Source organism: Aquarana catesbeiana, linkage group LG05, assembly GCF_042186555.1.
Source record: "Aquarana catesbeiana isolate 2022-GZ linkage group LG05, ASM4218655v1, whole genome shotgun sequence".
NCBI classification, from domain to species: Eukaryota; Metazoa; Chordata; class Amphibia; order Anura; family Ranidae; genus Aquarana; species Aquarana catesbeiana.
In genome coordinates this window covers 638,658,188-638,904,452 of record NC_133328.1, presented here as the reverse complement: position 1 = coordinate 638,904,452, position 246,265 = coordinate 638,658,188, and the positions used below count along the sequence as shown (strand labels likewise).

Genomic DNA, 246,265 nt, shown 5'->3' with positions numbered 1-246,265 from the left:
CGTGCTCACGTTACTGCCTTCATCTAGCTCAGTATCATCATCAGAGCCTTCAAAACGCTGGGCATCCTCCTTGAGCATGTACCCAACACTGTGGTCAAACAGTTCGAGAAACTCCTCAGGAGGACATGGTGGGGCTAGGGAAGGAGTCACTGATGCCATTGAGCCGAGGGAAGAGGCCGCGTTGGCAGCTGCTTTGCCAAAGTACCCTGAGCCTGGGTGAGAGAGGATGAGGAGGATTCATTCCCAAATACCGCTACAAAGCAAAGGGAGAACGAAGATTCGCAGTCCAAGGACCCAGTATATATACTGATTATACTGCAGCTAGCAGAATCAACTGCCTGCCTGTAGTATAATTAGTATAACACCTGCACTTGTCGTCAGGTAGCTATACTGTAGATGCAACTGTGCAGGGTACACAGTACAGTAACTAGAAATACGTCAAGAGCCTACACAAGCACCTGGCTGCAGGTAGCTATACTGTAGGTGAGACTGTGCAGGGTACACAGTACAGTAGCTGGAAATACTTCAATGAGCCTGCACAAGCACCTGGCTGCAGGTTTCTATACTGTAGGTGAGACTGTGCGGGGTACACAGTACAGTAACTGGAAATACTTCAGTGAGCCTACACAAGCACCTGGCTGCAGGTTGCTATACTGTAGGTAAGACTGTGCAGGGTACACAGTACAGTAGCTGGAAATACTGTAAAAACACCTGCCTGCCTGTTAGTATATTAGGAAGAGAAGAACAGGATCTAGCTAAACTGAATACAGTGTATATATATATATATATATATATATATATATATACAACACCTGGGATGCATATATATACACAATACACTGTAACTGCAGCTAACTGACTCGACCTGCCTACTCTATCTAACCTAAATCAAATGACACTGTCCGTCTCTCTCTCTCTATCTGAACGCTGGAACACACTAAACAGGGCCGCCATGCAGGCGGCCTTATATAGTGTGGGGCGTGTACTAAATCCCCTGAGCCATAATTGGCCAAAGCCTCGTTGGCTTTGGCCAATTATGGCTCTCTGTTCAGACGGCGCTGTGATTGGCCAAGCATGCGGGTCATAGTGCATGCTTGGCCAGTCATCAGCCAGCAATGCACTGTGATGCCACAGTGAATTATGGGCTGTGACGCACCACTCAAATTTGGCGCTAACGGCCCATATCCTTCATAATTCGGCGAACGATCGAACACACGATGTTTGAGTCGAACATGGGTTCGACTCAAACACGAAGCTCATCCCTAGTAGAGGGTGCTACATTATGTTACCGCAAGCCTGTACAGAGAGGATAGCAAGGCTGTATTACTTTACATGTCTAGGACCAGGAGACATCTTAGAGCCACCGCAAAGCAGTCAGAAGCAGCCCACTCTCTCTAGCTTGGGACAGCAGTAGCCAGATGCTTTGGTTTTTCTCGCAAGGAGTAGCAACTGCACCTTCAGTTTGGAACCTCTTTTGTTACTGTTACCACAGCTGCACCATCAATCTACGGGTGAAGAGCACTTTTGAAGTCAGTTACTAGCAGCCAGAGACATTAGCAAGTCCTCTGTTTCTACATGTTTCAAACTGTGTTCGGGTTCTTCAGTTCTGGGCATCCCGTGCATCCCTATTCTTCTCTATTCAAGCTATTCCTTAAATAGCCAAAACAAAACAAAATCCCCTGGACTGTTCATTGAGCCTTTGAGAAAGCGTGGAAATTTCTGTTGCCTGGCTGTGTGAAAGGGAAAGACCCAACAAATCCAGCAGCCCTTACAGGGGTAGTGCTAAAGAAGGGAAGGGCTAGAAGCTGCCAGATGTCCTTCAGGCAGGAAATGAGGTGGGCCTCTAAATGATTTGCTGCAGTTTCTAATGCACATTCTTAGAAACTTGCGGTCTGTGTTGAGTGTAATTGGTCTTCCTAATTCCTATCTGGAACTGCAAAAAAATAATCCCCTGTGTTGTGGAAATCAGTAGAGGGGAATTCTGTAGTTTAGGAAATGGTAACAAGGCAGAACTGACACCATAATGCAGTGTACACACGGTTGGACTTTTCGACCGGACTGGACCGACGGACCTTCAGCGGACTTTTCCAGGCGAAAATATGACAGACTTTAGATTTGGAACATGCTTCAAACCTTTACGTCGTAACTCCGCCGGACCCAGAAATCCGCTTGTCTGTATGCTAGTCCAACGGACAAAAATCAACGCTAGGGCAGCTATTGGCTACTGGCTATCAACTTCCTTATTTTAGTGCGGTATACGTCATCACGTACGAATCCGTTGGACTTTGGTGTGAACGTGTGTAGGCAAGTCCGTTCGTTAAAAAGTCAGTCGGAAGTCCGTCAAAAGTCAGTTGGAAAGTCCATCGGACCAGTCCGGTCGAAAAGTCCGCCTGTGTGTACGCGGCTTTACATGTGATTTCAGTTCAGAAAAGGCAATGTGTTGTCAGCACACAACAGAACAGTAGGAGCTAAGTGTATTTCTGGCAGATTGGGTATTTTTCTGTATCAGGGTTAGGGATGGGCTTCGAGTTCGAGTCAAACTCATGTTCGACTCGAACATCGGCTGTTCGCAAGTTCGCCGAACAGCGAACAATTTGGGGTGTTCGCGGCAAATTCGAATGCCGCGGAACACCCTTTAAAACTCTATGGGAGAAATCAAAAGTGCTAATTTTAAAGGCTTATATTCATGGTATTGTCATAAAAAGTGTTTGGGGACCTGGGTCCTGCCCCAGGGGACATGGATCAATGCAAAAAAAAGTTTTAAAAATGGCCATTTTTTTCGGGAGCAGTGATTTTCATAATGCTTAAAGTCAAACAATAAAAGTGTAATATCCCTTTAAATTTCATAGCTGGGGGTGTCTATAGTATGCCTGTAAAGGGGCGCATGTTTTCCGTGTTTAGAACAGTCTGACAACAAAATGACATTTCAAAGGAAAAAACCCATTTAAAACTACTCGCGGCTATTAATGAATTGCCGGTCCGACAATACACATAAAAGTTCATTGATAAAAATGGCATGGGAATTCCCCACAGGAGAACCCCGAACCAAAATTTAAAAAAGAAATGACGTGGGGGTCCCCCTAAATTCCATACCAGGCCCTTCAGGTCTAGTATTGATATTAAGGGGAACCCCAGCCAAATTTTTTTTAAAACCTGGCAGGCCGCAGGAAGAGAAGGGGGATGAGAGAGTGCCCCCCCTCCTGAACCATACCAGGCCACATGCCCTCAACATTTGGAGGGTGCTTTGGGGTAGCCCCCCAAAACACCTTGTCCCCATGTTGATGAGGACAAGGGCCTCATCCCCACAACCCTGGCCGGTGGTTGTGGGGGTCTGCGGGTGGGGGGCTTATTGGAATCTGGAAGCCCCTTTAACAAGGGGACCCCCAGATCCCGGCCCTCCCCCCTGTGTGAAATGGTAAGGAGGGTACAGTACCCCTACCATTTCACTAAAAAAGTGTCAAAAATGTTAAAAATTACAAGAGACAGTTTTTAATAAATCCTTTATTTAAATGCTTCTTCTTTCTTCTTTCTTCTACCTTCTATCTTCCTTCAGTTTCTTCTTCCATCTTCTTCTTCTGTTCTTCTGGTTCTTCCTCCGGTGTTCTCGTCCGGCATCTTCCTCGGCGTCGGCGTCTTCTTCCCTTCTTCTCCGGGCCACTCTGCATCCATGATGGCATGGAGGGAGGCTCCCACTGTATGACGCTTCTCCTCTTCTGACGGTTCTTAAATAATGGGGGGTGGGGCCATCTGGTGACCCCGCCCCCCTCTGACGCACGGTGACTTGACAGAACTTCCCTGTGGCATCACGGGGAATGCCACAGGGAATTCCCGTCAAGTCACCATGCGTCAGAGGGGGCGGGGCCACTGGGTGCCCCCCCCGTTATTTAAGAACTGTCTGAAGAGGAGAAGTGTCACAAAGCGGGAGCCTCCCTCCATGCCAACATGGATGTGGAGCGGCCTAAAAAGAAGATGAAGACAAGAAGATGTAGAGAAGAAGATGAAGAGAGAAGCGTCACACAGGTTGCGTGCTCGGATAAGGGTCTGGTATGGATTTTTGGGGGGACACCACACCGTTTTTTTTTTTTAATTTTGGCGCAGGGTTCCCCTTAAAATCCATACTAGACCTGAAGGGTCTGGTATAGATTTTGAGGGGGACCCCACGCCATTTTTTTTAAATTTTGGCCGGGGTTCCCCCTAATATCCATGCCAGACCTGAAGGGCCTGGTATGAAATTTAGGGGGACCTCCACGTCATTTTTTTTTTAAATTTTGGTTCAGGGTTCTCCTGTGGGGAATTCCCATGCCGTTTTTATCAATGAACTTTTATGTGTATTGTCGGACCGGCAATTCATTAATAGCCGCAAGTAGTTTTAAATGACTTTTTTTCTTTTGAAATGTCATTTTGCTTTCAGACTGTTCTAAACACGGGAAACATGCGACCCTTTACAGGCATACTATAGACAACCTCCAGGTATGAAATTTAAAGAGATATTAAACTTTTATTGTTTCACTTTAAGCATTATTAAAATCACTGCTCCCGAAAAAACGGCCATTTTTAAAACTTTTTTTTGCATTGATCCTTGTCCCCTGGGGCAGGAATGAGGTCCCCAAACACTTTTTATGACAATAACTTGCATGTAAGCCTTTAAAATTAGCACTTTTTTGCCTGTTCGCAAGTTCTGGTGCGAACTGAACAGGGGGTGTTTGGCTCATCCCTAATCAGGGTCTTCAACAGCTTCCTCTCATCAGAAATGACCCATACATCGTAGGGAACAAGCTGTGATACCAGGACCATGGCTGCACCCATGATCCTGATATCATTTTTTGTAAAAGTGATCTAAAAACACGTAATTACTTTTCCAGGAAGAGGAAGTGGGTCCCCCCCTTCCCCCTGCTGCCTTTCCCAGGCTCTATCGACCCACTGGAGAACCTGGGACCAATGTGACATGTCGCATCGGATGCATTAGAAGGAGTGAGAGAAACTCCTGTTGTTCCCCCCCCTCTGTGACGTCAGAAGCTGGAAGTGACAGGGATTCCATCACTTTTGGTTTGTTTGTTAACTACTTGCCGACCACCCGCCATCCTTTTACGTCGGCTGTTTGAAGTGGAATACCTTTGTCATGGCAGGAGATAGCTGCCGTAACCCCGGTATTTTTTAAACAGTGGGCGGTCCGCTTTCAGATAAAAGTGGTCTCAGCGGTGGATTCGCCGCTCCCCAGTGGTCCCCGCCACTAGTGGGTTTTTTATTTTTTGTGCTATAAATAAAAAATTACCGTATATTTTGTGAAAAAAATGCCTTTTTCATTGTTTCTGTGATAAAATTTTGCTAATTAATAATTTTTCTTCATAAATTTTGGCTAAAATTTATACTGCTACATATCTTTGGTAAAAAAAAACCCCAAATCAGTGTATATTATTTGGTCTTTGTGAAAGTTATAGAGTCTACAAACTATGGTGCCAATCACTGAAAATTGATCACATCTATTCAGGCCTTTAGAAGATCAGGTAAATCTCATTTATTGAGACACTAAGAAGTCAGGAAACTACAAATACCCCCCAAATGACCCCTTTTTAGAAAGTAGACATTTCAAGGTATTAGGTACGTTGCATGGTGAGTTTTTTTAAGTTGTCATTTTTTCCCACAATTCTTTGTAAAATGAAGATTTTTTTTACAAAATTGTCAAATTATCAGGTTATTTCTAACACACAGCATATGCATACAACAAATTACACCCCAAAATACATTCTGCTACTCTTCCCGAGTATGGCGATACCACATATGTGAGACTTTTACACAGCCTGGCCACATACAATGGCCCAACATTGAAGTAGCACCTTCAGGCGTTCTACGAGCATAAATTACACATCTCATTCCCAACCACCTATTACACTTTTGAAGGCCCTGGAGCACCAGGACAATGAGAACGCCCACAAAATGACCCCATTTTGGAAAGTAAACACCCCAACGTATAATGAGTCTTTTGAATGGTTCATTTTTTCCAGAAGTTTTTGGAAAATGTGGAAAAAAATACAAAAAATTGCAAAGTTGTCAATTTATAAGCTATTTCTAACACATAGCATGTATATAGCAAAAATGACACCCCAAAATACATTCTGCTACTCATCCTGAGTATGGCGATACCACATGTGGTGAGACTTTTACACAGCCTGGCCACATACAGAGGCCCAACATTGAAGTAGTACCTTCAGACATTCTAGGAGCATAAATTACACATCTCATTTCTACCTATCACACTTTTGAAGGTCCTTGAGCACCAAGACAATGGAATTTCCCACAAAATGACCCAATTTTGGAAAGCAAACACCCCAACATATATTCTATGAGACATGGGCTGCAAATAGGTACTCGGGTACTCTGATGGGCTGGAGACAGGTACTCGGTTACTCCGATGGGCTGAGGACAGGTACTCGGGTACTCTGATGGGCTGGTGACAGGTACTCGGGTACTCTGATGGCCTGGTGACAGGTACTCGGGTACTCTGATGGCCTGGTGACAGGTACTCGGGTAACTTGATGAGCTGCAGACAGGTACTCGGGTACTCTGATGGGCTGGTGACAGGTACTCAATTACTCCGATGGGCTGGTGACAGGTACTCGGGTACTCTGATGGGCTGGTGACAGGTACTCGGGTACTCTGATGGCCTGGTGACAGGTACTTGGGTACTCTGATGGCCTGGTGACAGGTACTTGGGTACTCTGATGGCCTGGTGACAGGTACTCGGGTACTCTGATGGGCTACAGATAGGTACTTGGGTACTCTGATGGGCTGGTGACTGGTATTCAGGTACTCTGAAGGGCGGTGACAGGTACTCGGTACTCATATGGACTGTGACAGGTACTCGGGTATTCTGATGGCCTAGTGACAGGTACTCGGGTACTCTGATGGCCTGGTGACAGGTACTCGGTTACTCTGATGGGCTACAGATAGGTACTCGGGTACTCTAAAGTGCTGGTGACTGGTATTCGGGTACTCTAAAGGGCGGTGACAGGTACTCGGTACTCATATGGACTGTGACAGGTACTCAGGTACTCATATGGACTGTGACAGGTACTCAGGTACTCATATGATCTGTGACAGGTACTTGGGTACTCAGATGAACTGTGACAGGTACTCAGGTACTCATGTGGACTGTGACAGGTACTCAGGTGCTCAGATGGACTGTGACAGGTACTCGGGTACTCTGATGGACTGTGACCGTACTCGGGTACTCTGATGGACTGTGACAGGTACTCATATGGACTGACAGGTACTCAGATGAACTGTGACAGGTACTTTTATGGGTGGTGACAGGTCCTCTTTATTGGGGGGGAAGTGTGTGTTGGTGTACACTGTAAGCGGTAACGAGATGTTACCGCAATCTCCTTCTCACACACAATCGGTGTGTGAGAAGGAGAACCTGGTAACATCTCGTTACCGCGGTTTGTTGACATTTAGTGATCGGCTGTGAAAGGATCACAGTCGATCACGTGGTAAACAGCCGCCGGCCAATGGCTGTTTACCAGCGTCGGTGATGAGCAGTGTTCTTGGGAACACGCCGCCACTGACGTGCATGCGAAGCGCGCTCAAGATCGCACGCATGCGCCATGCAAAGTGGGGCGGTACCACCTGTGATCGGCCGTGACTTCATCACGGCCGATCTTAGGGTAAACAGCCATGCCCAATGGCCGTTCACCCCCCTCGGTGGCGAGCGGTGTTTCTGTGACACGCCGCCACCGAAGAAACAGGGATGCGCGCACACGATCGCACACATTCCCTGTTTAAATAGAAGGCCGTCATATGATGCCCTCCCAGAACGAGAGCCGTGCCACCTGGCCGTTATATGACAGCCGGCGGGCGGCAAGCGGTTAAGGAATAAATGTGACCCAAAAATTTTTTTCAATAGACAGGGGAAAAGAAAAAAAAAATTTTTAAAGCACCCCCGTCCCCACGTGCTCACGCGCAGAAGCAAACGCTCACGTAAGTTGCGCCTGCATATGAAACCGGTGTTCAAACCACAAATGTGAGGTGTTGCTGCGATCGTTGGAGTGAGAGGAAACATTCTAGCACTAGACCCCCTCTGTAACTCTAACCTGGTAACCTGTAGAATGTTTTAAACGTCGCCTATGGAGATTTTTAAGATTTTTAAAAGTTTATCGCCATTCCACGAGCGGGCGCAATTTTGAAGCATGCATTGTTAGGTATCAATTATCTTTCACAATATAAAAAAAAAATTGTGCCAACTTTACTGTTTTCTTATTTTTTTTATTCAAAAAAGTGTAATTTTTCCCCCCAAAAAATGCATTTGTAAGACCGCTGCGCAAATACTGTGTGACATAGACTATTGCAACGACCGCCATTTTATTCTCTAGGGTGTCTGAAAAAAAAATAATGTTTGGGGGTTCTAAGTAATTTTCTAGCAAAAAAAATTATTTTAACTTGTAAACAACAGATCTCAAAAAGAGGCTCGGTCCTCTTAAGTAGTTAAGAAGCGTTTACTGGCTTATAAAGCACCCAATCAAACTGATCTCAGTCCAGGAGAGATCTGGAGTCTAATAGACCACAGATCTCTCCATAAAGACAACCTGTCACATCCCTTGTGATATCAATAAAGTTCAATAAAAAACAAGGTTTGAAAGAAAAAGTATCAAAAAGTAAATTTAAATAAAAATATATAAATAAATAATTTAAAGTGCCCCCCCCTAGTCCCCCCATGCAAATGTGAATGCATACATAGGTTCTGCATGTATATGTAAATGGTGATCGCACCACACATGTGAGGTAGACGTGTGCGATTCGTTTTGTTCCGAATTCATTTTTTTAACAAATTTTTCGACAAAATCGTTTAATTCAGAAATATGCAAATTAACAAAAACCCGTTTAACAACTTTTTCAGAATAATCGGAAATTCAAAATTTCGGAAATTCGAAATTTCGAGAACTCGAAATTTCGGAAATCCGAAAATTCGGAAATTCGAAATTCAAAAGAACGAAAATCAGAAATAATAACTAGTAATAACTTAACTATTACTAAACTATTAAACTATAGGTATTGGAATTTCCTTTCAAGTTTGGCTGTTTATGAACGTAACGAATATGAATTTATCCAAAGTTACAAATTATCCGAAATAATGAATGCCTTATCTGAACGAATGGAACGTAACAAATTACTTTTTATTATTATTATTATTTATTATTAATTTGTTCCGTTTGTTTAGGTGCCGCATTCGTTATTTTGGATAATTTATAACTTCAGATAAATTTGTATTTGTTACGTTCACTAAAAGCAAAATTTGAAAGGAAATTCCAATAACTATCATTTAATAGTTAGTTATTATTAGTTAGCTAGTTATTATTTCAGATTTTCTGACTTTCTTTCTTATTTTGGGATTTTCGGATTTCCGGATTTTCGGATTTCCAAATTTTCAAATTTCTGAATTTGCGAATTCCGAATTATCGAATTTACTGATTTCCGAATTATCGAATTTTCGATAATTTACGAATTCATGAAAAAAAACAAAAGCTAATTAAACTAAAACTAAAAGAAACACATTTTTCGGCAGTGCACGTCTATTGTGAGGTATGACCATGAATGTCAGAGTGAGAGCAATAATTCTAGCAGCAGATCTCCTGTGTAACTCTAAACTGGGAACCTGTAAAAGCTTTCAAGGCGTCGCCTATGGAGATTTTAATGTAGCGTAGTTTGACGCCATTCCCAGGCATGCACAATTTTAAGGCATGACATGTTTGGTATGTTTGGTATCTATTTACTTGTTGTGACACTATCTTTTATATTTTACCAAAACACTGGGTATTCTATTGTGTTTCTGTAAAATGTATTACAGTGTATTTTTTCCTGAAAATGTGAGTTTGATAAACCGCTGTACAGATAATGTGTAACATCAAAAAAATTGCAACATCAACCATTTTATACAATGTTTGGGGGGGGTCCAAGTAATTTTTTTAGCAATAACATGGAGATTCTTATATTTATGTGAGAAATGTCAGAAATGGCGCAGATGCCAAGTGGGGATGAAATGTGATAAACGTGCACGTATTGCAGAGATGTATCGCATATGATATACTGTACCTTGTAAGTCTTTATAGTGGTTGTACCTCTTCCATATACCCAGTGAAGTGACTGGTGATACACAGAGATGAAACAAAACCTCCTACATAAGTTGTACCTGTTTAGCCCTCTCCTCTCTACAGCTGTTCAAAGTCTATAATTTATACAGCTTGTCTGAGCTTTCAGAAAAAAGGGGGCTGAGAGCTGAGGTTACACTCTGCAGAGCTCCCTGAGGGGAGCTCTGAGAACTGATTGGAGGAAAGGGACACACCTCCTTCACACAGCACACAGGAACAGAGCTGAGGATCTCAACCACAGGCTGCATGCTGGAGCACCCTCCCCTGTCACCTTTTTTCTGTTAGTGTCAGGAAAACTTGTCAGAAGTGATTCATGCAGATAGCAGAGTAATAATGCTGCAGCGAGAACTGACACTTAATGCTCTGGATTGAGACAAGTACACACTATACTCCTCCCACTGACACCAATGATGGGGCACTAATCCTCCCACTGACACCAATGATGGGGCACTATTTCTGCCACTGACACCATGATGGGGCACTATTTCTGTCACTGACACCAATGATGGGGCACTGTTCCTCCCACTGACATCAATGATGGGGCACTATTCTTCCCACTGACACCAGTGATGGGACACCATTCCTTCCACTGACACCAATGATGGGGCACTATTCCTCCCACTGACACCAATGATGGGGCACTATTCCTCCCACTGACACCAATGATGGGAAACTATTTCTGTCACTGACACCAATGATGGGGCACTATTCCTCCGACTGACACCAACCATGGGGCACTATTCCTCTCGCTGACACAAACAATGGGGCACTATTCCTGACCCTGATACCAACAATAGGGCACTATTCCTCCCCCCCGATACCAACGATGAGGCACTATTCCTCCCACTGACACCAATAATGGAGTGATTTTCCTTTCCCCAATTCCAATGATGGGATACTAATCCTCTAACTGACACCAACGATGGGGCACTATTCTTCCAACCGACACCAATGATGGGCCACTATTGTTCCAACAGACACCAATGATAGGGCACTATTCTTCCAACCGACACCAATGATGGGGCACTATTCTTCCAACCGACACCAATGATGGGGCACTATTCCTCCCACTGACACCAATAATGGGGCACTATTTCTTTCATTAACGCTGATGATAGGACACTATTCCTCTAACTAACACCAATGATGGGGCACTATTTCTCCCACTGACAACAACGATGAGGCACTATTCTTCCCACTGACACCAATGATGGGGCACTATTCCTCTCATTAACGCCGATTATAGGACACTATTCCTCTAACTGACACCAATGATGGGGCACTATTCCCCCACTGACACCAACAATGGACGCTTTTTTCTCATTAACACCAATGATGGGACAGTATTCCTCCCCCAATACCAAAAATGGGTCATTGTTTACTCCCATTGACTTCAGGACATTTTATACTCCCACTGACCACAGCACAGCCCCCCTAAAGTCTGAAGGAAAGTAACCTGGCCCTTCATTTACAAAGTTTGGAGACCCCTGTTTTGGGGTTACATGTAGGCAAGAGTGAGTTAGACTTTCTCATTTATTTGGTGGGTTCTTCCTTTAGTAGATGGGTTCTGGCATTAGGCTCGCCTCTCTGCCCTTATCTGTGGGATGTCAGCAAATGAAAAAAAAAAAAAGAAGATGTCCCCCTGAGCGAGAGAGCTCCCCCTGGAGCTTGGGGGAGGAGGTTTTGGACCAAAGGAGGCTGAGTTGAGCAGTGTTATGGGATGAATATATGTGAGTAGCACCACAGCACCCCTCCTGTGAATTACTGGGACAGCTGCCGGGATAGTTACCAGGACTTTTGGAAATTGAAGTATTAATGTGTTCTTCTCCCAAAGAATTACCAAATTGTGAACTGTTGTGTTCCTGTTTGTTTATTGATTAAACATCCTTAACAACCGATGTGTCATCAGCTGTCAGGGGGCTTCCCCCCTGACAGCTGAATGTAAAAAAAAAAAAATTGCCGGCTAAAAATTCACAAAAAAAAATAAAAATGCGTAGGGTCCCCCCCAAAACCATATACATTCTTATACTAATACACGTAGTCTTTGAAGGAAATCTGCAATATGTTTATATTTTGATTTAATTTTCTAATTGGATTCAAATTCACTTTTTGACTAAATTTCGTTTTGTCATTTCAAATTTGTTCAAATTCGTTAGCAAGTCAGAAATCCGGATACATCTAAAACCCTGAATAACGAAAATTACCACGAATTTTGATTCTGAATAAACAAACCACACATGTCTAATACAAGGATATGAGAACACATACATGCTGAACTGGACTAGAGTCTTTATTTAACCTTTCCAACTATGGATTCTAGTTAAAGGAAGTGAACTGTATGACATGAAAATCAGAAACCAACAAAACAGCCAGGCAGCCAACATTTTCCAAAAGAGCCAACACCAAGTGCAGACCCTATATTTCTCTCAGGGAAGGTTCATTATAAAGTAGTACAGAAGTAGGAAAATAATCACATTTGATGTGCTCCAAACATTGGCGGAGATAACTGTCCATGCGATGTTACCAGCATACATGGCCACCTTCTCCTTTGCGTAAACCTCCACTTCGCACAGTGCCAGGTATTCAAAGCTGATAGGGATCACCACACTGATGTATCGACCCGACATCCCGCTGCAGCACAGAGAGATCCGAGGTTTGGAGACATCTGTGACCTTTTTGCACCTGGAGAGATAGAAAAGGAGATTGGGCAATGAGTATCACCTCTATGGAGCAGTACAATTCTTCCAGGAAGTCTTGTCCCCGTCTAAGAACTGAGTGATAAATCCTCCTATGGTTTAGCACGTTAAATGCGTCAGTCATGTTACCACCAACATCCCCTATTTTACCAGAGTAGAACCCGTCTAACACCCCAAAGGCAGGATAGCAACACCAAAGGCAGGGGCGGGCCAGCATTTCACCCTCAGGGTCGAGTCCATGGCTAAAATGGGGGAGGGGGCGAGAAAAGATATTGGGCGCCAGTCACTTGTCTTTTTAAAGTTTTCTTAAATAACAGTCAAGGAGGTGAGGATTAGGGGTCCCAGGTACCATAGCAGATGACTTAGAGACTCTCCAGATCAACGTACAGCTTGCGCGTCAGAACCTTTAAGCCAACCTGGCAACACCGTAAGTACATTCCCAAATTTTAGTGTATCCTCCAAGTATGTCCCCAGGCCCTTCTAGGGGACCAGCCATCTTCCCAGCTCTCTCCTGCAAGGGAATTTCCTCGGTGTCTCCTTTTTGGCACAGCTTCCTCCAGACCAGGCAGGACAGCTTTAGGACCACTTTAGCACACATTAGGCCCAAAACCAGGCTATTGGGCCTAACAACATTGCTCCATCTAGCAGCACCTCCTTAGGCTGAAGCCCAAGGAAAAAGTGAGCATATGGCCTGTCCAAATTATTTATATCCTCCAGCATGCACCAGTAGCCTAGGGCTGCAACTAACGATTATTTTCATAAACGATTAGTTGGCCCATTTGTTGTTTTGATTAATCGGATAATAACCTCTTAAAAAAAGTGTGGTGGATAATTTAGTTAAAGGGGTTGTAAACCCTCACGGTTTTTCACCTTCATGCATTCTACCCCCCCAGAGCCTCCATTTTACTTACCTGAACTCGATCGTTCCAGTGATGGGAATGTGTACACCAGCTCCAGCCAGTGTCTTGAGTCCTTATTGGATAGATTGATAGCAGCAGGATCCATTGGCTCCCACTGCTGTCAATCAGCAGCAGCACAGGGGAGCGCGCCTGCACGAGTGCCCCGATGGAAAGCGCTTCTCCGTGGGGACACTTGATGTGGGGAGGAGCCAGGAGCGCTGGTGGAGGACCCCAGAAGAGGAGGATCGTGGCCACTCTGTGCAAAACCGTTGCACAGAGTAGGTATATATGACATGTTTGTTTTTCTTTTGTTTTTTTAAACAAAGCTTTACAATCGCTTTAATATGTAAAGTAAAAAAAGGTAATTTATTCTTAAATATCTCTATATAGTGGCAAATAAAAATAACCAACTATATGGTTAGGGAGTAGGGATGAGCTTCGTGTTCGAGTCGAACCCATGTTCGACTCGAACATCACCTGTTCGCCCATTCCCGAATTGCGAACGATATGGGCCGTTCGCGCCATATTCGAGTGGCGCGTCACGGCCCATAATTCACTGCGGCATCGCAGTGCATTGCTGGCTGATGATTGGCCAAGCATGCACTATGACCCGCATGCTTGGCCAATCACAGTGCCGTCTGTAGAGAGAGCTATAATTGGCCAAAGCCAGGGTGGCTTTGGCCAATTATGGCTCAGGGGGTTTAGTACACGCCCCACACTATGTAAGGCCGCCTGCACGGCTGGCCCTGTGTAGTGTGTTCCGGCGTTCAGAGAGAGAAAGAGACAGACAGTGTCATTTGATTTAAGTTAGATAGATTAGGCAGGACAGTCAGTCAGTTAGCTGCACTTACAGTGTTTTGCGTATATATATGCATCCCAGGTGTTGTATATATATATATATATATATATATATATATATATATATACTGTATTCAGTTTAGCTAGATCCATTCCTGTTATTATCTTCCTACTGAAAAGCAGGCTTGTGTTGTTACAGTATTTACAGCTACCTGAAGAAAATTGCTGGTCTTCTTTTGATCCTATTAACAAGTTAGTGTAGTGCGACCTCTGCACAGTGTTCAGCTAAAGCTACAAGTTAGTATAGTGCGACCTCTGCACAGTGTTCAGCTAAAGCTACAAGTTAATGTAGTGCGTCCTCTGCACAGTGTTCAGCTAAAGCTACAAGTTAGTGTAGTGCGACCTCTGCACAGTGTTCAGCTAAAGCTACAAGTTAGTGTAGTGTGACCTCTGCACAGTGTTCAGCTAAAGCTACAAGTTAGTGTAGTGCGACCTCTGCACAGTGTTCAGCTAAAGCTACAAGTTAGTGTAGTGCGACCTCTGCACAGTGTTCAGCTAAAGCTACCTGTAGAAGGTTGGTGGTGTTTTACTGATCCTATCACTACCGCAGGCAGCTACATTATTTAAACGTTAGTTTAGTGTGACCTCTGCACAGTGTTCAGCTAAAGCTACGAGTTAGTGTAGTGCGACCTCTGCACAATGTTCAGCTAAAGCTACAAGTTAGTGTAGTGCGACCTCTGCACAGTGTTCAGCTAAAGCTACAAGTTAGTGTAGTGTGACCTCTGCAAAGTGTTCAGCTAAAGCTACAAGTTAGTGTGTGCGACCTCTGCACAGTGTTCAGCTAAAGCTACAAGTTAGTGTAGTGCGACCTCTGCACAGTGTTCAGCTAAAGCTACAAGTTAGTGTAGTGCGACCTCTGCACAGTGTTCAGCTAAAGCTACAAGTTAGTGTAGTGCGTCCTCTGCACAATGTTCAGCGAAAGCTACAAGTTAGTGTAGTGCGACCTCTGCACAGTGTTCAGCTAAAAATACAAGTTAGTGTAGTGCGAACCTCTGCACAGTGTTCAGCTAAAGTTACCTGTAGAAGGTTGGTGGTGTTTTCCTGATCCTATCACTACCGCAGGCAGCTACATTATTTACACGTTAGTGTAGTGCGACCTCTGCACAGTGTTCAGCTAAAGCTACAAGTTAGTGTAGTGCGACCTCTGCACAGTGTTCAGCTAAAGCTACAAGTTAGTGTAGTGCACAGTGTTCAGCTAAAGCTACAAGTTAGTGTAGTGCAACCTCTGCACAGTGTTCAGCTAAAGCTACAAGTTAGTGTAGTGCGACCTCTGCACAGTGTTCAGCTAAAATTACAAGTTAGTGTAGTGCGACCTCTGCACAGTGTTCAGCTAAAGTTACCTGTAGAATTTTGGTGGTGTTTTTTCCTGATCCTATCACTACCTCAGGCAGCTACATTATTTACACGTTAGTGTAGTGCGACCTCTGCACAGTGTTCAGCTAAAGCTACAAGTTAGTGTAGTGCGACCTCTGAACAGTGTTCAGCTAAAGCTACCTGTAGAATGTTGGTGGTTTTTTACTGATCCTATCACTACTGCAGGCAGCTACATTATTTACACGTTAGTTTAGTGTGACCTCTGCACAGTGTTCAGCTAAAGCTACAAGTTAGTATAATGCGACCTCTGCACAGTGTTCAGCTAAAGCTACAAGTTAGTGTAATGCGACCTCTGCACAGTGTTCAGCTAAAGCTACAAGTTAGTGTAGTGCGACCTCTGCACAGTGTTCAGCTAAAGCTACAAGTTAGTGTGTGCGACCTCTGCACAGTGTTCAGCTAAAGCTACAAGTTAGTGTAGTGCGACCTCTGCACAGTGTTCAGCTAAAGCTACAAGTTAGTGTAGTGCGACCTCTGCACAGTGTTCAGCTAAAGCTACAAGTTAGTTTAGTGCGACCTCTGCACAGTGTTCAGCTAAAAATACAAGTTAGTGTAGTGCGACCTCTGCACAGTGTTCAGCTAAAGTTACCTGTAGAAGGTTGGTGGTGTTTTCCTGATCCTATCACTACCGCAGGCAGCTACATTATTTACACGTTAGTGTAGTTCGACCTCTGCACAGTGTTCAGCTAAAGCTACAAGTTAGTGTAGTGCACAGTGTTCAGCTAAAGCTACAAGTTAGTGTAGTGCGACCTCTGCACAGTGTTCAGCTAAAGCTACAAGTTAGTGTAGTGCGACCTCTGCACAGTGTTCAGCTAAAATTACAAGTTAGTGTAGTGCGACCTCTGCACAGTGTTCAGCTAAAGTTACCTGTAGAAGGTTTGTGGTGTTTTCCTGATCCTATCACTACCGCAGGCAGCTACATTATTTACACGTTAGTATAGTGTGACCTCTGCACAGTGTTCAGCTAAAGCTACAAGTTAGTGTAGTGCGACCTCTGCACAGTGTTCAGCTAAAGCTACCTGTAGAAGGTTGGTGGTGTTTTACTGATCCTATCACTACTGCAGGCAGCTACATTATTTACACGTTAGTTTAATGTGACCTCTGCACAGTGTTCAGCTAAAGCTACAAGTTAGTGTAGTGCGACCTCTGCACAGTGTTCAGCTAAAGCTACAAGTTAGTGTAGTGCGACCTCTGCACAGTGTTCAGCTAAAGCTACAAGTTAGTGTAGTGCGACCTCTGCACAGTGTTCAGCTAAAGCTACAAGTTAGTGTGTGCGACCTCTGCACAGTGTTCAGCTAAAGCTACAAGTTAGTGTAGGGCGACCTCTGCACAGTGTTCAGCTAAAGCTACAAGTTAGTGTAGTGCAACCTCTGCACAGTGTTCAGCTAAAGCTACAAGTTAGTGTAGTGCGTCCTCTGCACAATGTTCAGCGAAAGCTACAAGTTAGTGTAGTGCGACCTCTGCACAGTGTTCAGCTAAAGCTACAAGTTAGTGTAGTGTGACCTCTGCACAGTGTTCAGCTAAAGCTACAAGTTAGTTTAGTGCGACCTCTGCACAGTGTTCAGCTAAAAATACAAGTTAGTGTAGTGCGACCTCTGCACAGTGTTCAGCTAAAGTTACCTGTAGAAGGTTGGTGGTGTTTTCCTGATCCTATCACTACCGCAGGCAGCTATATTATTTACACGTTAGTGTAGTACGACCTCTGCACAGTGTTCAGCTAAAGCTACAAGTTAGTGTAGTGCACAGTGTTCAGCTAAAGCTACAAGTTAGTGTAGTGCGTCCTCTGCACAGTGCTCAGCTAAAGCTACCTGTAGAAGAAGATGAAGACAAGAAGATGAAGACAAGAAGATGAAAAGAAGAAGATGAAAAGAAGAAGATGAAGAGAAGAGCGGGAGCCTCCCTCCATGCCATGGATGCACAGCGGCCCGAGGAGAAGAAGGGAAGAAGACGCCGCGGATGATGACACCTCACCACCCATTAAATGGGAAGCATTAAAGGTGGTATTACGGGGTAAGTTTATCCAAATGGGTGCCTGCAGGAAAAAAGAACACTCAGCTGCGATAGCTACGGCAGTATACAAGCTTAGGACGCTAGAAACTACTCATAAACGCTCCCCGACGGTGGAAGTGCATGCGGAGGTTTCTTCCGCTCGCACTCAGCTTAAAGAGTTATATGAGGCATCAGCCCGCACGTTTGCAAACAAATTAGCCTTTCATCAATACAAATTTCGAGATAAATGTGGTAGATCCCTGGCTCGCACCCTTCACACCAAACAACCTAACACCTTTATACCCCATATACGGGACAGTTCTGGGAAAATTGTCTCATCACCTTCTGAGATGGGACGCGTGTTCCGGGACTTTTATCAATCCCTATATAATATACCTACAACGAGCTCCATTGAACCTCCCTTTACCACAGCGGAAACACAAGCCTTATACATCGAGCAAACTGCACTACCCACTTTTGACAGCGAAATGATAGAGGACCTTGAGGCCCCGATTTCGGAGGACGAGGTTGCCCATGCCATTGCCTCTACCCCATCTGGTAAAAGCCCGGGTCCTGATGGCTTTACTCCAAAATTCTACAAACAATTTGCTCCCCTTCTTACTCTCTTCTTAACAAAAGTATTTAACTCCATCTCTGAACGATCAGTGTTCCCGCCACAAACCTTAGAGGCACATATCACCCTCATCCCCAAACCAGACAAAGACCTGACTGTTTGTGCTAATTACCGACCTATTTCGCTAAAAGGAGTAGATCTAAAGGTGTACGCGAAAATATTAGCTAATAGGTTGCAACCATTGTTACCCCGCTTAATACACCTAGACCAGGTTGGCTTTGTGAGTGAAAGAGAGGCGCGCGACAACACCCTAAAAACACTCCTCATTGCGGATTATGCTCGGGTCCACAATATCCCATTGTGCCTTCTCACAGTCGATGCGGAAAAGGCCTTCGACTGTGTCGACTGGCAATTTCTCCGCTTATCATTACAACAACTAGGTCTAGGCCAAAACATGATCTCCAGAATAATGTCCCTCTACACATCTCCTTCTGCTAGGATTAGACTAAACGGTTCCCTGCCCCTTGTCCCCCATTCTTTATGTGATTGTCATGGAACACCTAGCCATTGCCCTTAGAAACAATCCGGCCATACATGGTGTTAGTATATGCCCACTACACACTAAAATTGCCCTATTTGCTGATGACCTACTCATATTTGTAACCCAACCGCAAGTTTCCCTACCCTCCATTATGCAGGAGTTTCAGAGGTATGGAGAGGTTAGTAACTTTAAAGTTAATCTTAATAAATCAGAAATCCTCAACATTTCACTCTCAACAGCGGCTTTCCAACAGCTCACGACTTCCTTCCCTTTTAAGACAAGCTCCACATCTATCCGCTATCTAGGAATCCGTATTCCAACAGTTGCATCTCAACTATTCTCCAGCAACTTCACCCCTCTACTTACTAGAATTCAAGCAGATCTGACCACATATGCCTCTAAACAGCTCTCCTGGTTGGGTAGGGTGAATGTCTTGAAGATGGACATTCTCCCTCGATTCCTATACCTTTTTCAGACCATTCCTATCCATATCCCCACCTTGTTCTTTAAAAGGCTCCGTCAGATCTTTTCTAAATTCATATGGCAGGGACGTCGCCCCAGGATAAAACATGACACAATGATTCTCCCGAAGGTCAGGGGGGGTGCGGGGGTCCCAGATGCCTCTATATACCATAAGGCAGCGGTACTCATGCGTATAGTGGATTGGTTCCACCACTCTTCCTCCAAACTTTGGGTTCAATTAGAGAAACATCTTAATGAGGTTGATCTTTGCTCCCTGCCGTGGACTCCTACGGCTCGGCGTGGGGACAGCATACTTTCTACTGCTCTTACTCATCAAACACTCCAGATTTGGGACCGCATGATCTCAGCGAGTAAATTGTGAATCCAGGGCCCAATGATCCCTCTCTTTGGGACTCCAGCCTTCCCCCCAGCAGCAAATAAGTTAAGATTTGGACCCTGGAGTAGGGATAGCCATAGACGTCTTACGCGCTGACCCATCTTTGAGAACGGACATACCCTTTCGGACGGACTCAGGGCCCTCAACATCGTGGTTACAAAAGGGTCAAATAATGTCATGCATACGTACTTTCCCCTCCATCTCAGAGATACTGGCCGACCCATCAGACTTCGACGAGCTGCTTCTACAACCAGACCCGCCAATACATGTAGTATCACTGTTGTATTCCCTACTACTGAACAAATACGCCCCTGACCTTCCAACATATACACAGAAATGGGAAACGGAGCTACAGCACTCCATGTCCCCCACTGATTGGCAAAAAAGCTTTATCCTAACACATAGGATTTCCCTGGCAACTAAGAACCAAGAAAAAGGATTTAGATTATTAACGAGGTGGTACAGATGCCCAGTGGATATCAAACGGTTTAACCCCTCTCTGACAGACGTGTGTTGGAGATGCCTGTCCTCTAGCGGGACAATGCTTCACATCTGGTGTGCTTACCCTCCAATCTGGAAACTATGGCAAAAGGTCTTTGATCTTTACAGCAGGCTAATGGCGACATCAATCAAGCCCACACCAGAGATAGCCCTATTATCTATACTCCCGGACCCCCTCAAGTCGATTAAAAAAGATGTACTGCGCCACTTTCTGGCAGCAGTTAGGACAGTAATCCCACGACATTGGAAAATGGCAGATGTGCCTTCCTTGGGAGAATGGGCTGTTGAAGTGGACCAGATAAGAGATCTGGAGCGTCTGTTGGCACAGGAAGCGGGGAAAGAGGAACAGTTTTCCTCCACCTGGGCCTCGTGGTCAATGTTTCGCTATTCTGATGAATTCTCCTTATGGGTCAGAGATACCCCACCCTTACCCACCGATTAGCCATGCTGGAGTGCCTAGTACCTCAGGTACCATCCCTCACTTCTACTCACGATCTTATTTCTGACTTTTTCTTTTTCCCCTTCGTTAAGTACTGAACCAATCACTCACACATATAGTTAACCACTTAAGGACCGCCTCACGCCGATTTACGTCGGCAAAGCGGCACGGGCAGGCAAAATCACGTACATATACGTGATTTGCCTCCCGCGGGTGGGGGGTCCGATCGGACCCCCCCCGGTGCCCGAGGTGGTCCCGTTCTGTTCCCCGGCGATCCGAGATGAGGGGGAGGCCATCCGTTCGTGGCCCCCCCCTCGCGATCGCCGCCGGCCAATGGGAACATTCCTTTGCTGCTGTATGCTAAACAGCAGCAAAGGAAATGATGTCATCTCCCCTCGGCTCGGTAGTTTCCGTTCCAGCGCCGAGGGGAGAAGACATCAATGTGAGTGCACAACACACACACACACAGTAGAACATGCCAGGCACACAAAACACCCCGATCCCCCCCCCCTGATCGCCCCCCGATCCCCCCCCGATCCCCCCCAATCACCCCCCCCCCGTCACAAACTGACACCAGCAGGTTTTTTTTTTTTTTCTGATTACTGCATAGTGTCAGTTTGTGACAGTTACAGTGTTGGGACAGTTAGTATTACCCCCCTTTAGGTCTAGGGTACCCCCCTAACCCCCCTAATAAAGTTTTAACCCCTTGATCACCCCCTGTCACCAGTGTCGCTAAGCGATCATTTTTCTGATCGCTGTATTAGTGTCGCTGGTGACGCTAGTTAGGGGCGTAAATATTTAGGTTCGCCGTCAGCGTTTTATAGCGTCAGGGACCCCCATATACTATCTAATAAATGTTTTAACCCCTTGATTGCCCCCTAGTTAACCCTTTCACCACTGATCACCGTATAAACGTTACGGTTGACGCTGGTTAGTTTGTTTATTTTTTATAGTGTCAGGGCACCCGCCGTTTATTACCGAATAAAGGTTTAGCCCCCTGATCGCCCGGCGGTGATATGCGTCGCCCCAGGCAGCGTCAGATTAGCGCCAGTACCGCTAACACCCACGCACGCAGCATACGCCTCCCTTAGTGGTATAGTATCTGATCGGATCAATATCTGATCCGATCAGATCTATACTAGCGTCCCCAGCAGTTTAGGGTTCCCAAAAATGCAGTGTTAGCGGGATCAGCCCAGATACCCGCTAGCACCTGCGTTTTGCCCCTCCGCCCGGCCCACCCAAGTGCAGTATCGATCGATCGCTGTCACTTACAAAACACTAAACGCATAACTGCAGCGTTCGCAGAGTCAGGCCTGATCCCTGCGATCGCTAACAATTTTTTTGGTAGCATTTTGGTGAACTGGCAAGCAAGCACCAGGCAGCGTCAGGTTAGCGCCAGTAGCGCTAACACCCACGCACGCACCGTACACCTCCCTTAGTGGTATAGTATCTGATCGGATCAATATCTGATCCGATCAGATCTATACTAGCGTCCCCAGCAGTTTAGGGTTCCCAAAAACGCAGTGTTAGCGGGATCAGCCCAGATACCTGCTAGCACCTGTGTTTTGCCCCTCCAACCCGGCCCGGCCCACCCAAGTGCAGTATCGATCGATCACTGTCCCTTACAAAACACTAAACGCATAACTGCAGCGTTCGCAGAGTCAGGCCTGATCCCTGCGATCGCTAACAGTTTTTTTGGTAGCGTTTTGGTGAACTGGCAAGCACCGGCCCCAGGCAGCGTCAGGTTAGCGCCAGTACCGCTAACACCCACGCACGCAGCATACACCTCCCTTAGTGGTATAGTATCTGAACGGATCAATATCTGATCCGATCAGATCTATACTGGCGTCCCCAGCAGTTTAGGGTTCCCAAAAACGCAGTGTTAGCGGGATCAGCCCAGATACCTGCTAGCACCTGCGTTTTGCCCCTCCGCACGGCCCAGCCCAGCCCACCCAAGTGCAGTATCGATCGATCACTGACACTTACAAAACACTAAACGCATAACTGCAGCGTTCGCAGAGTCAGGCCTTGATCCCTGCGATCGCTAACAGTTTTTTTGGTAGCGTTTTGGTGAACTGGCAAGCACCAGTGGCCTAGTACACCCCGGTCGTAGTCAAACCAGCGCTGCAGCAACACTTGGTGACGTGGCCAGTCCCATAAGTGCAGTTCAAGCTGGTGAGGTGGCAAGCACAAGTAGTGTCCCGCTGCCACCAAAAAGACAAACACAGGCCCGTCGTGCCCATAATGCCCTTCCTGCTGCATTCGCCAATCCTAATTGGGAACCCACCGCTTCTGCAGCGCCTGTACTTCCCCCATTCACATCCCCAACCAAATGCAGTCGGCTGCATGAGAGGCATTTTCTTTATGTCCTCCCGAGTACCCCTACCCAACGAACCCCCCAAAAAAGATGTTGTGTCTGCAGGAAGCGCGGATATAGGCGTGACACCCGCTATTATTGTCCCTCCTGTCCTGACAATCCTGGTCTTTGCATTGGTGAATGTTTTGAACGCTACCATTCACTAGTTGAGTATTAGCGTAGGGTACAGCACTGCACAGACTAGGCACACTTTCACAGGGTCTCCCAAGATGCCATCGCATTTTGTGAGACCCGAACCTGGAACCGGTTACCGTTATAAAAGTTAGTTACAAAAAAAGTGTAAAAAAAAATATATATATATATAAAATAAAAAAAAAATAGTTGTCGTTTTATTGTTCTCTCTCTCTCTATTCTCTCTCTATTGTTCTGCTCTTTTTTACTGTATTCTATTCTGCAATGTTTTATTGTTATTGTTATTGTTATTATGTTTTATCATGTTTGCTTTTCAGGTATGCAATTTTTTATACTTTACCGTTTACTGTGCTTTAATGTTAACCATTTTTTTGTCTTAAGGTACGCCATTCACGACTTTGAGTGGTTATACCAGAATGATGCCTGCAGATTTAGGTATCATCTTGGTATCATTCTTTTCAGCCAGCGGTCGGCTTTCATGTAAAAGCAATCCTAGTGGCTAATTAGCCTCTAGACTGCTTTTACAAGCCGTGGGAGGGAATGCCCCCCCCCCACCGTCTTCCGTGTTTTCTCTGGCTCTCCTGTCTCAACAGGGAACCTGAGAATGCAGCCGGTGATTCAGCCAGCTGACCATAGAGCTGATCAGAGACCAGAGTGGCTCCAAACATCTCTATGGCCTAAGAAACCGGAAGCTACGAGCATTTTATGACTTAGATTTCGCCGGATGTAAATAGCGCCATTGGGAAATTGGGGAAGCATTTTATCACACCGATCTTGGTGTGGTCAGATGCTTTGAGGGCAAAGGAGAGATCTAGGGTCTAATAGACCCCAATTTTTTCAAAAAAGAGTACCTGTCACCACCTATTGCTATCATAGGGGATATTTACATTCCCCGAGATAACAATAAAAATGATTAAAAAAAAAAAACATGAAAGGAACAGTTTAAAAATAAGATAAAAAAAGCAGAAAAATAATAAAGAAAAAAAAAAAAAAGCACCCCTGTCGCCCCCTGTTCTCGCGCTAAGGCGAACGCAATCGGCGGTCTGTCGTCAAACGTAAACAGCAATTGCACCATGCATGTGAGGTATCACCGCGAAGGTCAGATCGAGGGCAGTAATTTTTGCAGTAGACCTCCTCTGTAGATCTAAAGTGGTAACCTGTAAAGGCTTTTAAAGGCTTTTAAAAATGTATTTCGTTTGTTGCCACTGCACGTTTGTGCGCAATTTTAAAGCATGTCATGTTTGGTATCCATGTACTCTGCCTAAGATTATCTTTTTTATTTCATCAAACATTTGGGCAATATAGTGTGTTTTAGTGCATTAAAATTTAAAAAAGTGTGTTTTTTCCCCAAAAAATGCGTTTGAAAAATCGCTGCGCAAATACTGTGTGAAAAAAAAAAATGAAACACCCACCATTTTAATCTGTAGGGCATTTGCTTTAAAAAAATATATAATGTTTGGGGGTTCAAAGTAATTTTTTTGCAAAAAAAAATAACTTTTTCTTGTAAACAATAAGTGTCAGAAAGGGCTTTGTCTTCAAGTGATTAGAAGAGTGGGTGATGTGTGACATAAGCTTCTAAATGTTGTGCATAAAATGCCAGGACAGTTCAAAACCCCCCCAAATGACCCCATTTTGGAAAGTAGACACCCCAAGCTATTTGCTGAGAGGCATGTCGAGTCCATGGAATATTTTATATTGCGACACAAGTTGCGGGAAAGAGACACATTTTTTTTTTTTTGCACAAAGTTGTCACTAAATGATATATTGCTCAAACATGCCATGGAAATATGTGAAATTACACCCCAAAATACATTCTGCTGCTTCTCCTGAGTACGGGGATACCACATGTGTGAGACTTTTTGGGAGCCTAGCCGCGTACGGGACCCCGAAAACCAAGCACCTCCTTCAGGCTTTCTAAGGGCGTGAATTTTTGATTTCACTCTTCACTGCCTATCACAGTTTCAGAGGCCATGGAAAGCCCAGGTGGCACAAAACCCCCCCAAATGACCCCATTTTGGAAAGTAGACACCCCAAGCTATTTGCTGAGAGGTATAGTGAGTATTTTGCAGACCTCACTTTTTGTCACAAAGTTTTGAAAATTGAAAAAAGAAAAAAAAAAATGTTTTTTCTTGTCTTTCTTCATTTTCAAAAACAAATGAGAGCTGCAAAATACTCACCATGCCTCTCAGCAAATAGCTTGGGGTGTTTACTTTCCAAAATGGGGTCATTTGGGGGGGTTTTGTGCCACCTGGGCATTCCATGGCCTCCGAAACTGTGATAGGCAGTGAAGAGTGAAATCAAAAATTTTCACCCTTAGAAATCCTGAAGGCGGTGATTGGATTTTGGGGCCCCGTACGCGGCTAGGCTCCCAAAAAGTCCCACACATGTGGTATCCCCATACTCAGGAGAAGCAGCTAAATGTATTTTGGGGTGCAATTCCACATATGCCCATGGCCTGTGTGAGCAATATATCATTTAGTGACAACTTTATGCAAAAAAAAAAAAAAAAAAAGTTTCACTTTCCCACAACTTGTGTCAAAATATAAAATATTCCATGGACTCAATATGCCTCTCAGCAAATAGCTTGGGGTGTCTACTTTCCAAAATGGGGTCATTTTGGGGGGTTTTGTGCCACCTGGGCATTCCATGGCCTCCGAAACTGTGATAGGTAGTGAGGAGTAAAATCAAAAATTTACACCCTTAGAAATCCTGAAGGCGGTGATTGGTTTTCGGGGCCCCGTACGCGGCTAGGCTCCCAAAAAGTCCCACACATGTGGTATCCCCATACTCAGGAGAAGCAGCTAAATGTATTTTGGGGTGCAATTCCACATAGGCCCATGGCCTGTGTGAGCAATATATCATTTAGTGACAACTTTTTGTAAATATTTTTTTTTTTGTCATTATTCAATCACTTGGGACAAAAAAAATAAATATTCAATGGGTTCAACATGCCTCTCAGCAATTTCCTTGGGGTGTCTACTTTCCAAAATGGGGTCACTTGGCGGGGTTTTGTACTGCCCTGCCATTTTAGCACCTCAAGAAATGACATAGGCAGTCATAAACTAAAAGCTGTGTAAATTACAGAAAATGTACCCTAGTTTGTAGACGCTATAACTTTTGCGTAAACCAATAAATATACGCTTATTGACATTTTTTTTACCAAAGACATGTGGCCGAATACATTTTGGCCTAAATGTATGACTAAAATTTAGTTTATTGGATTTTTTTATAACAAAAAGTAGAAAATATCATTTTTTTTCAAAATTTTCGGTCTTTTTCCGTTTATAGCGCAAAAAATAAAAACCGCAGAGGTGATCAAATACCATCAAAAGAAAGCTCTATTTGTGGAAAGAAAAGGACGCAAATTTCGTTTGGGTACAGCATTGCATGACCGCGCAATTAGCAGGTAAAGCGACGCAGTGCCAAATTGGAAAAAGACCTCTGGTCCTTAGGCAGCATAATGGTCCGGGGCTCAAGTGGTTAAAGATCATATCCTCGGAATAGTTAAATGTTTGATTATATATAATAGGTGAATAAAAGATCCCTACAGCATTCTAATTCGTTGAGAGGGAGCCCTCAGATAACACCAACCCGCGAAACCACAAGGTTCAATATATGTTGGCTCCCACTCGCATATTATTCTTCTCCTATATCAAAGATTTCAATATATAATATGATATACCAGTAGTTCACCTAAAGATGCATATTAAAATGATCACTCCTGTATATACATGGTTAAGGTACACTTCGATAATCTATGTATACTATTTAAGATGTTACACTGTAAAGAACGGTATTTTTCTGTTATATTCTTTGTGTTCTTACTTTTGAAATAAACTAAGATTGAAAAGAAGACGCCGCGGAGGAGATGCTGGACGAGAACACCGGAGGAAGAACCAGAAGAACCAGAAGAAGATGAAGGAAGATAGAAGATAGAAGAAAGACGAAAGAAGACACATTTAAATAAAGGAATTGTCAAAAACTGTCTCTTGTCATTTTTAACATTTTTTAGTTTTTTAGTGAAATGGTAGGGGTAAGTACCCCCCTACCATTTCACACAGGGGGGAGGGCCGGGATCTGGGGGTCCACTTGTTAAAAGGGGGTTTCCAGATTCCAATAAGCCCCCCGCCCGCAGACCCCCACAACCACCGGCCAGGGTTGTGGGGATGAGGCCCTTGTCCTCATCAACATGGGGACAAGGTGTTTTGGGGGGCTACCCCAAAGCACCCTCCCAATGTTGAGGGCATGTGGCCTGGTACGGTTCAGGAGGGGGGGCTCTCTCGTCCCCCCTCTTTTCCTGCGTCCTGCCAGGTTGCGTGCTCGGATAAGGGTCTGGTATGGATTTTTGGGGGGACCCCACGCCGTTTTTTTTTTAAATTTTGGCGCGGGGTTCCCCTTAATATCCATACCAGACCTGAAGGGCCTGGTATGAAATTTAGGGGGACCCACCACGTAATTTTTTTTTAAATTTTGGCCGGGTTCCCCTTAATATCCATACTAGACCTGAAGGGCCTGGTACGGAATTTAGGGGGACTCCCCACATCATTTTTTTTTTAAATTTTGGTTCAGGGTTCCCCTGTGGGGAATTCCCATGCCGTTTTTATCAATGAACTTTTATGTGTATTGTTGGACCGGCAATGCATTAATAGCCGCTAGTAGTTTTAAATTACTTTTTTTCCTTTAAAATGTCATTTTGCTGTCAGACTGTTCTAAACACGGGAAACATGCGCCCCTTTACAGGCATACTATAGACACCCCTGTTGTGGAAAATGTTATATTAATGTATTGTCATAAGATGGGTGTGTGGACAAGGGATTATAGCGGTGCTAGGGTCAGGAAGATTAGAGAAGAAAAAATAAAACAAAAAATACTAAAATTACAAATTTTATTAATAGTCTATCATAAATACAATATACATTATAAACAATTCATACAGTAATTATACAAATTTTGTGGATACATGTACTGTAAGTGACCCTAAGAATGGTCAAGTGGGCCAGATGGCAAGTGGCCGTTGAAGGAGGGGGGGCTCATTTTCCTACATGTTTCGCCAAAACATTGGCTTCTTCAGGGAACAGGAGCTCATAGGGTGGATATATATAAAAAATTCTGTGTGGTGGACATAAAAACACATGTTAGAAATATTAATTTGACCAAACACTGCATAGTAAAAATAATAACACATTGCAACTGTGGCTGGACATTCATGCAACCCTAAGCTCCACACCACTAAACGGAACTGCGGACATACCTGGGGCGTCAATGCCCAAGACGGGAGGGAAGAGAGGGAGAGGGGGAACACAGCCACCCAAGGAGATCCCCACAGGGGAGCAGGCAGACCGCGCCGTAAATTATGCCTGCAGGGGGCATACAGTAGACCTGGCAAAGGAATGTAAAGATAGTCATGTGTCATAATGCACTGTGGTAGTTATTCCAGGAATAGAGGGTTGCGCATATATGCATTGTATTAAAAAGAGAACAAAAAATATATGTATATAAATAGGTATAAATATATCTATATCTCTGGAAAAGGTGCGAACTTACATGTATATCTAAAAGCTGTAGAGAGGCAAGGTCAGGAAGTGCCTGTGGTATATGTATGCACACAGCAAGGAAAGGACATCAAGGTTGAACCATATCTGCAGACCACTTAAAGCAGGCCTAGTTGGAAAAATGGATAGTGTTAGGGGTCTTGCTGTTGTTAACTGGGGCCAGATATGGTAGTTTATGCCTATACTTACTTAATGGTATCTGCTGTAAGAAAAGATTCTCATAGCGGTACATTCACAGGTATATAGTACCGGTGCTGGGATGAAAAAGGGATAAAAATAACAGTGGATCCTATATGAAATATAAAGGAAAAAAGGAGGATCAGAAAGGTAGGGAAATGGAAGCTTTAAAATGTACTTGGGCACAGGTGAGGCTAGTGAAAAGGAATCTATTACCTAATTCATCATGAAGCACACCGTGTTGCTTGAGAAAATCAGTGTTAACCACCAGAGTAAGAGGCCGGTCCAAAGTAAGTTCTAAAAACTATGTAAAGGAATAATAAATAATTCATGTAAACAACATGAAGTCAGGGTGTTTTGAAAGGCAGAAGTTTACCTTGTAGCTGTGTGCAGAGCGAATGCAGGCACGTCCCTCGTCCATGGGAACTGAGGGACTGGCCGGTTACTCATATACCCCCCACACCTGATCAGATGATGATCAGGTGTGCGGACGCTAAACGAGGGGTAGCCACGGCTGTACACTGCACGGTGCCTAGGAACTACGAGTTCCATCATGCAACGCGCGCACATGCTCAGATCTCACGGACCGTGTGGCGATTGGAGAGGCGAACACCCCTGGAATGGGAAGTACCAAGGTGTCATCTCACCCAATCTGCCGATGGAATAAAGGACCAGAGGGTCTGAGAACAGACGTGGGCACCCAGGGGCAGACAGTTGTCTGCGCCTTGGCGTCCGTACAGGCAAAGACAGCGCTAGCCATGTCACCCCCAAACCGGGAGAGCCCGCGGAGCCGCCGCCCACCACCCACGCCACAGATAATCCCCCCAGTCGTGGGGCTAGCCAAGGCACCAGGGACAACCGCAGTCCAGTGGCGGGGAACAAAGGGGCACGAAGTGTAGTGCGCCGAGACACAGGATGGGAGGATATCCCAAAGGTTGCCCAACGATCCACAGGGGCCACTGGGGAAGGTGGGAATTACTGTGTGTCAGCACACGACATCCAGCCACAATGTGTGCAGTGTGCATAGAGAACCACTGGGTCCCAGTACGACAGTAAAACCTGCAACCAAAAATTGAAAATACAATGCAAAAACAATATATAGAAAAGAATATATAAAAAAGGAAACACACAGTATATGTATTGCAACAGTTGTGTCGAAAAATATTGTTCAATAATGACAAAAAAGAGTTTTAAGTCGCAAATAAATACAGGCAATATACACTTATAGAATATACAGGGATATAAGATATATTGAGTCAATTTGCCAGCTTGTCTCAGAAAAGGAAAAAGGCATTTGTAATCAATGTAGAAGGCAAGGTATTAGTCCATGTCAAAAAAACATTATATGGATGAAATACCGGGTGAAGCCATGGCAGCAAAGGGAAAGAAAGACAGGGAATACAGGAGAATGAAAAACTAAGAAGGGAATAGAAGGGGGGGGGGGGGAAAGGGATGGAAGAGGATAGGGTAGAGAGGAAAAACCACAAACGACGTTGTCTGGGGAAGGGGCATGGAAAAGAAAAACTTAAAGGAAGGGCTTAAAACTAATATATTCATTGAGTCCTGGGAAGATGGTAGCATTTAATATATGAATCCATTTGGTTTCGAGTCGTAATAGTGAATTATCAGTACTACCGCCTCTTACATGTGAAGGGATATGTTCAAGTGCGGAAAACAAAATAACATGGGGATCGGAGTTATGTTGGGCAGCGATATGCCTATTAATGGCCGTAGTGGTAGTGTTCTTGTAAAGTGGTTTGATATGGTCCCGGATACGGGTCTGAAAGGGGCGCTTGGTTTTGCCAACATAGAATGCGCCGCATTGGCATTGGGCCAGGTATACAACCCCAACAGTGGCGCAGGTGACATAGTGTCTGATGGTGTGTGTGTTTCCATCGGGTAGATTAACAACCTGAGAGTTGGCAACGAATGTACATATGTCACATTTGCCACATTGATAGGTACCGATGGCAGTGGGCCTATGTGCAGTGTCAGTAGAATGATGACTATGAATCAGACGATCACGGAGAGAGGGAGAGCGTCGATAGGTAATATCAGGATAAGTGTTAATATATTTGGCAATGGTAGGATCAGATGTGAGTAAGGGCCAAAATTGTTTGAGGACGTCTTTGATTTGGGTATGCTGATTGGAGAATTGGGTGATGAGTCGTGTGGGTTGTTTAGAATCCAATGGTTTGTCGGAGAAAACCAGGTCTTTACGGTTGAGTTTTTTTGCCTTATGGAATGCTTTCTTTAAGAGAGAGTGGCTGTAGCCTCTATCTAAGAGTCTATTATAGAGGTCGTGTGCCGCCCTGAAGAAATCTTCATCGCGGGTACAGTTACGTTTAATCCTGACATATTGACTATATGGTATACTTCGAAGGAGGGGCTCAGGATGGGCACTCTGGGCATGTAGGATTGTATTGCCCGAAGAGGGTTTGCGATATAGAGTAGTATAGACTTGGCCATTGGGTTGTACACCAATCTGGAGGTCCAAGAAATGGATCTGAGACTGGCTGCACTCCATGGTAAATCTTAGATTGTATGTGTTGTCAGTAAGGCTTTGTACAAATGAGGAAAGTTCTTCCTTAGTACCGGCCCAAAACAGAAGTATATCATCGATATACCTGTACCAGGATATAATCCTGGACAGGTAGGGGTTGAAGTGAATCGAGTCAAAAAGTTCCCTCTCCCACCCCCCCAGGTACAGGTTGGCATAGGCAGGGGCACACTTAGTCCCCATAGCCACACCCTGCACCTGGAGGAAGTGGGAGGAGCCGAACATGAAATAATTGCGTGTGAGTATGAACCTCAATAATTTGAGGACAAAGTCCCCGTATTCATCATATTGGGGGCCTCTGGCACGAATGAGTTTGCTGATAACTGAGATACCTCTATTGTGGGGGATTACGTTGTATAAGCTTTCCACATCTAGGGCTACCAACCATGTGCCACTGGGCAGGGATTGGCCATCTAATATACGAAGGAGATGGATAGTGTCCTTTATATATGAAGGCAAAGCTACAACATGGGGTGCCAGATATTTATCTACCAGAGCACTGGCAGATTCTGTGAGGCATTGACGACCAGACACAATTGGGCGACCAGGTGGATGGTCGAGAGATTTGTGCAATTTCGGGAGGGAATAGAAGGTAGGGGTAGTGGGTTCTTTAACATAAAGAAATTTCCATGTGTTGGAGTCTATAATGCCTTTTTGATAAGCTGCAAATATCAGCTGTTGGTATTCGGATATATAGTTAGCAATGAGTGTTTTAGAAATTGGTCTATACCACTCGCGATTGTTTAAAATATCCAGGCACATTTGTTCATAGAAGGACACATCCATCACCACCACATTGCCACCCTTGTCGGCTGGCTTAATGGTGAGTTCAGGATGGTTTTGTAGGGATTTGATGGCCCTAATCTGAGCCAAAGTTAGGTTGGAGGGATACACGGAGTTGAAATTTAAGCCTTCGATGGTGTTAGTGACCTGTTGTACAAAGGCCCATATATTGGGATTTGTAGAAAGATTTGGAAAATTCACAGATTTGGGTTTAAAAGAAACAGGAGGGGGGAAGGGGGGAGCACCAAGGGCGGCGGCCTCAAGATTGGTGGGATCAAGAGAGTCGTCACCATCAGTGCACCCCTCCTCCCAAAGTGACATTAATTCTTCGAGGGCTTGTATTTCCGCTAGGGTGGGAACCTGTTGGGAAGGATTTACATGCACATTCTGAACAAGTGCAGTATTAGATTGAGATTTGTCATAGATCACTTTGAAAAGAAGTTTACGTGCAAAAAGATGCACGTCTTTAATAAAGGCGAATTTGTCAAAGTCGTTAGAGGGACAAAATGTGAGGCCTAATTGGAGTACATAGATCTGATCCGCATTGAGTGGAATAGAAGATAGATTGATTACATCAGGGGTGGTTGGTCTTGCTGGATCATTGGCATTTGTGGGTGTAAATCGGGGGATGGGCTTGGGAGAGACTCCTGGCCCTGCCCTAAAAAAATAGGTGCAAGTTTAGGGTCTGCTGTAGCAGAGCTGGCTGGAAACATGGAGGTGATAGTGGGTTCACTTACCCTTCGGGAGGTGATGTGCGTTTGAGGGTGCGGTGGTGCCATTATGCCTGCAGGTGTCTTGGTAGAGGATGATTTGGGAATCGCTGACGACTTGGGTTGTGCTTTAGTGAAGGGAGTGGATACGTGAGCGGTCTTTGAATGACCTGTAGGTGGATGTGGTAGAGGAGTGGGTCCTAGTGTGCGGTGGAGTGACTCCGAGGATATGGCCGAAAGATCGCCTTTTCTTCTTTTTGCTAATTGTTCCTGTGTCAAATCTTGGTAAACAGTGGAGGTACTGGATGAAAAAGAAGCAGATAAATTGTTAGAGGCATGGTTATTCGAAGTAGGTATATTAGTGGAAAAGGGTTTGTTTCTAGCTTTGGTTTCCTTGGCATTGTCCCAATTGTAGGCATATCCATTTTCATGGGCTGCTAAGTCTCTTAAGAATTTGCTTTCTTTGTCATTAATAGTCGTAAGTGTATATTCCTCCAGGTGTGCGCGCAGGGTTTTATCCCGCTTGCTATACCTGGGGGAAGAAAGACCAAGAGCATGATCTGTGTACCATCGATTGATTGCAACATCAAGTTGTGCCAACTCGGTGGTATATTCGTGGCACAACATGGAGAGCATGTTGAGAGAGCATGATATAAGATTGCTTTCCCAAGAGGTTTTTAATGTGTCGTTGATTTTTTTGATATTGGGGAAAAGTTGTATTCTTAATCCCCAAGGTATTATTTTGTGTTCCGCATATTTTTCAAAGTAGGTTTTATGCCAGTAAATTCTGACTTTTTTTTCCAAGAGACGTTGTAGTCTGATAAATGCCCTATCCAGCTCAGCATCGGTTATGGTAGAAGCATTTTGGGATGCCTGGATGCGGGTCATGAGACCCTCCCAGTGCTCTGGTAGATAAATATCTGGCACCCCATGTTGTAGCTTTGCCTTCATATATAAAGGACACTATCCATCTCCTTCGTATATTAGATGGCCAATCCCTGCCCAGTGGCACATGGTTGGTAGCCCTAGATGTGGAAAGCTTATACAACGTAATCCCCCACAATAGAGGTATCTCAGTTATCAGCAAACTCATTCGTGCCAGAGGCCCCCAATATGATGAATACGGGGACTTTGTCCTCAAATTATTGAGGTTCATACTCACACGCAATTATTTCATGTTCGGCTCCTCCCACTTCCTCCAGGTGCAGGGTGTGGCTATGGGGACTAAGTGTGCCCCTGCCTATGCCAACCTGTACCTGGGGGGGTGGGAGAGGGAACTTTTTGACTCGATTCACTTCAACCCCTACCTGTCCAGGATTATATCCTGGTACAGGTATATCGATGATATACTTCTGTTTTGGGCCGGTACTAAGGAAGAACTTTCCTCATTTGTACAAAGCCTTACTGACAACACATACAATCTAAGATTTACCATGGAGTGCAGCCAGTCTCAGATCCATTTCTTGGACCTCCAGATTGGTGTACAACCCAATGGCCAAGTCTATACTACTCTATATCGCAAACCCTCTTCGGGCAATACAATCCTACATGCCCAGAGTGCCCATCCTGAGCCCCTCCTTCGAAGTATACCATATAGTCAATATGTCAGGATTAAACGTAACTGTACCCGCGATGAAGATTTCTTCAGGGCGGCACACGACCTCTATAATAGACTCTTAGATAGAGGCTACAGCCACTCTCTCTTAAAGAAAGCATTCCATAAGGCAAAAAAACTCAACCGTAAAGACCTGGTTTTCTCCGACAAACCATTGGATTCTAAACAACCCACACGACTCATCACCCAATTCTCCAATCAGCATACCCAAATCAAAGACGTCCTCAAACAATTTTGGCCCTTACTCACATCTGATCCTACCATTGCCAAATATATTAACACTTATCCTGATATTACCTATCGACGCTCTCCCTCTCTCCGTGATCGTCTGATTCATAGTCATCATTCTACTGACACTGCACATAGGCCCACTGCCATCGGTACCTATCAATGTGGCAAATGTGACATATGTACATTCGTTGCCAACTCTCAGGTTGTTAATCTACCCGATGGAAACACACACACCATCAGACACTATGTCACCTGCGCCACTGTTGGGGTTGTATACCTGGCCCAATGCCAATGCGGCGCATTCTATGTTGGCAAAACCAAGCGCCCCTTTCAGACCCGTATCCGGGACCATATCAAACCACTTTACAAGAACACTACCACTACGGCCATTAATAGGCATATCGCTGCCCAACATAACTCCGATCCCCATGTTATTTTGTTTTCCGCACTTGAACATATCCCTTCACATGTAAGAGGCGGTAGTACTGATAATTCACTATTACGACTCGAAACCAAATGGATTCATATATTAAATGCTACCATCTTCCCAGGACTCAATGAATATATTAGTTTTAAGCCCTTCCTTTAAGTTTTTCTTTTCCATGCCCCTTCCCCAGACAACGTCGTTTGTGGTTTTTCCTCTCTACCCTATCCTCTTCCATCCCTTCCCCCCCCCCCCCCCTTCTATTCCCTTCTTAGTTTTTCATTCTCCTGTATTCCCTGTCTTTCTTTCCCTTTGCTGCCATGGCTTCACCCGGTATTTCATCCATATAATGTTTTTTTGACATGGACTAATACCTTGCCTTCTACATTGATTACAAATGCCTTTTTCCTTTTCTGAGACAAGCTGGCAAATTGACTCAATATATCTTATATCCCTGTATATTCTATAAGTGTATATTGCCTGTATTTATTTGCGACTTAAAACTCTTTTTTGTCATTATTGAACAATATTTTTCGACACAACTGTTGCAATACATATACTGTGTGTTTCCTTTTTTATATATTCTTTTCTATATATTGTTTTTGCATTGTATTTTCAATTTTTGGTTGCAGGTTTTACTGTCGTACTGGGACCCAGTGGTTCTCTATGCACACTGCACACATTGTGGCTGGATGTCGTGTGCTGACACACAGTAATTCCCACCTTCCCCAGTGGCCCCTGTGGATCGTTGGGCAACCTTTGGGATATCCTCCCATCCTGTGTCTCGGCGCACTACACTTCGTGCCCCTTTGTTCCCCGCCACTGGACTGCGGTTGTCCCTGGTGCCTTGGCTAGCCCCACGACTGGGGGGATTATCTGTGGCGTGGGTGGTGGGCGGCGGCTCCGCGGGCTCTCCCGGTTTGGGGGTGACATGGCTAGCGCTGTCTTTGCCTGTACGGACGCCAAGGCGCAGACAACTGTCTGCCCCTGGGTGCCCACGTCTGTTCTCAGACCCTCTGGTCCTTTATTCCATCGGCAGATTGGGTGAGATGACACCTTGGTACTTCCCATTCCAGGGGTGTTCGCCTCTCCAATCGCCACACGGTCCGTGAGATCTGAGCATGTGCGCGCGTTGCATGATGGAACTCGTAGTTCCTAGGCACCGTGCAGTGTACAGCCGTGGCTACCCCTCGTTTAGCGTCCGCACACCTGATCATCATCTGATCAGGTGTGGGGGGTATATGAGTAACCGGCCAGTCCCTCAGTTCCCATGGACGAGGGACGTGCCTGCATTCGCTCTGCACACAGCTACAAGGTAAACTTCTGCCTTTCAAAACACCCTGACTTCATGTTGTTTACATGAATTATTTATTATTCCTTTACATACTTTTTAGAACTTACTTTGGACCGGCCTCTTACTCTGGTGGTTAACACTGATTTTCTCAAGCAACACGGTGTGCTTCATGATGAATTAGGTAATAGATTCCTTTTCACTAGCCTCACCTGTGCCCAAGTACATTTTAAAGCTTCCATTTCCCTACCTTTCTGATCCTCCTTTTTTCCTTTATATTTCATATAGGATCCACTGTTATTTTTATCCCTTTTTCATCCCAGCACCGGTACTATATACCTGTGAATGTACCGCTATGAGAATCTTTTCTTACAGCAGATACCATTAAGTAAGTATAGGCATAAACTACCATATCTGGCCCCAGTTAACAACAGCAAGACCCCTAACACTATCCATTTTTCCAACTAGGCCTGCTTTAAGTGGTCTGCAGATATGGTTCAACCTTGATGTCCTTTCCTTGCTGTGTGCATACATATACCACAGGCACTTCCTGACCTTGCCTCTCTACAGCTTTTAGATATACATGTAAGTTCGCACCTTTTCCAGAGATATAGATATATTTATACCTATTTATATACATATATTTTTTGTTCTCTTTTTAATACAATGCATATATGCGCAACCCTCTATTCCTGGAATAACTACCACAGTGCATTATGACACATGACTATCTTTACATTCCTTTGCCAGGTCTACTGTATGCCCCCTGCAGGCATAATTTACGGCGCGGTCTGCCTGCTCCCCTGTGGGGATCTCCTTGGGTGGCTGTGTTCCCCCTCTCCCTCTCTTCCCTCCCGTCTTGGGCATTGACGCCCCAGGTATGTCCGCAGTTCCGTTTAGTGGTGTGGAGCTTAGGGTTGCATGAATGTCCAGCCACAGTTGCAATGTGTTATTATTTTTACTATGCAGTGTTTGGTCAAATTAATATTTCTAACATGTGTTTTTATGTCCACCACACAGAATTTTTTATATATATCCACCCTATGAGCTCCTGTTCCCTGAAGAAGCCAATGTTTTGGCGAAACATGTAGGAAAATGAGCCCCCCCTCCTTCAACGGCCACTTGCCATCTGGCCCACTTGACCATTCTTAGGGTCACTTACAGTACATGTATCCACAAAATTTGTATAATTACTGTATGAATTGTTTATAATGTATATTGTATTTATGATAGACTATTAATAAAATTTGTAATTTTAGTATTTTTTGTTTTATTTTTTCTTCTCTAATCTTCCTGACCCTAGCACCGCTATAATCCCTTGTCCACACACCCATTTAACGTTTGATTATTTAGGGGATGAGGTGCTGTATCCTCTGGTACCATCTAGCCATCTTTACTTTTATTGTCATAAGAGTCTCCCAGTGTCTCTCCTCTTGCAGCCCGCTCTAAAGAGCTGACTGGGGTAAACTGATGCTGGTTGAGATCCGTTTGGTAGTGAAAAGCTCTTTGGGGATGTAGAGAAATGTTTGCGGAGGGGGGACATGTCCGCCAGCTAAGGGCCCCTGTGCGATGCACAGAACGATCGTCTGGTGGGGGTGTGTTCGCTCTGCAAAGACATTATCGGTTTAACGAGTGTGCTCTCATATTGCCCCTGTGTGCCTGATCAACACATTTGTGGCCCAATGTGTGTACGCCTGCCGATAATCTCTCGTCCACAAAGACAGTAGAATAATCCAGGCATACATTGTTCTCTGGAACAATGTATAATAGGGATTTCTATCAACGGAAAAGCGGGAGTCTTTTGGGTTGTTCTGGTTGGAGACAGAGTTAATGTTTGAAAACCATGTGGCTTCTAAAAGCATGCATGCACCCTGTCTCTGCTCAGACACACCCATAAGACTCCTGTAGTCATTGTTCATTAGTTGTTGCATTTTCCTGTGTTAAATCCTTATATGGTCATTCACATCCTGTGAGGTCACAAGCTTTTTAAGAGGTGTTTGGTTGTTGGAAGCCCAACCCTCGAGCTTTGGGACTTCCTGTTATGCTAATAAAGAGTGAGCACACGGCTGAGGAGTCAGTGTTATCTTGGAACTGGAACCGTGAGGATGTGTTTTGTCTAGTTGGGTGGCTGGGGCACACACCAGAGGATGGATACGATCAAAAGGTGAGATGCATTTATATCATTAGACGAAATTGTTATTATTATGAGAAACAGGAGGTTTGGCTGTGTGCTCTGCGTACAACCAAATTTCCATGACGCCCCCCAGCTACGAAATTTAAAGGGATATTACACTTTTATTGTTTCACTTTAAGCATTATTAAAATCACTGCTCCCGAAAAAACGTCCGTTTTTAAAACTTTTTTGCATTGATCCATGTCCCCTGGGGCAGGACCCAGGTCCCCAAACACTTTTTATGACAATACCATGCATATAAGCCTTTAAAATTAGCACTTTTGATTTCTCCCATAGACTTTTAAAGAGTGTTCCACGGCATTCGAATTTGCCGTGAACACCCCAAATTGTTCGCTGTTCGGCGAACTGGCGAACAGTTCGACTCGAACTCGAAGCTCATCCCTACTGAGGAGTCCCTCGAACTGTTTGACCACAGTGTTGGGTACATGCTCCAGGAGGATGCCCAGCGTTAAGAAGGCTCTGATGATGATACTGAGCTAGATGAAGGCAGTAACGTGAGCACGGACAGAGGGGGTGCCCAAGAAGGACAGCAATCTGGCAGTCATGTTCCCCCTGCTGCAGCATACTGCCAGGTTTGCTCCAGTGATGAGGAGGGAGGGGATGATGAGGTCACTGACTCAATGTGGGTGCCTGATAGGAGAGAGGAGGAGGCACATCACCAACGAGGCAGGATGCCCCCCAGGGGCCAGCTTAAGGGCAACACACTGACTGCATCACACCGCAAAGCTCCGCATGTGCAGGATGCTGCTGTCTCTGCGCGTTATTCCAAAAGTTCTTTGGTGTGGGCCTTTTTTGAGACGAGTGCATCAGATCGCACCGCTGCTATTTGCAACATATGTCTCAAGCGTATCTCGCGTGGCCAAAACATCTCCTGCTTGGGCACCACATGCTTGACCAGACATATGTTGACCTGCCATGCAGTTCATTGGCAAGCAAACCTAAAAGACCCACACCAAAGAACAAAGAGGACCTCTCCTTGCTCCTCATCAGCTGAGATCTCCAACCCCACTATACCTTCAGTCCTCTCTGAGACCTGCACTGAGAGGAATGAAGGTGTAGAATTAGGTGACGTCAGATTGTACCAGGCAAATTTCCCTGCCCCAGCTGCTGCACTGCCAAAAGAAGTTAGCTCCCAGCCATCCACATGCCCAGCGGTTGAATGCTAGCTTGGCAAAATTGCTAGCACTTCAACTGCTACCTTTTCAGTTGGTAGACTCTGCCCCCTTCCGTGAGTTTGTGGAATGTGTGGTTCCTCAGTGGCAGGTTCTCAAACGCCACTTTTTCTCGCGGAAGGCGATTCCGGCTCTCCACCGGCACATGGAAGGCAATGTCCATGCCTCGCTGGACAGGGCGGTCAGCGGTAAGGTGCATATTACCGCTGACTCATGGTCCAGCAGGCTTGGACAGGGACGTTACCTAAGTTTCACGGCGCATTGAGTGACTCTGCTGGCAGCTGGGAAAGATGCAGGACAAGGTGCAGTAGTGTTGGAGGTTGTTCCGCCACCACGCCTCCAAAATACCACTACTAATGAGTCTGACACACCTCTCTCCTCCACCCCATCCTCTTCTTCTTCCTCCATGGCCTCTACGGTGCTCTGTAGGCGTTCAAGGGGCTACGCAAGTATGCAGGCCAAAAGATGCCATGCGGTGCTTGAGCTGGTGTGCTTGTGGGACAGGAGACACACTGGTGCAGAGGTTCTGTCAGCTCTGCAGGGGCAGGTTCAGAGGTGGTTGATGCCACGCCAACTTAAGGCAGGAATAGTGGTTTGCGACAATGGCACCAACCTCCTCTCTGCCCTCTGACAGGGACAACTGACCCATGTGCCCTGTTTGGCTCATGTCCTTAACTTGGTGGTGCAGCGGTTCTTGGGCAGGTACCCGGGCTTACAGGATGTCCTGAGGCAGGCCAGGAAAGTCTGTGTGCATTTCTGCCGGTCATATAATGCCAGTGCTCAGCTGGCAGACCTCCAAAAGGAATTTAACCTGTCCAAGAACCGCCTAATCTGTGACATGCCCACCAGGTGGAACTCAACCTTGGCCATGCTGCAGCGACTGCACGCGCAGCAGAGGGCCATCAATGAGTACCTGTGCAACTATGGCACCAGGACAGGGTCAGGGGAGCTTGGTTTTTTTTTTCCCACGCCCGTGGGCCATGATCAGGGATGCATGCACTGTCCTGTCACCATTTGAGGAGGCCAAAAGGATGGTGAGCAGTGACAGTGCATGCATCAGTGACACTGTCCCCCTTGTCCACCTGTTGGAGCACACGGTGCGTGGAATAATGGACAGGGCACTTGAGGCAGAACAGAGGCAGGAAGAGGAGGACTTCCTTAGCTCTCAAGGCCCCCTTTATCCAGACAGTGTTCCTGCGTGCCCGCCGATCCCACAGGAAGAGGAGGAGGAGCAGGATTGTGTCAGTATGGAGGTGGAGCCTGGCACTCAGCATCAGCAGCAGTCTTTAAGGGATCATTTACAGTCCCAAGAAACACATGGACTTGTACGTGGCTGGAGGAGGTGGCTGAAGACCATGTCGTCCTTAGTGACCCAGAGGACTCCGGACCGAATGCCTCAGCAAACCTACGCTGCATGGCCTCCCTGATCCTGCAAAGCCTGCGGAAGGATAATCGTATTCGTGGGAACAATACTGGCTGGCAACCCTCCTTGAGCCACGTTACAAGGGTAAGGTTGCGGACCTTATCTTGCCAGCGCAGAGGGAGCAGAGGATGAAACACCTTCGGGAGGCCTTGCAGAAAGGTCTGTGCAACGCGTTCCCAGAGACTGGGAGGTTACAAACTCCTGTTTCTGGACAACCTGTTGCTGAGGCTTCGGTCAAAGAAGGAGCGGTGGAGAAGGTGGCCATCTGACCGATGCGTTCAGACAATTTTTTAGTCTGAAGCCCCAAGCTATGATCGGTTCCAGCAACCATCGCCAGCGTCTGTTTTACATGGTGCAGGAATACCTAGGGGCAAGATCTGAATTGGACACCTTTACCACCGAAAATCCTCTGGGTTACTGGGTCTTGAGGATGGATCACTGGCCAGAGCTTGCACAGTATGCAGTTGAGCTACTGGCCTGTCCTGCATCCAGCGTTCTTTCGGAACGCACATTCAGTGCTGCTGGAGGCTTTGTAACCGATCACAGGGTGCGTCTGTCCACCGACTCGGTTGATCGGCTGACCTTCATAAAAATGAATCAGTCTTGGATCACCACCAGCTACCAAGCACCTGATGCTGATGTAACCAAATAATTTTTTTTTAAATGTCAGATCCCTTCAAAGACTGCCTATGCTGATGCTGAGTGACTATCCTGTTATGATGAGTAATTATCCTCTTCCTCCTCAATGATCATGCTGATAGCTTGTAAGAATATTTTTGGTTCTGGGCACCGCCACCAGTGCCTAAGGCCCAATTTTTCAGCCCCTGTTTTACAGGGGCGTGTAATTACAATTTTTGATGCAATTCTTTGCAGCAGGGCTCGTTCCTGCGCTCCAACTAGAGTATCTGTGAGGGGTTGCAGTGTTGTGGCACCAGCACCAACACCAGTGCCTAAGACCCAATTTTTCAGCCCCTGTTCAACAGGGACATGTAATTAGAATTCTTGATCTAATATTTCACAGCAGGGCCCATTTCTGCGCCCACCAAGAGTAACTGTGAGGACTTACAGTGTTGTGGCACCAGCACCACTGCCACCATCACCAAAGGCCCAATTTTTCTGCCCCTGTTCAACAGGGGCATGTAATTACAATTCTTGATCTAATATTTCACAGCAGGGCCCTGTAAGGGCTTACAGTGTTGTGGCAACAACAACACCTAAGGCCCAAATTTCTGCTGAGTATATAGGGAAGGCCCCTACTTTCAAACATCCAACTTACAAACGACTCCTACTTGCAAACGGAAGAAGACAACAGGAAGTGAGATGAAATCTACCCCTAGGAAGGGAAATTCTCTCCTGTAAGAGTTAATAAGGGAAAAACGTTTCTCCTTTCCACTGATGCTTTAATACCAATCCTTGTTTCACTAAAAACGCCAAATTTTCAAAAAACATTTGTCATTGGGAAAAAAGGGAGGTGAAATCTTCTGAAGAGGAGCACAGACAGCAAAACAAATGTCACAGGGGTGATAACCCTTCCCTAGGGTTTCCAAAAAGCTTAAAATAGATTTTTTGGCTGGAGCTAAACACGTTAAAGTGGGGTCCACCTATCTATCGTTTTTTTTTTTTTTTAGTTCATTCACAAACTTTTCTTCTCAGCATTACATACTCACATATTGTGTGTAATATGTCCGCCTGTGTCAGATTTCGTCAGAAAGAATAACTTATATTATTCACTGCAGGCGGTTTCCATCTTCATTGTGGGCATTTGAAGCCCACAAGCATTTATTTCCTGGATGTGGTGAATGCTGTGCTCCCAGCATTCACCGCTCGTTCCCGCACATGCTCAGTGGCATCCTGGGAAGCCTGAGACTAGCTCCCAGGAGTCTGGGAGAGAAACACGCCTACTCCCACGGGAGGAGAACCAGGAAGTGCAAAGAAGAATAGAAAAATAAAAGGTAATTACGGCGATTTAAATTTTTTTAAACAGCATGTCAGCATCTAGGCAAGGAAGAGAATACATACAGATATTGTTCAAAATTTGGGTGGAACCCCACTTTAAAAATGTACCAGTTCAAAATTACAAACAGATTCTACTTAACAACAAACCTACAGTCCCTGTCTTGTTTGCACCGCCTGTACACTGCTGTTCAGAGTATATAGGGCCTGGGGGCCCCACACCTTTCCTTTTTTATTTGGGTGCGGGGTTCCCCTTAATATCCATACAAGACCCAAAGGGCCTGGTAATAGACTGGGGGGTACACATGCCGTTTGTCTCACTAATTTTAATCCATATTGCCAGGACCCGACATTACATTAAAGCCGCAAGCAGTTTTAAAATACTTTTTTTCCTTAAAAATGTCATTTTGTGCAGGGACTGTTCTAAGCACGGGAAACATGCGCCACTTTACAGGCATACTATAGACACCCTCCAGGTACAATATTTAAAGGAATATTTCACTTTTTTTTTTTTTACTTTAAGCATCATTAAAATCACTGCTCCCAGAAAAACGGCCATTTTTAAAAGGTTTTTTTGCATTGATACATGTCCCCTGGGGCAGGACCCGGGTCCCCAAACCCTTTTTAGTTCAATACCATGCAAATTAGCCTTTAAAATGAGCATTTTTTACTTTGAACATTCGAGTCCCATAGTCGTCAATGGGATTCTAACGTTCGTGCAAATTTTCGGTCCATTCGCAGGTTCTGGTGCGAACCGAACCGGGGGTGTTTGGCTCATCCCTATTAGGGAGCAAAATCTCTAATCCACTCTGAGAATAACAGACAGAAAAGATATCCTGTATATACTATTAGAGGTTGAATCTGGTAAATATCATCAATTAGAGGTTAAATCTGGTAAATATCATCAGACTCAGAGATCAAATTTTTTATTTAAAGAAAAAAAAAAAATTAAAACGTATTTTGCCGGCTTTGCCCGGGGTGATGGGCATGACGGGAGTTGAAGGGAGAGGGAGGATGTTGTGTGCTGCTTCTATGCTCGAGCCTGTCTAACAGCGTGGGGAAAGTGACGCTGGGAGGCTGAACAGCTGATCGGGTGGACGGATCCAGGGATCGCTCGGTACTCTGCCTGCCTGTGGCTTCCCTGGGATAGGATCCTACAGTGTGTTCCCCAGTGCGATCCTGCCTAGCAGTGTGGGGAAGGGGACGCCGGAAAGCTGAACAGCTGATTGGAGGAAGGAGACTGTGGCCGCTCGGCGCTCCGGCCGCATGCTATTTTGCGGTTCTCTCCAGGGATAGGATCTGGCAGCGCACTCCCTAGTGAGAAGGGAGGAAGCGCGCACCTGGGACTGTGCAGCCATTAGTACCCTGGAGATTCAAGAGGAGGTTCGTGCTAAGATGACCAGGAAGAGGGGTGCAGAGGAGGCGGCAGTGCAGGATGGAGCCGACGTTCATAACCAGCATGGTCCTAAGGATAAGGCAAGTCAAGCTGCTGCTGTGAAGCTGGAGCGCTTTGCTCACACACCTAACCATACACCCAAGAAAGGGGGTCAGGTGGGGGGTGTGCAACATCAGGGGCCGCAGGTCAGCCACCCTGAGGGGAGGAAAAGCCAAGGCTCAGCAGCAATAGGCGCATCCGCAATATTGGCAGAATCTGCATCACAAACAGCCCCGGAAAGGGAGTGTGGACTGAGTAATGAATTGGGGAATGGGGGTGCTAGAGAAGGAACCATCCTTAAAGGACATTCTCCTAGCAGTTAACAACTGCAAGACTTCATTATCTGATCTATCTGATCAGCTTAGAGGTATTAGAGATGATTTATTTAACCTAAGACAAGATGTGTCTTAGGTATGTGCTCGATCTACCACTTTTGAGGGGAGACTTAGTCAGGTGGAAGATGATGTGAACCCGATGAGACAAGAAGTAAAAAATGGGCGAATTAGAGAACAGGTCACGCAGGAAGAATGTAAGAGTTCTTGGTCTTCCCGAAAGAAGTGAGGGCAACAACCCCATAGAGTTCATGGAAGGATGGTTTAGAGACATGTTTGGTAAAGATTCTTTGTCAAGCTTTTTTGCAATTATAGTGCACACAGAGTCACTTTTTAGGTTGCCATCTTCAGGTGGTCAGCCAAGGCCTCTTATTGTTAAATTCCTGTTCTTTAAGGACAAAGTCACTATTCTTCGGAAAGCAAGAGAAATGAAAAATATACACAGTATAATGGTGTAAGGATTTCTTTATATCCAGACTTCTCCCCTGAGCTACAGAAACAAAGAACAAAATTTACAGAGTGCAAACGCAGACTGCAGCAGTCTAAAATTAGTTATGCATTACTTTATCCTGCACGCTTACACATAACAGCATTTGGGGAGGTGAAGTTCTTTAATGCTCCTGCAGAAGTATCATTATGGTTGGAGAAGAATGAAGGAAGGTTACAGCGGGGTGAAGGGACATGAGAAAAAGGGACAAAAACTAGACTCTGGTGGTCCCTGTTCAATTGAAGGCTTCTGTGGACTTTTTTGTTTTGTTTCCCCTTGATATATTTGTGCATTTATAGAGGTGAGGGTATGGGGGGGCAGTACATATATATATTTTTTAGTACTTTAGTACACTGGTCATGTTGGGGTTAATTCCCCTCTTATGCCCCGTACACACGGTCGGATTTTCCGACGGAAAATGTGTGATAGGACCTTGTTGTCGGAAATTCTGACCGTGTGTAGGCTCCATCACACATTTTCCATCGGATTTTCCGACACACAAAGTTTGAGAGCAGGATATAAAATTTTCCGACAACAAAATCCGTTGTCGAAATTTACGATCGTGTGTACACAAATCCGACGGACAAAGTGCCACGCATGCTCAGAATAAATAAAGAGATGAAAGCTATTGGCCACTGCCCCATTTATAGTCCCGACATACGTGTTTTACGTCACCGCGTTCAGAATGATCGGATTTTCTGACAACTTTGTGTGACCGTGTGTATGCAAGACAAGTTTGAGCCAACATCCGTCGGAAAAAATCCTAGGATTTTGTTGTCGGAATGTCCGAACAAAGTCCAACCGTGTGTACGGGCATTATAAGTAAAGCAAAAATGTGTGTAGAATGTGGGACTTTAGAGGTACACCCAATATATGAAAAACACTATCGATTAAAAATTATGTAAATATTTATTGAAACAATTTAAGAAAAAAGCAATAAAAAGTGAAAACAGTTTACATTCATAGTCAAAGGTGAACATCCATAACCAAATATTGACAAATGAAGAGAAAAACTGTAATCACATAGATCTAAGCATAGCCACGTCCACAAATTTCAACATGTTTCGCCAGGAATTGAATGATTACATAAAAATAACACATTTAACATTTATATTTGTACATATTAGTAGCTCTTTAGCTTGCACAACCATGACTCAATCAAAAAAATAAACCAATCCCAACCCAACCCTATCCCAGAGAAATCTTTACTCAATAAGGGTCTTAAATTTGCACCTCCCCGAGGTCTTGATAAGTTTCAGACTTACATCGATGTACATAAATTTATACGTAGGATTAATATCAAGAGATATTTAGCCTCCAATCCTATTACACACAATGCGATTAGTCATAACGAGTATCGCCATTCTGGGCTATCAAATGCCTCTCTTTTCAACCCTCCAGGAGCTGTAGCCCCCTCCCTAAAGGTATTTAAAGACTTAGTCCTTAAAGATTTGGAACAACTACCCCTTAAAAAAGTCCACTTCAATAGAGATCTCAAAACTGGTTTAGATTCTTTATGTCTGAACAAAAACTTAGTTATTAGGCCAGCTGATAAAGGGGGGGGCATTATCGTATTGGATAGGAAGGATTACCTCACAGAGATGTCCAATATATTGGGGGATCGTGAAACCTACACCCCCCTTAGATCTGACCCCAAGGCTCAATATAAGAAAGAATTGGAAGTGCTGATAAAATTTGGGTTTGAACAGGGTATTTTAAACAGTAAGGAGAAATCCTATCTAGTTCCTAAGGCCCCGCGCACCCCGGTTCTTTACTACTTACCCAAAATTCACAAACATCCTACCTGCCCCCCGGGACGTCCCATTGTTAGTGGAATTGACTCCATATCGTCCCGGGTGGGCAGGTATATAGATTTTTATTTACAACCATTGGTCACAGGGATACCGTCCTATTTGAAGGACACCCGCCATGTGATCAATAAACTTTCTGATTACACCCCAGGTCCATCTTGGTGGCTAGTGACAGCTGATGTCGCCTCATTATATACAGTAATACCACATAACTTGGGGTTATTTGCGGTTGAGTATTACCTTAGACGTGACTCATCTCTGTTTGATGAACAAATATGCTTTATCATGCAGCTACTCCATTTTGTGGCCACCAGGAATTATTTTTGGTTTGGAGGCCAATTCTATAGGCAGGATAGAGGTGTCGCCATGGGGGCGAAATATGCCCCTAGCCTAGCGAACCTCTTCATGGCCCTGTGGGAGGAGGATGTCATCTATGCCCAACAAAAACCTCAGGTGGTGTTGTGGGCCAGGTATATAGATGACATCCTCCTCCTATGGAATGGGAATCGTGAAGATCTTGATTTGTACATGAGGGGGTTGAATGATAACGACCGTGGCATTCGACTTTCCTATGAGGCCAGTCAGTCCGAAATCAACTTTCTGGACCTCAAAATTGGCATCAAAGAGGGGCAGTTCACCACGGCAACTTTTTTTAAAAATACAGATCGGAATTCTTATATACCGACTGATAGTTGCCATCATGAGACCTGGCTGAGGTCTGTGCCGAAAAGTCAACTTATCCGCCTAAAACGTAATTGCTCCGACCATGAGGAGTTCTTGGTCCAAGCAAATATTTTGATAGAACGCTTTTTGGAGAAGGGCTATTCTGAGACTTCTCTAAGGAGCACATTAGATGAAGTGACCACCATTGATAGGAGTAGTCTACTTAAAACCAAGACACCTGATAGTAATAGAGCACCTTCGGTCCCCTTTATCACTACTTATTCCTTACAACACAGAAATATAGCTAAGTTGATAGGTAAGCATTGGCATGTTCTTAAGAATGATCAAATATTAGGGACCATCCTTCCAGCTAAGCCACAGGTGATATATAAGGGTGCCCCCTCTTTGAGAGGTAGAGTGGCCCCGAATATTCTTGACCCCCCTCCTACTAAGAGGGGATTCTTTGAATATATGATTGGATTCTATCAATGCAGAAAATGCAGGGTGTGTTCTCTCAGTGGATGCACTCACAGGAGAACTCATAAGTTTATTTCCACCAGTACTTCAACAGAGTTTGATATTAGATCATTTATTACATGCTCCACAGAGCGTGTGGTGTACCTCCTCCAATGCCCTTGTGGATTACAATACGTGGGGAGGACCAAACGCCCCCTATCTGTAAGACTCAACGAGCATATTACCAACATTCTTACTGGTTTCCCTAAACATCCGGTCTCCAGACACTATCTGGAAGTACACAACCGAGACCCTAGGAAAACCATTTTTCTAGGCATTGATAGATACACCCCACATTGGAGGGGGGGGTCTATTATACGTGGGATCTCTAGGCTTGAAATGACATGGATACACAGATTGAAGTGCTACACTCCCTTTGGACTTAATGTGGATGTAGATCTTAATGCATTTCTGGACAATTCATGACAATCATATTTGAGAGTTGTTCATTGTTATCCATTTATCATTTTGGTATTTTATACTTTAATTAAATTTTTTTTTTTTTTTTTTTTTTTTTTTATTATTTCTATGTTATATAACTTTTTTATTTAATTATGAGTGAAGGGTGATTTAATCACAATATTTTACAATATATCTCAGTTCATTGTATATTGAAATTGTTAACAATATGTAGAATTTCAACTATTATACATATTATATTCTGTACGCTCGCTTTGAATCTCTAGTGGAGGTCGGTATTTTATTATCCCCAATCACCTTTAGAGTGGTATCTTAGTTTTCTATCAATTGTGGTTATGTTTGTATTATTATAACCCATTCATATATGAAGTCTCGATCATCCTTTAGTGTAACCTCTATTTTTCCCTTCTTAAAACGGATGAGCGTTCTCTACACATGTTCCCGTTTTGAATGTTTTTAATTTTTATCTCTCCATATATATAATATGATATACCCAATTAATAAAATCCACTTCGTTTTTGATTTTATTTAGTGTGACCCTTTGACTATTTCAGTTTTGCCAGCGCTGGAAGGGTCCTAATGTATTGGCGGAAGTACAGTCTGCCCATTCTTAGACTATAGGTCGCACACTTCCTGCTTCCCTGTAGGATGGTGCGGTGACGCCATCTGAGTTTCAAAGCGAGGTTTGGTTCTTGTTCCTGGTCTATATATAGCGATGAGTCAGTGCGTCGCCCGTTCCCATGACGACGTCCAATAGGACGAAACGTACGTCGGAAGGCTGACGCGCTGACGTCATCGTTTTCGTTTGAACGGGTGCATGCGAGCCGGCCGGCTGTTGTTCATCTTATGTGCCTTATATCGTGTTTTTACATGTAAGTGTGACCATTTTTTACACCTGAATAAATGATATACAGTTTTACACTATGGAGAATTTGTTTTGTCCTTTTGGGTCCTCCTGATATGCGGATTGAGTCCATCTCATTGAAAGATCCTGTCCGCCCCCCTTCTTTGTGTGGAGACCTGAGGAGCTGTTTTTCCCCTGAGTGGAGGTTCATATTAAGCTGATTTACAGCTTACCTCTGGTAAGCGCACATCTTATTAGGTGGAGGATTTCTCACTGGGTGTTATATGTATATAATCACCGATTGCATCTGCCTTGGCTCCGAGGACTGTGTGTTTTTGTGACTGTTTAGTCACTTTCCTATTTCATTTGGGACTTTTATTTTTTAGTCACTTGTTCTATTTTCACTTTCATTAGAATTTTGGTGTTTCAATATTTTAATATTTTTCAATATTTTTTATATTTGATGAATTGTATTTCTATGCACGTAATCATGTCTGTTTAGTTACGTCACATGTCATTGTTCTTAGCGCGGTCTTTTTTTTGATTATTTTTGTCTAATTTGTGCACGCCTCACATTAAGACTGCTGCTTTTTTAGTTTTATAACCGAGCTTTTTTATAGTGAGTAGCGCGGTAATTTTTGATACATACCAACCCTATCCCAACCTTACACCCACCACCTCCATGATCCCCAAAATATATGTACAAAAATAAATGTTAAATGTGTTATTTTTATGTAATCATTCAATTTTTGTTTTTTCTTTATACATCCAAGGTTGTTCTTATCATGTGTTTTGCTTTTGAATAATCAAATATCCTTGTCCATTTTCCTGATGAAGCCTTCCTGGCAAAACATGTTGAAATTTGTGGACGTGGCTATGCTTAGATCTATGTGATTACAGTTTTTCTCTTCATTTGTTAATATTTGGTTATGGATGTTCACCTTTGACTATGAATGTAAACTGTTTTCACTTTTTATTGCTTTTTTCTTAAATTGTTTCAATAAATATGTACATAATTTTTAATCAATAGTGTTTTTCATATATTGGGTGTACTTCTAAAGTCCCACATTCTACACACATTTTTGCTTTACTATCTTTAGCGATGTTGGTACACAAAAAAACTTTAGTATTTTTGGAAAACTGATCTCTACCCATTTTGCTTGTCCCCTCTTATAAGGTTTGGGTAGCAACATAATGGGAAAAAAGAGTTATGCTCACTTTTAGGGGGTTAACACGGGCACTTTAGAAGCCCTTGGTATGGGCCCAAGGTTGGGCAGGGGGGAAAAGGGGAGGGAGGATTTGAGAAGGGGGGTGGGTAGGGAGGGAAGGGGGGGGGGGGTTGGGGTATGGGGTATGCATAAGGTTGCAAGGGAGTATGAGGGGGTAGATGTGTGAAGTGGAACGAAGTAAGATGTTTTGAGTTTGTACATGTACTAAAATCACTAATATTTTCAAACACTAGACACAATGGTTTTAGGGGTAAAAATTATTTTGAGAGGAGACAAGGTACAGGGGCAGGAGAATGATAGTTACCAAAGATGGTAGAGGAAAAATCCCAGATCCCTTTAGGCATGTTAAGATATGCTCATGGAATGTGCAGGGAGTAAGGGAGATGTCCAAAAAACAGGCATTTTTTTCTATGGCCAGGACGGGTGGTGTTAAGATACTCTGCCTCCAGGTGACTCACCTCGACAAAGATACAACTAGTGCCTTGAGGAACAGGAATTACCAAGAGCAGTATCACTCAAATCATACCTCCTATTCAAGGGGTGTGTGTGTATTGGTAAACTCTGGACTGGTTTTCTTCTGCAGACAGAGTAAGATGGATGAGAATGGACGGTATGTTTTTCTTTTTTGTATTATTGAAAATCGAGAATGTGTATTAGCTACTGTATATCTCCCTCCACCTTTTAATACAGAGATAATGTGCGATTTAATACATTTTATAGCGGATAAACCCAGGGCACCAGTCATAGTGGCAGGGGACTTTAATATGACCACGGATAACAGCATAGATAAGCTCCCATCAAGGGTTGCTTCTGGAGGGGTACCCAAAGGCCTGCTTCTCCAATTCTGTGAGGAGGTAGGGCTGGTGGATATCTGGAGGAAGTGGCATCCGGGTGTGAAGCAGTATTCATGCCACTCTAGGATGCATGCCACTTTGTCTAGAATTGATCTGGTGCTATGTAATGAGGAAGCCTTAAATTTAATGGCAGAGGTAGACTACGAGCCAAGGGGGCTTTCTGGTCACTCACCAGTGGCTTTCTCAATTAAAATTGGGTCAAGCTATGGTGGGGGGGGACTGGAAAATGAACCCCTTTTGGCTCGAAGTAATTGAGGATGTTGGGGTTATTGTAGTTAGTTTAGAGGAATTTATAAACTTAAACTCAGGAACCGCCCCGTTAGGTATAATGTGGGACTTCCTGAAGGCTTTTCTTTGGGGGAGGTTTTGATACAAAAAATCTCCTATGTTAAGAGACAATCACAGGTTAAGGAATATAAAGTAAAAGAAAGGGTGCGGGGGGCTGAAGTGCGGTATGTGAAGGAATCAACTTTAGTCAGATACGGTGAGTGGGTAGAGAGCCAGGATGAATACAGGAAATTAGTATTGGAGAAAGAGGAAAAAAGGAAAATGTTTTAGAAACAGAGTTTTTTTTGGGAAGGAGAACTAGTGGGGAGAACCCTGGCATTGATAGCTAGAGCAAATGGCCCCTCATCCACTATATCAGCAATTTGGGATAGGGAAGGGAGAATTATAAGAGCTACCCCGGGAATAGTAGAGGTATTCAAGAATTATTATGAAGCCCTGTATAGTACCCCACAAATTAATGTAGAGGGGGAAATGTGGGAGTTTTTTGAAAAACTGAAAATAACCCCTTTATCCAGCGAGGATAGGGAAGTACTAGAAGCTCCGTTGACATTGGAAGAGTTGCAAAGGGTAATAGTAGGTATGGCGAATCAGAAAGCACCAGGTCCTGATGGTCTGCCTATAGAAATATACAAGAGCTATGGGGACGTATTGCTCCCAAAAAAACGACAAAAAGTGTAGCGCTAAAACCTTATTATACATAGGTGAGTAAGTACACAACAAAGGGATCACCAAAAAAGACTCATTTAGGGCTATGAAGACCCGTAATAAATGTTCATGGTCAAACAATAAATAACAGTCCTTTAAATACACAATCTATATAAATCCAGTATTCCAAAACGACAAACCAGCTTACTACCACCGGAAGAAATGGAGGCTTATCAGATGTGATGGACCCAGTAGGGCATACGCCAAACTGGGTCAGATAAGGCTTGGGTGGTAGAAAGCTGTGGGTATCTGTGGTGTTGCAGAATGCTTGATTCCTCTAACGAGTGTCCGGGTCCTGGAAGGTGTGTGGAACTCAAGGGATATGGATGGGTCTGTAAGTCCCAGGGGGATGGGGGTGAGGTGTTCCGTGGGTGGTTCCCTCAAACCAATCTTTCATTAGGTGTAGATATTGAATGAAGAAGAAAGAAAAAAGGGGCACATAGTGTAAATCCGCATAAAAAGTTTAATAAAAACTGTAAGGAAATACACTCACGTATAAGTCCACAGGGTAATGCAGCGCTGAGAAAAAGTGGCGACAATGGGGTCCTGCCCGACGCGTTTCGTCCTAAAAAGGCGTCATCTGGGGGTTACCCCCACTGTAGCCACACACATATATATAGGGGGTGCTTCAATTATCATGAAAAACGGCTCCAACATTGAAAAAAACGCACTTCCGGTATTGGCCAAGATGGCCGATCGGCGTGCGTTCCAAGCTTGCGTTCCACACATCACTTCCGGGTTGGAGGGTGAACCGGAAGTGGGGAAACGATCAAGACTGGAAAAATAAAGATTGCTAGTAAGGCTAAATAAACCAGGATGCCCTGAACTGGCCGATATTAAAAACCTGCAGTGAGAGTAATAAAACACCCAAGTGCTGCACTTAGCGCGAATGCGCATTGTGTGTGCGCAGAAAAGGAAACAGGAAAAAGGACACAATTGCGCATTGTATGTGCGCAGGAAGGGAAGTGTCTCAATATGTGTCAACAGGAAGTGACGTAGGTGAAGACGGTGAGCGCTACAGCAGGCGCTGTGATTGGTCATACTTAGTGAGAAAAAGAAAGTGGAGTGGGAGGGACAAGTGAGCGCCAGAAGGCTGTGATTGGCCATACTCTCTAAAAAGAAATAGATATGTGGAAACAGGATGCCGCGATCAGCGTACCTAGTACATGTGCAAAGAACAAAAGTATGAATGTACATACAATGTGTGGTAATATGCTGTATTGTGAGAACCTAAACACATGTGCAATAGTGAATTACACGAGTGAACGTGAATTTGGGTATCATAACCAAATAGACATATTGGGTATATTGAAAACAGGTATATGTCAAAAAAGTACTTAATGGGAAAAATGGTGGAGCGGGTTTCCAAGCACCCCATATAAGGCAATATACATAAAAACACAAAATAAATGTACAAACCATGAAGAACATATATATAGATATATGTGTACATAAACAAACTGACAAAATTTATTAAAATGCACTATATAGTGTCACATGAGTATAATATGAAATAAAAACAAATGAAATGGCAAAGGACATAAGAGAAAAAAACAATTCCCAAAGTCCAAAAAAAGGGGGGAGGGGAACAGGAAAAGTAGAACCCCAACAAAAAAGAAAAAAGAGAATTGGGGGGAGAGAGAGTCTGTTGTTTGGAGGTGGATGTCAAGCTCTATTAATAAAAGCGTTGACATCCAACTCCACATTGATACCTGACGGAAAAAGGGTGCGGAGCTCATGGATCCAAAAGGTCTCCAATCTAGACACACCTCTGGTCATGGCTCCACCCCTCCACGGGGGAACATATCGGTCTATCACTGTGAATTGTGTACCCGCAAGCACCCGATTATGATGTAACTTATAATGTCGGGGAACTGTGTGCTTGGTATCACCACTTTTGATCAAAGCTATATGTTCAGCTACTCTTATAGAGAAGGACCGAATGGTACGGCCTACATATTGCTTGCCGCAATGGCAAGTAATTAGGTAAACGATATGACTGGTGGTACAGGTACAGAAACATTTGATGGAGTATCGTCTCTGTGTAACAGTTGAAATAAAAGATGTAGTCTTCCTTCCTATACCAGAATTATGCCGACATACTATACATTTTCTGCAAGAGTAGAACCCTTCCATTTCATGAAAAAGGGGTTGATGTATAGGGGCGTCAATTCTATTCGGGGCAATTTTGCTTTGCAGAGTGGGCGCACCCCTGAAGATGACTTTCGCCCTGTCGGGTAAAACAGTGTTCAAAACCCGGTCATTCTTAAGGATGTCCCAATATCTGGACATAATAGCTTTAACCTGTTTATATTGATTGGAAAAGGCAGTAAAAAGGGACCACCTGAAAGTCTCGTCCCGTTCTTTCTTAGGCTTCTCGACAAGGAGAGACTCCCTATTGGTTTCTAAAGCACGCTGAAACTCTCGATCAATGAGTTGGGAGTCATAGTTCTTATCTACCAATTTCGCCTTCAAAAGGGCAGATTGTGTTTTAAAGGCTTCAGTGCTGGAACAATTTCTTCGAAGTCTAAGAAATTGGCTTTTCGGTATTGAATTTAACTAGGACCGGTGATGACAACTATCTGGGGGGATAAAACTATTCCGGTCCGTGGTTTTAAAATGGGTCTGGAAGTGAAAGAGACCGTCACGAATCTCGATCTCCAGATCTAAGAAGTTGATTCTATGTTTGCTGGTTATATATGTCAGGGAGATGCCGCGATCATTGGTGTTCAAACGTTGGAAAAATAGGTCTAAAGATTCGGCACTACCTTTCCATAGGAGGAGGATGTCGTCGATGTAACGCGCCCACAAGATTAGGGAAGGATCCCTATTGGCATAGACGACATCCTCCTCCCACTTGGCCATGAATAGATTGGCGAGGCTGGGGGCAAATTTAGCCCCCATGGCCACGCCACGCAGCTGATGGTAGTACTGCTGGTCAAACCAGAAATAACTTCGCTTAGTGGCGAATTCCAGAAGTTCCATGATGAAAGAGCACTGGAAAGATGCAATGGTAGGCTCCCTCTCAAGGAAGTAACGGACAGCCTCTAAGCCCTTATCCTGGGGTATGCAGGTATACAGCGAGGCCACGTCAGCCGTGGCAATGATATGGTCACCCTGCAAACCCAAACCTTCAAGAGTGCGTATGGTGGCCCCTGTGTCCTTCAGATAGGAGGGCATGCGCCTGACAAGAGGCTGTAAATAAAAGTCAATATACCGGCCTATACGTGAAGTGACAGAGTCAATGCCACTCACGATAGGCCGGCCCGGAGGTTTAACTGGGTTTTTGTGTACCTTTGGTAGGTAATATATAGTTGGAACTCTGGGTGCCAAAGGCACCAAAAACTCTCTCTCTTTTCTATTTAAAATTCCCTGGTCATAGCCCTTCTTAACAATGGCAGACAGTTCTCTTTTAAATCGATTGGTGGGATTGCTGGGTAGTATTTTGTATGTGTCAGGTTCATTGAGAATTCTGTACATTTCGGTTATGTAGTCTTTCTTGTCTAAGACCACAATACCACCACCCTTGTCCGCTGGACGAATCACGAGATCCTTCTGGGAACATAGGGACTTCAAGCCAATATTGGGCAAGGAATGGTGGAATGTGCGTTTATCCAGAAGTTTGGATAAATCTTTAAGAACTAAGTCCCTAAACAAACTAATGGCCGGTGCCATGGGGACTGGTGGAGTGAATAATGAGGGGTTTGACAGGCCCGAATGAACTGTGCCCGCTGTTGCACACCTCTCATTTCTAACGGGGTTGGAAGTAAGATAACGTTGGATATGTAATTTCCGGATGTATTTATGAACATCTATAAAAGTGCCAAACCTATCAAGTTCTTGGGGGGGGCAAATTTGAGTCCCTTGTCAAGTACGGACAGCTCCTCTTTGGTCAATGGCTTGGCACTTAAATTAAAAACACCCTGGCCCCTCAAGTTCTCCTTCGTTTTCCTCTTTTGGATTCTCCAGCCTCCCCTTGTACCTCTCTTAGGTCGGGACCCCTTTTTCTGGGCCTCTGGACCTCGTGAAAAACCTGCGCATGGCGAGAGTTGGTGTTGGAGGGAGGGTAATCTTGAAACGACTGTTCGTGTCTCGATCCAGGATTGTAGCCGTACTCATCTCTAAAATCGTCATCCCAGGTGTTTCTAAGGGGTAAAAACCTATTTTGGGTAGTCAAGGGTGGTTGGTCATAGTAGTAGGGATTATGATGGTAAGTATCCATGTGTGACCCTTGTCGGGTTTGGGAGGTCTCACGTGGTCCTGAATAAGATTCGGGGGGATACCTTCCCCGGCCCCGTTGACCTCTACCACTTTGTTTCCCTCTACTTTGACCCCTACCTCTCTGGTTATTATAGGGAGTGTGGGGGTCATGAGAGTATCTATTGGTGCGGGATGGCGATTCATATCTTAAATTACCATTCCTCACCCTATGAGTGGGGGTACCTGGGGGTTGTACCCCTATGTCAGCTATTCTAGCTGTAAACGTGTCCGGAGGGCAAGGAGCGGGGGGTGCCGATGAGGCATCATTGGGTTTCACGGAGTACAACTTCTGCCATCCGAAAACATTCCCCGTTCTGTAGTCCCCTACATCTCTGGAATACTTTTTTGATTTTTATTCCTCTGTTCCTTATCCTCCTTTTCCAGATGTTTTTGAAGGTTGGAGGAAAGAACAGAGTACTCTGAGGAATTCTTATGGGTTAGAAGTTTATCCTTAATCTCCTTGATCTCGCCATCCAACAGGGTTAATTTATGGCGTTTCTTGGATATGAGTCTTTTTTGGTGATCCCTTTGTTGTGTACTTACTCACCTATGTATAATAAGGTTTTAGCGCTACACTTTTTGTCGTTTTTTTGTACATATACTTTGTTGGTTGTGTTAGCTGCTTTTTCTTTCTTTCTTTTTTATGAGCAGCGCAGGATTATTTTTGTATATATTGATCACGTTTGTTTTGATAACACATTCTGCTGCAGCCCAGTCCATTTGACAATACAATGGATGTTTTTGACTACAGGGCCTCTCGTACCGTTAACACGGACGGAGTCTTTGTCGTCACTAGTAATGATACCGAAATAGGCGGTTTATTCATGAGGCTTAAAAACATCATGACCTCTGAATTGCACCTGCAATGGGACATGGCATTTTTGGAACAATATGTCTCAGAACATATGGTACCCAGAAGCCTTAGGTGGGATGTACATCCCCCCCAAGGAGAACCAGATGTAGAATCCTGGTACAAATACTTTAATGAGGCAGGGATTAATCTTCTTGGTGTCCTCATATCCAAGAAACGCCATAAATTAACCCTGTTGGATGGCGAGATCAAGGAGATTAAGGATAAACTTCTAACCCATAAGAATTCCTCAGAGTACTCTGTTCTTTCCTCCAACCTTCAAAAACATCTGGAAAAGGAGGATAAGGAACAGAGGAATAAAAAACAAAAAAAGTATTCCAGAGATGTAGGGGACTACAGAACGGGGAATGTTTTCGGATGGCAGAAGTTGTACTCCGTGAAACCCAATGATGCCTCATCGGCACCCCCCGCTCCTTGCCCTCCGGACATGTTTACAGCTAGAATAGCTGACATAGGGGTACAACCCCCAGGTACCCCCACTCATAGGGTGAGGAATAGTAATTTAAGATATGAATCGCCATCCCGCACCAATAGATACTCTCATGACCCCCACACTCCCTATAATAACCAGAGAGGTAGGGGTCAAAGTAGAGGGAAACAAAGTGGTAGAGGTCAACGGGGCCGGGGAAGGTATCCCCCCGAATCTTATTCAGGACCACGTGAGACCTCCCAAACCCGACAAGGGTCACACATGGATACTTACCATCATAATCCCTACTACTATGACCAACCACCCTTGACTACCCAAAATAGGTTTTTACCCCTTAGAAACACCTGGGATGACGATTTTAGAGATGAGTACGGCTACAATCCCGGATCGAGACACGAATAGTCGTTTCAAGATTACCCTCCCTCCAACACCAACTCTCGCCATGCGCAGGTTTTTCACGAGGCCCAGAAAAAGGGGTCCCGACCTAAGAGAGGTACAAGGGGAGGCTGGAGAATCCAAAAGAGGAAAACGAAGGAGAACTTGAGGGGCCAGGGTGTTTTTAATTTAAGTGCCAAGCCATTGACCAAAGAGGAGCTGTCCGTACTTGACAAGGGACTCAAATTTGCCCCCCCAAGAAGCTTGATAGGTTTGGCACTTTTATAGATGTTCATAAATACATCCGGAAATTACATATCCAACGTTATCTTACTTCCAACCCCGTTAGAAATGAGAGGTGTGCAACAGCGGGCACAGTTCATTCGGGCCTGTCAAACCCCTCATTATTCACTCCACCAGTCCCCATGGCACCGGCCATTAGTTTGTTTAGGGACTTAGTTCTTAAAGATTTATCCAAACTTCCGGATAAACGCACATTTCACCATTCCTTGCCCAATACTGGCTTGAAGTCCCTATGTTCCCAGAAGGATCTCGTGATTCGTCCAGCGGACAAGGGTGGTGGTATTGTGGTCTTAGACAAGAAAGACTACATAACCGAAATGTACAGAATTCTCAATGAACCTGACACATACAAAATACTACCCAGCAATCCCACCAATCGATTTAAAAGAGAACTGTCTGCCATTGTTAAGAAGGGCTATGACCAGGGAATTTTAAATAGAAAAGAGAGAGAGTTTTTGGTGCCTTTGGCACCCAGAGTTCCAACTATATATTACCTACCAAAGGTACACAAAAACCCAGTTAAACCTCCGGGCCGGCCTATCGTGAGTGGCATTGACTCTGTCACTTCACGTATAGGCCGGTATATTGACTTTTATTTACAGCCTCTTGTCAGGCGCATGCCCTCCTATCTGAAGGACACAGGGGCCACCATACGCACTCTTGAAGGTTTGGATTTGCAGGGTGACCATATCATTGCCATGGCTGACGTGGCCTCCCTGTATACCTGCATACCCCAGGATAAGGGCTTAGAGGCTGTCCGTTACTTCCTTGAGAGGGAGCCTACCATTGCATCTTTCCAGTGCTCTTTCATCATGGAACTTCTGGAATTCGCCACTAAGCGAAGTTATTTCTGGTTTGACCAGCAGTACTACCATCAGCTGCGTGGCGTGGCCATGGGGGGCTAAATTTGCCCCCAGCCTCGCCAATCTATTCATGGCCAAGTGGGAGGAGGATGTCATCTATGCCAATAGGGATCCTTCCCTAATCTTGTGGGCGCGTTACATCGACGACATCCTCCTCCTATGGAAAGGTAGTGCCGAATCTTTAGACCTATTTTTCCAACGTTTGAACACCAATGATCGCGGCATCTCCCTGACATATATAACCAGCAAACATAGAATCAACTTCTTAGATCTGGAGATCGAGATTCGTGACGGTCTCTTTCACTTCCAGACCCATTTTAAAACCACGGACCGGAATAGTTTTATCCCCCCAGATAGTTGTCATCACCGGTCCTGGTTAAATTCAATACCGAAAAGCCAATTTCTTAGACTTCGAAGAAATTGTTCCAGCACTGAAGCCTTTAAAACACAATCTGCCCTTTTGAAGGCGAAATTGGTAGATAAGAACTATGACTCCCAACTCATTGATCGAGAGTTTCAGCGTGCTTTAGAAACCAATAGGGAGTCTCTCCTTGTCGAGAAGCCTAAGAAAGAACGGGACGAGACTTTCAGGTGGTCCCTTTTTACTGCCTTTTCCAATCAATATAAACAGGTTAAAGCTATTATGTCCAGATATTGGGACATCCTTAAGAATGACCGGGTTTTGAACACTGTTTTACCCGACAGGGCGAAAGTCATCTTCAGGGGTGCGCCCACTCTGCAAAGCAAAATTGCCCCGAATAGAATTGACCCCCCTATACATCAACCCCTTTTTCATGAAATGGAAGGGTTCTACTCTTGCAGAAAATGTATAGTATGTCGGCATAATTCTGGTATAGGAAGGAAGACTACATCTTTTATTTCAACTGTTACACAGAGACGATACTCCATCAAACGTTTCTGTACCTGTACCACCAGTCATATCGTTTACCTAATTACTTGCCATTGCGGCAAGCAATATGTAGGCCGTACCATTCGGTCCTTCTCTATAAGAGTAGCTGAACATATAGCTTTGATCAAAAGTGGTGATACCAAGCACACAGTTCCCCGACATTATAAGTTACATCATAATCGGGTGCTTGCGGGTACACAATTCACAGTGATAGACCGATATGTTCCCCCGTGGAGGGGTGGAGCCATGACCAGAGGTGTGTCTAGATTGGAGACCTTTTGGATCCATGAGCTCCGCACCCTTTTTCCGTCAGGTATCAATGTGGAGTTGGATGTCAACGCTTTTATTAATAGAGCTTGACATCCACCTCCAAGCAACAGACTCTCTCTCCCCCCAATTGTCTTTTTTCTTTTTTGTTGGGGTTCTACTTTTCCTGTTCCCCTCCCCCCTTTTTTTGGACTTTGGGAATTGTTTTTTTCTCTTATGTCCTTTGCCATTTCATTTGTTTTTATTTCATAATATACTCATGTGACACTATATAGTGCATTTTAATAAATTTTGTCAGTTTGTTTATGTACACATATATCTATATATATGTTCTTCATGGTTTGTACATTTATTTTGTGTTTTTATGTATAATGCCTTATATGGGGTGCTTGGAAACCCGCTCCACCATTTTTCCCATTAAGTACTTTTTTGACATATACCTGTTTTCAATATACCCAATATATCTATTTGGTTATGATACCCAAATTCACGTTCACTCGTGTAATTCACTATTGCACATGTGTTTAGGTTCTCACAATACAGCATATTACCACACATTGTATGTACATTCATACTTTTGTTCTTTGCACATGTACTAGGTACGCTGATCGCGGCATCCTGTTTCCACATATCTATTTCTTTTTAGAGAGTATGGCCAATCACAGCCTTCTGGCGCTCACTTGTCCCTCCCACTCCACTTTCTTTTTCTCACTAAGTATGACCAATCACAGCGCCTGCTGTAGCGCTCACCGTCTTCACCTACGTCACTTCCTGTTGACACATATTGAGACACTTCCCTTCCTGCGCACATACAATGCGCAATTGTGTCCTTTTTCCTGTTTCCTTTTCTGCACACACACAATGCGCATTCGCGCTAAGTGCAGCACTTGGGTGTTTTATTACTCTCACTGCAGGTTTTTAATATCGGCCAGTTCAAGGCATCCTGGTTTATTTAGCCTTACTAGCAATCTTTATTTTTCCAGTCTTGATCGTTTCCCCACTTCCGGTTCACCCTCCAACCCGGAAGTGATGTGTGGAACGCAAGCTTGGAACGCACGCCGATCGGCCATCTTGGCCAATACCGGAAGTGCGTTTTTTTCAATGTTGGAGCCGTTTTTCATGATAATTGAAGCACCCCCTATATATATGTGTGTGGCTACAGTGGGGGTAACCCCCAGATGACGTCTTTTTAGGACGAAACGCGTCAGGCAGGACCCCATTGTCGCCACTTTTTCTCAGTGCTGCATTACCCTGTGGACTTATACGTGAGTGTATTTCCTTACAGTTTTTATTCAACTTTTTATGCGGATTTACACTATGTGCCCCTTTTTTCTTTCTTCTTCATTCAATATCTACACCTAATGAATGATTGGTTTGAGGGAACCACCCACGGAACACCTCACCCCCATCCCCCTGGGACTTACAGACCCATCCATATCCCTTGAGTTCCACACACCTTCCAGGACCCGGACACTCGTTAGAGGAATCAAGCATTCTGCAACACCACAGATACCCACAGCTTTCTACCACTCAAGCCTTATCTGACCCAGTTTGGCGTATGCCCTACTGGGTCCATCACATCTGGTAAGCCTCCATTTCTTCCGGTGGTAGTAAGCTGGTTTGTCGTTTTGGAATACTGGATTTATATAGATTGTGTATTTAAAGGACTGTTATTTATTGTTTGACCATGAACATTTATTACGGGTCTTCATAGCCCTAAATGAGTCTTTTTTGGTGATCCCTTTGTTGTGTACTTACTCACCTATGTATAATAAGGTTTTAGCGCTACACTTTTTGTCGTTTTTTTGTACATATACTTTGTTGGTTGTGTTAGCTGCTTTTTCTTTCTTTCTTTTTTATGAGCAGCGCAGGATTATTTTTGTATATATTGATCACGTATTGCTCCCAAAACTATTGGAGGTATTTAATGGGGCCGTGGTGGAAGGAAGATTGCCCATATCTATGACTGAAGCCACAATAATAGTATTATTAAAAGAAGGGAAAAATCCGCTTGATGTAGCCTAATATAGACAGATCTCACTCTTGTGCTCTGATGTTAAGATCTTGGCAAAAGCCCTGGCAACTAGGCTGAAAAGAATCATTTCTAAAGTAATACACCCAGACCAAACCGGTTTTATACCGGATAGATCTGTGAGTGTGAATATAAGGCCAGTATATTTAAATATGCAGCTGCCAATAGAGAACGGGGGGAATAGAGCCATTCTATCATTAGACGCGGTCAAGGCTTTTGACAGCCTTGAGTGGCACTATTTGTGGAAGGTATTGGCGGAATTTCAATTTGGCCCTAACTTTGTACATTGGTTAAGACATTTATATGATAAACCGAGGGCCAAGGTTAGGGTCAATGGGGAGTGTTCTGAATGGTTCCAGTTGGGGAGGGGAACAAGACAGGGGTGCCCATTGTGACCCCTGCTCTTCGCCCTCGCACTGGAGCCATTGGCTATTGCCTTAAGAGCCTCTCAAGAATTCCGGGGATTCAAAAGAAGGAGGGAGGAGGAGAAAGTCGCAATGTATGCAGATGATATCTTGCTATTTTTGGAAGACACTGGACATTTCACTGGACTGGCAATCAATTGGGAAAAATCTGTACTTTTGCCAATAGACCCCTTTGTAGAACCTCTTCCACAACAGGCAGACTCAATAAGAGTAGTAAATCAAATGAGATACTTAGGGGTGAATATAACAAGAGACCCGGGGCAGTAAATAACAGGAAATGTAGTTCCACTTATGGTAAAACTAAAACAGAAAAGTCGAGTGTGGGGTCGCCTTCCTCTTTCGTCGCCGGTCGGTGCAATTTAATTAAGATGGTATGGATGCCGCAAATTTTATATGTAATACACAATTCCCCCATTTGGATTCCCAAACACCTGTTCAAAAAATTGGACAGCGTGTTTAGAGAATTAATTTGGAAAAATGGGGCGGCAAGGATTCGGTAACAGGTGTTGCGGCAATCGAGAGAGGCGGGGGGGGCTGGCTTTACCAGACCCATGGGGTTATTTTCTTGCGGCTCAAATGCAGTATATGAGAGGTAGTAACTTGCCCGAAGAAAGGGGAGGATGAAGTAATATATTGATGAACAGTATTAGCCATGACACAATAGTGGAAGCAGTAGAGGCAGATTCTTTTGGTTCCAGTTGTCCTACAGTTCAGCTAATGGTTAGAAGTTGGGAGACCGTTAAGGCTTAGTTTCTCTGAGTTCTCTCCAATATGGAACAATAAAAATTTAAAAGAGCTCAATGTGATGGGTAAAATAGAGGAATGGGACAGGAGAGGCATCCATTGCTTGGCACAGTTGTATAGGGCAGGTAGGCTGAAATAATTTCAAGAGATAAGAGAGGAGTATGCAGTTCCTAACCGACTATTTTTTAGTTATCTGCAAGTTAGGCACACCCTAGATGTACAATTCAGAGGGAAGGTGATAGAGTGGAGTGAAATGCCCTTGCTTAGGAAACTGGTGAATGCTAGATCTTCTAGAGGGTTAATATCCGATATGTATAGGAGTATAAACATAGCGAGGCAGGAGAGAGTGGTGGAGTCTAAAAACAGGATCAAATGGGAGAGAGATGTTGGCACAATAACAGAGGAACAATGGAAATATGTCTTAGCATTAGGGCCCAGGGTTTCTCTTTCTCCGTCACAGGGGGTATCTTACCTGTATTTGATATATAGGTCATATTATACACCATTAAAACTATACATGTTTGGAAAGAGGCCAGACGCTAAATGTCAACGGTGTGGGGATAGGAGAGACGATTTGATACACATGTTCTGGCGATGTCCCAAGTTACATAGGTATTGGGAAGGTATAATTGATAAAATTGATTCTGTGTTTGGGGCATTGTTAGACATGGAGGCTAGGACTTGTCTTATGGGCTTGATGGAGAAGAATGGCATGTTAAAAGACACCCAGACTGCAATAATTAGATATTTGTTCCAAGGAAAGAAGTTAATAGCACGGAAGTGGTAGGCAAAAGATCCCCCGACGATGGCAGAATGGATGAAAGAGGTTAAAGATATGGTTGTGAAGGAGAAATTCTGGTATGGGAAGAGAGGCAATATGAAGAAATATAAGAATATATGGAAGTTATGGCTGGAGTTGGAGTGCCCTGAATAGAAATAAGGTGGTTAGGTAGAATGGTAGGAGTGATTGTAGGATGGTAGTTTGGGGTTGGTGGGATGGAAGTGAGGTAGGAATGGATGGAGTGGTTGGGGGGGAGGAAGGATGGGGCGAAGGGCGGAAAGGGGAAAAGCGATTGGTTGTATTTATTTATGTCTGCTTTTGTAATGTTTTTAAATGCTATGTAAACAGTGTTGTTTGGTGGACAAATATATATTCCAAATAAAAAGTATTGAATTAAAAAAAAAAAAAGAGTGTTTTGCCGATTTTCAGACAGAACTGTAATATATTATGTATGACAGACTCCCTTGTCATAGGCAGGTGGCTTGATAAAAGTCTTATGCTGGCCATTAGGCATGAGCTTTCTGTTCGGGTCGAACATGAGTTTGTCTCGAACATTGGCTGTTCGCCCCTTCGACGAACATTACGAACATTAACCGAACATTATGGGCCGTTCGTGCCAAATTCGAGCGGTGCGTAACAGCCCATAATGCACTGCGTGAGCGCAGTGCATTGCTGTATGATGATTGGCCAGAGCATGCACCATGACCTGCATGCTTTGGCCAAACACAGTGCCCTCAGATAAGAGAGCCATAATTGGCCAAAGGCAGGGTGCCTTTCGCCAATCATGGCTCAGGGGGACTAAGTCCATGCCCCACACTATATAAGGCAGCGTGCACGTCGGCCTCATGTAGTGTATCATTGGCGTGGACAGAGAGAGAGTGTCATTTAGATTGAGCAGACAGGCAGGTTATTCAGTTAGCTGCAGTGCATGTAATATATATATATATATATATATATATATATATATATATACAGTCAGTATATATATATACAGTCAGTATATATATATCCACTGTATCCAGTTTAGCTAGATCTGACTGCAGTCCGTTCCCGGTGTACTGTTTCTAATATACTTCAGGCAGGCAGGTGATTCAGTTAGCTGCAGCGTATTTAATATATACAGTATATACAGTCAGTCTCATATATAAATATCCACTGTATCCAGTTTAGCTAGACCTGACTCCAGTACGTTTCTGGTGTACTGTTTCTAATATACTTCAGGCAGGCAGGTGATTCAGTTAGCTGCAGTGTATTTAATATGTATATATACAGTCAGTCTTGTATATATATATCCACTGTATCCAGTTTAGCTAGATCTGACTGCAGTCCGTTCCTGGAGTACTGTTTCTAATATACTTCAGGCAGGTGATTCAGTTAGCTGCAGTGTATTTAATATATATATACAGATAGTCTCCTGTATAAATATATACACTGTATCCAGTTTAGCTAGATCTAACTGCAGTCCATTCCTGGTGTACTGTTTCTAATATACTTCAAGCAGGCAGGTGATTCAGTTAACTGCGGCGTATTTAATATATATATACAGTCAGTCTCATATATAAATATCCACTGTATCCAGTTTAGCTAGATCTGACTCCATTACGTTCCTGGTGTACCGTTTCTAATATACTTCAGGCAGGCAGGTGAATCAGTTAGCTGCAGCGTATTTAATATATATATATACAGTCAGTCTCATATATATATATATATATATATATATATCCACTGTATCCAGTTTAGCTAGATCTGACTCCAGTACGTTCCTGGTGTACTGTTTCTAATATACTTCAGGCAGGCAGGTGATTCAGTTAGCTGCAGTGTATTTAATATGTATATATACAGTCAGTCTTGTAGATATATATATATCCACTGCATACAGTTTAGCTAGATCTCACTGCAGGCCATTCCTGGTGTACTCTTTCTAGTATTCTTCTGGCAGGCAGTGCACCCATAGTTGCTATTAGACTTCTGGTAGTGTATACAATACTGTGCACCCATAGTGCAGTTGCTACTACTATTCTGGTGGTGTACATAATACAGTACACCCATAGTTGTTATTACACTTCTGTTGGTGTACACAGTACCGTGTACCCATAGTGCAGTTGCTACTACTTTTCTGGTGGTGTACACAGTACACAATACATACAGTGCACCCACAGTTGCTATTAGACTTCTGGTGGTGTACACAAATACCGTGCACCCATAGTGCAGTTGCTACAGTACACAATACAGTGTAGTGTGGTGTTGCAAAACAAAATCCCCATCATGTCCGGAAGGCCGCCAAGGAGAGGCAGATGCTCACAGGCCACTAAAAGAGGGCAAGCAGGCTCTGTGTCTACAGTCCACAGTGCTGGCCATCAACATGATGCATCTTCTGCAGGTGGCCTTGGGGCACGCTTGTCCTTTTTCTCTGCTGCTGGGACAGGGGCAGAAAAATTGGGCCTTTGGTGGTGGTGGTGCCACAACATTGTAACCCCTCACAGATATTCTTGTTGGGTGCAGGAACGTGCCCTGCTGTGAAATATTAGATCAGAAATTGTAATTTCATGCCCCTGTTAAACAGGGACAGAAAAATTGGGCCTTAGGCAGTGGTGGTGGTGCCCTAAACCAAAAATGTTTTTGGAAGCTAGCATCATCAAGATTGAGGAGGAATAGGATAGTCACTCAGCATAGGCGGTCTTCAAGAAATCCCACATCCATAAAAAAATCAACCAGTTACATCAGCATCAGGTGCTTGATAGCTTCTGCTGATCCAAGACTGATTCATTTTTATGAATGCGAGCCTATCAAGGGAGTCTGTGGACAGGCGCACTCTATGATCCATTACAAACCCTCCAGCAGCACTGAATGTGCATTCAGAAAGCACGCTGGATGCAGGACAGGCCAGTAGATCAATTGCATATTGAGCAAGTTCTGACCAGTCGTCCATCCTCAAGACCCAGTAACCCAGTGAATGCTCTGTTGGAAAGGTCTCCAAGTCTGCTCTTGCCCCTAGATATTCCTGCACCCTGTAATGCAGACACTGGTGATGGTTGCTTGAACCGATCAGACCTTGGTGCTGAGGATTAAAAAAATTGTCTAAAGGCATCGGTCAGCTGGCCACCTTCTCCACTTCTTCCTCTGACTGAACGAAGCTGTCATGGTTATGCAGTAATCTTTGTCTGTTAGCTTACCTCTCCTCCATGTGTTCACCTTTAGAGGCCAGCCACTCTTACCTGGCTACTTGAATAATCTCTCCTCAAAGCATGGCTCCACCCCAGCCCCTATCAGGAAACTCTATATTAACCTGTGCACTGCAAGCCTGCCTTGCTGATCAACCTTTGCGTGTTTAGCTTCCATGTGCATTTTGCTGTGTCTTCTATGTCTGATTCCAGTTACTGATCTTGACTTGTTCTCAACTATCCCTGCCTGCTTGTGACCCTGATCTTTGGCGTGTTCTATGTTTATCCTTGTCTGCTAGTCACCCTGACCTTTGGCTTATTCCCTTACTATCTCTGTCCTCCTGTAGCCTACTGTGGGTATGAGCTGGGTGACCCTAGGGGTCGCGACCTGGAGCCAGTTGCAGCCCAGTCCATCCTCACCACTAGAGGTTCTGGTGAACACCTGCTAGCTCTTAGACTCCGTGCCCTGGGGAATCTTACGCTCTAGCCCCTGTGGGATCCGTGTTGGTGTTCCAGCGGACCTGCCTTCCTTAACCACCTAGACTCCCATCCACAGCAGTCAGCCATAGGGTCCACTACCTTTGCGGTGCACTCCTGACCCCAATGGTGTGCATCTGTCACCTGGCCTCAGGTAACCTGACAGAAGCCTCAGCAACATGTTGTCCAGCACCAGGAAATTGTAACCTCACAGGGTCTGGAAATGCATTGCACAAACCTTTCTTCAAGGCCTCCTGAAGATGTTTCATCCTCTGCTCCCTCTGCGAAGGCAGGATGAGTTCTGCAACCTTACCCTTGTAACGTGGATCAAGAAGGGTTGCCAGCCAGTAATAATTCCTTCTCTTTGATACCACGAGTCCTAGGGTCCTTACACTGCATGGCCTCCCTGATTCTGCAAATCCTGCAAAAGTTTGCAGAGGCATTTGATTCTGAGTCCTCTGGGTCATTAAGGATCACATGATCCGTAACAAACTCCTCCCAGCCACGTACAACCCCTTGGGTTTCTGGGGACTGGAAACCATCCCTTGAAGACTGCTGCTGAGTGTTATCCACCACGTCCATGCTGACACAATTCTCCTCCTCCTCCTCTTCTTCCTGTGTGTTTGGCGGGCCTGCAGGAATAATATCTGGATAAAGGGGGCCTTGAGAGTTAAGGAAGTCCTCCTCTTCCGCACACTGTTCTGCCTCAAGTGCCCTGTCCAATATTCCATGAATCATGTATTCCAACAGGAAGACAAGAGGGACAGTATCACTGATGCATGCATTGTCGCTGCTCACCATCCTCTTGGCCTCATCAACGGTGACAGGACAGTGCATGCATCCTTGATCAGTAGCCAATGGCGTGGCGAAAAGAAGCCAAGCTCCCCTGACCCTGTCCTGGTGCCATACTCACACAGGTACTCATTGATGGCCCTCTGCTGCATGTACAGCTGCTGGAACATTGCCAACGTTGACTTCCACCTGGTGGACATGTCACAAATGAGGCGGTTGGTGGGCAGGTTGCATTCCCTTTGAATGTCAGCCAGCCGAGCACTGGCATTGTATGACTGTTGGAAATGACTACAGACTTTTCTGGCCTGCCTCAGGAGATCTTGTAAGCCTGGGTACCTGCTCAAGAACCACTGCACCACCAAATTCAGGATGTGTGCCAAACATGGAACATGGGTCAAGTGTCCCTGTCGGAGGGTGGAGAGAAGGTTGGTGCCATTGTCGCATACAACCATTCCTGGCTGAAGCGGACGTGGCGTCAACCACCTCTGAGCCTGCCCCTGCAGAGCTGACAGAATCTCTGCCCCAGTGTGGCTTGCGTAGCCCCTTGAACGCTTACGGAGCACCGCTGGTTCAGAGAACAAATCTGCAGAAGAGGCCATAGAGGAATCACCGCTAGCATTTTGGAGGAGTGGTGGCGGAACAAGCTTCAACAATACTGAACCCTGTCCTGAATCCTTCCCAGCTGCCAGCAGAGTTGCCCAGTGCAACGTGAAGGAAAGGTAACATCTCTGCCCATGCCTGCTAGACCACGAGTCTGCGGTAATATACACCTTACTGCTGACCGCCCTGTTCAACAAGACAAAAACATTGCCTTCCACATGCCGGTAGAGAGCTGGAATGGCCTTCCATGAAAAGAAATGGCATTTTGGAACCTGCAACTGAGGTCCAGCACATTCCACAAATTCACAAAAGGGGGCAGAGTCTACCAGCTGAAAAGGCAGTAGTTGGGTCAAGTGTCCCTTTCGGAGGGCAGAGAGAAGGTTGGTGCCATTGTCGCATACAACCATTCCTGGCTGAAGCGGACGTGGCGTCAACCACCTCTGAGCCTGTCCCTGCAGAGCTGACAGAATCTTGCAGTGCTAGCAATTTGGCCAAGTTGGCATTCAAGCTAGCAGACTGTGAGCATGTGGATGGCTGGGACCGAATTTCTTTTTACGGTTTAGCAACTGGGGTAGGGAAATTTGCCTGCTAAAATCAGATGATGGTGTACTGATAGCAGATTGGCTGCAAGTACTTGGGACACCTATTGCTATACCTTCATTCCTCTCAGTGCAGGTTTTCGAATTGACTGGAGTAGGGTTGGAGATCCCAGATGAGGAGGAAGGAGAAGTCTGCCTTTTTCTTTAATGTGGGTCTACGGACTTGTTGCCTTATGAGTTTATGTGAAATCTACATTAATAGCTGTAAAATTTGGAATTATGAATATATTTAATTATTTATATTTATATATTTAATTTATATTTAATGAATATATTTAATTTAGTTTTTATCTATGTATGGGGGAACATATTATCTTCACAGAAATCTCTGGTAGACCAGACAAGTCAGTGCCTAGGCTTGTGTATACAAACAATGGGATCCAAACCTCATTGTTTTACACATACTCACTTCAAAGGATCAAATGCTGGGATATGCAATGAAGGGAGGCCAACCCGTAATCAATACTTAACTTCCTGGGAAAATTCAAGTTAAGCTCACGCTCAGAATAGTCACAAGGATTTGCATTAAAGGGGGCTGACTTATGCAAAGTATAGGGATTGGAGATGTAGCCAGTCCTTAACCAGGAATAGGGAAGCTCACCAATCAGAGCCACGCTATGCCAACCAATTAGGCATCAGCATGTAATGATATACACAGACTAGATGGGAGGGAAACACACACTTTTATGGGAGAGCAACCATCAGAATGGAACCTTGGTGCAAAGGGTAATTATGGGAAAGGTCTGCATTTTATTTGTAACTAAATATGTTTGCAGATTAATGTTTTCAGGAATATACTCAGTATTCCTTAATGTAATTCTCTTATTTTAACCTAATATTTTCTTCCTTGGTGTAGACTATAGATAGATGGTTGCTATTGTGTTAAAACTTTCACTCATGGTCAAAGAACTCTTATTTAACCCAAATCATATCTGAGAAATATTAAATCTCAAATATAGTATACGGGAAAAAGACTGCATGGGAGGTCGTCATATGTCTGGTCAAGCATGTTGTGCCCAAGCGGCTGCTGTTGTGGACAAGCTTGATCCGCTTTAGACATCGGTTGAAACAGCAACGGTGCGATCTGCTGCACATGTGTCCAAAAAGGCCCACACCAGGGAACTTTTCAAAATCAGCGGGGAGTCAGCAGCGTCCTGCACCTGCGGTGTGATGCAGTAGGGTGGCTGCCCCTATAAGCTGCCCCATAGAGGACATCCTGTCTCATTGGAGTTGTGCCTCCTCCTCCTCCTCTATTTTGTCAGGCACCCAAGTAGAGTCAGTGACCTCATCATCCCCTCCCTCCTCATCACTGGAGCAAACTTGGCACTATGCTGCAGCTGGGGGAACATGACTGCCAGTTTCTTGTCCTTCTTGGGCACCCCCTCTCTCTAATCTCACTGTTAGGTACCTGGTAGGTGAGCCTGACTGTAGGAGAAGACCTCTCATACAACGCTGGTTCAGGAGCCACTGGAGTGGGAACAGTGGTCTCCTGAGCGCAGTGGGGTAGGAGTGCCTGTTGGAGTGAAGTCTCTGATGTAGAGGTAGAGATCCCTCCAGGGATAGCAGGTCTGCAGGTGAGAGGAGACTGGAACAGAAGCAGGCTGACACACTGGATGGTGGAGAAGTCACTAGGCTGAAGCTGATGGTGCAACAACAACAGGTAGGCAGGCACAAACAGAGTCAAACAGTCCGGGTTGGCAGGTAACTGGCACACAGGTGATACAGCAGGCAAAGGCAGAGTCGGTGAGCAGGCAGAGGTCGGCAACGGTAGCAGATTCAGACAGCAGAAGAGTCAGGCAGGCCGGGTCGGGATAGGAGCAGGTCGGATGGTCAAACAAGCCGGGTCAATCAGGTAACAAGCAATCAGGATTCAGGTTTCAGGCAGAGTCACAGAGCTGAGACGAAGCAGCACTGTTCCCATGAAACAGGGGAACTTTTATGTGCTGGTTGGCGCCAAACCGGCGCTAACGCGGACGCGCGCGCGCCCGTGCTTGTGCACGCGCCCGCGCCGTGCACCCGCGCGTGCCCGAGCGCCGCGCCGACGCACGGCAACTGTGGTGGTTTGACGCTGTGTCTGAACAGGAGCGCGCTGGCTCCTAGACGCATGCAAACGCCCTGATCTGGTGCTGGTGGATCCCTGACATTGCCCCCCCCCAAGGGGCAGCCTCCGGATGCCCAACAACCTTTTCTTCTCAGGATGAGTAGAGAAATAGGTGCGTACTAAACGCCTAGCATGCACATTACTGTCCGGTTCCCACGAGTTACTTTCTGGACCATAACCTTTCCATTTGATTAAAAATTGGTTTTGCCCTTGCCTTCTTCTACAATCAAGGATAGCCTCAACCTCAAATTCCTCGCTGCCATCAACTACCACAGGTTCAGGAGGTCTTGTCCCTCTATCAGGAAAGGGATCAGGTATAGCAGGTTTGAGCAGAGATACATGGAAAACTGGATGAATTTTCAATGAATCAGGTAAAGTTAGTTCGTAAGACACTTCATTGATCTTCCTTCTAACTGGAAAGGGTCCCATGAATCTGGGTGCCAACTTCTTAGAAGGACATGCTAACTTGATATTAATGGTAGAAAGCCATACCTGATCGCCAATTTGTAAGTTCAGCTCCCCCCTTCTTTTCCGGTCGAAGATCTTCTTACCATCTGCCTGGGCCTTGGACACTGTTTCCTGCAATAACCGGCTGTTGTGACTGAGGAACTCCACTGTATTCTGTACTGCTGGGACCGAAGACTCTGAAAGGAAATCAGGTAAAAAGGTTAGGTGAAAGCCGTAATTGGCGAAAAACGGGGATTGACCGGTGGCAGAATGTTTGGCATTATTGTAAGCAAATTCTGCTAAGGGTAGTAGGGATACCCAATCGTTTTGTGTGAATGATGTGAAGCATCTGATGTATTGTTCCAGGGTCTGATTAGTCCTTTCCGTCTGACCGTTTGTTTGAGGGTGATAGGCCGAGGACAAGGCCAATTCAATCCTTAGGGTTTCACATAGGGATCTCCAGAAACGTGAAGTGAATTGAACCCCTCTATCAGAAACTATGTTTATAGGTACTCCGTGAAGTCTGATGATTTCCTTGATAAATATGCGAGCAGTCTCGGTGGCAGACGGGGTTCCCTTTAAAGGTAAAAAATGAGCCATCTTGGTTAGACGATCTACTACAACAAAGATAACTGAGCATCCTTCGGAGCATGGAAGTTCCACAATAAAGTCCATAGAAATCATTTTCCATGGTCTGTCGGGTACCGGTAATGGTTTCAATAGGCCCCAAGCTCGATTCCTGGATGATTTATTCTGGATGCAGATGGGACAGGAACTAACATACTTTTCACAAAAGTCCTTTAGATTGGGCCACCAGAATGTACGCTGCACTAGTTCCAGGGTCTTGCGGACTCCGAAGTGGCCTGCCAAAGGATGGTCGTGGAGAAGTGTTAAAACCTTGACCCGGACATTTTCAGGAACAAAAATTTGGCTTCCCTTCCAGAACAATCCATCTCTACTCACTAAAGAAATTCCCGTTGGTCTGGCTGTTTCAGAGGATGCTTCTTTAATCAGGGAAAGTAAATCTGTTTGTAGCAGTAAAAAATTGTTTGCAGGTAAGATGGTGTCAGGAGTAGATAAGTCCTTGGGGTTGTCATGCATACGTGATAATGCATCCGGTTTAATATTTTTAGAGCCTGGACGGTATGTGATATGGAAGGAGAAACGTGAGAAGAACAGAGCCCAGCGAGCTTGTCGAGGCCTCAATCGTTTGGCAGATCGCAGGTACTCTAGGTTTTTATGGTCAGTATAGATTAGTACTGGACGCATAGCCCCCTCCAACAGGTACCTCCATTCTTCTAGAGCAGTTTTAATAGCAAGAAGCTCTCGGTCACCGACGTCATAATTCCTCTCCGCAGGGGAGAGTTTACGAGAGAAGAACCCTACAGGATGCATTATCTCCTTGTTACCTTTGCGCTGTGAAAGAATCGCACCTACCGCAATCTCAGAGGCATCAACCTCTAAAATAAACGGTAAGGAGGGTTCAGGGTGGCTGAGGATAGGTGCTGAAGTAAACAGTCTTTTGAGATTCTCGAAAGCGTCTTGGGCAAGTTGGTTCCAGGAGAAACGGATATTTTGTCTGGTTAACTGTGTGATAGGTGCAATTATGGCTGAGAAGCCTTTGATGAACTTTCTGTAGAAGTTTGCAAATCCCACAAACCGCTGCACACCCTTCTTGTCCACGGGGACCGGCCAGTCCAAAACAGCGGAAACCTTTTGTGGGTCCATCTTGATGCCTGTTGCAGATATGATTAACCCCAGGAATTGGATGCTATGTTGTTCAAACTCACATTTCTCTGCTTTTGTGTATAGACTGTGTAAGCGGAGGCGACCCAACACCCTGCGGACATGTTCCTGATGCAGTTCACGGGATTCAGAAAAAATCAGTATATCATCCAAGTATGCAATTACAAATACGTCTAGGAAGTCCCTGAGGACGTCGTTAATCAGGTGTTGGAAGGTTGCAGGAGCGTTGCACAGTCCAAAGGGCATGACCAGGTATTCATAATGCCCGAATCGGGTTCGGAATGCTGTCTTCCACTCATGTCCAGCCTGAATACGGATTAAATTATAAGCCCCTCTCAGGTCAAGTTTGGTGAAAATGACGGCAGTCCTTAATCTTTGAAAAAGTTCAGGTATTAAAGGTAAAGGGTACCGGTTCTTGACCGTGATCTTGTTTAGTTCACGATAGTCGATGCACGGCCGGAGAGACTTGTCCTTTTTGGTGACGAAGAATATTCCGGCGCCAGCTGGGGAGGTAGAATGGCGTATAAAACCTTTGGCCAGGTTCTCATCTATGTATGTCTTTAACACTTCCTGTTCTTTCTCAGATAATGGAAAAATGCGTCCAAATGGTATTTCGGATCCTGGCAGTAATTCGATGGGGCAATCGTATGGACGATGAGGTGGAAGAGAGTCTGCCCCTTTTTTACTAAACACATCAAGGAATTCATGATATTGTTTGGGTATGACCTGGCAAAGTTTCTGGTCGGTGTCCAAACAAAGTAGGGTGGAAGAGGAATCCGAATCCTTCTCAAAACAGTGTTCAAGACAGTAAGAGGATGAGAATTTTACTTCTCCAGATGTCCACTGAATGTAAGGGTTGTGGGCCTGCAGCCAAGGGATACCCAAGATGATGGGAAACATGGGAGAGGAGATGACATCAAGAACCAGCAGTTCCTTGTGTTGGGAGGAAGTAGAAGCAAGCAGAGGCAGGGTCTCCTTGGTTACTTGTCCTGATCTGATGCGGGATCCGTCCGCTAGAAATACGGCAAGTCCCTGGGTTTTGGCTCGTAAAGGAATGTTATGTTGGCTGGTAAAGTTTGAATCAATAAAGCAACTGCATGCTCCGGAATCAATGATGGCGTTGGTTGTTATAGTCCCTTCTTGCAGCTGTAAAGACAGAGGAATGGAAATGTGGGTAGAGTTCGCAGATAGGGCAGAGAGACTGGTAAACACAACAGACGGGCACTTGCTTAACTTGACAGGACAGTTCAGTACGTAGTGTCCAGACCCACCGCAGTAGAGGCACAGATTGAGTTGTCGGCGTCGGGCCCGTTCTTCAGGCGATAATGCAGGTCGCATCAGGCCCAATTGCATTGGTTCCACGGAGTCAGATGAGACATTAGCTGAATTAAGACTGGGTGAAGGTGTATAGCGGGTTGCTGGAAGTGGTGCTCTGGTTGTCATCCAACTCGGGCGGGATTGAAGAGCAGATCGCTCAGATCGACGTTCCCGGATACGTCGGTCGATTTGGATAGTCAAGTTAATCAGGGCCTCGAGAGTGTTTGGTACACCCACTCGGGCAAGTTCATCTTTTAAACCCTCAGATAGGCCCAAGCGGAACTGGTGACGCAGGGCCGCGTCGTTCCACTGAGTGTCCGCACTCCAACGTCTAAAGTCCATGATATAGTCTTCCGCAGGTCTGCGGCCTTGCTGGAGTGTAAACAAAGCGGTTTCAGCTGTAGCAGTCTGTTGGGGGTCCTCATATATCTGTGCCATGGCTTCAAAGAAGGAAGATAAGGACTGGGTCAATGCTGAGTCCCCCTCAAGTAGACGATGGGCCCAGGTCTGGGGTTCCCCTTGTAGGAGGGAGATCACGAATCCCACTTTAGTGGCCTCCAGTGAGAAAGTTCGGGGCTGTAATGCAAAGAAGAGCTTGCATGCGTTGCGAAAGGCCCGGAACTTGGCCCGGTCTCCAGAGAATCTATCAGGAGTGGGAACCTTTGGTTCAGGTGGGAGCATCACTACGGAAGGGCCAGGAACTGACTGTGCCGGGGTTGCAGCTGAGGAGGAGGCCACGGGGTTAGACCCTGCAAGGTGCTGGACTTGTCCTTCCAATCTGCTGTAATTGTCCTGGAGGGATTGGACGGCTTGGCTAAGAGCCGCAAGGTGGGTGCAGATCTCCTTTAATGGAGAGGAATCTCCTGCAGGCTCAGTCATGGCTGCTTCGTACTGTTAGGTACCTGGTAGGTGAGCCTGACTGTAGGAGAAGACCTCTCATACAACGCTGGTTCAGGAGCCACTGGAGTGGGAACAGTGGTCTCCTGAGCGCAGTGGGGTAGGAGTGCCTGTTGGAGTGAAGTCTCTGATGTAGAGGTAGAGATCCCTCCAGGGATAGCAGGTCTGCAGGTGAGAGGAGACTGGAACAGAAGCAGGCTGACACACTGGATGGTGGAGAAGTCACTAGGCTGAAGCTGATGGTGCAACAACAACAGGTAGGCAGGCACAAACAGAGTCAAACAGTCCGGGTTGGCAGGTAACTGGCACACAGGTGATACAGCAGGCAAAGGCAGAGTCGGTGAGCAGGCAGAGGTCGGCAACGGTAGCAGATTCAGACAGCAGAAGAGTCAGGCAGGCCGGGTCGGGATAGGAGCAGGTCGGATGGTCAAACAAGCCGGGTCAATCAGGTAACAAGCAATCAGGATTCAGGTTTCAGGCAGAGTCACAGAGCTGAGACGAAGCAGCACTGTTCCCATGAAACAGGGGAACTTTTATGTGCTGGTTGGCGCCAAACCGGCGCTAACGCGGACGCGCGCGCGCCCGTGCTTGTGCACGCGCCCGCGCCGTGCACCCGCGCGTGCCCGAGCGCCGCGCCGACGCACGGCAACTGTGGTGGTTTGACGCTGTGTCTGAACAGGAGCGCGCTGGCTCCTAGACGCATGCAAACGCCCTGATCTGGTGCTGGTGGATCCCTGACACTCACATTACTCCCTTCCTCAACCTGGGAACCAACATCAGAGCCTTAAAATCACTGTGCATCCTCCAGCAGCATGTACCCGACACTGTGGTCGAATAGTTTGGGGGACTCCTCTGTGCATGATGGTTGGGCTATGGAAGGAGTGACTGTGGACAAGGAGCCGGTGGAATAGGCCGCTTTGGCAGCTGCATAGGAAGTAAAACTACTCTGAGCCTGGGTGAGAGAAGATGAGGAGGATGAGAACGGCTTTGTTATCCACTCCACCAACTCTTCTGCATGTTCTGGCTCAATAAAACGGCCAGCAGCAGAAAAAAAGGACAAGTGTGCCCCACGGCCACTGGCAGAGGATGCACCATGTCCATGACCAGCACACAGAGCCCGCTTGCCCTCTTTTAGTGGCCTGTGAGCATCTGCCTCTCCTTGGTGGCCTTCTGGACATGATGTATATTTTGTTTTGCAACACCGCACTACACTGTATTGTGTAGTGTGTACACCACCAGAAAAGTAGTAGCAACTGCACCACGGCTGCACTGTATTGTAATTACAATTTTTGATCTAATATTTCACAGAAGGGCCTGTTCCTGCACTCAACAAGAGTATCTGTGAGGCTTTACAGTGTTGTGCCACCACTACCACCGCCTAAGGCCCAATTTCTCTGCCCCGTTTAACAGGGGCACGTAATTACAATTTTTGATCTAATATTTCACAGCAGGGCCTGTTCCTGCACTCAACAAAAGTATCTGTGAGGCTTTACAGTGTTATGCCACCACCACCAGGGCCGCTGATAAGCCACTTCAACTGGCCCTGTTGTACCGGGCCCGGGCAATAGGGGGGGCCCGGGCAATATAAACAGTGAATGAAAGAATGCAAAGTAATTAAAAAAAATGTTTCCCTCCCCTTCTCCAGCCGCTCACATTTCACTGTAAACAGTGCTGGAGGGGGGCTGAATGGGGGAGCAAGGAGGGAGACTGTCATGAGAAGGTCTACCCGTTGGTGGCGCTATCGGTCTCTTGGATCGCAGTACCAGTGTCCATTAGGGATGAGCCGAACACCCCCCGGTTCGGTTCGCACCAGAACCTGCGAACGGACCGAAAGTTCGCACGAACGTTAGAACCCCATTGACGTCTATGGGACTCGAACGTTCGAAATCAAAAGTGCTCATTTTAAAGGCTAATTTGCATGGTATTGTCCTAAAAAGGGTTTGGGGACCCTGGTCCTACCCCAGGGGACATGTATCAATGCAAAAAAAACTTTTAAAAACGGCCGTTTTTTCGGGAGCAGTGATTTTAATGATGCTTAAAGTAAAAAAAAAAAAAAGTGAAATATTCCTTTAAATATCGTACCTGGGGGGTGTCTATAGTATGCCTGTAAAGTGACGCGTGTTTCCCATGTTTAGAACAGTCCCTGCACCAAATGTCATTTTTAAAGGAAAAAATCTCATTTAAAACTGCTTGCGGGTTTAATGTCATGTCGGGTCATGGCAATATGGATGAAAATCAGTGAGACAAACGGCATGGGTACCCCCCAGTCCATTACCAGGCCCTTTGGGTCTTGTATGGATATTAAGGGGAACCCCGCACCCAAATTAAAATAAGGAAAGGTGTGGGGCCACCAGGCCCTATATACTCTGAACAGCAGTATACAGGCGGTGCAAACAAGACAGGGACTGTAGGTTTGTTGTTAAGTAGAATCTCTTTGTAATTTTGAACATTTTTAACGTGTTTAGCTCCAGCCAAAAAATCTTTTCTAAGCTTTTTGGAAAACATAGGGAAGGGTTATCACCCCTGTGACATTTGTTTTGCTGTCTTTCCTCCTCTTCAGAAGATTTCACCTCACTTTTTTGTCCCAATGAAAAATGTTTTTTGAAAATTTGGGTTTTTTTGTGGAACAAGGATTGGAAAGCATCAGTGGAAAGGAGAAATTGTTTTCCCATATTAACTCTTACAGGAGAGAATTTCCCTTCCTAGGGGTAGATTTCATCTCACTTCCTGTTGTCTCCTTCCGTTTGCAAGTAGGAGTCGTTTGTAAGTTAGATGTTTGAAAGTAGGGTCCTGCCCTATATACTCAGCAGAAATTTGGGCCTTAGGTGTTGCTGTGGCCACAACACTGTAAGCCCTCACAGGGCCCTGCTGTGAAATATTAGATCAAGAATTGTAATTACATGCCCCTGTTGAACAGGAGCTGAAAAATTAGGCCTTAGGCACTGGTGCTGGTGCAACAACACTGCAACCCCTCACAGACACTCTAGTTGGAACGCAGGAACGAGCCCTGCTGCAAAGTATTGCTTCAAAAATTGTAATTACACGCCCCTGTTAGACAGGGGCAGAAAAATTGGGCCTTAGGCACTGGTGCCACAACACTGCAACCCCTCACAGACACTCTAGTTGGAACGCAGGAACGAGCCCTGCTGCAAAGTATTGCATCAAAAATTGTAATTACACGCCCCTGTTAGACAGGGGCAGAAAAATTGGGCCTTAGGCACTGGTGCTGGTGCCACAACACTGCAACCCCTCACAGACACTCTAGTTGGAACGCGCCCTGCTGCAAAGTATTGCATCAAAAATTGTAATTACACGCCCCTGTTAGACGAGGAGGATGAGGACGGCTTGGTCATCCACTCGACCAAGTCTTCCGCATGTTGCGGCTCAACACGGCCAGCTGCCGAAAAAAAGGCCAAGCGTGTCCCATGGCCACGTGCTGATGAGGATGCACCGTCTCCACGACCAGCACTAGACACAGATCCTGCTTGCCCTCTCTTATTGGCTTGTGACTGTCTGCCTCTCCTTCTTGGCCTTCCAGACATACTAATGGCCTGTAGCTGCACTAAGCTGGGATAGAACACCTGTAATTTTCTTCAGGTAGCTTTATATACTGTAACCAGACAAGCCTGCCTGTCAGTAGGAAGATAACAGGAACGGATCTAGCTGAACACTGTGAGCAGGACGCACTGTACTAAATGTAAATAGTCTAGCTGCCTGACCGTGGTACTAATAGGATCAAATAGAACACCTGTAATTTTCTTCAGGTAGCTTTATATACTGTAACCAGACAAGCCTGCCTGTCAGTAGGAAGATAACAGGAACGGATCTAGCTGAACACTGTGAGCAGGACGCACTGTACTAAATGTAAATAGTCTAGCTGCCTGACCGTGGTACTAATAGGATCAAATAGAACACCTGTAATTTTCTTCAGGTAGCTTTATATACTGTAACCAGACAAGCCTGCCTGTCAGTAGGAAGATAACAGGAACGGATCTAGCTGAACACTGTGAGCAGGACGCACTGTACTAAATGTAAATAGTCTAGCTGCCTGACCGTGGTACTAATAGGATCAAATAGAACACCTGTAATTTTCTTCAGGTAGCTTTATATACTGTAACCAGACAAGCCTGCCTGTCAGTAGGAAGATAACAGGAACGGATCTAGCTGAACACTGTGAGCAGGACGCACTGCACTAAATGTAAATAGTCTAGAAGATAACAGGAGCGGATCTAGCTGAACACTGTGAGCAGGACGCACTGCACTAAATGTAAATAGCAGGAACGGCTCTAGCTGAACACTGTGAGCAGGACGCACTGCACTAAATGTAAATAGCAGGAACGGATCTAGCTGAACACTGTGAGCAGGACGCACTGCACTAAATGTAAATAGCAGGAACGGATCTAGCTGAACACTGTGAGCAGGACGCACTGCACTAAATGTAAATAGCAGGAACGGATCTAGCTGAACACTGTGAGCAGGACGCACTGTACTAAATGTAAATAGTCTAGCTGCCTGACCGTGGTACTAATAGGATCAAATAGAACACCTGTAATTTTCTTCAGGTAGCTTTATATACTGTAACCAGACAAGCCTGCCTGTCAGTAGGAAGATAACAGGAACGGATCTAGCTGAACACTGTGAGCAGGACGCACTGCACTAAATGTAAATAGCAGGAACGGATCTAGCTGAACACTGTGAGCAGGACGCACTGCACTAAATGTAAATTGCAGTAACGGATCTAGCTGAACACTGTGAGCAGGACGCACTGCACTAAATGTAAATAGCAGGAACGGATCTAGCTGAACACTGTGAGCAGGACGCACTGCACTAAATGTAAATAGCAGGAACGGATCTAGCTGAACACTGTGAGCAGGACGCACTGTACTAAATGTAAATAGTCTAGCTGCCTGACCGTGGTACTAATAGGATCAAATAGAACACCTGTAATTTTCTTCAGGTAGCTTTATATACTGTAACCAGACAAGCCTGCCTGTCAGTAGGAAGATAACAGGAACGGATCTAGCTGAACACTGTGAGCAGGACGCACTGCACTAAATGTAAATAGTCTAGCTGCCTGACCGTGGTACTAATAGGATCAAATAGAACACCTGTAATTTTCTTCAGGTAGCTTTATATACTGTAACCAGACAAGCCTGCCTGTCAGTAGGAAGATAACAGGAACGGATCTAGCTGAACACTGTGAGCAGGACGCACTGCACTAAATGTAAATAGTCTAGAAGATAACAGGAACGGATCTAGCTGAACACTGTGAGCAGGACGCACTGCACTAAATGTAAATAGCAGGAACGGATCTAGCTGAACACTGTGAGCAGGACGCACTGCACTAAATGTAAATAGCAGGAACGGATCTAGCTGAACACTGTGAGCAGGACGCACTGCACTAAATGTAAATAGCAGGAACGGCTCTAGCTGAACACTGTGAGCAGGACGCACTGCACTAAATGTAAATAGCAGGAACGGATCTAGCTGAACACTGTGAGCAGGACGCACTGCACTAAATGTAAATAGCAGGAACGGATCTAGCTGAACACTGTGAGCAGGACGCACTGCACTAAATGTAAATAGCAGGAACGGATCTAGCTGAACACTGTGAGCAGGACGCACTGCACTAAATGTAAATAGCAGGAACGGATCTAGCTGAACACTGTGAGCAGGACGCACTGCATTAAATGTAAATAGTCTAGATAGAAGATAACAGGAATGGATCTAGCTAAACTGAATACAGTGTATATATATATATATGCAACACCTGGGATGCATATATATACACAATACACTGTAAGTGCAGCTAACTGACTGACTGTTCTGCCTAATCTATCTAACTCAAATCAAATGACACTGTCTCTCTCTCTCTCTATCTCTCAGCACACCGGAACACACACTACACAGGGCCGCCGTGCAGGCGGCCTTATATAGTGTGGGGTGTGTACTAAATCCCCTGAGCCATAATTGGCCAAAGCCACCCTGGCTTTGGCCAATTACAGCTCTCTCTACTGACGGCGCTGTGATTGGCCAAGCATGCGGGTCATAGTGCATGCTTGGCCAATCATCAGCCAGCAATGCACTGCGATGCCGCAGTGAATTATGGGCCGTGACGCGCCACACGAATTTAGCGCGAACGGCCCATAAAGTTCGGAATTCGGCGAACGGGCGAACAGCCGATGTTCGAGTCGAACATGGGTTCGACTCGAACACGAAGCTCATCCCTAGTGTCCATCAGCAGGTGTCTTCCAACACCTAGGACCTGCAGTAAGAGGTCTTTCCTGCTGGTGGCACTGTTGCATCCTCGGGCCGTAGTACCGGCGTCAACCAGCGGGTGCACTCTGGCAGTGTGGAGCAAACAGCTCACACTGGGCTCAGCTGTGACATGAGGTCAATTACCACAGCCTTACAAATACCCGGCAAGCCCTCATAGGCTTGCCTTGGTATCTCTCTCTCTCTCCCTGCGTTCTGACCTTGCTTCCTGTTTGACCTTGAGCCTGCTATCTGCCTTGTCCTGATCTGATCCAATCCCTATCCTGAGGCCTTCCTAGTCCTGTCCCTTCTGTTCCTGGCTCCCTTGGATCCCTGCCCTGTACCCCATCCATCCATCCTCTCCTTGTCCTGTTCAGTTTCCCGTCCTTGCCCTTCTGCTGACTTCCCTGTGTATGACCTTGGCTTGGCTTGTTTACGATTACGGTATCTCCATTTACTTATATATATATATTGTTGTTTGTAGTGGGTTGTTGTGTGGGTTTTGCACTGTTTTCCTTTTACTTATCACTTGTTAATAAACACCATTTCACTTACATGTGTTTCTGGTCTCCTCTGTGCAGTCCACACAGTCTGGTCAATTAGATACTCTGACAGTATACCAAGGCCATCCCTGACCAGACGTGGCTGCACTGAGAAACCGTCCTGTTACGGTGGGCGCGCAAAATGGACTTTGATGAAATTGTCTATTATTCTCTGCTGGCGGCAGAGGATAATGAATATTGTTGTCAGACTCTTAAAGATTGGACCCGAGACCAACTGCTGGAAACGATACAAACCGCCCATTTACTCGTAGATCGAGGTCATATGTTATTTGAGGATGTTCAGCCTTTGATCCAATTATGTACAAAGTCAGCTTTGTCATGCATTCCCGAAGGTAGTGACGATTTCTCCCCTCCTTTCAGTTGTGACCAGGTTGAATCCCTGATATGGTTGTTAGAGGATGATCCGGCTTCCTTTGATGAACATTATTCCGCTTGTTCCCAGCAGGTGTTATCTGATTGCATTTATTCAGTACAATCTTTGGTTAGTCAGGCTGTGTGTAAATCAGCGTTTGTTCAACCTTTGCTGCAGGCATGGTCAGATCTCCTGTCTTTAGCTAAACCACAATATTCCAGCCCTGCCATTAATCATCTACCTTCCAAAAAATCTCTCTCCCCGTCACTCATGGCAACCTCAGCTACTACCCAGTTTAACCAGCTCCCTACCCAATACTACCACCCAGTCTCCAAGTGTCGCACCTATCCTGCCTTCAATTCACCTGTCTCTTCTCCTTCAACTGTAACAGTCCCACAAAACCCCTCTCTAGCTACAGTTCCTTGGTCTTCCTTCTGCCCAGCTACTTTCTTTTCTTACAGCCTTGCACCTACATACAAGACTGCACGGGCTAAACCAAAAAAGAAACAAAAATTCTTCCCGACCCACACCATCTTGCCAGTAACCCAACCCGCTCCCACTTTGCAGTCTGATGTTCCAGCTTTGCAGTCTGACGTTCCAGCCTTCCAGTCTGACGTTCCAGCCTTCCAGTCTGACGTTCCAGCCTTCCAGTCTGACGTTCCAGCCTTCCAGTCTGATGTTCCAGCTTTGCAGTCTGAAGTTCCAGCTTTGCAGTCTGAAGTTCCAGCTTTGCAGTCTGAAGTTCCAGCTTTGCAGTCTGATGTTCCAGCCTTCCAGTCTGATGTTCCAGCCTTCCAGTCTGATGTTCCAGCCTTGCAGTCTGATGTGCCTGTCTCCCAGTCTGTCGTCCCGATGCCTGCCTTCCAGCTCGATGTCCCTGCCTTCCAGCCGGATGTCTTGCAGCTTGCCTTCCAGCCCGATGTCTTGATGCCTGCCTACCAGTCTGATGTGCCAGCTTCCCAGATTGATGTGCCAGCTTCCCAGTTTGCTGTACCAGCTTCCCAGCCTGATGCCTTGCAGCTTGTCTTCCAGCCTGATGTCTTGATGCCTACCTACCAGTCTGATGTGCCAGCTTCCCAGTCTGATGTGCCAGCTTCCCAGATTGATGTGCCAGCTTCCCAGATTGATGTGCCAGCTTCCCAGATTGATGTGCCAGCTTCCCAGCCTGATGCCTTGCAGCTTGTCTTCCAGCCTGATGTCTTGATGCCTACCTACCAGTCTGATGTGCCAGCTTCCCAGTCTGATGTGCCAGCTTCCCAGATTGATGTGCCAGCTTCCCAGATTGATGTGCCAGCTTCCCAGATTGATGTGCCAGCTTCCCAGTTTGCGGTACCAACTTCCCAGCCTGATGTCTTGCAGCTTGCCTTCCAGCCCGATGTCTTGATGCCTACCTACCAGTCTGATGTGCCAGCTTCCCAGATTGATGTGCCAGCTTCCCAGTTTGCTGTACCAGCTTCCCAGCCTGATGCCTTGCAGCTTGTCTTCCAGCCTGATGTCTTGATGCCTACCTACCAGTCTGATGTGCCAGCTTCCCAGTCTGATGTGCCAGCTTCCCAGTCTGATGTGCCAGCTTCCCAGATTGATGTGCCAGCTTCCCAGATTGATGTGCCAGCTTCCCAGATTGATGTGCCAGCTTCCCAGATTGATGTGCCAGCTTCCCAGCCTGATGCCTTGCAGCTTGTCTTCCAGCCTGATGTCTTGATGCCTACCTACCAGTCTGATGTGCCAGCTTCCCAGTCTGATGTGCCAGCTTCCCAGTCTGATGTGCCAGCTTCCCAGATTGATGTGCCAGCTTCCCAGATTGATGTGCCAGCTTCCCAGTTTGCGGTACCAGCTTCCCAGCCTGATGTCTTGCAGCTTGCCTTCCAGCCTGATGTCTCGAAGATTGCTTCCCAGTCTGATGTGCCAGCTTCTCAGTCTGATGTGCCAGCTTCTCAGTCTGATGTGCCAGCTTCTCAGTCTGATGTGCCAGCTTCTCAGTCTGATGTGCCAGCTTCCAAGTCGGATGTTCCAGCTTTCCAGTCTGATGTTCCAGCCCTCCAGCCTGATGTTCGGGTGTCTGCCCTCCAGCTCAAGTGGTTCCTGTCGTCTGCTGCCCAGCTCAAGTGGTTCCTGTCGTCTGCTGCCCAGCTCAAGCGGTTCCTGTCGTCTGCTGCCCAGCTCAAGTGGTTCCTACCGTCTGCTGCCCAGCTCAAGTGGTTCCTGTCGTCTGCTGCCCAGCTCAAGTGGTTCCTGTCGTTTGCTGCCCAGCTCAAGTGGTTCCTGCCATCTGCTGCCCAGCTCAAGTGGTTCCTGTCGTCTGCTGCCCAGCTCAAGTGGTTCCTGTCGTCTGCTGCCCAGCTCAAGTGGTTCCTGTCGTCTGCTGCCCAGCTCAAGTGGTTCCTGCCGTCTGCTGCCCAGCTCAAGTGGTTCCTGCCGTCTGCTGCCCAGCTCAAGTGGTTCCTGCCGTCTGCTGCCCAGCTCAAGTGGTTCCTGCCATCTGCTGCCCAGCTCAAGTGGTTCCTGCCGTCTGCTGCCCAGCTCAAGTGGTTCCTGCCGTCTGCTGCCCAGCTCAAGTGGTTCCTGCCGTCTGCTGCCCAGCTCAAGTGGTTCCTGCCGTCTGCTGCCCAGCTCAAGTGGTTCCTGTCGTCTGCTGCCCAGCTTAATGACTCTGACATGCCAGCAGTACCCACTGTCCAGGTTGATGTACCCGATGCCCGGCCTGATGTGCCCTCATCTGTTCAGTTGGAGGCCATGAACTTTGAACAGATGCACCTTGTTGGAGCGTCCGGAGGCCGCTCCTTTAGGGGGGGGGTACTGTCATGAGAAGGTCTACCCGTTGGTGGCGCTATCGGTCTCTTGGATCGCAGTACCAGTGTCCATCAGCAGGTGTCTTCCAACACCTAGGACCTGCAGTAAGAGGTCTTTCCTGCTGGTGGCACTGTTGCATCCTCGGGCCGTAGTACCGGTGTCAACCAGTGGGTGCACTCTGGCAGTGTGGAGCAAACAGCTCACACTGCGCTCAGCTGTGACATGAGGTCAATTACCACAGCCTTACAAATACCCGGCAAGCCCTCATAGGCTTGCCTTGGTATCTCTCTCTCTCTCTCTGCGTTCTGACCTTGCTGCCTGTTTGACCTTGAGCCTGCTATCTGCCTTGTCCTGATCTGATCCAATCCCTATCCTGAGGCCTTCCTAGTCCTGTCCCTTCTGTTCCTGGCTCCCTTGGATCCCTGCCCTGTACCCCATCCATCCATCCTCTCCTTGTCCTGTTCAGTTTCCCGTCCTTGCCCTTCTGCTGACTTCCCTGTGTATGACCTTGGCTTGGCTTGTTTACGATTACGGTATCTCCATTTACTTATATAGATATATTGTTGTTTGTAGTGGGTTGTTGTGTGGGTTTTGCACTGTTTTCCTTTTACTTATCACTTGTTAATAAACACCATTTCACTTACATGTGTTTCTGGTCTCCTTTGTGCAGTCCACACAGTCTGGTCAATTAGATACTCTGACAGAGACACACAGAGGTATGACTACGGCAGCAATACAAGTTCTGCAGGACACACAGCTGTGGCTGAATGGAAACATCAGGATCGTCGGGAGCACAGTAACATGTTGCTGGCCGACTGCAGTGTCTTAACGGTGCCAGTAAAAATGGCTACGACAGGCTCAGATGAGAACTGCGCATGTGCTAACTCCGGAAATCCCCAAGACAATCCGATCATGAGCCTGCCCTGCGCCGTCTGGATCGCAGTCACATTCACCACACATGACCCGGCCTCTGTATGTCTATGGGGAAGAGTGGGGGTGACCTCTATTATTAGTACAGTCTGTGACCGTGTCCGGTCTGCTTAGAAGGTCAGTTCTGCACCCGCCCCGGTAACGTTCTCTGTCCTCGTTAATCCTTCATCACACCGGCAGTGCGGAAGACGAAACGCCGATAAGCCAATAACCCCACCCGGGCTCCATGAACACCCCCAACTAGTAGTGAGATGGTACAGTCCGCGGAACTTCCTGTTTACTTCCGCCTCTGCACGCTGGGTCTGGAGGAATAGGACAGCATGGCATCCAGTGCGAAAAGGAGAGCTGTGCTGGAAGATGAGGAGATGGAGGATGAAATGGGAGGAGGAGGAGAAGAGGAGGACTCTGATCTCAGTGAGGATGAGGAGTCTGAGGAGGACAATAATATGGATGAGGTGAGCCGGTGTGGACTACAAGGCTCAGCATGTCCTGGAATGGTGTGATGGCACTTGTAGTCCTTCATAGTGTTCCTCCCTGGCCTGGTCAGTGTGTTGATATTGGTGTAGATGCGATTGTACAATGGCAGCCTGTAGATGAGGTGAGCCTACGGATGTGACTGCTGATATCTATATATTACTAGAAGTCTGTGATCCTTAGAGTGGGGGGGGATTAGGCAGTGTGTTGCTGTATTCTGTAGAGTGGAGTGTAGAACATACAGTTCATATTTCGCAAGCTTATTGTGCAGGGTTGCTAACCGCCACTAAATGTACTGACAGTTTGTAAAAATCAGTGATTTCTAACTGCCAGTAAATATCAGGGGCTGATAATTTCATGCTGTTTTGACTTTTTTTAAGTTTAATTCAAGCAAATTACTTTGTTCTAGGTATTGTCAGTGTTTCCATATCATGTTTATACTGTTCAAATATTCACTGTGTTAGTTTTTAATAGAGTTCTGTAAGTTCTCAGGTTGCCAGTAAAAAATGTGCTCTGCCAGTAAATTGTCCATGTTTTGTAAGTAAAACATTCTGCAGGAGGTTGGCAACCCTGGCCTCCCCTCCCTCTTGTCTGGCTGGTTACTTTTTTTTTTTTTTTTTTTTATCTGCCTAACCTGACCTGCACATTGCCTGATCAAACTGATACAATCTCTGGAAGACTGCAGCAGCTGTTAACCATTTCAGCTTATAATCATCTATTTAGCCAGAGCTCTGTGTGTGCTGCACAGGTTGTTTAAAAGGTTTTTTTTTGTTTGTTTTTTTGGAGGATTTACTGCTGAATCAAGCTAGAAACTTCACAGCCCCATTAACTGGTTACTGTCCTCCACTAATCCTGACCAGTTCACTGTTTGCAAGTAAATTTCAATTTTGTTAATTGGATGTGATGCTGTCTTCTGTCACTTCGTTGTACTTTCAAAGGAAAATCACTGACTTGATCTTGCAGAGCTGGTTTAAATAGAGTGGATCAGCCCTGTGATACTATATACTTGTACACTGGGTTTAGCCATAAAAACAGTCTCCGACCATCTCCTGAATCAATCATGATTGCGATCCCTAACCGTCTTCTGTACCATGTCTGCAGTCTCTGACCATCTCCTGTACCATGTCTGCAGTCTCTGACCATCTCCTGTACCATGTCTGCAGTCTCTGACCATCTCCTGTGCCATGTCTGCAGTCTCTGACCATCTCCTGTAGCATGTCTGCAGTCTCTGACCATCTCCTGTACTACGTCTGCAGTCTCTGACCGTCTCCTGTATTATGTCTGCAGTTTCTGACTATCTCCTGTACTATGTCTGCAGTTTCTGACCATCTCCTGTACCATGTCTGCAGTCTCTGACCATCTCCTGTACTATGTCTGCAGTCTATGACCATCTACTGTACTATGTCTGCAGTCTCTGACCTTCTGGGGAGGGGCAAGGGGTGGGGCTAAAGGAGGGACCATGGGCACGACCAGGGGTGGGGCCAGGGTGGGGCTGGAGGAGGGGCCAGGGGCGGGACCAGGGTGGGGCTGAAGGGGGCCCCGTCAGGTAGGCTGTACGGGGCCCCATGATTTCTATCAGCGGCCCTGACCACCACCGCCTAAGGCCCAATTTTTTTGCCCCTGTTGAACAGGGGCGCGTAATTACAATTTTTGATCTAATATTTCACATCAGGGCCCGTTCCTGCGCTCAACAAAGATATCTGTGAGGCTTTACAGTGTTGTGCCACCACCACCACTGCCTAAGGCCCAATTTTTCTGGTCCTGTTTAACAGGGGCATGTAATTACAATTCTTGATATAATATTTCACAGCAGGGCCCTTTCCAGCGCCACCAAGAGTAACTGTGAGGGCTTACAGTGTTCTGGTACCACCAACACCTAAGGCCCAATTTTACGCAGAGTGTATAGGGCAGGCCGTATAGTATATATACCGTATAGTATATACAGGCAGTCCCCTATTTTCAAGCATCGGGCTTACAAACGACTCCTACTTACAAACGGAGAAGACAACAGGAAGTTAGAGGAAATCTACCCTTAGGAAGGGAAATTCTCTCCTGTAAGAGTTAATATGGGAAATAGGTGTCTCCACTGATGCTTTATCACCAATCCTTGTTTCCCTAATAACCCAAAATTTTCTAAATCCAATTGTCATTGGGACAGAAAGTGAGGTGAAATCTTCTGAAGAGGTGCACAGACAACAAAAAAAAATGTTACAGGGGTGATAACCCTGCCCTATATTATCCAAAAAGCTTAAAACTAGATTTTTGGGCTGGAGCTACACTTAAAAAATGTACCTGTTCCAAATTACAAACAGATTCAACTTAACAATAAGGATGAGCTCCGGCAAGTTCGCACAGCCCACGTGCAGAGCCCGCCAGGAAGTCGGCACTGCGCTAATTACAGGCAGTGAGACATTGTCCCGATGCGCGGCTACAGCGATCGGGAAATGTCTCACTGCCTGTGATTAGCGCAGTGCAGTGCCGACTTCCTGGCGGGCTCTGCACGTGGGCTGTGCGAACTTGCCGGAGCTCATGCTTACTTAACAACAAACCTACAGTCCCTATCTTGTTTGTAACCGCCTGTATACTGCTGTTCAGAGTATATAGGGCCGGGGGGCCCCACCCCTTTTTATCTTATTTGGGTGCGGGGTTCCCCTCAATATCCATACCAGACCCAAAGGGCCCGGTAATGGGCTGGGGGGGCAACTTTACATTACAGCCACAAGCAGTTTTAAATGACTTTTTTTCCTTTAGAAATTTCATTTTGTGCAGGGACTGTTCTAAACACGGGAAAAATGTGCCACTTTACAGGCATACTATAGACACCCCCCAGGCACGATATTTAAAGGAATATTACACTTTTATTGTTTCACTTTAAGCATTATTAAAATCACTGCTCCCGAAAAAACGGCCGTTTTTAAAACTTTTTTTTTTACATTGATCCATGTCCCCTGGGGCAGGACCCGGGTCCCCAAACACTTTACGACAATAACTTGCATATTAGCCTTTAAAATTTTGATTTTTCACGGTCGAGTCCCATAAACTTTAACAGTGTTTGCATGTTCGCACAAATTTTTGGTCTGTTCGCATGTTCTGCCGCAAACCAAACCGGGGGGTGTTCAGCTCATCCCTGCTGGCCATACGAAAACATTGTCTTCCTTAAAAAAAAACTTTAATTTTTGAAGAGCATTCATTGATTTTCTAATGGTTAGTGCGGTCAAATCGACATTCATTTTTGACCACAATGATGGGAAAATTCGAAGGAGCAGAATAGAAAACTTCTTGGTCAAAGGAATTTTCAGTGTATGTGGGTTTTGATCAGAAATGACATTCATTTTAAAACTGAATGTTAAAATCAAGAGAAATTTTCAAACAACATTCTTTCATTCAGCGACTGTACAAAAATATTTCGTATGAATATTTTCGTCCAAAAATCGATCCGTGTATGGCCAGCATAAGGCACGGTACACACCTATGCAGTTTTCTTTTGATCCGTTTCTGCAGTGCTTTTTGCTGTGCATTTTTGCACGCGCTTTTTTGCTGCGATTTGCGTTTTGCATTTTTTGGCCAATTTGTTGTTGGGCAGATTAAAAAATGCAACACTCTACATGCTTTTCTGCAGCTTCTCCATTGAAGTCTATTGAACCATAAAAAGCAAAAAAAAGCACCATTTTGCGTTGAAAAAAGTCCTTGACCCTTTCCAAACACGCAGCGGCAGAAAAAAGCAGAGATGTGAACATGTCCCATAGTAAACCATGTTAAATGAACTGTAGTGCGTTTCTGCAAAAAGCACCAAAAATCGCATAGGTGTGAGCCAGGCCTAGGACGTTTAGTAGCAGCAGAATGCTTTTTTTTATATAATGATACTAAAGCGCTGGTGTGGTAAAACTAAAGGATAAATGAAATATATATATATGTGTAATAAACGATAAACGATAAAAGCTGCAAACCAATAAAAGTGATCCCACACTAATACAATATATAAATAAACAAGATTGGTGCGCTATTATCTATTAAAGCACAGTGCCACTTAATATTCGTGAGAAAAACAGTGAAAATGTGTGTAGACTGCCATTCACACAAATGAATATAAATGAGGTATAAATATAAAGTACAATACAATGTGGAACTTCTATACCAAATACTGAGAAAATCAATATTATAAATTCTCCTGTACACTGCTGATGCCCCTAGCAACAGGAAACTGGGAACAAATGGGTAGGTATAAAATAGTTTGTAGTGACCTAGCATACATCTGCCGATCCAGCTGGCTCCAATCTCTGATGAGAAAACAATCGGGCTGATAAAACCCCTTTTACTTGTCTTTCCTTCTCAATATAAACCAATCCCTTGACTATGGATCCCGGTTCTCAGAGAAGATTAACGAAACCCTCCTCAAGGACAGTGAACATGAGGGGAAATTAAAGCAAGAATTGGAATCTTTTTTTATAATAAATGAAACAGGGGAAACATCACCATTCTGTATATGGGAGACACATAAATGGTTCATGAGAGGTATGTTTATTTCCTTGGGGACACATAGGAAACGGAAACTAAATGAACAGATCAGAACCCCAAGTAGAGGTCAAAGATACAGGTCCCCTGATCCCTCTAGACAGTACAGGGAGAATACGTATGCACCACAAAGACTGTATAGGGAAGAACAAAATGGACCAAGGACCCCTAAACCATGGTGGAAGAATAAGAACAACAATTAAAAAAAAAACCCTACTGGAAAAATGGTGGGAATAAAAATCAGCAACCACGTAACCAACCATATAACCAGCACAGCCATTATGGAAATGCGGGAAATTATGGTCATTTTGACCAAGGAAATCAAGGGTATGCCAACCAGGAAAGAAGAGACAATAGAAAATATAATCAGTATCAATATCAACAGGGAGATGGGCGTAACTATCAAGACCAATATCAGTATGATACTAGGAGAAGTCCATTACATACACAAAACCGATATGAAGCATTGAGAGACTATAGAGAAGATGATTCACGCTCTTTTTTTAGACCAGCGCAGATGGGACAAAACCCCCCCACATATAGAAAGAACACCCCTTCAGAACAACAGAATGGGAAATACAAGAAGCCCAAACAGAAGAGGGGATTCCGAGGAGGACTCAAGGCCAAAAAGAAAAAGAGAATAGTTGGGGAAGGTATCTACAACCTTAGTGGAATTAAGCTTACAAAATCGGAATTGACCACACTGGATAAAGGACTAAAATATGCACCGAGAAGAAATCTGAATAAGTTTGAGATGTATGTGGATATACAAAAATATACTAGAAAATAAAAAATCCAAAAATGATATGTTGACCAAACCACCTGTTACAGAAAGAAAACTAACGAACACGACAGAATAGAACACACTGAACTAAGAAATAAATCCTTATTTAATCCACAAGTATCCAATATTGAACATATTAAAGCAGGGATCCTCAAACTACGGCCCTCCAGCTGTTGCAGAACTAGGCGTCCCATGAGGCTTTGTAAAACTCTGACATGCACAGACATGACTAGGCATGATGGGAATTGTAGTTTCTGAACACCTGGAGGGCCGTAGTTTGAAGACCCCTGTATTAAAGTGTTCAATAAAATGGTAATTCAGGATTTTGATAACTTAAAAATCAAAAGAGTGAAAAACCCGCAAGTAATTAAGAAGGGTATTAAGGAGTTAGAGGAAAACAAAAAAGTCATGATTAGTTTGGCTGGTAAAGGTGGAGCCATTGTGGTGCTATCCAAATAATATTATAACACTGAACTATTAGGCTAACTAAGTGATACTTATACATATATAACATTAAAAGGGAATCCAACTAAAGAGTATAAGGGTGAATTACCAGAATTGATTCAAAAAGGAAAGATGAAAAATATACTTACCAAAAAGGAAAGAGAAGTATTTATTACCAGACACCTGTAGAGTACCTATTATTTACACCGTACCGAAAATCCACAAGAACCAAACTCACCCACCCAGAAGACCCATAATTAATGGGATACAATTGATTAATGCCAGATTGGGAGAGTATGTGGATAATTTCATTCAGCCACTAGTTCCGAACACCAAATCATATCTGAGGGACACCAAGCTTTTAATTCAAGTCCTGGACACTGTTGAAATTAAATCACATGAAAGCTACCTGATTGCAACAGCAGATGTTACATCGTTGTATACGGTCATCGCTCATTATGACGCCATACAAGCTACAAAATGGGCCGTGGATACATATAGCAACCTCATATCAAAGCAAAAAAGATTCATACTGAGGTGTTTAGCATATGGACTACAACACAACTATTTCTGGCACAATATGGAGTACTACCGGCCATAAGCGTGCACAAGGGGTGTGCCAGGTGTGCCTCCCCTCTTAGAACAAAAACACAAAAGCTCTGCGCTTAGGACAAAAAGAGGGGGATAAGGTAAGGAAAAAAGAGGGCAAAAGGGAGGGAGGAGAATGACCGGGGGGGGGGGGACCAGAGGAAGGTGCAAGGGGTAAATTACCCCAATGAGAGAGAAACGGGAAAAGAAGAAAAAGAAGAAAGAGTGAAAGGTATGCTGCCACCCCTAGTTAAGCCCTCAAAGAGGACTAACATATGTAAAAAATTGTAAATGGAGGTATGGCGCTTTCTTGTGGGGTGTGTAAATGATAATAATGTGACTGATATGAAATATACCATACACAAACGGTGATTAAATACTCATAATAAATGACCCCATATCTGGTAAAAATAAATGTGATGAGAAACGTGATAAAGACCCTAATTAAATACCATACACCTATATAACACAGGTAATTTCCAAAAAGTAACCACTAGGTGTAGCTGCTGATACACTATGCAGATGATGTGATGAATCCAGCATATATGTATGCAAAAAATTGTATACCAGTGCAATCAAATCCAAAAAATTATATACCCAAATGATCTACAAAATGTGTAAAAGCATATAAAAATAAAAAACACAAAAAGTCTGTCACAAGTGATACGTCCCAAACTGCAAAATAGCAGAAAAATGTATGTATATATGTATGCAAAAAATTATATACCATTGCAATCAAATCCAAAAAAAAATTATATACCCAAATGATCTACAAAATGTGTAAAGCATATATGAATAAAAATAAAAATAAAAAACACACAAAAAAGTCTGTCACAAGTGATACGTCCCAAACTGCAAATAGCAGAAGAAAAAAAAAAAAAAAAAAAAATTCCAAGAGCTTAGTGACTGTGGTGCCCTTATAGATGAAAATCCGTGACTTCTGTGGGACAGTAGTAGGAAAATCACAGACATGATTAATATGGGATTGGAGCATAGGTTTGAATACAGCCAACACCCTCAGCACCATTAACTTACAGAACTAATTAGGCACATGTGCATATACGGACATAGGTGGGGACACCCACATTTAGCTATGAGGGACTATGTGCAATTTACATATATATGGATATTGCTTCCATATATATGTATATTTCCAATCATGTCCTTTATGCTGTTTTCTGTTTGTTTTTACTAATGCCCTTTATGTTGCTTCTTTTTATATTTATATTTCCCATGTCCTTAAGGCAACCTACACCCTCGGGATGACAATATGCACTTCAACTTCCCGGATTCCTAGTACCCCAGAATGCAACCTTGGGGTGCTGATACTACATTAGAGAATGTCTACTAGAGTAGTATCTGGATGTACGTGGGAGAGTGTACTATTAGAACACGCCACTGGGAGGCTGCAGTATGTGGGATAGTAACTAGGTGTATTAGTGCCCTGTAATTGGAAATGTAATACCTATACCTAGGAATACACCGGCCCAATATAGAAATGTTTGGAAGTCAGTCCTTATGGATATATTGTTAACTATAATTTTTTTTTTTTTTTTTTTGAGTGGTTTGGAAGGTCTCAGAAATACCAATGACATTTGGTCCCAAATCTCAGATGTATAATACAATAAATTCTTTCTTCTGACATTTGGAGATCTGAGGCGGATACCCATAAAGATAGTAATGAACACTTAATACCTTTCCTTTACCTTTACACAAAAACAGACCTGGAATGGGAATCAGTTTTTTCACTCTATTTATATTTACTTTTACAAGATAGACACTGGGTTTGCAAGATGGAGAACATGTAGTACCGTAACCCACCACTGAGGTTTTTGTCTATATGATATACTTACCTGTTTTTTCTAACTAAATTCAACCTGCATTATATATTAATAAGATGTTTGATGCACTAATTACTTTGCGTGAAATATGTCTGCCAATCTATGTAAGGGTCAGCGGAGATGCATGGGTCCGTAATATGTATTATTACTTCCTGACCGAGGGACATAGGGATTTGATCTGGGTCTCCTAATGGGAATTACCAGGAGGAGGAGCTCTAGGATTGATTGTCCAATCAAAACTCCTATAGTGACGGGAGTAGGGAGGATCCAGCATGTCCGCTTACCTTATAACCTGTGAGGTGTAGTAAGATGGCGCCGCCTTTGAAAACGTCGATGACGAAACGCGTAAGGCGGGGCTACGCACTTACGTCATTTCCGGGTACGGAGCGAGAGAGCCTGGAACGCAGCTGGACCGCACTTCCTGGCTTTCGGCTTCACCCATAGTGTAGTGTCATATGGTTTTAATTTCTCCCATGTGGGGAGTTTTTACGCTATTAAAGTTTTAATCATACTACACTATGAGGTGGCATCTCTTTTTATGAGGATTTCTCTGGGGATCCCCATCTTGGACGTGGTATAAAGAGGTGGTATTGAGAGGCAATTTGTAAACGCCTGAGAGAGAGGACATCCTATCTTAGTGACCACGGGATATCGGCCAAGAGGACGGGATTGGGATCTTGAAGTGTCTGTTACCCCTGCAGGGGCAGTGGGAGCCGGTGAGTGGGGAGCCAAAAGGGGAGCACAGAAGTCACGGATTTTCATCTATAAGGGCACCACAGTCACTAAGCTCTTGGAATTTTTTTTTTTTTTTTCTTTTTCTGCTATTTGCAGTTTGGGACGTATCACTTGTGACAGACTTTTTTGTGTGTTTTTTATTTTTATTTTTATTCATATATGCTTTACACATTTTGTAGATCATTTGGGTATATCATTTTTTTTTGGATTTGATTGCAATGGTATATAATTTTTTGCATACATATATACATACATTTTTCTGCTATTTTGCAGTTTGGGACGTATCACTTGTGACAGACTTTTTGTGTTTTTTATTTTTATATGCTTTTACACATTTTGTAGATCATTTGGGTATATAATTTTTTGGATTTGATTGCACTGGTATACAATTTTTTGCATACATATATGCTGGATTCATCACATCAGCTGCATAGTGTATCAGCAGCTACACCTAGTGGTTACTTTTTGGAAATTACCTGTGTTATATAGGTGTATGGTATTTAATTAGGGTCTTTATCACGTTTCTCATCACATTTATTTTTACCAGATATGGGGTCATTTATTATGAGTATTTAATCACCGTTTGTGTATGGTATATTTCATATCAGTCACATTATTATCATTTACACACCCCACAAGGAAGCGCCGTGCCTCCCCTCTTGTCCCAGTTCCTTTTCTTTCTACTGCCCAGGTCTCCCTGTGTGCTCACCTGCTCCCACCCCCATTGTTTTAGGATGACGAGTGGGGAAGAGGCGGGTTAATATGTCACAAAGGCATATGTGTTGGAGCTTTGAGGTGCACACCCTAATACAATAGGCTGTGCACACCTATGCTACCGGCAATTAAATGGAATTGGAATGGGGGCAAAATATGCTCCCAGTGTTGCCAATATTTTTATGGCAAAGTGGGAAGAGGAAGTGATGTATTCTAATCCCCAAAATCAATTGGTCTTATTTAAAAGATTTATAGATGACTGTATCATATGTAGAGGTGATCAAAACAGTTTAAGTCAGTTTTTTGAAAAACTAAATGAAAAACTAAATGATAACCAAAAAAAATAAAGCTTTCGTATGAGATCAGCAATACAAGTATTCAATTTCTTGATCTTGAAATAACTTTAGAATCAAATGGTTGCTCAACAAAAACATTCTTTAAACGGGTTGAAAGAAATAGTTACATTCCAACAGACAGTTGTCATTATGACCCGTGGCTTATCAACATACCAAAAGGACAAATGATAAGAATCAGAAGGAATTGTAGCAGTCAAAATGTATTTGGGGAACAAGCAAACATAATAGGGAATACATTTATTGAAAAGGGGTACAGCAAAGACTTTATTAAAGGAAAAATACAGGAGGTTTTGGAATTACCAAGAAAGTCCCTTGTACAGGATAAAGAGAAGAAAAAAGTGAATCATCAAGAAATCCCTATGATTTTTAATTACAATGTTCAACATAAAAAATTGAACATATAATTAGGAAGCACTGGCCACTTTTTAAAGCAGATATACATTTGACATTTTTTTTACCAGAAAAACCTTGTTTTATTTATAGAAGAGCTCCCACGCTGAGCGACATGAAAAAAATATCCCGGATCCTCCAAAAAGAAGCCAAGATTTCACATTTTTTCAGGGAAAAGGTTTTTACCCCTGTAAAAAATGCTTCGCTTGTAGGAATACAAACCAAAAGGGACAAAAGTGCAATAAATTATATCCAATACTACCAAAAAACAATATGTAATAAAGGACTTTATTTCATGTCGAACAGAAGGGGTAGTGTACATTTTGGAATGTTCCTGTTCTTTACAGTACATAGGAAGAACTAAATGTCCCCTATGGAAAAGATTGCATGAACATGTACAAAACATCAAATCGGGCTTCCAAAAACAGTGTATCTCGGCATTTTGCAGAGGTTCACAGTAAAAACCCGACTGAGCTAAAATTCTGGGCCATTGATAAATACAAACCCCACTGGAGGGGAAGCCACAAAATGAGAGAACTGAGTAAATTGGAATCTAGATGGATTTATGAAATTGATTGTTTTGCGCCACTAGGATTAAACATTGACTTCAATTTAAATTGCTTCATATCTGATTTTTAAACATATTAATATTTGCCTATCATAGAGGAGACTTCATATTAAATTTCCCGTCATTTAATTATTTTTATCTCTTTCTTTTTTATAATTAATACTGTGATCCCAATAGGGTTTTTGTGTTTATGCATTCAGTTCCCTTTGGTTTTTTCAAGAGTGTTTTTTTTTAAATTTTTTTATTGGGTTTATTTACAGTACAACCATGTAAAAAGCAGTAACTCCAAGGCAGATTTATATATATGTATAGATATACATTTCAATAAAGACGGTGAACTTCTAAATAGGGGGGGGGAGTGTGACAGGTGGGTCATATTTACCTTTGCAACAGTGGTTAAACAAAGCGGTTCATACAAAAATAAGAACTTATACTGTTTTACCCTCAGGAGTGGAAGCAGAGCTTGAAAAATATTAACCAGTGTTTACGAATATTAGTTAGAACAAAGTTGGCTATAAGAGTAACCAATGTGAAAGATACAAGGGTCATGGATGTCAAGGTGCTGCAGGAGTCAATAGATGTCTTATGGCAGTAGGAAGGCAGAGGGTTCAGACAAATTGGATACTTTAAGGTTGCCCAGGGAGTTGGTGAGATCTCTTTTCAGGTACCAGTCCGTATATCGGAATGGATACATGACTTCTTGGAGGACATTCTGAGTAAATGTGGCTTCTATGTATTGACACCATCTCGTGAAGAAGCGTGAGGTAGAACGGAAGTTCAGCATAATAGTGTCTAACCTCTCCAAGTAGAAGAGTGATAGCATAACTCTTTTCACTGCAGGTAGATTGGGTTGAGTCGTTGTAATCCAATGTGCCATTATCGTCCTACCGGCAACCAGGAGACATAGGTGTGCCCACTGTGAAATATTCAGAGGTCCCCTCCCTGGTGGAGAGGATGTTGAGGGTGTGTAGCCAAATAGACATAACAAACGATCTTTCGTGATCAGTGTTTTATTGATTTTGCCAATGTAGGCCATTATAGAGTCCCAGTATTTGGTGATGGCTGTGCAATCCCAGAGACGGTGGATCAGAGTGGGAAGAGGTAAAGAGCACCAAGGGCATTTCATTTGAGTTGGATCCTCTTTGTTGATGTAGAATGGGTAGTAGGCTCTGTGCATGATCTTAAATTGGGTTTCTCGCCACGTTTATGATATCGTGAGCTTGCGAACGTGTCTGTATCCTTCTAGGATTTTTTCCAGCAGTTCGTCATCCCCAAATATGATAAACCATTTTTGGAATGGTTTGAGGTTGTATTTTTCTGATTGGTGTTGGATGAGGTAGGAGTAGAGATTGGAGATGGAATAATCGTCTCTCTGGAGCACTGTGTCAATGAAGGACTTCTGAAAAGGATCTGATTTAGGTCTTTAGCAGGACCTCAGATAGTCAGTTAGTTGATGGGAGAAGAAGCTGTGTATTGGTGGCAGGGAAAATTCTCTCGACAATGATTGGAAAGGTTTAAACTCACCAGGTTTATCTTGGTACATGGATGTTACTTTCGTGAGACCTTTGGTGCGCTATTGATCAAATGCTTTGTGTAGAGTTGATGGGAGAAACATAGGGTTGTCTTAGATTGGTAGGTGACTTGAGATATTCAATGGTAGCCCTAGTAGTTTCCGTATCTCCCTCCAAGCGATGACTGTATCCCTGATGAGTATATTTGATTTGAGGTGAGGTGGTAGAGTGTTGGGATTAGAGTGAAGGATGGCCGATAGGGCGTGTGGGGAGGTCAAAGCACCTTCAAGCGGAGTGTTGCCGTATTTAGACTTTCCGGACAACCAGTCTTGGCCTTGCTTAAGTAAGCATGAGAGATTATAAAAACGGATATTGGGCAGACCCGCCCCACCCTCGGACTTTGGAAGGCATAATTTTTGTAGATGCATGTTTTTTTGCGGGACCATATAAAAGCAGTTAATGCTCTATGGAGTTTGTGTACATCAGAATGTTTTAATAATCAAGGAATGGTCTGCATTGGGTAGAGTAGTCATGCAAATGACACCATTTTAAAGAGGTGGCATCTCCCAAAGAGTGAGAGGGAAATGGCCGCCCATGCTTCCAACTCCTGTACAATTTTAGTTATTAAAGTGGGATAATTGAGCACATATAGAGAGGATGGCTCATGGCCTATATGGATGCCTAAATATGTGATGTAACGGGTCGCCAAGGCGAACGGAGATAGGTGTCTCCATTTAGCAGTCAACCATGGGTGGAGTGGTAGAATGTCACTTTTGTCAAAATTTATTTGAAAGCCAGAACTTAATCAAAAAGTTCTCGTAATCTGTCAAAGTCTGAGAGGGGGTCAGTGGAAAACAACAGTATGTCATCCGCAAATAGAGCGGAGCGAAGTACTTGGTCACCTATGATGATCCGATCCCGTCATGCGAATTAAGTATTCTGGATAGGGGCTCAATGGCTATATTAAAAAGTAAGGGGGATAGGGGGCAGCCCTGCCTCGTTCCCTTTGTTAAGGGTATTGAGTCAGATACAAAATCAGGAGTGACTAGGCGTGCTGTTGGAGATGCATAAATTTGTTGTAGAAATCCCATGATTGGTCCCAAAAAGCCAAATTGTTCCATTACTCTAAACAGCCATGACAAACTAACGTTGTCAAAGGCTTTTTCGACGTCAAGTGATATAATAGGGACGTCTTGATTGGGGTGTGTTTTAGCATAGTTTAGTGCCATTAAAACCTTACAGATGTTTAGAGTGGCTGAGCGTCCTGGAACGAAGCCAGATTGAGCCAAATGAAGTAGGGAAGGGAGTATGGGGGCTAAGCGTGACGCAATGATTTTTGAGAGGATCCAAAATGATTCTTGATTTGACATCCACGTTAATTAGGGAGATTGGACGGAAGGAGTCTGGTGATAGGGTATCTTTCCCTTTTTTGGATATCAACTTAATGTGTGCTTGTGTTCCAGTAGGGAGGTAGGGGCCCCCATCCCACATGGCTGCATAGACATGTTTCAGGGTATCTGGAATAAAGTCGTTGGTCAATTTATAAAATTCAGCCGTGTATCCATCTGGGCCTGGGGCTTTGGCAGATTACATAATTTTGATTGTCAGCCGGATTTTGTCAGTAGTGATAGGAGAATTAAGTCTCTTTAGGTGCGTACTTTGAAGTTTGGGCAGATGGATCTTGGACAGGAGAGTTTCAGCAGTGGCTTGATCAGTTTGGTCAGCTGCGTATAGATCTGTGTAGTACTTTGTAAGTAAATTACTGATTTCGGCTGGCGAAGTAACCAGGGAGCCAGTCGCATCTCTCAGGGTAGAGATATGAGTGGGTCGCCTTGGTCCTGAACACAGTTTAGCCAGTAGTTTGCCTTCCTTATTACCAAACCTGTGATAATGTAATGTAGAGTATGACATTTTAGCTGCTTCCTGTTGTTCTGCCGAAAGGTCAAATGTGCATTTAGCCTGCCTCCACGCTCGTATATTATCAGGTATGCAGTTTAAAGTTAGGCGTTTGTCAGAGAAAAAACTGTTCATTGAGAGGTAGGGAGATGACGTGAGACGTCAGACGGGAAGGGAGGAGCGGGAGGTGTGTCACCCTACAGGCGTCCTGGCGGGCTCTCCTACTATACCCCGGTAAGCGCTGTCAGAGGAAACCGATAGGAAGATGAGACAAAGCGGCCCGCCACGATAAACTAAGCCACCACCTGAGAAATAAGTACCAGAGAAGCCCCGGGTCTGCTTACTGCGAGCGGAGGAGATCGAACGCCGCGACGCTCTCGGATGTCCGCTCGGAGCTCCCGTCTCCAGGCACGCCCCCCCCTGCACTAAGCGTTCCCGACGCGAGAGTCAAGACGAATACGAGAAGCCGCTGTGAGCGGCGGGAGGTGAGAGACATGAAGCCCTGACACATCACGAGAATTGCAACCCGGACTGCAGCCTTGAAGGATTGGAAGAGGAAGACAACAGGCCAAAGAGGGGGGTAAGAGCTATACAAAACCATCCAAGTGCCAAGGTAAGAGTGAATTAGAAATGTGTTAAGAAGGGCTGACACATGAATGAGAAGCGAGAGATCCTGCAGAACGGATGATCTAGGGTGACATTGGCCATACATGCAAGGCTGAAGTAATGGTGGAGAGCTGGTGAGCCCACTGACCCCCTTGTTTTGTACTTTTTTTTTTTGAAAGTTTTGCTGAATCTCTTGTAAGCACCTTAAAATTAATGGTAAAGACATATCTGAACATTTAGGTCTCGAAACCTCTCACTCGAACAGGTTGCAAGAATGTGATACCTGGGATACCTATACCCCATAAGGGAGGGAAGGCGGAAACATAGACAAAAGCACAAATAAGACCCCAACATACGAATATATACTCCATAGGACTTAGCAACACACGAGAACATATTCCAACACGGTGGAAGCAGGACTGGTGGGTGAGGTAATTAGAGCCGGGTAGACACCCAGGAAAATTACTGAACATTGCGCAGCAGAAGCTTGGGATTTGTCTACACATCGGGAAGCCGATAGGGGGATAGTCTCTAGACACTGTGGATCCGTGAGGCTGAACGCCACATGCCTAACTTATCACCCCATACTTACCTATGACTTACCAGCTTAACCCCAACTTGACATCTAAAACCTTGGACAAATAGACAGAGGACCTACCCCCCCACCCCCCCCGTTGGGCAGCACTCGGCATTTTTGATTGATAGTCAACTAAAAAGGGGCTACCGGAAGGTAGTATGAGCCGGAACGCATCTAAGACTGGGAAAGGGGGTCCACCCAAAACTCCAAAAGATAACCAACTAGGGAACGCAACTGGAAGCTCAATAAAGCAATACTTGGCCAAAGGGGGAAGCGCCCACCAGGAGACTCAAAAATCAAGTATGGCGGACAAAAAGAAGAAGGGATCCAATGCGAGGGAAGAGCAGACCCCTGACCACTCAAGGGAGGATTTATTAGTTGACAGCACCTTGGAAGCATCCAGGTTAGATGAACATAGACAGGACCTACACCTACCCTCAAAAAACTAATTGGCAGAAATGTTTAAAACCTTAGAGACATCAATAAAAGCCGAGATCAAAGCGGAGATCAATATGCTGAGGTCGGATCTAGGGAGCCTCCTAACTAGAGTAGAAGGTGCAGAAGACAAATTAGATAAACAAGAGCGGGTGATCTCTGAACTAAAAGAACAACTTAAAACATCCCAACAAAACCAGATAAAAATATGCTACAGGATGGAAGATCAAGAAAATAGAGACCGCAGACAGAATTTGAGAATCCGAGGGGTCCCAGAAAACAGGGGGGAAGACCTGAGGAGGACTGTGGCGACTATTTTCAACCCACTTCTAGAGCTGGAAGGAGAAACCTCCCCAAAAATAGAGCGGGTCCATAGAGTGGGCAGGTTAGACACTAGGCGGGCAGAAAGAAGCCGTGATATTATTGTAAGGTTCAGGCACTACGAGGACAAGGAAAAAATATGGGTTAAATTGAAGGGACATCCCTCACTGCAATATGAAGAAGCAAAAATCCTAGTATTTGCGGACCTGGCCAATAGTACACTGGCGAGAAAGCGACATCTGAAACCCCTACTGGAGCAAATGAAAAATCATAACATAAAATATACATGGGGATTCCCAGCCTGTCTGATAGGCAGTAAAGAGGGGAGATCCGCAAGATTAAGATTCCCGGGGGAATTAGAAGAGTTCTGTGAGAAACTGGACATGCAAGTACCCCCGAGATTGGACTGGTCCGTGGAACGTTGGTTAGAAATGAGTGTGGGCTAGGGGAGAGGGTGGCGGAGCTGGGGGGGGGGGAACCGAGGAGGGAGGAGGCGGGCGAGGATCAAAATTAAGCCCATAATATTAGGGAGGGAGACCCGCCAGTAGTAGCCTAGTGTTCCCAGTCTTTAAGAAAATACTGACTGGAGGGTTGGCACACCTAGAGTTCCACCTTTAGAGAAGGAAACCAATGGGGAGCCACAATACAAGTGACCCTCACTGGTATAGGGGTCCTGAAGGGACCAAGGGGGTGGGGGAGGGAGAGGGAAGGGATGGCGGGGGGGGAGGCGGGGGGTTGGGGATGGGAAGAGGAGGTGGGAGAGGGAGGGGGAGTAGAGGGGGAAGGCCCTATCCAATCCCAAAATTAAGAAAGAAAGAAAACTCTCCAAGGTCTAAGGTAAAGGGAGAATTAAGGAGAAGAGAAAAAGGATCATTGCTACAATAAAATTTACGACATATAATGTCAAAGGCTTAAACAATTCCAAGAAAAGGTTAAATATCTTCCAAGAATTAAAAACATTGGGCCCAGACGTGGTATTCCTGCAGGAGACACATATCTCACTGCAATCGAGACTTAGATTATCCTCAAACGAATACCCAGTCTGGTACCAAGGAGATACCATCACTAATAGGGCACGGGGAGTAGCCATTGGTTTTTCAAAGAAAATAAGGTTTGCGCTGGAGGAAAGATTAATAGACCCGGAAGGTAGATACCTGGGCCTCAGAGGCAGATTAAATGAAGTGGAATATACATTAATCAACATCTATGCCCCAAATAAGAACCAGATTAAGTACTTGACAAATATTTTGAGGAAAATAATGGAGTTCACGAGAGGACACCTGATAGTAATGGGGGATTTCAATTTCTGCTTGAACCCTGAGCTGGATAGCACGGCCCGAACACAGGGGAGGAATTGTAACTACTTGAAAGAGTTAAAGCAAAAACTCTCCTCCTACCAATTGGTGGATATTTGGAGGGTTCATCACCCAACCAAAAGGGATTATACGTTTTACTCCCCTGTGCACTGGTCATACTCCCAGATTGACTGGGGATTGATCGAGCATCGGGGGATCGATAGGGTAGTGGAGACTAGGATTGGAAATATAACATACTCAGACCACGCACCCATGACCATAGAAGTGGCAACGGGTAGAAACCAGCATAACAGAGCTCAGTGGAGGTTGAATGAGGAGTTGATAAAGGAGGAGGAGGGTGTCAGTAGAATCAGAAGAGAACTAGAGAACTATTTTGAGGTAAACGACACAGGGGAAATCTCGGGAGCTTCACTATGGGAGGCCCACAAGGCCTACATTAGGGGGGTCCTGATTGAAATGGGGGCGAGGAAGAAAAAGGATAGACGGCTCAAAATCCAAAAACTAAGGGCTGACCTTACAGGGCTAGAACAAAAACATAAAAAACAAACGGGCCATCTACCCCAAGAGATACATCAGCAGATGATTACCAAAAGAACGGAATTAAAAACCATGATGGAGCAGGAGTCAAGGGTGACATTGAATAAAACAGTGTGGGAGAGATTTAGATGGGGTAATAAACCCAGTAAACAGTTAGCCAATATGGTACAAAAGGAAAAAACCAGGAATTTCATAGAAAAAATTCAGATCAAAGAGGGGCATATGGAATATTCAACCAGGAAGATAGCAGAGACCTTTAAAAATTACTATAAAGATCTATACTCAGTACCCAAACAAGACACCTCTTTAGAAAACAGGAGATCAAGATATAACAACTTCCTAAAAAAGGCAGCGCTCCCTAAGATTTCGGAAGAAGAAAAAGAAATATTAGAAAAACCAATTTCAGAAGAAGAAATAAGGAAAGCGTTAGCAGCAACGGCATCCGGGAAAAGCCCTGGCCCGGACGGCCTAACAATATCATATTACAAAACATTCAAAGAAATATTAATACCTAAGCTCTGCTGCTACATGAATGGTCTAGGGGACAGTTTTGAAATGAGTAGAGAGACATTAAAAGCATCTATTACAATTATATTGAAAGAGGGTAAAGAGAAATCACTATCTTCGAGTTATCGCCCAATCTCTTTGCTGAACAATGACACAAAGCTTTATGCTAAAGTGTTGGCAGAGAGAGTAAAGGAATTCATGAATATATAAGTGAACCCAGACCAAGTAGGCTTTGTCCCTAATAGGGAGGGGAGGGACAATGGAATTAGGACTCTTCTCTTGTTGGGGAAAATAAAGGAGAGCGGACCCCCAGGACTACTTCTGTCAATCGATGCCGAAAAGGCATTTGACAGAGTAGACTGGGGGTTCATGTTTCAGACCCTGGAGACCATGGGACTGGGACCCAAAATGATCCGGAGAATTAAAACTCTATACCATCATCCAACTGCTGTAGTAAAAATTAATGGGACAACGTCTCATCCATTTGAGATGGAAAATGGCACGAGACAGGGGTGCCCCCTGTCTCCGCTGCTTTTTGTCTTAGCTATGGAACCCCTTCTGGCAACAATACGAAGAGATCCTAATATAAGAGGAGTGAAAGTGGGGGAGGAGGAGCACAAAGTCGCAGCGTTTGCAGACGATGTGCTGTTCTATGTAACGGACCCGATCTCCACTATGTCCAACCTAGTTAAAACAGTGAAGAAGTACGGTGAGGTATCTAATTTTCAAATAAATATGAAAAAATCAGAAATATTAAACACAAATATAAGTAGGACAGAGGAAGCTATATTGAAACAAGAATTTGGTTTTAAATGGACCAAGGAACTAAAATACCTAGGTATTAAGCTATCCAACTCAACTCAAAAGATATTTACTATCAACTATATGCCTCTACTTGACGCTGTCAGACTAGAGTGTAAGAGACTCTCCGGTAAGGCCCTCTCTTGGATAGGGCGTATCAACGTCATTAAAATGGTAGTATTACCTAAAATTATGTATTATTTCCAGATGTTACCAGTCCCACTCCCCCAATATTACTTAAGGAAATTAAGAAAAATAATTATGACTTTCGTTTGGGCAAATAAAAGACCTAGAGTCTCCTTCCAGACGCTGAAACAAAAGAAAAGGGATGGCGGTCTGACAGTTCCCGACGTACAGACCTATTACAAAGCGGTAGTATTATCAAGGGTGACCGAATGGGCAAAGAAGAATAAATAAAAAAAATGGGTGAAAATAGAGGAAAATATTAGCAACGCACAATTAGGTATTATAATTTGGAACCCCCCACACTGCAGATTTTTAGACAAAAGCACACATGTCATAACACGAAATGTTCTTAGAATATGGGATGGGGTATACAAGAAAGTAAATGGGGAATATAACTCACCACTGATTACACTTATAGACAATAATTTTTTCACTCCAGGTATGGAGAACACTAAAGGAAAAGAAGCACTTTGGGGGAAATCACAATTAAGAGAAGTTATAAAAGAAGGAAAAATTATACCACTTCAACAATTCACACACGGAAAGGAACCACGGGGATTAGAGAAATGGCGCTATCTCCAATTAAGTCACTTTATCAGCACGTTACCTCACCCGATTAGGTCGGGGGAACAACTGACAGACTTCGAGAGGTTGTGTGATAGGGGAACGTCAAGGAATACAATATCTCAAATATACAAAATTTTGATGACCTCAGAAAAATTGGAGATACCGCCATTCATGGCAAAATGGGAGAGAGATCTAGGCACTAAGAAAGATTCAGTCACAATTAAAAGAATTTTGAAAATGATAGCTTTTTCGGCATTAGATACCCGAACAGAAGAAATGAACTACAAATGCATTAGTAGAAGTTACCTTACCCCGGAGATAACCAGTAGATTCCAGAAAGGGCCAGCCAGTTGTTGGAGAGGATGTCAAGAAGTCGGTACAATGGGACACCTATGGTGGAACTGTCCCAAAATTAAAAAATTTTGGTGTAAAATACTAGGGTTAATTAAAGAGATCACGGGGATAGAAGTCGAAGACGACCCTTGGGTGGTTCTGTTCCACGGGGGGGCAGGTGATCCAAAAAATTATAAACAGTCACTGGTACCGCAGCTACTGAATGCGGCAAAAAAAACGATACCGAGGAATTGGCAGAGGAGAGAGCCCCCCGAGACATGGCAGTGGTATGATGCTGTAGAGGAGACTTGTAATATGGAGACGCTTGGGAGTAGGCTCAGGGAAATAGGAAGCATAAATAGGGGCAGGTGGGATCGCTGGAAAAAATTCAAAAAAACATGGAGCTACGCTAAAGAATACAAAGCCTAAGACTAAAGGAGGAGAATAAAAGAAAACAGACCTTGGAGAAGAGGGTTGGAGAAGAGGGATGGGGAGGACCTGGGGAGGGGATGGGGAGGGAAGGGGGGGGAATGGAAAAAAAAAAAAAAGGGGGGGGGGAGCAAAAATTTTAGAAATAGGGGTATGGTTTAAGTATATAAATAGGAGAGGTATGATTTGGCATTTTGATTTTCTATTTCCGGTCCTGCCTCTTTTTTTTTCCTTTGGATATAGCAATAGCCACAATGATGAGACTTGGGTGGGTCTGTGTCTAAACGAAAATGAACTGAAAAGTTGATTTAAGACCCCCGAAAAAGGTGATCTGAATGTGGCAAAAAAAACAAAAAAAAAACAAAAACAAAAAAAAAACAAAAAACAAAAAAATAAAGTTAGGCGTTTGTGTGCTGAACGTAAAGTTTCACTGGCTTGTTAGTATTGCTGCCTGGTGTGGTTTTTAAATTGAGTGGTATAAGAGATGATTTTCCCTCTCAGGAAGGCTTTACCAGCTTTCCAAAAGAGGTTAGGTTCGGTGATGTGAGCTCCGTTAGTGGAGGCGTATTAATTCCACACTTCGTATAGTGTGTGGCGGAAGTCTTCATTGTCTGCCAGATATGAAGGAAAGCGCCACATGGGCGAGGATGAAGATTTAGCATGGGTCAGGTGTATTACAATGGGACTGTGGTCTGAGAGTCTGGCGTCCGCAATTTCGAATTCAAATCGCATAGGGCGGTTATTAGAGCAGGGGAGGCAAAGAAGTAATCGATGCGTGAAAAGGAGTTATGTGGGGGCAAGAAGAAAGTATACTCCTGATCTGTTGGGTGCATTAGCCGCCATGAGTCTATGTAGTGCATGGAAGCAATGGATTGTGCTAGAAGAGTAGAATCAGGTGTTGGGGGAGTAGAGTTATGTGGCCTGCGAGTTGGGACTTTTGTGCGGTCTGCTAGTGTGGACATGGCCGAGTTAAATTCTCCGCCTACTAGGTGCATGGTTTCAGGGGCAGAGAGTATCCTGCACCATGTCTTGGAAGAAGGAGGTGTCTGGGGAGTTAGGAGCATAAATGTTAGTAATAGCAACTTGCTTGGTGCCTAAAGTAATGTGTAGGGTCAATTTGCATCCTGTCGAGTCAGTCTTAACATCTCTTACAGTATGTCTTAGGTTCTTGTGTATCAGAATAGCTACTCTGGCCTTGCGACCACTTGCTGGTGAGCCAAACACCGAGCCTACCCATAGTTTGCGAATACGTGTCAGATCATCCGAGGACAGATGTGTCTCCTGTAGAATGCCAAAGGATGGCCATACGTTTACATGGAGAGCGGAGCCCCGTAACGTTCCATGAGACAAACTTTAGGTGATTCCCACTGCTTGAAGAGGCCATGTCTGATATGAAGAAACGTATTGGGTTGAGGGCTTACAATGGAGCCCCTTTGTAGACAGAGCATCTGCAATCTGAGAGTCGCCAAAGCAGCATAAGTCTCCCGAGGGTATAAGTGTAAATCATGTAAATACAGTTAACATATAATCATAACCTAAACTTCACTTTTTTCCACATGAGATTCAACTACCTATCTTAGCTCCCATCAGCTACCAGCTCCTCCCCTGGCGACAGGGGTTAAGCCAAGGGGAGAGGGGTAGAAGGTAGGTGGGGGAGGGGTGGTGGGCGACCTGCAAGGGCAGTCAAAAGGATGGAAGTTAGAAATGGAGCGTATCCACTCCATATAGGGGGGTAGGTTATAGTGGATAAGAGTGCAGCCTGTGGCTGAAGTCAAAAAGGGGGTGAGCGGTGTAGCAGATTGGTAGTGGGAGCCTTTATGGTAATCATAAAAGTAAACAATAAAACATCATGGTGGTAACATAAACGTGTAACTATAGCCTATTGCTCAAACACATCTAGACCTAGTAAAGCAGCAGGTTAGAGCATTGACCAGGGCACATAGCTCAGTCAGATAAAGTACAAAAATAATAAAAAAAAAAAAAAGAAGATTAGGAGGGAGGATAGGGAGAAAAAGCGAGGAATAATACTAACCATCTCCCACATGCGTGCAATAGCAGCGTGTCTCTGTGGTTCTTCAGTTATGTCCCGAGCGGTCGTCCTTCTGAGTGACGTGGATGCATTTGTAGGGGGGCTTGGTCGGACTACGTTGTTGTTTAGGTGGTGGGGATGGTGAGGCCGTTGATGGTGAGGTAGAGCTCTCTGTAGAGTTGATGTGTTCCATTTCTGTGCCCAAAGTTTTGACATATCTTTCCGCTTCGTCGGGCGTGGCGAAAGCGAGTTGTTCCCCTTCGTGCGTTTGGATGCGGAGGATTGCCGGGTAGGCTAGAGAGAACCTGATTTGGTTATGGTATAGGATGGAGCATATCGGAGAGAATGCCTTACCTCTATTCATTATCTCCACCGAGTAGTCCACAAAGAGCAGCAGTTTTGTCCCATCTACTGACAGTGAGTGTGATCGGTGACACTTTTGCATAATGGCGTTCTTGTCAGCGTAGTTTAAATATGTGACTATAACGTGGCGAGGTTTGGCGCGGCTGTCTGAGTACTGCCCAATGCGATGTGCTCTTTCAATAGTGCATGGTATGCGGAGACCCAGTTGCTCGGGAATGATTTTTGCACAGATATTTGTGAGTTGGGGAGTAGTGACTGATTCTGGGAGTCCTATTATGCGTAGATTGTTTCTCCTCTAACGATTTTCCAAATCGAGTTTGTCCCAAATATCTCTGTTTGTAGTGGTTATGTGTGCTAGCATAGCAGATGTGGCTGCGGATTCATCTTCCAGGGATGAGATCCTTTCCTCCGTTTGTGTGAGCCTCTGCGCCTGAGCCTGCACCTCTATGTGGAACTGTTCCAGCCCTCTGTGGACTGCTGCATCTACGGCGGCAGCCAGTGTAAGGCCTAGCAGTGTAACTTCTGCTTGAGCTATCGGCGGCTGCTATCTCTGAGGCTGAGGGAGGCTGTGAGTGCGGCTGCAGCGGTACTGCTGGAGATGGCGCTGCTGCCATTTTGGCTGCGCTAGTTTCTGTCTCTCCCGCGGGAGGTAGCGAGGAGGATGCCACTCGCGCGTATGATCGCTCTACGAAGCGATCCATTTGTGCCCACAGAGCAGCGGGTGTGGTGGGGGATTCTCCCAGAGGCGTTAGCGGGTGCTGGTGGCCAGTTATGTGGGGAGTGCGGCAGGAGCTGAGGATATCTACCTTCTCCTAATGTGGCGCCGGAACCGGAAGTCTCAAGATGTTTTTAATTTAGTTTGTATTTTAATAAAATATTTATGTATGGTTTTTGCTAACAGTCTAGAACTTAGTTTGCATTGGAATATGTGGAACATTTGATATGGCTCTGTCATTTGTATCAACCATTACATATTGATATCACACTGCAGCTGTTTGTTAAATGTAACGGCATGATGTTACAATGAATCCTACGTCACCATGGCAACCCGCGTATAACGTGTGGCTATAAATTCCCTCACGCTCATCACAAGGCTTTATTCTCTTGAAAAAGTCACGTGACCTGTGATGCAACGCGTCGGGAGGAGGAGCCAGTGACGTCAGCCAAAGGTGTACAATACACGGAGGGGCTCTGAGGAGGAAGGAGCCTGACTGTTACAAACATGCTTGCATAATCCGGGCGCATGTGAGTGTATTCATTTAGCTTACTTAGCCCAGTTTTTTCCTCAGCAATATTGCACTATTTTTGTTTCTTTTTTTTTTTTTCTCTGAGAACCGGGATCCATGGTCAAGGGATTGGTTTATATTGAGAAGAAAAGACAAGTAAAAGGGGTTTTATCAGCCCGATTGTTTTCTCATCAGAGATTGGAGCCAGCTGGATCGGCAGATGTATGCTAGGTCACTACAAACTATTTTATACCTACCCATTTGTTCCCAGTTTCCTGTTGCTAGGGGCATCAGCAGTGCACAGGAGAATTTATAATATTGATTTTCTCAGTATTCGGTATAGAAGTTCCGCATTGTATTGTACTTTATATTTATACCTCATTTATATTCATTTGTGTGAATGGCAGTCTACACACATTTTCACTGTTTTTCTCACGAATATTAAGTGGTCCTGTGCTTTAATATATTGATAATAGCGCAGCAATCTTGTTTATTTATGCATTTTTTGTATCATCTGTCATAATGGGGTTAAAAAAACAAAACTTAGCCCTTTATAGTACAAAAAAGAGCAAATAATCACTACTATAAGAGGTTCACTTATACTGTGATATATATTACTTATATCATATTCAGTATCTCACAGAAGTGAGTACACCCCTCACATTTTTGTAAATATTTTATTCTATCTTTTCATGTGACAACACTGAAGAAATGACACTTTGCTACAATGTAAAGTAGTGAGTGTACAGCTTGTATAACAGTGTAAATTTGCTGTCCCCTCAAAATAACGCAACACACAACCATTAATGTCTAAATCACTGGCAACAAAAGTGAATACACCCCTAAGTGAAAATGTCCAAATTTGGCCCAATTAGCCATTGTCCCTCCCCAGTGTCATGTGACTCAGTGTTACAAGGTCTCAGGTGTGAATGGGGAGCAGGTGTGTTAAATTTGGTGTTATCGCTCTCACTCTCTCATACTGGTCACTGGAAGTTCAACATGGTACTTCATGGCAAAGAACTCTCTGATGATCTGAAAAAAAGAACTGTTGCTCTACATAAAGATGGCCTAGGCTATAAGAAGATTGCCAAGACCCTTAAACTGAGCTGCAGCACAGTGGCCAAGACCATACAGCGGTATAACAGGACAGGTTCCACTCAGAACAGGCCTCACATGGTCCACCAAAGAAGTTTAGTGCACTTTTGTTGCCAGCGGTTTAGACATTAATGGCTGTGTGTTGAGTTATTTTGAGGGGACAGCAAATTTACACTGTTATACAAGCTGTACACTCACTACTTTACATTGTAGCAAAGTGTCATTTCTTCAGTGTTGTCACATGAAAAGATAGAAGAAAAGATTTACAAAAATGTGAGGGGTGTACGCACTTTTGTGTAATACTGTATATATAAAAAAAAATACAATTATATATAAAAATATGTTTTTTTTATAATTTAGATATAAATATATATATATATATAAAACTTGCTTATTTTTTTCTAACAATTTGCATGGATGGCAGCAGTTGGGATGGTCCATTTCTGACTGATTTGGTAACACAAATCTAATCCACCCGTTTATCAGCCCATATTGGGGCACCATCATAGTTTGTAGCCCCTTTTTGAAGAAGAAGTAAGCCTCCATGTACTCACACAGGATTTTTGCGATCAGGTGAATCACCAATGCGGATCTCGGCCCCCAGCAGGCGTTTTTCGCAGGCGTCCTGGCGGTTTGTGATAATGATACTGGATATGTTGTAGGTCTTTTTCAGGTCCAGATTCCACCAGGATTCGAAGTCATCATTGGTGTGAGAGCAGAAACCTTTCTCAAAATCCCCGTCTGCATTTCCGTCTATGGCTTTGTATGCATAGCTGGACTGGAAGTTAGAACTCTGGCTGGCTTCTCCATTTCGGGCCACATTAACCGCTGGAGATAAGACATAGAATCAATTAGTGACCTCACAACCAGAAATGTCACTTTATGGAAAATTTACCATTTAAAAAAGAATATCTACCAATTCCATGATCTAAACCTTCATAGGATAGAGAATACTCTTTTCCTGGCCTTCTCTCCACCTTTATGATTATACCCACCACCAGGACATCACATCACCAATACAAACCTCCAGGGGTCTCCAAACATTCTAAACAAAGGGCCAGTCTACTATTCTTCAGACTTTATGGGGGGGCTGGACTATGGCCATTAGGGATAAAAAAAAATACTTCAGACGTGGTGGTCACTGGGAGTAATTAAATTACATAACACCTTTGGTCAGCAGGATGAGGAATAATTGCCCCATCATTAGTGACAGTGATAGGAACAGTGCCCCATCATTGGTGTCAGTGTGATGAATAGTTCCCCTATGATTGGTGTCAGCGATAGGAATAATGCCCCATAGTTGGAGTCAGCAACAGGAATAGTGTCCTTATCTTTGGTGTCAGTGAGAGGAAAAGAACCCAATCATTGGGGTCAGTGAGAGGAATAGTGCCCCATTATTGGTTTCAGCAAGATTAATAGTGCCTTATCATTGCTGTCAGTGAGAGGAATAGTGCCTCATCATTGGTGTCAGAGAGAGGAATAGTGCCCCATCATTGGTCTCACTGAGAGGTAGGGATGAGCCGAACACCCCCCTGTTCGGTTCGCACCAGAACATGCGAACAGGAAAAAAGTTCGCTCGAACACGCAAACACCGTTAAAGTCTATGGGGCACGAACATGAATAATCAAAAGTGCTAATTTTAAAGGCTTATATGCAAGTTATTGTCATAAAAAAACCCAAAAAAACGGTGTGGGGTCCCCCCAAAAATCCTTACCAGACCCTTATCCGAGCATGCAACCTGGCAGGCCGCAGGAAAAGAGGGGGGGACGAGAGTGCGGCCCCCCCTCCTGAACCGTACCAGGCCACATGCCCTCAACATTGGGAGGGTGCTTTGAGGTAGCCCCCCAAAACACCTTGTCCCCATGTTGATGAGGACAAGGGCCTCATCCCCACAACCCTGGCCGGTGGTTGTGGGGGTCTGCGGGTCTGCTTATCGGAATCTGGAAGCCCCCTTTAACAAGGGGACCCCCAGATCCCGCCCCCCCCCTGTGTGAAATGGTAAGGGGGTACTTACCCCTACCATTTCACTAAAAAACTGTCAAAAACGTTAAAAATGACAAGAGACAGTTTTTGACAATTCCTTTATTTAAATGCTTCTTCTTTCTTCTATCTTCCTTCATCTTCTCCTTCTTCTGGTTCTTCTTGCTCGTCTGGTTCTTCCTCCGGCGTTCTCGCCCAGCATCTCCTCCGCGGCATCTTCTATCTTCTTCTCCTCGGGCCGCTCCGCACCCATGGCATGGGGGGAGGCTCCCGCTCTTCTCTTCATCTTCTTCTTCATCCTCTTCTCTTCTTCCTTCTTCTCTTCTTCATTTTCTTCTCCGGGCCGCTACGCACCCATGCTAGCATGGAGGGAGGCTCCCGCTGTGTGACGGCGTCTCCTCGTCTGACGGTTCTTAAATAACAGGGGGTGGGGCCACCATGTGACCCCGCCCCCCTCTGACGCACGGTGACTTGACGGGACTTCCCTGTGACGGCACGGGGAATGTCACAGGGAACTCCCGTCATGTCCCGTGCATCAGAGGGGGCGGGGTCACTGGGTGGCCCCGCCCACCGTTATTTACAAACTGTCAGACGAGGAGACGCCGTCACACAGCGGGAGCCTCCCTCCATGCCAGCATGGATGCGGAGCGGCCCGGAGAAGAAAATGAAGAAGAGAAGAAGATGAAGAGAAGAGCGGGAGTCTCCCCCCATGCCATGGGTGCGGAGCGGCCCGAGGAGAAGAAGATAGAAGACGCCACGGAGGAGATGCTGGACGAGAACGCCGGAGAAAGAACCAGAAGAACCAGAAGAAGATGAAGAAGAAGAAGATGAAGGAAGATAGAAGAAAGAAGAAGCATTTAAATAAAGGAATTGTCAAAAACTGTCTCTTGTCATTTTTAACATTTTTGACAGTTTTTTAGTGAAATGGTAGGGGTAAGTACCCCCTTACTATTTCACACAGGGGGGGCGGGATCTGGGGGTCCCCTTGTTAAAGGGGGCTTCCAGATTCCGATAAACCCCCTGCCTGCAGACCCCCAACAATCACCGGCCAGGGTTGTGGGGACGAGGCCCTTGTCCTCATCAACATGGGGACAAGGTGTTTTGGGGGGCTACCCCAAAGCACCCTCCCAATGTTGAGGGCATGTGGCCTGGTACGGTTTGGGAGGGGGGGCCGCACTCTCGTCCCCCCTCTTTTCCTGCGGCCTGCCAGGTTGCATGCTCGGATAAGGGTCTGGTATGGATTTTTGGGGGGACCCCACGCCATTTTTTTTTTTTTTTGGCGCGGGGTTCCCCTTAAAATCCATACCAGACCTGAAGGGCCTGGTATGGAATTTAGGGGGAACCCCACGTCATTTTTTTTTTTTAATTTTGGTTCGGGGTTTCCCTGTGGGGAATTCCCATGCCGTTTTATCAATGAACTTCTATGTGTATTGTCGGCAATGCAATAGCCGCGGGTAGTTTTAAATGGGTTTTTTCCTTTGAAATGTCATTTTGCTGTCAGACTGTTCTAAACACGGGAAACATGCCCCCCTTTACAGGCATGCTATAGACACCCCCCAGGTACGAAATTTAAAGGGATATTACACTTTTATTGTTTGACTTTAAGCATTATTAAAATCGCTGCTCCTGAAAAAACGGCCATTTTTAAAACTTTTTTTTGCATTAATCCATGTCCCCTGGGGACATGGATTATGACAATAACTTGCATATAAGCCTTTAAAATTAGCACTTTTGATTTCTCCCATGGACTTTTAAAGGGTGTTCTGCGGCATTCGAATTTGCCGCGAACACCCCAAATTGTTCGCTGTTCGGCGAACTTGCGAACAGCCAATGTTCGAGTTGAACATGAGTTCGACTCGAACTCGAAGCTCATCCCTACTGAGAGGAATAGTGCCCCATCATTTGAGTCAATGGGAGTAATAGTGCCCCATCATTGATGTCAGAGAGAGAAACAGTGCCCCATCATTGGTGTCATTGAGAAGAATAGTACCCCATCATTGGTGTCAGTGAGAGGAATAGTGCCCCATCATTGGTGTCAGTGAGAGGAATAATGCCCCATCATTGGTGTCAGTGAGAGGAATAGTGCCCCACCATTGGTGTCAGTGAGAGGAATAGTGCCCTATCATTGGAGTCAATGGGAGTAATAGTGCCCCATCATTGGTGTCAGTAAGAGGAACAGTGCCCCATAATTGCTGTCATTGAGAATAATAGTACCCCGTCATTGGTGTCAGTGAGAGAAATAGTGCCCCATCATTGGTGTCAGTGAGAGGAATAGTGCCCCAACATTGGTGTCAGTGAGAGGAATAGTGCCCCACCATTGGTGTCAGTGAGAGGAATAGTGCCCCATCATTGGTGTCAGTGGGAGGAATAGTGCCCCACCCATCATTGGAGCACAGGTGTGTCAGGAGGAAGGTGTCTCTCTGAAGCTGCTCCAGGTGATCCGTGTGAGAGGGGAGTAGTGGTGAAATCTCTCCCAGCTCTCCTGGCCCCTTTCTGGGGAAGCCATGGAGGCCAGCAGGGCCTCTCCTGCTGGAAGCTCACAGCCATCTCCTGGGCCATCAGGTAACATACCTGCCCCTGTGCAAGCCATGGTTGGGGATCTCTCTGCCCCTGGTGAGGGTGAAGGCTCAGAGGCAATTCAGGAGCGAGTGGTGGCCGGGATTAAGGTCCTGAATAGGGAGAGAGACAAACACTATAAACTGAGAGCGGAGCTGAAGCGCCTGAGAAGGCAGCGTGAGGGCTTGCATAGCCAGAAACGTGGATCCATGGATCCGGAGATCCAACTGGCCAAGGTCCAGGTTGAACACCAGGAAACCATTGTGTCCATGATGGAAGGCAGAGATGGGCCCTTTAAGGAAAAATTCTGCAATGACAGAAGGTTTGCCAGAATGACAAAAATGGAGGTGGAGGAGGAGACCCCCAGTTCAGACCCCCTGCCCCCCTCAGGGTGAGGTAAGCAGCCCCATGCCTTCCCAGGACTCAGGAGGCATGCTCAGGGCCATCCAGGCAATGGAGTCTCCTTTGCGGGAGGATCAGTTGGTGTTTCATGAGGAGGACATTACTGATAATATGCCTGACAAGGTAAAGCCTGTCAAGCTCCATGTAGTGCATAAAACTGTTTTTGTGAACACTGTGACTGATACAGACAATGTGCCCAGTGACAATCAGGCTGCTAGTCCCATGTGTAGCAATGCTGTACCTGCTGATGCTGCAGTACAGCAAAAAATGCATTCAAAAAATGACATTCCTGCAGAGGAACTGCAACATTCAGCAGATCCAATTAACCCCCCTTCAGCTGAGTCTAAAGCTGTTTGCCCCACAGCTGCTGAGGATTCTTCAGCACAGCTTCAGGAGACAGCTGGTATTACATCAGAAACTGTGACTATTCCTGATGGGAATGTGAATGTTTGTGTGACTGATAAAAATTATCCCAGCACAAGTGTGATGGACAGTCCTACCAACTCCGTTCCAGCAGATAATAATAATGATTGTAATGTAAAGACTAATGTGACATCAGTGTGGGGCCTTGGCCCTGATAAGCCTACATTTGCTCAGGTGGTACTCTCTGCTCCTGGTAGCTCAGCCCCCAAGAGGGTTTTCCCCCTGCGACCTACCACCTTGAGCACCCCAGGATCTGGTCTTGGGTCTCTGGCTTCTGCTGGGGGTCCGAAACGAAATGTAGTGATGCTTAAATGGGAAGGTGGTGCAATCCCTCCAGCACGGCGTGGGGTGGTGGACATGATTTTGGAGATGGGTTTTGGGGCAAACGATCTGTATGCCCTAATACATGTTGCTGGGACACGGGATTATACCATTAGTTTCACCAGGCCAGAGGGTCTTGACCTGTTCTGGGAGCGATATGAGGCTCGGTGCAGGTCAAAACCTGAATGGGAAGGTCTGGCCTCAGTTGCAGTTTCACAAAGGTCTACAGTGAAAAAAATCACAATTATTCTCACTAATGAGAGTGTTCCTGCTCGAGATTTAGAGGTCTGGTTAAAGAATTATGGTGAGGTATTGACTAAGCCCAATAAAATACTTGATGAACGTAACATCTGGACTGGGGGTTGGTCGGTTACAGTCAGGTTGGCCATCGATGGGAATGTTGTACGTCACCTGCCCTCCTCAGCTTTTATAGGGAGGGATAGGATGACTATTTTCTACCCTGGTCAGTCGAAGCTGTGTCACCGCTGTGGAGAAAAGGGGCATTTGAGCTCTTCCTGTTCAGCCTTGATATGTTCAGTGTGTCGGGGTCAGGGTCATATGGCCAAGGACTGCACCGAGATGATCAGGTGCAACCTGTGCCTGCGCCTTGGCCACCCCTACAGCAGATGTCCTGAAGCCTGGCACAATATGGCGAAGGAGGTACTAGATGACTTGTCAAGGCTGGACGGGATGGAGGGTGAGGCCCCTGGTGTACCATCCTCCTCTGCGGTGACCGACTCCCCTGGTCCTGTTCAGGATCCCTCTCCAGTTCCTGTGGCCACCCCTCCTGTGTCTGTAAGTATTCCTTCTGTATCTGTCTCTGTGTCCCCCCAGCCTACTGTATCCCCTCCTCTTGTGTCAGAACCTTCCAAGTCTGTGCCCCCCGAGTCAGTTCCCCCCCAGGAGTTTACCCCTCCTAAGTCTGACTCAAAGGGAGCACCCCCCCCCCACCAGGAGTGGTAACATGTACTAAAAAGGTCGCTTCTTCCTCTGTAAAGAAGTCTTGTGGAAAGACTTTACAGAAAAAAGTAAGAGATGAGGGCATCTCTGAAGCTGACCTGCAGTACCTGGAGGAGAGAAGGAAGGTTGGGAAGCGGAAGAAGCAGGTGGTGAGGACGGAACAGTCTCCAGTGCCTGTCTCCAACCGTTATAGGTCCTCTACGTGGGATATTTCCTCATCTGGAGCTTCTTCGGAGCGAAGTTCCGATTCTGAAATGGAATTTGAGGCGGCCTCAAGAAAGAGAGAGGCTTCTGGTGATGAGCAGCAGAGGGGAGCTAAGAAGCAATCCACCCAATAACCCAAATGGCGTTTCCCCCTCCATTAAAAGTGGTGACAATAAATGTCGCCAGCATTAAGTCAGTAAGAGCTCGTTCTATGGCCTTCTTTTTGTTCAGCCAATTAGACGCTGAAATTTTATTTTTGCAAGAGACTAGGCTCACCTCCTTGGCAGATATTCATATGGCCAAGAGAGAGTGGAGGTATGGTCCATCTTACTGGTCTCTTGCGGCCGAGCCTTACGGCGGTGTGGTGGTGTTGTTTAAAACCGGCATGGTAACTGTCCGGCGGGTTATTGAGGTGGAGATTGGGAGATGTATGGTCTTAGACGTCCTTGTGGGAGGGCAGGACCTGCGCCTAATTAATGTTTATGGGCCGCACACAAAGTGGGACAGGAAATGCCTTTTTACAAGGATCAAGCCATTTCTTTTTACATCCCGGCAAGTGGTCTTTGGAGGTGACTTTAATACAGTAACTAGGCCCAAGGACAGGAAGGACTTCAAGGACAGGCTGGGATATGATAGCATTTTTTTAAATAGTATGGTTAGGGATGCTCGTCTTGTGGATGTGCACATTAAGCACCTCCCGGATGACACCGGGTTCACCTTTCATCGAGGTAATAGTCAGAGTAGAATAGATAGGTTTTTTTTGAAGGATACCTCTGCTTTCTCACCCCCAGTGGTGCAGGCAGTAGAGTTCTCTGATCACTGTATGGTATCTGTGGTCCTGAATGCTTCAGATGCCCCTCAGAGGAACAGCTTACCATCAAAAAGTCACCTGGACCGGATGGCTTGACGGCTGAGTTTTACAAAGCTTTTAAGCCTATTCTGGCCCCACATTTGGTAGAGGTTTTTAACAGTTGCCTTGCTGAGGGGATACTTCCCCCTCCCATGAGGCATTCAGCTGTGATTCTTCTTTCAAAGGGTAAAGATCCTTCGATGATTGAGAATTGGCGCCCCATCAGCCTTCTTAATGTCGAAAGATACTGGCAAAGATCATTTTCTGGCGCCTATCGTCAGTAGCAGAGTCTTTGCTTTCTCGCCATCAGCACTGTTCGGTCCAGGGTAGGTGCACCTTCACAGCAGTTTTAGCTGTCCGGGAGGCCTTGGAGAGATGCAGGGCTGCAGGCTGGGGAAAGTATTTGCTGACATTGGATCAGGCAAAAGCTTTTGATCGTGTTAACTATGAGTACCTGTGGTTGCTCCTTAGTAAGTACGGTCTGCCGGGTGGTTTTGTCGATTGGTTAAAAGTCTTGTATAAGGGGGCAGAAAGCTTTCCTCTTGTTAATGGTTGGGTTGGGCAGTCCTTTGAGGTTGGCTCCGGGGTGTGCCAGGGTTGTCCCCTGAGTCCCCTGCTCTATGTGTTTGCAATCGAGCCCTTCATCAGGAGGCTAGAGAGCAGCATGTTGTGTGGGGTGCCAGTGGGGCTCCCGGGTGAGCCGCCTTTGAGGGTTGTTGCCTATGTGGACGATGTGTCCGTGATTGTCACTGGGGCGGATGAAGCAGAGGAGGTGGTCTCTCTGACATCACGGTATTCTGAAGCATCAGGCTCAATCAGGAAAAGAGTGAAGTTTTCTGGATGGGAAAGGAAGGTGAGGGTTTTGATCTCCCGGACACCTTTCCAGTGCCCCAGGAAAGAATTAAGATTCTAGGCATTGAATTTGGACCTGGCGATTATGGCCTCAAAAACTGGGAAGGCAGACTGGAAATTGCCAATACTAAGGTGGTCAGCTAGAAGAGATGGAAGTTATCTATGAGGGAAAGGGTTGATCTGATTAAGACTTACCTGATTCCGATCTTCTTGTATGTCAGCTTTGTCTGCATCTTGCCAGTGTCACTCTATGCTAGGGTCAGTAGTGTGTTCTTCCAGATGTTGTGGGGGAACAGACTGAACCCCATCAAGAGGAATGTCACCTATCTATCCAGGAGGGAGGGTGGCTTAGGTATGGTCAACCCAGTTCTTTTCTTTTCACTGCTTTTTCTCAAGTTTAATATTGGTAATATGCTTGCAGTGGAACCTCCTGGATGGGCAGGCATATTTAGATCTTGGTTTAGGCTTTTTCTACGACTTTGGGAAGAAGGTGGCCAAGTGAAGAATGTCAGGGGTCATCGTGGCCAGCTACCAGCCTATGTCGCTCCGTGCCTGAAGTTACTACGGCAATGGCGATTGTCGGCTGAAGATCTCAGATCAGTTCCGAGGAAAGTCCTTATGAGCTGAGTCTTGAGCGAAGTCTTTCATGACCCATTGGCCTTAAGGGATTGCACAGGCCCAGTTTTGAGGGCAGGGTTAAGACTTATTAAATTGGACAGAGTACCTCCTAAATTCAGGGATCTGGCCTGGTTGTGCTTACATGGGAGGCTCTATGTTAGGGGCAATTTGAAATTCCGCAGTGGGGTGGATCGTAGCTTTCCTCGGGAGGAGTGTGCAGGTGAGGAGGAGACTATGGACCATTTCCTGCTTCATTGCCCTTTTAACATAGAGGTGTACAAACAGGTGGGGCGGGCCCTCGGTGTCCCTTTCCTCTCCAGGCTGGGTTATGCTGAGTGGGTGTACGGAGCATTCAATACTGGTGGGGTTTTTTGTTTAGATACACTTTTTCTAGTTAGCCTAGTAGTCCGTTATTTCACTTGAAATGCACAGTGTCAGGTCAGCATTCGGCGTAAAATCCTTCCTGTTCAGGTGGTGGTGGATGACATTTTGCATGAGGTGGAGAAGATTCGGGTGCTTGAGAGAGACAAGCGGAGTCAGGGGTCTTGGTTGAAGGCGTGGAGGGGTTTCAAGCCTCCCTGACTGCCAGGAGACCCTTTCCCGGGTGTGGCTGTCTGTCTCTTATCACCCTAGATTATTTTTTTTTTGGATTAATTTTTGATAAATGGCTGTGTACATAGGTGATGGGTTGTGCCTCTTAGGCCCTCTCTGCTGCTTTATGTAAATAATTTTGGTAGTGGATTATGTATATATTGTATATATTCTGAACATGGATGTGTATTCCTTGGATTTCTGTTGAAGTTTTGTACTATGGTTTTGTTTTTTACTTTTGTATAAAATTGGTTGCTTGATTCTTTTTAATAAAAGATCAGTAGTGTCCCATCATTGGTGTCAGTGGGAGGAATAGTGCCCCATCTTTGGTGTCAGAGGGAGGAATAGTGCCCCATCTTTGGTGTCAGAGGGAGGAATAGTGCCCCATCATTGGTTTTAGTGGGAGGAATAGTGCCCCATGATTGGTGTCAGAAAGAGGAATAGTGCCCCATGATTGGTATCAGTGGGAGGAATAGTGTCCCATCATTGGTGTCAGTGGGAGGAATAGTGCCCCATCATTGGTGTCAGTGGGAGGAATAGTGCCCCATCATTGGTGTCAGGGAGAGGAATAGTGCTCTATACACAAAAGGAAATTGCCCACGGGACTTTAATGAAACACAACCAAGAATTATAAAATGTACAAAAATGTATTATGACATAGAACAAATACTACATACATTTAACAATATTTATAGCACATACAATTACAAAGTATATGTACACAAGTAGCCATCATTACTAAAATCAGAATTAAAATTCCATGGGGTGAGTGAATCCTTATGTACTGATTCTCTACACGTTTTGCCAGATAACACTCGCTTCCTCAGGTGAGGTACATATGGGTATCTAAAATTAGAGACAAGCTTGTTAAGAGGGGGGAAAAGGAACAAAAAGGTGGGGAAGAGGAAGAAAATCTGACTTACAAATTGGTAGAATAATTTTATGGATCGCCACACATGTTCAGTGGTGTAGTAGATTTAACTGAATTCACGGATCTTTCGAAAAAGGATAAATAAGACAGCCGGATAAAATGGTCCACATATTTCACCCGGGGGGATGTGGAGGGGAGGGAGGCCAGACACTGCAAAGGCAATCCCCTGGAATGGCACCAGGAACACTGAAAACTATAAAATCGAAAAAAAAATTCCAATAAACCGCCATGGAGTAAACAGTAGTAGTGCAGCGCTAAAAATTCATACAACTGAAAGAAAGTCCATAAAATAACATATGCAAAAAAATAAATACAGCAAACAGAGCCAAGAAAAATCCACGGTGAAAAAGGGTGCTTCATGCAAATCCAAAGTGCTCTTCGAACTGTGCACACACCTCTTGCCAGCCAAACCGCTCACCTTGTTACACGGACCCCTGAACTAACAGAAGGGTCACATAGGCGTTCACCACTTTATTAGTGGTCAGAGTAAAATCTTGACTGGAGTACCGGAACCCACTTCATTGATCAGGCTTTACGGTTTTCATTCATATTCACATGAAATATATAAAGAATAGACACGCAGAGGATTGGCATTTACTGCCTCTTCCTCTGATTGCGTTCCATACAGCGGACGTGACACTAGGATGATCATGTGACTGAGCGTCACTCCTATACTATTAATTCAGCTTTGTTTTTGATCTAGGGAGGGAGGCGCTGTTTGTCAGGTAACCCTACGTAGCGTCATCTGGATGACGCGATCACGTCCTACACACTCCACTCAGACACTCCCCCTACCCGCGCGTCAGCTTAATGTAGTGGCTCACAGCCCTGCTCGCAACTCGGGGGGGAGGAGCGCAGTGACGCAGTGTACCAGGTGATCTGGCGTCGTGACATTACGACGCCGATCACCATTGCAACTATGTTCAACATCAGGTTCTCTTACTTCCTACTCCCGAGCGGTGCGTTCCGATTGGACGGTCACCACTCGGGATTTTATTGGTAACACATGAGCGAATTAGGGGGCTGCTTATAAAACAATGACCAGACGTGAGGGACCCTAAGACCGCTGAGGAAGTCCTGCTGGACGATACGCGTGCGGATCAGGATCTCATCCCTAAGAGACGTCACTGCAGCCACCTTAATATCTTCTGTCACCTTTTAAATGCATGCACTCAATACCTTAGCACTGGGCATAGTGCTTCTTATGTGAGTACTTTTTTAATAAATGATATCATGTTTTAGCTATACAGAGAGCACTATAGTATTCTTTATATATTTCATGTGAATATGAATGAAAACCGTAAAGCCTGATCAATGAAGTGGGTTCCGGTACTCCAGTCAAGATTTTACTCTGACCACTAATAAAGTGGTGAACGCCTATGTGACCCTTCTGTTAGTTCAGGGGTCCGTGTAACAAGGTGAGCGGTTTGGCTGGCAAGAGGTGTGTGCACAGTTCGAAGAGCACTTTGGATTTGGATGAAGCACCCTTTTTCACCGTGGATTTTTCTTGGCTCTGTTTGCTGTATTTATTTTTTTGCATATGTTATTTTATGGACTTTCTTTCAGTTGTATGAATTTTTAGCGCTGCACTACTACTGTTTATTCTATCACTTGAAAGGACTTATATATTTGCCTTTAGTGTCCAGTGTCCAGCAGCTTGTTTTATCTGATGTTTTTTTGCGCTGACCTTTTTCTTTGAATACGTATTGCCTGTTTAATATATCTCGGTACAGCAGCATTGACAATGGATATCTTCCAATACATAGAAAAAAGAGAGATTAAATTAGGAGAGATTTTTACTAGTAATTACAAGAAGTGAATGCTCTATCCCTGGGCTTTAGAAAACTGGGGTATCTATTTGAGAAAAAGATCAAAACATGGTGGGACATAGTCTCATTTGAACAATATCTTACTGCCAAGCTGATCCCTAGGAGACTCAGATGGGAGGTACCTCCCAACGATGGTCTCATGGATGACCAGGCAATGAAAGAATGGGAAAATATTTTTACAGCTAAGGGTCTCGAATTGATTGAGTTTTTATTATCACGTAAAAGACGTAAAATGACCCTTCTTGAAACCCAGATTGCTGAACTTAAAAGCTCTATTGAGTCTCACAAGGAGTCTGAGGAATTCCTCAGACTCTCAGCTGAGTTGAAAAATAAGTTAGTTAAATGGGATTATGAGACCCAAAATAAAAAGAAGAAAAAATACATAAGAGATTTGGAGGATTTTGGGAAAGGGAACGTATATAAATGGCAGAGCAAACCAGGAGAGTTAGCAACTGCTCATCCGGTACCAGCTTCTACTAACAGAGAACCCCCTTATACCCCCCTACCTACACAACAAGAGGATCCTAGAGTTAATTGTGATCAGTTTGACTACAGAAATCCAGGTACCCCTTCATACACTAATCCATTTAAAGTGGTACACAATAAAAGAGGGAAAAATAAAAAAGGAAGGGGGACCAAGAGGGATGTCTTTGACTCACCTTATAGGCAATACCCTTGGAATCCCCCTCGCAACAATGAAGTATCCTATCATCAAGATACTTATTTCCCTGACAGTGAGCATAACTGGGGTTACAGTAATGGCCCTACCAACGATAACCAGTATTTTTCTAGACCTCACAGTATCCCTTATAACAGAGGGAGAGGGTTTCAATCTTTTAGAAACCCCATTTCCATCCAAAATAGGTTCACACCATTACAAAATCCCGGACCCAATAGGGGAGGGGATTTTTTCAGGTCCCCGAGAGGGATGGTGAGAGGTGCTCCATTCATTCCACCCAATCCAGGGGGGAGATTGAATGTGGCCCCACCCCTTGTGAACCCAGACAGTGGGCTAAGAAAAAGAAAAATCAGAGAGGAAGGAGAGGAGGTAGGCGAACTAAAAAGAGTGAAACCCCAGTAGGGGCCGGTATCTACAACCTTAGCGGCTCACCTTTGAGTGAGGATGAGATTAAGGTTCTCGATAAGGGCCTGAAATACGCCCCCACTCGTAATTTAAATAAATTCCACACATATATTAGTTTGCAAAAGTTTATTAGGAGTTTAAACATCAAGAAATATCATCTTTCTAATACCTCAATACGTAATCCATCCAATATCCAGAAATCTCTGATCAGACACTCGGACCTCCGCAATAAATCAGTCTTTAACCCTCCTAATCGAGACACCAAACATGTTGAAGTGTTTAGGAATATGGTCTCTAAAGATTTGGATTCACTTAAAATCCGGAAGGTTGATGACCCAGCATTTATTAAAAGGGGTATTAAGTCTCTGATTGAGCGGAAGGATCTTGTAATACGCCCCGCCGATAAAGGCGGTGGCTTGGTTGTTTTGAGCAAGACTTACTATAATAATGAAATGGAAAATATGTTGGGTGATTATAATACTTATGTTTTACTTACTAAAGACCCGATGTTCCAGTTTAAAGAAGAGTTACACTATCTGATTGAAAGAGGCAAACATATTGGAGTTCTGAGCTCAAAGGAAGCTTCTTATTTAGATCCTTTCTTTTGTCGCACTCCAATTATATATTTTTTGCCCAAAATTCACAAAAATAGCACCCACCCTCCAGGCCGGCCCATAGTCAATGGGATTGACTCAGTCTCCTCTAGACTGGGTCAATATATTGACTTTTTTCTCCAGCCTATGGTTGTGAAAACTCGTTCTTTTTTAAAAGACACTAAACATATAATCCATATCCTAGAGTCTCTCCCTCTTTCATCTTCGTGTGTGCTGATAACGGCGGACGTCAGTTCGTTATATACGATCATTAGCCATGAAGATGCCTTAACTTCAGTTAAATGGGCTTTTGGATCATCAGATCTGACCAAAAGGCATAAGAATTATATTTTAGACTGTTTGAGATTTTGTTTAGCCAAAAATTATTTTTGGTACAACAAACATTTCTTCCTTCAAACAAGGGGTGTGGCGATGGGGGCCCGCTTTGCTCCCAGTGTTGCCAACTTATTCATGGCACACTGGGAGGAAGAAGTTATTTATAAGAACACACCTCCTGAACTCATCTGTTACCAACGGTATATCGATGATATCATTATGATCTGGGAGGGTGACAGATCTAACCTGGATGTTTTTATGCAGAAACTCGACGAGAACAATAGAAACATTGTTCTTTCTTGGAATGTGGGGAACGATCATGTCACATTCCTAGATCTAGATATCCATCTAAAAGATAACCAGTTAGAACTAAAAAATAATTTTAAACCCACGGACCGCAATGCGTACATTCCCCTGGGAAGTTGTCACCATCTACAATGGTTGTGCAACATCCCTAAGGGACAATTTGTACGCATTAGGAGGAACTGCACATATGAGCATGAATATCTTGCACAGTCTGAAGTTCTATCAGCCCGTTTTGTGCAAAAGGGATATAACAAATCTGATATTACTAAACATATTGAGACCGTCCGTACAATGGATAGAACAGCACTGGTTGCTAATGGACCTAGGGTGAAACAAGACCAATCAGGGAATTTTAGAATTATCTTAGACTACAATGTCCAATATAGGAAATTTGAAAAAATCATTCATAAGTATTGGCCTATTTTGAAACAAGATAAGACACTAGGCCCAGTCCTCCCTGAACACCCTCAGTTTGTGTATAAAAGGGCACCTTCTCTAAGAGATAAACTAGCCCCTGGGGTCATTGACCCACCTCTTGCGTCTGTAAATAGGATATCTAATATCCTGACTGGCTTTTACGCGTGTGGACGTTGTCCACCATGCAAACAAGCTAGGGGGAATATCAAAAAACGAAAAGAGTTTATGGCTACTGCGACTAAGAAGGTTTACCAGATTAAAGATTTCATTACATGTTCTACGGCAGGGGTGGTATACATTATGGAATGCGAATGTGGTTTACAATATGTGGGTAGAACGTCTCGTCCCCTGCACATTCGCATTGGTGAACATATTACTAATATTAAGAAAGGGCTTGATTCACATAGTGTTTCCAAACATTTTAAAATATGTCATAAACGCAATCCTGCGAAATTAAAGTTCTGGGGAGTAGAAAAAGTTACACCCCACTGGAGAGGGGGTAATTTATAAGACAATTAAGCCGCCGTGAGTCGTTCTGGGTCTATGAGACTCGTGTAGGAGTACCCACAGGGCTTAATGTCGAGTTCGATTTGAACTGTTTTATTTCCGATCGATAACAGTTGTTTTATGTATGTAGGATGTTATAGTCTGTTGGATATTGCAATAATGAGTTTTTTGTTTTGTGAAAGGTGGCTGCAGTGAAGGTTCTGATATTAATTATCTCTTATAGTTTTTAATTAAATTTTTTGTCATAATTTTTTTCATAATTATATTTTATGAATTGTTTATGTATTTTAATTTATGTGGTGTTGCCTGCAAGATTCCCTCCCGGTCCAATTTGATATAGTATTGTCACGTTATGTGTATTCCAGCTAATTATTATGTTCCTATTCTCGCTGGGCGTCCTGTTCCCTAGCAACCATAGACACGCAGAGGATTGGCATTTACTGCCTCTTCCTCTGATTGCGTTCCATACAGCGGACGTGACACTAGGATGATCATGTGACTGAGCGTCACTCCTATACTATTAGGGAGGGAGGCGCTGTTTGTCAGGTAACCCTACGTAGCGTCATCTGGATGACGCGATCACGTCCTACACACTCCACTCAGACACTCCCCCTACCCGCGTGTCAGCTTAATGTAGTGGCTCACAGCCCTGCTCGCAACTCGGGGGGGAGGAGCGCAGTGACGCAGTGTACCAGGTGATCTGGCGTTGTGACATTACGACGCCGATCACCATGGCAACTATGTTCAACATCAGGTTCTCTTACTTCCTACTCCCGAGCGGTGCTTTCCGATTGGACGGTCCCCGCTCGGGATTTTATTGGTAACACATGAGCGAATTAGGGGGCTGCTTATAAAACAATGACCAGACGTGAGGGACCCTAAGACCGCTGAGGAAGTCCTGCTGGACGATACGCGTGCGGATCAGGATCTCATCCCTAAGAGACGTCACTGCAGCCACCTTAATATCTTCTGTCACCTTTTAAATGCATGCACTCAATACCTTAGCACTGGGCATAGTGCTTCTTATGTGAGTACTTTTTTAATAAATGATATCATGTTTTAGCTATACAGAGAGCACTATAGTATTCTTTATATATTTCATGTGAATATGAATGAAAACCGTAAAGCCTGATCAATGAAGTGGGTTCCGGTACTCCAGTCAAGATTTTACTCTGACCACTAATAAAGTGGTGAACGCCTATGTGACCCTTCTGTTAGTTCAGGGGTCCGTGTAACAAGGTGAGTGGTTTGGCTGGCAAGAGGTGTGTGCACAGTTCGAAGAGCACTTTGGATTTGCATGAAGCACCCTTTTTCACCGTGGATTTTTCTTGGCTCTGTTTGCTGTATTTATTTTTTTGCATATGTTATTTTATAGACTTTCTTTCAGTTGTATGAATTTTTAGCGCTGCACTACTACTGTTTACTCTATCACTTGAAAGGACTTATATATTTGCCTTTAGTGTCCAGCAGCTTGTTTTATCTGATGGTTTTTTGCGCTGACCTTTTTCTTTGATTAAACCGCCATGAAGGAGGCCAACTATTATTATTATTATTATTATTATACATGATTATATAGCAGCAACAGTTTGCACAGCGCTTTACATCATGAGGGCAGACAGTACAGTTTCAATACAGGAGAAATTAGAGGGCCCTGCTCATTAGAGCTTACAATCTAGAAACGAGGGTCAAGTGATACAAAAGGTAATAACTGCGGGGGATGATCTGTGAAGGAGCTAGTTGAGACTCCCGTGGGAAAACTGCACTCCAAAGCTAAGAAAGCATCCAAGAAGAAGAAAAAACAAAAGTTGTTTGCTACCCCTTCCCCCCCTTGCCTGTTAAAAAGAGAACAAGGTCCCCAGGTAAGGAAAGACGGACACGAGAAATCAATGCACACCTTTCTGAGCGAGTTGTCAAACAGACTCCACCACCTCCAAAGAGGCTGATTAGGGCTCAAACTATAGAATCGCCAGCTGGAAATCTGCCAAAGAACCTGGGGGCCTTCTCCTATAGTCTCAATACAAGTAGAGGGCATCTATACTCAAGCCTTGCTGGATACCGGAGTCCAGGTGATGTTGTTGTATCGGGACTTCTACCACAAGTACCTGAGGCACATTCCTTTGTGTAAACTCACAAGAGTTAGAGATTTGGGGTATAGGAACCCAAAAGTGCCCATATGATGATTAAATACCCATCAAGATAACCTTTGATTCTTCCTTGGCTGGAAAGCCGGAGACTTTCGACACTTTGGCTGTTGTCTGTCCCTGGGCAAGGCTGCAATTCCTTGCTGATAGGCACTAACAAAAATCTTATGAGAAGAGGTGCTCCCATAGGGAAGATTCATCCTCAGTTGGGGCAGGCTTTTTAGCGAGTGTTGCAGGAGAAGAAAGCCCCTGCGGAAGGGGTAGGAAGCCTGTGGCGACTAGACACCCAAGAAAAGGTATTGCAGCCTGGGGAAAGAACCTGCGTGAAAGCCACTGTCAAGTTGTCATGGGACCAACCGGGTCCCTATATGGTGGTAGAAGCTGACCCACTGGACAGGATATAAGTGGTTCCGGAGATCGTACCCACTAGGGCCTTACTGAGAAGCGGGGGGCCGAATCCCTGTCAGTGTAAGGCACGCCACCAGCCATTCAATCAGCCTGAAGCCTCGTATGGTGATTGGGAAAATAAGTGCTGCCCAAGTGACGGGGGACAACGTAATCCGGAAGGGAAATGGAAGAGAGACTACTGTCCAGTGCCCAAATCTTTCCCCCAGATGTGAAGGGAGGATCAAAGCTCAATAAGCTTGATGGGAGGAGATGTTCTCCAAGAATGACTTTGATGTGGGCTGTGCCAGGAGTGCCCAACACCGAATTCGGCTAAGTGAAGATAAGCCTTTCTGAGAAAGGGCTAGATGAATCCCTCTGTGTGATCTGGAGGACCTTCGAGAACAGTTGGCTGAACTGAAAAGGTAGGGGTCATAACGGAATCCAAGAGCTCTTATGTCTCTCCTAATGTGGTCATGAGAAAGAAAAATGGGTCCCTCCGGATGTGTATTGACTACCAAACTTTCAATCAGAGGACTATTCCAAATCAGTACACAACCCCTCGTGTAGAAGAGGCCTTGCACTGCTTATTAGGAGCTAAATGGTTCAGTGTTCTGGATCTGAAGAGTGGATACTATCAGAAAGCCATGCATCCAGATGACCGAGAGAAGACGGCCTTTATCAGTCCTCTAGGATTCTTCGAATTCGACCGAATGCCACTGGATTTAACAGGGGCCCCTGCCACCTTTCGAAACTGATGGAGAACACCGTGGAAGACATGAACTTGATAGAAGTGTTGGTGTATCTGGATGATATCATACTTTTAGGCGAAATGTTGGAGGAGCACGAAGCCTGATTGGAGAAAGTTTTCTGACGATTACACACTGAGGGGCTGAAGCTGTCATTAGAGAAGTGTCAATTCTATCAGACTTCAGTTCCATATCTTGGACATGTAGTCTCAGCTGAGGGGGTAGCTACTGACCCTCAGAAGTTGGAGGCTGTCACTTCCTGGCCTCGCTCAAGCACTGTCACCAAGTTGAGGTCGTTTTCGGGTTTCTGCTCCTACTATAGAAGATTTGTGAAGAATTTTTCACAGATTGCCATACCCCTGAATGAGCTGTCGCAGAAACAGATGGGTGAGGACCCGCAGAGGTCCCACACTGGAGGCCCAAGGAAGCCACGTGAATCTGTTCAGGAGCAATGGACAGTGAAGTGTGAAAGAGCCTTTGAACGCCTGAAAGGGAACCTTATTGAAGCACCTGCGTTGGCCTATGCTGATCTCTCTAAACCTTATGAACTACATGTGGACGCTAGCAGAGATGGCCTGGGGGGGAGTCAGAAGAAAAACTCCGCCCAGTGGCTTATGTGAGTCGAAGTCTCACTCCCTCTGAAAAGAATTATCCGGTACACAAGTTGGAGTTCCTGGCCCTCAAGTTGGATGTAGTGGACAAGCTAGGGACTATCTATATGGGACCACGTTTGTGGTGAAAACGGATAATAACCCGTTGACTCACTTGCTGTCCACTGCCAAACTGGATGTCACTGGTCATCGGTGGTTGGCCACTCTGTCTGAGTTTTGGTTCAGTTTGAAATATCGGCCAGGAGTGGGAAACCAAGATGGTGATGCTCTTTCCTGAAGACCTTATGCCACAGATACTGGTCAGAAGAGCTGGATCCATTTGCCCTTGGAGGGAGTGCTGGCTGTATGCCAGAGAATAGAACACCGGCATGAAGGGGCGACAGGGGCCAAAGCTGTGGGGGTCACCCCTGCTGGAGTGCAAAGATATTACTGTGATTTGACACAAGTGCGTAGACAAGAACTGCCTCAATTAACTAGAGAGAACATGAGGAGGGACCAACATGAAGACCCACTGGGTAGCCTTATTAAGAAATCCTTGTCCGTTCGGGTCCCTCGGATGCTGTTAAGTAGTTCCATTGAGGGAGCTAAAGTAGTTCATAAAGAAATAGCTGGGTGCCGGCAATTGTAAAAGAGTAATTTTAAATGGGATTTTTTTCTTTAGAAACGTGTTTTGCTGCAGCATGTTCTGTATATGCTACAAATGTGACACTTTACAGGCCCATTAAGGGGACCCCAGGCACGATATTTAAAGGATTTAGATTATTTCATTTTCATTGTTGCACTTTAAGTATCATTACAGATATCCCAATTCTCCCGTGAGATGCAGGAGTCTCCCACATTTTATAGCGGGCTCCCAGACACCCGTGAGTGCCCTGCGATCTCCCGGCTTCAGGGCTGATCCTGGGCGGCAGGGGTGTCATCCATGTGTCCTCCTCCGTTCTCCTCCAGCCCACTGTCCTCCTCCGCTCCCCCTTCATTCTCCTCCAGCCTGCTGTCCTCCTCTTCCTCCCCCCCTCCATACTCCTCCAACCTGCTGTCCTCCTCCTCCATCCCCCCTCCGTTCTCCTCCAGCCCGCTGTCCTCCTCCTCCACCCCCCCTCTGTTCTCCTCCAGCCCGCTGTTCTCCTATGCCCCCCTCATCCCCCCTCTCCTCTCCCGCGGGCTGCAGGGGGGGATGTGTCAGCATGGACAGTGGAGGAAGGGACCAAGAAATATGTAATTTACTGGCCCCATCCTATTATGTATTGGACACAGTGAGTGAGATTGCTTCTATGTCCTGTGAAAACTGAGCAGAGTAACCTGTGATTATTTTGTTCAGTTTACGAATGGAGAGGGGACTGTGTTTCCTCTCCATTCATCTTCAGTGATGAGAAAGGGACTAGGGAATCTGTGTCCTCAGTCCCTTTCTCTGTAAAAAAAAAAAAAAAAAAAATATAAAAAATTAAATTGTAAAAAATAAAATATATAAAATAAGAAATTACTGACACCACTCCCCCCTGCCCTTGAAACACTGTCCACTGCCCAAACACCCCCCCCCCCAAAAGCATTGTGGGAAAAATTAAAAGCAAATTAAATTGGAAAAAAATCAATACGTAAAAATAAACAACTACTGGCACCGTCCACTGCTCTACTGACACCGTCCACTGCTCTGACACCGTCCACTGCTCTGACACCGTCCACTGCTCTACTGACACCGTCCACTGCTCTACTGACACCGTCCCCTGCTCTACTGACACCATCCACTGCTCTACTGACACCGTCCACTACTCTACTGACACCGTCCACTGCTCTACCGACACCGTCCACTGCCCTATTGACACCGTCCTCTGCCCTACTGATACCATCCACTGCCCTACTGACACCGTCCACTGCTCTACTGACACCGTCCACTGCCCTACTGATACCATCCACTGCTCTACTGACACCGTCCACTACTCTACCGACACCGTCCACTGCTCTACCGACACCGTCCACTGCTCTACCGACACCGTCCACTGCTCTACCGACACCGTCCCCTGCCCTACCGACACCGTCCCCTGCCCTACTGACACCGTCCACTGCTCTACTGACACCGTCCACTGCTCTACTGACACCGTCCACTGCTCTACTGACACCGTCCACTGCCCTACTGACACCGTCCACTGCCACATACCCCCCTTCCCCAGAAGCACTGTGAAAAAAAATATTTAAAAAATGATTAAAAAAAAAAATAAACAACAAAACTGTAAAAAATAATCGATAAAATAATAAAAACAAAAAAACACTGACACCGTCCTCTGCTCTCCTGACATTGTCCACTACCCCCCTCCCTCACCCCCAATCATTGTGAAAAACAAAAAATACAAAATTAAATTGTAAAAATAAATAGAATTGGAAAAATTAAAACAATTCTGACACTGTCCATTGCCCTACTGACACCATCAACTGGCTCCCAAAAAGCATTTTGAAAAAATAAATAAATAAAAAAAATTAAATTGTAAAAAAATAAAAATAAAGAACTACTGACACCGTCCCCTGCCCTACTGACACCATGTCAGTGTAGGGGCATTGCTATCAGTGCACAGCAGTCAGGGGGGACAGCAGAAGGAAAGGGAATTCCAGACGTGAGAAGCTCCACGTCTCCCCACGCCCAGGCGGGCAGATAGTGCATCCCAGTGAGCAAGGTTTCCAGGCTGCAGGTGGAGTACAAAGCAGCTGCAGCAGCAGGGGGTTGTCCCTGAAGCCTGTGACCATCCATTTAGTTCACGGAATGGCAGGGGGTCGGAGCCTAGAGGTCAACTTACTTGTGAGGACTGCAGTGGGAGGGGCTGAAGGAGACCCCATCTCCTCATCTCGGCATAGGTGTCACTGCTGGCAGACACCACAGAGTCAAAGACAGTGTCACAGTGAGTACAACTGCCACTGACCCCCCTCCAGGCACTGCCACTGACCCCCTTCCTAGCACTGCCCCTGACCCCCCTCCCAGCATTGCCCCTGACCCACTCCCAGCACTGCCACTGACCCCCTTCCCAGCATTGCCACTGACCCCCCTCCCAGCACTGCCACTGACCCCCCTCCCAGCACTGTCACTGACCCCCTTCCCAGCACTGCCACTGACCCCCTTCCAGCACTGCCATTGACCCCCTTCCAGCACTGCCATTGACCCCCTTCCAGCACTGCCATTGACCCCCTTCCAGCACTGCCATTGACCCCCTTCCAGCACTGCCATTGACCCCCTTCCAGCACTGCCATTGACCCCCTTCCAGCACTGCCACTGACCTCCTTCCAGCACTGCCACTGATCCCCCCTCAGGACTGCCACCGATCCCCCCCCCAGCACTGCCACCGATCCTACCCCCCCAGCACTGCCACCAATCCTACCCCCCAGCACTGCCACTGATCCCATTCCCCCACCAGCACTGCCACTGACTGATCCCTCTCCCCCATCAGCATCGTCACTGATACCACTGTCATATATTACCCTAGCCTGTCTATATACTACCCCAACCTGTCAATATACTACCCTAGCCTGTCCGTATACTACCCCAGCCTGTCTATATACTACCCTAGCCTGTCCACATACTACCCTAGCTTGTCCGCATAGCCCTAGCCTGTCTGACTCCGCTCCTGGGGGTCAGAGGCCACAGCATCAGGCCAGAGGAGGATCGATCCAGCCACCCCCCAGTGATCAGCAGGCTCGGGGAGCCAGAAGAGGTGACTCAAGGAGGACACAGCGGAGAGGACGGAGTGCAGGGATGGGGGAGACCAGCGCAAACCACAGTTCCCCTCCCTCAGCTCGTCGCAGATGCCAGGTGCAGACGGCCGGTGATTCACGGGGGGCCCCAAGCAGCCAGTCAGACCAGAGTTCATCATCAGTCAATCGGGGGGCTGGCCAGGTGGCCGAGGCGGCCAGCAGCCCTGTGCCGTTCAGAGAGCGGACCGCGAGGAGCGCAGTGTCTGTGAGTAGAGGGAGAGCAAAAGAGGCCCAGACTGGTCGGCGGCACAGAAGTCCATCCAGGCGGGCAGGACACAGGTCTGGCGTTACACCGCAGAGAGTGGGACGAGAGCTACAGCGCAGACCCCCGGCAGCCAGAGCGGGTTCCTCTGGAGTGCAGCCAACGGTCGTTCGTCAGGAGGAGGTCAGCGACAGATCAGAAAGGGAGCTGTCCGGGTCGGAGAGGGACGAGGACCAGGGACATTTGTCAGAGGTGGATTCCGGAGTGGCGGCTGGTGGGCCCCACTCCTGGGCAGCCCGGTGAGTGCAGCTCTACTTTATCTATTTCTTCTTTGTTAGAAAAGTTATTGGAGCAGGGCAGAAAAGGGGGTTCCTCCGGGGGGGTAGTTCAGCGGGGGTAAGTGTGGTTAGGCCACCTGCAGAACAACCCAGGGAAGTAAGAGAAGGGGCGGGTAGGACAGGCCTGCAGGATTTATTGGCAGGTTTTCGGGATTTAGTACAGCGCTTTGAGCCGATCACGGGGGACAGTTCGCCACCAGCGCAGGCGTGGGCTACACCACAGGGAAAAGATGCGGCTGTGGTGATTACGCCAGCACCAACGGTCACGGTTAGTGGAGATTCGGTTATACCAACAATTGGAGCTGGGACGGTGGTAGTCGATCCGCCTGGAACATCAACCAGCATTTCGGTCCCGGACAGCCAAGAAAAACCAGGGGAGAAGAAGGCAGAGTCGGTCAGGTTGGCGGACTCCGCAAAGAGTGAGGTCTATGTCTGTTTTGAAGGCCCATTGGGAGCCCATCTCAAAACAGAAGTGAAGGAAAAAATTTGGAAAGGAGAATATGTGGAGATATTCACATTACTGCTGTTAGAGAAATTCAATTGGGATTGAAACCAGAAGAACGTAAGAAAAGAGGACGAGGAAAAACGCAGATATAGGCTGATTCTGCGTACTTTTTCTAATTGGCTGCATGCGTTCGCTATCTTGGCGAGTGTGGTTGGGGAAAAGTCCCCCGAGCACTGCTCGGCCTTGTTTGTGTACTTAGATGCCTGTAGTTAGGCGCACCGGACATACGACGGAGTGGCATGGCTGCGATACGTCAAGCAGTTTAGGCAATGGATGGCCGTCCGACCTTCACTACCCTGGGATCCCAAGGATATCAGACTGTGGATGAAGCTTATGACTGCAGCGAGGGCTCCATACCAGTTTTTTCAGGCAGGGTTCGGAGGTACCGCAACTCCAGGACAACCGACCGAAAAGAAATGGGGCTTCTGTTGGCAGTTTAATGAGAGCACCTGTAAGTTTGGTGCAAACTGTCGATTCAAGCACATGTAAAAGTGCTTTAGAAGAGGGAAGGGGCATGGCGGAGAGCCTGCGAATAAGGGGGATGATGCCGGTGAGGGTGGAAAGGATGCGTCCTTTCCTCAGTAGGTACCCCGACCGAAATGCGGCTCAGTTATTAGAATCAGGATTCGCAAGCGGTTTTAAAATACCGTGTTCCTTGGAAGCTGCACCTCCCATAGCGAAGAATTTACGTTCAGCCCTCACGCATCCGACAGTGGTTATGGAAAAATTAGAAAAATAAATACAGTTGGGGTGCATGGCTGGCCCTTTCACTTCGGTCCCACTTCCGGGATTGGTGGTATCCCCATTGGGAGTAGTTACAAAGAAGGAGCCAAATAAATTCAGGTTGATTCATCATCTTTCCTTTCCGAAGGGTGGGTCAGTCAATGATTTGATTGTGCCGGAGGTGTGTGCGGTTACGTATACTTCCTTTGATGCAGCGATATCATGGGTCCGTCACGGGTGTCACTTATGGCAAAGGCGGATATTGACTCTGCTTTCCGGCTTTTTCCGGTCCACCCTGAAAGTTTCCACTTGCTAGGCTGTCTTATTTATCCATTTTTGAAAGTTCCGTGAATTCAGTCAAATCTACTACACCACTGAATATGTGTGGAGATCCATAGAACTATTCTACCAATTTGTAAGTCAGATTTTCTTCTTCTTCCCCACATTTTTGTTCCTTTTTTTTCCCCCTCTTAACAAGCTTGTCTCTAATTTCAGATACCCATATATATCTCACCTGAGGAAGCGAGAGTAATCTTGCTAAACGCACAGAGAATCCGTACATAAGGATTCACCCCATGAAATTTTCATTCTGATTTTAGTAACGATGGCTATTTGTGTACATATACTTTGTAATTGTATGTGCTATAAATATTTTTAAATGTATGTAGTGTTTGTTCTATGTCATAATAATTTTTGTACATTTTAGAATTCTTGGTTGTGCCTCGTCAAAATCCTGTGGGCAATTTCCTTTTGTGTATGTATATTTTGGGACTGAGACGCACACATGCCCTATACATGCCAGCTTATTTTAGGAATAGTGCCCCATCATTGGTGTCAGTGGGAGGAATAGTGCCCCATCATTGATGTCAGCGAGAGTAATAGTGTCCCAACTTTGGTGTCAGTGGGAGAAATAGTGCCCCACCCATCATTGGAGCACAGGTGTGTCAGGAGGAAGGTCTCTCTGAAGCTGCTGCAGGTGATCTGTGTGAGAGGGGAGTGGTAGTGAAATCTATCCCAGCTCTCCTGGCTCCTTTCTGGGGAAGCCATGGAGGCCAGCAGGGCCTCTCCTGCTGGAAGCTCTCAGCCATCTCCTGGGCCATCAGGTAACATACCTGCCCCTGTGCAAACCATGGTTGGGGATCTCTCTGCCCCTGGTGAGGGTGAAGGCTCAGAGGCAATTCAGGAGCGAGTGGTGGCCGGGATTAAGGTCCTGAATAGGGAGAGAGACAAACTCTATAAACTGAGAGCGGAGCTGAAGCGCCTGAGAAAGCAGCGTGAAGGCTTGCATAGCCAGAAACGTGGGTCCATGGATCCGGAGATCCAACTGGCCAAGGTCCAGGTTGAACACCAGGAGACCATTGTGGCCATGATGGAAGGCAGAGATGGGCCCTTTAAGGAAAAATTCTGCAATGACCGAAGGTTTGCCAGGATGACAAAAATGGAGGTGGAGGAGGAGACCCCCAGTTCAGACCCCCTGCCCCCTCAGGGAGAGGTAAGCAGATCCATGCCTTCCCAGGACTCAGGAGGCATGCTCAGGGTAATCCAGGCAATGGAGTCTCCTGTGCGGGAAAATCAGCTGGTGTTCCATGAAGAGGACATTACAGATAATGTGCCTGACAAGGTAAAGCCTGTCAAGCCCCATGTAGTGCATAAAACTGTTTTTGTGAACACTGTGACTGATACAGACAATGTGCCCAGTGGCAATCAGGCTGCTAATCCTATGTGTAGCAATGCTGTACCTGCTGATGCTGCAGTGCAGCAAAAAATGCATTTAAAAAATGACATTCCTGCAGAGGAACTACAAGATTCAGCAGAGCCAATTAACCCCCCTTTAGTCTAAAGCTGTTTGCCCCACAGCTGCTGAAGACTCTACAGCACAGCTTCAGGAGACAGCTGGTATTACATCAGAAACTGTGACTATTCCTGATGGGAATGTGAATGTTTGTGTGACTGATAGCAATCGTCCCAGCACAAGTGTGATGGACAGTCCTACCAACTCCGTTCCAGCAGATAATAATAATAATAATTGTAATATACAGACTACTGTGACATCAGTGTGGGGCCTAGGCCCTGATAAACCTACATTTGCTCAGGTGGTACGCTCTGCTCCTGGTAGCTCCGCCCCCAAGCGGGTTTTCCCCCTGCGGCCTACCACTTTGAGCACCCCAGGATCTGGTCTTGGGTCTCTGGCTTCTGCTGGGGGTCCGAGACGAAATGTAGTGATTCTTAAATGGGAAGGTGGTGCAATCCCTCCAGCACGGCGTGCAGTGGTGGACATGATTTTGGAGATGGGTTTTGGGGCAAACGATCTGTATGCCCTAACACATGTTGCTGGGAGCCGGGAATATACTATTAGTTTCACCAGGCCAGAGGGTCTTGAACTGTTCTGGGAGCGATATGAGGCTCGGTGCAGGTCAAGACCCGAATGGGAAGGTCTGGCCCCAGTTGCGGTTTCGCAAAGGTCTACAGTGAAAAAAATCACAATTATTCTCACTAATGAGAGTGTTCCTGCTCGAGATTTAGAGGTCTGGTTAAAGAATTATGGTGAGGTATTGACTAAGCCCAATAAAATACTTGATGAACGTAACATCTGGACTGGGGGTTGGTCGGTTACAGTCAGGTTGGCCAGGGATGGGAATGTTGTCCGTCACCTGCCCTCCTCAGCTTTTATAGGGAGGGATAGGATGACTATTTTCTACCCTGGTCAGCCGAAGCTGTGTCACCGCTGTGGAGAAAAGGGGCATTTGAGCTCCTCCTGTTCAGCCTTGATATGTTCAGTGTGTCGGGGTCAGGGTCATATGGCCAAGGACTGCACCGAGATGATCAGGTGCAACCTGTGCCTGCGCCTTGGCCACCCCTACAGCAGATGTCCTGAAGCCTGGCACAATATGGCAAAGGAGGTACTAGATGACTTGTCAAGGCTGGACAGGATGGAGGGTGAGGCCCCTGGTGTACCATCCTCCTCTGCGGTGACCGACTCCCCTGGTCCTGTTCAGGATCCCTCTCCAGTTCCTGTGGCCACCCCTCCTGTGTCTGTAAGTATTCCTTCTGTATCTGTCTCTGTGCCCCCCCGCCTGCTGTACCCTCTCCTCTTGTGTCAGAACCTTCCAAGTCTGTGCCCCCGAGTCAGTTCCCCCCCAGGAGTCTACCCCTCCTAAGTCTGACTCAAAGGGAGCACCCCCCACCAGGAGTGGTAGCGGGTACTAAAAAGGTTGCTTCTTCCTCTGTAAAGAAGTCTTCTGTAAAGACTTCAAAGACAAAAACAAGAGATGAGGGCATCTCTGAAGCTGACCTGCAGTACCTGGAGGAGAGAAGGAAGGTTGGGAAGCGGAAGAAGCAGGCGGTGAGGACAGAACGGGCTCCAGTGCCTGTCTCCAACCGTTATAGGTCCTCTAACTGGGATATTTCTTCATCTGGAGTTTCTTCGGAGCGAAGTTCCGATTCTGAGATGGAATTTGAGGCGGCCTCAAGAAAGAGAGAGGCATCTGGTGATGAGCAGCAGAGGGGAGCTAAGAAGCAATCCACCCAATAACCCAAATGGCGGTTCCCCCGCCGTTAAAAGTGGTGACAATAAATGTCGCCAGCATTAAGTCAGTAAGAGCTCGTTCTATGGCCTTCTTTTTATTCAGCCAATTAGATGCTGAAATTTTATTTTTGCAAGAGACTAGGCTCACCTCCTTGGCAGATATTCATATGGCCAAGAGAGAGTGGAGGTATGGTCCATCTTACTGGTTTCTTGCGGCCGAGCCTTACGGCGGTGTGGCGGTGTTGTTTAAAACCGGCATGGTAACTGTCCGGCGGGTTATTGAGGTGGAGATTGGGAGATGTATGGTCTTAGACGTCTTTGTGGGAGGGCAGGACCTGCGCCTAAATAATGTTTATGGGCCGCACACAAAGTGGGACAGGAAGTGCCTTTTTACAAGGATCAAGCCATTTCTTTTTACATCCCGGCAAGTGGTCTTTGGAGGTGACTTTAATACAGTAACTAGGCCCAAGGACAGGAAGGACTTCAAGGACAGGCTGGGATATGATAGCGTTTTTTTAAATAGTATGGTTAGGGATGCTGGTCTTGTGGATGTGCACATTAAGCACCTCCCGGATGACACTGGGTTCACCTTTCATCGAGGTAATAGTCAGAGTAGGATAGATAGGTTTTTTTGAAGGAGACCTCTGCTTTCTCGCCCCCAGTGGTGCAGGCAGTAGAGTTCTCTGATCACTGTATGCTATCTGTGGTCCTGAATGCTTCAGATGCCCCTCAGAGGGGCAAGGGCATCTGGAGATTGAATTCAACTCTACTCAAGGAAGAACATGTTAGACAATCCTTTGAGGAATTCTTTCAGGCACAGGTGACCATTCTGGACTTTTGTAGCAGCAAGGCTGAGTGGTGGGAGCTGACCAAAAAGAGGATCGCTGGATTCTTCAGGGGCCTAGCCAATAGAAAACAGTTTAATAAATACATGACCTACCAACGTTTACGGAGGAAGCTGGATATTCTTGTCTCGAGAGGAGATCCTGGGGAAATCTCCGAAGTGAAACTCCTTCTCAGGAAGTGTCAATATGACCGGCATGCCTCTTTGGTTCTGGAGAGGGACTATGGGAAGTACCACTCGCCTGACCCTTACCAGAACTGCAAACAAGGTGTAGCAGTTAAAACGGTCATTGGCCTTAAGGACAGTACAGGTTCCTTGACAAAGTCCAGGTCAGGGATTCTGGAGGTCGTGAGGTCCTTTTATGCTGACCTTCTTGGGAGGAAAGAGCTTGACCGTGACAAGATGGAAAGCTTTTTGGACTCTACTCCAGGTCTAAATGATGAAGATGTCACATTGATGAATTTGGCAGAGGAGATCACAGTTGAAGAGGTGATGAGGGCAATTGAACAGCTTGCCATCAAAAAGTCACCTGGACCGGATGGCTTGACGGCTGAGTTTTACAAAGCTTTTAAGCCTATTCTGGCCCCACATTTGGTAGAGGTTTTTAACAGTTGCCTTGCTGAGGGGATACTTCCCCCTTCCATGAGGCACTCAGCTGTGATTCTTCTTTCAAAGGGTAAAGATCCTTCGATGATTGAGAATTGGCGCCCCATCAGCCTTCTTAATGTCGATAGGAAGATACTGGCAAAGATATTTTTCTGGCGCCTATCGTCAGTAGCAGAGTCTTTGCTTTCTCGCCATCAGCACTGTTCGGTCCAGGGTAGGTGCACCTTCACAGCAGTTTTAGCTGTCCGGGAGGCCTTGGAGCGGTGCAGGGCTGCAGGCTGGGGAAAGTATTTGCTGACATTGGATCAGGCAAAAGCTTTTGATCGTGTTAACCATGAGTACCTGTGGTTGCTCCTTAGTAAGTACGGTCTGCCGGGTGGTTTTGTCGATTGGTTAAAAGTCTTGTATAAGGGGGCAGAAAGCTTTCCTCTTGTTAATGGTTGGGTTGGGCAGTCCTTTGAGGTTGGCCCCGGGGTGCGCCAGGGTTGTCCCGTGAGTCCCCTGCTCTATGTGTTTGCAATTGACCCCTTCATCAGGAGGCTAGAGAGCAGCATGTAGTGTGGGGTGCCAGTGGGGCTCCCGGGTGAGCCGCCTTTGAGGGTTGTTGCCTATGCGGACGATGTGTCCGTGATTGTCACTGGGGCGGATGAAGCAGAGGAGGTGGTCTCTCTGACATCACGGTATTCTGAAGCATCAGGCTCCAAGATCAATCAGGAAAAGAGTGAAGTTTTCTGGATGGGAAAGGAAGGTGAGGGTTTTGATCTCCCGGATACCTTTCCAGTGCCCCAGGAAAGAATTAAGATTCTAGGCACTGAATTTGGACCTGGCGATTATGGCCTCAAAAACTGGGAAGGCAGACTGGAAATTGCCAATACTAAGGTGGTCAGCTGGAAGAGATGGAAGTTATCTATGAGGGAAAGGGTTGATCTGATTAAGACTTACCTGATTCCGATCTTCTTGTATGTCAGCTTTAGGGATGAGCCGAACACCCCCCGGTTCGGTTCGCACCAGAACCTGCGAACGGACCGAAAGTTCGCACGAACGTTAGAACCCCATTGACGTCTATGGGACTCGAACGTTCTAAATCAAAAGTGCTAATTTTAAAGGCTAATTTGCATGGTATTGTCCTAAAAAGGGATTGGGGACCCGGGTCCTACCCCAGGGGACATGTATCAATGTAAAAAAAACTTTTAAAAACGGCCGTTTTTTCGGGAGCAGTGATTTTAATGATGCTTAAAGTTAAAAAAAAAGTGAAATATTCCTTTAAATATTGTACCTGAGGGGTGTCTATAGTATGCCTGTAAAGTGACGCGTGTTTCCCGTGTTTAGAACAGTCCCTGCACCAAATGTCATTTTAAAAGGAAAAAATCTCATTTAAAACTGCTTGCGGGTTTAATGTAATGTCGGGTCCTGGCAATATGGATGAAAATCAATGAGACAAACGGCATGGGTACCCCCCAGTCCATTACCAGGCCCTTTGGGTCTTGTATGGATATTAAGGGGAACCCCGCACCCATATTAAAATAAGGAAAGGTGTGGGGCCACCAGGCCCTATATACTCTGAACAGCAGTATACAGGCGGTGCAAACAAGACAGGGACTGTAGGTTTGTTGTTAAGTAGAATCTCTTTGTAATTTTGAACGGGTACATTTTTAAGGTGTTTAGCTCCAGCCAAAAAATCTTTTTTAAGCTTTTTGGAAAACATAGGGAAGGGTTATCACCCCTGTGACATTTGTTTTGCTGTCTTTCCTCCTCTTCAGAAGATTTCACCTCACTTTTTGTCCCAATGGATTGGAAAGCATCAGTGGAAAGGAGAAATGTTTTTCCCATATTAACTCTTACAGGAGAGAATTTCCCTTCCTAGGGGTAGATTTATTCTCACTTCCTGTTGTCTCCTTCTGTTTGCAAGTAGGAGTCGTTTGTAAGTTAGTTGTTTGAAAGTAGGGTCCTGCCCTATATATATGCGTTTGCAAATGCGTGCAGACTAAACCCCTGTTTTTAACGCATACTGTTAGACAGGTTAATTTGGTTGTCTGCGAGCTGGTGGTAAGTAGGCTTGGAACTTTTTCCTGGGCATTCCCCAGGCCTTGTTTATTCCTGCCCTATATACTCAGCAGAAATTTGGGCCTTAGGTGTTGCTGTGGCCACAACAATGTAAGCCCTCACAGGGCCCTGCTGTGAAATATTAGATCAAGAATTGTAATTACATGCCCCTGTTGAACAGGAGCTGAAAAATTAGGCCTTAGGCACTGGTGCTGGTGCCACAACACTGCAACCCCTCACAGACACTCTAGTTGGAATGCAGGAACGAGCCCTGCTGCAAAGTATTGCATCAAAAATTGTAATTACACGCCCCTGTTAAACAAGGGCTGAAAAATTGGGCCTTAGGCACTGGTGCTGGTGCCACAACACTGCAACCCCTCACAGACACTCTAGTTGGAACGCAGGAACGAGCCCTGCTGCAAAGTATTGCATCAAAAATTGTAATTACACGCCCCTGTTAAACAGGGGCAGAAAAAATGGGCCTTAGGCACAGGTGCTGGTGCCACAACACTGCAACCCCTCACAGACACTCTAGTTGGAATGCAGGAACGAGCCCTGCTGCAAAGTATTACATCAAAAATTGTAATTACACGCCCCTGTTAAACAGGGGCTGAAAAATTGTGCCTTAGGCACTGGTGGTGGCGCCCAGAACCAAAAATGTTCTTACAAGCTATCAGCGTGATGATTGAGGAGGAAGAGGATAATTACTCAGGGATAGTCACTCAGCATAGGCAGTCTTTGAAGGGATCTGAGATTTCAAAAAAAATTATTCGGTTACATCAGCATCAGGTGCTTGGTAGCTGGTGGTGATCCAAGACTGATTCATTTTTATGAAGGTCAGTCGATCGACCGAGTCAGTGGACAGACGCACCCTGTGATCGGTTACCACGCCTCCAGCAGCACTGAATATGCGTTCCGAAAGAACGCTGGATGCAGGACAGGCCAGTAGCTCAATTGCATACTGTGCAAGCTCTGGCCAGTGATCCATCCTCAAGACCCAGTAACCCAGAGGATTTTCGGTGGGAAAGGTGTCCAAGTCTGATCTTGCCCCTAGGTATTCCTGCACCATGTAAAACAGACGCTGGCGATGGTTGCTGGAACCGATCATACCTTGGGGCTGCGGACCAAAAAATTGTCTGAACGCATCGGTCAGACGGCCACCTTCTCCACCGCTCCTTCTTTGACTGACCGTAGCCTCAGCAACATGTTGTCCAGAAACAGGAGTTTGTAACCTCCCAGTCTCTGAGAACGCGTTGCACAGACCTTTCTGCAAGGCCTCCCGAAGATGTTTCATCCTCTGCTCCCTCTGCAATGGCAAGATAAGGAGGGTTGCCAGCCAGTATTGGTCCTTCTCCTTGATACCACGAATACGAGGATCCTTACGCAGGCTTTGCAGGATCAGGGAGGCCATGCAGCGTAGGTTTGCTGAGGCATTCGGTCCGGAGTCCTCTGGGTCACTAAGGACGACATGGTCCGCAGCCACCTCCTCCCAGCCACGTACAAGTCCATGTGTTTCTTGGGACTGATCCCTTAAAGACTGCTGCTGATGCTGAGTGCCAGGCTCCACCTCCATACTGACACAATCTTCCTCCTCCTCCTCCTCCTCGTCCTCTTCCTGTGTGATCGGCGGGCACGTAGGAACACTGTCTGGATAAAGGGGGCCTTGAGAGCTAAGGAAGTCCTCCTCTTCCTGCCTCTGTTCTGCCTCAAGTGCCCTGTCCATTATTCCACACAGCGTGTGCTCCAACAGGTGGACAAGGGGGACAGTGTCACTGATGCATGCACTGTCACTGCTCACCATCCTCGTGGCCTCCTCAAATGGTGACAGGACAGTGCATGCATCCCTGATCATGGCCCACTGGCGTGGGGAAAAAAAACCAAGCTCCCCTGACCCTGTCCTGGTGCCATAGTCGCACAGGTACTCATTGATGGCCCTCTGCTGCGTGTGCAGCCGCTGCAGCATGGCCAACGTTGAGTTCCACCTGGTGGGCATGTCACAGATTAGGCGGTTCTTGGGCAGGTTAAACTCCTTTTGGAGGTCCGTCAGCCGAGCACTGGCATTATATGACCGGCGGAAATGCACACAGACTTTCCTGGCCTGCCTCAGGACATCCTGTAAGCCCGGGTACCTGCCCAAGAACCGCTGCACCACCAAGTTAAGGACGTGAGCCAAACAGGGCACATGGGTCATTTGTCCCTGTCGGAGGGCAGAGAGGAGGTTGGTGCCATTGTCGCAAACCACCATTCCTGCCTTAAGTTGGCGTGGCGTCAACCACCTCTGAACCTGCCCCTGCAGAGCTGACAGAACCTCTGCCCCAGTGTGGCTCCTGTCCCCCAAGCACACCAGCTCAAGCACCGCATGGCATCTTTTGGCCTGCGTACTTGCGTAGCCCCTTGAATGACTACGGAGCACCGCTGGTTCCGAGGAAGAGGCCATGGAGGAAGAAGAAGAGGAGGGGGTGGAGGAGAGAGGTGTGTCACAATCATTAGCATTTTGGAGGCGTGGTGGCGGAACAACCTCCAACACTACTGCACCTTGTCCTGCATCCTTCCCAGCTGCCAGCAGAGTCACCCAATGCGCTGTGAAACTTAGGTAACGTCCCTGTCCATGCCTGCTGGACCATGAGTCAGCGGTAATATGCACCTTACCGCTGACCGCCCTGTCCAGCGAGGCATGGACATTGCCTTCCACATGCTGGTAGAGAGCCGGAATCGCCTTCCATGAGAAAAAGTGGCGTTTGGGTACCTGCCACTGAGGAACCGCACATTCCACAAACTCACGGAAGGGGGCAGATTCTACCAACTGAAAAGGCAGCAGTTGAAGTGCTAGCAGTTTTGCCAAGCTAGCATTCAACCGCTGGGCATGTGGATGGCTGGGAGCAAACTTCTTTCGGCGGTGCAGCAGCTGGGGCAGGGAAATTTGCCTGGTACAATCTGACGTCGGTGTACCAAAATCAGATTGCCCACAAGTACTTGGCTGTGATACACCTAATTCTACACCTTCATTCCTCTCAGTGCAGGTCTCAGAGAGGACTGAAGGTCTAGTGGGGTTGGAAATCTCAGCTGATAAGGAGCAAGGAGAGGTCCTCTTTGTTCTTTGGTGTGGGTCTTTTAGATACGCTTGCCAACGAACTGCATGGCAGGTCAACATATGTCTGGTCAAGCATGTGGTACCCAAGCGGGAGATGTTTTGGCCACGCGAGATACGCTTGAGACATATGTTGCAAATAGCAGCGGTGCAATCTGATGCACTCGTCTCAAAAAAGGCCCACACCAAAGAACTTTTTGAATAACGCGCAGCGCCCTGCACATGTGGAGCTTTGGGGTGTGATGCAGTCAATGTGCTGCCCTTAGGCTGGCCCCTGGAGGGCATCCTGCCTCGTTGGTGATGTGCCGCCTCCTCCTCCTCCTCCTCTCTCCTATCAGGCACCCACGTTGAGTCAGTGACCTCATCATCCACTCCCTACTCATCACTGGAGAAAACCTGGCAGTATGCTGCAGCAGGGGGAGCATGACTGCCAGATTGCTGTCCTTCTTGGGCACCCCCTCTGTCCGTGCTTGTGTTACTGCCTTCATCGAGCTCAGTATCATCATCAGAGCCTTCCAAACGCTGGGCATCCTCCTGGAGGAGGAGTACCCAACACTGTGGTCAAACAGTTCGAGGGACTCCTCAGGAGGACATGGTGGGGCTAGGGAAGGAGTCACTGATGACATTGAGCCGAGGGAAGAGGCCGCTGCTTTGCCAGACAAAGTACCCTGGGCATGGGTGAGAGAGGATGAGGAGGATGAGGACGGCTTGGTCATCCACTCGACCAAGTCTTCCGCATGTTGCGGCTCAACATGGCCAGCTGCCGAAAAAAAGGCCAAGCGTGTCCCATGGCCACGTGCTGATGAGGATGCACCGTCTCCATGACCAGCACTAGACACAGAGCCTGCTTGCCCTCTCTTATTGGCTTGTGACTGTCTGCCTCTCCTTCTTGGCCTTCCAGACATACTAATGGCCTGTAGCTGCACTAAGCTGGGATATGTATGTATATATATATATATATATATATATATATATATATGTACTGATACTGCAGCTAGCAAAATCAACTGCCTGCCTGTAGTATGAGAACACCACCAACCTTCTACAGGTAGCTTTAGCTGAACACTGTGAGGTGGACGCACCCCACTAACTTGTAGGTTTAGCTGAACACTGTGAGGTGGACGCACCCCACTAACTTGTAGGTTTAGCTGAACACTGTGAGGTGGACGCACCCCACTAACTTGTAGGTTTAGCAGAACACTGTGAGCAGGATGCACTGCACTAACTGTAAATAGTCTAGCTGCCTGACTGTGGTACTAATAGGATCAAAAGAACACAAGCAATTTTCTTCAGGTAGCTGTATTTACTGTAACAAGACAAGCCTGCCTGTCAGTAAGAAGATAACAGAAACGGATCTAGCTGAACACTGTGAGCAGGATGCACCCCATTAGCTTGTAGGATTAGCTGAACACTGTGAGGTGGACGCACCCCACTAACTTGTAGGTTTAGCTGAACACTGTGAGCAGGACGCACCCCACTAACTTGTAGGTTTAGCAGAACACTGTGAGCAGGACGCTCTGCACTAACTGTAAATAGTCTAGCTGCCTGACTGTGGTACTAATAGGATCAAAAGAACACCAGCAATTTTCTTCAGGTAGCTGTATTTACTGTAACAAGACAAGCTTGCCTGTCAGTAAGAAGATAACAGAAATGGATCTAGCTGAACACTGTGAGCAGGACGCACCCCACTAGCTTGTAGGTTTAGCTGAACACTGTGAGGTGGACGCACCCCACTAACTTGTAGGTTTAGCTGAACACTGTGAGCAGGACGCACCCCACTAACTTGTAGGTTTAGCAGAACACTGTGAGCAGGACGCTCTGCACTAAATGTAAATAGTCTAGCTGCCTGACTGTGGTACTAATAGGATCAAAAGAACACCAGTAATTTTCTTTAAAATACTGTAACAAGACAAGCCTTCCTGTCAGTAAGAAGATAACAGGAACGGATCTAGCTGAACACTGTGAGCAGGACGCACTGCACTAAATGTAAATAGTCTAGCTGCCTGACTGTGGTACTAATAGGATCAAAAGAACACCAGTAATTTTCTTCAAAATACTGTAACAAGACAAGCCTGCCTGTCAGTAGGAATATAACAGGAACGGATCTAGCTGAACACTGTGAGCAGGACGCACTGCACTAAATGTAAATAATCTAGAAGATAACAAGAACGGATCTAGCTAAACTGAATACAGTGTGTATATATATATATATATATATATATATATATATATATATATATATATATATGCAACACCTGGGATGCATATATATATACACAATACACTTTAAGTGCAGCTAACTGACTGACTGTCCTGCCTAATCTAACTAACTCAAATGAAATGACACTGTCTCTCTCTCTCTCTCTCTCTATTTCTCAGCACACCGGAACACACTGCACAGGGCCGCCGTGCAGGCGGCCTTATATAGTGTGGGGCGTGTACTAAATCCCCTGAGCCATAATTGGCCAAAGCCTCCTTGGCTTTGGCCAATTACGGCTCTCTGTTAAGGCGGCGCTGTGATTGGCCAAGCATGCGGGTCATAGTGCATGCTTGGCCAATCATCAGCAAGTAATGTACTGCGATGCCGCAGTGAATTATGGGCCGTGACACGCCACACGAATTTGGCGCGAACGACCCATATCGTTCGCAATTCGACGAACGATCGAACAGCCGATGTTCGAGTCGAACATGGGTTCGACTCGAACACGAAGCTCATCCCTAGTCAGCTTTGTCTGCATCTTGCCAGTGTCTCTCTATGCTAGGGTCAGTAGTGTGTTCTTCCAGATGTTGTGGGGGAACAAGATAAAATGAAAAAACAATCAGCGCAAACCAAATATGAAATAACAATATGCAGGCTGAACACTAGGAGGATAGCACCAACCTCAGTGACATACAATAGATAAAATAAGTGCAGCGCAAAAGAATATTAATAATCATGGAGTATTGAATAATCTAATAAATCCTAAGAAATAACAAAAGTCCTTAAATATGAAATGGTGAAAGTAGCAGATAACTCTCTTCTGGGGAAACTGGTAACAAACTGAAATCCGTGCGGTAAATATGGAAAGAGATTGCGCTTACCAGATCCAATTGACCCCTTGATTATAGGGGGTCCGAAACAGCATAAATGGGTCCGTGGCAGACTGCTGGGCTGGCTGTGATCTGCAGAAATCTCCTCAGATCAGGAGTATAAAACCATAATACCGCTGGATATTTTCTTTTCTTTCTCAATTTGGCAATATCCAGATCCAATTGACCCCTTGATTATAGGGGGTCCGAAACAGCATAAATGGGTCTGTGGCAGACTGCTGGGCTGGCTGTGATCTGCAGAAATCTCCTCAGATCAGGAGTATAAAACCATAATACCGCTGGATATTTTCTTTTCTTTCTCAATTTGGCAATATCCTGTCTTGGCTTGAATGTATTAGGACAAATCTCAACGCGTTTCGAAAAAAAACTCCTTCTTCAGGGATTAAAGCAGGGGTATGCCGTTTTTGTTAGCAGGCTGTTGCCTGAAGCTTCCGCTCTTGCTGTCACCCTCCGTGCCTCCTGTCTGCGTGAGGATTCACGTCTTCCTCACGCAGACAGGAGGCACGGAGGGTGACAGCGAGAGCGGAAGCTTCAGGCAACAGCCTGCTAACAAAAACGGCATACCCCTGCTTTAATCCCTGAAGAAGGAGTTTTTTTTCGAAACGCGTTGAGATTTGTCCTAATAAATTCAAGCCAAGACAGGATATTGCCAAATTGAGAAAGAAAAGAAAATATCCAGCGGTATTATGGTTTTATACTCCTGATCTGAGGAGATTTCTGCAGATCACAGCCAGCCCAGCAGTCTGCCACGGACCCATTTATGCTGTTTCGGACCCCCTATAATCAAGGGGTCAATTGGATCTGGATATTGCCAAATTGAGAAAGAAAAGAAAATATCCAGCGGTATTATGGTTTTATACTCCTGATCTGAGGAGATTTCTGCAGATCACAGCCAGCCCAGCAGTCTGCCACGGACCCATTTATGCTGTTTCGGACCCCCTATAATCAAGGGGTCAATTGGATCTGGTAAGCGCAATCTCTTTCCATATTTACCGCACGGATTTCAGTTTGTTACCAGTTTCCCCAGAAGAGAGTTATCTGCTACTTTCACCATTTCATATTTAAGGACTTTTGTTATTTCTTAGGATTTATTAGATTATTCAATACTCCATGATTATTAATATTCTTTTGCGCTGCACTTATTTTATCTGTTGTGGGGGAACAGACTGAACCCCATCAAGAGGAATGTCACCTATCTATCCAGGAGGGAGGGTGGCTTAGGTATGGTCAACCCAGTTCTTTTCTTTTCACTGCTTTTTCTCAAGTTTAATATTGGTAATATGCTTGCAGTGGAACCTCCTGGATGGGCAGGCATATTTAGATCTTGGTTTAGGCCTTTTCTACGACTTTGGGAAGAAGGTGGCCAAGTGAAGAATGTCAGGGGTCATCGTGGTCAGCTACCAGCCTATGTCGCTCCGTGCCTGAAGTTACTACGGCAGTGGCGATTGTCGGCTGAAGATCTCAGATCGGTTCCGAGGAAAGTCCTTATGAGTCGAGTCTTGAGCAAAGTCTTTCATGACCCACTGGCCTTAAGGGATTGCCCAGGCCCAGTTTTGAAGGCAGGGTTAAGACTTATTAATTTGGACAGAGTACCCCCTAAATTTAGGGATCTGGCCTGGTTGTGCTTCCATGGGAGGCTCTATGTTAGGGGCAATTTGAAATTCCGCAGTGGGATGGATCGTAGCTGTCCTCGGGAGGAGTGTGCAGGTGAGGAGGAGACTATGGACCATTTTCTGCTTCATTGCCCTTTTAACATAGAGGTGTACAAACAGGTGGGGCGGGCCCTCGGTGTTCCTTTCCTCTCCAGGCTGGGTTATGCTGAGTGGGTGTATGGAGCATTCAATACCGGTGGTGTTTTTTGTTTGGATACACTTTTTCTAGTTAGCCTAGTAGTCCGTTATTTCACTTGGAATGCACGGTGTCAGGTCAGCGTTCGGCATAAAATCCTTCCTGTTCAGGTGGTGGTGTATGACATTTTGCATGAGGTGGAGAAGATTTGGGTGCTCGAGAGAGACAAGCAGAGTCAGGGGGCTTGGTTGAAGGCGTGGAGGGGTTTCAAGCCTCCCTGACTGCCAGGAGTCTCTTTACCGGGTGTGGCTGTCTGTCTCTTATCACCCTAGATTATTATTATTTTGGATTAATTTTTGATAAATGGCTGCGTACATAGGTGATGGGTTGTGCCTCTTAGGCCCTCTCTGCTGCTTTATGTAAATAGTTTTCTAAAAATGTTTTGGTAGTGGATTATGTATATATTGTATATATTCTGAACATGGATGTGTATTCCTTAGATTTCTGTTGACGTTTTGTACTATGGTTTTGTTTTTTACTTTTGTATAAAATTGGTTGCTTGATTCTTTTAATAAAAGATCAATAGTGCCTCATCATTGGTGTCAGTGAGAGGAATAGTGTCCCACAGTTGGTGTCAGTGGGAGGAATAGTGCCCCATAGTTGGTGTCAGTGGGAGGAATAGTGCCCCATCGTTGGTGTCAGTGGGAGGAATAGTGCCCCATCATTGGTGTCAGTGGGAGGAATAGTGCCCCATCATTGGTGTCAATGAGAGGAACAATGCCCCATAGTTGGTGTCAGTGAGTGCTCCATCATTGGTGTCAGTGGGAGGAATAGTGCCCCACCCATCATTGGAGCACAGGTGTGTCAGGAGGAAGGTGTCTCTCTGAAGCTGCTCCAGGTGATCCGTGTGAGAGGGGAGTGGTGGTGAAATCTCTCCCAGCTCTCCTGGCCCCTTTCTGGGGAAGCCATGGAGGCCAGTGGGGCCTCTCCTGCTGGAAGCTCGCAGCCATCTCCTGGGCCATCAGGTTACATACCTGCCCCTGTACAAGCCATGGTTGGGGATCTCTCTACCCCTGGTGAGGATGAAGGTTCCGAGGCCATCCGGGAGCGAGTGGTGGCCGGGATTAAGGTCCTGAATAAGGAGAGAGACAAACTGTACAAGCTCAGAGCGGAGGTGAAGCGCCTGAGAAGACAGCGTGAGGGCTTGCATAGCCAGAAACGTGGATCCATGGATCCGGAGATCCAACTGGCCAAGGTCCGGGTTGAACACCAGGAAACCATTGTGTCCATGATGGAAGGCAGAGATGGGCCCTTTAAGGAAAAATTCTGCAATGACAGAAGGTTTGCCAGAATGACAAAAATGGAGGTGGAGGAGGAGACCCCCAGTTCTGACCCCCTGCCCCCTCAGGGAGAGGTAAGCAGCCCCATGCCTTCCCAGAACTCAGGAGGCATGCTCAGGGCCATCCAGGTAATGGAATCTCCTATGCGGGAGGATCAGTTGGTGTTTCATGAGGAGGACATTGCTGATAATATGCCTGACGAGGTAAAGCCTGTCAAGCCCCATGTAGTGCATAAAACTGTTTTTGTGAACACTGTGACTGATACAGACAATGTGCCCAGTGACAATCAGGCTGCTAGTCCTATGTGTAGCAATGCTGTGCCTGCTGATGCTGCAGTGCAGCAAAATATGCATTTAAAAAATGGCATTCCTGCAGAGGAACTGCAACATTAAGCAGATCCAATTAACCCCCCTTCAGCTGAGTCTAAAGCTGTTTGCCCCACAGCTGCTGAGGACTCTACAGCACAGCTTCAGGAGACAGCTGGTATTACATCAGAAACTGTGACTATTCCTGATGGGAATGTGAATGTTTGTGTGACTGATAAAAATTATCCCAGCACAAGTGTGATGGACAGTCCTACCAACTCCGTTCCAGCAGATAATAATAATAGTAATGTACAGACTAATGTGGCATCAGTGTGGGGCCTTGACCCTGATAAACCTACATTTGCTCAGGTGGTACGCTCTGCTCCTGGTAGCTCCGCCCCCAAGCGGGTTTTCCCCCTGCGACCTACCACCTTGAGCACCCCGGGATCTGGTCTTGGGTCTCTGGCTTTTGCTGGGGGGTCCGAGACGAAATGTAGTGATTCTTAAATGGGAAGGTGGTGCAATCCCTCCAGCACGGCGTGCAGTGGTGGACATGATTTTGGAGATGGGTTTTGGGGCAAACGATCTGTATGCCCTAATACATGTTGCTGGGAGCCGGGAATATACTATTAGTTTCACCAGGCCAGAGGGTCTTGACCTGTTCTGGGAGAGATATGAGGCTCGGTGCAGGTCAAGACCCAAATGGGAAGGTCTGACCCCAGTTGCAGTTTCACAAAGGTCTACAGTGAAAAAAATCACAATTATTCTCACTAATGAGAGTGTTCCTGCTTGAGATTTAGAGGTCTGGTTAAAGAATTATGGTGAGGTATTGACTAAGCCCGATAAAATACTTGATGAATGTAACATCTGGACAGGGGGTTGGTCGGTTACAGTCAGGTTGGCCAGGGATGGGAATGTTGTCCGTCACCTGCCCTCCTCAGCTTTTATAGGGAGGGATAGGATGACTATTTTCTACCCTGGTCAGCCGAAGCTGTGTCACCGCTGTGGAGAAAAGGGGCATTTGAGCTCTTCCTGTTCAGCCTTGATATGTTCAGTGTGTCGGGGTCAGGGTCATATGGCCAAGGACTGCTCCGAGATGATCAGGTGCAACCTGTGCCTGCGCCTTGGCCACCCCTATAGCAGATGTCCTGAAGCCTGGCACAATATGGCGAAGGAGGTACTAGATGACTTGTCAAGGCTGGACAGGATGGAGGGTGAGGCCCCTGGTGTACCATCCTCCTCTGCGGTGACCGACTCCCCTGGTCCTGTTCAGGATCCCTCTCCAGTTCCTGTGGCCACCCCTCCTGTGTCTGTAAGTATTCCTTCTGTATCTGTCTCTGTGTCCCCCCAGCCTACTGTATCCCCTCCTCTTGTGTCAGAACCTTCCAAGTCTGTGCCCCCCGAGTCAGTTCCCCCCCAGGAGTTTACCCCTCCTAAGTCTGACTCAAAGGGAGCACCCCCCCCCCACCAGGAGTGGTAACATGTACTAAAAAGGTTGCTTCTTCCTCTATAAAGAAGTCTTGTGGAAAGACTTCACAGAAAAAAGTAAGAGATGAGGGCATCTCTGAAGCTGACCTGCAGTACCTGGAGGAGAGAAGGAGGGTTGGGAAGCGGAAGAAGCAGGTGGTGAGGACGGAACAGGCTCCAGTGCCTGTCTCCAACCGTTATAGGTCCTCTACGTGGGATATTTCCTCATCTGGAGCTTCTTCGGAGCGAAGTTCCGATTCTGAAATGGAATTTGAGGTGGCCTCAAGAAAGAGAGAGGCTTCTGGTGATGAGCAGCAGAGGGGAGCTAAGAAGCAATCCACCCAATAACCCAAATGGCGGTTCCCCCTCCGTTAAAAGTGGTGACAATAAATGTCGCCAGCATTAAGTCAGTAAGAGCTCGTTCTATGGCCTTCTTTTTGTTCAGCCAATTAGATGCTGAAATTTTATTTTTGCAAGAGACTAGGCTCACCTCCTTGGCAGATATTCATATGGCCAAGAGAGAGTGGAGGTATAGTCCATCTTACTGGTCTCTTGCGGCCGAGCCTTACGGCGGTGTGGCGGTGTTGTTTAAAACCGGCATGGTAACTGTCCGGCGGGTTATTGAGGTGGAGATTGGGAGATGTATGGTCTTAGACGTCCTTGTGGGAGGGCAGGACCTGCGCCTAATTAATGTCTATGGGCCGCACACAAAGTGGGACAGGAAGTGCCTTTTTACAAGGATCAAGCCATTTCTTTTTACATCCCGGCAAGTGGTCTTTGGAGGTGACTTTAATACAGTAACTAGGCCCAAGGACAGGAAGGACTTCAAGGACAGGCTGGTATATGATAGCGTTTTTTTAAATAGTATGGTTAGGGATGCTGGTCTTGTTGATGTGCACATTAAGCACCTCCCGGATGACACTGGGTTCACCTTTCATCGAGGTAATAGTCAGAGTAGAATAGATAGTTTTTTTTTTAAGGAGACCTCTGCTTTCTCACCCCCAGTGGTGCAGGCAGTAGAGTTCTCTGATCACTGTATGCTATCTGTGGTCCTGAATGCTTCAGACGCCCCTCAGAGGGGAAAGGGCATCTGGAGATTGAATTCGACTCTACTCAAGGAAGAACATGTTAGACAATCCTTTGAGGAATTCTTTCAGGCACAGGTGACCATCCTGGACTTTTGTAGCAGCAAGGCTGAGTGGTGGGAGCTGACCAAAAAGAGGATTGCTGGATTCTTCAGGGGCCTAGCCAATAGAAAACAGTTTAATAAATACATGACCTACCAAAGTTTATGGAGGAAGCTGGATATTCTTGTCTTGAGAGGAGGAGATCCTGGGGCAATCTCCGAAGTGAAACTCCTTCTCAGGAAGTGTCAATATGACTGGCATGCCTCTTTGGTTCTGGAGAGGGACTATGGGAAGTACCACTCGCCTGACCCTTACCAGAACTGCAAACAAGGTGTAGCAGTTAAAACGGTCGTTGGCCTTAAGGACAGTACAGGTTCCTTGACAAAGTCCAGGTCAGGGATTCTGGAGGTCGTGAGGTCCTTTTATGCTGACCTTCTTGGGAGGAAAGAGCTTGACCGTGACAAGATGGAAAGCTTTTTGGACTCTACTCCAGGTCTAAATGATGAAGATGTCCCATTGATGAATTTGACAGAGGAGATCACAGTTGAAGAGGTGATGAGGGCAACTGAACAGCTTGCCATCAAAAAGTCACCTGGACCGGATGGCTTGACGGCTGAGTTTTACAAAGCTTTTAAGCCTATTCTGGCACCACATTTGTTAGAGGTTTTTAACAGTTGCCTTGCTGAGGGGATACTTCCCCCTTCCATGAGGCACTCAGCGTTGATTCTTCTTTCAAAGGGTAAAGATCCTTCGATGATTGAGAATTGGCGCCCCATCAGCCTTCTTAATGTCGATAGAAAGATACTGGCAAAGATCATTTTCTGGCGCCTATCGTCAGTAGCAGAGTCTTTGCTTTCTTGCCATCAGCACTGTTCGGTCCAGGGTAGGTGCACCTTCACAGCAGTTTTAGCTGTCCGGGAGGCCTTGGAACGATGCAGGGCTGCAGGCTGGGGAAAGTATTTGCTGACATTGGATCAGGCAAAAGCTTTTGATCGTGTTAACCATGAGTACCTGTGGTTGCTCCTTAGTAAGTACGGTCTGCCGGGTGGTTTTGTCGATTGGTTAAGTCTTGTATAAGGGGGCAGAAAGCTTTCCTCTTGTTAATGGTTGGGTTGGGCAGTCCTTTGAGGTTGGCTCCGGGGTGCGCCCGGGTTGTCCCCTGAGTCCCCTGCTCTATGTGTTTGCAATCGAGCCCTTCATCAGGAGGCTAGAGAGCAGCATGTTGTGTGGGGTGCCAGTGGGGCTCCCGGGTGAGCCGCCTTTGAGGGTTGTTGCCTATGCGGATGATGTGTCCGTGATTGTCACTGGGGCGGATGAAGCAGAGGAGGTGGTCTCTCTGACATCACGGTATTCTGAAGCATCAGGCTCCAAGATCAATCAGGAAAAGACTGAAGTTTTCTGGATGGGAAAGGAAGGTGAGGGTTTTGAGCTCCTGGACACCTTTCCAGTGCCCCAGGAAAGAATTAAGATTCTAGGCATTGAATTTGGACCCGGCGATTATGGCCTCAAAAACTGGGAAGGCAGACTGGAAATTGCCAATACTAAGGTGTTCAGCTGGAAGAGATAGAAGTTATCTATGAGGGAAAGGGTTGATCTGATTAAGACTTACCTGATTCCGATCTTGTATGTCAGCTTTGTCTGCATCTTGCCAGTGTCTCTCTATGCTAGGGTCAGTAGTGTGTTCTTCCAGATGTTGTGGGGGAACAGACTGAACCCCATCAAGAGGAATGTCACCTATCTATCCAGGAGGGAGGGTGGCTTAGGTATGGTCAACCCAGTTCTTTTTCTTTTCACTGCTTTTTCTCAAGTTTAATATTGGTAATATGCTTGCAGTGGAACCTCCTGGATGGGCAGGCATATTTAGATCTCGGTTTAGGCCTTTTCTACGACTTTGGGAAGAAGGTGGCCAAGTGAAGAATCTCAGGGGTCATCGTTGTCAGCTACCAGCCTATGTCGCTCCGTGCCTGAAGTTACTATGGCAGTGGCGATTGTCGGCTGAAGATCTCAGATCGGTTCCGAGGAAAGTCCTTATGAGCCGAGTCTTGAGCGAAGTCTTTCATGACCCATTGGCCTTAAGGGATTGCCCAGGCCCAGTTTTGAGGGCAGGGTTAAGACTTATTAATTTGGACAGAGTACCCCCTAAATTCAGGGATCTGGCCTGGTTGTGCTTCCATGGGAGGCTCTATGTTAGGGGCAATTTGAAATTCCGCAGTGGGGTGGATCGTAGCTGTCCTCGGGAGGAGTGTGCAGGTGAGGAGGAGACTATGGACCATTTTCTGCTTCATTGCCCCTTTAACATAGAGGTGTACAAACAGGTGGGGCGGGCCCTCGGTGTTCCTTTCCTCTCCAGGCTGGGTTATGCTGAGTGGGTGTACGGAGCATTCAATACTGGTGGTGGTTTTTGTTTAGATACACTTTTTTTAGTTAGCCTAGTAGTCCGTTATTTCACCTGGAACACACGGTGTCAGGTCAGCATTCGGCATAAAATCCTTCCTGTTCAGGTGGTGGTGTATGACATTTTGCACGAGGTGGAGAAGATTCGGGTGCTCGAGAGAGACAAGCGGAGTCAGGGGGCTTGGTTGAAGGCGTGGAGGGGTTTCAAGCCTCCCTGACTGCCAGGAGTCTCTTTCCCGGGTGTGGCTGTCTGTCTCTTATCACCCTAGATTATTATTTTTTTTGGATTAATTTTTGATAAATGGCTGCGTACATAGGTGATGGGTTGTGCCTCTTAGGCCCTCTCTGCTGCTTTATGTAAATAATTTTGGTAGTGGATTATGTATATATTGTATATATTCTGAACATGGATGTGTATTCCTTGGATTTCTGTTGAAGTTTTGTACTATGGTTTTGTTTTTTACTTTTGTATAAAATTGGTTGCTTGATTCTTTTTAATAAAAGATCAATAGTGTCCCATCATTGGTGTCAGTGGGAGGAATAGTGCCCCACCCATCATTGGAGCACAGGTGTGTCAGGAGGAGGCTGTCTCTCTGGAGCTGCTGCAGATCCGTGTGAGAGGGGACTGGTGAGGAAATCTATCCCAGCTCTCCTGGCCCCTTTCTGGGGAAGCCATGGAGGCCAGCAGGGCCTCTCCTGCTGGAAGCTCACAGCCATCTCCTGGGCCATCAGGTAACATACCTGCCCCTATACAACCCATGGTTGGTGATCTCTCTGCCCCTGGTGAAGATGAAGGTTCCGGGGCCATCCGGGAGCGAGTGGTGGCCGGGATTAAGGTCCTGAATAGGGAAAGAGACAAGCTCTACAAGCTCAGAGCGGAGCTGAAGCGCCTGAGAAGGCAACGTGAGGGCTTGCATAGCCAGAAACGTGGATCCATGGATCCGGAGATCCAACTGGCCAAGGTTCGGGTGGAACACCAGGAGACCATTGTGGCCATGATGGAAGGCAGAGATGGGCCATTTAAAGAAAAGTTTTGTAACGATAAAAGATTTGCGAGGATGACAAAGATGGAGGTGGAGGAGGAGACCCCCAGTTCTGACCCCCTGCCCCCTCAGGGAGAGGTAAGCAGCCCCATGCCTTCCCAGGACTCAGGAGGCATGCTCAGGGCCATCCAGGTAATGGAGTCTCCTATGCGGGGGGATCAGCTGGCATTTAATGATGAGGACATTACAGACAATGTGCCTGACAAGGTAAAGCCTGTCAAGTCCCATATTGTGGATAAAACAATTTTTGTGGCATTCAACACTGTGACTGATACAGACAATGTGCCCAGTGAGAGTCAGGCTGCTAGTCCTATCTGTAGTAATGCTGTGCCTGCTGATGCTGCAGTACAGCAAAGTTTGCTTTTAAAAAATGACATTCCTGCAGATGAACTACAAGATTCAGCAGAGCCAATTAACCCCCCTTTGGCTGAAGCTGTTTGCCCCACAGCTGCTGAGGACTCTACAGCACAGTTTCAGGAGACAGCTGATATTGCAGCAGAAACTGTGATTATTCCTGATGGGAATGTGAAGTTTTGTGTGACTGATAAAAATCATCCCAGTACCAGTGTGATGGACAGTCCTACCAACTCCGTTCAAGCAGTGAATAATAATAGTAATGTACAGACTGCTATGATTTCAGTGTGGGGCCTTGGCCCTGAAAAACTTACCTTTGCTCAGGTGGTACGCTCTGCTCCTGGTAGCTCTGCCCCCAAGCGGGATTTTCCCCTACAGGCTACCACTTTGAGCACCCCAGGATCTGGTCTTGGGTCTCTGGCTTCTGCTGGGGGTCCCAGACGTAATGTTGTTATTCTGAAATGGGAAGGTGGTGCGATCCCTCCAGCACGGCGTGCAGTGGTGGACATGATTTTAGAGATGGGTTTTGGGGCAAATGATCTGTATGCCTTTATACATGTAGCTGGGAGCCGGGATTATACAGTTAGCTTCACCAGGCCAGAGGGTCTTGACCTGTTCTGGGAGAGATATGAGGCTCGTTGCAGGTCAAGACCTGAATGGGAAGGTCTGGCCCCAGTTGCAGTTTCTCAGAGGTCTACAGTTAAAAAAATCACAATTATCCTCACTAATGAGAGTGTCCCTGCCCGGGATCTAGAGGTTTGGTTAAGGAACTATGGGGAGGTTTTGACCAAGCCCAATAAAATCCTTGATGAGCGTAACATCTGGACTGGGGGTTGGTCAGTTACAGTCAGGTTGGCCAGGGATGGGAATGTTGTCCGTCACCTGCCCTCCTCAGCTTTTATAGGGAGGCATAGGATGACTGTTTTTTACCCTGGTCAGCCGAAGCTGTGTCACCGCTGTGGAGAAAAGGGGCATTTGAGTTCCTCCTGTTCAGCCTTGATATGTTCAGTGTGTCGAGGTCAGGGTCATATGGCTAAGGACTGCACCGAAATGATCAGGTGCAACCTGTGCCTGCGCCTTGGCCACCCCTATAGCAGATGTCCTGAAGCCTGGCACAATATGGAGAAGGAGGTAATTGATGACATGTCAAGGCTGGACAGGATGGAGGGTGAGGCCCCTGGTGTACCATCCTCCTCTGCGGTGACTGACTCCCCTGGTCCTGCTCAGGATCCCTCTCCAGTTCCTGTGGCCACCCCTCATGTGTCTGTAAGTATTCCTTCTGTATCTGTATCTGTCTCCCCCCAGCCTACTGTACCCTCTCCTCTTGTGTCAGAACCTTCCAAGTCTGTGCCCCCTGAGTCAGTTACCCCCCAGGAGTCTACCCCTCCTAAGTCTGATTCAAAGGGAGCACCCCCCCCACCAGCAGTGGTAGTGGGTACTAAAAAGGTTGCTTCTTCCTCTGTAAAGAAGTCTTCTGTAAAGACTTCACAGAAAAAAGTAAGAGATGAGGGCATCTCTGAAGCTGACCTGCAGTACCTGGAGGAGAGAAGGAAGGTTGGGAAGCGGAAGAAGCAGGTGGTGAGGACAGAACAGGCTCCAGTGCCTGTCTCCAACCGGTATAGGTCCTCTAATTGGGATGTCTCTTCATCTGGAGCTTCTTCGGAGCGAAGTTCTGATTCCGAAATGGAGTTTGAGGCGGCCTCAAGAAAGAGAGAGGCTTCTGGTGATGAGCAGCAGAGGGGAGCTAAGAAGCAAACCACCCAATAACCCAAATGGCGGTTCCCCCTCCGTTAAAAGTGGTGACAATAAATGTCGCCAGCATTAAGTCAGTAAGAGCTCGTTCTATGGCCTTCTTTTTGTTCAGCCAATTAGATGCTGAAATTTTATTTTTGCAAGAGACTAGGCTCACCTCCTTGGCAGATATTCATATGGCCAAGAGAAAGTGGAGGTATGGTCCATCTTACTGGTCTCTTGCGGCCGAGCCTTACGGCGGTGTGGCGGTGTTGTTTAAAACCGGCATGGTAACTGTCCGGCGGGTTATTGAGGTGGAGATTGGGAGATGTATGGTCTTAGACGTCCTTGTGGGAGGGCAGGACCTGCGCCTAATTAATGTTTATGGACCGCACACAAAGTGGGACAGGAAATGCCTTTTTACAAGGATCAAGCCATTTCTTTTTACATCCCGGCAAGTGGTCTTTGGAGGTGACTTTAATACAGTAACTAGGCCCATGGACAGGAAGGACTTCAAAGACAGGCTGGGATATGATAGCGTTTTTTTAAATAGTATGGTTAGGGATGCTGGTCTTGTGGATGTGCACATTAAGCACCTCCCGGATGACACTGGGTTCACCTTTCATCGAGGTAATAGTCAGAGTAGAATAGATAGGTTTTTTTTGAAGGAGACCTCTGCTTTCTCACCCCCAGTGGTGCAGGCAGTAGAGTTCTCTGATCACTGTATGCTATCTGTGGTCCTGAATGCTTCAGACGCCCCTCAGAGGGGCAAGGGCATCTGGAGATTGAATTCGACTCTACTCAAGGAAGAACATGTTAGACAATCCTTTGAGGAATTCTTTCAGGCACAGGTGACCATCCTGGACTTTTGTAGCAGCAAGGCTGAGTGGTGGGAGCTGACCAAAAAGAGGATTGCTGGATTCTTCAGGGGCCTAGCCAATAGAAAGCAGTTTAATAAATACATGACCTACCAACGTTTACGGAGGAAGCTGGATATTCTTGTCTCGAGAGGAGGAGATCCTGGGGCAATCTCCGAAGTGAAACTCCTTCTCAGGAAGTGTCAATATGACCGGCATGCCTCTTTGGTTCTGGAGAGGGACTATGGGAAGTACCACTCGCCTGACCCTTACCAGAACTGCAAACAAGGTGTAGCTGTTAAAACGGTCGTTGGCCTTAAGGACAGTACAGGTTCCTTGACAAAGTCCAGGTCAGGGATTCTGGAGGTCGTGAGGTCCTTTTATGCTGACCTTCTTGGGAGGAAAGAGCTTGACCGTGACAAGATGGAAAGCTTTTTGGACTCTACTCCAGGTCTAAATGATGAAGATGTCCCATTGATGAATTTGACAGAGGAGATCACAGTTGAAGAGGTGATAAGGGCAATTGAACAGCTTGCCATCAAAAAGTCACCTGGACCGGATGGCTTGACGGCTGAGTTTTACAAAGCTTTTAAGTCTATTCTGGCCCCACATTTGGTAGAGGTTTTTAACAGTTGCCTTGCTGAGGGGGTACTTCCCTCTTCCATGAGGCACTCAGCTGTGATTCTTCTTTCAAAGGGTAAAGATCCTTCGATGATTGAGAATTGGCGCCCCATCAGCCTTCTTAATGTCGATAGAAAGATACTGGCAAAGATCATTTTCTGGCGCCTATCGTCAGTAGCAGAGTCTTTGCTTTCTCGCCATCAGCACTGTTCGGTCCAGGGTAGGTGCACCTTCACAGCAGTTTTAGCTGTCCGGGAGGCCTTGGAGCGGTGCAGGGCTGCAGGCTGGGGAAAGTATTTGCTGACATTGGATCAGGCAAAGGCTTTTGATCGTGTTAACCATGAGTACCTGTGGTTGCTCCTTAGTAAGTACGGTCTGCCGGGTGGTTTTGTCGATTGGTTAAAAGTCTTGTATGAGGGGGCAGAGAGCTTTCCTCTTGTTAATGGTTGGGTTGGGCAGTCCTTTGAGGTTGGCTCCGGGGTGCGCCAGGGTTGTCCCCTGAGTCCCCTGCTCTATGTGTTTGCAATCGACCCCTTCATCAGGAGGCTAGAGAGCGGCATGTTGTGTGGGGTGCCAGTGGGGCTTCCGGGTGAGCCGCCTTTGAGGGTTGTTGCCTATGCGGACGATGTGTCGGTGATTGTCACTGGGGCGGATGAAGCAGAGGAGGTGGTCTCTCTGACATCACGGTATTCTGAAGCATCAGGCTCCAAGATCAATCAGGAAAAGAGTGAAGTTTTCTGGATGGGAAAGGAAGGTGAGGGGTTTGATCTCCCGGACACCTTTCCAGTGCCCCAGGAAAGAATTAAGATTTTAGGCATTGAATTTGGACCTGGCGATTATGGCCTCAAAAACTGGGAAGGCAGACTGGAAATTGCCAATACTAAGGTGGTCAGCTGGAAGAGATGGAAGTTATCTATGAGGGAAAGGGTTGATCTGATTAAGACTTACCTGATTCCGATCTTCTTGTATGTCAGCTTTGTCTGCATCTTGCCAGTGTCTCTCTATGCTAGGGTCAGTAGTGTGTTCTTCCAGATGTTGTGGGGGAACAGACTGAACCCCATCAAGAGGAATGTCACCTATCTATCCAGGAGGGAGGGTGGCTTAGGTATGGTCAACCCAGTTCTTTTCTTTTCACTGCTTTTTCTCAAGTTTAATATTGGTAATATGCTTGCAGTGGAACCTCCTGGATGGGCAGGCATATTTAGATCTTGGTTTAGGCCTTTTCTACGACTTTGGGAAGAAGGTGGCCAAGTGAAGAATCTCAGGGGTCATCGTGGTCAGCTACCAGCCTATGTCGCTCCGTGCCTGAAGTTACTACGGCAGTGGCGATTGTCGGCTGAAGATCTCAGATCGGTTCCGAGGAAAGTCCTTATGAGTCGAGTCTTGAGCGAAGTCTTTCATGACCCACTGGCCTTAAGGGATTGCCCAGGCCCAGTTTTGAGGGCAGGGTTGAGACTTATTAATTTGGACAGAGTACCCCCTAAATTCAGGGATCTGGCCTGGTTGTGCTTCCATGGGAGACTCTATGTTAGGGGCAATTTGAAATTCCGCAGTGGGGTGGATCGTAGCTGTCCTCGGGAGGAGTGTGCAGGTGAGGAGGAGACTATGGACCATTTTCTGCTTCATTGCCCTTTTAACATAGAGGTGTACAAACAGGTGGGGCGGGCCCTCGGTGTCCCTTTCCTCTCCAGGCTGGGTTATGCTGAGTGGGTGTACGGAGCATTCAATACTGGTGGGGTTTTTTGTTTAGATACATTTTTTCTAGTTAGCCTAGTAGTCCGTTATTTCACTTGGAACGCACGGTGTCAGGTCTGCATTCGGCGTAAAATCCTTCCTGTTCAGGTGGTGGCGTATGACATTCTGCATGAGGTGGAGAAGATTCGGGTACTTGAGAGAGACAAGCGGAGTCAGGGGGCTTGGTTGAAGGCGTGGAGGGGTTTCAAGCCTCCCTGACTGCCAGGAGTCTCTTTCCCGGGTGTGGCTGTCTGTCTCTTATCACCCTAGATTATTATTTTTTTGGATTAATTTTTGATAAATGGCTGCGTACATAGGTGATGGGTTGTGCCTCTTAGTCCCTCTCTGCTGCTTTATGTAAATAATTTTGGTAGTGGATTATGTATATATTGTATATATTCTGAACATGAATGTGTATTCCTTGGATTTCTGTTGAAGTTTTGTACTATGGTTTTGTTTTTTACTTTTGTATAAAATTGGTTGCTTGATTCTTTTAATAAAAGATCAATAGTGCCCTAAGTGCTGGAAAAAGGTTAGTAAAGACACACATCTGGCCCCAGTTTGGAGACCACTGAGGCAATACTCTGCTCATGACCTTTTCTCTACTTTTCCAATTACACTCACCACTGGGATATTACATCTCCAACATGACCCTCCAAGGTAGAAAATACTCTACTGTGACTAGTGATTCAAACGTGTCTGGGTTCAGTTCAAGGAAGGTTCCCAGAACAGAACTAAAATATGGATACCAAATCTGAACCCTAATAAAGTTTTAAGAAGCCAAATGTTAAAAAACAACAATGGCCGTTATCAAGGCTCACGTGCAAAGATTTCCACACAGGCTCATGTAAGCCTCAACAGCTTTTCTCAACCTTTCAACACAGAGGAACCCTTAAAAATAACTTTCAGACCTCAGAGAACCCTTCTTACGAATGACTATATCTACAACTCATGATAACTTAGTGTAATGGTTGGAGGGAAGAATGCTCCTTACACTTGTGGTTATGAGGAAGAATTACCCCCTTACAGATAGCTAAAAAGATCAATGGTGACAGTGAGAACTAATCTGAGGCAGAATTGCTCATTGCTCAAGAAAATCCCTAGCAACCTCTGGAGGGGCCCTCAAGGAACCCCTAGCAAACTCTGGAGGGGCCCTCAAGGAACCCCTAGCAATCTCTGGAGGAACCCCTAGCAACCTCTGGAGGAACCCTAGGGTCCCATGGAAACCTGGTTGAGAAACCCTGGTCCATCAAGTTAGGAAATTCTGATCCACAACTGATATCTTTCTAATTAAAATTAACTGACACCTAACGGAGACCCATACAAAGAAAACACAGGGATTTCATTGCTGAACTCTATAATACATATGGAGATCAGGAGTTCTAATTTCATTGGGATTTCATTGTTTTCATGTTTAATTAGAAAGTATTAAAGGCCAGAGACAGCCAGGCAACTAAGTTTCAGAGGGTGGTCAGCATAGCAACCTCCCTGTTTCTCTCAGTACCAGTAAGCTCAGTGCTGGATGATGGAGAGACGTGGGCGTTGTGACAAGTAGCTGCCACCCCTCTCAAAAGCACTGGGAAAAGCCTGCTGAATCTTCCTGTAATGCATCACACAGAATCCAGTTTAAAGGTAAGTTGTGATTTTTCCTTGGTGGCTTTATTAGCCAATCACTGCTACTGAGGTTTATGTTTATGCCATCAGTTCAGTTCTTACCTCCGGGCTCAGGAGTACAGCACTGAGCCACAATCAGGAACCTGAACATAAGTAGGGCCACAAGGAGAGTCATTCTGGAGAAGAGAGAAGAAAATGGGGTATTACAATGAGCGAGACTTCATGTGAAAGAAAATAGACAAAAAGAACAATAAGGACAATAGACACACCAAGAGAGGACATACAGTATACTACAAATTGTGATGTATTACCCTGATGTTTAGGCAGGGATGCTGTTAGATTTAGTTGCCAGGCGGTAGTTGCCTCGGCCAACTGTTAGGAGATCAAATGATTTGACCTTAATTCTGGAATTGCTGCACATCTCTCTTCTGTCGCTAGGCGGCCGGGTACCTGGTGACATTAGATAAGACAAGGGCATTGAAAGGACAGATTAGAAATGAATGGGGTGTCTCAGCCAATGGGCAGGGATTTTCTTGGATCCCTTGGCCTGCTGGGAGAGTCTATTTATTTGGGTTGGGTCAGGTGATCAGGGTTCTGTGCCACCTAGACGGCTGTCTGAGTGGACATGTGTTGTGCTGCCCCGGGTTGCTAGGCCAGAAGCCTGAGGCCTATCCCGGGGACATCTGAATGCTAGGCTGTCTGAGGGCCTATCCAGAAGCAAGAGAGCAGCGTAGGGTTGGGACTGCAGTCCAACCAGAAGTGACGGTTCTGCCGGCCAGAGAACCTGCCGTGGTCAGAGGTAGAGGGGAAGCTGTCAGCACAAAGGGACCATCTGCCTTATTAACAGGGACCACTGTGAGTAGCTGAAGCAAGTACCAGAGAATTATTCTCACCAACCGGGGATGGGAAAAATTGGGAAACTTCAGCAAGTGCCAAGCCAGAGACCCAGCCAGTGGAGGTGACACTTGCAGAGCAGTGTTGTGTATCAAGCCAGGGATCGAGCAGGCCAGTGGGGTGACGCTTGAGGAGTATCAGTGAGTGCCAAGCAAGGGACCCAGCTGGGACCTGGGGGTGACGCTTGAGGAAGATACTGTGTTAGAAGATTGGATGAGCTCAGGGGATCCAGTGGCAGTGGATCAGAAAGTCTAGTGAGAGAGACTGGGAACTCGGTTTAGTGAAGATCTACAAAAGGAGATTGTAGAGGAAGTGAAGAAGTTTGTTACAACTTGTGTTAGAAACTGTTACAAGACTGTTGCCATAGTTGACAGCCATCTCACTCGTGCAGTTGTGGAGTCCTGCTGGATGCCTTTCCCTCCATGGCTGTCTGCCTGTAGAGATCTCGGAGTCTGCCAATTAACATTGCAACTACTAAAGGGTGTCCTGGCCCTAACCCTCTCTCCCACAGTTCTGCTTAAGAAACAATGAATCTCTTTGCATTCAAGAAGTGTCTGGCGCCCATTAATCTACCTTATGCATTTCTCGCTGTCGCCAGTAGGTATCACTGGTACCACAGGCCAGTATGAGAATTACAACTAGGTTGAACTATGAATAATTCTTCTTCTTCCAGAACAGCCCAGTAGAAGGTTCCTAGCCGCTGTGCATTCTGGGAAAGGGGTATTTATTTGGGCGGTGCCATGTGCTCTCTCTCTCTTACCTCGGGCCCTCCTGTCCTGAGGATGTGCTGCTGCAAGTTCTACAAGTAGGCCCCTTATTGGAGAGAGCCAGGATGAAGGCTGGTCTCTCAGGAGGGCCCGGTGACTCGTTTGGAGGACGCACCTATCCCTAAACTGCGCCTAAAGTGTTGCTGGATGGCTTAAAGTTTCTAAAACTGTGAAGCTGGATCTAAATCTACAAATCGAATCCTATTTGCAGTATCGTTGGGTCGGCTTAAAGGTTCTGATGCTGGCAAGCTGTTCTACAATCTGAAGTTAAATAGCTACTGGCTGCTAAGTCTCTGAAAGAGGCTTATCCAGGAGTTCTATTGGCTGCTAGGTCTGTGAGAGAAGCCTATCCAGGAGTTCTATTGGCTGCTAGGTCTGTGAGTGAGGCCTATCCAGGTATCCAAGATCTGCTAAGAGAGAAAGCTGTTTGTTTCTGGAGTCTGTAAGTGATCTGCAAATGGTATCTGAAACCTCCCCTAACCCTCTCTCCTACTACTTCTTTCAAGTTCATTATTAAAGCATTGAAAATATCTAAAGTGACTGGCGCACAAATTCTGTTCTAAACTCCCCATTATAGCCATGGACTCAGCCCTGGGGTGAATGTTAGCTTGCTCCCTGCCTCTGGTGGAGGAAGGGAGCCATGATGGATCCTTCCCTCCGGTAGACCCAGGGGGGTGCTACACATATGTGGTTTTATCTGTAAGTCATATGCAGATACAAAAGTTTGTGAGGCTACATATAGCTCATACTATAGATCAGCCTCTCTTAACTTTTCAACACAGAGGAACCCTTGAAATAACTTTCCAGTCTCATGGACTATCTGCTAAAGATAACTATATCTACAACTCACTATGCATTGGTGATGGTCATTGGGAAGAATGTTCCTTACATTGGTGATCAGTGAGAAGAATGTACTTTACATTGGTGATCAGTGGGAAGAATGCTCCTTACATTGGCGGTCAGTGGGAAGAATGTTCCTTACATTGGCAGTCAGTGGGAAGAATGTTCCTTACATTGGTGGTCAGTGGTAAGGAGGAGGAGGACATATCCAAGGAGCTCTCTGTGAGAACCAGCCTTTTTTCAAGCCTGGGCCTTGCCTGCTAGTTTGGCCCAGGAACAATGCCTGATCCTGGGGGAGGCCCTGGGAGGGATCCCCCTGATGACACGGGGCCTAGTGAGGAGGAGGTGGAGGATCTGACTGTGGGTCCAGGCCCTGGTATGGATGCGAGTATCTTCAGTCAGAAGATTGTTGATCATTTTAGGGAAATTGGAAGGGCTGAAGAGAAACTTCAAGTTTTGAAAGCTGAACATAAAAACTTCAGATCCAAATACTTCCAGGCCTGGAGTAAAAATCGCACAGCCATGAAGCCTGAGTTACAGGAATTGGAGCAAAAAGTAAAGCAGCAAACTTTATTGTTGGAGAAGTTAAAAGCCAGAAGTGGAGCTTTTAAAGAAAAATTGACAATGGGGAGAGATTTGCCAGCCAGTCATCAGCAAGTTCCATGAATCAGCAGCCTCAGGTAATGGATGACCCGGGTCCATCTGCCTCTGCACCTCTCCCCCATGTAAGGCCTTGGAATCGCCAGCGGCAACCAGCCAGGGGGTTGAGAGTGAGCATGGCACCCTGACCTTCATCCAGCAGATGGAGTCACCCCTGAGAGCAGACAAGTTTGCCATTTCTGATGAATCCATCAGAAATCCCTGAGGATGAGAAAAAAATAAACCAGGGAATGAAGATGGACCTGCACCAAACACCCTGAACATGGATGTTTCTACTCCTGCATTTGCTGAGACCAGTAGTTCCTCTACCAAGTTTGCTGCATGTGTTTCACACAGTATGGCTGACACCTGCAAAGAGATTGCCTCACCTGAGCCTCTCTGTGTTCCAGCAGAGCTGATTGATGCTGATGGGGGAGGGGATCAGCACATTGCACCATGTGCAGTGGAAGCCATGGATGTGTCAGAACAGCCTGCTGAAAGTCCTGTCCTGATGGAAGAGAACAGGCCAGCTGAAGATTCCACCAGCACAGCGGTGGGAACTGACACTGTTGGGAAGACTGCAGGAACTGTGAATATACCAGCAAGTATTAAGAATGACAGTAACGATAAAGCAATGGATGTGGTGGGTGGTGGTGAAGGGGTTAATACTGCTGGGAAAAATAAAAATGACATTCCTCCCCCTGCTCAGCAGAGGAAAGACTCATCAATTGTGCAGACCAAATCTGTATAATTGATATCTGCTAGAAATGTGTTAGACGGTTCAAAACACACAAATGTTTCTTCAGCTGGGAGAAATGTGGGCAGTTATGTGTCTGTTTTGGGGAGTCGCACCAAGGAGGGTGGAGGGAATTTTGTAAATATTAGTGGTCACTAGGGATGAGCCGAACACCCCCCTGTTCGGTTCGCACCAGAACATGCGAACAGGAAAAAAGTTCGTTCGAACATGCGAACACCGTTAAAGTCTATGGGACACGAACATGAATAATCAAAAGTGCTAATTTTAAAGGCTTATATGAAAGTTATTGTCATAAAAAGTGTTTGGGGACCTGGGTCCTGCCCCAGGGGACATGGATCAATGCAAAAAAAAGTTTTAAAAACGGCCGTTTTTTCAGGAGCAGTGATTTTAATAATGCTTAAAGTCAAACAATAAAAGTGTAATATCCCTTTAAATTTCATACCTGGGGGGTGTCTATAGTATGCCTGTAAAGGGGCGCATGTTTCCTGTGTTTAGAACAGTCTGACAGCAAAATGACATTTTGAAGGAAAAAACTCATTTAAAACTACTCGCGGCTGTTGCATTGCCGACAATACACATAGAAGTTCATTGATAAAAACGGCATGGGAATTCCCCAAAGGGGAACCCCGAACCAAAATTAAAAAAAAAAAAATGACGTGGGAGTCCTCCTAAATTCCATACCAGGCCCTTCAGGTCTGGTATGGATATTAAGGGGAACCCCGGCCAAAATGTAAAAAAAAAAATGACGTGGGGTTCCCCCTAAATTCCATACCAGACCCTTCAGGTCTGGTATGGATATTAAGGGGAACCCCGCGCCAAAAAAAAAAAAAAAAAAATGGCGTGGGGTCCCCCAAAAATCCATACCAGACCCTTATCCGAGCACGCAACCTGGCAGGCCGCAGGAAAAGAGGGGGGGACGAGAGTGCGGCCCCCCCTCCCTCCTGAACCGTACCAGGCCACATGCCCTCAACATTGGGAGGGTGCTTTGGGGTAGCCCCCCAAAACACCTTGTCCCCATGTTGATGAGGACAAGGGCCTCATCCCCACAACCCTGGCCGGTGGTTGTGGGGGTCTGCGGGCGGGGGGCTTATCGGAATCTGGAAGCCCCCTTTAACAAGGTGACCCCCAGATCCCGGCCCCCCCCCCTGTGTGAAATGGTAAGGGGGTACATAAGTACCCCTACCATTTCACGAAGAAAGTGTCAAAAATGTTAAAAATGACAAGAGACAGTTTTTGACAATTCCTTTATTTAAATGCTTCTTCTTTCTTCTATCTTCCTTCATCTTCTGGTTCTTCTGGCTCTTCTGGTTCTTCCTCCGGCGTTCTCGTCCAGCATCTCCTGCGCGGCGTCTTCTGTCTTCTTCTCCTCGGGCCGCTCCGCACCCATGGCATGGGGGGGAGGCTCCCGCTCTTCTCTTCTTCTTTTCTTCTCTTCTTCTCTTCTTCATTTTCTTCTCCGGGCCGCTCCGCAATCCATGCTGGCATGGAGGGAGGCTCCCGCTGTGTGACGGCGCTCCTCGTCTGACAGTTCTTAAATAACGGGGGGGGCGGGGCCACCCGGTGACCCCGCCCCCTCTGACGCACGGTGACTTGACGGGACTTCCCTGTGGCATTCCCCGTGACGTCACAGGGAAGTCCCGTCAAGTCACCGTGCGTCAGAGGGGGCGGGGTCACCGGGTGGCCCCGCCCCCCCGTTATTTAAGAACTGTCAGACGAGGAGCGCCGTCACACAGCGGGAGCCTCCCTCCATGCCAGCATGGATTGCGGAGCGGCCCGGAGAAGAAAAGAAGAAAAGAAGAAGAGAAGAAGAGAAGAAAAGAAGAAGAGAAGAGCGGGAGCCTCCCCCCCATGCCATGGGTGCGGAGCGGCCCGAGGAGAAGAAGATAGAAGACACCGCGGAGGAGATGCTGGACGAGAACGCCGGAGGAAGAACCAGAAGAGCCAGAAGAACCAGAAGATGAAGGAAGATAGAAGAAAGAAGAAGCATTTAAATAAAGGAATTGTCAAAAACTGTCTCTTGTCATTTTTAACATTTTTGACACTTTCTTCGTGAAATGGTAGGGGTACTTATGTACCCCCTTACCATTTCACACAGGGGGGGGGCCAGGATCTGGGGGTCACCTTGTTAAAGGGGGCTTCCAGATTCCGATAAGCCCTCCGCCCGCAGACCCCCACAACCACCGGCCAGGGTTGTGGGGATGAGGCCCTTGTTCTCATCAACATGGGGACAAGGTGTTTTGGGGGGCTACCCCAAAGCACCCTCCCAATGTTGAGGGCATGTGGCCTGGTACGGTTCAGGAGGGAGGGGGGGCCGCACTCTCGTCCCCCCCTCTTTTCCTGCGGCCTGCCAGGTTGCGTGCTCAGATAAGGGTCTGGTATGGATTTTTGGGGGGACCCCACGCCGTTTTTTTTTTTTTTTTTTTTGGCGCGGGGTTCCCCTTAAAATCCATACCAGACCTGAAGGGTCTGGTATGGAATTTAGGGGGAACCCCACGTCATTTTTTTTTTTTAAATTTTGGTTCGGGGTTCCCCTTTGGGGAATTCCCATGCCGTTTTTATCAATGAACTTCTATGTGTATTGTCGGCAATGCAATAGCCGCGAGTAGTTTTAAATGAGTTTTTTCCTTCAAAATGTAATTTTGCTGTCAGACTGTTCTAAACACAGGAAACATGCGCCCCTTTACAGGCACACTATAGACACCCCCCAGGTACGAAATTTAAAGGGATATTACACTTTTATTGATTGACTTTAGGCATTATTAAAATCACTGCTCCTGAAAAAACGGCCGTTTTTAAAACTTTTTTTTGCATTGATCCATGTCCCCTGGGGCAGGACCCAGGTCCCCAAACACTTTTTATGACAATAACTTGCATATTAGCCTTTAAAATTAGCACTTTTGATTTCTCCCATAGACTTTTAAAGGGTGTTCCGCGGCATTCGAATTTGCCGCGAACACCCCAAATTGTTCGCTGTTCGGTGAACTTGCGAACAGCCAATGTTCGAGTCGAACATGAGTTCGACTCGAACTCGAAGCTCATCCCTAGTGGTCACAATTTGGAGAGGTTTGGTGGTGGGATGGTTGGTGGGTACAGGAGAAGGAATGTGGTTCAGTTGAAGTGGGAGGGGGAGGGGACCCCACCAGTAAGGGGGAAGGTGGCTGAGTTGGTTTTGGAAATGGGGTTTAAAGCATCGGATATATTTGCTTTGATTTGCCCAGTGGGGAGTTATGAATTTGATTTTTCCTTTGTAAAGCCTGAGGGTTTGGATTTATTTTGGGAGCGATATAGGAAGTGCAAGGGCCTTCCGCAGTGGAGTGGTTTGGTGCCAAAGGTGATTTCCAGGTAGCCTCTGAAAAAAACAGTGACGATCCTGGTGCGCAACAAATCCGTACCAGAGGCTGATTTAATAGTATGGCCATGCCGATATGGTGAGGTCCTCGCTCCACTGCGGAAGGTCCTGGATGAGCATGGCATATGGACAGGGGCCTGGACAGTGTTACTAAAATTGGGGGTGCTGGGCAATGTAATTCAACACCTTCCCTGTTTAGCCTTTCTGGGCAGGGATAGGCTGACTATTTTTTACCAGGGTCAGCCTAAGGTCTGTAATAAATGTGGTGAAAAAGGCCATTTTGCATCTACCTGTACCCGTAAGAAATGCTCACTATGCCAGGATCTGGACCATTTGGCTAAGGATTGTACTGAAATTCTGTGCAATTTGTGCCTAAAGCTTGGTCATCCTTATAGCCAATGCCCGGAGGCATTACATAACTTGCCAGGATTGGAGGCTGATTTGCAGCGGCTTGATAAGGAGGATGAGGCCGCTAAAACTGCTGTTGTCCCTCCTGTGTCTGTTAAATCTGTTCCAGATTCTGTTTCCCCTAGTAATGTTGTTCCTGAGTCTGTCCCTCCTTGTGTCTTACATCTGTTGTTTCGGATTCTGTTTCCCCTAGTAATGTGGTCCCTGAGTAGGGATGAGCTTCGAGTTCGAGTCGAACTCATGTTCGACTCGAACATTGGCTGTTCGCAAGTTCGCCGAACAGCGAACAATTAGGGGTGTTCGCGGCAAATTCGAATGCCGCGGAACACCCTTTAAAAGTCTATGGGAGAAATCAAAAGTGCTAGTTTTAAAGGTTAATATGCAAGTTATTGTCATAAAAAGTGTTTGGGGACCTGGGTCCTGCCCCAGGGGACATGGATCAATGCAAAAAAAAGTTTTTTCAGGAGCAGTGATTTTAATAATGCTTAAAGTCAAACAATAAAAGTGTAATATCCCTTTAAATTTTGTACCTGGGGGGGTGTCTATAGTATGCCTGTAATGGGGCGCATGTTTCCGGTGTTTAGAACAGTCTGACAGCAAAATGACATTTTGAAGGAAAAAACTCATTTAAAACTACCCGCGGCTATTGCATTGCCGACAATACACATAGAAGTTCATTGATAAAAACAGCATGGGAATTCCCCAAAGGGGAACCCCGAACCAAAATTTAAAAAAAAAATGACGTAGGAGTCTCCCTAAATTCCATACCAGGCCCTTCAGGTCTGATATGGATATTAAGGGGAACCCCCGGCCAAAATTAAAAAAAAAAAATGACGTGGGGTTCCCCCTAAATTCAATACCAGACCCTTCAGGCCTGGTATGGATTTTAAGGGGAACCCCGCGCCAAAAAAAAAAAAAAACGGTGTGGGGTCCCCCCAAAAATCCATACCAGACCCTTATCTGAGCACGCAACCTGGCAGGCCGCAGGAAAAGAGGGGGGGACGAGAGTGCGCCCCCCCCTCCTGAACCGTACCAGGCCACATGCCCTCAACATTGGGAGGGTGCTTTGGGGTAGCCCCCCAAAACACCTTGTCCCCATGTTGATGAGGACAAGGGCCTCATCCCCACAACCCTGGCCGGTGGTTGTGGGGGTCTGCGGGCGGGGGGGTTATCGGAATCTGGAAGCCCCCTTTAACAAGGGGACCCCCAGATCCCGGCCCCCCCCTGTGTGAAATGGTAAGGGGGTACTTACCCCTACCATTTCACTAAAAAACTGTCAAAAATGTTAAAAATGACAAGAGACAGTTTTTGACAATTCCTTTATTTAAATGCTTCTTCTTTCTTCTATCTTCCTTCATCTTCCGGTTCTTCTGGCTCTTCTGGTTCTTCCTCCGGCGTTCTCGTCCAGCATCTCCTCCGCGGCTTCTTCTATCTTCTTCTCCTCGGGCCGCTCCGCACCCATGGCATGGGGGGAGGCTCCCGCTCTTCTCTTCTTCTTTTTTTCTCTTCTTCTCTTCTTCATTTTCTTCTCCGGGCCGCTCCGCATCCATGCTGGCATGGAGGGAGGCTCCCGCTGTGTGACGGCGCTCCTCGTCTGACAGTTCTTAAATAACGGGGGGCGGGGCCACCCGGTGACCCGCCCCCCTCTGACACACGGTGACTTGATGGGACTTCCCTGTGACGTCACGGGGAATGCCACAGGGAAGTCCCGTCAAGTCACCGTGCGTCAGAGGGGGGCATTGGTTATTTAAGAACTGTCAGACGAGGAGCGCCGTCACACAGCGGGAGCCTCCCTCCATGCCAGCATGGATGCGGAGCGGCCCGGAGAAGAAAATGAAGAAGAGAAGAAGAGAAGAAAAGAAGAAGAGAAGAGCGGGAGCCTCCCCCCATGCCATGGGTGCGGAGCGGCCCTAGGAGAAGAAGATAGAAGATGCCGCGGAGGAGATGCTGGACGAGAACGCCGGAGGAAGAACCAGAAGAGCCAGAAGAACCAGAAGATGAAGGAAGATAGAAGAAAGAAGAAGCATTTAAATAAAGGAATTGTCAAAAACTGTCTCTTGTCATTTTTAACATTTTTGACAGTTTTTTAGTGAAATGGTAGGGGTAAGTACCCCCTTACCATTTCACACAGGGGGGGGCCGGGATCTGGGGGTCCCCTTGTTAAAGGGGGCTTCCAGATTCCGATAAGCCCCCCGCCCGCAGACCCCCACAACCACCGGCCAGGGTTGTGGGGATGAGGCCCTTGTCCTCATCAACATGGGGACAAGGTGTTTTGGGGGGCTACCCCAAAGCACCCTCCCAATGTTGAGGGCATGTGGCCTGGTACGGTTCAGGAGGTGGGGGGCCGCACTCTCGTCCCCCCCTCTTTTCCTGCGGCCTGCCAGGTTGCGTGCTCGAATAAGGGTCTGGTATGGATTTTTGGGGGGACCCCACGTCATTTTTTTTTTTTTTTTTTGTCCGGGGTTCCCCTTAATATCCATACCAGACCTGAAGGGCCTGGTATGGAATTTAGGGGGACTCCCACGTCATTTTTTTTTTTTTCATTTTGGTTCGGGGTCCCCCTTTGGGGAATTCCCATGCCGTTTTTATCAATGAACTTCTATGTGTATTGTCGGCAATGCAATAGCCGCGGGTAGTTTTAAATGAGTTTTTTCCTTCAAAATGTCATTTTGCTGTCAGACTGTTCTAAACACAGGAAACATGCGCCCCTTTACAGACATACTATAGACACCCCCCAGGTACAAAATTTAAAGGGATATTACACTTTTATTGTTTGACTTTAAGCATTATTAAAATCACTGCTCCTGAAAAAAACGGCCGTTTTTAAAACTTTTTTTTGCATTGATCCATGTCCCCTGGGGCAGGACCCAGGTCCCCAAACACTTTTTATGACAATAACTTGCATATTAGCCTTTAAAATTAGCACTTTTGATTATTCATGTTCGTGTCCCATAGACTTTAACGGTGTTCGTGTGTTCGAACAAACTTTTTTCCTGTTCGCATGTTCTGGTGCGAACCGAACAGGGGGCTGTTCGGCTCATCCCTATCCCTGAGTCTGTCCCCCATGTGGTGGTCCCTAATCCTACTGTACGCAGATCCTCCAGACTGGCAGAAGCTGCTGGGGGGGCAGGTTTAGCGGTTCTTCCCTCTCAGCCTCCAGTCCCTGTCCCTCAGCAGCGCAAACGTGGTCAGGGGAATGTGAGGGTGCTGGATGGGGGTGGAGCTGATGGAAATGTGTCCATATCCCATGTCTCACCCTCTGTTGAGAGGGATTCGGATGATGAGGGGTGGGAGAAGTTTAGGAGGAAGAAAAAGAAGAAGAGGAAGACACGTAAAGTGGTCATTTCTTCCTCAGAGTCGGACCCAGGAGGGGTTCCTCTTGGTAATACTTTTTCAGTTTTGTCAGGTGATGAGATGTCTGATCTATCTTTCTCTTTATCATCCATGGATGAGGGGGAGTCATGTAGTCTGAAGAGAGCTGTTTCTGGTGATGAGAGTGTGGTAAAGGTTAAGAAACGACTACCCCAATCATCCTGAAGGCAGTTCCCGCTCCGATAAAGGTGGCAACCATTAATGTCGCCAGCATTAAATCTGCAAGAGCTCGTGATATTGCCTTATTTTTGCTCAGCGAGTTTGATGCCGAGATTTTATTTTTGCAAGAGACCCGGCTCAATACTTTGGCCAATGTCCATCTAGCAAAAAGGGAGTGGAGATGAGGTCCCTCCTTTTGGTCTCTTGCGGCTGAGCCCTGCAGCGGAGTTGCGGTCCTTTTTAAAACCGATATGGTAACATGCCGGCGGGTAATTGAGGTAGAAATGGGGAGATGCATGGTCTTAGACATCTCTGTTAGGGGGAAGGACCTGCGCCTGATCAATATCTATGGACCGCAGTCAAAATGGGGCAGGAAATGCCTCCTCACAGAGATTAAGCCCTTCCTTTTTATGTCCCAGAAGGTTGTCTTTGGAGGTGACTTTAACACCATAATTAGGCCTGAAGACAGGAGAGGCTCCATAGACAGGCTGGGTTACAATAGCATTTTTCTTAGAGATATGGTGAGACAAGCAGGCCTGGTAGATGTGCATATTAAGCACTGCCCTGGCAGCACGGGATTCACATTTCAGAGAGGGAATAGTCAGAGTAGGATAGATAGTTTTTTTTAAAAGGAGAACTCTGCTTTCTCGGCTCCTGAGTTGAGGACGGTGGAGTTCTCTGACCACTGTATGCTGTCTGTGACTCTGAATGCCTCGGACACACCACCCAGGGGAAGGGGTACTTGGAAACTGAATTCGGCTCTCCTAGAAAATGTAGAGGTAAGACAATCCTTTGAGGATTTTTTTCAGGCACAGGTCTCTATTCTGGACTTTTGCAGCAGTAAGTCAGAGTGGTAGGAACTTGTGAAACAAAGGGCAATTGGACTTTTCAAGGCCATAAGTAAGAAGAAGCAGCTTGGTATGTACATTGCCTACCAGCATTTGCGGAGGAAGCTTGATCGTCTTGTCTCATATAGAGGAGATCCAGGGGAGATCTCTGAGGTGAAGTTTCTTCTTAGGAAGTGTCAATATGACCGGCATGCCTCCTTGGTTCTGGAGAGGGATTATGGAAAATATCACTCGCCTGATCCTTACCAGAACTGTAAGCAAGACATAGCAGTTAAGACGGTCATAGGCCTGAGGGATAGTATGGGTTCCCTGGTGAAGTCCAGATCAGGGATCCTGGAGATCTTCAGATCATATTACGCAGACCTTCTGGGAAGAAAGGACCTTTGTCGGGACAGGATGGAAAGCTTTCTGGATTCTACTCCAGGATTGGGAAATGGTACGTTGCCTTTGATGGATTTGACAGAACCAATTTCAGTGGATAAGGTAGTTCATGCTATAGAGAAGCTGGCTACCAAAAAATTGCCTGGACCAGATGGGCTGACAGCTGAATTCTACAAGTGTTTTAAGTCCATTCTGGCTCCGTTTTTAGCAGAGGTTTATAACAGCTGTCTAGAACAGGGTTCGCTCCCTCCCTCCATGAGGCAATCCGCTGTGATTCTTCTGTCAAAAGGTAAAGACCCCTCAATGATTGAGAACTGGCGCCCCATCAGTCTTCTCAATGTTGATAGAAAGATTCTGGCGAAGATTCTTTTTTTGGCGCTTGTCGTCAGTGGCAGGCGATTTGTTGCCCAGTCATCAGCACTGCTCGGTCCAAGGTAGAAGTACCTTTTCAGTGGTTTTAGCTGTCCTGGAGGCTTTGGAACGATGCAGGATGGAGAAAGTACTTGCTGGCATTGGATCAGGCAAAGGTTTTGATTCAGTCAATCACGAGTCAATTGAGTCAATCACGAGTACCTGTATTTGCTACTTGGTAGATACGGCCTGCAGGGGAGGTTTATAGATTGGCTGAAGACATTATATAGAGGGGCTGAGCGCTTCCCACTGGTTAATGGTTGGGTTGGACGGCCTTTTGAGGTTGGCTCTGATGTGCGCCAGGGATGTCCTCTGAGCCCCCGTTATATGTATTCGCAATCGACCCCTTCATAAGAAGGCTAGAGAGTGGATCTTTGTGCGAGGTGCCTTTGGGCATTGCTGGTGTGCCGCCTTTGAAGGTCGTGGCCTATGCCGATGATGTGTCTGTTATTGTTTCTGGGACGGAGGAGGTGCAGGAGGTGGTTTCTATGATAGAGCAGTACACAGAGGCTTCTGGTTCTAAAGTTAACCATGAAAAGAGTGAAGTTTTCTGGATGGGTGAGGAGGGTGAAAGCTTCGAACTTCCGGATGCCTTCCCAGAGCCCCAGCAGGAAATTTAAAGTGTTGGGCATCAAATTTGGTCCTGGTGACTATGGTCATCGAAATTGGGAAAGCAGGTTGGTGTGTGCCAATGCCAAAGTAGCAAGCTGGAAGAAATGGAAGCTTTCCTTGGGGGAGAGGGTTGACTTGATCAAAATGTACCTGGTCCCGATCTTTTTATATGTCAGCTTCGTCTGTATCTTGCCAGCATCTCTCTATGCAAGGGTGTACAGCTGTTTTTTCCAACTGTTATGTGGAAATAGGCTGAACCTGATCAAACATAGTTACATAGTTACATAGTAGGTGAGGTTGAAAAAAGACACAAGTCCATCAAGTCCAACCTATGTGTGTGATTATGTGTCAGTATTACATTACATATCCCTGTATGTTGCAGTCATTCAGGTGATTATCTAATAGCTTCTTGAAGCTATCAATGCTCCCTGCTGAGACCACCGCCTGTGGAAGGGAATTCCACATCCTTGCCGCTCTTGCAGTAAAGAACCCTCTACGTAGTATAAGGTTAAACCTCTTTTCTTCTAATTGTAATGAGTGGCCACGAGTCTTATTAAACTCTCTTCTGCGAAAAAGTTTTATCCCTATTGTGGGGTCACCAGTACAGTATTTGTAAATTGAAATCATATCCCCTCTCAAGCGTCTCTTCTCCAGAGAGAATAAGTTCAGCGCTCGCAACCTTTCCTCATAACTAAGATCCTCCAGACCCTTTATTAGCTTTGTTGCCCTTCTTTGTACTCGCTCCATTTCCAGTAAATCCTTCCTGAGGACTGGTGCCCAGAACTGGACAGCATACTCCAGGTGCGGCCGGACCAGAGTCTTGTAAAGCAGGAGAATTATCGTTTTATCTCTGGAATTGATCCCCCTTTTAATGCATGACAATATTCTGTTTGCTTTATTAGCAGCAGCTTGGCATTGCATGCCATTGCTGAGCCTATCATCTTCTAGGACCCCCAGGTCCTTTTCCATCCTAGATTCCCCCAGAGGTTCTCCCCCCAGTGTATAGATTGCATTCATATTTTTGCCACCCAAATGCATTATTTTACATTTTTCTACATTGAACCTCATTTGCCATATAGTCGCCCACCCCATTAATTTGTTCAGGTCTTTTTGCAAGGTTTCCACATCCTGCGGAGAAGTTATTGCCCTGCTTAGCTTAGTATCGTCTGCAAATACAGAGATTGAGCTGTTTATCCCATCCTCCAGGTCGTTTATAAACAAATTAAATAGGATTGGTCCCAGCACAGAACCCTGGGGAACCCCACTACCCACCCCTGACCATTCTGAGTACTCCCCATTTATCACCACCCTCTGAACTCGCCCTTGTAGCCAGTTTTCAATCCATGTACTGATCCTATGGTCCATGCCAACGGATCTTATTTTGTACAGTAAACGTTTATGGGGAACTGTGTCAAATGCTTATGCAAAATCCAGATACACCACATCTACAGGCCTTCCTTTATTTAGATGGCAACTCACCTCCTCATAGAAGGTTAATAGATTGGTTTGGCAAGAACGATTCTTCATGAATCCATGCTGATTACTGCTAATGATATCGTTCTTATTACTAAAATCTTGCATATAGTCCCTTATCATCCCCTCCAAGAGTTTACATACTATTGATGTTAGGCTAACTGGTCTGTAATTCCCAGGGATGTATTTTGGGCCCTTTTTAAATATTGGTGCTACATTGGCTTTTCTCCAATCAGCTGGTACCATTCCAGTCAATAGACTGTCTGTAAAAATTAGGAACAACGGTCTGGCAATCACTTGACTGAGTTCCCTAAGTACCCTCGGATGCAAGCCATCTGGTCCCGATGATTTATTAATGTTAAGTTTCTCAAGTCTAATTTTAATTCCGTCCTCTGTTAACCAGGGAGGTACTTCCTGTGTTGTGTCATGAGGATAAACACTGCAGTTTTGGTTACTGAAGCCCCCCGATTCACTCGTGAAGACTGAGGAGAAGAATAAATTCAATACCTTTGCCATCTCCCCATCCTTTGTAACCAGATGTCCTTCCTCATTCTTTATGGGGCCAATATGGTCTGTCCTACCTTTTTTACCGTTTACATACTTAAAGAATTTCTTGGGATTTTTTTTTGCTCTCCTCCGCTATGTGTCTTTCATGTTCTATCTTAGCCGTCCTAATTGCACCCTTACATTTCTTATTGCATTCTTTATAAAGTCTGAATGCTGAAGATGATCCCTCAACCTTGTATTTTTTGAAGGCCTTCTCCTTTGCTTTTATATGCATTTTTACATTGGAGTTAAGCCATCCAGGATTTTTGTTCGCTCTTTTAAATTTATTACCCAATGGGGTACATTGGCTAATGCCCTTATTTAATATGCTCTTAAAGCAAACCCATCTCTCCTCCGTATTCTTTGTTCCTAATATTTTATCCCAATTTATGCCTTTTAGCAAGGTTTGTAGTTTAGGGAAGTTGGCTCTTTTGAAATTCAGTGTCTTTGTGTTCCCCTCATGTTTCCTATTTGTGTGATTTATACTGAAACTAATTGACCTGTGATCGCTGTTACCTAAATTGCCCTGTATTTCCACATCTGTGATCAGGTCTGTATTGTTGGTAATCAGTAGATCCAGTAATGTTTTATTTCTAGTTGGTGCGTTTACTATCTGACCCATAAAATTGTCCTGCAAGACATTAAAGAACTGGCGAGCCTTAAATAAATGCGCGGTTCCCTCCACCTAGTCTATGTCTGGATAATTAAAATACCCCATTATGATAACACTTCCCATCCTTGCTGCTAATCCAATTTGTGATAGGAGATCCGTCTCCACTTCCTCCTTCAGGTTAGGGGGCCTATAGCATACTCCCAGTATTATTTTCCCCTTAGCTTCATCCCTTTGGAGCTCTACCCATAAGGATTCCACCTCCTCTCTAGCTCCCTCAGTGATGTCATCTCTCACATTCGCTTGTACATTATTCTTGATATATAGGCATACCCCTCCCCCTTTTTTACCCTCTCTATCCTTGCGGATCTATCCTTGCAATGTAACTTACCTATCTAGGCAGGAGGGTGGCCTAGGAATGGTCAACCCAATAATTTTCTTTTCTCTGCTCTTTTTAAAGTACAATCTTGGTAACATGCTAGCAGAGAACCCGCCGGGATGGGTGGACATTTTTCAATCTTGTTTTAGGCCTTTTCTGCGATGCTGGGAAGATGGCGGGCCAGAGAAGAGTCAGAGTCCGACATGACATGCTCCCGGCTTATGTTGCCCCATGTCTGAAAATACTTCGGCAGTGGCAGGTGACAGTGGAGGATATCAAGTCCCTCCCCAGGAAGCTTCTGAAGAAGATGATTTTGAGCTCTGCTTTCAGTGTGTCACTGGCCTTAAGGGGTTGCGTTTAATCAATTTAGAAAGAGTCCCCTTGAAGCTTAGGGATCAAGCCTGGCTTGCTTTCCATGGAAGGCTCTATGTCAGAGGGAACTTGAAGCATCGCCCTGTGGATGATCGGGATTGTCCTAGAGAGGAGTGTGTTGGTAAAGTGGAGTCTATGGACCACTTTTTGCTGCAGTGTCCTTTTAACATAGAGGTTTATAAAAGGGTGGGGAGGGCTCTAGGCATCCCCTTTATCTATCGCATGAGTTATGCGGAGTGGGTGTACGGGGCATTCCCGACTCGCTGGGATTTTGATTTGGATACACTGTTTTTAGTTAGTATATTTGTCTGTTACTTCACATGGAATGCACTGTGCCAGATTACCCTGCGGAAGAAAGTCCTCTCTGATCAGGTTCTTGAGAAGGGCAGGGAGCCTTGGGTGGTCTGGAAAAGGGCGTGGAGGAATATCAGACCTGCCTTTGGTGAACTGCCCATCTCTGGGTGAGGAGCTCTTTTCTTTTTCTGTTTCTTTCACTCCCTTAGCTTTTGTTGGTTAGTATCTTCTTTTTGAAGAAGAGCTGCATGCATAATGGGTGCAGGTTTGTTTCTTGACCTCACAGGTTTGATGTCTGGTGTAGTGGTGTGAGTTGTAGTAAGATTATCCCCAATGACATGATCATGATGAGTTTTGTTTTTTGCTGTAAAGTCATTTTTTTTTAAGAGCAGATTTGCTATATTTATTTTCCTTTTATGTAAATATGTATATATTTTTATATAGTGATTTTATGCTTACTGATTGCAAGATTTTTAATAAAGAAAAATTGGGAGGAATGTTCCTTACATTGGAGGTCAGTGAGAAGAATGATCCTTGCATTGGTGATCAGTGGGAAGAATGATCCTTGCATTGGTGATCAGTGGGAAGAATGTTCCTTACATTGGTGATCAGTGGGAAGAATGTTCCTTACATTGGTGATCAGTGGGAAGAATGTTCCTTACATTGGTGATCAGTGGGAGGAATGTTCCTTACATTGGAGGTCAGTGGGAGGAATGTTCCTTACATTGGTGATCAGTGGGAGGAATGTTCCTTACATTGGAGGTCAGTGGGAGGAATGTTCCTTACATTGGAGGTCAGTGGGAGGAATGTTCCTTACATTGGAGGTCAGTGGGAGGAATGTTCCTTACATTGGAGGTCAGTGGGAGGAATGCTCCTTACATTGGAGGTCAGTGGGAGGAATGCTCCTTACATTGGAGGTCAGTGGGAGGAATGCTCCTTACATTGGAGGTCAGTGGGAGGAATGTTCCTTACATTGGAGGTCAGTGGGAGGAATGTTCCTTACATTGGAGGTCAGTGGGAGGAATGTTCCTTATATTGGAGGTCAGTTGGAGGAATGTTCCTTACATTGGAGGTCAGTGAGAGGAATGTTCCTTACATTGGAGGTCAGTGAGAGGAATGTTCCTTACATTGGAGGTCAGTGAGAGGAATGTTCCTTACATTGGAGGTCAGTGAGAGGAATGTTCCTTACATTGGAGGTCAGTGAGAGGAATGTTCCTTACATTGGAGGTCAGTGAGAGGAATGTTCCTTACATTGGTGATCAGTGGGAGGAATGTTGCTTACATTGGAGGTCAGTGGGAAGAATGTTCCTTACATTGGTGATCAGTGGGATGAATGTTCCTTACATTGGAGGTCAGTGGGAAGAATGTTCCTTACATTGGTGATCAGTAGGGATGAGCTTTGACAAGTTTCGGCGAACTTGCGAACAGCCCATGTTCGAGTCGAACATGAGTTCGACTCGAACATGGGCTGTTCGCAAGTTCGCCGAACAGTGAACAATTTGGGGTGTTCGCAGCAAATTCGAATGCCATGGAACACCCTTTAAAAGTCTATAGGAAAAATCAAAAGTGCTAATTTTAAAGGCTTATATGCATGGTATTGTCATAAAAAGTGTTTGGGGACCTGGGTCCTGCCCCAGGGGACATGTATCAATGCAAAAAAAGTTAAAAACGGCTGTTTTTTCGGGAGCAGTGATTTTAATAATGCTTAAAGTGAAACAATAAAAGTGCAATATCCCGTGGCTGTCCGTGGAGAGAGATGGCTGCCTGAAATCTCTGCTCCGCTCAGTCGAGGGACAATCAGCGCTTATCCAGCGCATATCCCCCCTCTCTGACACTCCAGAGAGGAGAGGAATCAGTGGGCCCCTGATTGGCATGTCCAGGAGGAGAGCTGCCAGCCTGCATCAGCCGTGCTGTCTCACAGACTACTTCAGGGGAGCCGACATGCTGACAGACAAAGATGGCGCGGGCGCGCCGCCCTGTCCCTCACCGCCAGAGGACGGGAACTCACAGGAACACCCTGTCGACATGGAGGAGATGAACAGTTCGGCTCCACGCACAGAACCCTCTCAGCCCTCACCTGCTGATCGAGGTAAGAGAGCCGCACAGTCTCCAGCACTCTCCCCCACTAAAGCCCCTCAGCTTAAAAAGCAGCATTGGGATCTCCCAGCACCCACAGGCCCTGAAGTGTCACTCTCTGACTTCCTAGTCACACTACCTGCCTCTGACCAGCCAGCATCGGAGCACACACTCAAACTCATGCTAATGTCATTGCAGCATGATATGCGTAATGAATTACGGTCCTCCATCTCCATGTTACACTCCAGAGTAGATCAAGTAGAGGACCGCACTGATGACATTGAAAAAACACTCACTGAGCACACTGCGGCATACAACGAAATGGCAGAAGCCCATGATCAGCACACTGAGGAGATTAACTGTTTACGCGCCAAAGTCGCTGATTTAGAGGATCGTTCAAGGAGGAACAACATTAAATTTAGGGGTGTACCGAAATCCGTTAAGCCTCCCGAACTGATCCCATACATCCAGCAATTATTCCTCACACTTATCCCCCAATTGCGTCAAACTGACATGATTATTGACCGGACGCACCGTATTGCCATACCTAGCCACCTCCCTGCCTCAGTACCTAGAGACATTCTAGCTCGCATCCATTTCTTTCAAGTGAAAGAAAAGATCATGGCGGCTGCCAGGTCAACCTCTCCGCTACCTGACACCTATTCTACTGTGTCCTTGTACATGGATATCTCTGCTGCTACCGCTCAAAAGAGAAGAGAATTCTCCCAGACCACAACTACTCTTAGGAAGCACAATATCCTGTACAAATGGGGTTTCCCCACCAAACTAGTGGTCACTTACCAAAACCAAAACACCGATATCCTGACTCCCAAGGATGGAATCAAATGTATGCTCAACTGGGGCCTAATCCCCTCACCTCCACCTGAACCCCTGCTCAGCAGGCCCTCAACCTTCTCACAGGATTCCAGGCGCTATGCTCCTAACACTACTTGCAAGTAAGGACTGCCTTCATCTCCTCTAGCCTCAATCACCGGGTGCTCACTGGAAACCTTTAATATACCAATTTTGCAATCGCACACTTCAATGATGTCCCTAATGAGCGCACTACCTGTTACGCTCTTCACTCATCCCCTCCTTTACGTTTGCATTTCTAACTTTGTTTTTTATAGCTCGTGCTTATTACAACACTGTTCACTTGGTTGCCTTAAATCATTGGCTACATTTGATTCTTACATAACACCATCACTGGTCTACCCCCACCTATACGCACTACTGTGCAATACTTCACAGCGGTAATCCTACACCTTCTCCCTCCTATTTACTTCCCAAAATGTCGTTCACCATCACCTCTATCAACGCCAAAGGTCTAAACCCCCCTTACAAAAGAAATCTACTATGGAAAGAAGCCTTAACTCACACCTCCGACATACTGTGTGTACAGGAAACTCACTTTTCCTCCAGCAAACCCCCTACTGCTCTCATCAACAGTACCCACACTATTACTTTGCCAACTCCGCTAAAAAAAGCTGGAGTTATGACTGCTATACGCTCCACGGTCTCACTCCAACCGCTCCACACTGAAATAGATCCTGAAGGTAGATTCATAATTTTAAACGCCACTATTAATAATCGTAACATAACCATTGCTAACATTTACTCCCCAAACACCAAACAACACCGTTTCTACAAGACTATTCTAAAGAAGCTGGAACCTTTCAGACAGGGCCCCTTAGTTATCTGCGGTGACTTCAACCAAATTGTTGATGCCTCACTTGACACTTCTAATCCTGCTCGAAAACGTGCCACCGCACTCTCCTCCCTGCTCCACTCAGAAGATTTATACGACCCCTGGAGATGCCTCCACAGCACTGAAAGAGATTACACCATCTTCTCACACACACAAAACGCTTACTCTCGAATAGATCTCTTTTTGACTGACAAACATACCCTACAAATGGTACAGGACTCTAAAATTGGACTCATTACGTGGTCTCACCATGCACCCATATCAATGAGGCTATTTCCAGCAACTACTGACAAAAAAACTTGGAGGCTCAACACCTCCATTATCGCACGTCCCTTATATCAAAAACAGATCTTATCCAAGCTCCACAAGTACTTCACAACCAACACCGGATCGGTAGACAACCCCACCACACTTTGGAACACCCACAAGCCCTACATAAGAGGTCTCCTGATTAAATTGGGAGCCCATGTGAAAAAACAACACAATGCCGCCACAAACAAACTCCTAGAACAAATCCGCTTGCTCGAGCAAGCCAACAAACCCCAACCTTCCCCTCTACTCCGCTCTGAACTACACACAGCTAGACAGGCCCTCAGTAACCACCTAAATGCAAACTTTGATTTCCACCTTAAACGCCTCTGACTACAATCCTACTCCCAACACAACAAGCCTGGGACATACTTGGCTAGATAGCTTAAAAGCAAATATATACAAACTAAAATACCATACCTTACCGACAACTGCGGCATAAAACACACCAACCCTAAAGACATTGCAGACCAATTTAGTCTTTACTACTCTAAACTATACAACCTTAACAGTTCCAACCTTGCTCCACCACCATCCTCTACCGACATCACTAACTTCCTCAAAGACATACGTCTCCCATCACTTTCACAAGAACAACTACAGCAACTGTCCACCCCATTCTCCCTCATGGAAGTGGAATCAGCCATTGCCGCCTTACCACTTCATAAAGCCCCTGGCCCTGACGGGTTCTGCAATGAGTACTACAAAACATTCTCTAAGCTCTTTACCCCCCATCTGTGCCGCTCCTTCAACTTCACCGCCAGTACCGGCTCCATCCCACTGGAATCCCTCCAAGCCACTATTGTCACTATTCCTAAGCCAGGCAAACCAACCGATGAACCTGCCAGCTACAAACCCATCTCTCTCCTAAACACTGACACTAAGCTTTATGCCAAAATCTTGGCCACGCGACTCTCGGACATCATCCCACAACTTGTGCATATTGCCCAAGTGGGTTTTGTGGCTGGCAGACAAGCGTCGGACGGTACCCGTAGATTCATAGACCTGATACAATGGGTGGACCACCATCGAGCACCTTCTCTGCTCATCTCTCTTGACACGGAGAAGGTGTTTGATAGAGTACACTGGTCCTACCTACGGGCAGTCCTTCAGAAATTTGGCTTCTCAGGGACCATCCTACAAGCTATACTATCCCTCTACTCCTCGCCCAGTGCTAGAATAATGACCTCTGGACTACTCTCGGACCCCTTCCACATCTCTAATGGGACACGTCAGGGGAGCCCACTCTCACCCTTGGTTTTCGCCCTTGTCATGGAACCCCTGGCCCAATCAATTAGACACAATCCACTTATTTCGGGGATATATCGACCGCAGCTGAAAATCACAAGATAGGCCTGTACGCTGACAATGTCATCATTTCCCTGACTGACCCCACCAACTCACTCCCTGCTCTCCACCACACTTTAGACGCATTCAGCAAAGCATCGCTATTTAAAATCAACTTCTCCAAATCCAGCATGCTAGGTATAGGACTAGACCAAAGTACCAAAACTGATATTACCAACCACATGTCTTTCTCATGGGCCCCCAATTCCATACTTGCATACCTGGGCATACAATTAACCGCACCCTCATCTCACTTACGGTCCACCAACTTTAATAATCTTGTAACTAAGCTCCAGAAAACTGTGCAAGACCTCCGACATACCACTGCCACTTTGGCAGGAAGAATTGCTCTTGCCAAAATGTATCTTCTACCCCATGCCTTGTATACATTTCAGACTCTACCGATACCCTTTCTCAAACGACAACTGCTACGGCTACAATCTATCATCACAAACTTCATATAGGGCGGAAAACGATCCCGTCTTAATAGCAGCACTCTCTGCAAGCCAGTCACATCAGGAGGGATGGGAGCACCGGATTTATTAGCCTATTACAAAGCAACCATACTTGATCAAACCAGAATCTGGGGGAACCCTGTGCAACAAACCACCTGGCTTCAAATATAAAAAGCAGCACTAATGTCCCATCCTAAACTAACTCTCTGTGCCCTTCTGCAACATCCAGGAACTCACTCATACCTCGACACCATTAACGCTACCATAAGGATATGGAAAGCCACCATACAGTCCTCTCAAGGTACTCCACTATGTCTACTCAAGCAAATACCACTGTCCTCCACATTCTCATGTCCGACATTAATGTCTTTGAATGGATCAGCAATGGCATCTCCAACCTTGGAATCCTATATCAAGGCCCCACCCTCATGTCTTTCCAAAAACTACAAACCGATTACCACGTTGGACACAAAGATTTTTTTTAAATACCTCAGGATGCACTTGATCCTCTCTAAGGTACAATGGACTGATGACCTACAACCATGGCATATAATCACATTCTTTAACCTCAAAACACCTCCACAACGTGGAATCTCCTTTTACTATAAGCTTCTTACTGGTACCGGCCACACCTCTAAGTCACCAACGATTCTGCAATGGGAGCAAAAACTACATTGTTCCTACACTCCCCAACAATGGCATCGCTCATTACAAGCACCTCTGAAAATCTCCAGATGTCTCCTCCACTGGGAAAATGTCCAAAAAGTATTTCACAACTGGCACCTCACACCATCTAAACTTGCACGGATCTACCCGAAGTCAACTAATCTCTGCTGGAGAAACTGTGGATCCCCAGGAACCCCACTCTACATATGGTGGGATTGCCCCATCCTCACCAAATTGTGGACTATTCTCTCTAAACTCCTCCTTTCCATTCTACCGGATCCTGTACCCCTAACACCTCAAATGGTTCTATTGGGACTAGACATGGAACTATGGCCTCATTCCTCACACAGGATCGTCTCCCATATATTTATTGCAACGCGCTTGGCTATTGCCAAAAATTGGAAATCTCCCAATCCCCCATCTAACATGGAAAAACTGCCCTCTTGAACAACCACTGTCTGATGGAATTTATGCACACCAAAGCCTACTTACAACTTCCTAGATTCCAAAAGAACTGGGACCTTTGGCTAACACATCCTAAATGCATTACCCCCATTAATGACCCCCCAACCCTAGGTAGACCCTCGATTGATGTAATGACTTGAAAACTACCTGTATACCTGTATGTTATTCAATGTTTGCTTTGTAACCTGTTACCTATGTAAAATTCTCAATAAACTTGAGTTACAAAAAAAAGTGTAATATCCCTTTAAATTTCGAACCTGGGGGGTGTCTATAGTATGCCTGTAAAGGGAGGAGCATGTTTCCCGTGTTTAGAACAGTCTGACAGCAATATGACATTTCAAAGGAAAAAAAGTCATTTAAAACTACTCGCGGCTATTAATGAATTGCCGGTCCGACAATACACATAAAAGTTCATTGATAAAAACGGCATAGGAATTCCCCACAGGGGAACCCCGAACCAAAATTTAAAAAAAAAATGACGTGCGGGTCCCCCTAAATTCCATACCAGGCCCTTCAGGTCTGGTATGGATATTAAGAGGAACCCCAGCCAAAATTTAAAAAAAAAATGACATGGGGGGTCCCCCTAAATTCCATACCAGGCCCTTCAGGGGAACCCCGCGCCAAAATTTAAAAAAAAAACGGCGTAGGGTCCCCCCAAAAATCCATACCAGACCCTTATCCGAGCATGCAACCTGGCAGGCCGCAGGAAAAGAGGGGGGACGAAAGAGCGCCCCCCCTCCTGAACCGTACCAGGCCACATGCCCTCAACATTGGGAGGATGCTTTGGGGTAGCCCCCAAAACACCTTGTCCCCATGTTGAGGACAAGGGCCTCATCCCCACAACCCTGGCAGGTGGTTGTGGGGGTCTGCAGGCGGGGGGCTTATCGGAATCTGGAAGCCCCCTTTAACAAGGGGACCCCCAGATCCCGGCCCTCCCTCCTGTGTGAAATGGTAAGGGGTACCCCTACCATTTCACTAAAAAACTGTCAAAAATGTTAAAAATGACAAGAGACAGTTTTTGACAATTCCTTTATTTAAATGCTTCTTCTTTCTTCTATCTTCTATCTTCCTTCATCTTCTTCTGGTTCTTCTGGATGTTCTGGTTCTTCCTCCGGTGTTCTCGTCCAGCATCTCCTCCACGGCGTCTTCTTCCCTCCTTCTCCTCGGGCCGCTCTGCATTCATGGCATGGAGGGAGGCTCCCGCTCTTCTCTTCATCTTCTTCCCTTCATCTTCTTGTCTTCATCTTCTTTTCGGGCCGCTCCGCATCCATGCTGGCATGGAGGGAGGCTCCCGTTGTGTGACACTTCTCCTCTTCTGACAGTTCTTAAATAACGGGGGGGGGGGCGGCCACCCGGTGACCCCGCCCCCTCTGATGCACGGGGACATGACAGGACTTATCTATGGCATTCCCCGTGATGCCACAGGGAAGTCCCGTCAAGTCACCGTGCTTCAGAGTTATTTAAGAACCGTCAGAAGAGGAGAAGCGTCACACAGCGGGAGCCTCCCTCCATGCATGGGTGCGGAGCAGCCTGAAAAGAAGGTGAAGAGAAGTAGATGAAGAGAAGAGCGGGAGCCTCCCTCCATGGCATGGATGCAGAGCGGCCCGAGGAGAAGGAGGGAGGAAGACGCCGCGGAGGAGATGCTGGATGAGAACACCGGAGGAAGAACCAGAAGAAGAAGAAGATGGAGGAAGAAACCAAAGGAAGATAGAAGAAAGAAGAAGCATTTAAATAAAGGAATTGTCAAAAACTGTCTCTTGTCTTTTTTAACATTTTTGACAGTTTTTTAGTGAAATGGTAGGGGTACAAAAGTACCCCTTTACCATTTCACACAGGGGGAAGGGCCGGGATCTGGGGGTCCCCTTGTAAAAGGGGGCTTCCGGATTCCGATAAGCCCCCCGCCCGCAGACCCCTACAACCACCGGCCAGGGTTGTGGGGATGAGGCCCTTGTCCTCATCAACATGGGGACAAGGTATTTTGGGGGCTACCCTAAAGCACCCTCCCAATGTTGAGGGCATGTGGCCTGGTACGGTTCAGGAAGGGGAGGGCGCTCTCTCGTCCCCCCCTCTTTTCCTGCGGCCTGCCAGGTTGTGTGCTCGGATAAGGGTCTGGTATGGATTTTTGGGGGGACCCCACGCCGTTTTTTTTTTAAATTTTGGTGCGTGGTTCCCCTTTAATATCCATACCAGACCTGAAGGGCCTGGTATGGAATTTAGGGGGACCCCCCCACGTCATTTTTTTTTTTTTTTTTAATTTTGGTTCGGGGTTCCCCTGTGGGGAATTCCCATGCCGTTTTTATCAATGAACTTCTATGTGTATTGTCGGACCGGCAGTGCATTAATAGCCGCGAGTAGTTTTAAATTACTTTTTTTCCTTTGAAATGTCATTTTGCTGTCAGACTGTTCTAAACACGGGAAACATGCGCCCCTTTACAGGCATACAATAGACACCCCCCAGGTACGAAATTTAAAGGGATATTACACTTTTATTGTTTGACTTTAAGCATTATGAAAATCACTGCGTCTGAAAAAACGGCCGTTTTAAAAAACTTTTTTTGCATTGATCCATGTCCCCTGGGGCAGGACCCAGGTCCCCAAACACTTTTTATGACAATAACTTGCATATAAGCCTTTAAAATTAGCACTTTTGATTCTTCATGTTTTTGTCCCATAGACTTTAACGGTGTTCGCGTGTTCGAACAAATTTTTTACCTGTTCGCATGTTCTGGTGCGAACCGAACAGGGGGGTGTTTGGCTCATCCCTAGTGATCAGTGGGAGGAATGTTCCTTACATTGGAGGTCAGTGGGAAGAATGTTCCTTACATTGGTGATCAGTGGGAAGAATGCTCCTTACATTGGTGATCAGTGAGAAGAATGCCCCTTACATTGGTGATCAGTGAGAAGAATGTTCCTTACATTGGTGATCAGTGAGAAGAATGTTCCTTACATTGGTGGTCAGTGGGAAGAATGTTCCTTACATTGGTGATCAGTGGGAAGAATGCTCCTTACATTGGTGGTCAGTAGGAAGAATGTTGCTTACATTGGAGGTCAGTGAGAACAATATTACTTACATTGGAGGCAGGGTGGATTGGATTTAAATCACTAGTAAAAAGGCTTGATTTAAATCAACTCGATTTAAATCATAATTTTTAAAAAGCAACTATCATCTCTGTCCCTCAGCAGCTCCTCCTCTGACTCGCTGTTGACTCACCGACAGTCCCATTAACTTTATTGGACGGCTGGTGATGCGGCAGTGACACAACAAGGTGAGGGACGTGGCGGCAGCAGGTGATGGACGCCCGCTAACAGGCGCTGCCATGATGGATCTGAAATGACAGGTGCTCTTTAAATGTAAGGACTCATTCTTGCTGGTAGGTAGAATCTTTAATATTTGCAAACAAAATGAAGGTTTCATATTTGGACTAATAAGCTGTCAGGTTAGTAAAACAGCAATATCAGAACCGATTCAATCATACAGTTTGTAGTGTACATAGATTTGCAAAACAATGGGATAAAGGTATATTCTTGAACTTTGTTTAATCACATGGTTACTGTGAAATTGTGTTAATGCATCAATGCAGTGCATGTTATCTCAGCTTGCAGAGCTTGGATTCATTGAATGAGTTTACCAAAAGTGTAAATATTTCAAAATATACAGCCTCATGCTACATAACTAAGCTCCATTTCATGCTGAATAAACTAAATTATTAATGTCTATCTTAAATAGAAAATTATCTTTAGATAGGTTTTTACTTCAAAAGCATTTTAATAAAATAAATTTGATCAAAAACAGATTTTATTTTTAAATCATTGATTTATATCTATTATTCTGGGCAGGGAGTGGCTCAGAGTAGCAGCTGGTGACTCACAGGCAGTGTCACTGAGATTCTAGAAGGAGAGGAGAGGTGTTGCTGCCTTTGGTGTTCTAAGGAGCCCTGACCAATCCCCAACTTGGATTGGCAGGTGGCATGTCTCCCTAAATACCATGGGTCAGCCAAGCTGGGGATGATTTGGAGTTGTTCAGGGCTTTGGAGATGGAATGCTAGACTGTCGGGGCCTTTGAGGGAGCTCCACAGTCTGGGGGGTGACTTTGGGCCCAAAGCTCGGGTGCGTAAGGGGCACGTCAAGAAATCATGGAGGTGCCAGACAGGAGGCACAGGAGGAGGAAGAGAGGACAGCAGGAGAGAGCATTGGCGGGCAAGTCTCCAGAGAGACGAACAACTGGTCGCAGCTAGGAGGTCTGGTGAGTGACAAGCATGGTCAGAACTGCTAGGGAGGCATGCCTGAGAGGACTGGGAGCATGTAGTCTGGGATAGCTGCAGAGCCAGCAAAATGGACTGTGGTGTCATGGGCAGTGGAGGAAGGCAGCTGCAGCCAGGAGGGCTGGCAGTGCCTAAAGATGGGTTACTGGGCTCAGTAGCCAAAGATAGGGCAGATAGCACCAGGAACTCTCTATTGCTACACTAAAGGTGTCCCTTCCTGTAAGGGGCAGTTGAGCCAGTGTCAGGCCTAACCACGCGGTGCTAACTATGCCTGGAAGCTCAAGTAAGAGTTGTGCTGGACAAGCTGAGGACCAATAGTCTACAGTAAGAGTTGTGCTGGAGGAAGAGAGAAGTGTATATACTGGAGTGTATAGAAGTTGTCCCAAGTATTTCTGCTAATTTCACTGGGCATCCCATACTTCCTATACCCCATCCAAGTTCAATCCCCTCAATAAAATACAAAAACAAAGCTGATGAACTGTTCATTGCTTTGTATTGTCTGAGCATTGAATGCCAGGCTGGGCAGGGTGACAGGTGGGCCAGAACACTTAGCAGCTCCTACGGGAGTACACTTACATTGGAGGTCAGTAGGAGGAATGTTCCTTACATTGGAGGTCAGTGGGAAGAGTGCTCCCTACACTTTTGTTCAGTGGGATGGGAAGGAATGACTCCCTTACGGATAGTTAAAAAGATCAATGGTGTAGGTGTGAACTTATCTAAGAGGCAAAAATTGCTCATTGCTCAAGGAACCCTTAGCAATCTCTGGAGGAACCCTGTTTGTGAAACTCTGTTATAAAGTAGATAGATGTAGCACCCTGGTGTTTAGGCAGGGTTGCTAATAAATTTAGTTTGTCAGGTATTAATCGTCCTGGCTGATTGTTAGAAGATCCACTGATTCCTCTAGAACTCTGGATTGCTGTACCTTTTCTCTTCTGTCACTCGGTGGCGCTTGCTGTTGGCATTAGATTGACAAGGGTGTAGCAAGATCAGACTATGGATGGATGGGGTATCTTAGGAAATTGGCAGGGGTTTCTTTGGTCCCTTGGCCTGCTGGGAGAGCCTATTTATTTGGGTGGAGTCAGTTCTGATCGGGGTTCTGTGCCACCTGGATGGCTGTGTGGGTGGACGTGTGTTATGTCGCCCTGGGTTGCTAGGCCAAGCCAGAGGCCTATCCCAGATGCACCTGGCAGTTAGGCTGCCTGTGGCCTATCCAGGAGCAAGAGAAGCAGCGTAGGGTTGAGACTGCAGGATTAAAGGTTCAGCCGGATGGGAAACCAGCTGGGGTCAGAGGTAGAGGTGAAGCTGCCACCACTAAGGGACCATCCACCTTGTTACTGGAAACTACAGTGAGTAAGCTGGAGCCAGTACCAGAGCAGTCTTCTCACCAGCAGGGACCCAGCAGGACAGCAGGGGTGACACTTGAGGATCATCGAGTGACAAGCTAGGGACCCAGCAGGATAGCGGGGGTGACTGTTGAGGAGTATATAGCGTGCTAGCTGTGGAAGAGCTCACGAGATTCAGTGGCTATTGGATCTGGAAGTCTAGTGAGAGACTGGTTGCTCAGTGAGTAAAAATCTACAGTGAGAGACTGTAGTGTAAGAGAAGAACTATTCTGTGTTGCCAATAGTTAAGTACAACTACTGTTAATGACTATTACAAGATTTGTTGCCATAGGAGACAGCGGTCCTACCTATACAGAAGTGGTACTAGGCTGGAGGCCTTCCACTGTATAGCTGTCTACCTATAGAAGTCTCGGAGTCTGTTAATTATCATTGCATCTACTTAAGGGTGTCCTGGCTCTAACCCTCTCTCCCACAGTTCTGTTAAGAGACAATAAATCTCTTTTGCATTCAAAAAGTGTCTGGCGTCCATCACTCCATCTTGCATTACACCCACCATGCCTTGTAACCCACTCTACAAAGACAGGTGTCAGCTCTCCCTAACTCTTGGGGTTATCATTGGGTCTCTAAGGGCCCGGGAATTTGCTACATTTGGCGCCCAATGTGGGGCAAAGGCATTGATCTTGCAGCAGCCGCCCATAGCAACCGGCTACAGCTACATCGAGATTTCGTCCGGCTCCGTGGGAGGGTGGTACGTAACATCTTTGCTTCGTATAGACTGTGTTATTGTGCATTCCAACAATGTGGGGAAGAACCAACAGGTCTCATTGCTCATGGGAGAGTGTCAGCCTGGTCTTTTGACACTTTACGCCAGCACTGCAGGGGTTAAAATATACTCCATTAAACTTTTGGCATGCCGTGCAGAATGAAAGGTGGGCGCTGAAGTTTCCAGAGAGTGTGTGGACCAATCCTCTGGCAGGGGGAGGATAAGGAGTGCTGCCACGTGTGCTTTGTTGTTGGGTGGAGAAGATGGCGCAGTTTGGATGTACGATGTCGGATTGGAAGGTGTTTGTTCCGGGTGTTGGCCCTGGTCTGAGCAGGTCTAAGGGCATCCTGACCGACACCGCAGTGCGATATACACCTATGGCTGGAGGCTATGAAGCCTTGGGACTGATTTGCGGGAAGTGTTCTGGCTTGGCCATGCACCTGCGGCCTTGGATCGTCTGTGGACGCTGCGGGGAACCCCTGCTTGAGGTAGTCTCACCAGTCCAACCTCCATGGGCGCTACAAGTGGATTGGGACAAGAATGTCGCTATCCCAGCTGGGACCGGCATTGAGAGTCCCCCTGCTATCACCCGGCTTGTACGAGAAGCTACTCCTCTCATCTCTGTGGCTGCTCCGGGACCCAATGCTCTGTTTATCCCTCGAGGCCGTAGACGGGCCCACCTGCGTTCCTTGATGGTGGAACCTCCTGGGAAAAAGACGCCGGAGTCGGGTAAGCCTGAAACGGGTGAAAGTAGTGTGCCAGTGGGGGGGTAGTACCTGTGGCCACTGAGGGAGACAAGGTTTTTGCACCAGTTGCTGCTAGTTCCAAGCGCAACCTACTCTCGGCCGAAGAGTGCTCCACTATCTCTGATTCGGATATCCCATCGGATCTCTGAACTGTTTTCAGACACTTTGTCATGGACTGGAAAGTGGAGTGATAGTGAAGAGGAGCAATTATGTGACCTGGAGGAGGATGAAATTCCTTCTGTGCCAGCTGCAAGTGTTAAGATTGAACTGTCTGCCAGTGCAGCTCCAACTGTGACATAGACAAAATAGATCATAATGTGATAAAGAAAACTGATTATTAGATGCTTTTCTGGTCCTTTAGCTAAGATCAAGTGTAGTATCTGTTCTTATCAGTGCCCATTATGGGTGCTCTACAGTCATTCTGGATTTATAGCCAGGATGTTTGTTTGTACAGTGCTCCTGCTGGTATGATTGGGGGGAAAATCCCGATGGGCAAGAAATGTCAACAGAGCGTGCACCACGCGGTGGTTTGGGAGTACTTCCCTGGTGTGGAGGGTTCTGAGGGACCCAGTGTCTCCTGATTTGAGTGGTGCTACAGTACCTTGAAAAAGTATTCATACCCATGGAAATTTTCCAGATTTTGTCATGTTACAACCAAAAACATAAATGTAATTTATTGGGATTTTTGTGATAGGCCAACACAAAGTGGCACATAATTGTGAAGTGGAAGGAAAATGATAAATGGTTTTCAATTTTTTTTACAAATAAATACGTGAAAAGTGTGGCATGCATTTGTATTCAGCCCCCTTGAGTCAATACTTTGTTGAACCACCTTTCTCTGCAATTACAGATTTTTGGGGATGTCTCTACCAGCTTTGCACATCTAGAGAGTGACATTTTTGCCCATGCTTTTTTGCAAAATAGCTCAAGCTCTGTCAGATTGGATGGAGAGCATCTGTGAACAGCAATTTTCAAGTCTTGCCAACTGGATTTAGGTCTGAACTTTTACTGGACCATTCTAACACATGAATATGCTTTGATCTAAACCATTCCATTGTAGCTCTGGCTGTATGTTTAGGGTTGTTGTCCTGCTGGAAGGTGAACCTCCATCCCAGTCTCAAGTCTTTTGCAGACACTAACAGGTTTTCTTCTAAAATTGCCCTGTATTTGGCTCCATCCATCTTCCCATCAACTCTGACCAGCTTCCCTGTCCCTGCTGAAGAAAAGCATCCCCACAACTAGGGATGAGCTTCGTGTTCGAGTCGAACCCATGTTCGACTCGAACATCGGCTGTTCGATCGTTCGCCGAATTGCGAACGTTATGGGCCGTTCGCGCTAAATTCGTGTGGCGCGTCACGGCCCATAATTCACTGCGGCATCGCAGTGCATTGCTGGCTGATGATTGGCCAAGCATGCACTATGACCCGCATGCTTGGCCAATCACAGCGCTGTCAGTAGAGAGAGCTGTAATTGGCCAAAGCCAGGGTGGCTTTGGCCAATTACGGCTCAGGGCATTTAGTACACACCCCACACTATATAAGGCCGCCTGCACGGCGGCCCTGTGTAGTGTGTGTTCCGGTGTGCTGAGAGATAGAGAGAGAGAGAGACAGTGTCATTTGATTTGAGTTAGATAGATTAGGCAGAACAGTCAGTCAGTTAGCTGCACTTACAGTGTATTGTGTATATATATGCATCCCAGGTGTTGCATATATATATATACACTGTATTCAGTTTAGCTAGATCCGTTCCTGTTATCTTCTATCTAGACTATTTACATTTAATGCAGTGCGTCCTGCTCACAGTGTTCAGCTAGATCCGTTCCTGTTAAATTCCTACTGACCGGCAGGCTTGTCTGGTTACAGTATATAAAGCTACCTGAAGAAAATTACAGGTGTTCTATTTGATCCTATTAGTACCACGGTCAGGCAGCTAGACTATTTACATTTAGTACAGTGTGTCCTGCTCACAGTGTTCAGCTAGATCCGTTCCTGTTATCTTCCTACTGACAGGCAGGCTTGTCTGGTTACAGTATATAAAGCTACCTGAAGAAAATTACAGGTGTTCTATTTGATCCTATTAGTACCACGGTCAGGCAGCTAGACTATTTACATTTAGTACAGTGTGTCCTGCTCACAGTGTTCAGCTAGATCCGTTCCTGTTATCTTCCTACTGACAGGCAGGCTTGTCTGGTTACAGTATATAAAGCTACCTGAAGAAAATTACAGGTGTTCTATTTGATCCTATTAGTACCACGGTCAGGCAGCTAGACTATTTACATTTAGTACAGTGCGTCCTGCTCACAGTGTACAGCTAGATCCGTTCCTGTTATCTTCCTACTGACAGGCAGGCTTGTCTGGTTACAGTATATAAAGCTACCTGAAGAAAATTACAGGTGTTCTATTTGATCCTATTAGTACCACGGTCAGGCAGCTAGACTATTTACATTTAGTACAGTGCGTCCTGCTCACAGTGTACAGCTAGATCCGTTCCTGTTATCTTCCTACTGACAGGCAGGCTTGTCTGGTTACAGTATATAAAGCTACCTGAAGAAAATTACAGGTGTTCTATTTGATCCTATTAGTACCACGGTCAGGCAGCTAGACTATTTACATTTAGTACAGTGCGTCCTGCTCACAGTGTTCAGCTAGATCCGTTCCTGTTATCTTCCTACTGACAGGCAGGCTTGTCTGGTTACAGTATATAAAGCTACTTGAAGAAAATTACAGGTGTTCTATCCCAGCTTAGTGCAGCTACAGGCCATTAGTATGTCTGGAAGGCCAAGAAGGAGAGGCAGACAGTCACAAGCCAATAAGAGAGGGCAAGCAGGCTCTGTGTCTAGTGCTGGTCGTGGAGACGGTGCATCCTCATCAGCACGTGGCCATGGGACACGCTTGGCCTTTTTTTCGGCAGCTGGCCATGTTGAGCCGCAACATGCGGAAGACTTGGTCGAGTGGATGACCAAGCCGTCCTCATCCTCCTCATCCTCTCTCACCCATGCCCAGGGTGCTTTGTCTGGCAAAGCAGCGGCCTCTTCCCTCAGCTCAATGTCATCAGTGACTCCTTCCCTAGCTCCACCATGTCCTCATGAGGATTCCCTCGAACTGTTTGACCACAGTGTTGGGTACATGCTCCAGGAGGATGCCCAGCGTTTGGAAGGCTCTGATGACGATACTGAGCTCGATGAAGGCAGTAACATGAGCGCGGACAGAGGGGGTGCCCAAGAAGGACAGCAATCTGGCAGTCATGCTCCCCCTGCTGCAGCATACTGCCAGGTTTGCTCCAGTGATGAGGAGGGAGGGGATGATGAGGTCACTGACTCAACGTGGGTGCCTGATAGGAGAGAGGAGGAGGAGGAGGAGGAGGAGGAGGAGGAGGAGGAGGAGGAGGAGGCGGCAGCACATCACCAACGAGGCAGGATGCCCTCCAGGGGCCAGCCTAAGGGCAGCACATTGACTGCATCACACCCCAAAGCTCCACATGTGCAGGGCGCTGCAGTCTCTGCGCGTTATTCAAAAAGTTCTTTGGTGTGGGCCTTTTTTGAGACGAGTGCATCAGATCGCACCGCTGCTATTTGCAACATATGTCTCAAGCGTATCTCGCGTGGCCAAAATATCTCCCGCTTGGGTACCACATGCTTGACCAGACATATGTTGACCTGCCATGCAGTTCGTTGGCAAGCGTATCTAAAAGACCCACACCAAAGAACAAAGAGGATCTCTCCTTGCTCCTCATCAGCTGAGATTTCCAACCCCACTAGACCTTCAGTCCTCTCTGAGACCTACAGTGAGAGGAATGAAGGTGTAGAATTAGGTGTGTCACAGCCAAGTACTTGTGGGCAATCTGCTTTTGGTACACCGACGTCAGATTGTACCAGGCAAATTTCCCTGCCCCAGCTGCTGCACCGCCGAAAGAAGTTTGCTCCCAGCCATCCACATGCCCAGCGGTTGAATGCTAGCTTGGCAAAATTGCTAGCACTTCAACTGCTGCCTTTTCAGTTGGTAGACTCTGCCCCCTTCCGTGAGTTTGTGGAATGTGCGGTTCCTCAGTGGCAGGTACCCAAACGCCACTTTTTCTCACGGAAGGCGATTCCGGCTCTCTACCGGCATGTGGAAGGCAATGTCCATGCCTCGCTGGACAGGGCGGTCAGCGGTAAGGTGCATATTACCGCTGACTCATGGTCCAGCAGGCATGGACAGGGACGTTACCTAAGTTTCACGGCGCATTGGGTGACTCTGCTGGCAGCTGGGAAGGATGCAGGACAAGGTGCAGTAGTGTTGGAGGTTGTTCCGCCACCACGCCTCCAAAATGCTGATTGTGACACACCTCTCTCCTCCACCCCCTCCTCTTCTTCTTCCTCCATGGCCTCTTCCTCGGAACCAGCGGTGCTCCGTAGGCGTTCAAGGGGCTACGCAAGTACGCAGGCCAAAAGATGCCATGCGGTGCTTGAGCTGGTGTGCTTGGGGGACAGGAGCCACACTGGGGCAGAGGTTCTGTCAGCTCTGCAGGGGCAGGTTCAGAGGTGGTTGACGCCACGCCAACTTAAGGCAGGAATGGTGGTTTGCGACAATGGCACCAACCTCCTCTCTGCCCTCCGACAGGGACAAATGACCCATGTGCCCTGTTTGGCTCACGTCCTTAACTTGGTGGTGCAGCGGTTCTTGGGCAGGTACCCGGGCTTACAGGATGTCCTGAGGCAGGCCAGGAAAGTCTGTGTGCATTTCCGCCGGTCATATAATGCCAGTGCTCGGCTGACGGACCTCCAAAAGGAGTTTAACCTGCCCAAGAACCGCCTAATCTGTGACATGCCCACCAGGTGGAACTCAACGTTGGCCATGCTGCAGCGGCTGCACACGCAGCAGAGGGCCATCAATGAGTACCTGTGCGACTATGGCACCAGGACAGGGTCAGGGGAGCTTGGTTTTTTTTCCCCACGCCAGTGGGCCATGATCAGGGATGCATGCACTGTCCTGTCACCATTCGAGGAGGCCACGAGGATGGTGAGCAGTGACAGTGCATGCATCAGTGACACTGTCCCCCTTGTCCACCTGTTGGAGCACACGCTGCGTGGAATAATGGACAGGGCACTTGAGGCAGAACAGAGGCAGGAAGAGGAGGACTTCCTTAGCTCTCAAGGCCCCCTTTATCCAGACAGTGTTCCTGCGTGCCCGCCGATCACACAGGAAGAGGACGAGGAGGAAGAGGAGGAGGAGGAAGATTGTGTCAGTATGGAGGTGGAGCCTGGCACTCAGCATCAGCAGCAGTCTTTAAGGGATCAGTCCCAAGAAACACATGGACTTGTACGTGGCTGGGAGGAGGTGGCTGCGGACCATGTCGTTCTTAGTGACCCAGAGGACTCCGGACCGAATGCCTCAGCAAACCTACGCTGCATGGCCTCCCTGATCCTGCAAAGCCTGCGTAAGGATCCTCGTATTCGTGGTATCAAGGAGAAGGACCAATACTGGCTGGCAACCCTCCTTGATCCACGTTACAAGGGTAAGGTTGCGGACCTTATCTTGCCATCGCAGAGGGAGCAGAGGATGAAACATCTTCGGGAGGCCTTGCAGAAAGGTCTGTGCAACGCGTTCCCAGAGACTGGGAGGTTACAAACTCCTGTTTCTGGACAACGTGTTGCTGAGGCTTCGGTCAGTCAAAGAAGGAGCGGTGGAGAAGGTGGCCGTCTGACCGATGCGTTCAGACAATTTTTTGGTCCGCAGCCCCAAGGTATGATCGGTTCCAGCAACCATCGCCAGCGTCTGTTTTACATGGTGCAGGAATACCTAGGGGCAAGATCAGACTTGGACACCTTTCCCACCGAAAATCCTCTGGGTTACTGGGTCTTGAGGATGGATCACTGGCCAGAGCTTGCACAGTATGCAATTGAGCTACTGGCCTGTCCTGCATCCAGCGTTCTTTCGGAACGCACATTCAGTGCTGCTGGAGGCGTGGTAACCGATCACAGGGTGCGTCTGTCCACCGACTCGGTCGATCGGCTGACCTTCATAAAAATGAATGAGTCTTGGATCACCACCAGCTACCAAGCACCTGATGCTGATGTAACCGAATAATTTTTTTTGAAATCTCAGATCCCTTCAAAGACTGCCTATGCTGATGCTGAGTGACTATCCCTGAGTAATTATCCTCTTCCTCCTCAATCATCACGCTGATAGCTTGTAAGAACATTTTTGGTTCTGGGCGCCACCACCAGTGCCTAAGGCACAATTTTTCAGCCCCTGTTTAACAGGGGCGTGTAATTACAATTTTTGATGTAATACTTTGCAGCAGGGCTCGTTCCTGCATTCCAACTAGAGTGTCTGTGAGGGGTTGCAGTGTTGTGGCACCAGCACCAGTGCCTAGGGCCCAATTTTTCTGCCCCTGTCTAACAGGGGCGTGTAATTACAATTTTTGATGCAATACTTTGCAGCAGGGCTCGTTCCTGCGTTCCAACTAGAGTGTCTGTGAGGGGTTGCAGTGTTGTGGCACCAGCACCAGTGCCTAAGGCCCAATTTTTCTGCCCCTGTCTAACAGGGGCGTGTAATTACAATTTTTGATGCAATACTTTGCAGTAGGGCTCGTTCCTGCGTTCCAACTAGAGTGTCTGTGAGGGGTTGCAGTGTTGTGGCACCAGCACCAGTGCCTAAGGCCCAATTTTTCTGCCCCTGTCTAACAGGGGCGTGTAATTACAATTTTTGAAGCAATCATTTGCAGCAGGGCTCGTTCCTGCGTTCCAACTAGAGTGTCTGTGAGGGGTTGCAGTGTTGTGGCACCAGCACCAGTGCCTAAGGCCCAATTTTTCTGCCCCTGTCTAACAGGGGCGTGTAATTACAATTTTTGAAGCAATAATTTGCAGCAGGGCTCGTTCCTGCGTTCCAACTAGAGTGTCTGTGAGGGGTTGCAGTGTTGTGGCACCAGCACCAGTGCCTAAGGCCTAATTTTTCAGCTGCTGTTCAACAGGGGCATGTAATTACAATTCTTGATCTAATATTTCACAGCAGGGCCCTGTGAGGGCTTACAGTGTTGTGGCCACAGCAACACCTAAGGCCCAAATTTCTGCTGAGTATATAGGGCAGGACCCTACTTTCAAACATCTAACTTACAAACGACTCCTACTTGCAAACGGAAGGAGACAACAGGAAGTGAGATGAAATCTACCCCTAGGAAGGGAAATTCTCTCCTGTAAGAGTTAATATGGGAAAACAAGTTCTCCTTTCCACTGATGCTTTCCAATCCTTGTTCCACAAAAAAACCCAAATTTTCAAAAAACATTTTTCATTGGGACAAAAAAGTGAGGTGAAATCTTCTGAAGAGGAGGAAAGACAGCAAAACAAATGTCACAGGGGTGATAACCCTTCCCTATGTTTTCCAAAAAGCTTAGAAAAGATTTTTTGGCTGGAGCTAAACACGTTAAAAATGTTCAAAATTACAAAGAGATTCTACTTAACAACAAACCTACAGTCCCTGTCTTGTTTGCACCGCCTGTATACTGCTGTTCAGAGTATATAGGGCCTGGTGGCCCCACACCTTTCCTTATTTTAATTTGGGTGCGGGGTTCCCCTTAATATCCATACAAGACCCAAAGGGCCTGGTAATGGACTGGGGGGTACCCATGCCGTTTGTCTCACTGATTTTCATCCATATTGCCATGACCCGACATGACATTAAACCCGCAAGCAGTTTTAAATGAGATTTTTTCCTTTAAAAATGACATTTGGTGCAGGGACTGTTCTAAACATGGGAAACACGCGTCACTTTACAGGCATACTATAGACACCCCCCAGGTACGATATTTAAAGGAATATTTCACTTTTTTTTTTTTACTTTAAGCATCATTAAAATCACTGCTCCCGAAAAAACGGCCGTTTTTAAAAGTTTTTTTTGCATTGATACATGTCCCCTGGGGTAGGACCCGGGTCCCCAAACCCTTTTTAGGACAATACCATGCAAATTAGCCTTTAAAATGAGCACTTTTGATTTCGAACGTTCGAGTCCCATAGACGTCAATGGGGTTCTAACGTTCGTGCGAACTTTCGGTCCGTTCGCGGGTTCTGGTGCGAACCGAACCGGGGGGTGTTCGGCTCATCCCTACCCACAACATGATGCTGCCACAACCATGTTTCACGGTGGGGATGGTGTGTTCAGGGTGATGTGCAGTGTTAGTTTTCCACCACACATAACGTTTTGCTTTAAGGCCAAAAAGTTCAATTTTGGTCTCATCTGACCAGAGCACCTTCTTCCACATGTTTGCTGTGTCCCCCACATGGCTTTTTGCAAACTGGACTTCATATGGTTTTCTTTCAACAATGACTTTCTTCTTGTCACTTCTCCATAAAGCGCAGATTTGTGGAGAGCATGACTAATAGTTGTCCTGTGGACAGATTCTCCCACCTGAGCTGTGGATCTCTGCAGCTCCTCCAGAGTTAGCATGGGCCTCTTGGCTGCTTGTTTGATAAATGCTCTCCTTGCCCGGCCGGTCAGTTTAGGTGGACAGCCATGTCTTGGTAGGTTTGCAGTTGTGCCATACTCTTTCCATTTTCGGATCATGGATTGAACAGAGCTCCTCAAGATGTTCAAAGCATGGGATATTTTTTTATAACCTAACCCTGCTTTAAACTTCTCAACTTTATCCCTGGAGCCTGACCTGTCTGGGGTGTTCCTCGGCCTTCATGATGTTTGTTTACTAAGGTTCTCTAACAAACCCCCGAAGGCTTTACAGAACAGCTGTATTTATACTGAGATTAAATTAAACACAGGTGGACTCTATTTACTAATTACGTGATTTCTGAAGGCAATTGGTTCCACTAGTTAGGGGTATCAGAGTAAAGAGGGCTGAATACAAATGCACGCCACACTTTTCAGATATTTATTTGTAAAAAATGTTGAAAATCATTTATCATTCAAACATACAAAAAATAAAATAACAGAAAAAGATGAAATCTAAATCAAGAAAGAATAAGCCATAAAAGATAAAAGTAAAATCAAAATAAAAAATAGAAAGTAAGGAGTAATAGAAGTAAAGAAAAAATAAATAGAAAAAAGTAGGGGGGGGGGGGTGGGAGAGGGAAGACACAAAGATGTCGGACAACTAAAAATAAAGCAAAGTGGAGCAGGTTGATATATGGGTAAACAAAAAAAAGGGGGGGGGCAAAGAGGGGGGGTAATTAGGAAGTAGAGTGGGGGAAAGCGAGTGTAGAAATAGAAGGGCAGAGGACAGGAAGGAAAGGACTAAAGAAGAGAAAGGACAGTAGGTAACAAGGTGAGCGAGAGTCCAAGCGGCTATGGGTCAAGGGCTTTCTATTTCCAAGGTAATATGCATGGGGGAAGGAGAGGGTCATAATAACATAACCTACACATAATAAAGACAAATTTTTCACCCCCCAATGTTTAATGTACTCAAGGCTAGGGATGAGCTTCGAGTTCGAGTCGAACTCATGTTCGACTCGAACATTGGCTGTTCGCAAGTTCTCCAAACAGCGAACAATTTGGGGTGTTCGCGGCAAATTCGAATGCCGCGGAACACCCTTTAAAAGTCTATGGGAGAAATCAAAAGTGCTAATTTTAAAGGCTAATATGCAAGTTATTGTCATAAAAAGTGTTTGGGGACCTGGGTCCTGTCCCAGGGGACATGGATCAATGCAAAAAAAGTTTTAAAAACGGCCGTTTTTTCAGGAGCAGTGATTTTAATAATGCTTAAAGTCAAACAATAAAAGTGTAATATCCCTTTAAATTTCGTACCTGGGGGGGTGTCTATAGTATGCCTGTAAAGGGGCGCATGTTTCCCGTGTTTAGAACAGTCTGACAGCAAAATGACATTTCGAAGGAAAAAACCCATTTAAAACTACCCGCGGCTATTGCATTGCCGACAATACACATAGAAGTTCATTGATAAAAACAGCATGGGAATTCCCCACAGGGAAACCCCGAACCAAAATAAAAAAAAAAATGACGTGGGAGTCCCCCTAAATTCCATACTAGGCCCTTCAGGTCTGGTATGGATATTAAGGGGAACCCCAGCCAAAATGTAAAAAAAAAATGACGTGGGGTTCCCCCTAAATTCCATACCAGACCCTTATCCGAGCACGCAACCTGGCAGGCCGCAAGAAAAGAGGGGGGACGAGAGTGCGGCCCCCCTCCTGAACCATACCAGGCCACATGCCCTCAACATTGGGAGGGTGCTTTGGGGTAGCCCCCCAAAACACCTTGTCCTCATCAACATGGGGACAAGGGCCTCATCCCCACAACCCTGGCCGGTGGTTGTGGGGGTCTGCGGGTGGGGGGGCTTATAGGAATCTGGAAGCCCCCTTTAACAAGGGGACCCCCAGATCCCACCCCCCCCCTGTGTGAAATGGTAAGGGGGTACTTACCCCTACCATTTCACTAAAAAACTGTCAAAAATGTTAAAAATGACAAGAGACAGTTTTTGACAATTCCTTTATTTAAATGCTTCTTCTTTCTTCTATCTTCCTTCATCTTCTGGCTCTTCTGGTTCTTTTGGTTCTTCCTCCGGCATTCTCCTACAGCATCTCCTCCGCAGCGTCTTCTATCTTCTTCTCCTTGGGCCGCTCCGCACCCATGGCATGGGGGGAGGCTCCCGCTCTTCTCTTCATCTTCTTCTTCATCTTCTTCTCTTCTTCCTTCTTCTCTTTTTCTCTTCTTCTCTTCTTCATTTTCTTCTCCGGCCGCTCCGCACCCATGCTGGCATGGAGGGAGGCTCCCGCTGTGTGACGGCGTCTCCTCGTCTGACGGTTCTTAAATAACGGGGGGCGGGGCCACCCGGTGACCCCGCCCCCTCTGACGCACGGGACATGATGGGACTTCCCTGTGGCATTCCCTGTGACGTCACAGGGAAGTCCCATCAAATCACTGTGCGTCAGAGGGGGGCGGGGTCACCGGGTGGCCCCACCCCCCGTTATTTAAGAACCGTCAGACAAGGAGACGCCGTCACACAGCGGGGGCCTCCCTCCATGCCAGCATTGGTGCGGAGCGGCCTGGAGAAGAAAATGAAGAAGAGAAGAGCGGGAGCCTCCCCCCATGCCATGGGTGCGGAGCGGCCCGAGGAGAAGAAGATAGAAGACGCCGCGGAGGAGATGCTGGACGAGAACACCGGAGGAAGAACCAGAAGAGCCAGAAGAACCAGAAGAACCAGAAGATGAAGGAAGATAGAAGAAAGAAGAAGCATTTAAATAAAGGAATTGTCAAAAACTGTCTCTTGTCATTTTTAACATTTTTGACAGTTTTTTTAGTGAAATGGTAGGGGTAAGTACCCCCTTACCATTTCACACAGGGGGGGGCTGGGATCTGGGGGTCCCCTTGTTAAAGGGGGCTTCCAGATTCCGATAAGCCCCCCACCCGCAGACCCCCACAACCACCGGCCAGGGTTGTGGGGATGAGGCCCTTGTCCTCATCAACATGGGGACAAGGTGTTTTGGGGGGCTACCCCAAAGCACCCTTCCAATGTTGAGGGCATGTGGCCTGGTACGGTTCAGGAGGGGGGGTGCACTCTAGTCCCTCCCTCTTTTCCTGCGGCCTGCCAGATTGCGTGCTCGGATAAGGGTCTGGTATGGAATTTAGGGGGAACCCCACGTCATTTTTTTTTTAAATTTTGGCCGGGGTTCCCCTTAATATCCATACCAGACCTGAAGGCCTGGTATGGAATTTAGGGGGACTCCCACGTCTTTTTTTTTTTTTTTTTAATTTTGGTTCGGGGTTCCCCTTTGGGGAATTCCCATGCCGTTTTTATCAATGAACTTCTTCTATGTGTATTGTCGGCAATGCAATAGCCGCGGGTAGTTTTAAATGGGTTTTTTCCTTCAAAATGTCATTTTGCTGTCAGACTGTTCTAAACACAGGAAACATGCGCCCCTTTACAGGCATACTATAGACACCCCCCAGGTATGAAATTTAAAGGGATATTACACTTTTATTGTTTGACTTTAAGCATTATTAAAATCACTGCTCCTGAAAAAACGGCCGTTTTTAAAACTTTTTTTGCATTGATCCATGTCCCCTGGGGCAGGACCCAGGTCCCCAAACAATTTTTATGACAATAACTTGCATATTAGCCTTTAAAATTAGCACTTTTGATTATTCATGGACTTTAACGGTGTTCGAACAAACTTTTTACCTGTTTGCATGTTCTGGTGCGAACCGAACAAGGGGGTGTTCGGCTTATCCCTACTCAAGGCTCACCACCGCACAATAGTCAAAGGGGGAAAGAAGGAAAAGGAAGAAAAATGAAACCGGTAAACCAATGGTCCTGATGTACAGGTTACAATCATAGAATCAGCCAAGTCAACAGATCAATTATATCTTGTTTAAAAAAACAAGTAAATGATAGGTTGGTGTTGCGTCCCCCGGCGTGTACTGTACTAAGGGTGTGAATCCAGTAGGCCTCACGTTGTAAAAGAAGACAGCCACGGTTCCCACCTCTAATGGGCTGCTTGACATGCTCCATGCCCCTCACTTCATGTATTTGATGTATTTGCTTAACAAAATGTACAGCCACCGGTTTGTTCAGATCAATCTGTATGCCTTCATCAGTCTTGGACAGGGCTACCCTTATGTTGATACAATAGAGAGGTAGGGTGCTACTACCCAATAAGATCAGACATTTTTTTTCCAGACCTACCTGGGTGCGGAAAGGCAGTCGCACAGCTTCCATAGCAATCATGAGAAAAGATGGTCCTTGCTTGCTCTTTAACCGCTTCTGGGCCGCCAACCGCATATATACTGTGGCAGGGCGGCCCAGCTGTGCAAAATCACGTACCTGTACGTGATTTTGTGCACGCGGTCTAGGGGGGTGTGCACGCGTGCTGCCGTAGCCCCACTCCTGCTGTTATTGGAGCAATTGCCGCCGGGACCAGCTGATCGTTCAGAGGAGAGATGGAACAGTTGTAAACAAGGCAGACCGCTGTTCTGTCAGAGAATAAGAGAGATCTTGTGTTTCAGCTAAGCTGAAACACGGATCTCTCTTTTCCTCCAGTACATCCACTCCCCCCCACAGTTAGAAAGCATTCCCTAGAGCAGTGTTTCTCAACTCCAGTCCTCAAGGCGCCCCCAACAGGTCATGTTTTCAGGCTTCCCATTATTTTGCACAGGTGATTTGATTCGTTTCACTGCCTTAGAAATTACCACAGCCATTTCATCTGAGGGAAATCTTGAAAACATGACCTGTTGGGGAGCCTTGAGGACTGGAGTTGAGAAACACTGCCCTAGGGACACAGTTAACTCTTTAATCACCCCTGGTGTTCCCTGCCAGTGTCATTTATAAAATCGATCAGTGCATTTTTTTTAGCACTAATCACTGTATTGGTGTCACTGGTCCTCAAAGTGTCACTTATGGTCCACTGCAATGTCGCAGTCCCACAAAAAAATCGCTGATCACCACCATTACTAGTAAAAACAATAAAAAAAATTAAAAGTCCCTAAATATATCCCATAGTTTGTAGATGCTATAAATTTTGCGCAAGACAACCAACATACGCCTATTGGGATTTTATTTCCCAAAAATATGTAGCAGAATACATATTGGCCTAAACTGATGAAGAAATTTGATTTTTTACATTTTTTTATTGGGAACACTTTATAGCAGAAAGTAAAATATACAGTTGGACCTTGGATTACGAGTATAATCCGTTCCAGGAGAATGCTTGTAATCCAAAGCACACTTGCATATCAAAGCGAGTTTCCCCATAGAAGTCAATGGAAACAAAGATAATTCGTTCCACATTGACTTTTATTGCATGCAATACCACATGTGGCCAGAGGTGGGGAGGCACCGAAGAGACTCAGAAATAATCGGAGACCGCTCGGCTGCACACGGTAAGGCTCGGAAACACTCAGGAACCTAGTATTTCCGAATATATCCGAGCGGCTTTGAGTATTACCGGTGCCCCCGCACCTCTGGCCAAATGCAGTACTGCACACCGCAGAGGCTTTAATCCTGCTTGTTTTGCAAGACAACACTCGCAACCCGAGTCAGAATTTTAAAACAATAATTTCAATAATTTATGCTCAATTGTCAGTTAAAGTAACGCAGTGCCGTATCGCAAATAATGGCCTGGTCACCTACATAGTAGGTGAGGTTGAAAAAAGACATAAGTCCATCAAGTCCAACCTATGAAAGATACAGGAACAGACAGCAGATGTGAACACGTTTCAGGCTTGTGGGCCTTGTTCACTACAAATGCCATGTACAAAAATGCCACAATATATAGTGTATAAACCCCTCCTGGCAGCACATGTCATTAACCACTTAAGGACCGGAAGGATTTGCCCCCTTAATGACCAGGCACATTTTTTGCAATACGGCACTGCATCACTTTAAGTGACAATCGCTGTACACAAACAAAATTTATGTCCATTTTTTCCCCCACAAATAGAGCTTTCTTTTGGTGGTATTTGATCACCTCTGCGATTTTTATTTTATAAACAAAAAAAGACAGACACTTTTGACAGATTTTTGGGACCATTGACATTTATACAGCGATCAGTGCTATAAAAATGCGCCGATTACTATGTAAATGTGTCAGAAATGAATCAGACTGAGACAGCAGTCAGTTAAATCTCACTTGTTTTAATAATAATAAAAAAGGTAAACAGAGTTAAACGTAATCAAAACATAGCCAGAGTTCGGAAACTGGAATGGATAGTCAGACAAGCCAAAACGTCAGGGAGCCAGAGATGAGTGTAGTAGAACAGCAAGCAGGAGCCAGAAGGAATGTAAGTCAAGCAAGTCTTTAACAGTAACACAGGAGAGCGTCTCTAGAGATGTGACCAAGGAGAAGGCAGAGATCATCTGGACTGGACAGCTCAAGTAGGCAGGACTGACAAGCAGGATATCATCAACAGGTGAGTCATTGTGGAGAGAAAGGAGCTGGCAATGAGGCAACAGCTCAGAGAAGGAAAATCTGAGCCCAGCCCTGACAACATGTCACTGGTAGGGAAGGGGTTAACACTAGGGGGCGATCAAGGGGTTTAATGTGTGCTCCCTGGTGAGTGTTTCTAACTGTATGGGGATAAGACTGACCAGGGGAGGCGACATATCGCTTTTCATACTTACTAGAAACAAAAGATATGTCTCCTCTCCCCTGACAGAGCAGGGATGTGTGTGTTTACACACACAAATCCTCATGCTGGCTCTCGTGCCCGCTATCGCGGGTGACCGGCGGCAATCGCACCCGCCAGCCGTGAGCATCGGGTCTACTGTCGTGCCGCGGGCATGTGCGCGCGCCCCTGGGGGCTCTTAAAGGGAACAACGTGCCTATATGTTGTTTTGTGCAGCCGTGCCATTCTGCCGACGTATATCGGCGTGAGCCGGTGGGCAATACATAATCAAGGTTACTTGGAGCGGTGAAAAACCATACATCGTACGGTGTTTCATACTATTCTGTGAGCAATAAAAGTAAAATCAATGAAGAATCTTTTCCTCAGCTCCTCCTTCATATTCGGGCACCTCTGCTGATACCAGTTTCCTATCTTTTGGGGCTCTTTATACCTCTTGCTGTGAACACATCGGAATCCTGAGACCGCAGAGCCTAAGATTGTCCAGATCACCCCACCGAGCACCGAGAGCAACCATACCCTGCGCAGAGACAGTCATATTCCCTGCAGGCTTCCACACCAGGTTGTCTGATATCCCATTAGGGAGCTCAGCAACCTCCCAGATGTGAGCACACCATTGCAATTTACCTTTTCATCATTTAATTCATCCACTCATTTTTCAAAATACTACATCATAAGGTACTCTCCTGTGGTCTCTGTCTCTTTTTCTTTTTTTTGTCCTTATCTTTGGAGGCACCACAGTTAAAGTGGAGTTCCACCCAAAAGTGGAACTTCTGCTTTAAGTGATCCTCGCCCCCTGACATGCCACAATTGGGGGGGGGTGGGTACCTCGTTTTGAGTGGGACTTCCTGTCCCACTTTCTGCTTCCACCTTCTGGCCGTCTAGGCGACTCCTCCTCTCCCCCTAGGTGTCCCCTCCCTCCCTGCAAACTTCTGGGACACGTCACAGTTCCCAGAAGATTTCCTGGCCACTGACAGAGCGCAGCACGACTCGCGCATGCGCAGTGCAACTCGCGCATGCGCTGTGCGCACCTGGCTGTGAAGCCAGGCGCCCAAACTTACGATGCCGACGCTGTGGTGAGGAGGGGGAGAGGAGCGAGGCATCAGGCGGCCGCATCGCTGGACCGTGGACCGTGGGACATGTGAGTGGCTGTTTATTAAAAGTCAGCAGCTATACTTTTTGTAGCTGCTGATTTTTAGACCCCTTTCACATTGGAGGCATTTTTCAAGTGCTTTAGTGCTAAAAATAAAAAAAAAATTACAAAACAGTGCACACAAAAATCATACCTCCCAATTTTTGAACTTCAGAATGAGGGACACTTGAGAGAGGAAGTGTCACTACGCACGCCGTGGCAAAAATGGGTGTGGCCAAATGATTAAGAGCAGGAGGGGCTTATGGGGCGTGGTTAAACAAAACCCGGGCTTCCTGCTTTGATTGCTGTGTCACAAGCAAGCGTCTCACAAACACAAACTCCAGCACAATTGTTTAAAAATAAAAAGCTTCCATTACAAATGGTTTTGCACACAGGTGGAAGAGTGTGTTACACAGAGTGTGAGGTTCAGGAGTGCGTTACTTACAGAGTGTGGGGTTCAGGAGTGCGTTACATATAGAGTGTGGGGTTCAGGAGTGCATTACATACATACAGTCCCCTGTTATCCTGTGCATACAGCAACTTCTAATTTCCCTGTAACTTGTGATATGCTGGCAGTTGTAGTCCCCCTTACATTATGGTCGTGCTAGCAGTTGTAGTCCCCCTGTCAGTTGGTCATGCTGGCAGTTGTAGTCTCCCTGTCAGTTGGTCATGCTGGCAGTTGTAGTTCCCCTGCCATGGTCATGCTGGCAGTTGTAGTCCCCCTGTCATGGTCATGCCGGCAGTTGTAGTTCCCCTGTCATGCTGGCAGTTGTAGTCCCCCATCATGCTGGCAGTTGTAGTCCCCCTGTCATGGTCATGTTGGTAGTTGTAGTCCCCCTGTCATGCTGGCAGTTGTAGTCCCCCTGTCATGGTCATGTTGGTAGTTGTAGTCCCCCTGTCATGCTGGTAGTTTTAGTCCACCTGTCATGGTCATGTTGGTAGTTGTAATCCCCCTGTCATGCTGGCAGTTGTAGTCTCCCTTTCATGGTCATGTTGGTAGTTGTAGTCCACCTGTCATGGTCATGTTGCTAGTTGTAGCCACTCAGCCTCTGCAGCTCTCTCTCGATCTCCCAACCTTGGTGATGATGGGCCCCCTCACAGCATACTCCACTGTCGCCAGCACCTGGGGTTCAGAGACTGCAGGGTGGGGATCTAGCTCCGCACCACAGGGGCCTCCAGACTTTCACCAAACTACTCTTGGCCCTCCTGGGGGCCCTGGCATCCATCCTCTTTAGCCCGACCTTACCGGACCCTCGTGTTACCAGGTGATCACTGCTCTGTGGGGGCAGGGTCAGGAGGAGGGGCAGGGTGCCGCTCTGTGATATTCAGAGAAGAGAGGAGGAGGAGCAGGGTTTCCCTTTGTGGTGGGTGCGGTCAGGAAGGGGCAGGGTGCCGCTCTGTGGTGGGTGGAGTCAGGAGGAGGAAGGGCAGGGTGTCGCTCTGTGATAATCAGAGAAGAGAGGAGGAGGAGCAGGGTTCCCCTCTGTGGTGGGTGCGGTCAGGGAGGGGCAGGTAGTGCTCTGTGTGTGGGGAGTCAGGAGGCCATTTGAGCACAGGTTGCCTGACAAAGGGGGCAGGACCCATCCCCAGCATCAGAGGCAGAATTTGACAACTACACTTTTTCTCATTGAAGTTGGCCATACCCCAGCCGGCTTTCCCACCAATCCCTAGCTGTGCTTGATGTACTTCACACTACTGCAGGTCCTGTTCTGCTGTTACGGTGTTACCATATAATGGAGTAATGCAGGAATGCGGGACAAAGGTGAAAATGTTGGGAGGTATGCAAAAATGACATTTATTCTGCAGGGCTAGTTGAAAACACCTGAGCATATTCAAAAAATACGGGGGGTTTGATCGAGAATTGGATTACATCGCTGGAGTAAGAGCATGGACTTATTGGATTACATCGCTGGAATTTCTCTTTTTTATTTTTCATTTTTTTATTTTTAATAAAGGACTTGTCCCAAGTCGTCTCCTGTGGTTTTTAACATTTTGACACTTTCTTTTTGTGAAATGGTAGGGATACAATGTACCCCTTACCAATTCAAATAGGGGGGGCGGGATCTGGGTGTCCCGTTTGTTAAAGGGGGCTTCCAGATTCCATTAAGCCCCCCGCCAGCATACCCCCACAACCACCGGGCAAGGGTTGTGGGGATGAGACCCTTGTCCCTATGAACATTGGAACTTCCTCCCCATGTTGAGGGCATGTGGCCTGGTACGGTTCAGGAGGGGGGGCGCTCTCTCGTCCCCCGTCTTTTCCTGCGGCCTGCCAGGTTGCGTGCTCGGATAAGGGTCTGGTGTGGATTTTTGGGGGAAACCCACGCCGGCACTAGCGCTTGCACTTTTAAATAACTTTTTTTCCTTTAGAAATGTCATTTTGCTCTGGGACTGTTATAAACACGGGAAACATGCGCTACTTTACAGGCATACTATAGACACCCCCCAGGTACGAAATTTAAAGGAATATTTCACTTTTATTGTTTCACTTTAAGCATTATTAAAATCACTGCTCCTGGAAAAACTGCCGTTTTTAAAACTTTTTTTGCATTGATACATGTCCCCTGGGGCAGGACCCGGGTCCCCAAACACTTTTTTAGGATTAATAACTTGCATATTAACCTTTAAAATGAGCACTTTTGATTTTTCATGTTTGTGTCCCATAGACTTTAATGGTGTTCGCGTGTTCGAACAAATTTTTTGCCTGTTCGCATATTCTGGTTGCAAACCGAACAGGGGGGTGTTCGGCCCATCCCTACTGGTGGCCACTAATAAGAGGTAATGAAGAGGGGGAGGGGTGCTCCAGCCCAAGAGACCAGGTCAGGGTCCATACAATATACAAAAACAGCTCTCCCTGTCAGAGGGAGGTTGTCTGTGTTGATAATCAGCACATTGATTATTAGCACAGGCCCCATCAGATGTGCCCATCAGCTGCCAGTCAGTGCCCCATCAATAACATCTGTCAGTGCCAATCAAAGTGCCAATCAGTGCCCACCACAGTGCCAATCAGTGCCCAGCAGTAACACCTGTCAGTACCTCATCATAAGTGCTGCCCAGCAGTGCCATCTATTAGTGTCCATCAGTGCCACCTGTCAGTGCCCATCAGTGTCACTCATCAGTGCCGCATATCAGTGCTGCCTATCGGTGCCCATCAGTGCTGCATATCAATGCCCATCAATTCTACATATCAGTGCCAACTCATCAGTGCCCATCACTGAAGGAGAAAACAAAATTTTTTGACAATTAGAAATTAAGAAAAACTTTTTATTTTCCAAAAATGTTGGTCTTTTTTAGTTTGTTTAGCAAAAAATAAAAACCCCAGAGGTGATCAAATACCACCAAATGAAAGCTCTATTTGTGGGAAGAAAATGATAAAAATGTAGTTTGATTACAGTGACAGCACTGAAAGCTGAAAATTGTCCTGGGCAGGAAGGCCTGGTATACAGTGTCTGGTATTGAAGTGGTTAATAAACTGAAAAACAAGTGGAACTCTGCTTTAAACACCATACCTGGATAGACATAAATCAATTGAAAATACAAACATAATTGGTTACATGATCAAAAAAGGACATTAAAATCCAAGAAAATAACAATACAAAAGCTAAAGCTGAATAAACAGAAAAACATACCCCTTTGTCACTCCTGTGTTTTCTCCTAAAAGGGCCTGTTGTTTTTCCCACATATGAGAGTGACAATGGGCATTTGAGAACGTACACCGAATAATCAGTATTACAGTTCAGATATTCATGGATGCGATGATGGTTCCCTTATGTGGGTGTGTGAAATGTTCATCACATATAAGAGAGTTGAAAATGTTACTGTCATGACGTGAGGCCTACTGGATTCACACCCTTAGTACGGTACACCCCGGGGGACGTAACACCAACCTATCATTTAAATGTTTTTTAAACGAGTGATAATAGATCTGTTGGCTTGGCTGATATTATGATTATACCTATACAATCAGGACCATTGGTGTACCGGTTTCATTTTTATTCCTGTTCGTTCTTTTCCCTTTTTTTGACTATTGTGCGGTGGTGAGCCTTGAGTACATTAAACATTGGGGGGTGAAAAATTAGTCTTTATTATGTGTAGGTTATGTGATTATGACCCTCTCCTTCCCCCATGCATATTACATTTGAATTTGAAAGTCTTTTTGTTTTTCCAATTTTTTTTTTTTATTAACCCATAGATCACCCTACTCCACTTTGCTTTATTTTCAATTGTCTGGCATCTCTGTCCTCTCTTCTTCCTCTTTCTGATTTTTATTCTTTATGGCTTATTCTTTCTTGATTTATATTTAATCTTTTCCTTTTATTTTCACCTCTGTTTTCATTTCATTATTTATATACATTATTTTTTTTCCATGAATCCTTTTGTTTTATTGCTATTATTTGTGGTTTTATATTTTCTATCTTTATTTCCTGGCCAGCCTCACGTCAGCACACAATGGGTTAACCCCTTCCTCCATTCTCTCAGTACCACCTTCTCTTAGCTGATAAAAGGGAGCCCCTCCTCCCCCGCCCTTGTTCCTTTTTTTTGGTCGGACTCCAGGCCACCATGCTCGTGGATTAGACTACACCCCCCTACCGAACCTAGCCACCCAGGTTCAAGCCTCTCCTGGGATAGGAAGGTCCAGAACAATAAAGGTAGTTCCTTTTATCACACTGGACACTCTATGTGCAGGAGCCATGCGGGCATACTAAGGCTTAAAGGGCTTACCATTTTAGGCTGTGGTGTTGCTGTAGTATTGCGCTTTCCTTTCCTGCTCCCTAGGGGCTGCGCCGGCCGCTTCCCCTGTATTTTCTGTCGGTCGGCGATGACCTCACAGGGGGTGGGGGTGGAGGTGTCAGACGTCACCTAGCAATGCTCACAATAAAGCCTGGAGAGCCAGAAGCTCCAGTGCTGTTTGCCACAGCTAGTGAGTGAAGTGTGCTGGTGAGTTTCCTTCACAGAGGGGGAGGGGTGGCTGGGCTTTGTCAGTGTTTACTGAGCCATGATAACAAAATGCATTACACCATGTGTTTACAGCTTTTCAGATACCCTACAAACCTGCTGCCACCTCGAGTGACTCCATACCAGTAAAAAGTTATTTCCCTTAAAGAGCCAGTAAAAATTTCTTATTTCTATATCCTTTCTTTTGTTGCTGTAGTATGAGCTCACCACGGCCCCAAAGTGCACGAAGATCGTCGGAAAGGTAGGAGGGGTCTACGCGGGCCACAAAACAAAAGAATGCAACACCAGTCTAATAAGGTGTTTTGTCTTTATAGGAGTAGAAGTCCTAAAAAAAGAAAGACAGTCGCGGAAGGAAAAGTCCCGCCACTGCTCAAAATCTCTGCATGCATCTGTGTCACATGCAGGACATAGATCCCAAGCAATGGCCAGTCCACGCCGCAAAAATGCTCAGACTGCTATGGCAGCAGAACCAAGTGCGACAAGAGGCCGCCCCACCGAAGGCCTCTGCTAGGCCTGTTCAGCGCCATCCGCCCCTGAGAAACTCTTGTGCGCAGAATGCATAAGAGATGTAGCCACAGATAGAGAAACAGAGGCACGTAGGATAAAGGACTATATTCAGGAGGCTGTGATGGAGAGTTTGCAGGCAGTCGCAGGCGTAAGTGCCTCCGGGACTAAGCCTAGAGCCAAGAACCCATCAAAGCAGAAGCGGGCTTGAAATATCTTTGATATTTGATCTTTGACTCTGATGAACCGTCTGAATATTTATTCAACTTCCAACTCATAGACCCTTACATTGTAGCAGTGAAGGAGGCCATAGACTGGGAACAAGACACACTCAGCCTCTGGAAAAAAATTAAAAGATATTTCCCTAACTTGAAAAGGCAAGGGGCAACCTTCCCGTTTATGACGGAAATCCACGAATTATATGATGAGGAATGGGGAAAGCCTGAAAGGAAGGCAAACGTACAAAATCACTTTTTAAGATTATACCCATTTAACACCCCAGTTGCTGCCTTTTGGGAGTCACCTCCAGGGGTAGATGCGGCCTTGCAGCGCTTAGCAAGGCAGATGTCTCTGCCATTGCAGGATTCTACAACCTGCAGAGACCCAATGGACAGGCGCACAGACACAGATCTAAGGAGGATCTATTCAACTGCTGGCACAGCTTGCCGCCCGGCCATAGCCCTAACCTCGATCTCCAGGACTCTGAAGGTCTGGGTCACAAATGTGGAGACAGCCCTGAAGTCTGACGTAGAGACGGCCAGAATAATTTCGGCAATGGAGGAACTTAATCTCTCAGCCGCCTTTTTGGCAGAAGCCTCTATAGACCTAGTAAAACTGCTCGCAAGAATTATGGCGTTTTCAGTAACGGTGAAGGAAGTTGGGTCTGCTACCACAGAGACCCAAAAGGAGACAGCAAACCGCTCGGTCAGGCCAATCAGAGTTCAGAAGGGTGCAGGAGGCCAGGTCATATAGACCAGGCCGAGAATATACGAGACCCCAATGGAGACGCTCACAAAGCTCTTTTCTTCAGAACCTGAAGTCTAAGGCCACTCAGACTGCTAAGAAACCGGAGAAGTCCTTTTGATGGGTTGACCGCCCATCCCCCCAGATGGGTGCCAGGTTGGCATCCTTTTGGAAGGTATGGGCGGAGAAAGTCAAGGACCAATGGGTTCAGAAAACAGTCAAGCGAGGATACAGGATAATGTTTCGAGAAAAACCACCGGACATCCTTGGCCACAAGATCAGAAGAAACAAAGGTGCTTGCAAGAATATGTGACCGAATTACTTCAGAAAGAGGTAATCTCGCCGGTTCCTCTAAAGCAGCAGGTAACAGGGGCTTACTCCCCAATTTTTCTGGTGCCCAAAGCGTCCGGAGATCTCAAACCGGTCTTAGACCTAAGATCTCTAAACCACTACATCGATCCATTCAAAATGGAATCAATATTTACAGTTATATCAATTCTGCAACCAGGGGACTGGCTAATATCAGTCGATTTAGCAGATGCCTACCTTCATGTCCCAATCAACAGGCATCACCAAAGATACCTGAGATTCATGGTAGGGGAAGATCATTTCCAGTTCAAATGTCTGCCCTTCGGAATCAGCACAGCACTTTAAGTCTTTTCCAAGATCTTGCTAGCTACTAGGGATGAGCCCAACACCCCCCTGTTCGGTTAGCACCAGAACATGCTAACAGGAAAAAAGTTCGCTCGAACACGCGAACACCGTTAAAGTCTATGGGACATGAACATGAATGATCAAAAGTGCTAATTTTAAAGGCTTATATGCAAGTTATTGTCATAAAAAGTGTTTAGGGACCCGGGTCCTGCCCCAGGGGACATGGATCAATGCAAAAAAAAGTTTTAGAAACGGCTGTTTTTTCAGGAGCAGTGATTTTAATAATGCTTAAAGTCAAACAATAAAAGTGTAATATCCCTTTAAATTTTGTACCTGGGGGGTGTCCTTCAGGTCTGGAATGGATTTTAAGGGGAACCCCGCGCCCACAAAAAAAAACGGCGTGGGGTCCCCCCAAAAATCCATACCAGACCCTTATCCGAGCATGCAACCTGGCAGGCTGCAGGAAAAGAGGGGGGGACGAGAGTGCGCCCCCCCTCCTGAACCGTACCAGGCCACATGCCCTCAACATTGGGAGGGTGCTTTGGGGTAGCCCCCCAAAACACCTTGTCCCCATGCTGATGAGGACAAGGGTCTCATCCCCACAACCCTGGCCAGTGGTTGTGGGGGTCTGCGGGCGGGGGGCTTATCGGAATCTGGAAGCCCCCTTTAACAAGGGGACCCCCAGATCCCGCCCCCCCCCTGTGTGAAATGGTAAGGGGGTACTTACCCCTACCATTTCACTAAAAAACTGTCAAAAATGTTAAAAATGACAAGAGACAGTTTTTGACAATTCCTTTATTTAAATGCTTCTGCTTAAATCCTTCTACGCCAAAATACCCAGAAGACCACGGAAAACAACTGTGGTGGATGACCGAAGAATTCTTTCCCTGGTGAAGAAAACACCCTTCACAACAGTTGGCCAGATCAAGAACACTCTCCAGGAGGTAGGTGTATGTGTGTCAAAGTCAACAATAAAGAGAAGACTTCACCAGAGTGAATACAGCGGGTTCACCACAAGATGTAAACCATTGGTGAGCCTCAAAAACAGGAAGACCAGATTAGAGTTTGCCAAACAACATCTAAAAAAGCCTTCACAGTTCTGGAACAACATCTCATGGACAGATGAGACCAAGATCACCTTGTACCAGAGTGATGGGAAGAGAAGAGTATGGAGAAGGAAATGAACTGCTCATGATCCAATACATACCACCTCATCAGTGAAGCATGGTGGTGGTAGTGTCATGGTGTGGGCATGTATGGCTGCCAATGGAACTGGTTCTCTTGTATTTATTGATGATGTGACTGCTGACAAAAGCAGCAGGATGAATTCTGAAGTGTTTCGGGCAATATTATCTGCTCATATTCAGCAAAATGCTTCAGATCTCATTGGACGGCGCTTCACAGTGCAGATGGACAATGACCAGAAGCATACTGCGAAAGCAACCAAATAATTTTTTAAGGGAAAGAAGTGGAATGGTATGCAATGGCCAAGCCAATCACCTGACCTGAATCCGATTGAGCATGCATTTCACTTGCTGAAGACAAAACTGAAGGGAAAATGCCCCGAGAACAAGCAGGCACTGAAGACAGTTGCAGTAGAGGCCTGGCAGAGAAACACCAGGGATGAAACCCAGCATCTGATGATGTCTATGCGTTCCATACTTCAGGCTGTAATTGACTACAAAGGATTTGCAACCAAGTATTAAAAAGTGAAAGTTTGATGGATGATTGTTAATCTGTCCCATTACTTTTGGTCCCTTAGAAAGTGGGAGGCACATATACAAACTGTTGTAACTCCTACACCGTTCACCTGATTTGGATGTAAATACCCTCAAATTAAAGCTGAAAGTCTGCAGTTAAAGCACATCTTGTTCGTTTCATTTCAAATTCATTGTGGTGGTGTATAGAGCCAAAAAGATTAGAATTGTGTCAATGTCCCAATATTTATGGACCTGGCTGTATGTGTTCCTATGTTCCTATATAATCCTATGTGTAAAAGTACTGTAGCACTTACAATATATATATATATATATATATATATATATATATATATATATATATAAACAAAGGCAATTACTTATTCAATATTGCCTAATTATTATTATTATATATATGTGTATATATATATATATATATATATATATATATATATATATAAATTCATTCTTATTTAATGTATTTTAACAGTTTTAATGAGGGCACAAGAAGACCTTTCTTTGACCCTGTCAAACTTAATTAATGTACTGTACATAACTTTCCTGTATTCCACATAATTATTTTAACCACCTGTTATAAGATGTTCTTATCTTATCAGGCTGTATTTCACTTCTGTCAAAAGTTCTCTCTTGTTCTCATTAGTAACTAAAAATGAACTATCCTATCTCTGTGATTTATATGCATTTCAAGGACTTGAGACAATTCTATATAACTTGAATCTATTCTAACGAACTTTCACCCAGTAAACTATAAAAGTATGAGAAAGAATCAGAGATGTCATCTAAAGTTCAACATTTTCTATATCTACGAAATAACATATATTGGTTAATATGAAATTCTACTACTTTTAAGCAATCTTTTGCAAACTAACATAAATGATTATAAAATAAGAATCTAAATTCTCTAACATTTCCCTCCTGTTTTATACTCATTTCTGACAGTTCTTTCAGCAATTCAGCTTTCAGGATTTCACCAAAGTCCATCATATAGTTTACACATGAGAGTCAGGGGTAAAGTTCTTATACTCGTCCTCATCTGTTTCAGAATGAAGTCCAGAATAGAGTTCATTTAGATCTTTTTGGAGAAACATAGTCTTTGTCAAGGATGTGTCAATGAACCTCATACACAGGGAATGCAACAGCAACCACACAGGGTGAGTACTGTGGCTGCCATCACTATTGAAATTAACATATTTCTCAGCTGTTCACCCCATTTACTGAACCATGTCTCAAAGAGTCCAACCAGAGGATCTTCCACGCCAGAGTTTTCTGCCAGTTCTTCGGATTGCATCTGCAATCCTTGCAGGGCCTTCGTTATGCTACCATCGGGGGCTGTATTGTTAGGAATGAAAGTGCAACAAAAGGTTCCAAACATCTTGCACACCCCTCCCTTCTCTGTCTACAGCATATCAAGAGCAATACGATTCTGCCAGGCTGTCAATGAGGTTGCATCCAGTTGGCTGGCTACTCCTTTAAGGGCATCTTTGGTATAGTTCACAACCCTTTGCTGGTTATAGTAGATATAGTTTATCCAATCGACATTCTTGTTAGGTTAAATCCACAAAAAGATGGAGGTGAATCTGGCAGATATCTGGTCTTGTGCTTTGAATTCATTAGTCCTCGTGGTACTCCAATGGAATCAATGTAGACTTGATTGTCAAACGATCCTTGTGGTGCATTCCTTTTCATTCGGAAATGTTTCTTCAACTGTGGCAACTTTATCTCATCGCCTACAGGTATCATATAAAAGGGGAGAAGCAAATGGGTTAAAGCACAGCTTCCTTTACATTTAGGAGGGAGTTTGGTCCTAAGTTTCTTATCCCTGCACATCCACCACATATCAGCTAATTGTTTGTTTTGAATTTGAAACCACCCCTGCTGTTATGGTGGGTTGATATATTTTGTATGCAGTACGTCGGGGGGTAAGTCTCCTACCTGCTGTCCACTATCCTCGGTGCTGACAAAGCAGGTGAAATTTCCTGGGACCGCTCTAACAGAGGGGGGTATACTTTGCATCTTGGTGGTTGAATATAGTTTCTGCTCTTTTGTACATTCAGTATTTGTGACATTTTCCTTAAACATTCTTATTATGCATGTCAGGTTTGTTTCGTCAGTTAGGAAAGGAACAGTCGCTAGCTGGGGTCGTGAGTTGGCACATGAGATACAATTCCCCAGCCCCTTGGTCTTGGTTGTCCATCTTACCCATTCATCCACTCATTTTTATCTCCAAACCCCATTACTATAATTAACTGCGCTTTATAGGTGAAGTCAGCTTTGAACAGATCTGGATGTGGCTTTATTAGTGGCATGCTGGTGACTGAGGGCACAACTTGTCCTTTCCTGGGTACTTGCTTTTCCCAGGGGTATATGTTCTCTCTTATGTACTGGTTTGTTCTGTGTTTGGGCCTTAGTGTTTAGATCCAAGAGTATTAGTACCAATTAGGGATGAGCCGAACACCCCCCGGTTCGGTTCGCACCAGAACCTGCGAACGGACCGAAAGTTCGCACGAACGTTAGAACCCCATTGACGTCTATGGGACTCGAACGTTCAAAATCAAAAGTGCTAATTTTAAAGGCTAATTTGCATGGTATTGTCCTAAAAAGGGTTTGGGGACCTGGGTCCTACCCCAGGGGACATGAATCAATGCAAAAAAAACTTTTAAAAACGGCCGTTTTTCGGGAGCAGTGATTTTAATGATGCTTAAAGTAAAAAAAAAAAAAAGTGAAATATTCCTTTAAGTATCGTACCTGGGGGGTGTCTATAGTATGCCTGTATAGTGGCGCCTGTTTCCCGTGTTTAGAACAGTCCCTGCACCAAATGTCATTTTTAAAGGAAAAAAATCTCATTTAAAACTGCTTGCGGGTTTAATGTAATGTCGGGTCCTGGCAATATGGATGAAAATCAGTGAGACAAACGGTACCCCCCAGTCCATTACCAGGCCCTTTGGGTCTTGTATGGATATTAAGGGGAACCCCACACCCAAATTAAAATAAGGAAAGGTGTGGGGCCACCAGGCCCTATATACTCTGAACAGCAGTATACAGGCGGTGCAAACAAGACAGGGACTGTAGGTTTGTTGTTAAGTAGAATCTGTTTGTCATTTTGAACTGGTACATTTTTAATGTGTTTAGCTCCAGCCAAAATATCTTTTTTAAGCTTTTTGGGAAACATAGGGAAGGGTTATCACCCCTGTGATATTTTGCTGTCTTTCCTCCTCTAGAAGATTTCACCTCACTTTTTGTCCCGATGACAAATGTTTTTTGAGAATTTGGGGTTTTCTGTGGAACAAGGATTGGAAAGCATCAGTGGAAAGGAGAAATGTTTTTCCCATATTAACTCTTACAGGAGAGAATTTCCCTTCCTAGGGGTAGATTTCATCTCACTTCCTGTTGTCTCCTTCCATTTGCAAGTAGGAGTTGTTTGTAAGTTAGATGTTTGAAAGTAGGGGCCTGCCCTATATACTCAGCAGAAATTTGGACCTTAGGTGTTGTTGTGGCCACAACGTAAGCCCTCACAGGGCCCTGCTGTGAAATATTAGATCAAGAATTGTAATTACATGCCCCTGTTGAACAGGGGCAGGAAAACTGGGCCTTTGGTGGTGGTGGTGGTGCTGGTGCCACAACACTGTAAGTCCTCACTCGCTCTTGGTGGATGCAGAAATGGGCCCTGCTGTGAAATATTAGATCAAGAATTGTAATTACATGCCCCTGTTGAACAGGGGCAGAAAAATTGGGCCTTTGGTGGTGGTGGTGGTGCTGGTGCCACAACACTGCAACCCCTCACAGACACTCTAGTTGGAATGCAGGAACGAGCCCTGCTGCAAAGTATTGCATCAAAAATTGTAATTACACGCCCCTGTTAAACAGGGGCAGAAAAATTGGGCCTTAGGCACTGGTGCTGGTACCACAACACTGCAACCCCTCACAGACACTCTAGTTGGAACGCAAGAACGAGCCCTGCTGCAAAGTATTGCATCAAAAATTGTAATTACACGCCCCTGTTAAACAGGGGCAGAAAAATTGGGCCTTAGGCACTGGTGCTGGTGCCACAACACTGCAACCCCTCACAGACACTCTAGTTGGAACGCAGGAACGAGCCCTGCTGCAAAGTATTGCATCAAAAATTGTAATTACACGCCCCTGTTAAACAGGGGCAGAAAAATTGGGCCTTGTTAGGTGCAGCTTCTATGGAACTGCTTTACAATTTATATTGCTGTGTCAGATTATTTGCAGTATAGGAATTAAAACACAGAGTCAGATATCCGTGCATCAGTTCCGAGCATAAAGGACCCGTACTGAACTGATGCACGGATATCTGACTCTGTTTTAATTCCTATACTGCAAATAATCTGACACAGCAATATAAATTGTAAAGCAGTTCCATAGAAGCTGCACCTAACATTTTGGCGCCCGAACAGGGACTCACCGATGATTAGGGATGAGCTTCGTGTTCGAGTCGAACCCATGTTCGACTCGAACATCGGCTGTTCGATCGTTCGCCGAATTGCGAACGATATGGGCCGTTCGCGCCAAATTCGTGTGGCGCGTCACGGCCCATAATTCACTGCGGCATCGCAGTGCATTGCTTGCTGATGATTGGCCAAGCATGCACTATGACCCGCATGCTTGGCCAATCACAGCGCCGCCTTAACAGAGAGCCATAATTGGCCAAAGCCAAGGAGGCTTTGGCCAATTATGGCTCAGGGGATTTAGTACACGCCCCACACTATATAAGGCCGCCTGCACGGCGGCCCTGTGCAGTGTGTTCCGGTGTGCTTAGAGAGAGAGAGAGACAGTGTCATTTCATTTGAGTTAGCTAGATTAGGCAGGACAGTCAGTCAGTTAGCTGCACTTAAAGTGTATTGTGTATATATATGCATCCCAGGTGTTGCATATATATATATATATATACACTGTATTCAGTTTAGCTAGATCCGTTCCTGTTATCTTCTAGACTATTTACATTTAGTGAAGTGCGTCCTGCTCACAGTGTTCAGCTAGATCCGTTCCTGTTATATTCCTACTGACAGGCAGGCTTGTCTTGTTACAGTATTTTGAAGAAAATTACTGGTGTTCTTTTGATCCTATTAGTGCCACAGTCAGGCAGCTAGACTATTTACATTTAGTGCAGTGCGTCCTGCTCACAGTGTTCAGCTAGATCCGTTCCTGTTATATTCCTACTGACAGGCAGGCTTGTCTTGTTACAGTATTTTGAAGAAAATTACTGGTGTTCTTTTGATCCTATTAGTGCCACAGTCAGGCAGCTAGACTATTTACAGTTAGTGCAGTGCGTCCTGCCCACAGTGTTCTGCTAAACCTACAAGTAAGTGGGGTGCGTCCTGCTCACAGTGTTCAGCTAAACCTACAAGTTAGTGGGGTGCGTCCACCTCACAGTGTTCAGCTAAACCTACAAGCTAGTGTGGTGCGTCCTGCTCACAGTGTTCAGCTAGATCCGTTTCTGTTATCTTCTTACTGACAGGCAGGCTTGTCTTGTTACAGTAAATACAGCTACCTGAAGAAAATTGCTGGTGTTCTTTTGATCCTATTAGTACCACAGTCAGGCAGCTAGACTATTTACAGTTAGTGCAGTGCGTCCTGCTCACAGTGTTCTGCTAAACCTACAAGTTAGTGGGGTGCGTGCTGCTCACAGTGTTCAGCAAAACCTACAAGTTAGTGGGGTGCGTCCACCTCACAGTGTTCAGCTAAACCTACAAGCTAGTGGGGTGCGTCCTGCTCACAGTGTTCAGCTAGATCCGTTCCTGTTATCTTCTTACTGACAGGCAGGCTTGTCTTGTTACAGTATTTTAAATAAAATTGCTGGTGTTCTTTTGATCCTATTAGTACCACAGTCAGGCAGCTAGACTATTTACAGTTAGTGCAGTGCGTCTTGCTCACAGTGTTCTGCTAAACCTACAAGTTAGTGGGGTGCGTCCACCTCACAGTGTTCAGCTAAAGCTACCTGTAGAAGGTTGGTGGTGTTCTCATACTACAGGCAGACAGTTGATTTTGCTAGCTGCAGTATCAGTACATATATATATATATATATATATATATATATATATATCCCAGCTTAGTGCAGCTACAGGCCATTAGTATGTCTGGAAGGCCAAGAAGGAGAGGCAGACAGTCACAAGCCAATAAGAGAGGGCAAGCAGGCTCTGTGTCTAGTGCTGGTCGTGGAGACGGTGCATCCTCATCAGCACGTGGCCATGGGACACGCTTGGCCTTTTTTTCGGCAGCTGGCCATGTTGAGCCGCAACATGCGGAAGACTTGGTCGAGTGGATGACCAAGCCGTCCTCATCCTCCTCATCCTCTCTCACCCATGCCCAGGGTACTTTGTCTGGCAAAGCAGCGGCCTCTTCCCTCAGCTCAATGTCATCAGTGACTCCTTCCCTAGCCCCACCATGTCCTCCTGAGGAGTCCCTCGAACTGTTTGACCACAGTGTTGGGTACATGCTCCAGGAGGATGCCCAGCGTTTGGAAGGCTCTGATGATGATACTGAGCTCGATGAAGGCAGTAACACGAGCACGGACAGAGGGGGTGCCCAAGAAGGACAGCAATCTGGCAGTCATGCTCCCCCTGCTGCAGCATACTGCCAGGTTTGCTCCAGTGATGAGGAGGGAGGGGATGATGAGGTCACTGACTCAACGTGGGTGCCTGATAGGAGAGAAGAGGAGGAGGAGGAGGAGGAGGCGGCACATCACCAACGAGGCAGGATGCCCTCCAGGGGCCAGCCTAAGGGCAGCACATTGACTGCATCACACCCCAAAGCTCCACATGTGCAGGGCGCTGCAGTCTCTGCGCGTTATTCAAAAAGTTCTTTGGTGTGGGCCTTTTTTGAGACGAGTGCATCAGATCGCACCGCTGCTATTTGCAACATATGTCTCAAGCGTATCTCGCGTGGCCAAAACATCTCCCGCTTGGGTACCACATGCTTGACCAGACATATGTTGACCTGCCATGCAGTTCGTTGGCAAGCGTATCTAAAAGACCCACACCAAAGAACAAAGAGGACCTCTGCTTGCTCCTCATCAGCTGAGATTTCCAACCCCACTAGACCTTCAGTCCTCTCTGAGACCTGCACTGAGAGGAATGAAGGTGTAGAATTAGGTGTGTCACAGCCAAGTACTTGTGGGCAATCTGATTTTGGTACACCGACGTCAGATTGTACCAGGCAAATTTCCCTGCCCCAGCTGCTGCACCGCCAAAAGAAGTTTGCTCCCAGCCATCCACATGCCCAGCGGTTGAATGCTAGCTTGGCAAAATTGCTAGCACTTCAACTGCTGCCTTTTCAGTTGGTAGACTCTGCCCCCTTCCGTGAGTTTGTGGAATGTGCAGTTCCTCAGTGGCAGGTACCCAAACGCCACTTTTTCTCACGGAAGGCGATTCCGGCTCTCTACCAGCATGTGGAAGGCAATGTCCATGCCTCGCTGGACAGGGCGGTCAGCGGTAAGGTGCATATTACCGCTGACTCATGGTCCAGCAGGCATGGACAGGGACGTTACCTAAGTTTCACGGCGCATTGGGTGTCTCTGCTGGCAGCTGGGAAGGATGCAGGACAAGGTGCAGTAGTGTTGGAGGTTGTTCCACCACCACGCCTCCAAAATGCTAATGATTGTGACACACCTCTCTCCTCCACCCCCTCCTCTTCTTCTTCCTCCATGGCCTCTTCCTCGGAACCAGCGGTGCTCCGTAGTCGTTCAAGGGGCTACGCAAGTACGCAGGCCAAAAGATGCCATGCGGTGCTTGAGCTGGTGTGCTTGGGGGACAGGAGCCACACTGGGGCAGAGGTTCTGTCAGCTCTGCAGGGGCAGGTTCAGAGGTGGTTGACGCCACGCCAACTTAAGGCAGGAATGGTGGTTTGCGACAATGGCACCAACCTCCTCTCTGCCCTCCGACAGGGACAAATGACCCATGTGCCCTGTTTGGCTCACGTCCTTAACTTGGTGGTGCAGCGGTTCTTGGGCAGGTACCCGGGCTTACAGGATGTCCTGAGGCAGGCCAGGAAAGTCTGTGTGCATTTCCGCCGGTCATATAATGCCAGTGCTCGGCTGACGGACCTCCAAAAGGAGTTTAACCTGCCCAAGAACCGCCTAATCTGTGACATGCCCACCAGGTGGAACTCAAGGTTGGCCATGCTGCAGCGGCTGCACACGCAGCAGAGGGCCATCAATGAGTACCTGTGCGACTATGGCACCAGGACAGGGTCAGGGGAGCTTGTTTTTTTTTCCCCACGCCAATGGGCCATGATCAGGGATGCATGCACTGTCCTGTCACCATTTGAGGAGGCCACGAGGATGGTGAGCAGTGACAGTGCATGCATCAGTGACACTGTCCCCCTTGTCCACCTGTTGGAGCACACGCTGCGTGGAATAATGGACAGGGCACTTGAGGCAGAACAGAGGCAGGAAGAGGAGGACTTCCTTAGCTCTCAAGGCCCCCTTTATCCAGACAGTGTTCCTGCGTGCCCGCCGATCACACAGGAAGAGGACGAGGAGGAAGAGGAGGAGGAGGAGGAGGAAGATTGTGTCAGTATGGAGGTGGAGCCTGGCACTCAGCAGCAGTCTTTAAGGGATCAGTCCCAAGAAACACATGGACTTGTACGTGGCTGGGAGGAGGTGGCTGCGGACCATGTCGTCCTTAGTGACCCAGAGGACTCCGGACCGAATGCCTCAGCAAACCTACGCTGCATGGCCTCCCTGATCCTGCAAAGCCTGCGTAAGGATCCTCGTATTCGTGGTATCAAGGAGAAGGACCAATACTGGCTGGCAACCCTCCTTGATCCACGTTACAAGGGTAAGGTTGCGGACCTTATCTTGCCATCGCAGAGGGAGCAGAGGATGAAACATCTTCGGGAGGCCTTGCAGAAAGGTCTGTGCAACGCGTTCCCAGAGACTGGGAGGTTACAAACTCCTGTTTCTGGACAACGTGTTGCTGAGGCTTCGGTCAGTCAAAGAAGGAGCGGTGGAGAAGGTGGCCGTCTGACCGATGCGTTCAGACAATTTTTTGGTCCGCAGCCCCAAGGTATGATTGGTTCCAGCAACCATCGCCAGCGTCTGTTTTACATGGTGCAGGAATACCTAGGGGCAAGATCAGACTTGGACACCTTTCCCACCGAAAATCCTCTGGGTTACTGGGTCTTGAGGATGGATCACTGGCCAGAGCTTGCACAGTATGCAATTGAGCTACTGGCCTGTCCTGCATCCAGCGTTCTTTCGGAACGCACATTCAGTGCTGCTGGAGGCGTGGTAACCGATCACAGGGTGCGTCTGTCCACTGACTCGGTCGATCGACTGACCTTCATAAAAATGAATGAGTCTTGGATCACCACCAGCTACCAAGCACCTGATGCTGATGTAACCGAATAATTTTTTTTTAAATCTCAGATCCCTTCAAAGACTGCCTATGCTGATGCTGAGTGACTATTCCTGAGTAATTATCCTCTTCCTCCTCAATCATCACGCTGATAGCTTGTAAGAGCATTTTTGGTTCTGGGCGCCACCACCAGTGCCTAAGGCACAATTTTTCAGCCCCTGTTTAACAGGGGCGTGTAATTACGATTTTTGATGTAATACTTTGCAGCAGGGCTCGTTCCTGCATTCCAACTAGAGTGTCTGTGAGGGGTTGCAGTGTTGTGGCACCAGCACCAGTGCCTAAGGCCCAATTTTTCAGCCCTTGTTTAACAGGGGCGTGTAATTACAATTTTTGATGCAATACTTTGCAGTAGGGCTCGTTCCTGCATTCCAACTAGAGTGTCTGTGAGGGGTTGCAGTGTTGTGGCACCAGCACCAGTGCCTAAGGCCCAATTTTTCAGCCCTTGTTTAACAGGGGCGTGTAATTACAATTTTTGATGCAATACTTTGCAGCATGGCTCGTTCCTGCATTCCAACTAGAGTGTCTGTGAGGGGTTGCAGTGTTGTGGCACCAGCACCAGTGCCTAAGGCCTAATTTTTCAGCTCCTGTTCAACAGGGGCATGTAATTACAATTCTTGATCTAATATTTCACAGCAGAGCCCTGTGATGGCTTACAGTGTTGTGGCCACAGCAACACCTAAGGCCCAAATTTCTGCTGAGTATATAGGGCAGGACCCTACTTTCAAACAACTAACTTACAAATGACTCCTACTTGCAAACGGAAGGAGACAACAGGAAGTGAGAATAAATCTACCCCTAGGAAGGGAAATTCTCTCCTGTAAGAGTTAATATGGGAAAAACATTTCTCCTTTCCACTGATGCTTTCCAATCCATTGGGACAAAAAGTGAGGTGAAATCTTCTGAAGAGGAGGAAAGACAGCAAAACAAATGTCACAGGGGTGATAACCCTTCCCTATGTTTTCCAAAAAGCTTAAAAAAGATTTTTTGGCTGGAGCTAAACACGTTAAAAATGTACCCGTTCAAAATTACAAAGAGATTCTACTTAACAACAAACCTACAGCCTGTATACTGCTGTTCAGAGTATATAGGGCCTGGTGGCCCCACACCTTTCCTTATTTTAAATTTGGGTGCGGGGTTCCCCTTAATATCCATACAAGACCCAAAGGGCCTGGTAATGGACTGGGGGGTACCCATGCCGTTTGTCTCACTGATTTTCATCCATATTGCCAGGAGTCAGGACCCGACATTACATTAAACCCGCAAGCAGTTTTAAATGAGATTTTTTCCTTTAAAAATGACATTTGGTGCAGGGACTGTTCTAAACACGGGAAACACACGTCACTTTACAGGCATACTATAGACACCCCTCAGGTACGATATTTAAAGGAATATTTCACTTTTTTTTTTTTACTTTAAGCATCATTAAAATCACTGCTCCCGAAAAAACGGCCGTTTTTAAAAGTTTTTTTTGCATTGATACATGTCCCCTGGGGTAGGACCCCGGTCCCCAAACCCTTTTTAGGACAATACCATGCAAATTAGCCTTTAAAATGAGCACTTTTGATTTCGAACGTTCGAGTCCCATAGACGTCAATGGGGTTCTAACGTTCGTGCGAACTTTCGGTCCGTTCGCAGGTTCTGGTGCGAACCGAACCGGGGGGTGTTCGGCTCATCCCTACCGATGATACTACAAGAGGTGGACAAACGAGGCTGACGGAACAAAAGGAACAGGCATTCTGGGAACCACAGATCGAAAACCTACGCAGGTAAGAAAAAGCTTTATTTTTCTTATATTCTGTGCTCCCCTGATTTGTGCCTATCCGTTCTGTCAGCGACAGTTCTCCTGGTTTTAAAACACCAGCCTCTGTAGTGGTGAGTCTAGAATTACTGCATATTTTGGTTTATATTGCTGGAATTATTTGTTGTTTGTTGTCTGTCTGTCTTGTTGAGAAAGTGAATGAGCCTTGCCAAGGCTGGTATGAATTGAAACAATGGGAAATGAGTACAGCGCTGCGCCAATAGTCGTGTGAAAAAAAGGGGGGTTACACAGTAGGCAGCTGACACTCCTCTTAGACAAAGGGAAATAAAACTGGGAACCATATATAGTGTAGCGCTATAAGTGTAAATATAACGGAAAAACAGACAAAATGGACTAGGCCCAGGCCATTACTGGGGGGCCCACGAAAAACAATTCATCGAATTCAAATTTGCATGTAAATAACTAAATACAATACAGATTAAGCAAAGTGCCACATACTATCAAAATAAATTGATATAGTGAAAAAACAATGTGAAGAAATATAAAAGTGATATAAAAGTGAAAGAAATTAATTTTTTATAACAAAAAAAATCCAAAATGTTAAAAATTATGATCTAAATGGAATTCAACACCCACCACCCAAAAAAGTCTCTGAAATTTGAATAATGAAAACAATAGTGAAGAACTTTGTCAAGTAAGTAGATGGAACACCAGGTAAATGAAACTTCTAAATGAGTGTCGGGACCACCACCAAAGCATCGGAGGAGGCTTACCGGAACCAGGTGACTTGAAAAGACATACGTCTTACAAGTCCCAGAAAGCTAGTTTAGCCACCAAGGCTGGCAGGAAGGATCCTCAGATGTCCTCAACTTCCAATGGGGGAGGGGAGAGGGGAGAAAAGGTAGAGATCCCGTCGAAACCTCAACCGTCACCCAAAAAAGTCTCTGAAATTTGAATAATGAAAACAATAGTGAAGAACTTTGTCAAGTAAGTAGATGGAACACCAGGTAAATGAAACTTCTAAATGAGTGTCGGGACCACCACCAAAGCATCGGAGGAGGCTTACCGGAACCAGGTGACTTGAAAAGACATACGTCTTACAAGTCCCAGAAAGGTGTTCCATCTACTTACATGACAAAGTTCTTCACTATTGTTTTCATTATTCAAATTTCAGAGACTTTTTTGGGTGGTGGGTGTTGAATTCCATTTAGATCATAATTTTTAACATTTTGGATTTTTTTTGTTATAAAAAATTAATTTCTTTCACTTTTATATCACTTTTATATTTCTTCACATTGTTTTTTTCACTATATCAATTTATTTTGATAGTATGTGGCACTTTGCTTAATCTGTATTGTATTTAGTTATTTACATGCAAATTTGAATTCGATTAATTGTTTTTCGTGGGCCCCCAAGTAATGGCCTGGGCCTAGTCCATTTTGTCTGTTTTTCCGTTATATTTACACTTATAGCGCTACACTATATATGGTTCCTGGTATGAATTGAAAGAATATCATCCCAATGAGCAACGGAATGCGCCTTTTGGGGGGTCTGACGCTTAAGTTTGATATTCAATTTAGTTCATAAACCATAGACGGTTTGAGAGTTTAAGCCCTGTCTGCTCCATAAAGCAGGGATAAGAGTGCATGAGAGGGATCCCAGATACGGGGGGGAATAAGGTCTCCATAAAGTCCGGAGATCTAGTCAGATACCTGGCCACTTAAAGGAATGCTTGTATATGTTGTAGCCGCGATTTTGGTTATAATATTTGTTAGTTGGGCTAGCATATAAAGTCATTTGATTTCAGAAATCTCATTCCGGAGAGGTTTTTAGTATTCTAGCACCCTAGGAGGAAGGCAACGAGGAACTAGTGTAACTTAGCTAAGTGTTTTATATTGTACACTAAGGGTCCCACACGCTACCTAGGCAGGACTGTTAGAATGGGCCAGAGGAACACAAAACCCCGTCAGGGAATTGTGGCACATTACACGGTGCCACAAGATAATTAAAAACATTTATGGGAAAGACGAGGCTAGGGACTTAAAGGATGTCCTTCGTAGATTTAAAGTGAAAGGAGCAGCGGGTTTAGACCCAGATGTATGAAGTGAAATAAAAAGGGACAGACAAGGAGAGGTGTTAGAGAAGCAATGGATGCGCCATTGACAAAACCCTTAAAAGTTAAAGTTGGAAATCACATGTTCTTTTCACGCTTTTTAATATCCAGAGGAGCCCCTACCAACCTGTTAGGAGCTGATATTTTGCAGAAAATAGGAGCCAATATTACCTATCACCCAGATGGTACCGTCACATTAGCCATAGCATTCACCTACCTTGTATTCACAAGCATTGCAAATGGTGTTGGGAGAATGGGTACCACCAGATTCCTTTGTATTGTTACAATATGTGGATGATTTATTGTTATGCTGCCCTGACAAGGAAACTTGTTTGGCCACCACCCTTAATTTGTTGCGATTTTTGGCAGAAAAAGGTTGCAAGGTTAATAAGAAAAAGTTGCAAGTGTGTCAGGAAAAAGTTATCTTTTTGGGACATTGTATATCACAGGGTACGAGACATCTCACTGAGGAGAGGGTTCAAGTGATAAAGGGAATGTTACCCCCACGGAATTTCAAACAATTGCGTATGTTTTTAGGTATTGTGTCATATTGTAGACAATGGATACCACACGCTAGCGCTTTGATGCAGCCATTATACGATTGTTTGAAAATTGTACCGTATATGCTTACAGAAGTAGCTTATGAATCGTTTATCACTTTGAAAAAGTTGTTGATTTCTGCCCCGGCTATTGGTATACCAGATTACACCAAGATATTTAACCTGTACGTTGCTGAGATCACTGGACACGCCACAGGTGTTCTGACACAGGCACATGTAAAACAAAGACCAGTCGCTTACTTTTCTGCGGCGTTAGATCCAGTGTCCAGAGGTTCACCGTCTTGTGTACGGGCGGTAGCAGCAGTGTCAATTATCATAGATAAATCATCAGAAATTGTTCTAGATAATCCAGTCGTAGTGCATACCACACATGACATACATGCAATCTTGTCTCAGGTACAGCCCAAACACATTTCAATGGCTAGGCAATTAAGGTTACAGTGTACTTTACTCTTACCTCCAAATTTCACTTTTCAGCGCTGTACAACCTTAAATTTGGCCACCTTTTTGCCTCTTCAGTCACCAGATTTGGCAAGGGGGAATGATAGTACTAATAGTACTAGTGAGAAAAGAAATGAGGACACTGACACTCTTTTGTTTAAAGAGGTAGATGAACACGATTGTTTTCAGCTCATGGAACAGGAGACAATGGGATTCCCACATGTTACAGATACACCGATTTTAAATGCTGAGCACACTTTGTACATAGATGGCAGTAGGTTTGCTGATGACAAGGGTAAATATCACACAGGGTATGCTGTAGTAACTGATACACAGGTGATTGAAGCACAGCCCTTACCAGCCCACATGTCAGCACAGGAAGCAGAATTAAAAGCTTTAGAACAAGCCCTAGAATACTTAAAAGGACGAGAAGGGAATATTTACACTGACTCCGCCTACGCTTATGGTGTAGCGCACGATTATGGCCATATATGGAGGGCTAGAGGTTATCTGACAGCAGCAGGTACACCTGTAAAACATGGAGAAGGGATTAAGAGAGTCCTGAACAATCTTCAAAAGGTTAAACGAGTAGCCATTATGAAGATAGCGGCACACACGAGCGCAAAAACAATTGAGGCAAAAGGAAATGCATTTGCAGATTTGACTGCAAAACAGGCAGCTCTAGGGGAAGGAAGCCCTGACACCTTAGCAGCGGTAGAGGTGAGTATCCCAGAACCAACATGGCAGCAGCTGAGTAAATTACAGGAGCAAGCAAGGGAGAGCGAGAAAGATAAGTGGGTCAGGATGGGAGGAGCACCAGACCTTGACAATGTATGGAGGGAAGGAGGCAAAATATGCCTACCTGCCTCTCTGTACCCAGCAATGGCAGCGGCAGTTCACCTACCCACACACGTCAGTTCCCATTCCATGTATAGGATTGTGAACCAAGGATGGCTCGCCCCTGGATTCAGTAATACTGCGAGAAACTACTGTGCAGCCTGCCAAATCTGTCTCCTGAATAACCCAGGACAGAAAGTAAAAACCCCACGGAAACACCAGGTCCGGGCCCAATACCCCTTCCAGAGACTGCAAATTGACTACATACAAATGCCTAAGAGCGGCCCCTTTGAATTTGTCCTCATGTGTATCGATTTATTCTCAGGTTGGCTTGAAAGCTATCCAGTAAAATCAGCTATAGCAAAAGCCACAGCTAAGAAACTGATCACTGAGTTAATACTTAGGTTTGGTCTTCCTGAAACCATAGAATCAGATACGGGGACACACTTTACAGGAGAAATCATGCAGAATGTGATGACCATGTTAGGGGTTCAACAAAGTTTTCACACCCCTTACCACCCACAGAGTTCAGGATCAGCGGAGAGAGTAAATGGGACAATAAAGTTAAAAATACAAAAAGCCATGCAAGAGTTAAACAAGCCTTGGCCAGAATGCCTGCCTTTGGCTTTATTCTCTATAAGGTACACTCCAACAGGAAAAACAGGATTATCCCCATATGAAATACTTTTTGGGAATGCACCTAGATTAGGTTTATACTTTCCACAGAGTATGCAATTGCAATGTGATAGTTTGACTGCATATGTGATACAATTACAACAACGTCTAACTAAGATCCACAAAAGTGTGTATTCTTCTCTTCCAGACCCTAATTCAATAACAGGTACACATACAAGGGGATTATGTATATGTAAAGAAACACACCAGAAAGACATTGGAACCCAGGTTTGAAGGTCCTTATCAAGTACTCTTGACCACAGCCACTTCAGTAAAGCTGGAGGGAAAGCCAACCTGGATACACGCATCACACTGCAAGAAACAACCTGAGAAAACGTCATCATGAAATCTCTACTTTTCTATAGTTTGTTTAAACTTGCCTTTCTACAAGTGTATGCCTGGACTCCTGGTATTAATGTAATTAAGGTAGAGGAAACAGCCGATTTTCAATGGGTTATAGATGATCCTAAAGTAGCAAATGATTCAGGATATGAGATGAATAAGTATTATGATGTAGGTAATTACACAGTTAAAGGACACAGGCGACCATTTCATATAGATGTAGGTATTGCATGGATACAGGCGGACCCATTCTCAGAAGTAACTATAACCTTCCAGTGGAATGACAATATGAGCTTTCCTTTCAATAACAATAAAAATCATAGGTGCCATAAAATATCCCTTTCACAGACGTGGAAACAAGCCCGGGAACGGGTGGTAGGACAAATGTACCAAATATTAACCGCAATAGCAGGGGGAGAAAATATATCAGAAGGGATGTTTAATCTGACAGATATTACCATTAATCAATCCAGTACTTTCCTCTGTGCATCTTGGTGGAGGGAAGAGAGAGTTGATGGGTGGTACTGGTATGCACAGTCCTATGGGTTTCACATACAAATGGAGGATGAAGTAACGCCAACAATTGAATCTTCCATATTAACACCCGTACCAAACACTTGCATAAATGTATCAACATCACAACAGAAAACAAAAATAGAAAACAATATCACCTTTCCCTCAGTACCGGAGTGTAGATATAAGCGAGAATGGTATGATACTCTATTAGGATTAACAGGTACAGGAATGGGAATTTTAAACTCGGTCGAGATAGAAGAAATGAACAACAGATGGAAGCATGCAGGGGGACACATAGCTGACAGCTTGACTATCACGAGTAAATGGTTACCTACGGCTTTCGAGACCCAACTGCAAGAAATACCCCTTATTACAATTTTTGGGAGGGTTAATAAATCACACGATAGAAGCAGAGCTGCGGCTGTAGAATCAAAGCCAGCAATTTGTAAGTTTTGCCCAATGTTCTTTTGACCTTTTATCTTATCATATACAAATAAACAGGGCTAGGACTGAATTACAGCTGGGCAACTACCATACTTGGATGAAATATTTTAAGGGTTTAACTGACGAAGGAGTATGGTTTCAGGTACAAGGGGATAGAATAGAATGTGAAGATAAATGGTGTACAGGGAAGTTTGAAGCATATCGAGTAGAGGATGTAATGGAAATGTGTAAGTTAGTGGTCATGCCACTAGTTGTAAAAGACGAGTTTTGGTATCCAGAAATGTATGGGAAATATGTAGATAAAGGAAACAGAACGCATGATCTTAGTCTGTGCGAGGAAACTAATAAGGGAATGGTATGTGGTAGAAGTTCTCCAGTATATGAGCCTTGCTTGTTAAAATACCAAACTAGCATATGCAAAATGCAAAGAACCCCGATAAATATAGGAAATAGATTCATTGAAATAGGACCCCAGCATATTTGTATCATTACTAATGATAACCGCACCATGTCAGCATTAAATAAATCGGCGCCGTTTGCGGGATTAAAATATTACAATGGGGTAACGACACCTATCTTTTTGAACCAGACGCCGATAAGATATTCTCTTCAGTCTATGAGGTACATAATCTCACTGACACTACACCCTTTATAATTTCTTTAGACCCACTAAAACAGGTTTTGGAACAATCAGAGTTGTTAAGACAACACATAGAAACGCTAGAACATACCCTACAGAATAACCTCGTATCCGCAATAATTGACAAAGGTAGACTAGTGCATCTTTCCTCACAGATACGACAGGATACTGCACCACATTGGTGGGATATATTCAGTGGAATGTCTTCTACAGCAACCAATACCTTTCACTGGTTGTTAAGTCCAATGATAATTATTATTCTAATATTAATATCACTTACAATCACAAATATATGTGTATACAGGAAAATAAATAGGAAAATTAGGAGAATAGATAGGGCATACTGATAAATGTGAATTGACATCACCCTTCTCCCACAAAACTCCTCTTCTTGAATTTTAAGATGTTGGTAATACCTAGGGGGATGGGTTCTACCCCTCTGACAACTCGCGGTCAGGGAAAGTACTCTGGGGAAAAACTGACTAGAACTTATTCATGAGGACCCAGGGGAAGGGAGAGGATGATGTCAAAGGGGGAAATTGATAAGGTCAGGGATTTAATTTAGAGTTCTCACTTAATATAATGCCTACGTTTAAATCTGCTATGAAATGTAACCTTTAGCTGCTGAGCTCGATTGAAGCTGCTTTTGTTGCTTTGTATCTGTATTGCCATGGTGTTGGAGCTTGTGCTTGTGGCCTAGGTGACTCTTGTTGTGGTTGACCCTTGCCCTGTGTGGGGGTGGTGTTGATGCTATTGTTTGTATAATCGCCTATAAAAGGCTTTTGAAACTAATAAAGCAGGTCAGTTCAGTACGGGTCCTTTATGCTCGGAACTGATGCACGGATATCTGACTCTGTGTTATAATTCCTATACTGCTGGTGCCACAACACTGCAACCCCTCACAGACACTCTAGTTGGAACGCAGGAACGAGCCCTGCTGCAAAGTATTGCATCAAAAATTGTAATTACACGCCCCTGTTAAACAGGGGCTGAAAAATTGGGCCTTAGGCACTGGTGGTGGCGCCCAGAACCAAAAATGTTCTTACAAGCTATCAGCGTGATGATTGAGGAGGAAGAGGATAATTACTCAGGGATAGTCACTCAGCATCAGTTTTTCCCATATTAACTCTTACAGGAGAAAATTTCCCTTCCTAGGGGTAGATTTCATCTCACTTTCTGTTGTCTCCTTCCATTTGCAAGTAGGAGTTGTTTGTAAGTTAGCTGTTTGAAAGTAGGGGCCTGCCCTATATACTCAGCAGAAATTTGGGCCTTAGGTGTTGTGGCCACAACGTAAGCCCTCACAGGGCCCTGCTATGAAATATTAGATCAAGAATTGTAATTACATGCCCCTGTTGAACAGGGGCAGGAAAACTGGGCCTTTGGTGGTGGTGGTGGTGCTGGTGCCACAACACTGTAAGTCCTCACTCGCTCTTGGTGGATGCAGAAATGGGCCCTGCTGTGAAATATTAGATCAAGAATTGTAATTACATGCCCCTGTTGAACAGGGGCAGAAAAATTGGGCCTTTGGTGGTGGTGGTGGTGCTGGTGCCACAACACTGCAACCCCTCACAGACACTCTAGTTGGAACGCAGGAACGAGCCCTGCTGCAAAGTATTGCATCAAAAATTGTAATTACACGCCCCTGTTAAACAGGGGCTGAAAAATTGGGCCTTAGGCACTGGTGGTGGCGCCCAGAACCAAAAATGTTCTTACAAGCTATCAGCGTGATGATTGAGGAGGAAGAGGATAATTACTCAGGGATAGTCACTCAGCATCAGCATAGGCAGTCTTTGAAGGGATCTGAGATTTCAAAAAAAATTATTCGGTTACATCAGCATCAGGTGCTTGGTAGCTGGTGGTGATCCAAGACTGATTCATTTTTATGAAGGTCAGTCGATCGACCGATTCGGTGGACAGACACACCCTGTGATCGGTTTCCAGACCTCCAGCAGCACTGAATGTGCGTTCCGAAAGAACGCTGGATGCAGGACAGGCCAGTAGCTCAATTGCATACTGTGCAAGCTCTGGCCACTGATCCATCCTCAAGACCCAGTAACCCAGAGGATTTTCAGTGGGAAAGGTGTCCAAGTCTGATCTTGCCCCTAGGTGTTCCTGCACCATGTAAAACAGACGCTGGTGATGGTTGCTGGAACCGATCATACCTTGGGGCTGCGGACCAAAAAATTGTCTGAACGCATCGGTCAGACGGCCACCTTCTCCACCGCTCCTTCTTTGACTGACCGAAGCCTCAGCAACACGTTGTCCAGAAACAGGAGTTTGTAACCTCCCAGTCTCTGGGAACGCGTTGCACAGACCTTTCTGCAAGGCCTCCCAAAGATGTTTCATCCTCTGCTCCCTCTGCGATGGCAAGATAAGGTCCGCAACCTTACCCTTGTAACGTGGATCAAGGAGGGTTGCCAGCCAATATTGGTCCTTCTCCTTGATACCACGAATACGAGGATCCTTACGCAGGCTTTGCAGGATCAGGGAGGCCATGCAGCCTAGGTTTGCTGAGGCATTCGGTCTGGAGTCCTCTGGGTCACTAAGGACGACATGGTCCGCAGCCACCTCCTCCCAGCCACGTACAAGTCCATGTGTTTCTTGGGACTGATCCCTTAAAGACTGCTGCTGATGCTGAGTGCCAGGCTCCACCTCCATACTGACACAATCTTCCTCCTCCTCCTCCTCCTCCTCCTCCTCATCCTCTTCCTGTGTGATCGGCGGGCATGCAGGAACACTGTCTGGATAAAGGGGGCCTTGAGAGCTAAGGAAGTCCTCCTCTTCCTGCCTCTGTTCTGCCTCAAGTGCCCTGTCCATTATTCCATGCAGCGTGTGCTCCAACAGGTGGACAAGGGGGACAGTGTCACTGATGCATGCACTGTCACTGCTCACCATCCTGGTGGCCTCCTCAAATGGTGACAGGACAGTGCATGCATCCCTGATCATGGCCCACTGGCGTGGGGAAAAAAAACAAGCTCCCCTGACCCTGTCCTGGTGCCATAGTCACACAGGTACTCATTGATGGCCCTCTGCTGCGTGTGCAGCCGATGCAGCATGGCCAACGTTGAGTTCCACCTGGTGGGCATGTCACAGATTAGGCAGTTCTTGGGCAGGTTAAACTCCTTTTGAAGGTCCGCCA

The 246,265-nt window shown here is 46.0% G+C and overlaps 1 protein-coding gene across 1 annotated transcript; it reads right to left on the bottom strand.

The window, feature by feature from the left end:
* Window positions 1-12,389: 12,389 nt before the first annotated feature.
* Window positions 12,390-169,368, bottom strand: LOC141145600 (fucolectin-like). Its single transcript, XM_073632426.1, has 3 exons — window positions 169,296-169,368; window positions 115,031-115,304; window positions 12,390-12,824 (listed from the first exon to the last, which is right to left on the bottom strand). Exons 1-3 carry the CDS (start codon window positions 169,366-169,368, stop codon window positions 12,569-12,571), a joined length of 603 nt encoding a protein of 200 aa, XP_073488527.1. The 3' UTR covers window positions 12,390-12,568.
* Between the last annotated feature and the right edge of the window lie 76,897 nt (window positions 169,369-246,265).

What these genes read in the sequence shown, in the direction of transcription:
- LOC141145600 (XM_073632426.1), bottom strand. Translation starts at nt 169,368, where the DNA reads ATGACTCTCCTTGTGGCCCTACTTATGTTCAGGTTCCTGATTGTGGCT. An exon ending in CTGTACTCCTGAGCCCGGAG is followed by an intron (nt 115,305 to 169,295) that starts GTAAGAACTGAA and finishes TCTTATCTCCAG; the next exon opens with CGGTTAATGTGGCCCGAAAT. An exon ending in CCTGATCGCAAAAATCCTGT is followed by an intron (nt 12,825 to 115,030) that starts GTGAGTACATGG and finishes CTATCTCTCCAG; the next exon opens with GTGCAAAAAGGTCACAGATG.